Raw genomic sequence first — 288358 nt, 5'->3', positions numbered from 1 at the left:
AACCCGTGCTCCATGTTGCTGGATAAGATTCCTGCCAATGAGACCTACTGTGAAATCATGACCCAGATCCCCAAATCACTGTCCAGTGGTTCTAACTATTCCCTCTTAACTTGCTTTCTTGCTATTAGTCTAACCCAATTATTTAATCTACTGATGAAGACACTGAGGCTCAGAACGATTAAGGGACGTCTCTGAGTTCATAGACTACTTTAGGACAGAGCTGAGTTCAGAATCCAGTCTCGGGACTCTTGGTCCATTCCTCCTCCTTTGGTCCTGTGATGACACTGGTTTCAAGCTAAGATTCTTCAGTTGTAAGCTAAGGAAACTGACTCTGTTTAATTTAAGGAATGAAGGAATTATTCCTGGAATAAGGGGACATCCACTCTCCCAGGCTTTAGGAAGGACAGGCATTAGAGTGGTTAGTACTTAGGTAACAGGCATTAATACACCATCTGTCAGGACATCAAAGTTGGGATGAATGAACTCTGACCCTTCCCCTTCATTGTGTCAATCCACTTGATGGTCACATTCCAAAGATGAAAACCAGGAGAGTCCCAGTTTGGGTCTTGTTTCCACTCTAGCTCATCAAGGATGGGTCCCACCCAGTCCTGCATGTGATGATGGCCAGGTGATTACCCGAATGGAAATGGAGGTGCTTTTAGCAGAAGAAGGCAAGCTGGATTCTGGGCAGACAAAAACACCAGATGTCCTCGGTACATCATCACGCACAGCTGGGAGGAGCTGTGCTTGACGCCAAAACATTGGCTTCATGACAAGCCTAGTCCCCAGGTTAGGATTCTGTGTTTCTTGAAATTATTTGGTGATAGCTCTCTTTCTGGTAGGTTATGCAAATATTCCCGTGTGAGAATTCTCTCACAAAGGCCCCGGAGCCAGACAGTAGGGCCTTCTGTGGTGTGAACACTGCCAGCCGGCTCTGTTACTGCATATTTTGTTATGTTTGTTCCTGTTTGCCCAGGGGTCAGGTTGCTATGAGTGTGGAATTTTGCTCCCACTCTTTCTCTCTTCAAATGAAGTAGGCCTGAGAACTATATTGTCAGTTGTTGAGAAGAAGGTATGTATATTATCCACATTTTCCGCTTGTTAATGATGCTCCACAGCTCCGTTAAAGAGACTGTAAAAAGTATAAACATCAACTCACCAGATCCATATTAATCCCTAGCCAGGGATTAAGATTACAGTGAAGAAAGACAGGAGCGGGACCATTGCCCCCATTATATCATCCTTCCTCCTGACACCACCATTCTTCCCTTTCGGCCCCCTCCTACTCCCAACATGGCTGACAGCCACCAACACAATACCCGGGTCTCCCCCTATCTGAGTCTTTAGGATTTTTTTATGGAGGACAGAGAAAGAGAGGAAGACAGAAATGCCACGGAGGGCTTTATAAAGTCAGAATAAAAAGTTCAAAAACCCCAAGTGTCTTCTTCCTTCACTGAACAAATCACTAGCCACAGTAAGATCTGAAATAGAATCTCAATCTAACCTCCCCCATTATGAATGGAAGACACCAACCATCTTTCTACTTGTCTCTTGAGTTTTATTTACTCTAGGCTATAAGGTGAGGTTAAGACAGAGGCTGTGGCAAACCCCAGCGCTTCTGGGATCAGTAATGGAATCCTGTAGAAAGACTAACTGAAAATCAAGATTGATGCAACTACACACAGAGACCAAAAAGAAACAAGAACATGTATAACTGGACAGCATTCTGAGATGCATTCTGGAAACTCAGCGTTGAAGCTGTTTAATTTGAAATGATATAACATAGAATATAATCTCATTTATCTAAAGTAGCTGACACTTGACAAAAATATACAATATACAAGAAATCTAACTAATATATAAATATGTCTCCATTCTGCTCCTTAAATAGGAGAAAATCACATGGGAGAAAGACATATGCTGTGTGAATGTAAACTGCCCTTCCTCCCCCTAATGTCACCATGCTAACATGGTGACATCCTCAGTAAGGGGCTAGAATGGTCACATAGGGATCCTTAGGATTAACCTGAAGATAGTCTTTTCCTCTATCACCAAAAAAGAATAAAAGGTAAGGCTTCAACAAACAGAGTGCTCCTCTACACTGGGTAGCTTGAAGCCTGTAGTCTATAAGATAGGAGTCTTAGAAAAGTTGCTTTTATTCCCATTAAGACAACACATGTAGAATGTCAGGCATGGAACCATAGGATCAAGGGCTCTAAGAGAAACTTCCTGGTTTGAGACCAAACATGATCTCAGTAGCAGAGCCAACTCTATTGTCCTGGCTATTACGTGACTACTAAGAAAAGTTAACATTTACTGCATGCTCGTGCTAGGAACTGTATAGATGCTTTTACATGGGTCATCTCATTTCTATTTTATGTTGTTAGTACAACAACACTATGAGTCTCTATTATCAATGTCCCAGGGCTTGAGGAATCTAAAACTTAGGAAGACTAAGAAATCAGACCAAGGTCACACAGCTAGTAGGTGGTAAAGCCACAGGTCAAACCCGGAGCCTGAAGTGTTGACCATTCCATGATAGTGTCACCCCGACAGAGTTCCAGGGCTTTGAAGTCCAAACAGGTCCTTCGTAGGCTTTTTAAAAAAAACTCAGATGATGTGGTAGTACTCATAGTTTGTTAAGTTTGAAAACGATTCTCCTGTCCTTCGTATTTTCCTGAAGTCATAAAGGTAGTGAGTGGTCTATTGGAAGCTGTACATGAATCTGTTTGAATAACCTTCTGTTTGCCTCATTCGTTAAGGGAGAGATTCCCTGCCCTAGGGTTCTGGGCAGATGGACATCCAATACTGGCCAGATGAAATCAAAGGCACTTTTGTTAGTCATGTATACTCACTGTGTGCCATTCAGAGACACACAGAGCTTGCATTTGGGAACAGAGTAAACAAGAAGGGGCTGTAAGAGTCAGGCTTTGTCATATCAAAAGGGAAGGGTGCCTGCAGGAGGATATGATTGGCTTGTTTGACTAATCTGCAGGCTGACACCTGCTACCCAGGGGTGAGCAGGAAGTACAGTGACTTTCCTGATAAGGAGCCATGTTGAGCTAAGGGACCTTATCCATGGGATCAGAGAAGGAAGACCCTTCTAATCTCACCCAATGTCAAGATAACACATCATATTAGACCTTAGTTTTAAGGCTTATGCCATAAACTCTCCAGAAAACACAAAGACATGAACCATATAGGTAAAGGGCATGAACAATGATGCCTGGCTGGGGGAGATAAGTGTGCATTTGGGAGACTAAGACGATGTGCAGAGGAAAAGTGTTAGATGAGCCTGGAAAGCTGGCAGCCAGACTTCCAAGGGCCCTGCGGACCCATCAGAGTTTTAAACAATGAAAGAACAGGACCCAACACATGTTTCGGAAAAACCCAACAGCGATGAGGATGGATTGGAAGGGAGGAGAGAGTAGAAACAAAGCAGATTACTATTTGTCATAATCATGATGGTGAGACTCATGAGCATTTGAACCAGAGAAGTGGGCCCACTGGAAAGAAAAGCAAAACAGAGAGTCAAAAGAAATGATGGTAACCCAGACTCTGGGAACAATCAAATAATTGGCTGTGGGGGCTAAGGGAACAGAAAAAGTTAAGTACTCAGAGATAGCCCGTCTTTATTTAAGGTTTTGATATTTTATCACAGGTTTTTTTGTTGTATTAATTTTGATTTTTCAAAGTAAACCTTACACTTACACATTTACCTTGATTACCGCGTGGATTTTTGTCCTGCTGATACTGTCACCCAGGACTCCACACCTAGCTGCTGAAGACAATGGAGATTTAGTCTTCCGTAGTTCTGGGGGACAAAGGTCTGAAGTGGAGGTGTCCAGAAGGACACACTCCCTCCCGAGGCTCAAGGGGAGAATCCCTTCCTTGCTTCTGTGGGTGCTGGTGGCTGCCAGCAGCCTTTGCTGTGTGACTGCCTCACTTCTACCTCTGGTCACATTACCTTCCTTTCTTCTGCCTGCGTGAAATCCCCCTCTGCCTCTCTCTTTTTCTTGTGAGGGCATTTGTGATTGCCCTGAGGACCCTCTGATCATCCTAGATGACATTTGCCTCTTCTGATCTCGAATTTACACCTATCTAGGAAGTCTTTGTCATACAAGGTAACATGTGCGGGTTCCAGGGATGGGAATGAGGGTGGGGGAGAGGGGTTCTGTTTCAGCCTGCCACACTGCGGTGGGGTTTTTTGTTGGTTTGTTTGTTTTACATCTATTTAGGTTTTGCATTTTAGACAAGTGATTCCCCCTGATTATCCTCACCTTGGTCCTGGCCCTGAATCATTTGGGCCTAGAGCATTGAGAATATGCTGATTCTACTTGCAGAAATGCAAGAGAAGGAACTGATAAGGAACACAAATATTGCTTAACTATTTAAAACACACCTACCATTGTATTAAACGTTATTGTGTGCAGTTGGGTATAAGATCTGATTTGTATATTCCTTGAACAAAGTCCTCATTTTTCTGGAGCCAAGTGAAAGTTCACTTTGCTGACAGGATGGGATAATTTGTATCTTCACCTAGAGTTGGGAAGATAATATTGCCCAGCATTCATCTCCCCTTCTTGGAAACAGCACCAGAACTTGCTTTGGGGATCCTACTTCCAACTACTCTCAGACTACGTGATGAGATGGTCTCCATTCTCTTCTCCATGATTGGCACCTATGATCCAGGCCGGGTCTGTCAATGGAGCTGCTTCTCCCTAGTGACAGCTCACAAACGTGCACTTGCCCCACACTGATATAATAAAAACGAATTCTGGAATTTTGGTGGTAAAACAATCAGTTTTCCTCTAAACTTGTTATCAGTGAATACGTGTACCTAGAGCCTGAAGCTAACAGAGGGAAGGCAAAACTAAGACTCAAAGATCCCAAAGACATCATTTAAGTCCCTAAATCAAGTCACACTTGAAGCCAGACCTACTCCTACTGCTAGGCTTTTCAATTACCTGAGTCAATAAATTTCTCTTATTGCTTAAGCAAGATTGAATTAATTTTTTTTCTGTTATGTAAAACCATAACCGATAGGTTTTTTTTATATATAATATATATGTATATATGTATATATACACGTATATATAACAAAATTATATATGTTATGTATATAAATTATGTGTATGTATACATATGTATATACATATATAAATTATTTATATGTATATAAATTATGTGTGTATATATATTCACATAATTTTAAATATTTGGCTGCTCGGTGGAAATGGTGTGATGCATGGTGCAGGAAAACATTTTGAACTGAGTTTGTATTCAAGGGCCATTCATGGTTTATTTGGTAAGAGTGTAAATTATTTCATCTTTTGACCAGGAATGTCACCATGGGCATGGAATTGGTTCAGTGCCACAAAGGCCCACAACGGGAACCCAGTGTTTCCTCTTGAGGATAGAGGAAGATCTGATGGATCCACAAGAAATGCATTGGTTGAGGGACAACAGGAAATTAGAAGAAGACTGGAAAAGTCACAAACTGATCTTGGGCAAAGCCACTGGAGGTAGCTAACTCAAGTAAGCAAAAGGGAAGGAACACCGGGGCATTCAGGACAAAGACTAGGGCAAGAGAAAGCTGATCAGCAATGTAGGGAAGTAATTAGGAAAAAGCTCCTTACCAGATTACATTCCCTGGAAGCATACCATCCTTGAGTCATAATGGACTTGCTTTACAAAAATAGCAATGGCTAGCACGGTGCTCACCATTTACTCTTGGCTACATTTTATGGTACATATGTTTTGTTGGAATAAAGGAAATTAATACTACAGAAGTCAAAAAAGCAAATGTAATTGAGGTAGTAAACAACTCTCTTTCTTTTTTTTTTTAATTATTTATTTATTTGACAGAGAGATAGAGAGAGAAAGAGAGATCACAAGTAGGCAGAGAGGCAGCAGAGAGATAGGGGGAAGCAGGCTCCCTGCTGAGCAGAAAGCCTGATGCAGGGCTCAGTCCCAGGACCCTGGGATCATGACCTGAGCTGAAGGCAGACACTTAACTACTGAGCCACCCAGGTGTGCCAACAACTCACTTTCTTTTCATCATTCCCATAAATGCCCTTAGTATCTACTAGAAATGATTGTATCAACGTAAGGCTGCGTTATGCTAAAACGCAGAAGAGGGAAGTTTTCATAGTAGCCCCGTGTTAATCAGCTTCTCACAACTTTACATTTTGACATCTGACCTCAAGAGAGCCCTTCCCAGTATCACATTAAAAATGTTTTTTAAAGAAACGGGAAAAATCCACCAGCAAGATAGCTTCTCTACTAGAAAAGGGAGACTATACCTTTTCAGCAGCAACCCAACATTTTGCCTACAGGTTTCAAACATCTCACTAGTTCTTTCTTAACTAGTAAAGAAATGGTTTATATGCTAGGTGGGGTTTTTTTGGTATTATGTTTATAAGATAATATTTATACTAATTATATCAATGGGCTGAGAGAGTAGGTGAAATGAAACCCAGCAGAACTGGTTTTTAAAAATATAAATAAGTAAATGAAGAGCCTTTTTTTTAAAAGATTTTATTTATTTATTTGACAGAGAGAGAGACAGTGAGAGAGGGAACACAGGCAGGAAGAGTGGGAGAGGGAAAAAGCAGGCTCCCCACCTAGCAGGGAGCCTGATGCGGGGCTCGATCCCAGGACCCTTGGGATTATGACCTGGGCTGAAGGCAGACACTTAACGACAGAGGCACCCAGTCACCCCAAATGAAGAGCTTTTTGAAGATATCAACAGTCTTCCTTGACCTTAAATTTTCAAGTATCATTCAGAGCTCTTTGAGGACTATAATCACAGGATTCTAGGGAATCACTGTTACTTCTATTTGGCAAGATTCTCCATGTCACTGTACAGTGTGTGAGGGTGGACAAGAAAGTGAAGTAAAGGGAGAAAAAAATTGGCAGCGTCAGAAGCAAATCATCTTGGTCTTCACCTTCACTTACATGACGTAGGGAGGTATGAGGGATAGCCAAACGAGTGAATGAAAACAAGAGGTGACTTTTTGGAAGAAATCCAGATTTTCTTTCATTTGAGGCAGTCCATTTCATTTACCTCGAAACAAGATTTATGTACATTAGAAGTAAAAACATTAAAGGATCAGGTATGCGATCAAGTTTTAGGAGACAATTTAAGATTCCCAACATGACATTACTTATAAATACATAATATGTGCATTCAAACAGGCAAACATATTGAGCACATTCTGAGGAAGCAAAAATGTTTATACTTTTTAGACCAGTTCCAAAATTCGCTTAGGAAAAGTCTTAGAAGATCGTAGAGATGAAAACTCTAACAAATAAAATCTAATTTTCATGAATACCTTTACTCAAGGGCTATTTGACCTGAATTACACAACACGTTTTAAGCTTCGAAACTCTTAGAGTGCGTATAATTTTTAATTGACTTTTCTTTGGCAATATCAGTATGTTTGTATTATATTCAAGGGACTCCCTCTGCTGTATAACTTAACACATCAAAATTCTTGTTTTACTCCTTTACCAAAGTTTCCTTGCAGCTTGATGGATAAGGTGTCTAATTATGGAATACTGCAGAAGGCTTTGGATCAAATCATATGTTTTTATTGAAAATGAGGTCATGTTGGGTTGCGTGATATAGCTAAATAATCAGTTAACTATTTTTCCAAGCCAAACACAGAGTAATTAGGTTTAGTAATACGGCTTCCTCCCTAAGATCCATAACTCAGACATGGTGGTTTGGGAACAATATGGGTAGAAATTGTGTATGTTTTTCTTGGACATTAAAATGAATGGCATTTTCTAACAAGACTTTATTATAGGTAGAATTTAATTTTATTTTTGCTTTTACCTTACGTGACATTGCCTGGGAGAACATTTTCCAACGAAACACATAAAATTATGTGGTCTCAAAACTTATCACTCAACTAATAGAAGTCATGTCATTATGGATAAACAGTGAATTGGGGAGTTCTGGATAATAGTTTAAATACCGATGTCCTTAAACATCTACTAGAATATTTTGATAGTAGATTTCCAGATATTCCATGGAAGTATTGATTGCAAGTGTATAGTCATATTATCCCCCCAAAGTCACTGAAATACTGTCTGTATTGACTGACAGGTCCAATACTGTCTCAATTCCAAATGCTTGTGTTTCTTGTGTACCTGGAAAACCTAGGTCGGTGTTCAGGAAATAGGATACTCATGCTGTATCTAGGTCCATTTGTTTAAATTTTGCTAAAACAATAAACTTAGATCAGTCAACAGCTTTATGTTCAAACCATGCCTAGGTTTTTCACTTTTTAAAATGTAGTAATAGGTGTAAGTTCTTAAATATAGGTATAAGATGATTCCACTGAAGATTTAGGACTCTGTTGTTTCTCTTTCTGAGGTTATGACCACAGCTTCTTTCAAGATACTAAAATTTGCTGTCTATTTCATGGTGCTGGGTTGGACACATGAAATCTTTTCACGTGTTAGCTCTGGCCGGCTGGATAGTCTTTCCATTTCACATTTACGCCCCTGTAGAGTTTTGCACAGTGTACCATGATAGACTTTCCACATTCCTCTTAGGTTTATTGCAGATATGGCTTCAAAAATATGATATTGTCAAAATTGTGCTGACTGTGAACTCACAATGCCTTTTAGGGCATCCACGAACAGCTGGCTTGAATAGCCAGACATCTGTGAAATCAAGAGTGTATTTCGAATTTAACTTTCAAACCACAGAATTCAAGTAAGCAAAAACTGACCATGTGTTAAAAACACTTGAAACTCTTCCTCTTGTAACTGTTTATCTACATTTTTTAAACTCTGTTTACATTGTAGTAACAGCTGTGTTTAAAAGGGACATGACAGAGCAGACTAATTTATAATGCAAAACTCTATGTGAAAAAAAAAACTTATGTTTGAAAAAACACTTCAAAAGAGGGCAAAAATGATTAAAATAGACACAACCATTTGTTTAAACTATGACTTTCTCAAGAAAAAACAGCCTAATGTAAACTGGCTTATGCATGTTCTAAGCAGCTGTTCTGTACAACGCCTCTACAAACCTTTTTCTCAGGGGGGGCCGGGGGGCGGAGCAGAAAGAAAATGAGCAACTGACCATCACAGAAGGTCACTGCCATTTTAAAAACAACACAAGTCTAAGGATGAAATATTAAATTTTTTGAAGGGTGCCAAGTTGGTTAAATTAGGGACCAAGGAGACAAAGCCAGTGACCGTGGCCATAGTAAGCAATCTTGCAAGTGAAAAGTGAAAAAATCACATTTGACCGCATTCCTTCATTGGGTTTCTAAGGAAAAATTACAAGACTTTTCAGTAAGAAAAAAAGTCCAAATAAATTGTTTCGTCTGTGTTTCACTGTGTATTAGCTAACCTTTTTTTTTTCCCCGAATCGTTGTTTGGGGCATCCCACGGGCATGATCCTCAGACCTCCCTGTGATGGCTTTTTGTCATCTTGCTTCACTTCCACATTCTATTCTACCCTTTAGGAAAAAACACCTTTTCCTCTGCTTGTTTACTAAATTGTTCCATAAGTGCCCTCTGCAGCTCCCTTCTCTTCCCAGATGCAGCAAAATGGTCTCGTGCATCTGAAGAAGACAGGGGAGCCATTTCCCATGTCTCCACCCGGCCATGTGTGGTTGTCAGGAATTAGTGGAGGGAACCACACATGAAGGGACCTGTGCTGACCAGTGACTATGGTCAGATAGGAACAAGAATGTTTCATCAGAGGCCACCATGGAGAGCTGACAACACAGAACCTTGCCTCCCAACTGAGAGGTCAATGCTGGAAATGAGACACAACCCCCAAGAACAGGACATGGAACCCCTAATAGATAAAGATGAAGTTTCCACAGCCCAGTAGAACAAGGGCTCCAAAAAGTAATTAAATTCAATTAAAGAAACATGACAACAGTTCTATTTCATATATGTAACTCTGTTGAATGATTCCAGGGGGCCTGGAATATAAGTTGGAGTTCAAAAAGCGTGGTTTCCTAATTGCTCTCAGGAATAATAATAATATGCAAATAATTTGCATATATTTGCATTATATTTATATTGTGTCTATGTCTATATTTGCATATATCCAGACTCTCATGTAGCTTTATCTGATGAGTTAAACTAGATGAATGTTAATGTATTCACTCATTCACTCATGTAACAAAGATTTTTGGAACAATTTCTGTGCCGGGCCATTTTCTGGGCCCTGAAAATACAGTAACAAGTAACTAGAGTTTCAGCCTTTTAGAGAGAGAGAGATAGCTGAAAAAGAAAGAGAAGGGTGGGGAGGAAGGAAGGAAAGGAGGGAAGGAGAAAGAGAAGAGAAGAGAGGAGAAGGGAGGGGAGGGTAGAGGGAGGGAAGGGAAAGGGAAAGAAGGGAAGTAGAAAGGAAGGAATTAGGAATGACAAATGTAAGGGAACAAAACAAAACAATATGAGTGAGAGCTGTGCTCTTGCCTGGAGCCTTTAGGAAGGCCTCTCTGAATAGGTGAAATTAACACAGAGATCTGCATGACCTTAGGGACTGTGCTTGCAGATCTGGGAACAGAACACACCAGGCTAGAGAGCCAGCAGGAATCAAGCCCTTGAGTAGTCTTCCAAATCAGTTTTTCTCTAAACCCATAATGCAAACTAACACGGGAGGGAAGAAGTCTATAATCTTAATGCAAATCCTAACCACCCCCTGCGTTTCATTTATAGAATAGCCAAAATATATTTTGGAAAAGTAAACCAAGATGAAAGCAGTAAGTTGCTGTTATTAAGATGTCCTAAATACATTCATTAAAACAGTGAAGAACCAGCTGTAGAATTTATATTTGTGTCTACGTCTATATTTGCATATATTTATATTTACATTATCTATATCTTTATTTACATCTGGATATGCTATAAAGTGGGTATTTCCATATCTACGTCAATCTGTCCATCTACCTGCCTATCAACACAAAGCTGCATATATGACATACTGTTTTGCTTACCAAGAGCCTAGCCCTGATTAACTTATTTCTGAAAGAGGCAAACTGTCCTCCTAGGAAACTCCTCGAAAGTAGAATAGCTCCCTCTGTATATATAACATGTGTATCTATATCTGTGTCTGGCTATACTTATAACTGTATTATGTCTACCTAGATTATAGTATAAGCCCTCCCAGGTTACACCTTCGCAAACCAACTGGATCAAACATCTTCAGCAAGAAGATAATTCTACTCATAAAACACAAGTGGGGGATTATTTTTGGTACTATCTTATAAAGAAATGTCAAGAAAACAGCTTCCCAAAAGATAAATTATTAATTCCAAATAGCATACAACATCTTACTCTATTATTTGGAAAAATGTTACCCCTGTTTTATCATTGAGGTTTCCTCTTGGAAAGCACCCTTTCTCCCTCCCCAAGCGGAAATTGAAGATGGGTTCTGATGTCGTGCAGCCACCTCCAGGATAGCTGACATATCCACAGCCTGTGATACATAAACTCTATTGAAAAGAGCCGCAAACAAAAAGAAATGCACTTGGCTTTGTCTATATTTGGGGTTCCAGCATTTTTTTAAAGTAGAGTTAGGAGGCTTTGTAAAAAAAGAGAGACCACGTTCTCTGATGCCTGGTAATACTGATATTTATCACTTAACTCCCTCATATTCTTGATTTTATATTTGAATCACAAAATGATGGATAATTTTTAAAGCAATTGCATCAATTGTAATCAAGTACATGCATTAAGGCCTTCCAAAGCAAGATAGTTCCAATCCATCATCCTACCTGAAAGGAACCATTTGAACGAATCTTATATAATTAGGATACCTTTATGCCTGATTTGCCTGGGATATTTCTGGTTTATGTCTATTGTCTCGGTTATAATAGCAGTGCCCACATGGGCTCTCAAGAAAGTCTTGGTAAACTATGGTGATTCTATGTAAAATCAACTGCAGAATGCTTATAGTGGAGAAATTTTTATAAATTTCGTGTTCGGTCTGGAACAGGAAATACCACCTGTCCCTGACATCTGGAAAATATGGTTGTCACAGTATATAATATTCAATTATTTAAATAATGTTCTTCCTTTGGGAACCAAAGAATCAGAGTAAGAAAAAAAGAGCTGGAGCATGGAGCTAGCTCAAATGCCATTTCTGCACAAATATAATAGCATAGGCACACGAATACAAGAGAGTTTTTACAAGTTTACTCTCTTTTAGGAATAAAGCAAATGATACTGATATTTGTAAATGTATTTCTCTTTCTGAAGTTTATTTTTGTGCACTAGCAGAAATTTGGAAATTTGCAGCAACTAATTATTTTTACCATATTTATTACTAGCAGGAAAAGAAGTTATGAAAGATGAACTTCTCAAGGGATGTGTCAGTCCCATGAATTAATCTTTCTCTGCGGCATGGAGCATTGCCCCAGAACATGTTCAACAGCATGGGAGAAGAGAGTTGAACAATTTCACATTCCTAACATTTTCCAGTTCTATACTTCCCCAGAAATAGAATTGTTCTTTAGATCAGCCTTTGTGTTTGGTATAAAAAAGGAGGGTGGTATTTTTTTTAAAAAGTCAGAGGGCCACAAAAGTTTTGGAGAAAATCAAACTAGTTTCCTTACAGCAGAACGTCTCAGAACATTTACTGTGCTAATACACACAGAGGCTCTAAGGGACAAAGATGCGTGAGGCATTTTTCAAATATGTTTGCCCAGCGAGCTCTCCTTCCAAACAGCATCCTGCTGGTCTAATGTCTGTTTAACACACTGTAAGAAATGTCTCCTCAAATAGTGTCTTATTCTTCACAAACCAGCATGGAAAAAAAATAACTAGCCCCTCTGTTAATGGTTTTAAAACTATTTTAAAGTATAAAAGATTATAAGAAAATGCACTTACATGGATTTGTTTGTTTATTCTACAATTATCAATTGAGTATCTGTTATGTGCTAGGCACTTTTCTCCGTATTAGCATTATAGCAGAGAACAAAACATGCAAAGTCCCTATTCTCAGGGAGGTTACTTCCTAGTGGGGAAAAAAACGCTAAGCACACACATGCACAGCTCCTGGGGAGCACAGCAGATGTAATCCGAAACTAGCCCTCATACAGAGGGCACAGACAGACAGAAGAAAGAGACAAGCCACTCCCGACTGGTCCTTGGCAGGTTTAAGAAGTAGAGAACTTATATACCAGAATTGTCTTGGGGGACTGAAAGACAAGTAGATCTCCACTCCTGCCCACCAAATCTTAAAAGTTTATAGAGAGGCCTTAACTGGGTTGAGTCACATATGGTCTCAGCGCTGTATCACTATCTCATGGCTGTGTCCTTGGGACAGACTCTGGCAGTGGGGAAGGCAAGTCGAACCCACATTCCAAGGATGGGGTGGAAATGAGGAGCTTCCCATTGTTGGGGTCAAGCTCACAGGTCTAAAAGCAGTTGTATCCTCTCACTGATCTCCCTGGCATGCGCAGATATGTATCTAGGAGTGATTGTGTTAGGGTGTTAATATTGTGAGAATTTTCTTCTTCCTGTTTTTGAATTTCTTTAATATGGTGATAGTGCATTTATGGATGTAATATGATTATAATCAACATCCAAAAGGATTTTTGTGTGTGTGTGAAACTGATCAAACTGAACCCAGATTTTACTTAGAAGGAACAAAGAGGCAAGGAGAGTCACAGTCATTTTGAAGAGTAAGGAACTTTCTCTAAAGTATTAAGGCTACCTGGTTTTTAGCAGAGGGATGGACAGATAAACTAATGGAACACAAAAAGGAGTCTAGAAACAAAACTAGGCCTACATGGAAACTTGATGAGTAGAGAAATGGCACTAAAGATCAATGGAAAGTGATGGGTTATTCAGTAAGTGCTGGGACAACTGGTTTTCCAAATGGAAAAATGAATTGAATCTCTGCCTCACATCATACCTAAAAAAGAAATCTGAGGTGGAATAAGAACAAAACAAAACAAAACAAAACAAAAAATACAATAAGCCTTAAGGGAAAACAAATAAACTATCCTTATGACCTAACTTTGGAAGAATATCTTAAGATATAAACTCAAATCCTAAAAAATAAAGATTAATAAGAACAACTGTGTCAAAATTTAATACTTATGGGATCAAATCTATAATTGAAATAAAAGGGTAATACAGACTGAGAGAAGATATTGGCAATGCATAATATCACCAGCAAAGAACTAATATACAGAATACATGGTCAATACCCCAAACTGATACAAAAACTCAAAAAAACTAACAAAAAAATGAACAAAAAATTTAAGCAGATTATTCAGAGAAGATAAAATCAGAACAAGTGACAAACATCTAAAAAGATGCTTAACTGTATTAGTAATTAGAAAATTATAAATTTAAACCACATGAAAATACCATTTCATGTTTACCATTTTGGAAAAAAATTAAAGTTTGACAATACCAAGTGTTAGCAACGATGTCTGCCTTCGGCTCAGGTCCTAGAATCGAGCCCCGAGTCAGGCTCCCTGCTTCTTCCTCTCCTCCCCGCTCATGCTCTCTCTTGCTATCTCTGTCTCTATCAAATAAATAAATAAAATCTTAAAAAAAAAAATCTGGGGGGGCGCCTGGGTGGCTCAGTGGGTTAAGCCTCTGCCTTCGGCTCAGGTCATGATCTCGGGGTCCTGGGATCAAGCCCCGCATCGGGCTCTCGGCTCAGCTGGGAGCCTGCTTCCCTCTTCTCCTCCGCCTGCCTCTCTGCCTACTTGTGAGCTCTGTCTGTCAAATAAATAAATAAAATTAAAAAAAAAAAAAAGAATTCGACATGTACACAGGGATCTTCACCTCTATTAATAATGTTTCTTTTTTGGTAAATTGGTTGATGAGTTCATGGGTGTGGTTCTATTATTTTTATTGAAATAATATTATTTTACTAAAGTATTTCACCAGATAATGCTGTTAGGGAAGAGAGTGAATGAATGACTTTGGCATCCCTCAAAAGAGTATTGGCTGACACTATATTCCTCTTTGGTGATGAAGGTGTTCAAGGTTTCTCAGAGTACTAACATTTCCTTTTGGGTTCATCTAATTGACAAAGTAACAAACATTGAGAAACGCACTGCAATATCTAAAAAAAAGAGAAAGAGAAATTGTATTCAATAGTTCTGTCTCCTAAAGGTGAGCAAGTCAAAATAGTTTGTAATTTTATTTCATTTTTTCATAATTTCATTCATATTTCATTTCATTCAGCATTTTGCATTTGTAAATGATTATATACATATATGTGATTATATGAATGTGTATGTGTATATATGTAATCACATCACTCTTCCCACAATATCCTTGCACTTAAAGTTCTTGCAAACATAAACTTTACAATTTGAATTTTCACAAACCACGTTTCGTCCTATAAACCACAACAATCGTAAACATGCCCTTCCACTCTTATATAACATAAAATAATTCTAAGTCCATCAGACAATCTATTAGGAAGAGGCCCAACACAAAGTGGAAATTGCTAAAGATTTGGAATCAGGAGCCTGGTGCTCAGGGCCACCCCCACCGCCGTTCTCTAAGGGTGGAATTTCAGGCAAATGATTTAATCTCTCTAAGATATTTCCTGGTCTATACAATGAGGAAAATGATAGTATCACCCTCCCTGGATTATCATGAGGGTTAAAGGAGAACATAGGAACCTGTGCTTTGTAAGTCATTTCTGTACCACTGGAAGGCAAAATATCCTAACCACAGGAAACTTGCCTTAAGGGAGTATTTGTTTTGGCAGCCAAAGGCAAGATTAACACTGGAAACAATAGCAAGCAATTTAAAAAAAAAAAAAAAAACCCACCAAACAAACAAAACAAAAACCAAACCTCAAAGAAATGCAAGTTGAATTATGCATTGAGACTCTCAGGATTGTAAGGGGCTTTAAGGAGGGCCTGGGTCTAGGATGATACTTCTGCTGGGCCTGGGGGCCTGGTGTTTAGATCTGGGGTGGGTGGGGAGAGGGTGCTCAGGTAAGGGGAAGAGAATGCATTCTATTCGCAAAGCAGCAATGACAGCATAATTTATCCAACCTGGTTAGGATCTTTTTACCATCTTTCTAATCATGATTCTTATGACGTGTGGAAGGTTTTCTTGCTCCAGTAGGTTAACTCGACTTTACGCACATGGAAGAAAGGTCTCGTGATACTGTTGGAACCGGTACTTTCCGTGTGGCAACAGGATTTGACTAGTTAGAACCAGGCGACTTCAGCAACTACTGTATTAGTTTCAGAGCAACGTGTCCAAGACCGTCGTCTCCAGCTTTTTGATCACCATGAAATAGGAATATAAACGATCTCATCTTTGCTTTGGAAACACGCCAGCATTTAAATTTCCCTCTTCTGTCTAGTCCACAAATGGACGGACAAAGGTGTTAAGGTATTGTTCTTGAACCGGCATGGCTTGCTAGCCCTTGGGCCAGGTGTTTCGGCATCAATGTCATCTACTTTATTTGCTCTCTATTTTTTAAACGGCTCTTTAATTCTTTTGCTTTGGTCTACACAAGAAGTTAGGTTGTTATAATTCCATCTGCATGATCGTTTTTTAAGATCTTATTTATTTATTACACAGAGAGAGAGAAAGCACTGAGCTGGGAAGAAAGGGAAAAGGCTCCCAGCTGAGTAAGGAGCCAGACTCAGGGCTCGATCCCATGACCCCAGGAGCATGACCTGAGCCTAAGGCAGACACTTAACTGGTTGAGCCACCCAGGCACCCCTACCATCTGCCTGATTTTATACACAATGTGTATCCTCATTCTGCTCGGGAGTGATGTGGGCCAAGAATCCCGAATACAAGGCCACGTGGCTAAAAAACTGGGAGGCTTCAACATTAAAAATGTTATGCTGAGATTTTTGTTTATAGCAAAATGTCCTGTCTTCATACCCTTTTCGTTAAGCCGGTGACGTGGTATTTGTTTCTACACAGGCTGTCATTACTCTGTTGAGGATAAGACAATACTGAAATTTAAGGTAATGAATGCTCAAATAGAATCAATCCTATTGATAGGTTGAGAAACAAAAGAGCCTTACATTGACTGCCTTCTTTTTTTGTTATGGGAGAGAAGGCGGGAGGAGCTAAGTGTATGAAGAAGGGATTGTTTTTTGTGGAGAGAAGCCTAGTATTTCAGGGAAATAAGAAAGTAATAACAGATGTAAAGTCAAGGTGAGAAATGGCGCACACTTCTCCCTTCTTCCTGCTTCCCACTTCAAGTTACATTCCATCTGGAATACTTTAGACCGTTCCCTAACATTTTCATTACTGAAAATAAACCTGGAAATTTTGGTCTGCTTGCCCTCTGGTTGGGGCACTAAGAATTAGGCCTTTCTTAGTATGTTCCTGTGATTTACTTTTATAGCAAAAGCTAACCATAATTCAAGCACCTCAGAGTACATTATAGGTCAAAATGTATCACCCGCTTCAACTTTCTACTTAAAAATGATGCTGCCAGGCCTACCTCACTTCTACCACCTACCTGGCTAACTTCCCTTCCTTCTGCTTTACTCAGGCTTTCAAAGCTGAGGCCAGCCTGACCCTATATTCCAGATGACCCAAGAGTTACTGTCACAGCTACATCTTTTTTTTTTTTTAAGATTTTATTTATTTATTTGACAGACAGAGAGACAGAGATTGCAATTAGGCAGAGAGGCAGGCAGAGAGAGAGGAGGAAGCAGGCTCCCTGCAGAGCAGAGAGCCCAATGCGGGGCTTGATCCCAGGACCCTGGGATCATGACCCGAGCCGAAGGCAGAGGCTTTAACCCACTGAGCCACCCAGGCGCCCCTCACAGCTACATCTTAAACAGGTTCTCCTTCATTGGAACCCAACTGGTCCTCCTCACACCGAAGGGGCTCGGTGGTAGACTCTGTCCCACTACATTACTCCTACACTTTGCTGTCAGGTGTATCTGAGACCTAGGACCATGGTGCTGGTTGTCTGTATTGCTTTCCAGCACAACTTGTTCTCTCCCTAGCCCTCACTCAGGCCATTGCACTGGGACGTTCCTTTAACCCTGCTCCAAAATTTCCAGCCTAATGCTCTGCTTACTTCCTCAGATCTCCTTGACACCTGGGGCACGATTCTACATCGACCTGGTATCAGAGCTACTGCCTCTATGGTTCAAGGTCATCTCAGGAGGACCAGTAGTTTTGCCCATGTCTCACCTGGCTATGGAGTATGTGTTTTCCTGATTGCCTATTTATTTCCCCAAGACCCTTGGTTAATTCACTACCCCATCTTTACAACCTCATCTTCAACTGTGTTACCTCATTCTTTTCTCTTCCTACCCACCTCACATACCCTTTGAGCTAACAGCTTCCAGAATTATGACTGAGTCTTATGTACCCCTCGGACACCAATGTCCACAAGCAGCCATCCTTCCCAGTGGGTGAGTGCGGTGCCAATATCTCACTATCTCCTCCTTTCCCTTACACTGCTCTGCCACATGGGTGCCAGTATACCTCATCCAATATTTATCCAACAGAAATGAACTGCGACAACAGTTATGTGCCGGGCATTGTCCTAGTTGAGCAAGTGGCAAAGAAAGGTAAGTCTCAGACCTCAAGAGGTCTACAGCCTTCATTCCTCTCTAGGAATGCCAGCATTTCCAAGATACAGCTTGTGAAACCTCTCTTTCACTAGATCAGGCAACCTATGTGTTATGCAGCTAGAATAATGGCACAGTCTTCTTGGATTGGAATTCTATCAGAGTGTTACCTCAAGAAATATTTTCATTACTGTATACTACTTTTGTCATTAAAAGTGGAAGTACCACATACGATTGCCTGTGTTATGCAACACAGAAGCAGAGAAGAAAGTCTGTGTTCAGATGCTAGATGATAATAGCCATCCTAAAACTTCCACATCCACAAATCCGGGTCATTAACTCTCAGCAGAGGTGGGACCTCCCCTTCAAGGGCATTTTGGAAATTTGTGGGGGGTATTTTTTGTTTTCACAAACATGCTAGATGGCCTACAGCATGGGGGATTGTCTGCCCAAGGAAGAAGCTAAGTCTCGTATAGCTTTTACAGATCCCACCAAATGGCCACATAAGAAAGAAATTTGTTCATAATGATTTGAGCCTGAAATAGAATACTGCCTTATATTTATAAATAGACACAAAGTATTTTTGTACAATTTTAATATACACTAAATTTCCAGGAAAGCAAATGACCTCATAAATAAAAAAAAGAATGTACTTTGGTTTACCAATAGTAGCAAGAGTAATTTGCCATTTTGAGAAATCTGTGATCTTCATGATTTTAGCAATCCATGTGACAAACCCATTTCAGTCTACATGTCTACTTCTCACCAAAAATTGTAACAAAAAAGGTCTGAGATGCCTGTCAATGAATTTAACATCAAGTCCTTTATTAGCAGAGTCACATAAAACAGAGATCAGACTGAGTTTCATTTAAAAAAGGCTAGCTTATAAGATTTCATATTCAAAACTTTGAGGCAGACTACTAAGAAATTTATGTTGTAAATATTATGTTTGAAAGCAGTTGCTGATTTGGGGTTGTTAGCTGTTTTTCAGTCTTACTCTGACACTGACCCCTGAGATGTCCCACACCAGGTCTCTACAACCTCTTTGAACTATAGTTCTTTTTGTTAACCTACATTCTAGTCTTCATTGCCTATTAAAAAATACATGCTTCAAGGACTTTTAAAGTATTAGAGACTGAATACATGTCTTTCAAGATAGAAGATAAAATTTTCTTTGATATTTTGGGGCACCAGGGTAGCTCAGTCAGTTGAGCATCTGCCTTTGGCTCAGATCAAGATCCTGGGGTCCTGGAATGGACCACATCGGGCTCATTGCTTAGTAGTGAGACTGCTTCTCCCTCTCCCTCTGCAGCTCCCCCTGCTTGGGCTCACTCTCTCTTTCTCTCAAATAAATAAATAAAAAATAATCTTTAAAAAATGTTTTTTCTTTGATATTTTGTCATTATCCTAACCCATGTCATCATACTGGGAATTATTTGGACTTTCCACTTATAAACAGAGCCCAGCTCATTTCTAAGAACACTGGACTTTATTTTCTACACTTCGACTCTGTATTTCTTCTTTCTTCTGTATTTAAGTTAGGATTTGTTTTCCCTTTTTATTATGATATACAAATGTAGAGAGTCTATTATTACTTATCTTAACTCTAGTGTTTATTCTTGTATCTATTTGTACTTTTCCTCCTTAATTTTTCCAGGCTTCTCATACAGCATGGCTTCTGGTCTTCTTAATACTAATCTTACTTATTATAAACAAGTGCAAACATATAACCACTTTATTATGTTTTTCAGTGTATTGATGCCCAAGCATTTATATACTGAGACAGATGTGATTTTTAATCACAAATTACTTTCCTTTAGTTCTCCTTTATCTAACGGTTTGATGTTGTATTGTAGGTCGGTAGGTTACATTATTTATGAATTTTAGTTTAGAATACATAAAGGGATTATTACAAAAAGGGGACATCGGATTTGATAGCGTTGTTCCAACTGCTCTCAAGCCAGCACACAAAAAGCAATTTTATTCTGAGAATTAGCATCCATCAAGTCAAGAGTAAATTCGGAATAGTTTACAACCAATCTAGTGCAAGCACCAACAAATCAAAATAGACCTAGTCATAAACAGCAAGATAGCAAAACCAGTCGCCACCAGCTACACATCAGCTCTCTGTAAAGAATCCTAGTTCATTGTTGTGACCCAATTCCAACATGGCACTACTACGTTCTCTCTTTCTGTGTAGAGCAGTGGTGCCCAGGTTTTGTTTGAAACATTCCTTATGTGTTATCTCATTTGATTCTTTTTAAACTACCTCTATAAATGTATATTATTCCCAGTTTTATAGATGAGCATAGTGATAAATTAAGAAATGTGTATAAAGTCACACAGTTAGCTAGTCGCAGAGCTGGGATTGTAACATAGATACTCTGATTTCTAACATCCATACTTTTCTCCCAGTCCAATTCATACACACCACTCCAAGTTCTTTTACACAATTACTACACAATGAACAGAGAGTGCTTGATTCTGAGCAGCCCTTTTCACCAAGAAACAACAAATGGTATAACAATTGGATTAATAACTGTCTAAAAAAAATCTGATAACATTAAGACCTTGCCAGTGTGGACCTTATGCATAAAAGGATAGTTGCTTACAAATTCACACATTCATGTAGTGTTCTAGTTTATCACCCACTCTGGTTATGGTAATTAAGAGGAAATGATACTATCCTGCAAGTACTGAATAAATTTATGGTCTGTGAGCTTCTTGAAGACAGCAAATCTTTGTCTTTTTGACCCCAGTCCTAAGCATAGTACCTACTACAAAGTAGGCATTCAATAAAAGTCTGTTGTTATCATGAACTGATGAAAAAGCAATTTGCAACCAACCATCTGAGAAAGGGTATACATTTCTCTCATTCCCTGTAAATCATTGCCTTCATATTGCCTAGACTTGTCTTCCATAAACTCCTGACCAAGTTGGAAGGAGCAGGAAGGAGAGTACCCATGCACTCACTCACACTCTCAAGAATTGACTGCCTGGGCATCGAAGGGCACTCAGTTGAAGGATTATTTGGGAAGTAACTGTAAGGATGAATTACTAGCAAGGCAGTTGTGGGGTAGAGAGGCTAAGAGAATAATTGCAAGTCCAGTAAGGAAGGAAAAAATATAGTACTCTCTATATGAGATTCTAAGCTGTACAAATTCTGCAACTCTTTATATGTAAAGAACATTATTTCTTTTACCAGAAATAATGGTTTAGAAGTTGGTATGTCCTTATATAGGAAGAAAAAAATAAGTTCATAACATTGGAGATTTGCTAAAGATGGAAAATGAGGAATTTGAATTCGATTCAAGATAATAAGGTAAGAATATAAGCTCCTTGAGGGCAGGAACCGTATCTACTTCATTTAAAACTATCTCCCTGTGATCTAGCACATTGTCTGGCACTAATTTTTGTTGGATGAATTAATGAGGTCATACAAGATGAAAGTCTAACAGGTAGTGATGGAATACTTGAGGACCTTTAATGGTATTCAGTCTTGAAGAGTGGACTCCACAAAGAAATCTTGAACAACATGGACAATAGGGGTGCCAATCCCCCACACAGTTGAATTTCTGCATATAGCTTTTGACTCCCCCAAAACTTAACTACTAATAGCTTCCTGTTGACTGAAGCCTTACCAACAACATAGACAGTGGATTAACACACATCTTGTATGTGGTATGTATTATATGTTGTATTTTTATGATAAAGTAAGCCAGAGGAAAGAAAATGTTATTATTAAGAAAATCATAAGAAAGAGAAAATATATTTATAATACTTAACATATTTATTTTTTAAAAATCTGTGTAGAAGTGGACCTGTGAGGTTCAAACCCACGTTGTCTAAGGCTCAACCGTAGCTAAGAGGAAGTAGTCATGAGAGAATGAGGTTACTGTGATGATCTTTTCAAGAGGGCCCACAGACAGTTGGAGGGCTCCTGGAACTTGATTTTAAGAGCTCCAAATAACTCTTTCAGGTAACAGTTCTCATGAATGGTGGGAAGACTTTATCTCCACCCCTGAAACCCTCGTAGAGAAAATTCCAATGTAGTCAAGATATTATTTATACTCAGAGAGAAGATACTTCTAGAATAATGTGCTGTCTACTCCACTGACTTCTCTGGACAGGGTGCAGTTCAGGAGAGTCAGGATCTCCTGCCAGGAGGCAGGCAAAGCCACGAAGAAGACTGTTCCATGAGAAGCTCCATTGTAAGCATTGAAGGCTGCCTCATATGGCAGGAAGGAAGTGCAGTGAGTAAAAGAAAGGAAACTGAGGAGTGCCTGGTTAACTCAGTAGCACATACAACTCTTGATCTCAGGGTTGTGAGCTTGAGCTCCACATTGGGTGTGGATATTACTTAAGAATAAAATCTATTTTAAAAATTTAAAAGAAAAAAAAGGAAAGGAATCTGAGGAGAGGTCGTCATCACATGGAGGAAAATGGAAGACATGTGATCCATGCTTACTCTACCATTGATTACCCATGTGAAGTTGAGTAATTCCCTGTTCCTATCTGGAAACTGGGAGACTTCAGTAGATTATCTCTACGTTTCTTTCTTTAAAGACCATGCTTCTAAAAGTTTCTTGCAACCTGAGTACCTCTCTGAAGGTAACTAAGTTCTGCCAAATGTTAGGAAGGGGAAGTATCCGTTAGCAGGTGGGAAAGGAACTCGAGTCAGAAGGCATAGGTTTGAGTCTCTCTTCTGCTACTAAGTTCAGACAACCAGCGTATTGCCCATTTGGAAAATTAGATTCCTTTTTCCTAAAGTCAGTGAGTGGATGGGATGTGCCCTTCTGCCTCTGGCATCTGTGTTTCACAATGTGGCAGGTGAGTAGGGGTGGGAAAGGGAGGAAGTATTTTCATAAAGGTCTCATAGCGAAATATTAGTGTGCCAGAAGAAAGCAGGTCCATGCCCCACAATGGACTTTCTCATGAAGTGTACGGATCAGTGGTATTATCTTTCTACAGTTCTCTCCAGAATCACTTCTTCTAATTGTCCTATGTGATTTCAGATGCTTAGAAGGCAACCATCCTGGAAATTTTCAAAAATAGATTCCAGGACCAACATTTCAGCACTGACTACTACCATTGTTTTATTTAATTTCTTAGAAGAGAAGACAAGCCTATTTTGGAGAGAAAACTCTGTTTTAAAAAGAACAATGAGTTTCTTTTTATTTATTTATTTGACAGATAGAGATCACAGGTAGGCAGAGAGGCAGGCAGAGAGAGAGGAAGGGAAGCAGGCTCCTGCTGAGCAGAGAGCCCAATGTGGGGCTCGATCCCAGGACCCTGGGATCATGACCTGAGCTGAAGGCAGAGGCTTTAACCCACTGAGCCACCCAGGCGCCCCGAGCAATGAGTTTCAATTGGAAAATTTTCAATATCGGGTAATCAAAATGAAGGGTCAAATGAAAGTCATGTCAAAAATATACTAATTTTAGGGGTGTCTGGGTGGCTCAGTGGGTTAAAGCCTCTGCCTTTGGCTCAGGTCATGATCCCAGCGTCCTGGGATGGAGCCCCGCATCGGGCTCTCTGCTAAACCGGGAGCCTGCTTCCCTCTCTCTGTCTGCCTCTCTGCCTACTTGTGATCTCTGTCAAATAAAATAAATAAAATCTTTAAAAAATATATTTATACTAATTTTAGAAATACATACTATTTAATTTGTGTTATATAGGCTACAAATTGCAAGCCAAAGAAAGGGTTGAGCAAAAGTGTCCTTCCAAACATGACTGATTTAAAGGGATGGAAGGTCTCAATTTAATGTGCTGTTTTATGACACAACCTTTTAGGCAGCCCAGGTTTTCCACATATATCAGCTATATGTCTAAGAAAAAAAAGTCAATTCTACAAGTGATTTACAAAGCCAGTTAAAGGAAAGGTGATTGTATTATAGTTTCCTGTGACTGCGGTTAACCAAAAACTTGGTGACTTAAAAAAAAAAAACAAACAAAAAACAGAAATTAATTCTCTTATAGTTCTAGAGGCCAGAAGTCCAAAATGGTTTTACTGGGTAGAAACCAAGGTGTCAGCAAGGCTACATTCCCTCTGGAGGCTCTCACGAAGAATCTGTTTCCTTGCTTTTTTCAGCTTCTAGAATTACACTCATTGTTTCCTTGGCTCCTGACCCCTTCCCCCATCTTCATAACCAACAGCGTGGCCTCTTGTTTCAATGGTCACATTACCTTCTTCTTCTGTCTCTGCAGTCAGTTCTCTCTTTTTTAGGTATACTTACGATTGCATTTTGAGCCCACCAGGATAATCTAAGGTTACCTGTCCATCTCAGGAACCTTAACTCAGTCAGATATGCAAAGCTCCTTTTTCACACAAGGTAACTTCCACAGTTTCTAAGAATCAAGACCTCAGTATTTTGGGGATTCACTATTCAGCTTAATACAGAGATAAACATGGGTGCCTGAGTGGCTCAGTGGGTTAAGCCTCTGCCCTCGGTTCAGGTCATGACCTCAGGGTCCTGGGACAGGCTTTCTGCTCAGTGGGGAGCCTGCTTCCCTCTCTCTCTCTGCCTGCCTCTCTGCCTTTTGTGATTACTGTCTGTCAAATAAATAAACTCTTAAAAAAAAAGATTTAAAAAAAGTACAGAGATAAACATGTGACTTGAATAGGAGGAGGCTGGTGATTTAAAGTTCCCCTTCCAAACTGGCATAAAATAGATGGGATTATTTAGTAATGGAGACCACCAACTTTCTAAAATATGCATGCATTAAAAACAACAACAACAACAACAGGTAATTGAAGCAAAAGGCAGCTGTTATCACTTGCTGTGATAACCTGAGGTCACCATCAACATAATTATTTTCTCCTGAGGTCGCCATCAACATATTTATTTTCTCATCTTGAAAACATGAAAGTAGGCGTCAGGTATCTCTCCCATCCTTCTTAATGTAGAAATAGAAATATTTGTGATGGGCTTGCATTCATTGGTTGTACTCATGAATGTATTTGAGGATGCAACCATTTATTTCTTCCTCTTTCTGTTCTCCAAGGTCAGGAATGGCGGTAAAAGTACCCTTGGAGTGGCCTTTCATAATGCAGGTTTGTATTTTCCTGAGTGGTGGAGAGAAAGGATGGAAAGACAGGTAGCTCTGACTTCTCCTTCCCTCCAACTCGAATATCATATGACGGTTTTGTTTTATTTCTCACTCACTCCTATTTTAAAACATTTTTTTTAAGATTTTATTTATTTATTTGACAGGCAGAGATCACAAGCAGGCAGAGAGGCAGGCAGAGAGAGAGAGGAGGAAGCAGGCTCCCTCCTGCACAGAGAGCCTGATGTGGGGCTCGATCCCAGGACCCTGGGATCATAACCTGAGCTGAAGGCAGAGGCTTTAACCCACTGAGCCACCCAGGTGCCCCTAAAACATTTTTATTAAATGTGGGTAATAGTCCCTATTATTTAAAATATGAAATAATATTATATTTCAATATCATTTAAATTTAAAATTCTTTGCTTTTCATTTCAGCCCCTGTTATGTAAATCAAATTGATGATGGGTTCAGTTAACCGAATGTTTGGAAAAAAACAGATTTGGTGGAAAAGTCAGTAATTTCTTGCTATTCGCAAACCTTGCCTAAGAATGATTAAAAATAAACACTGATGCATACTCTGTACACTTAGTATAAATGTCATAGATCTTACCAACCATTCTTGATTCATACTCAAGGCTGCCCAGAGAGTCCACTTTTGTCATTCCATTTTAATAAATCTCCAATGGAAAAAAATTAAATGATTATTACCATGTGATGAGAAGCATGATGGGAGCTCTCCTTATCTGAACTTTCTGGGTCAGTAATAGGCAAAAGAGACTGATATTACAGCAGAAGATCTCTAAGTTCCCTTCCAACTCTAAATTTTATGATTCTCTGCTTTTATGTTTGTTGACCGAAGAACAAGAAGGAAAAAAAAAAAAAAAAAGCAAAGATAAGCACACATTTCTCCTTTGCCTTGCCTGTGAACTTCTTGCCTTTATCTTGGCTTGGAATGCCCACTCTTGGAGACAGATACAGCCTCCTGAGTCTCCTGCTTGCCACCATCTCTATGCTTGTAGTTGAGATTGTCATTGATGCGGTGACACACCTGGGAACCACAGCAGTTCCCAGAACTGTAATTCCAAAAAGCATCCTAGCACTCTCCAAATTTCAAGGGTTCTCTTGTAAGGTGAGAAACCCTCTCTCCCCAGGAGGTTTGTTTATTTTGCAGTTAGCAAAGGTAAGGGACTCCTTTGTGAACCATTTGCTTGGAATTTAAACCTTTAGGATTGCTGACAGAGTGCTGAAAATGCATCCCATGGTGTATTTAGCATTTTCTTTCTCTGAGGGTGGGGTCCCCTCCCGTCTGCTCCCGCCCTGGTTAGTCCGACTGTGAGTTGAGTATCCTTGTGACCGCTCAGTCGGTCCCCTGCTGACCGTTGTTGCCATCCAGCCAGCTCACAAGGGTTCCCTCGCCACGAGTTTGTTTGGAGGGCTCACTTCCAAAACAAAGATTAAAATGCCTTTTCTCTTTAATAGTCTCACTGAACACTGTTGCTTGTTAATGTTCAGACACTAATAGCACTGGAAAGAGTCGTTGCTTGTGTCAACTCATCAAGTAGTCTAAACAAGCCTGTTGGAGACTGGCCAGTTCTGGCCAGTCATTGACCACAGACACGATCTGGAAGGCTATTACAACTTGTGCAAGTGAGAGGTAGCTCTGCTTCCTGTCTAGCCCACTTCCCAGGGATTGTCCCCAGAAGGCTCAACTGGGGCAGGGAGGGGGAGGGGGATGGGGGGGGTGCAACTATAGACTTAAGATGTGCCTTACTTTTTTTAACCCCCAAACTGAGATGTGTGTAAAAGCCTCAGAAAAGCCAGAAATAAGAGCATTATCTTAAGTGATGCCTGGCAGCTGGAAGTTTATGATTTAGTTTTGTGGTTAGAAGGTGCTGATCGTTTTTTTTGTTTGTTTGTTTTTCATTTCTTTCTTTTTTTTTTCTTTTTGTCCTGCTTGTGTTTTTGATGAGTGAGTGGGTGGATCTGTCGAGCTCCCTTCTCTGGATGACTGTGGTGCCTTTTCAAGGATATCTCTTGTCTTCTTTGGATTCACCACATTGATCCTAGCCACGTGTTTCCTTTCCACAAAAACGAGCTTTATGATCATTGTACATCCTTCAATAAGATGTATGTAGAAAAATCTTTAAGTGTGCCCTTCAGACAACAGCGAAGGACAAACTAATAAACTCAAAGGATGATACTGAAAAGTTTTTTGCAGAGTTGTGCTTGCTTTCTAACTCGGGAACATTCCTCAGGAGGGAAAAAAGTGTGTGTTTCTGCTACATTGCATACAAGATCCAATTCTTGTCTCATTATTTATTTAGGAACATTTTATTAATCACTCATTCTACGCCAGGAACCATGCTAGACATCAGGGATTCAAAGATGAAACAACATGGTTCTCGCCCCCAAGGAGCACATGCACTTGAAATAAAGTAATTGCTCTGATGGAAGGAGGAAGAAAACACTCGGGAGAGGACGTGGGAGAAGCTGGGGAGGCTTGATTAAAGAGATTGTGTTTGAATTGAAACTGAAAGGGCTATGAAGATTTGTCAGATGAAAAAAATCAGGAGATTGGAGGGAGGGGGACTCAGCTGCAGCCAGGTCTTCAGAGACAATGAGCAGGAGCAGGTATGGTTACCTGGGGAAATCCAGATCCTCTCCTGCCATCACAGAGAAGAGGAAGGCTTAAAGGGAGATAGGGCTGGATAGAACAGCAGGGACCAGGTCATTCAGTGCCTTGCAAGCAGAGTGTAGATTTCACATAATGGTAAGTGAATGAAAAGTTCCAAACAACAACAACAAAAAACCCCGATGTGGTCAGATTTGCAGGTGAATAAAAAAATCTCTTTGGAAAACCTAACAACGGTTATTTATCACTGGCATCTGGTCACTGAGGCTGATCAGGGCATAGAGAAAAAAAGCTATCTATCTCCCTGTCTGTCTGTCCAGATCACGATCCACAATGGATTTAAGGAGCTTTCCAAATCCTATTTCCAGGCTTGTGGAGACCATTGGGAAATGTGTCGAAGTGTCCCAGAGTTCTGTTTCTGTCTAGTCTCTGTCTTACTAGCTCTTCTTTCTCTTGTTGTTTATCCCCAGCATCCCATGATGCCTTGCTATTTGAGCTCAGTGGGTTTTCAAACATATTAAGGTTTTCAAACTTAAGGGTTTTCAAAACATATTCAAACCCAGAGGAAAGCCATGATAATTAAAACCGATGATATTGGTATAAGATTGGAAAGATATATCAATAGCAGACCTAGTTAATTCAGAGTCAGACTCCAGTATGTGTAAAATCTTGTTATATGAGAAATGAATCATCATACATCTTTCTTTTTTTTTAAACTTTTGTTTTAATATTTTATTTATTTATTTGACAGAGAGAGATCACAAGTAGATAGAGAGGCAGGCAGAGAGAGAGAGAGGGAAGCAGGCTCCCTACCGAGCAGAGAGCCCGATGCGGGACTCGATCCCAGGACCCTGAGATCATGACCTGAGCCAAAGGCAGCGGCTTAACCCACTGAGCCACCCAGGCGCCCCTCATCATACATCTTTCAAGGAAGAGTGTGATTAATACAAATGAGTAATAAATAACAGAGAAAGTTCAATTTCATAAGTAATCAAAAAGGCTAATTAAAACAAAAATAAGATAAAATACACTGTTAGATAGGAAAATTCAATGTAATGCCCAGGAGGTATAGGTGAAAAAGGCAGTCTATTACTCAGTGAAAGATAGAACTTCTCTGAAAAGGCTTTTATCGGTTTAACACCTGTATTAAAAATACCGGTACCCTTGAGGCACCTGGGTGGCTCAGTGTGTTAAGTCTCTGCCTTTGGCTCAGGTCATGATCTCAGGGCTCTGCTTCAGGCTCTCTGCTCAGCAGGGAGTCTGCTTCCTCCTCTCTCTCTCTGCCTGCCTCTCTGCTTACTTGTGATCTCTGTCAAATAAATAAATAAAATCTTTAAAAAATAAAAAAATAAAAATACCTGTACCCTTGATCTTGTGTTTTCACTGACAGGAACACATTTTAAGTAAAAAAACTGAAGAATTAGACAAAGATTTATATACAAAAGTATTCATTGCAGCATTATTTATAATACTACACATTCTAAGGAGAGGTGATTTATAAAATCAATGATAACAATAGTCACTCTCTTCCTCAGAAGTAACTATTTACTGAGCTTCTGCTACAACCCGGTAATCAATTTATCTCTTGTTACCTTCCCATGCTACAGATGAAGAAACCAGGGCTCAGAGTGGTTTGATAACTTGACCAAGACCACATAATTTTGGCGCTTGCCCACATCTGACGTCAAAGTCATGTTCTTTCCATTCTATCTCTCTACTCTTACTTATAAATATGTATCAATTGTTTGCTTAAAAAACATCTACAAGTGCTCCATATCTCTTCTGGTTTTTCTGTACATCCAGAAAACGGGAGAGTTCTGCCTCTGGATTCCTGGGTCGGTGGGGAGAGCAGGGCTGTTGCCTACAGACTGAAGAGTCAATGAATTCAGCTGCCAGTTAGATCATTTATTTCCCAAGAAAAAAGACTGAGCCATAAGAATGCAATGTTCCTCTGGAGAATCTTCAGTCTCTTCCTCTTGGAGCCTATCCAGGAGAGATGAGCACTAAAGACACCAAGGACCTCCCAGATCGGATCCGTAGTAAATATTGACTGGTCCCTGGACGTTTGGTATTTATGGTTATTGATAGGGCTACCTCGCTCATGGAGAGCCAGTGTCTCAGAGCTGAGGAGCTAAAGGACTGTCAGTGCATTGAACATAGAGAGACTACACTGTCTAGTGGCAGAAGTAGAGGACTACAGTTAGTTCTCAATGGGCAGTGAGTGGCCTGACTCAGTCCTAAAAAGAGGCACTGGTTGGCTTCAGTTTTTGTCAAAATGAAAAGTGGAAGTAAAAATAAACCACCAGCCTCATGGGATCAAAGGTCCATTCACCCATTGTTGCAAATTGCCAAGAAACACATTTCAGGAACACCAAGTGTTGACGGTCAACAGAGGGGTCATAAAATAAATAGCACGATTTGCCTCCTCCTTATATTTTCTTACTTTGAAGGTGTTTGGCACACTTGTTTTCATTGTTATTACAGAGGAGTCTGCTGTTCTGCTATCTTTAGATATAACCATTGGCTAGTTTCAGCTTTGGACTTCTAAATGGCAGGAAGCAATAGAAAAGACCCCATAAGAAAGTCACAGAGAAATCTCTCTTTCCCCTCCTTCTTTCTTTTTATCCACTCCTCTCTTTTCCTTTCTTTCCACCAGGAACGGAACTGCGTTGTGTTTCATTAAATCCAAGTTAACACTGTTTATAAGATGAATCAACATTTCAGGTATAATTAAGAAAAAAAAAGTACTGTCAATTAAATGACACAAAACTTTTTAAAAACAGAATTTCCATTTTGTTCTTATTGCAAGAGTTCATTTACGCTTATTGAGACCTAGATTTTCCTTTATTATGTATTGCTGTCTTACAGTCATAAAAAGGAAAATACACACAAAATAAGTAGTTTAAGGTAATCCTGAAACAGTTTCATTTGGTGTTAATTCTCCTTACTAATTTTTCAATTCAGCATTTTTCTCCACACACAATATTGTTCTCTGTGCTATCAAAAATGTTGTTTTTGGAGCATGAGAGTTCTCCGCTATTATCTCTGGATTTTCTTTCAAGTCACAGACACCCATTTCTGCAAATACTGGTAATTGCTTGATCTCGCAAGATCAAAGGAAGGTTTTTCAGACAACAGCCAGAATTCATATTTCTTCCTCAGATTATCTTTTAACAGTCTGTTGACTAAAATTGAAAAGTTGCAATTATCCAGTCATGCTTCCAGAATGTCAACCAAGTTCAAGGTTATGGGAGCAAAAGCAAAAACAATTATGTTAGGACTTCCATCAGGCCAACAACGGTTATACGATGCCATTATTGTACAATCTCAAAAACGTTAAAATGTAAGTACATAAAGCGGGATGGGAAGGAGTGTATCCTAGAATTGATGATATAAAGTTTATTTGCAATTTCCACTGCATTCAGAGCACAAGGTATAGGTGAGTGGTTAGGCTTGGGGAGTCGTCTTCTGACCATTATTTACCCCAGGTCTGAGTTTTGGTGTCCTCTCATCATATGTTCTCACGGTATCCAGCAAAGGACTTGGAAAGTATTTGCAGGCTGACCCCAATGTCTTGAAGGGAACTGCTAGACCATCAATGTCTCCAGGAGCTGCTTCAGGTAACAAGAGCCTAACTTTACATCAGCAGACAGTTTTCATTTTATTTCTAACATTTCCAATTTATGGTGATGAAGTTTTAAAGAAATAGATCCACCTTCGGAAGAATCAAGTTTTGGGGCGCTTAGGTGGCTTAGTCAGTAAGGTGTCTGCCTTCAGCTTAGGTCATGATCCCAAGTTCCTGAGATCAAGTCCCGGGTCAAGCTCCCCGCTCAGTGGGGAGTCTGTTTCTCCCTCTCCCTCTGCCACCCCTGCTGCTTGTGATCTCTCTCTCTCTCTCTCTCTCTCTGTTTGTGTCAAATAAATAAATAAAATCTATTAAGAAAAAAAAAAGGAATCAAGTTCCTTTGTTCTTATTTCCACTCTAAAGTTTGAACACATCAGACTGTATCAGTCTTCTGTGAACCCTAGCAGGGAATTTGAACCAGTTACCTGAAAACAGATAGGTGGGAACCTGCTTCTACCTTAAACTGAAGTGAGACCAATTTTTTTTTAAGATTATTTATTTATTTATTTATTTGACAGAGATCACAAGTAGGCAGAGAGGCAGGCAAAGAGAGAGGAGGAAGCAGGCTCCCCATGGAGCAGAGAGCCCGATGTGGGGCTCAATGCGGGCTTAATCCCAGGACCCTGGGATCATGACCTGAGCCAAAGGCAGGGGCTTTAACCCACTGAGCCACCCAGGTGCCCCGTGAGACCAATTCTTCTGTTGACTTTACTGAGGTTATGTTAGAGGCGTTGTTTAGTTGGTTGTTCATATGGGAGCGTGAAATGAAACCCAAAAGTCAGTAAGTAGCACTATGGTAAAGTGTTTTATAGTTTAAAGGAAGAACAGTCCCCAAATTGGGTAGATTTGTGTAGGATGGATAGAGGTAAGGGAAAGCTATGAGAAGTGGAAGGAGGACAAGGAGACCAGAAAGTGAAAAGTATCTCCAAAGAGATAAAATATTTGAACAATATTTCAAATACAAACAATTTCAAGCACACATTATATTTGGAATTGGTGTAAGGCAGTTTTATTTTTAAAAGTCCCTAAATTTTTAGCGCTACACTACTACACTGTGTTAAAACGATATCACTCAAGTCTGCTCCATCAATCAGCATGAATTTTGGTCCAGAAGTCGATGACATCTTTTTGTGGTCAACTGTTGTTTAATTGTATTATGTAAGACTTCCAACTTCAAGACTGAGAATCTGAGCAAAGCCAAACAACAGAAAATGTCAGAACTCCTTATAGACAGGATATATCTTTAAATAATCTATAAATAGTTTTGCAAAACCATTAAGTTTTCAGCTAAAAAATATGGAAATGCATCATCATAGTCCAAACATGTCAAAAGGGGATGTTAACTGTAGCCACTTTAACTTCCCCTTCACTTCATATTGACTTCATGTATGTCTCATTCATTAGAACTGAACACTTTTAAATGCAGCCAAATTTTTTTCTGTTTTGTGTCTAACAAAATTTCAAATCTAAAACCTATGGGGTTGTTTCTTATTTTTTTTTCATCTAGGAAAACAAGTAGGAAACAAGATCTCTCTTCATCCTGTCCTTTCATTCTAAGAACCTATCCACATGACACACCGAATGATTGTTTGATATTTCATATTATCTCTTTATAAGACAATATGAACCATTTCATACTATCTCGTTGTTGGTATGAGTTTCCAGTCTAGCTGTCATTTTTCTGGTGAACCGTTTTTTCCCAAAGAGACCCTTCGGACAATGACACATAGAAAAGAAAATAACGAAATTAAGAGCTGTTTTTCTATTTCTGGAATAATTTAAAGACCCTCATGTTTCGACATTTTCTCTACAGTGGTTTTATACAAGAATTCTTAAATGATACAAGAGAATTCTTAGCTCTGTTCAAGTTCTAGCTAATTCTAATTCTTATCCTTAGCCTTGTTCAAATTCTCACAAACCCTATCTTAATGAAGAGCCCACTGATGGGATGGGTAAGGGAGAGGGGTGTGTATTGTACCTGAGCTCCTGGAGTTGGCCAGGCCACCTAGGCCAAGGTGGAAAGAAACAAAAGATAGAGGAGTCATAATGGCAACAAAGTAAAGGTCTCTGGTTAATTGGAAGGACCCACCCTTGTATCTATTGGGCTCCCAACTTCCCCACCAACCTGCGCTCCAGCCATAACAAGATCTCAGGTGATTCCTGAATTGTCCTAGGGAAATTATTTGCAGCTGCTAGAGTTTATTCTCTCCCTATGACTGTCACAGCAGTGTGATTGCTTTCCTTTCTTCAACTTTCCTGCACACATGTACATGCATACATGTACGTAAGCACACACGTGCGCAAGTGTGCACACACAGAGGCACGTACACACTCGGGGCGGATGGCCAATGAACTGTACTGAAGTCAGATTTAGGGTGCCTGAGTTCTGCACCAGGATACACACTCCTCTTGCCTCCCCCGGAGCAGTTCTGGTTTCAACAGCCAGTTCCCCAATTTTCTCCCCACAATTCTGTCCCTCCTTCTCTGGGGGACTCACAACAGTGAGAGAAGTTATAAAATCTTATTATCTTCATCTTTTCAAGAGACAGCCCCGACAGGACAAGTATGAAAAGGGCCAAGGAATGCCTCAGTTTCTATGTTCACATGACCCAAGTGGGCATAGAATTCTGGGCCTGAGAATCCGTAACGCAGAACATTGGCCTTTCTGATCTCTCTGTTCATGAGACGGAAGACTGTGTATCCCGCTAGCTAGAGGATTATGACAATGTCTAATGTCCACCCAGCACACCGAGTTTCTCTCCAAAGCTACCAGCACTGTCTTATGTGGGGATAGGATGAGGCATTTGGCCAGTACGTATGAAACATGTTCAGAACATTAACTCCTTCATCCATTGTTTCAGAAATCCTGAAGCCCTCTTGCCACTGAATAACATGGCTGCGAGTATACACTTTGGTCTGAGGCAAAAGCATGCCTGTTACAAAAACGTCATGAACTTCACTGGCTGGAGGTTTTGTGTTCTCTGTTGGCATGAGGTTCAGGAGAAGCTGGGAGGGGACACACAACACTGCTTCACGCTGAGTCTCACCCTTATTTTCCCCGAAACACAGCTGAAACTGAGTTTTGCTCGATTTCCATCTGAAACCATAATTCACCTCAAATTCACTTGAAATGGCCCCCTACCTAGTTTAGTTGAGGCAGGTTCACTTCGAGTTTTGTGATTTCCAGCAAACCTCTCAGTGAACTTGGCCTGAATTTGAGGTTTTGATGCAAAGTTTGGAGTTTTCCTTCAGGAGCTTCACAAGATCCTTGGCTATCTCCGGCCGCGATCTGAAATCCCATCAGACTCACTTCAGACCATATGGAGAAAAGACAGAGACCTCCAGGGCTCTCATTCACTCGCCACGCATTCATGCCAATGTTCCTATATCCTCAGCAGACCTCCCTAGATTGCTACAGGGAACGCTTTTTTCTTTTTCTTAAAGAGAAAAAAAAAATAAAAGGAAAAGGAAAAGAAGACATTAGATAATAGTCTTAGTGGCTGCTTGAAATGAACTGGTCAAAAAGACTATCAATTCCTTGACACTCCGTTACATATGTGGAAGGATTGTTTCCAAACTATTTGCTTTTACTACCCTCAACAGACATGTTTGCGGCTCTTGAGTCCAATAACCGCCCCCAAGGGTATACTATATTAAGATCTTAAACAATTATTCCAATTATATTGGTAACTTTGCAAGAAGGTTCATTATGTAATATCAATTAGAAAAGTCACAAAAATTCTAGCAGGTCCTTGAAAATAATTTTCTTGAACGGTATACGTATTTGTAACAAGTGAGACCACATAAAGTTGTATATTTTAAAGTCTGGGACTTAGACTGTTGATTTTCCCTGGGCTAGTTATTGTCCCAAGGTGAGAATCCATTTCCGTTACCAGTTCTCATTTATGCTGAAATGACTCCCATTTTTATGATGAACTATATTTTGTTGCTGCTTTCAGTATAGGTAATAGCAGATCATAAGATGAAATGGAGCAAACTCACATAAAATAGAGAAACTTCTATTTGTTTTGACAATGGGGAGGCTTTTTCTCAGTTGATAGTACTCTGGGAGGCATCTGGTCACAAAGTATTGGGTTTTTCCAGAGACCAGTGCTTTACGATTGATTTCCAAGTCATTTCTCAAATCCTCAGGAAACAGATTAGCTTTGCAGCATCGCTTTATTTATTCAAACATATCAGAAATCAAAGTGAGTTTGAACTGGGAAAATGTCTGAATTGAAGATTATTTGTAAAGAAATGCATCTGGATTCCTTTTAAGGCTATATGGTCATTGAAACATAGCTAATAAAATTTCTAAGCCAAATCCTTTGAAGGAAAGTCTTTCATGAATAGATGAGACAGCTGAGAATAAATTATAATCAGCAAGTCAATTGTTTCTAATAAGTGGGCTCTGAAAAATGTTTGTTCCTTTAAGATTTGAGATTCTCCTTGAGTCCACTTTTCACTATTAATTTTCTGGGTACACTTTGTGCTCACAGAAAGCGGCAGACGTATGCTCCAATCCAACTTCTGAACCAGTGAGGCTTGTGGGAAACTGCAGACACTACCCAACCCGAAGGCCTCTGCCTCACTGGCCAGTTCAACTCTCACGGCTCACCACATTGTGTTCTCTTCTGCTGCCCTCACATCCCAGACTAGTGATTGTACTTTCCTTCGACTGCATGTTCTCTGGACCTCAGTGGGCTTGTTCTCCCAACCCCAGATCCCCATCCAGCTTAAAACCTTCTCATCCAACTCTCTTTCCTCTTCCCGAGAGTTCAGTGACCAAGAAGAATCCAGCCAATGATCTCCCAAGCATGTCACCAACTTACCCCCATCCCTCTCTGTTTCCTCTGGCAGAATGCTGGCTGAGGAACTCAGCCTTTGACCCCTGACCCAGCCCTGGTCTCTCAGGGAGTCTCTTCACCTTAACCACCCTCCTCTGTCAATCAGTCCCTCAGAGCACTGGGGATTTAGCTATCTCTGATCCCACCAGCCCTCTGCTCCGCCCAGGGCCCCTAACACACAGCTCCTGTCCCCACCCTTCACCATGTGGGTTCCTGCTTCCTCTTGGTGAGCCTCACACTTCAACCCATCAGATGGTTTGCTGTTTTAACACACTGTCGGTGCCCCAGGCCCTTTACATATTCTCATGCCATTCCCCCATTTTCTTCTCAAAATCCCAACAAATATTGAACTTTCCTTGCAGGCCTGTCACAAAGGGAAGCACGAGCCATATTGAGAAGGACAGGATCGTCCAGTGTCTTTCGACATGTGGGTGCCACATACATATACACATCTTGTACTCCCCAAGCACTCGCCAGTTAACAAAGAACGTTCTCTCATTCCAGCTGCACCCAGAACTCATGAGAGGCGCAGTATCGACGGGGGACCGATGAAGACGCTAGATCTGGGGACCCTGTGTGGGTTACCTAGCGTCCTCCAGCTGGCAGGCGACAGAAGCAAGTTTCACACTCAGACCTTGTGGCAACAAGTCCCGGGTCTCCCCCAGTGACCTCCATGCTCATGGGACGGCAACGTGGATGAAGTGATGGCTGTACCAGATGGGAAAAGAGGCAAGGCCACGAGGGTCATGGGAGGCTTCTGAGAAGGGCAGTGGTGTGATCAAAGCCCCGCTGCAGGAAGATTGATCTGGTGGTGCTGCACAGAAGGGATGGGAGCCCAGCAAGGCCCGTCTGGAAACCAGCACAGTTTTGGACCTCCTGTGGCTCTTTGTTGATACTGCCATAGCCCGGGCTGCAAGCCCGTTATTTATTTGTTTATTTATTCCCTTCCTATGAATACTCTGCTTCCCAGCACAACGGATTCAAGGTGGCTTTAACCTGCTTTATATTCCACAACGAGAGGAGTGCAACAGCTAGGGCTTAGCTCCTCTGCACAAGGTCGAACCTTGAGCATCAAAAGGCTGTATCTTGCACCTTCAGACTACCCGTGTGCTTGACACGGGGCCATACTGACTGCAGACGCTTGGAACCCAGAGAATAAATACAAGTGAATGAAAGGACATGGGAGGGATTGCTGCTGAAGATGGGGTGGGGCAGTTCACAGCATTTGATGTTTCAAAATAATCTGTAACCATGAGCAGGGTGAGGCTGAGCTGTATGATTTGATATGGTGAGAGGACTGTAATACTCTGTTTAGCAAATTGCAGAACATACACGTGTGTATATGAAAAAAAACAGTGTGTGTGCATGTGTGTGTGTGTGTGTGTGTGTTTGTGTGTGTTGCTCACTAGAACTATGAACTACTAATTGCCTCTGGGAGAAGTAATGGGATTGGGAAAGAGTCAGTTAGACTTTCATATTCCAGTTTGTATCCGGAGTTTATGTAATCCTGGGCCATTTTGTGCGTATTGTAAGACATCCTTTACAATGAGTTTGCATGACTTTTGTGTGTCCAGAGAATTTGGTAATGCAAACCATGTCTAACTGAAGGCTAATACTGCAGTTTCATGTCGTCTAGCTGCCTTAGCCAGGGTTTCAAAGAACCGTTTCGTCTCTCCCACATGCTGAATGTCTTCATTTAACTTAATCCTGGAGATTATTTTCAGTTTGTGATCAAACCCACCTCTGAGTCTGACTTCCTTCCCTGTGTTGCCTACCACCCCACCAGGGGCCACAAAAGATGCCCCACACATGGTCTCCTGGTTTTCTTTTGTTGTCTTGCCTTTTCTAGGACTTTGAACGGCCTGCTCTGGTCCTTCCTGGTTTGACTCTCCTCCTGCTTGGGACCATCTACTTGCATCCTGCCCAGCTGCTTCCCCCAACCTCACCAAGGGAGCACCGCAATATTGTAAACACAGTTGAGAGTGCAGAGGCATTAATAACAAAGCAGGACAAATGTCAAGCCTATCTGAGAGGTGGCCAGAGTCCTGAGGTCTTTGGGTACTGGTGGTAACCATGCTTTATGATTCAGCTGTGTAATGCATCGTCCTGACCAACTGCTTTTGACAGAGTTTCATTATTGTGATAAATAGCGTGGTTAAAAGAGCCAAGCGCGGTTCCCGCTCAGGTTGCTCTGTCTTTATTATACCCGGACGCCCGCGGTTCCTAGAGGGGCTTACCGTCTGCTGTACTGACTCTCCAAGGAAAGCGTGTAGAGCCCTTAAAATGATGACATAGTGTGATTCGAGAAGATTTAAGCTCTTATTTATCAATTTCTATACAAGTAATCCCAACCGCTTGAAATGTATAAAGATTTTATTTCATGTTCTATTAAAATAGATCTGTAGCACTTCCTCTAATTTAATGATTCAGGTGCATACAATATTAAAACATTGGAAGTCAGACATCTGTGTATGAGCTTATTGTTACTGTATATATATGTTACAAACATATCAAGTTGTTTGATGAAAACTTACGTCTCTGGATTTCATTTTACTTCGAGGAATGAAATTTGAAACAACTCTGAGATTATTTAAGTAGATTATTTAAAGCATAACATTGATTGTGCAACTTGTTTTGTTTTTTTAAAATATTTAAAGGCCCATGAGTTGTTTGACCCTACAACCAGAGACTTTTGGTTTCTAACTTGGTCTGATACTCATTAACAGCTGTTCCTTCCTTATAAACAGAAGAAACAGATAGGGATGCCGAGCAGAGAGGTCTAACTCCTTCCAAATCTGAGGTTTCTCTTCCCCTCCCCATCCCCTCTCTTTCTCATATGGTGACCAGTTAACCTTTTTATGGGATTCCTTAACTGTCAGTTAAGAGGGAAATTAAATTTGGAAATCTTCCCTTTTTTGACAATCTCAAGGGTTTGTAGAACTGTATGTGATGAGAGACCTTGTTTATACTTCGGGAATAACCTTAAGTCTTTGGAGCTTATTTCACATTTTGTTTTGTTTCCTTGATTAGTTGAAAACTTTCACAGGTCAAGCAGGCTGTTTAAAGAATGAAAGATCTAATTCCAGGGCAAAGCCCACTGTATTTATGAATGAATGGAAAGTTGATTGAGGAAAAGGGCAGGGTGTGTTTTTTTTCATTGTTAACTTAAGTGGAGCTGATAAGCAAAGAAGTAAAAAAATTATTGAATTCCCATGTATAGATGCAGTGAACAGCATAGTTAATAATACAGTAACAGCTTTGCATGGTAACAGATAATAGCTAGATGTATTGTGGTGATTGCTTGGTAATGTATATAAATCTCAAATCACTATGTTGTTCACTGAAACTAATATAATATTGTATGTCAACTATAATTTAAAAATTTTTTTTCGGGTATGTTTCTCACCTTATATCAATATCGAGATTTCTTTCCCAAGATCAGATTTGTGTTTTGTTTGTTTTTTAAAATATATTTTAGTATACGAATTTCTTCCCTAGAAAAGCTTTCATAGATAATGAATATAGTAACAGATCTGATCAAATGTTGAACATTCACACTTAAGCTTAGTAAGATAGTCATCTGTCCTGTTACACATTCCTTAATGTTACACAATTCGTTCTCAGATAAATGATTTCTCTTTTACTAGATGTGTCATTATGTAAAATCTGAAGGTTCTAAGGGAGGGTAAGTTGCAAAACTGGAGAACTGACTTGCTATAATGTTTGATGAACCTCTGCTTTGTTTCCATTTTTAGTTTGATTTTGGTTTTCTAAGAATTTGCACCTTTGTTTTTAGAAATTATTTCAAACTCCAATTAATTCTAAAAATGAAAGCTTAAACTATAGAATTGTTTTATAGTTTTAACTTGATTGTTCCTTCTCACCTAGAAAAGGGCAAGAATTTGCCCCCAACTAAGCCAAATTTATGGAAAAGCTTGAAAAAAAATGGTGAATGCTTTGTGTATGCAGTGATGTCCAGAGCGTATGACCTTTCCTGCCTTCACATTCTATGATATGAAATGTTCATGCCATTGTTCTAGAAATGCCAATCTTATTTTTCTCAGGCTCTTTTCATTCTTTTTTTTTTTTTTTAGGTAAGACGTGAGAAGTAATTTGCAAGGAAGTTGATATTGTGATAATATACAGGGGTTCATGCTTTAGTGAGAGTTCAGAAATGGATTACAAATAAAAGCAGTTCATTGTTCTCATCTGTAGAAATAGACAGGAAGTTCATGGTTTATGAAGGAAAGAAGCAACAACGTGCTTACCTTATAAGACAGTGAAGAACAGCAGGGGATTGAAAATATACACACATGAAAATGTTAAGACAGTTGTAAGAAGACAGCTTCAACAACAAATTTCATAAGGATTAAATGTGAGAGCCCATTGAACATTCTCCCTTTTGTTACCTGGTCCTTAAATTACAGAGCACCGTTCTCATAGACTTTGTATTTTAAGCTCATCTCTGCGGCTGACATGGAGTGATCCAAAATTAGCTCTTAGATTCATGTTGCTTAGTCATAATCTCTTGGCTGCTTTCAGAATTTAGGAAAGATAAAGTTTGCGGTCACACACACACACACACACACCTCTAACACTTATATTTTCCAAAGTAACACTGAGATTCAAATGGTTTTTTTGTTTGTTTGTTTTTTGTTTTATCTGGAACTGCGGATTACACCTATTCCCAAAAGATCTGTTAAACCCTATAAAGTTTTCCAACCATCTCCATCTTGTCTCTTAGCCTTTCAATCTGGTCCTCATATGTTAATTTTGGCCTTCCTCTAGCCAGGCTTCCTGTCATGGCATCCAGATAGAAAGAATAATATGGAAAAGTGGAAAGTTAAGAGATGAAAATGTCAACAGATAGGAAGGAATGGAAACGAAAGATTAAGGCAATTCCGTACTACAAAGGCAGAGAAAAAGAGGGAGAATCTGGGAAGGTTAATTATATTGGGCCTGTAAAACATTTGAGCTTTTCAGAGAAAGCTGGGAAATGAGGAACTGGTCCGCAAATGGAGAGAGAATTTACAGTTCACCCTCAGAGACCGAGAAGCTCTACTGTGACTTGGAAATTCTGCCTAAGGACCAGCTGTGGATTTCATCTGCTCAGGAGCCCCAGGACACACTTCACATCAGGACATTTCTTGGTTGTCTAAAAGCTTAGAGCTGGGGTACCTGGGTGGTTCAATGGGTTAAGCATCTGACTCCTGATTTTGGCTCAGTTGTGATCTCATGGTCCTGGGATCAAGCTCCGCTCAGGCTGGGCACTAGGTGGAGAGTCGGCTTGCGATTCTCTCTCCCTGTCCCTCTACCCCTCCCTCTGCTCAGCAAACCCCCCAAAATAAATAAACAAACCTTTAAAAAAAATTAAAACTTGAAACTTAACAGAATGGTGACATGGGAATCCTCAAGGAAGATATTCCTCTTCTTCCTAGGACTAGCCATCTGCATTGTAGGACCACACTGCATTCCCCCAAAGCATCCTAGGGTCTCTTTTTTCAGCTATGAGTCAGGATCTGAGGATCCCAAGGAGAATGAGTGGCTCTTGGTTATGGAGTTTCTTCTGAGATCTTTCTGATGCTCCCCAGGTGATTCCAGATAGCCTGGTCTCAGTTTAGTAGGCTGATCGTATATTGTTTGCTCACGGCAGACACAATTTCCACCTGTTATCCCAGCTTCATTAGTAAGAGCACATCTATCAGTCTCAAAAGACATGGATGAAAAATTCCAGTCATCTTAAAGTTTAGGCTCTGGGATCTCTAGGAGACCAAATTATCTATCACCCTTTGTGAGTTTGAAGGAGTACAAGCCAGAATAGTTCACAAGTAACAGAGGACATCAGCTGTCTGAAATTTCCCTGAAGGCGGGGAAGTGAAGATGCTGTTCATAAGCTAGCTTAATTCCGTGGTCTCAACATACAAACACAACTAGCATATCTGGCTATAGAAGGAAGGTAATACATTTAACTCTAGAGGCAATTTTCTCAGATTTGGGAGATATGAATCTTATTTTGTGGAACTTTTCCAAAAACGAGGATCTCTGAAACCCACCCTTGGAGTTCTTACTCATTGGATCAGTGTTGAATCACTGGGACCCACCACAGGAAATTCTGATGTTTACCTTTAAAAGTGAATTTGTTCCTTAAGGCTCTAGCCATAGGGGTAGGTCTAGTATATTCACTTAGTTTCTCAAAAGAAAAAAATTAATAAAAATTTAAAAGTCTAGCAAGAAAAAGCAAGCATGAGCTTGATCCTTTGAAAAAGGCAATCAAATATAGCAATAAAAAATGCAGAAAGTCATCATCCATAATATAAATTTGTAGGGAGTTTCTCTTAATGATGACCTTTTTAAAACATGATGAAAGTACATCATGGTATCAGTTGGTCATGACAACTTGTGAGATAGGAACTATTATAACAGTTGAAGAAAATGAGGTTCAGAAAGTTTATCTAGTCAGGCCAAACCAGTAGGTGACTAGTCTTATGAAAATGCAAATAAATTATAGGAATATAGGAAAAAATGACAAAGGAAAAATCCATTATTGAAATAATATCTTAATGAAATACACCTGGACATGTTTTATTTCTATGTAGGTCTTCATAAGGAACAACCAGAAGGACCCTCGAGTCCTGCTTTCTTCCTCAGCTAGTCAAGAAATTTCTAAACATTGAGTAGGTATTTGAAATATAGTCTTGAAGGAATAATGCATTGCTTAGTGGCTTGTTACTATTCAATAACATCATGTTCAAGAAAGTTTTCAGGGGGCACCTGGGTGGCTCAGTGGTTTAAGCCTCTGCCTTAGGCTCAGGTCATGATCTCAGGGCACTGGGATCTCTGCTCAGCAAGGAGCCTGCTTCCCCCTCCTCTCTGCCTGCCTCTCTGCCTACTTGTGATCTCTGTCTGTCAAATAAATAAATAAAATCTTAAAAAAAAAGAAAGTTTTCAGGTACTAATGTCCATCCCTCCCAGTGCCCCTGAAGTCTCATTCCTTTCTCTTGAATCTTTCAGTATCTCCCAACTCCAGGATTCTAAAGGTATCACTTAGATCACTGAACATTAGCAATCCTGAACTTTGCTTACCAGGATTATAAAGTCAATTTCTTTAATATTTTTGATTAATGTAATTCAAATTTTTATTTCTGGTAGCTCTCTCTTCTGAAATACTTCAAATTCTCATATTGTTCTTTAAAACATGGGGGCAAATTTTACTTTTGGTCTAATGGTAACAACCTCATGCCACAGTTTCTCCAAGGCTATTAATAACTACAGGTGCTAAGCTGTCCTCTCCAAAACAACACTGTTTCAGTGATGTCTCTGAATTTTCTTACTTTTCTTACTAGGAAACATATTTTTAGTTAAATTAGTGCCCAGAAAAAGAATGCCCAGACAGCGTACGTGGTGTTGCTTGCACATCTCCTCTGGTTGCAGGAAATTTTAACAAGTTTTACTATTGTACTTTATTCGTTATAAGAAAGATAGGTCTACACTTTATTATCATATTTATATTGTTCTTCGAGAACCAAAATTTCTTCAGTTTGTTCCTTCCTCTTTTCCAATTCTTCACCCCTACCCCAAGTCCAGCTCACCATATAGGTAAGATTCCAGTTCCTGAGAGAACGTGAAATGCCAGCTAAATTTAAAATTTGTCTTTTCACCTACTTCTTACTTAAGTTATTAAGACTTACATTTTTAAACAGTTTCCTTGTCGATGAGGTTTTACTTGAAATGTAAAGGATTGAGTTGCTGTGTTTCTTTTTTTATCAGCAAAATGCTTATTAATCATTTTGATCTCAGATATACATGGCTCTATTAAAACTCGAAATCATTACATAGAGCATTGAATAAACTACACAGAGCATTTTTTGATAAAATGAAAAATAAATTACAATTTATTTTTCTTTGTTAGGTGAGACATATTTTTCTAAGTTTTGACTTATAAGATTATATCCCTCGTTTTGTTTTGGTTTGGTTTGGTTTTTTGCTCACATCCATAATAATAAATAAAAGCGAAATTGCTTTTAATAGATGGGACACATGCAGTTTAAATTCTCTCATGGTCCAAGGATCCAACAACACTTAAGACATCTTTAAAAATCAAAAAGTATGATTCAAGTCTACTTTGAGTTAGCATATTTTTCTCTGTGGGTAACATTTGCTACTGAAAAAATCTTGACCGTGTATAAACCCAGTAGAATGATCAATAATCGTGTTCATAATGTTAATGCAACTGTACAGTTAAATGACGGAGACAATTAGTTCACACCATTTTGGTTTATTTATTTAGCAGTGAGCATTGTTTAACACGTCAGTCCCGAGAAACAAAAACAGCCATGAAGAGGCTTAACATTACTAATAAAACAATCGGTATCAAAATATTTTATGGAACAATTTGTCCGTGTTCATATACTAATCTGTCAAGTCTATGATTTGCTTATTATGTGAATTAACTCCGTAATCGCTCCGAGATTGGATTCAGTGACACCGTTTAACTGCTCCGGAGTCGGGGGCTTTTACTGGGCATTTTAAGGAAAGGAGCTGTCAGGCTAATCTGAGGACATTTGAGGAAAGCCAATAAACTGTCACAACTTCGCAACGAGTTAGGTTGCTCGTGGTTTGGGAGAGATTTTAACACACTTCTGTCCTCTCCACTTCCACTCCAGCCCCGCCCTCTTCAAAGCTGCTTTTTTTTTTTTTTTAAACAATATTAATTTTAAATGTTAATGTCAGCTCCAGACTCGCCTGTAATTGGTGAAAGTCGAATCGCCCGGCGAGAGCTGTGGCTGAGCCGCACACTTGCCCGGCAGGGAGAGGGGACGTCCGCCCGGAGGGAGAAATTTAAAAACCCTTCGCTCCGCCCCAGGAGTGAGCCCTAGCGCGCCGCAGACGCCGGAGCCCACGCCATCTGGGGGACACCCATGGTGGGCTCCCGGGAGGCGACTTCGGGATGCAGCCACCTCTGTCTTGGGCATCGAGGACGCGTCCGCACGCTCCCAGCGCTGCCCTCGGGATGCAGACGTTTGCCCCCCCGGGGGGCAGTTTTCGCGCCCCAGCCGGCGGGGGTCCCGGGCAGTGGGCCGGCCACTGGCTGCAGGAGGCCTGCAGTGGCCGAGCCCAGGGCGCGGGGAGGGGGGATGTGGGGTGTAGGGGGTGGGGCAAGGCCGTTGCGGCGGCGAGTCCCGATTCCCGGCGGCGGCGAGGACGCGGGGACCCGGACGCGCAGCGGAGCCAGTCCCGGGGACAGTGTGCGGGGTCTCCCCGAGACTCAGCTCGGTCTGGGGCTGGGTGGGATGGGGAGGGGGCCGCGGCAGGCTGCTAACTGCGACTCCGCAGGAGGGGGAGAAAGAAACACAAAAGCCTTAATTTAAAAGCGCAAGAGCGGAGCAGTGGGTCATTCAGGGACACCTAAGGAATATTAATGAACTGCAGCTTCCACCCACCCACAAACATAACATTATGTATACCTGCGTGCAGGTTAGCTTGTCAGACTTTCCTTTATAAATTCTGTCTCCCTCACTTCAACCGCTCCTCCTTCCCTCCTACCCCCATCCCCAGTGGCAAGGATTCAGCCAGTAGATTTAAAACAAAGAAACAAAACCAAAAAAAAAAAAAAAAAAAAATTATAGCAGATTTCTATTTAGTGTTTCTTTTTAATTATCCCTGGCAGGAAAATCACAAATGGCACACTCATACAAATTGGTGTTTAAACCGAATCATCTAGGAATGTGTTCCAAACTCTGTCAATTCCATCATTCCAGACAAATAAGCCTAGAAATTTTGGAAAGTGAATTTAAGGATGGAGATAATTTTGGAAAGGAACAGAAAGGACCTCCTGGGACACATCCATTTACTTATCAGAAACTTTATGGCTGATCATAATTGGAGAACAAAGCAATGCAAAGAATGTCACATGCTCCTTAGATCTTGGTATCCTGTCTGGGCAAATATCCAGAGTTTGACACTGCAGAGAAAGGGACAGCAGATTCCCAAGAGTAAATAACACATGCAAAGGAACCTTTGAAAGAACATCATTCAGTTAGTGAGGGTAAGTGAATGAGTTATTTTTCATTCAATGAATATTTGAACAAACTTCTGGAAGGAAGGGCAGGAAAGAATTCGAAAAGGAGTAGACTATGAATAAATTTAGGGCTCCCACCCTCACAGATCAGCCAGTCTGGTGAGAGGAGACAGGAAGAAAGTTGAAACAATGCAAGAGGTAGAAAGTGTAAATGCCTCAAGATAGGAGCTAAATAAAGTCCTGGGAATTCTTTGGAGGTGGGATGGCTCCCAGCTGAAGGATTGCCTGTTATTAAGCTGACTCCAGAAGAACTTCAGCTCTGTCATGGGATTCATGTGAAGGGAAGGAATTCTCTAGAAGTCATTTGCCCATAAGAGGTTGCTTGATATGAATTTAGTATACCGCCTCTTCTAGAACCTTCAGTATGTTTCCTTCCATGAGCTTTAAACCATTACTCTCTTCCTTTTTAAGTTTCTTAAGCACTCATTTTTGGGGTCAATTCCTCTAAATTGAGGCTGAGCTGAGGTGACACAATCAAAGGGAGTTAAAAGTTATGAGCTAAGTATGTTGTACTTATTACTTCTTTCTAAAAAGGATGTGGGTGGTCTATGACTAAAAACATCCCATTTCGAATAAATGGGTAAAATCAAAATAGGAAACCAAAAAAGAAAAAAGTGGGAACTTGAAATAAGGCAACCCTAAGAGTTAACATGATTGGTGAGATCAAGCTTCAGATTTGGCTCTGAGCTTCTTCTTTTTTTTTTTTTTTAAGATTTTATTTATTTATTTGACAGACAGAGATCACAAGTAGGCAGAGAGGCAGGCAGAGAGAGAGGAGGAAGCAGGCTCCCTGCTGAGCAGAGAGCCCGATGCGGGGGACCTGAGCCGAAGGCAGAGGCTTTAACCACTGAGCCACCCAGGCACCCCTTGGCTCTGAGCTTCTTAGCACTCAAGGTAAAGACAGAAAAACCCTGACATCAATCTTGCTGTTGAGAAGTGCAAAGAATGTCTATTTCCCCCTTTTTTTTTTAATTTTTAAAAAGATCTTATTTATTTATTCAAGAGAGACAGAGGCAGAGGGAGAAACAGGTTCCTCATGGAGCAGGGAACCTGATGCAGGACTCGATCCGAGGACCCTGGGATCAGGACCAGAGTGATGGCAGACACCGATCCCAATGAACCACCCAGGAGTCCTGAGAATGCCCTTTTTCAAATGAAACTAAATTATAAAAGAAATATACCATGCAGACTATCCTAAAGGGCAGAGAGGGATGTAACAGATATGAGAACTTTCACAGAAGAAAAGGGGGATATCACAGCCCTGTTTTCTGTAATAACCTCCATAAAAATAAAGACTGGGTAAAGCTGGGTCTTTGCAGACTAAACTAATATACTTCAGTGTTTGGGGGCTCACCTTGAACACTAAGTAATATATCCACTAGGAAGTCTTCTCTACATAGCACTCCTCTCAGTTGGAGCCAAATAATTTAAAATTAAGATTATTCTCCTTGGCAGGAGCCCAGAGTGTTGGTATTACTTTGGACCATACAGTACAGATTTATGGGGTTTGGATAACAACTGCGCAAATGCTAAGTTTGTCATCCTTCTACTAAATGGGCAGAAGCAAATCCGTGTATTCACACCAGTGAAGACCACCCGAGTTTTCCTCATAGTAGGCTGTGGGGCATCTCCAGGGTGAGCCAAAATTTTCCTTAGGAAGTTGCTTTGAATGTGCTCCAACACTTGAACAAATGTTTAATTGAGTCCCTAGAGCTCCACACTGCTTTGGCATGGAAAATATTTCAAAGCTGGTGTTTCCTAATCACCCACAGTGGCTGGAAGAAAACATCAGTGGGACTGCCCTACCGCTCTGACCAAGGGACGAAGCTTTCTGATAGAACTCCAGGATGAGTTCCTTGCAAAATGAAACTTAATGAATTAGAATAGCTCCCGAATACAACGGCTTTAATTTCATCAAAGCAAAGCCATTGTTTTGGACAACTGTTAGATACAGTAACTAGTTTTTTTGGTTTTGTTTTGGTTTTTGGTTTTTGTTTTGTTTTGTTTTTGAGGCCACTTTTGGTTCACGATAATAAAACAATGTCATCAGACCAGAAGAGGATATTTATCTTTCTGTTTACTATGGCAGGGGGGCTTTTAAACAAGAAGGGAGCTCATCCTGTTTTATGTCCCTCAAACAATTGTTATCTGATCCATTAGGAGACTGTTTCTGCTTGTCTTGATCCTTATAGGAGCTGTTGGAATGGATAATTTTTTTTATTGAGGTAAAATATACTGAACGTAAAATTTACCATTTAACCATGTTTAAGTGCATAGCTCAGTGGTATTAAGTACATTCATGTTGTCATACAGTATCTCCATCCATCTCCAGAATTTTTTCATCTTCTTCAACTGAAATTCTGGTTTATTCTTTAACCCCCAGCCTCTGGCAACCACCATTCTACTTTATGAATCTGACTATTTTACGTAGCTCATAGAAGTGGAAACATACAGTATTGTCCTGTCATGACTGACTTTTTTCACTTAGCATAATGTCTTCAAGGAGAATTTTTCTTAAGAGAATATTATTAACCAAGAATCTATGTTGAAATCATGCATGGTGCTGCATAACCAGTTCCTATCCACATAATGAAGAGTTGGTGAAACTTGCAAGCTGTCTTAATTGTTCTAGGCAGGTTTCTCTCCAAAGCAATAGACAACGTGTCATTGAACTTTAAGAGAGAGTAGCTATGTCTGTAACCTACTGACTCCTTAGGTAAAACATCAGGCTGAAAGCCTCAGAGATTTTAAAAAAAAAAATAGAAAAACTTTTAGGGAAATGATGCAAAAATATTGTTGGGTTTACAATTTGTGAGATTCAGAGATTTACTGATAGATCGATATGAACGTAAACAGACAGGATCCTGCCAGACGGGTTGTTTGAAAGAAATGATTTGGTAAGATGGCGCCCATCGATTGAGTCCTGGTTAGGACAGATCAGAAGTCACTTCCGATAGTGTTTCAGTAATAGTGCTTCAATGATCTATTGTTGTGAACAAATATATCTCCCAAGCCCAACAGCTTAAAACATCCATTTTACTGGACTTTAGGGACAGGTCAGCCGGGCAGTTCTCTCATAGGGCTTCTGATGTGGTTGTCCTGAGATGTCGGGTGGGACATCCAACACAAACGGGTAGTTGATACTGGCTTTTGGTTAGGAGCTCAGCCAGGGCTGTCAACAGAGTGACTACACGTGGCCTCTTCCGCATCTCAAGGTACTCAGACTTCTTGCACAGCAACTGGCTTAACCTAGAGCACACATTCTAGGAGGGTCAGGGAGAAGCTTCATGATTTTTTTATGATTTAGCTTTGGAAGTTTTAGAGCATCACTTCTGCCATACTCTATTGGTCAAAATAAAGTTGTCCAGATTTGCATGGAGCAAATACACACTCCACCTCTCAGTGGGAAGAGTAGCAGAGGATTTGTGGCAATTTTTAAAATAACTGCTACCTGTGACAAAATATGTCAACACAGTTATAATCAGAGTTAATCTGTCTTGCTGTGGCAGGAGGATCTTCTAGGACCAAACCCAAGAGGCATCAAGAATCTACAAAATTTTATATAGCTGTTCTATGACTTTAATGACCCTTTCTCCTTCTTCCTGTCTTAAAAAAAAAAAAATGTGATGGCTGCAGCTTCAGCATCCATCATGGATCATGAGGCAGTTGTGGGAATGGAAGCTACTTAATATGAATGTTGGAACAGAAAGGTAAAATAAGTCATTGATGGTTATGGAGCCCTATCCCTGACCTGGACTGCCTTTCCAAGAGGGAAAAAAAAAAAAAAGAGTTCTGTCTTGTGTTAACAAGTTATTCCTTGTCTCTGGGAGCTGAAAGCAATTCCTAAATGCTACACCTTCCAAATACTCTAAGTAACCAATTAAATTAGGAGTCTAGAGAGACTTGGGAAAAGCTAAGCTGAAGATTAGGATGGTAAAGAAATAGTCATTTGCAATGAAAATTTATCCGTTTCAACAGCAAAATGGACTCTTAAGTATCTAAACTATCATCTAATAGTTACTCACTGAGTACTCACTGTGTGGATAAAAGACAGGTAAATGAATAATTACAATAATGCAAAAATAGAAATACGTGTAATTTACTGTGGTTGGACAGCTAATGAAGCAATTCATTAAGGCCGACGGAAGAGTGAAGTTTCAAGACGGAGTGACATTTGGGTTGGGTCTTGAAAGATGAGTAGGAGTTTACAAGGTGAGTAAGAAAGAAGTGGAAGAACATTCCTGGCAGATGAAATAGCATATGCCAAAGCATGGAGGTGTGAAATAGGCCAGTGTGTTGTAAACCTGAATAGTCTGGTATTTCTGGAAAATACAGTATTGAAGAGCTCGGATCCTTGAAGTCAGTCCAAGCCAGATTTGAATCCCAGTTCTGCTGCTTGGTAGCTGGGTGGCCTTGGGCAATGGCTATTCGATATGAGATTGGCCCTCATGATGGAGATTGAGGGTACCCCTGAAAGGAGAAAAGCACATGTGGGTTTTTGATGGCAGCTCAGAGGATGGATGAAAGAGGGTGCCAGTGAGGTCAGAGAGAAAAGTTAGGACACAAGAAACATTTACTGAGTGCCTATTATGTCCACACACTGAGACACTGAGGATTCAGCAATGAACAAGAGCAAAATTTCTGTCTTTGTGTTTATTTCACTAGGAAAACAGATAATAAGCAATAAAGCACATACATCTATAATGTAAGTGGTGAAAAAATGGAGTAGAAAGTGAAGGGGTTGACTGTGATTTTGTGTAGGCTGATTAAAACGGGCATCTCAGGGGCACCTGGGTGGCTCAGTTGTTAGGCATCTGCCTTCAGCTGGTTTGGAGCCACTACGGGCTCCCTGCTTGGCGGGAAGCCAGCTTCTCCCTCTCCCACTTCCCCTGTTTATGTTCCCCCACACACTCTCTCTATCTCTGTCAAATAAATAAAATCTTTAAAAAAAGGAAAAAAAGAGGGTATGTCAGAAAGGGGTCATTGTGTGGAGAACTGAATGTGTAAGGATAAATACATCATCCTAAGGGAAGGGTGTACTTTGCATGTTTGAGGAGCAGCAAGATCAATTTGCCCAGAACAGAGCTGTAGGGGACCCAGTGTGGTAAAGCTGATGGGAAACCAGGAGGTCCTGACTAACTGGAGGGGAAGTGCGAAGGAGAGGAAATGATGGAGTTTACCACTTTGATGGGGCTTTATGATCCATTGGATACGGGCCTTGAGGAGAGGGAAGGAATCTCCTGTGATTGCCAAATTTCTGGATTGGGCAAATGTGTCACAGTGTCAGTGATGGAAAGAGGGAATACAGGAAGGACACCACACAATGAAGTGGGTTTGAGACCTTTTGAGTTTGTGTGCTGATGGAAATCCCAGTAGAGATGCCTTCTAGACCTGTGTGTGTCTGTATGTGTGATACCACACACACGCACATAATATGTATACACACACATACTACATATATATTACAGGAGGAAGATGTGGCCCTGAGACAAAGGACATTAACATTTTACCGAGGTATTCATCTTCAGAGTTTAGACATTCCCTCATTAATTCACTCAACAAATATTTTTTGAGAGCCAAATCCTAGGTTAGATCTTGGGCATATAAAACAGACATAAGCCCTCCCCACCTGAAGCCTACAGGTGGGCAGACAAAAAGCACATAAACAACAAAATAACATATAATTACAACTTGCAACATGATACAAAGGAAACAAACAGCATGTGAAGAGAGTGTAGAATGTCTCAGGAGAAGGGCTCCCTAAGGTGACAGTCAAGCGGACACCTAAAGGCTAACCCCTGCAGAGTGTGAGGAAGAGCCTGTGGGAAGACTTGACAGGGAAGCCACGGAGGGTAAAGGGGAAGAAGGCACCCACAATGAATTTGGAAAAGTAAGCAGAGGCTAGGTCATACAGGTCTGGTAGGTCATTAACAAGACCTCCCCCTCTGCCTGCCTCTCTGCCTATTTGTGATCTCTGTCAAATAAATAAATAAAATCTTTTTAAAAAATATAAACAAACAAAAACAAAACAAACCATCTTGTGTATTTCCAGGCATGGGAGAGAGACTGGGGGGAGGCAGGGAAGGAGAGATGACAAAGAGGTAAGGGCAAGGAGAAGCCACAGTACCCACAAGGCTATTGCCGCAATCCTGGGGAAAGACACAGCTTGACTTAGGGTAGGACACAAAAGATAAAATTGGGATTTTTAAGATATATTTTTGGAAGTAGAATGATTAGGATTTGGTGATGGATTAGGTATGGGGAGTAAAGAGGACAGAATTTTTAAAATGACTGATAGGTTTCTGCCTTATTAGTTAGGTGCTAATGGAATTAATTATGTTGATGAGAACACTGGTTGTATTTAACCAATCTTAGTTGTATTTAACTAACAATATGAAATTGATACAGCTGGTTAGGGTAAAGAATACAGGTAAAGCTTTTATTTCAAGTCACATGCCCCATACAAGGTATAGGGTTATTTGTTATTAATCCAACTGTCCATTGAATAAAGGAAAGTAACAGCTCTCCCCTCCCCAGAGTGATCTGTCCCTAAATTTGTCAAATGATAAAAGAGAATTTAATTTAAAAAAAGTTGAAGGCACCTGACCAATTAAAGAAATGATTATGCAGTCTAATTTCAGATATTCAAGAATTATCATTTCATGAACACTGTTAACACATTTCCTTTTTAATTTTAATGCCCATTTGCTATAGTACAACGAATTTGACAACTTTGTTAAGGTATGCTTACTGCTGCAAATCAAGCATATTTCATTAAACAAAGACATTGTGAAATAAACACCAAAAGGATCGACTGTCTTCAGGAGCAGAGAAAGGAAATCAGCTTTAAGTTCCCTGTAAAATAAAAGAGTGACAAGGACATACTGCTCTCAACCAAAGGAACAAAGCAATATTGTTGTGTAGTTAGTATTCTCATCTTCCAGAACTTAGAGGTAGATGGATGAGAGGAAAAAGGGAATTTAGTTCAGATTTGGAAGTTGAACCATCTTTAGTTCAAATTTGAAATTTTAAAAAAGACTTAAAAGGAGGCGCTTCTCCACTACAAGCCTTGTAGCCAATAGCACCTATTGGGCTGCAATACACTGTAATAAAACAAACAAACAAGCAAAACAAAAAACAAAACCAAAAAAAAAAACACCTTTACATGCCGCACTAAGGACACAGATTTGAGCTCTGACTCTGGAACAGAGACCAGAGGTCTCTAGAAATGCCTATTTTTTAAAAAGAGATTTTATTCATTTACTTGAGACAAAGAGTATAAGGGGGCAGAGGCAGAGAAAGAGGGAGAAGCAGATTCCCACTGAGCAGGGAACCCCATACTGCCACCAGGACCCTGAGACCACGATTTGAGCAGAAGGCAGATGCTTAACTGATAGAGCCACTCAGGCACCCTAGGAATGCCTGTGGAGTTTGAAGAAAACTGAAGATAATTTCTAAGTGTCTTCTACTCTCTATTTTGTTATCTTTCCTCCTTTCAATGTGTCCATCTTTTAGTTTCTTCTTAAAAATTTTTCTGTGCAGTTTTCCCTTTATTTCAAAAGTGTTCTTAGCCACTAAATCTTAGGAATGCCAAACTACCTTGCAGCCCAAGGTTCTACCTTGAACAAAGAGAACTTTCAAACGTAGCATCGAACCGGCTGTGGGTGAAGACCCTTACATCTCCTCTCATGGTGTGTACTTTGCTGGGTGGGGTGAGTGCCCTATCCAATATCACGAACACAGACACACACACCCTCTCAGATGTAACTCCCACTCCTAGGTCAACAAATGTTTTAATAAGCCCCTTTGAACAGACGCGACGTGTAGATTTATGTGATCACTCTATCAGAAATAATTTGGGGTTGGGCAAGAAGACCGTCTTCCTTTCCAGGAGAGCCTTTATTGTGTACACTCTAGTTAATGAGCCTCTCTCTGAGCCTCAAACCGAGCGCGCTCTTATCCGTGTCTGCACGGCAGGAGCAAGAGAGATGAGAAGCAAACCTCCTGGGCCCCTGGAGCCATCAGGACTGAACTTCTCCTGGCCGAAGACCCCGGCCGGGTTTCTCTCTGGCCCCCGGCTGAGCTACGGCGGGAGAAAGGTAATCGATTCTGCCTGGAGTGGCGGCGAGCCTAACGCTTCCTGCGGTGATTTGCGATCCCGGCCGGAGGTTGCGAGCTTCCCATTGGCTCGCGGGCCGACGCCGCACAGTCTGGAGGGGCGGGGTCGGGCGCAGGGGCGGGGCGGGGTGGGACGGGGCGGGGCGGGGGCGGGGAGGGGCCGGGCGGGGGCCGGGCGGGGGCCGGGCGGGGCCGGGCGGGGGCCGGGCGGGGGCCGGGCGGGGCCGGGCGGGGGCCGGGTTCGAAAACTGGAAGTCGCAGAGCTGAGCGGCCACGGCTGCCTTACTCGCTCTCCCTTCTTGCGGGTCCCTGGTCTCGCGGAGTTTTTTTGTTTTTGTTTTTGTTTTTTTTTTTAAGAAAAAGCGGATGCCAGTGACAATTTAATAGCCCTCGCTGCTCTCCTAGGTTAAACTGAGTCTCCTTCCTAAGCCGAGTCACTTTCCAGAGTAGAGACGGCGCCGGCCACGGTACCCAGAGTCACAGTGCTCGCGGCTCCCTGAGCCCCCTCGTCGGCGCCCGCTCACACTCGTGGTTACAGACCCCCGCACCCCAAGCTGGTGTCCACAGTCCCCGACCCCTCCACACCCGGGACGCGGGGTCTTGAGCGCCTCTCCCCCGGCCGGCAGACACTGCAGCTTCTCCAGCCCATCCACAGCCAGCGACCACTTATCCACGCACCTAGCTGGAGCCCTGCCACACTCCAGCCTCCTCCCGCCAATTCACGCCTGCCTCCTACTTAACACACTCACCAGGACCCTTCCTTACACGCTCACCGCTCCCTCTTAGACTCACCCCGAACCTCCCTGGCACGTTCACCCTGCCCTCTCGCTCGCACACTCATCCCCGCCCCCCCCCGCACCCTCACCCCTGCCCCCTCCTTCGCACATTAATTCCTGCCCCCCCTCTCTCGCAACCTCACCCCTGCCCCTTCCTTCGCACACTCATCCGCGCCCGCTCCCGCACGCACTCATTCCTAACCCCCTCCCTCACACACTCATTCCGGCCCCCTCCCTCGCACCCTCACCCCTGCCGCCTCCTTCGCACACTCATCCCTGCCCGCTGCCGCACACACTCATTCCTGCCTCCTCCCTCGCACCCTCCTCCCTGCCCCCTTCCTCGCACACTCCTCCCTGACTGCTCCCGCACGCACTCATCCCCTCGCATGCTCCCTCGCACCCTCACCCCTGCCAACTCCCTCGCACACTTTACCCAGCCTCCTCCCTCACACACTCTATCCAGCCTCGCACACACACCCCGCGTCGCACTACCTGCTCTGTCCCACGTGCACTCCAGTTCCTCCTCGCCCCCTCCCGCCCGCTCCTCTCCCTCGCACCGCATCTCTCCCCGACACACGTGCACACTCATTCCGCATTCAGCACTAGGCACCAGCCCGCGCCAGGCGCTGGACCCTCGCGCCGGCGATCGTGGGAACCGGGCGGGGCCCCTCGGTCCCTGTCCCCCACGGTCATCCATCTCCCTCCCGGGCGGCCCGCCGAGACTTCAAAGGCGGCCCGGCGGCTGGAGGTCCGCCTCAGGCTCCGCCCGGCCGCGGCGCAGGCTCGGAGGCCCGGGCGGCCGGCGGGCTCGGGGCCCCGGGCGAGGCTGTAGGCTGCGGGGCGGCCCGCGGGACCAGCCAGGCCGGAGCCTCAGGCGCCCGGGCCCCGGCAGCGCAGCGAGCGCAGCACCGCGGAGGTGCCTTGCTTCAGCCCCGCCTGTGAAACCTTTCCGATGAACGCGTGTTCCGGGTGCCTGACCCTCTCTGCTAAAGCAAATGAGTCTCCCCTGGAGCTTAAGCCATATTTCCTTCCTTCTTTCCTTCCTCCAGGTCGGACACCCCTCATTGACAGGCTCTAATCCTCGGATCGGAACTACTTCTGCGTGGAAGATTTGGCCGGCTTTTCCTTTTCTCTCAGCGTTCCTGAAAAGCCAATTCGTTCTGAGCTGCATTGATGGTGGGGTCTGGGGGAGGAGGGCTACTTCCAACCTCTGGCACCACCTGGGTGGTCGCCTACCGTGATTCCTTTACGGCTCTTATTCTCCCCAACTTTATAAAGGCCATTTTGCATAGAATAGTTAAGGAAGCTTAAGTCGTTTATTTTGGCATTGATCTTGCCGGGATATAATGACCAGTTTATATTTAGTTATGAGATTTTTGAGAGCAGGGCCTCTAGATCCTAGCACAGGGCCTGGTGAATAAACAGCTGTGCCTTCACTTCTGCTGAATTCAACTGAACCAGCTTTTTGCATAGAGCTTTCCAGACACTCTCAGATACACTTAAAATGTTATAGAAAGCTTTCCAGGAAGAACAGAAAAAAGAAGCGTAAGAAGAAAAGACGGATGAGGGCAGGGACTCCCAGAATAATTACAGATCCTTTGAAAGAAACAAGTTAGATTTAGATGTTCAAAGCTTAACCGGACAGACCCTGCACCTCTAAGTGTGAACACAGAAGCTCTAAAACTTCATTATGTATCTCAAGTGCATTTTGTTTTCCAAAATAACGGTGCCAACCTTCCTTAATAGGTAACATTCTCTGACTTTGCATTGTCTTTATTACCTTTCTGACCCACCTTCAGACTCTACGTGTAAGTGCTTAGCTGTGAACACAAGTCTAAACTAGACACAGATTGTTCAAATCTAGAAAATGGAAACTTCTTTTTTTTTTCAGTTACAGAACTTTTAACCTGCTTAAAGGAAGGGCAAGGGGTAACTTAACCCGATTAGTTTTTTACAAAAATTGGTGGCAGTGTGGAGACCGTTGGCACAGAAGCACAGAGGAACCCTCTGCCAGGGCTTTAATGAACATAATATACTCTACTTCTTTTGTTCACAAGGTAGATAAAATTTTTCATTCAACAATAATTTTTTGAGATCTAGTCATTCTGAGATATATCAATCTTTGTGTTAATTGCTGTATCGCATTCCACTAAATGGATAGTTCAGAACTGATTCATCTTCCCAAATGGACATTTAGAGGACCTTTTTTTCTATTAGAAAAGAATGCTGTAGAGATGTCCCTTGTACTCGTGGCCTCCTTGTTTGCTCAAGAGTGTTTCTCTTACTTTTGTCCCTAGAAACTAAATTGCTGGGTTGTAGGGTTACATAGCTTCATCTTGGCTAGATATTGCCAAATTGTTTTTCAAAGTGGTTAGAATGGTCTGCTCTCTTATTAGTATATCAGACACCTACTTTTTGTACACTTTCAACAAGACTTGGTATTATCAGACTTTTCCAGCCCCTGCCTAATCTCATGGGTATGAAATGGAATGTCTTTTAGTTTACATTTCCTTTAGTACTCATTCAAGTCTTTCAAAATGATCTAAAACAGCATTGTCCACATTATCCAATAGAACTTTCTGTAGTGGTGGAAATCTCCCTTTCATAGGTTTCTCTCTATCTTACTTAGTCCTCTAAATTACATCAGTTTGCCTACAAAGGAAATATGGTCACATTAACCAACAACTTTAAAATAAGACAAAAGTTTAAATTACTTAAACAACTCATTACCTATAGACCACACCAGATTATAAAACTTGCCAATCAAGGGTGTTACACATAGCCCTGCTCTGGATTTCAACTGTATTTCCAGCCCATCAGTCCTAGTAGGTCTACGCTAAACATTTCACTCATCTCTAAACACACCATATGGGGGCGCCTGGGTGGCTCAGTGGGTTAAAGCCTCTGCCTTTCACTCAGGTCATGATCCCAGGGTCCTGGGATCGAGCCCCGCATTGGGCTCTCTGCCTGGCAGGGAGCCTGCTTCCTCCTCTCTCTCTCTCTCTGCCTGCCTCTCTCCCTACTTGTGATCTCTATCTGTCAAATAAATAAATAAAATCTAAAAAAAAAAAAAAAACCTTGTTAAACACACCATATGCCAGCTCATCTCTGAGCCTTTGTACATGTAGCTCTCTGGGATTGTTACGCCTTTTCTTCCCTCCCCACCAGCCATGCCTCTTTACTTGTGTATCCCTAGGGAGCAAGAGAGCTGTCTAGGGCCTTTTTTATAAGTTCCCTAATCTAATTCATGAGGGATCCACCTTCGTCAACTAATCACTCCCCAAAGGTCCACCTTCTAATGCCCTCATGCCGAGCATAGGTCTCAACATACGAATTTTAGGAGAGCACAGACTGTAGCCCCCTTCTCTCAACCAAAGCCTATACATATTTTGAAATAAGCACTTTTTTTTTCCTTTTTTTTTCCATTTTATTTATTTTTTCAGCGTAACAGTATTCATTCTTTTTGCACAACACCCAGTGCTCCATGCAAAACGTGCCCTCCCCATTACCCACCACCTGTTCCCCCAACCTCCCACCCTTGACCCTTCAAAACCCTCAGGTTGCCCCAACCTCCCACCCCTGACCCTTCAAAACCCTCAGGTTGTTTTTCAGAGTCCATAGTCTCTTATGGTTCGCCTTGAAATAAGCACCTTTTACATTGATTTATATTCTCTTCCACTGATCTTTTCATTTCTGTTGTAGATTAGTTTTGTTCCTATCATAACAAAGAAAAAAATCCCCCAAACCTATCAGTTAGGAATCATTCAATCTGCTAGAAACAAAGAAACAAAAATAAAGCAAATAGAACCTAATGACCAGTAGCTCAAACAAATATCTTTTTCCAAATTATCAGAAGCATAAGGGAGATGGGTACTGGCACAGATTTTATGGCCTTTCTGCTAATTTCTGACTTTTCCTCAGTGTCACAAAATAGCGGCAGGGCTTCTGGTACACTCACATCCAATGCAGGAAAGAAGAAGGAAGGGACAAGGCCATCATGCAAAGTAATTATAAGAAGTGCAAAACTCGTCCCATAATACCTCACCACAGCAGACCTCCCATATTCTCCTCGGCCAGATCGGGTAAAGGATCATTCTTACCTACAAAGGAGGTGAGGATCACCTTCACAATAATGAGCCAAAGCCAGAGACTGGACACATTGCCAACACCTGACAAGTAACATTCCGTTAACAAGGAAGAAAAGGAGGTACTGGATACCTAACTAGGCAACTTCCATAAAACATGATCTCCACATTTTTTTAAAAAGATTTTATTTATTTGCCAGAGAGAGAGAGAGAGAGAGAGAGTACACACAAGCAGTTAGAGAGGCAGGCAGAGGCAGTGAGAGAAGCAGGCTCCCTGCCAAGCAAGGACCCCGATGCAGGACTCGATCCCAGAACCCTGGGATCATGGCCTGAGCCAAAGGCAGCGGCTTAACCAACTGAGCCACCCAGGAGTCCCTGATCTCCACATTTAAACAGAAAACCAACTGTCTGGTCTAACCTCATGTTCTAGACACTCCTATCCCACCTCCCAGAAGGCATCAAAGCTTGAAGGCTTAAAGGTTCAAAGTTGTATAGGACTTAATGGATTTTGACCAGGGGCTCTGTTTGCTCTTAAAAGAAAGGAAAAATGGGAGCAGGGCAGGAGAGGGGTGTCTGAAAATGGGGATAGTGGAAAAGAGAATTATAACATTGGACTCCATTAGGAAGCTGCCCGTAAACTAGGGTTGTCGTTTCAGCTTCCTATTCTGACCCACTGCTCACAGAATTGGAAATTCAGCATTTACTCTTGCAAGATATCAGATGGTCCACCCAAGCCAAGGAGGAGAAACAGAGGAATTATGTTGTAGGAATTAACTTCAGGGTTAACCACCTATCCATCTTTATTTTAAGTGCTGTGCCCAGATCTTGAAAACAAAAGATTTGGGTTGGATCCTAGAATAAAGCAATAATTGATGTCGGTTTAGGGCATTAAATAAAGTGTCAAGAAACCCATGAGAGGGAATCTATGGACATAATAGACTACACTACACTATATTATATCTTTTCTGTAGATTGCCAACAGGATAATGGAGAGAGATGAAATAAAAGCATTATTTCTTGATAGTCTCAACAAGATATGAAACCCTTATTGTTGTATATAGGACCAATATATCTAGAATGAAATTCCCACCTTTCTGACCATCTAAATTCTAACCTTTCTTTAAGTCTCTCTTTCTCTCCCTCTCTCTGGAATTTACTACACAACTCGTTTGTTCATTCATCTTTTTAACAAGTAACTTGGAGGAAGTTCCATTTTTGGTAAGTTTCCAGCACAGTAAGGAAACCAGCTCTTGAGAGTGAATTTGGAAGATGATAGAAGACATGGTGCTACATGAGTAATGATTTTGAAAATGGCTACATTTGCCTCATGTGAACATATTGATAACCTCTTTTTCCCCTTTACTTTCCTTTTCCTTTTTTAACGTTCTTTTATTTATTTTAGAGAGAGAGGAGAGAGCAAGAGTGCAAGTGGGGGAGGGGCCGAGGGGAGAAGGAGAGGCAGAGAATCTCCAGTAGTCTCCCTGCTGAGCCCAACATGGGGCTCGATCCCATGACCCTGAGATCATGACCGAAGACAAAATCAAGAGTCAGATGCTTAATCCACTGAGCCACCCAGGCACCCCTCCCTTTACTTTCAAATGTACTTTAAGTATATAGACACATTTTAAAGTAACACAACCTATTCTAGTTTCCCTACAACTGATCATTAGGGTTGTCCAGCTTGTAATTAAAAATTACTAAGCACTCAAAGTATGCAAAGAAATAGGAAAATGTGGGGTGCCTGGGTGGCTCAGTGGGTTAAAGCCTCTGCCTTCAGTGCAGATCGTGATCCTGGGGTCCTGGGATCGAGCCCCACGTTGGGCTGTCTGCTCAGTGGGGAGCCTGCTTCTACCTCTCTCTCTCTGTCTGCCTCTCTGCCTACTTGTGATCTCTGCCTGTCAAATAAATAAATAAAATCTTTAAAAAAAAATAGGAAATGTGACTCATAGTCAAAGATAAAAGCATCAGTAGAAATAGCGAGATTACTCAGATGATGGAATTAGGTGGCAAGGACTTTAAAGCACCATTGAAAATGTGTTCAAGGACTTAAGAAATGACAAGCATGAGTGAATTGGTGGGAATTATCAGCAAAGAACTAGAAAAAAATGGAAATTCTAGAACTGAAAACTATAATATCTGTAATGAAAAAGTCATTAAATGGGCTTAATAGCACACTGACATCTGGAGAACAAAGGACCAGTGAATCTGAATACCGACCTGTGGAAATTATTTAAATCCAAAGAACAAAAAGAAAGAACAAATTTGAAAAAAATCTAAACATTTATTAATTTTTATTTTAAATTGAATTATAGTTGACAAATAAGAGAAAAAAATTTTTTAAAAATGAAGAGAGCTTCAGTGCATGTAACAAAATATCAAACAACCTATATGTTAGAGTTTCAGAAAGAAAGGAGAGAAAGAATGGGGCAGAGAAAGTACTTGAAGACATAATGGTCCCAAATTTTCCAAATTTGGCTTTAAAAAGCCATCAAAACAAGCAAAAAATTGACCTACAAATCCAGGAAGCTCTGTAAACACTAAATAAGATAAATACAAAGAAAACCACATTTTAGCGCATCATTGTCCAACTGCTGAAAGCAAAATCTTAAAAACAGCCAGAGGAAGAAAAGAAATAAAATCATGATATAAGGATTGATTATACAAATGAAGGCTTATTTTTCATCAGAAACAAGGGAGACATAAATGAGTATATCTAACTTTTGTAATATTGAGGGGGGAGGAAATGAATGGGGAAGAAGGAGAAAAGAGAAATGGTGTGTTAACCAAACAGAAAGCAAATTTCTGGACATACTTAGTGGGTTTGAGAGGACCCTGTAGAAGCTGCTTGATTGCTCTACCTTATCTAGAGAATATAAAGGAGGTAATACAATAATACAGCTAAATGTGATTGTATTAGCTGTAAAAAAAAAATCTAAGAAAGAAGAGATGGAGGGAGGCGAGCTAGAGTGGTTAAGGAAGGCTAGGAGGAGCAGGTTGGGGAGAGCGTAAATGATGCTTGGAGAATACAGTCCAATGGGGATAGAAAGGCACGCAGCACAGGGAAGAGTCCCAACAAAGATGGAGGAGTGAGCATGGTATCCTCAGGAATCAGACATGGATGGAAGTGGGTAGGGAGAAGGAGTTCAGAGCCCAGAGATCATCAAGCCTTATTTTCCTCCTTAACTGATGACCTGTATAGTGCTACAGGTAGTATAGGCTAGGGATTACATGTTGAGGCTCTGAAGTCAGACTACCTGGATTCAAATCCTTTCTTCAACACTTATTAACCATTTGCCTAGACAAGTTATTTCACCTTCAGGGGTTTTCTCTTTCTTCACTTGTTAGCAGATAGTAAACCTGTATCTAGGCAAAAATATGTGTGGACTCTTAGAACAGTGCCTGGAATACTGTAAATGGTCAGTCATGTTTGCTATTATTCTTAAATCAAGTTCTCGATAAATATTTGTTGACTGACTATTAAAGGGATTGGTGGTATTTGCTGAAGCAAAGTGGTTGTCCCAAACAAGGGCTAAAATACATTTCAAGCAGCTGAGATATAAGCATGATAAATAATCAACCCACAAAAACAGAAGCCACATATGAAGTAATCTTGTCACCTGGAAGTTACCAGTCACATTCAGATGGTGTGAATAGGACGTGCCAAGCAACCGCATCTCATTGGAAGAGAGGTTGAAGCCATTGATCTCAAGAGAGAAAAATCTCTAAATATGAGAGACCTTAAATTGGACTCAAGTCATGTAATTTTTAAACATCACTTGAAAAACAACTATATAAACCTAGATTTATTGCTTACAGAGTCACCTCTGAGCAAGGAAATAAACTTTTTCCTTTGCAAATGAAGACTTTAAAATGAAAATTGGCCAATTACTATAATTGGATCCACCAATTACTATGAAAAGTTCCTTTATTTCCTAAAGCCATGACCAATACAGACAGAGAAAATTGGCCATTTGTTACTTCATACCCTTTTGTGGGAGACAAGTATCCCCCTTGAAAGCATACTTTCTAAGCTGAGGCTGCATGAGAGAATTCAAAGGACTTTTTTTTTTTTACCCCCCACAGCAACAGCATCTACTCACATTCAAGTTCTATGTTGTTGATAGTTGTTGACAGTACTGTCTCCAAAGCAAGTATCCTTAAGGTTATTAGTGGGTGTTTTTAACCAAAAGCTCTAGCTCATGACATCTACCATCCAAATGAGAATTAAAACTAGGTAGAGGACTTACTTCTTAGGTCACCATCGTATTATGAAGGATTAGCTTGTACTTTTGAGCTCTCATACGTCCAGCCAACTGATATCCATCTAGCTATGAGATTTTAACTATTTTTCAAATATAGATCATTCTACATAGGAAATTCCAGTTGGGAGATACCAGAATTTGTGATACTTTCTTGAAATACCACAAGTGACTTAAGATGGAAAAGTAAATTAAAAAGTGAGGTTCTGGGACTTCGTAGAGTCTAGAGTGACTATAAACTTCGAGACTTCTGGGGTCTCAAAGTTTAACTTACTTTCATCTCATCTTTTGAATGGGCATTTAAGTCATTCCAAGGGTTTGAGAACTGATCCTATTTCTAAACCCTAGGTATGTGAGTGATAAGTTTTACATTGAATCATAATTTCAACTTATCTGTGGAAATGTTTTGAGATAAAAAGAACAAATGATCGAAACAGAAATCAAATCACCAACTCCCACAAGACTTTGAAGATAGACAAGGTGTATTGTACCAATATCTATACCTTACTCCTTGTAGTCCAGTCTAGGGACCATCTTTTAGCAATGTGTCTCAAGCTTCTTCCACCAGAAGTATGTGAGCTATGTGAAATTTTTGTCAGGTACGGAAGAAAGAAAATGACTGACAAGATAGGCACAATGACCTTGGTAGGGGCTACTTCTTTATTAGCCCTCAAGCTACATAGTTTAAACAATTTTGACCCAAAAGCATCCACATGAGCCAGAAAAATTTTGTAAAAATATTCCAACAAGATTCTGGTGAAACACACTAGCAGAAAAATATCCAAATTATCCAGAGTGGAACATACTTTCCTCTTGGATTGTATTCCTCTTGGACTGAGATTTTTCTCAAGTGTGGTCAACAGAGCTTAGGTCTATTGATGCCTTGGCAAACATGAGTTCTCCTCTAGTATCTCTGGGAATGCTGGCACCAAAAGCTTCAGTGATGTCACTGAGACTGCATCCTATGGAGAACACCCCTGAGATGAGCCAGGCTGGTCTTGGCGCCATACCTGTTTCCCACTTCCTTTCTTTCATCTTCTTTCTCCAACCACTTAGGACACCTGGCCATCGGACACTTACTGTAGAGTCCCACAGGAGCCTTTCTCAGCAGTGTTGTCCCAGAAATTCTGTCCCCACTCTTCCAGGAATCAGGGCAGTAGAACCCAACATGAGTGAGAGGGACATAGAGTGGTGTTGTCAGTCACAACAGCCTTTCACAATCAACCCAACATCAATGGCAGGCTCACCTGTGAAAGCTGGGAGGCATGGAACTTTTATCTTTTATCTTGCCACAGAACTTGAGGCCGTCTTGATAGCTCCGCTATCTTTGGGAGAAGAGTCAAAGCTCTGCGAGTTACAAAAGGAAAGTCTCATTTATTCCTAAACTCTTCGTGCTTTTTCATAATTGCTGGAATCTGCTTCACAGCCAGATTCCCAGAGACAAGCTATAGCAAGGTCCCCTCTTCTTCTCTAATGCACATGCAGTCCTTTCTTTATTAAAGAGCCCAATCTCTCCCTTCTTACACAAGCCAGCTTCTCACTTTCAGGGCTTGTGGAAAACACAGGGTATTTGTCTTTATGTAAAATGATGTCAGGCATCTGAGCCTTTAATGGATGTTGAGACTCCACAATCCTTGGGCAGTGCGGGGAGGGGGAGAGTGGGACTGGGAGGAGGGTATGTGTGCTGTGAAATCATGTTTTGAATCCTTAAGGTAAGAATTTTAATGAGAAACAACTGTCAAAGAAGCTTATTTTCTGAACTGGCACCACAATTTTATTTTGAAAAATGAGTTTTTGCGAAAACCGGCCAGTGTTGAACAGCGTAGGGGAAAGAGGGGCTGTTTTGAGTATCTGACCAGAACTGAAAAATAAGGGAACACACTTAAAGAGAAAGGACATGCTCTCTCCCATGAAGAAACAGGAGAACTTTCCGCCATCACGTTAGGCCAGTGTTTTCCCGGCTCTGCAGTGCTCTTGTAAATTTGTAAATTTGCCACAGCTCACTTGTAAATTTGCCAGGGTGGCAGGGACACATGATTCTTGCTGGGAGGCCTGCCAGCTATCAGAAGCCCCCAACTCTCAGGAGGGAGAAGGGGGCGGGTGCCCAGAGACCACCCCGGGTTGTATTTATTTGGGGGATATTTGCTGGTACTGATAGCAAGTCCCGTTAGACAGATACAGCCCACGTCGGAATGTCTTGTTGAGAATTCCATCAGCTTCCCGGTATCAGACCTAGCACCTTATAAAACAAATCCTTACATTATAACAAAGGTAAGTGCAGCCTTCCCTATCTGGCCCTACATGTCACCTGATCTTTTGGGTTCTTCCCTGCCTGAATCCCTCTCGCCAGAAACCCCTTGTTTATTCTCAGTAGGCAGAAACCCATAATTCTTACTCATTTTATCGATTTTCCCTCTGTTCACAAATCCCCCTTCATTCCTCCTCATTCTTGGTTACCTCATTGTCCCTTGGTCTCCAAAGAATCATCTCACACCCACAAGCCAGACAGATTAATGTCCCTAGTTCCCAAGATGTGTGTTTGGGCTGACTCCAGCTGACCACTGGGATTTTGAGCCATGACCCTATCCTGAGGGAAACTCCCTCTCTTTTTATCCTAAATTTATGCATATTCCTGATCCTCCATCTGAGCCTAAAAAAAAAGCCTATCTAGCTTCCCAAACCTTTCTAAGCGGAAACTTAACACTCTCTTATCATCTGCAAACACCCCTTGAACCTTTGAACCCTGAAAGGGAGTACAGGCCCTCTTAGAAATTTAGAATGATTTACATTGCATTATTTGGGAATTTTAAGTCAGTATTTCTTGACCTGTGTGATTCATGCTGTAGGTTAACTGAACTCCGGTATGGACGGGATGAACTGACCGCCTCTACCTCCTTGTCACACCCGCTGAACCCGCCATGGAGAATCTACCATGACAGACAGCAATGTGGCTGAAAGATGGCCTTCGGGGTACAGAAGCATCAGCAAGTATTTTATCTTCTTCTTTTTTAAAGATTGTATTTATTTACTTGACAGACAGAGATCACAAGTAGGTAGAGAGGCAGGCAGAGAGAGAGGGGGAAGCAGACTCCCTGCCTAGCAGAAAGCCCGATGCGGGGCTCGATCCCAGGACCCTGAGATCATGACCTGAGCCAGCCGAAGGCAGAGGCTTTAACCCACTGAGCCACCCAGGTGCCCCAAGTATTTTATCTTCTTGAGGAAAGAAGAGGAGAAAGAGAAACAGTTCTAGAATAGCCTACCCGCCTAACTTCAGTTTTAGAGACGCTATTCTAGCTCTCATAGTTTTACTGGGCTTATTTTTCTAGTTTTCTTTTTGTTTGCTTTTGCTTTGTTTTGTTTTTATTTCTTTAGTTTTTGAAGAAGCTTCTTGCTTATATTTAAAAAAAAAGAGTTACCTTAGACTACCGTACTTTTAAAGAATTGAGGATGGTTTTCAGAGGAAAAAGTTATATGAATATATTATGTGTTTATTTTATCGACATTTATGATGCTGCAGAACCATATTCATGTCATGACGTTCACCACACTCGTGACTTTTACTTAAAGAAACACTGAAATTGAACAGGTGCAATAGGTCCACATAAGGAAAATTCTATGTCAGAATACTTAGGGCACCCTCGCATTTCCCCTTGTTCTCTCCTCTCCTCCTGTTCTCCTTCCTTACAGTCACTGCAACCATCTCAGTCATTGTTCAAAACTATTATAGGATTTAACACAATGTTCAGATGTGGTAAACTGATGGTAAGTTCTTGATTTGGTTGAGTTCTCTCAATCTGTTAGGATACAGCCATGAACACAATGCAGTGACTAGAAATGCTGGTCCCAGTGGCAGAAGTCTAAGAAAGTGGGCTTTAGGGGATAAAAAGAGATGGAAATAAACTAGTCAGAATCTTCCTTTCTGGATCCCCTGTGCTGGTCGCCATGAGAGATTGTGGCACGTCTCTTCTACTGAGGACAAGCATAAACCACCAGCATATACCCAACTATCTCCACACACGGGAGAGAAGAGGTATTTTACAAGACTAGTGTTGACAGCGATGTCACCATTTAATTTAGTCACAGCGACCTGTCCATCAAATTTATGTCTGCACATACCTTTGCCTTAAATTCAGATACCTATTTTGCCTTCCTTGCATCTACTTAACAAAGTAGCCTTGTCATCTGAAAACAAACAAACAAACACCAAAAAACCAAACCATGGATTTTTGAAACCATACATTCAAGGGTAATGTCAGAGGGAAGAAATGAAGCATATGAAATTATTTCAAATACACTAGACGATGGGGAAAATCAAACTGAGCAGGCATTGAGTCTTCTTGTTTTTAAATGGATCATGCACTTCGTGGCAGACTGTACTTTCCAAGATGGCTGCAGTGAGACCATCCATCACACGTTCCCTCCTTTGACCTGGGGGTGACACTCCTTCGACAGAGAGATACAGTTTGTGTCCACTTCTCTCAAATATGAGGGGGGCCTGTGACGATGGTAGAAGTGGCACTATGTGACTTCAAAGACTAGGCCATAAAAGGGGATCCCGTTTCTCCCTCGTTCTCTTGAGACACTGCTCTTGGAACCTGCCGCTGTGCTTTGAAGAAACCAAGCAGCCACAGAGAGCCCCAGGGAGATGTTGTTGCTGACAACCCAGTTGCGGTCCCCCCTGTCAGACAATACCATTCACCAGTCATGTACATAAGTGAGCCTTCAGATGATTCCAGTTCACGGGAGTTGTCCCCAGCATTGGAGCTATCACAGCTTATGCTCTGTGTAGTGGTCGGTCCTTGCTGAATCCCACCCAAATTGCAGGTTTGTGAGCAAATAAAAAAGATGATTGTTGTTCTAAGCCACCAAGTTTGGGGTGTTTTCTTATATACCAATAGATAACTCCAACCTTGAACTTCCCCCTCCTACTGGGAGTTTGCTGTTGGTCCTATAAATATTATGTTACAGCCACATACAATGAAACCACCTAAGCCAAGATCTTCAGTCCCTAAGATTTAGCCTTAGGAAAAAGTGGAAGTCCCACATAAAAGAAGTACTGTGGTCTAAGAAGTGTAAAAACAAGTGCAGCTAAAGTCAATAATACAGGAATGGTTGCCATTCCTGAGTCACCATCTGCTGTCCCAGAGCAGAAATGAATTGGGAAAAGTTTCTTGACCGAGACTGTCAGTTTAAAAAAATAAAATTAAAAAGGAATTTCAAGAAAGAAGGATGGACAGGCTAGTAGAAGGTGACAAGCATTAAATCATGGACTTGGAATGAATCTGGTCTTTGTATCACAGAATTCCAGAATCTCGAGATTATATGAGGCCAATTAGATTTGGTCTAAACCACTGCTCTCGTTGAATCCCTGAGCTCCATGTGCAAGGTACTTGAACATTTATTGTCTAGTTTCTGTTTAAACATCTTTGATGCCAAGGGAAGCCCCCTTAAAAAAAAGGTGGCTATGAAAGTCTTCTTCCTTAGCTTAGACAAAAAGCACCTCCCTACAACTTTTATTTTTTGGTTTTACTGTAAAGTTGCATCTTTTTCAGGAGGTTTGGTTCTAAAGTCAACATGAGACGACAACTGCATATGGGTCAAACTCAGTCTTGCAAATTCCTCTGAAAAACACCCCCAAAATCATTAGCCTATGACCTCCCAGTCAGTATTCCCTCCAGTGTCAGAATTGATACGTGCATTTAAAACATCCATGTATTTTTCAAGGCTGGGGTCACAGTCAGATTGGGGAGATGTTTATGTTCTGAGTGGCAAAGTGGTACTGAGATGGGAGATTCACACTCTCTGTCTCCTGTTTGTTGGGGCCACACATATGCCCATGGAGCGGAAAAGCTGCAGGAGCCAGCACACCATATAGATTGTATTATTTCCTTTTAAAATGTGATTATTTTAACAGAGCTCATGTCATTGAACTTGTGTCCATTAAACCCATATATGGCATGATATCACTGTTGAATGATAGCTACCAGTATCTTAAGTCTCTTTTATTATTATGAAATGGTTAAACATGTAGAAAATAAAAAGCAGATACCCACTAACTCATGATCACCATCAATAAATGTTAGCTTGCCTTCTTTACCTCTTCTTTATATATGCTTTTACTTGTCCGGGTCTCCCATGTGTAGTATTTGCGCACCCATATAACCACACTGGCAAAGTACTGATTCAACAGTGATTTATTGAATCCCTGCTCTGTCCTCTTTGGGGGTCTTAGTGCTGCTACTCAGACGTGTTATGTATCAGCTCAGCCTCACGTTATTCACAAATGTACCTAGAGAGCCTTCATACACAACATTTAGCACAACAATGAATGGAATAGTGTTGATGACCAAGCCCATGACCTACCGCTAATGACAATTAACCCTTTGAGTCCCAGGGTCACCTTACTCCAGGAAAACCTCCCTCATCATTACTTGCAAGGATAGCTGCCCCCACCTTTGTACATTTCTCTGTTGTAACATTTGTACTCTTGTAATCATTGACTACTTGTCTGTCTTCCCGTCTTTAAGTCCTTTAATGGCAAAACGTCCTCATGTTTATCTTTATGTCCTTAACCTTTATCAGAGTTCCAGAACTTTAAAAAGTGCCTGTTCATATTAGGTGCTCTAAAATGCTTGTTAAGGAAACAGGTTAAGATTAAAATAATTGAGTCAAATCTTTCTTCCTTTCCTTGGAGGAATGCTGCCCACAGTATCACTAATGGATCATCACTTCTAACCATGGAGATTGGCTATCCTTCAGGACAGCCCATTCCTTGTTTGAATGGTTCTAGATTTTGAAATTCTTTTGTCATATTAAGCCCCAAGGCAGTTTCCTGAACCAACACTATAAGTTCTTGTTATAAATAAATTCTTTTTTTTTTTTTCTGAATGTCAAGGAGTCTTTTATGGTACTCACTTGGGTAACGAAACAGTTGTTAATGAATATGTCTTACATACAGTAAGCCAGCAGAACTGAAGAAATAAATTCAGTGCTCAGAACTGACGCACTTTCTGAGGCATCCCATTAAGGATTTCTACCCCAAATTCTTTCCAGAAGCTAATTGGGGCTGTGAAGACCACAGAGCACAGGTGTTCCATGTTCCATACAGCTCACATTCCTATATAAACATGCCGCTGCTTTCTTGAGCATCTCAGGCTCTTGGGTGGTCTTAGGGCTGTGTTAAAAGGGAAACAAGTTGGACTTTTCTCTCCTTGCTAATCATTCAAGGACCTGGTTAGCATACAACTACACTGTATTTTGGAATCTCCATTTCTTGAGTCCCTGAGTTCACACTTGAGAAACCTAAGAGACTAAACTTGGCCCCAGACTTGATTGAATAACCAAAAGCCTGTTGGGAAAATAAAACTGGTAACTTCCCTGCCAGGTTCGATGCTTTTCTATAAATTCTTGATTGTACTGTTATTTAGTAAGTTGCAAGCCATTGACACTTTCCCCTGGAAATACGGAAGCAAAACGCTTTCTGAAAGTTTAGGCTTTTGTCCCAGAGGTTGCAGATTTTTCTAAATGGTGGTCAGTTGATAAAATTTTATAAGAGAGCATTCATTATTCCCTTGGTATCGAATGTTAGTGCTTCTTGTGTGCCAGATACTGTGCTAGAAGCTTCACAGAACAGGACACCTGAATGGTTCAGGTTATGATCCCAGCGTCCTGGGATCCGGTCCAGCATTGGGCTCCTCGCTCAGCAGGGAGCCGGTTTCTCCCTCTGCCTACTGCTCCCTCTGTTTGTATGACCGCTCTGTCAGTCGGTCAAGTAAATAAAATCTTAAAAAACAAACAAAACTTCACAGATCTTATTAATGTAAACCTTATAACTATCCTGAAAATATTAGTATTATATTTCCCATTTTATAGATGAAGCAATGGAGGCTCAAAAAAAAAAAAGTTTCAAAATCACTGAACTGCAGAAACCATTCAAATCTGTATGGTTCTGAGTCCAAAGCCGATGTGAGTTACACAAGGCCATGCCTCCCCTCCTTTGCAGAATCAGCTTCACTCCATGATCTTCTATTTGGAGTTGAGCTCTGTCTTTACTTCTTCATCCTACGTTCCTGTATCACCCCTTTTATCTGCCTGTGGTTGGTAACATCCTCTTAAGACAAGATTATAACATCCTTGCTCTATCAATCTTGCCTCATTTCATTTAAAAATAATGTCAACCTTAAGAACAACTGGGATATAGTAAGGTAATTGCAATGAATGTCTGCTAGCTTCTCTTTTTTTACCTCCATTTTGGGTTGACAAGAAGGGAGGGATGGGAAGAGGTGATTTTTACTTAATAGTGCCCAGCAGACATGTTTAGTAAGAAGATGAATTTATTTTCTAAATTTTGGATCATCCGGACTGAAAAATCAGGGATAGTTTTATTACTATTATGAATATTTTATTCATATTATTTTGGCTTTTTTTTTTCATTCATCTCATACCCCATAGCAAATTATTTAGTCCAGGGCTCGACCAAATCTGACCCACTGCCTATTTTTATAAATAGAGTTTTAATGGCACACAACCACACTTGCTCCTTTATATATCATCTGTGGCTGTTTTTGCACTATAAAAGTGAGTGAAATAATTGCAACAGAGCCTGTATGGCCCACAGAACCTAAAAATGTTTACTTTCTGACCCTTTACAGAAACAGTTTGCTGACCCCTGCTTTAGGCAGAACAAAACAAAACGTATGGGTGTTTCAGTCCAGCAATGAATCTCTGTGTCTAGACTAGAATGTGGAGGAATTTGGACTTGGATGTCTGGACTAGAATGTCTTTAAAGACATTTGCAACCCTGCACTTCAAGGATTTAAAAATTCAGCTTTAGAAAGAGAGATAGAGAGAGAGATAGGACCAAGAAAGCAGATGTGGACTTGGAATACAATGGGTATGTTAAAAACAGTCATTTCTGTTTTGTTGATTCTTACTATGCTGATGCTCAGATATAGCAAACTGCGCATCCAGCATGTTAGTTAAATCTTGAAGAGTCTCTAAAGACGGTTAAGGCTGAATACATGGAAGTGAGCCATATGCGATTATATTGACATCAACAAGCATGTGAGAGAAATCTATCTACATAATTGTACCGTTTTGCTTGTCGGGGTTTATAAAATATTATTCACATCTTCAATGAAAACTCCCTCCAGTCATGGAAGCTTGTAATTATGTGAACGTTTTATTAATGTATTTATTGACCGCCAATCTTACTCACCCCTCTGCATGAAACAATAGAAGAAACGTGGTCTCTTTCTTGGAAGATGGCGCCCATTGGTTCTTGGACATTCTTCCTGTGCCTTGGGAACTCTTATGATGTTTGGGTTATTTTTTAAGCTATTTCCAAGTAATTAAGGTGCATGTCTTAAAAATTATGTATGTCAGAGTCCCAAATCCTTGGGATCTAACGCCAGCTAGATTCCTTTTCACATCTGTGGGAACTTTGGTTGCATTTTAATTAGAAAACTCATCCTTTGAAATTAGAGTATTTTAAAAAAAGTTTTTATGTTAATTCCAGTTAGTTAACTGAAATTACAGTATTTTTCAAGCCTTCTATAGTCTCTGTAGATCCTCATTTGGCTCACTGGTTAGTCATCTAGTCTTTTAACTTGGGCCAAACTTTCTCTGAATACAAGAAGGACGTCAAAAGTGGATGTTTACAAGCATCTAATCCTTGTATTCCTTAAAGTCATCATGCACAAATATTTAAAAAATATTATCTTGGTTTATTTTCAAGCATCCATGCTAGGAAATACAAAGACTGAATTCAATTTAATATCAAAATATACTTGTGTGAGTAAAACAATAGAATGTGTAAGAACTCCTGTAGGGTTGAGAGTGGTTTGCATGGGGAGATAAACATCTTATGATTTGAAAATTGGAAAGAGGTCTTACCTTGGAAGGAGAAAAGATGTGCTGCCAGAGGAGAAAAGATTTGTTTTCATGTGTGGACCTTGGGGATGGATTGTGGGCACCACCCACCAGGAGGTCAGAGCTATTTGCACATTACAGTCACACAGCACCGTTGTGAACATACTGACGGGATGTTTTGTAATTGTTCTCTAGTCAGCCAATATATAAATATTTTATCTTCTGACTCAATAAAGAGAAGAATTTTTGTCACCTATTTCTTTAGTATTTCCTCTCTTTTCTTCACCCATCAGTGCCTAATGAAATATTTTTTGGTAGGTACTTAAAAAGTATTTATTGATGAATGACTTTACTGTTTTAATTAGCTCATTGCTATATCTACTGAGAATAAAAAATAATTACTTGAACTTAGACTTGTAGACAAGAAAATTCTGAGGAGAAAATTTACAAGTTCTAGAATTGTTTTAAAAGAGTACTTCTATAATTGTTCTTGATGAATCCATTAACTTTTCTTTCACATAACAATTTGTCAATAAATCAATTGGACCAATGACCACTTTGCTCACATAATGATTCATAATTTTTTTTGACCAGTAATAAAGGGGGACTTTGTGTTTCAGTCAGTCTGCTCAGTATAGCTTACTTTGGGGAGAGATCATTTCTTGGACTTTTAAACATGCTGGAATGAGGCATGTCACCAGTCTCCATGATTTTTTAAAGTGGTATGGTTTTTATCTTCCAGTATATTTTCCACCCAGCCTACTGCTTTTCCTACTTCTCATAATTTACAAATTTTCTTTCTTGATGGGGAGAGGAAGGAGTTGGATTATAGGCAATTCACAGGACTGTTTTTTTTCTACACAGATGGTGGGAAGACTCTGTGTGCATGTGATATAATGAGACTATGAAGATGCAGGTGTGATGATGTCCAATAGTATCAAGCTTGGAATTTTTTCAGGTAATTGTGTTAACAACCACAAAGCAACAAGTGTTTTTTTGTTTTGTTTTGTTTTGTTTTGTTTTGTTTTAAATATTTTATTTATTTATTTGACAGAGAGAGAGGTCACAAGTAGGCAGAGAGGCAAGCAGAGAGAGAGGGAGAAACAGGCTCCCCACTGAGCAGAGAGCCTGATGCGGGGCTCGATCCCAGGACCCTGAGATCATGACCTGAGCCGAAGGCAGAGGCTTAAACCACTGAGCCACCCAGGCGCCCCAACAAGTGTTTGGTGAAACAATAATACTGAAAACTTGGTCTTTCAGCAGACTGACTCTTTAATGAACTGGCAGTCAATGATTTACTATTTGGCTGATTTTCCACACTGGTCTACTTCTTGTAAAATCATCTTCTTTCTCCCAAGAAAGACCCACTTGCCTGCACTGCCAAAAACAATCTCATCTAGAAGCAGGTGGATGAAGCTTCTGCCATCCAGTCCAACCCTATAGTTTTAGAATAATAAATTGGTGCACCCTGTATATAAAGGGGAGAATCTCTTAAGGTGTCTTTTTAGAGAATGTGAAGGATCTTTTTAGTTATTGAACATTTCAATGTGATATAATTAAAAATAAGCCTTCATTTTATTTATTTATTTTATTTTTTAAAGACGATTTGAAAGAAAGAGAAAAAGAGGGCATGAGTAGAGGGAGTAGCAGAAGGAGAGGGAGAAGCAGACTCCCCGCTGAGTGCAGAGCCTGACGTGGGGTTCCATCCCAGGATCTGGAGATCATTCATGGGATTCGATCCCAGGACCCTGAGATCATGACCTGGGCCAATATTAAATGTCAGCCGCTTATCTGACTGAGCCACCCAAGCTCCCCAAAGCTTCATTTGAATCACTAAAATGGCTCATAAATCCTAGTAGGAGATAAAAATATAGAACTAGTCTGTGTATGGCAAGAAGGGAGAGAGAAGAAGTGTATATGTAAGGAAACGTGTAAAAATGCTTAAGGCCACAAGGAAAGAGGAAATATGCCTGAGGTTGGAACATGGTACATAGCTGTTAGAGTCTGATGGTGCTACTGTACCTGGGTTGTATCCTGGTATGAGACAAAAAAGATTATGTGTGTTAAATATAAAAGGTCCACCCTCCCCAAACATTCAACCATCATAAAATATTCAGCAGCAAAGAGCTGGTAATAGATATAAGCAATTTCCAGGCTTGATTCATTGCCCTCACCCTGCCCATATACCTTAGCCATTGGAATGGAGCTCCAAAGACTGTAAATCAGAATGTAGGCTCTGATGTTCCAATGACTGGGCCAACCCTACTTCACCAGCGTTTTCAGTGATGACAGCCAGAGGTTGATGGCAACAGGCCACTAGAATTGACTATCTGGATAATGAAAGCAACTAGATGTCGCTCCCAAAATATTGATCTATGTTCTTTTCTGTTAATGGGACACTGGCATCCAGGATGAAAAGTCTGTAGAAAAAGTTCAAATATCACTCTACCAAGTTTCCCTGTGCGTCTTGTACAACGTGTCCAGGGTTTTAAATAGAGGTTTCCATTCTTCAAATGTTGAAGTGTTAGTTTTCTCATTTCAGTTATCAGAGCAGGGCCTTGAATCCTCAACAATCTGCCTTCCTAATAAAAAAGCAACCAACTTGAAATTCCCTGGAAATTCTTCTTTGTATGAGTCTTTTTCTTTCCATTTATTTCTTCTCTCACCTCCTCTTTTTTCACTGGATTGAATTCACTCCTTTTTTTTTTTTTTTTTTTTTTTTTAATGAAAAAGGAGCTACATCAGGCATAGAGGATCAGGAAAGGGTTTTTTCACCTGCACAACTTAGGTAGCAATGCGGACATCTGGCAGCAAGGAGTTATAGAAAAAGTCTCCTTTCGTTTCTTCCCCCATCTTACTCCAGGTAGAGGATATCAGCCAGCATATTTCTGCAGGCACTGGGATCTTTCAAGAACTGCATTGGTGATCAAACCAAATATTTAAAAGGACATTCCCATAAACAAAAGCAGGGTCTGCATTCACAAACCATTTTCAGTAAGATCTCTTTCTAGTCAAGATTCTGGCCATCTGCTTGCCATCTTATATTTTTTAATATTATTCTGTCAAATATATGCTCTGTCAATGCAGGTAAAGGAATACTTGAAAAATCTGAACATACACAAATCAGTGGAACCAGACGACCTAAATCTTGGAATCTGGAGGGAATTAGCTAATGCAGCTTTGGAATAAGTACCCCCCAACAGAACGGCTTCACAATAATAGTTTATCAAACCACCCTTCTTTTAGGAAGTGCACAGGTAGTGAAATATATACAATCAACATTCCCTTCGACTCTCCTGGCATAAATTGTTACCTTGGAGAAGTTATACTTATGAGGCCATACATATGAGCTTACTCTATGATACATACACAGACACACAAAAAAACCCTCAGCCTATCAACAAGAAAGAGCAAAACACAAACAAGTTTTGCAGGATGGTGTTTTTCTAAAGACTACAGAGGAAATCTGTAATTTATTATTTACTAAAGGCAGTTTTTCAAGATCTAGGGAAGGAAAAACCATCTATGATACGTAGCTGAGGAGTTCAAAGAGACATCTCAGGAGTACGGCCATGATGACCCCAAGTTTGGCCTAATTTGTCATGTGGCTATGAGGCCTATTTCCCTTCCAGTTGGTTCGGGGCTGGCCTCTAACTGAGCTGCCCACAGCATGGGGTAGAAGTAATGCTTTCTAAGTTCCAGGCCTAGCCTGTAAAAGGACCCCCACCCTGGCCTCTCAAAAGGGAGCCACCATGCAACAGCTACGCCAAGAGTGCCATGTTGTGGGGAAGCCCAAGCTCCTCACCCACAGACTCATGAGTTGAATAAAATGGTAGTTGTTCCACATTGCCAATTTAAGGCAATTTGTCATGCAAAGACAGAGAACTGGCAGCTCCCCTTCTACTTCTGGAGACTTCACTCTTTCCCCCCTATGTTTCTCTACTTCCTTCTTCCTATTTCCCCTTTACTTCCTCTATCCCTTGCTATTCTCCCATATTCACCTCAGCAAGATAGGAAGCACATTTTTATGTTTGTTTTTTTCATAAACGAAGTGATGTTTTAGCATTATTTTCCACCCTTGTTCATTATTTTAGAAAAGGTGAGCTGTGCTTAAGAATTTGTCTCGAAAAACAAAACTGGTCAATTATTATTTTAATGTAGGTATCATTGAATTTTGGTCAGTGGCCCAGGACCTGTAAAAACAGTCAGTTATAAATATGAAAAATTAGAAGCAACTTACTTGAGTGTCTAACAAATTGATTTAATACTGTGTGACTAATGAAAATATGCTCTTCTGACTATATCAGAACTTCCAGTATTGTCTCTGAATATGTTCACCTGGCTCAGTTACAAAGGTCCTGGTGTGTTCCTCAAATATGCCACACATCTCCCACGTCAGGGCCTTTGCATGTGCTGTGCTCACTGTCTGAAAAATTTCCAAAAATGCACATGATTGGCTGGCTCTCTTTCTTATTTCAGGTCTCTGCTTTTCGGTGTAACCTTCCCTGACAGTTGCATGTATAACAAAGGACCCCTCTCCTTCCTGACACTTCCTAACTCATTCACCCTGCTTTATTTTTCTCCTGCATGCTCATCATCATCTGATACAATGTGTAGCATTTGTTCACTGTGAGTTTTGTTCACTGTCTATCCCCAGCATCTTCAATACTGCTTGGCATATATTTATAGAACGAATCAAGGAAGCAGGCTGTGCAGCTGAGATGCAATTAACTGCATCTGCTGCCAAGCTCCTGTTGATAAGTACATCATTAAGAGAAAAGAACAGGTTATGAAATGGTAGGGAACATTTACATACATGCTTGCAGAAGGTGTAATGGTCTCAGCTGGATCCGTAACTAGAAAAGATGGAAATTCTCATTTTGTCAGCCAGATGTAAAATTAGAGAAAGCCTTGGTGCGCCAGCCTGGGGGGCAGAACAGCACAGGGGTTACTAAGAGGATGGCCTGGGCTACAGATGCTACCAGACGTAGGAAAGGAAATAGAGGCAGGAGGTGGGCTGAGCCAAGACTGGAAGAAAAACCAACTTTCCTACTTAGTAACTATTTCTTCTTCTGCCTTACCAACCAAACCTCCATGATTTCACTGGGGGAGTCATGGGCCCAGCCAAAAATACCCCCTTTCTTGTATTTCCTTGCCGTTAAGAGTCCATGTGAAAAGTGCTGGCCAGTGAAATCTAAAGTGAGTGTTTCTTTAAAAAACAAAACAAAACAAAACAAAAAAACAAACCTTTTATTTTCCTGATATAGGGTTACTGCCCTGCCTTAGAAGGATATGAGGCCTAGAGCTACAGCAACCATCTTGCAGCTGTGAGGCCCCAGTTATGAGGCAAAGGCTTTCACGGTAAGTATGGTGAGAGGGAAAGATAGAAAAGAGTCTGATTCCCTGAAGGTTTATAGCTGCTATACTACCCTCATCCTGCTTCGTCTGGATTTCTCATTATTGCAGCCAATACTTTGGGAATTTAAAAAATGTTTACTTTTTCTTCATTCAACTAACCATTTTTCTATAATGAGTGTATGCAATTCATGGAATTTGAAAAAGTAATATGTGTATGTATGTGTATATATATCTACTTGAACGTGGTTGTGAGAAAAACATTTATTCTAAACCCGAGAAAGGAAATCCTTTTTCTTCCCTGGTCCACGGACCCAAAGAAGAGGGAACAGGCTCCCGAATTCCTGGGCCAGCCACACTCCTTTATGTCACCTCATTTTATACATAGGGACAGTGCCAAATATTCGGTCAGTAGCTAGCGCTGTGATTTCAAATCCCCTTGTAATGGGGATGCTTCGGAGAACCGGCCTCTGTGTGATCCAGATAGATTCTGCATTCTCTGGCTAAAAACCTAGGATAGAAACAAACAGTATTTTCTTCTGCTTGGTCTTCTGGGAGTAGAATAAAATGAATTTAAAAAGAAAAGAATGTGTCTCCTTAAGCTTGGAGCAAAACCTGGCAAATCCAAAACCTTCCTGCTTCCTTTTTGCATAGGCTGAGCCTGATTGCTACTTGGCTGAAGTTGGGGTGGCCCTTCGTGCAGAACCAGTCTCTCCAAAAAAGAAGTTTCAGCTGATACAGACTGCATACTTTCCTGGTCCTCCAACTGAAATGTCTCTTGCCAGCACCACAGCTCAGTTGTGTGGGTCCAAATTCTTCTTGTCTGTGATACCTATTATATCCCCTGGGCCCTTCCTTCTCCTTCTGTTTACCTGGTTGAAATTTGAGGGGGTCCCAGTCAATACTATACTTGCTTTCTCTCACATAATTCTGGACAAAAGCGTAAGGCAGATAAGAATACAAAATATATTCTTGTGGATGAAGCAGATAATGGTGAATGTTTTCTCTAGCAGCAAGTTGGCTTCCAGAATGAGACAGATTTACCAACCCAGTCACAGTGGACATTTGGCATCCGTAGCTCCTCCCCCAAGAGGGGACCTGCTCCTATGAACCTTGTAACGTGAAGAAAAAATATGCTGTCTTCTCACAGATCAGTAGAACCTAAAAATGAAAGGAAGAGGAAGGTCTGGTCAAGGCATGCCCAGCTTCTCCTTCCAAACTCATCAGTCAGACCGAGGTACTCTACTTCCTATCCACACTCCACTAGGACAAGGTCGGTCTCCCCGGCTTACCGGGCCACATTGCCTCACATCTCCCACATGCTGACCGCCTGTTCTCCGTAGGAAGCTCACTCCGGAGTGGTGTTCTCTTAGGGTGGCAGATGCTCCATCTCTCTTTCCCACTCTTCCCTGAACAAAACTTTAATATCTTCCAGCTGTACCCGTTCCTCTATATATCCTATTCATCAGTTGGGTCTCAGTCTGAAGATCTTACTCTAGAGAAATTCTCCTTGGATTAGGAACACATGAAAAGACATACAGTGTCCCTCCAGGCAGCTACAACTTCCAGAATTATGGAGGAGAAAGCAGTCTTTTTCTACAGTTTTGGAAACAGAAAGTTTATGTTCAATTTCAGGGAAATACAGAGTTCCTAATCTGGTTCTGCCATTTTCTTACTCTGAGACTTTGACACGTGGTTTAATCTACAATTTATTTTATCGATAAGAATGTGGTGTTATTCACGTCATGGACACCTTGTAGAACGTTTTTTGTAAGTTTTCCCAGTACAATGCCCAACACATAGGAGGTAATCAGGGAATATTGGTTTCCAGTTGCTATCTCTAATCTAGTATAAGGAAAGTAAGGAAAGTTTCTCTCGGACAAACCATTCAATGGTAGCCATTTTTGGTCTTCAGGTCCTTCCAACTTTTGGATAAGATCCTCCTCTTCTCTCTGTGGAAATCATACATCCGAAGTAAAAAAACAAAACAAAACAAAACAAACAACCAAAAAACGAAAAAAAAGCAAGCTGCTCTTTCTTATTCCTTTCCAGATCCTCTACTGAAGCCAAGCATAACCCAGAGGGAAAAGCTCTCCCAAAGTCAACAGTCAACATGGCTGCTGTAGAATACAGTGAAAACCCAGAGGGACTGTGATTGTTCTTCGAGCCCCACCTGCCCACCCTGATGTAACCGGCAGGAAGTAATACAGAGGACCATGAATCAATTCCCTCTATTCTCAAGGAACAGGAGGGGGCCTAAAGCCACAGCTCCTCTCTGGAAAGCTTATTTTCCGGTTGGCAATAGTTTTTTACACTCACTATAATCTATTATGATCCCTTGCCTATGAATGAACAATATAGGTACCTCCATGACTTATTCTTCGGATGCTCAGCAATTATCCTGGGGGGCGGGTGAGCAGAGGGCTTTAAGTCATGCTTACTAAGTGAGTGAAGGAATGAGTGATCTAGTACCAAATATCTGTTTCAAAGGGATCTTTTATAAAAAGCATCACGGAAAATACTGTGTTGTTACAGTGATTATTTTCTATACATACATTTTATTTAAAAATCATAATTTCCCTACAATATAATGTAGGGTGAGGTTTCTTTGTACAATAGTTCTATCTACGGATGCCTGGTGGCTCAGTCGGTAAAGCACCTGCCTGCAGCTCAGGTCATGATCCTGGGGTCCTGGGATCGAGTTCGATAGTGGGCTTCCTGCTCAACAGGGAGCCTGCTTCTCCCTCTGTTACTCCCCCACTTGTGCTCTCTCACTCTCTCTCTGTTAAATAAACAAATAAAATCTTAAAACACACACACACAGTAGTTCTGTCATCGATTTTTGTTGTCAGACTCTAGAGATATCTAATCACTTCTATTTGCAATGAACGTCCTAATCACAAGGATGTCTCAAGTGATTTGTGTCCTTAAAATAGTTTTTTCTTCTTGGTTTGCCTGTAATTTCAGAGATACTTTGATTTTATTCTAATGATGTGGCTTTAGTTTCAATGTTTGTTTTTCTCCCAAGAAGGTACACTTAAGATCTCCTTGGAATGCAAATTCTCATCCTCTAATTTATATGTTGCAAGTTCAGGTTCTAGTATACTATATTTGACTTTTTAAAGCAGGGCACACCTGAATTAGTTTTGGGGATAAAAGGAATACAAAGAAAATTTGAGCAAAACATCTGATATAGTTTTACTTGCAAAGTTCAAATTTTCTGAATGGGATCAAGATGGCATGGCTTGAAATGTGGCTGAAGGAAAATAAGAGAAATATGGTAAATGTCTACATTTCTGAAAGCAGTAGTGAGGAAGGTCCAATACCATATTTCCTGGTATATTCCTCCTTAAATATTTCTACATATGTACACACACATTGGAGAAAGCCAATGGAGAATTTCCCTGTCTCTTCCCTAGAATCATTACTGTCCCATACATTCTTCTGCTATGTGATAATGGTCACTTTTGCCAGCATTCACTGCTGAAAGCTAGAAAAGGACTGAATTTAAAAAGCAATGAAATTCTGCTTGCTACTAGGGGCAGGACTGTCCACAAAGCTCATTCTTCTGACCCTGCAAGGACTGCTCACACCTCATTCTAACTCTGCTTTGTCCTTTTACCCACAAACCAAACTTGTATCCAGTACCTGCTAGAGGCCAGCATTGTGGTAAGTCTGTGTCTATGGTGGGGTGGGGGAAGGGGGGTGTCCCCGCCCTCACTGAGCTTCTAGTCCAAGGAATGGTTTGATTAAAGTAATGAGTCACATCAGATCACAGAGCCAATGACAGTATCCAGGTCAGACCCTAACTTCAATTCGAAGTGAGTGCAGTTTGTCCTATGTTTTATCCATATTTGTCTTTCTAGAATTTCTTCCTTAGAGCCACATGGAATAAAGGCTTCTCTCTCTTCTGCACTAAATTTCAGCTTTTTAAAAGTTCCTTTGAGGGACATCTCCATCAGGCTCAGTAGACTCAGCACCTCAAACACTCTGACACGATTGGGAGTCCCCAAGCCTCTGTGACAGTTAGGTTTTGTTACAAAGTAACTGAAAACCTAACCTGTGATGGTTTAAACAAGGCGTGAGTATATTTCTCTGTCTAAAACTTCCAGTGAGTGATCTAGGATGGCCTTCCAGAATACCACAGAGCCAGGCTCCGTCTAGCTTGCTGTTCTTCTATACACAGCTTCCATTTCAAATCTGAGCAGCAGCAGCGAGTGCAAAGCCGCAGGCTAGAGTGGGGGGTGGGGGGACGGGCGGACGAGGGGGGGGAACCTGTGCGTTCACGCGCACTATCCCTTAGAAGGGTGCCCAGAAACTGCCACTTCCACTTCTATCTCATCGACTCAAACCTAGTTACATGCTTGCACTTGTAAGGAAGAGAGACTGGGAAATGCGATGATTCTGGGGAGCCATGTGCCCCGTTAAAACTTGGAAGTACAGTTGCTTTAGAAGAAAGACTGAAGAATACTGGGGACAGCCAGCTGTATTTAGTACATCATCCCATCGCTCTCTTGGTCACTCATCAAATGCTGTGGCCAAAGCTGAACAGAACTCTCACTGCCCCCCCTTCTTTTAATAACACACTGTAAAAATATGGATTTTATTTCATCACACGCAGATGCAAGAACATACTTTTGCTGTACTAAATCAAATTTGAGCCTTCCTGCACCATACCGATGAAAACGTCCTTACTCGCTATCACTCTTTCTTTGTTATTGTCTCTGTAGGGTCACAGAAGAGTAAGGTTGGGGTGGCGGAGGTATTTTGTGGGTCCTGGAGATTGAGGAATCTGTCTTTTTTCTTCAGGACATCACAGGTCCCCAGGAGAATTTCATGATCCAAGTCTACTGTGGTCCTTGTAAAGATGGGAGACTCTCTCTTCCTTTCATTAGAGACTTGCCAAGACTAGAATGAAAGTTTTGCTCCTGGGGTTCCTGCGTTCCTCGGAGCACTGTGCAGACATTTGCTTCTAGGACTGCTAACTCCCCAAGGCGCTGCAAGTTCCTCTTCACTCTCTTCCTGGCTTGCAAGACCTACCGGCCCCGGGACCAGCCCTTTCTGCCTTTACCCTTCAAGCATATGTTTTTCTTTCCTGAACTCTGCATCAGTCCAGCATCATACCCCTACAGGGCCCTTGAAGAAATTAACTTTTGCCTCTCTTTTGGAGCTTGTGGTAGAAGGAAATTTTGGCATCAGTTTTCATTGCTGTTGTTTTGTTTGTGTTATTTTGTGTACTCTTATTCAGGTACAAAATATTTATGAATGCTGTCTCAGATCATTTGGACTGTTTTCATAATCACATGGTATTGCTGACCAGTATCAGAAAGTTCTCTGCTTTAACAGGTACCAGACTAGAGGGACAGCTAATTAAGAGTTTATTCTCTTGCCTAGAGTAAGTCCTGAAGTAGTGCAGTTCAGGGATGGTATAGAGGCTCTGTGATGTCATCTGGGATGTAGTGTTTCCTTAATTCTCTTCTCTGCTACCCTTACTCATGTCCATCATCATTGACACAATGTGGTGGCTAGAGCTCCAGCCATTACATCTATGTTCCAGAGGAGAACAGGAAGGGTGAGATGCAGAAGAGATATCCCTCCTACATGAATCAATACCCTTTAAAGAGATATCATAAAACTATTTGCAAAGGATTCCATTTATATCTCAGTGGCCAAACTTTTCTTTACAGGAGGGTAAGAAATATAGTCTTAGTTAAGCACATTGTAATTCCAAATAAAATCCAGATTTTATTATTAAGGAAGAAGGGAAGTGAAACTAATATAATATTGTGTGTCCACTATACCTCAATAAATTTTTTTTAATTAAACAAAGTAAGAAGGGAAAATGGAAATGGGTAGACAACACAATCTGCCTACAGCATATTATTGCTAACTCAAGTGTTTGATCTCTACCTACCTACAGAGTTAGATATTTGTCTCCAAGCAAAGGACTATAACCTTTATCTTATTAGAAAATGCTTGGGGTGCCTGGGTGGCTCAGTGGGTTAAAGCCTCTGCCTTGGGCTCAGGTCATGATCCCAGGGTCCTGGAATTGAGCCCCACAAGGGCTCTCTGCTCAGCAGGGAAACTGCCCCCCCCCCCCCGCCTCTCTGCCTACTTGTGATCTCTCTCACTGTCAAATAAATAAATAAAATCTTAAAAAAAAGAAAGAAAGAAAATGCTTATTTCAGCCTATGGAAATCTTTTTATTTTTTTGAAAAAAAATTTTTAGATTCAACATATTCCTTATTCTTCAGAGCTAAATCCTCTATAAATAAAATTTAAGTGAGCCAGCTGCTGAAAAGCTCTTTCTGACTTTCTACCAGTTGGTGAAATGATGAAGAAATGGTAATAATCTATCTCCAAATAGTTTTCTCTGAAGCCTTCAGCTTCAAAGATTTCCATCTCTTATTCTATACTTTGAACACTTCACTTTTTCTTTTTACAGAGACTGTGCTCCTAGAAAGATGTAGCTTTTATTTCAAAGAAAACATTTCTAGTTCATGTTCCCCTTCTTTCATTCTCTAAGTATAGATGGCCATGTCATCAGAATGTTACCTGCATCCATTTTAAGACTGCTATGTTCATATTCCCCTTTTTCAGACAATCTTTAAACTAAAGTAAGAATTATTTTTGCAGCATAAATTCTGTCTTGTCAGTTATTAAGTCTCCTCTTCTTTTTGAGATCTTTGGAGTAATATTTCTAAATGAGTGTATCTTCTTTTTGATTAGAAATAATCATCCTCTGGATAGGAACGTGGGTTCAGCGAGGTTTTGTTTTGTTTTCATTTTCTTGTTTTTCTTTAGCTGAGAGTTCAGTAATAGTGTCACTGATCTTGTTTCATATTTAAAGGTTTTAAAAGATACGGAAATAATGACATTCCATCAATGACACCAAAAGCATCATTTTGAACCTTAAAAATAGCACTAAACAGTGGCAGAAACAGATCACGTTCAATAATTCCAGTCCCTCTCTCTTGAGTCCTTATTCACAAAATATTCTTTCAGTTCCTCTCCTCTCACAATAGTAATTGATGGCCCTTTGCAACATTTTAAAATCTGTGCACTCTCTGTTGAGGGTAAAGGGGCCCAGCCTTCTCCCTGAGGGGAGGGGAAATTCTTTGCATTCTTTCCTGATGATTCAGACACACACACACACACACACACACACACACACACACACACTCATGTCTTGGTTTCTTAGTGGCTCTTTCGTTGGATACCCTGTTACAGGCTGAGATCCACAGTCATGAATTCTGCCTCTTACTCACTGTGTGCATTGGGCCTCAGTTTCCTAGCCTGTTAAATGGGAATAGTGATACCTACTGCACAGTGTTTTTAGGGTTAATGAGATAACACGAGGAGCATCTAATGGAGGAGATCCTCATTAGGGTGGGATAAGGAAGAAGAGCTCGTCATCTTTTTCGACTTTCTGTGTTCCATTGTCCATGCACAAAGCCAAATGTCATAGTTTGCAACATGCTGCTTTGTAACTATTATAACGGAAGAAATACTGAGTTAACTTGGCGGACCTGCGTCCAACAGTATATGCATAGGCACGCAGTGGCAAGAGCAGAAGAAAGTATTCAGTGAATGAGTTTTGTATGTTAAATACTGTCCAGATGGAAGCGCTTCTTTTTCTCACCATTAATTCTCTGAGCAGGATTGCCCTAATTTTGAGGAACACAAGGCTCAAAGCAGATAAACCACAAAGCCAGCAAGTGCAGAGTTAAAAGTTGATGTTCTCTTGGTGCACAGAGATTCATGCCTGGTGATAGGCAGAATTCCAAGATGGCCCCCAAGAGTCTCCGTCCTCTGAAGTTCCACATTCTGTATAAACCCATCCTCAGGTGGGGATGGAACATGAGACTTTAGGATGGGGTAGTCATTCTGATGATCACATTCTGGGGTTGGAGACTCTTGACAGAAGTCAGGAAAATTTACCTGCGGACTCTGAGGAAGCAAACTACCGTTGTTGGGAGTGGACCACCCCGTGAAGCAGTGAGGCCAGTCTCCAGCTGCTCAAGAGTGAGCTGCACACAACGTCTGTGAAGAAACAGAGACCTCAGTCCTAAAACCTCAAGTGACTGAATTCTGCCAATAATCTGAATGAGCTTGGAAGAGAATCTTGAGCTCTAGGTAAGAACCACAGCATGCCCCATATCTTGACCTCAGTCTTATGACAGGAAACAGAGAATCCAGATTTGTCACGTCAGGACTTCTGACCTACAGAAACTGTGAGACCACAAATGCATGTTGGGTTAAGCTGACGTTTGTGGGGATTTGTTACACAGCATAGAAAACTAATGCATACTCTTTCTACTAGACTTTGCTGCGCCCAGAATCAGGAGATAAGAGCATCAGATTCTCTGTGCTGTTCTATCAGCTATTAGCCCAGAGAGCTGGGTCAATTCATTTTTTAAAGAGGAGCCAATAAAACACAATTCAAAGAGATACATCTACCCTTATGTTTATTAAAACATTATTTACAATAGCCAAACTATGGAGGCAACCCAAGTGTCCATCTATAGATGAATGGATATAAAAGATGTGTGTATATATATGTGTGTCTGTATACACATATATATGCCACATATATATATGAAATATATATATATGAAATATTATCCCACCATAAAAAAAGAATGAAATCTTGCCGTTCACAACAACACAGATGGAACTAGGGACTACAATGTTAAGCGAAATAAGTCAGTCAGAGAAAGACAAATACCTTATGATCTCACTCATATGTTGAATTCAAGAAACAAAACAAACCAGTAAAACAAAAAGAGAGAGAGAGAGAGAGAGAAAGAAACCAAACAAAAAACAGATTCTTAACTATAGAGAATAAACTGATGGTTACTAGAGGGGAGGTGGGTAAGGAGATGGGAGAAATAGGGGATGGAGATCATCATGATGAAAAAAGTAAAAATAAAATAAAGAAGAGCCAATGGTACCTGTTTTTTCTCTCTGACAGAGTGGCTGTGAGGCTTATCTGAAATGGTGTACATGAATGTCCTTTGTTGGATATAAAGTGCTATCGAAAGTAATTTTTGAAAGGTGGTGTTCAAAGGTGATATGTAACCCCCAGTCTAGTGGAGGGGGGACACCCAATCTGAAGGGTGGGTGGCCATAATTGATATGGTCATAAGCATATATGTTGGGAAATCTTCCTCATGGGGTAGATAGAAAAGTTAGGGGAGCTCAGAACCGTGTCAGGCAGGAAGAGGTCAGGTTCATAAAGAAGGTGCTTCCATTCAACAACAATCCTGTTCTTTAGGTCTCATAATTTTGCTTTCTTATGATTTTCTTTAAAGTCAACAACTCTCATGTCAACAAGTTCCTTCTAAGATTTATGAAAAAGATTCCACTTTTAGAGAAGGAGCATTCCCTACCCTCTCCTGCCTTCTGAGAAACAATGGTGCCATTAGCTCTTCCTCGAAGTCTGCTGGAGCAAAACAAAATGAAAAGATTATTTAATGCTCAGATATATGCTATTGGATGAGAAAGGCGAGGCTGTTTCTCTTACAGTGTCATTCATGTTTATTCAATTTGACTATGTAGATGCAAATTTTGACCTCCAAGTTCTATCTTTTTCCTGTAGACATTTTGCTTTTTTCCCTCTTTGTTCTCCTGCGGGTATTTTTGTCTTATTTCCTAGGCTCAAGGTTCTCAAAGTGTCTCAGTTGCTTTAGTGGCCTAATTGTGCAGTGGCATATTTAAAAGTCATTATTTTCATCATCTATTAAATGCAGCCCAGAACAGTTTAAAAAGTTGGGTGAGGCATTTTTGCAAAAAGCATTTATGGTGTGGGCTGCCAAGGAATGTGCAGCTGCAGGGGCTTCTTTGTCTAATCTCAGACTTTTACTTGAAAACGTATTAAGGGTGGATACCTGTGAAGAGGAACCAATTTGATCTCCCAAGAACTGCAAGCATTGGAGAGAGAGACACAGGCTTTGTTTGAACATGCTGAATCTATTGATCCTGGGGAAATGTTAGCACTTACAAAGTAGCCCTTTTATATTGAAATGAGCTGCCTTAGTTTGGATTGCACCTGCTATCTTGCTAGTTTTTAACCTCTTTGAAGAGTGTATCCTCAACAGTGGTGTATTGTAAATGTTTAAGGAACCCATGGAGGAAGGGGAAGGCACCTGATTTTGTTACCTTTGCCAATTTCCTTGGTGTAAATACTCCCACCATAGCTAATTTCTGGCTACGTAGTGACATCCCCAAATGTGCAGTGTCACACCCTGCCCCGTGTTATTTTTACCATATTTACAATAAGCAAATAATCTCAAATGCAGAGATAACAAGATGGTAGGAAATAATTAGAAAATGGCAGCTATTGAGTCTTTGTTACCTTTTAAAAATGTCGAATTTATTTAATTGTTGGTTTATAGCATTTGAATTTTAATCATGGCCATGGTTCACAAGCAGCTCTAACACATCACAGAGACTAAGTCAAGAGGATTGACTATATAACTAAATGATAACACTGGGGTCATTCTGCTTCAGTTTTGATGGAAGTACCAAAGTCCAAGAATAAGCTGATCAGTTCCAAGTACGTTATATTAAAATATAAGTTACTAGGCCACCCATGTGGGACTTGCCAAGGGTCGGGGGATGAACCCAAGTGAGCCAGCATGACCTCCTTCTAGTTGGGCTGGAAAAGATGGGGAGAGAATTTCTTTGAAAAAAGATTGTTGGATTGTACTTCAGCACACACAACAAAAAGGCTTCAAGGGGATGTCTCAGGGGACTCACAGGCACAACCTTCCCCTCCCCCCCCACCCCCTACCCTCCGGCCAGAGTTTGGAAACATAAGGACTGGGATTTGACCCCCACAAAGAAGGAAGTATGAAGGCTGCAGCTGTGGCCACAACACTGTGTCTCATCACAGAGTAAGGAGGACTGGGATAGGACAAACTTCACTTTCAGTGTGTGGTAGGGAAAGGTTGTGTTTTTGGAGCTCAGATGTGGACCATGGTGGTAGCAGTCAGAGGTCCCTGGTGAAGGATAACTGAGGAGCCAGCAACAGCCTTGACTGAGAAAAAGAATCTGCTTGTAGCCTCTGCCTTCCTAGGCCATCAATGTTTGGTCAAAGCTCTTCCTGTCATCTTCTCTATCCCTTGATCCAACTTACAGGGGTCAGAACCAGCAGCTAGAGGGAAGAAGGCAAGTAAGGAAAAGGGGGTAAAAACAGCAGTGCCCATGCTCAACTAAAGTCTACACGGAAAGCCTTAAATTGGATTAAAATGATTTTTATAGTGCCATGGGCTAATAGTCATAGGATTAGTGACTGGGTCATTTTAAATGCCAAAATATAGGACTATTCACTTATTATCCAAGACCAGTGGAAAAGCTAGACAGTATTTCTTCTTGGGAAGGGATGAAGAGGGAAGGGTTCCAGAAATCAAATCTGAAGAGCAGTGGAAAACAAAGCTAGAAGTTCAGTTTCTCCTGATAACCCATTGATGTGTCATCAGTCAGTCCACTAATTACGAAGGTATTTTTGGAAGATTTTCTGAATACATACACATCTCCGGTGTTTGAACCAGTTGCTAGTTAGAAGAATGAAGTCACATTTGTTGGCATGGGGACTTTCTGAGGACAAACAATAATAAAAAAATCTTAGGGTAACTTTGGGAATTAAATATTAATGTACTCCACAAAGAGTTGAGGGCTAAACTTATCATTCTCACTAATTGGTAAATCTTACTCCCAAAAAGAGGAAAAAGCAAACTGATTTATAAAAGTTACAGTGGATATGATTTTTACCATAGTCTCTCTAAACGCTAACACAGTAAGGAGTTAAAAAGAGAACATTAAAATACCTAATTATTTTCAGTTACAGAACACTAGACAACCGATTCCTGCTGGATTGCCTAGTCATTTTTTTTGTTCCAAACTGTACAGAATACACAGCCATAGAATTCTTGATAAAAGGAATTTCAACTTTTACTTACTCAATTTCATGAATGTAAATGTAATTATAGTGTGGAGGGGTTATTTTGGGGGATGGGTTGAGAACAAGTGTAAAAGCTCCCAGGTTCTGTGAAACAGCCTCGTGTCTGTTCCACTCACTAGCAGAAATTATATTTGCAAGAATGACTAAGCCCAGGAAATTCTGTCAGGTTACTGGACACAGAGGCCACGCACTCTCTTCCCAGGAGAGTTGTGTTGCCAAGGTAAAGCCCTCACTCAGACCATGTTGTCTAAAGAAGGACACGGGTTGGTAGTAACAATCGTCCAGTAACAGAAACAAGAAGGGGAAGGTGAAAAAGTGATATAACAACACTGTGATGTCCCTTTCAATTTGCAAATATTGCCCTCTTTGATAGATATTCAAACTGAAATGCCCACAGGGACTAGAAACATCGAGAAAGAAAAAGAAGAAAAAGAAAATCAGGCAGTTGCAAAAATAGACTATAGCACAAACGCTGCTGTAAATAGCTACTAATGGCCTGCTTCAGTGGGGGGGGGGGGCAAATAAAGGATAGAGAGGAGTGTGGTAAATGGGAGAGTAGCCCAAGTTGGTGCTGATGACCGTGTCACATGAGAAAGTGGATTCAGCAGCCAAACATCCAACCTTTGTAATGTTCTGATATTTTAAATGCTACCAATTAATTTTTATTATTATTATTATTTTTTTGAAAGAGGGAAAACGGGGAGAGAGGGAGAGGGAGAGAATGTTAAGCAGACTCCATGCCCAGTGCAAAGCCCCATACAAAGCCCGATCTCAATCTCACAACCCTGAGATCATGACCTGGGTGGAAATCAAGAGTCAGACACTTAACCGACTGATCCACCTGGTACCCCATTACCACCTAATTCTAAAAATGGCAAACATTGAAAAAAAAAAGTTGAAAACACTGTGTTGACCACACAAAACGTGGGTGCTTTATGATCTGTAGTATGTGATCAAAATATCTTTTAGATGATAGTAATGATGATAGTAATAATTCAGTCTTGTTCAGATTCTTTTAGAGGTCTTTACTAGTGCTGAGAACTAAGTGATTCACATGCATTAACCGTTTTCATTCAAACATATATAACACCACATCAACAACAAAAAGGGTCAATTTCATGGCATTCTGTTTTCGTGTTTTAAGAGCAAGAATAGTTGATATGTAAATAATCCTAAATAACTGTTCTCTGTTCCTATTACATCTTTAACCATTTGGGAAGGCACCCAGAATGGAGACTAGGTCACATGGGGCAGGACCTTGTCTACCCTGATCAGGTGAATATGGAGAACTCATGAACATTTGTGGGAATACATGGGAGATCAGAACTATTTACCAACTGCCAGACCCCTGTGTTTTTCATCACCTACTGCCAAACAATGCATTAGTTGTGGGAAGTATGCAGGGATATGAAAAAGATACAATTTGTAATTCCTGGGAATCTTTCAATGCTCTATTGCCATCTTGTCTGAAGCAAAACTCCAAGGAACGAAGGTCCCCCTTTTAGAAAAGACCCATGAAGCTTGCTCCACTGAAATGTCAAAAAATCTTCCCATAAAAAAAAAAAAAAAAAAAAAAAAAAAAAAAATCTTCCCATTAGCTCATGCTCTCCCTAAATTTTACCCATTTAAAACTCTCTTTCTAAACAACAACAAAAAGTAAAGTCTCTCTGAAAAGGATAACATAGCAATTGCTGAACACTATAATCTGGTCTCGTTTTTCTGGATTCTCTGCCATAGTCCTTAAAACATCACACAAAGTTACTGGAGGCAAGTTCGGTTGAGAAAACAAAAGGTTGATGAGATAAGAAAGAGAAAGGGAAGGACAGAAGGCTAATGCATGCATTTTATTATTTTCTGGAAAGTCAGTCTTAGATTTCCTATTTTAGGAACTGAAGTCATTAAGGGCCAAGAAATTAATAGAGCTACTATACCATCTCTACACACATACACATACACACGCTTCACGAAGATTGTGTTTCATTTGTGGACAGGTTTACTATGGGAGTGGCATTCCTTTTCCAGCCATACCAGCAACGGGGAAACACTGGAGCCTCTGGAATGCATGATGCTGGAAAAATCAGTCCTGAGAGTGTGAGGACAAATCATTCCTCTTTGCCATCCTCAGCCGTGCCCAAAGACTATGTGCCTGGGGCTCAGGCAGGGTTACCCGTTGGATAGAGACAACACGACTGAGCAAGGCTGGCCCATGGCTACCCCAAGGCTAGCATGGCTGTCAGTCCCACCAGCACGGATAGGATCTGGTTCCCATGCCTGTGTGGTTGCTCCTCAGTGTATCGGCCCACTGAGGGCTGGCCTGGAAGTGGCACTTCAGCTCCATCTCGGGGGAAGTGGAGGCAGAGGATGTGTGTGCAGTAAGCCCAGAGGTTGTGCAACCCTCGAAGGTGGGCCTGCAGCTTCCCACGGGGCAGCTTTGCCTGGAGCAGCAGAGCCAAAGACAAAGGTGTCCTGGAGAGTTGGGACAGCTCCAAAAAATAATTTCTGAGAGCCTAGGTGCCGAGACAGCGGGGTCTGGCATTCCCGAGCCTCTAGGTACAGCTGCTTCTCCAGTCCGTCCTTGTTCTCAAGCCAATGCTCCCAAAATAGCAGCTCCTCAGCGAACTGGCACTGCTGGCGCCAGGAAAGAAGAAGTTGAGTGGAGACGGTGGAGCTTCAGCATACCACTTCCGGGTCACATCCTCCTGGTTCTTGGTGTCTATGCGAGAAGTATGTAGCAGCCCCACGAGCGGCTTCTCCCCTAGCAGAGACGTGAAGGCCAGGTTGTCTGCCCCATGTCGGGCTGACAGATCATCAGCAGCATTGTACTTCTCTTTTCGAAGGTGGGTGATGATCTTGTGTGGTACCGAATGATCTCTTCATGGTTGGTCCCAAGGACAGGCAGAGTTCCTGAAGGGCTCCATCAGGGGTCGGGGATCTTGTGCACCTTGAGTGGGCCACCAGTAAACCTGGCATGGGTCAGGATGGCTAGGCTGTCCAGGTCCAGTGACGATAGCTCCCCACCACCTAGACCAGCAGCACAGTCCCATGGGCGCCGCCATCTTGCCCGCCATTCCTCCCAGACAAAACCAGTTTTTTAAAAAAGGGTTTTGTTTTTTTTTTTTTCCCATTAGCAAACAGTATAAGCACTCTTTAGTTGAATGTGTTTTTAAGAGTACCTGAGATAGCATAGAGGCAAAACCCCTTTTTAAGAGGTTTTGTGGATTTTTCAAATAGTTTCATCGTAATAGAATTGGATTATAATGGCTATAATGAAATCATCATTAGAAATTATTTTTTCAGTTTGGAGGCCTTCATGATGACATAAACTTGATGTTCCGTTCCAAAAGTGACCTAGCTAGGAAGCATATTGATCTCAATAGGAAATGTACAGACAGCCCAAACATTCTTTCCCTCCCTGTCATTTCTCTGGGATGCAATATTGTTTTTGACTTACTATTTTGGCTGAGGGGAAGGGACAATTTCAGAGATTTCTACTTGGCTATTCCTGGCCTCTTGGATAACTCTGACCTCCTCAGGCTCAGGACCAATGGAGGGGTCAATCAGCTACAAAGTATATCTATTTCAGTCACACATTTGGGAGCCAGGGAAATGACCACCGGGTTTGTCCACAATCCCAGTGGACTCACTGGGAGCCAGACCCAGGCCGGAATTCCGTTTATTATTTAGCTCCCATGTGATCCCATGAGTTTAGGGAGCCAAGGAAATGCTTTGAGTGTCTGGGTGGCATTGTCCCTTTCCCCTAATAAATGGCCGTAAGTTTCTTTAGGGAAGGACGGTGGAATCATTACTATGTTCACTTGCTGTGGTATTTCAGGGTCCTTCTTCCTGGGAACCTAGCCTCTTCTTAGGTTACAGGTCCAAAATTGGCTCAGGTTCAGAAATATTGGGATGAGTGACGTCAGCCTCCTGGTTATCCATCCTTAATCTCTTTTGGTTTAATGGATTAAGTAATACCCTCCTTCAGTGCCCATCTATTTTGCCCTTAGGGACGCTGTTCTATTAACAATGTCCATATTACTCTGAGCATAGACCCCCTCTGTCTGCCTTTATGACTTTGCCTCTCTTTACCATAATTATGTCTCTCTTGGGCAGGGGATCTTACCACTCCCATTGTTACTGGGGATGACCTCTCCTACCACCAGCCATGGCTTACAGAGGACAGTTACTACTGACCTTAAAGATACTGGTGCCGGGGCGCCTGGGTGGCTCAGTGGGTTAAGCCGCTGCCTTCGGCTCAGGTCATGATCTCAGGGTCCTGGGATCGAGTCCCGCATCGGGCTCTCTGCTCAGCAGGGGGCCTGCTTCCCTCTGTCTCTCTGCCTGCCTCTCTGCCTACTTGTGATCTCTTTCTGTCAAGTAAATAAATAAAATCTTTAAAAAAAAAAAAAAGATACTGGTGCCCCCCCTTACCACCATATCCTTGTTGCCTGGCAAATGGTGCTCCTCCCATGTTTCAGCAGAAGGACCTCTGGTGGCTTTCTGGCCCTATGTAGGTTATCCGCTGCTGTGTGCCCATTTCTCTCAGCTTTTCAAACCTCTCACTGTCTACCATGGCAACTCTGGCACGATTACCTCACTGAGTGTGCTCAATTCTTAAGAGGCATCTCAGTCGCGTGTTTGTGCTATCTGCCAGGGTTCTTGCCTGGGTCGTTAAATCCTATTTCTGGGTAGAGTAACTGTTATACCGCCTTGCATTCCACTAGCCTTCGTCAAGCATTCACCTAATCCAGACCAGTGCATCTTCATAAGCTCCTGCCTATTCAACAGCTCTTTGAGGGTGCAGACCCCTTCTCCCCTTATCAGGCCCAGTATGTCTTTGGCTGGGTTATACTGTGACTGAATCTAAGCTATTGACGTCATAGCAAGCAAGGGAAAATGCTAGCCCTTAATAGGAGGAGAGGGCCCCAGGTGCAGGCTCAATGGGTTCAGGGGAATCTGGGAATTCATGTTCTCCTGTACATCAATCCAGATGTCCTGTCCATGTGCCAGGGTCAGTCTCCCCCTGCCACCCCAAACCTCTCCTTCCAGAGCCCTGAAATTGGCATAACAGATCTGTCTTGTTTGGGAGCTTAACCTTTTGAGCTCTGCTACTGTTATGATTAACTCCTGGTTTGTCCTTCAGCTTTCTCTGCCTTCCCTCTGGGAGACGAAAGGCTCTTTATGCTACCAAGGAGCCTGTCTCTGGCTTTCACTCTTAGGTTTTAAATGTCAGTCACTCTTAGTTCTTTGTCATAATTGTTTTTTCCAGAGTGTCAGTTGAGCGTGGGTATAGCCAACCGATCCCATCATCCTCATCGTTACTCTTTCCCATTTCTTAAAGTCCTATTACACCACACCCATCGGTGATTTCCATTCCACTGGACACTGTTTTACCATCCCAGTTCACCACTGGCAAAGGTGGTGAACACAATTGCACTATGCCCTTGTACCAGAGGTTACCAGGTACTATCTGGTACTATGTTCTTGTACCAGAGGGCACTGTCTACTGCAGCGAAAGAATTCAGATGGTCAGCCAAGAACTGCCCAACTCCATTGCAGCATCTACTTTCTCAACCATTCCTGGTACTGACTGGCCCTGGTTGGGTTCTCCAGGAGGCAGACCCTGAGATGGAGTTGAAGTTCAAGAGTTTAATTATGGAGTCTCTTGGGATCACTTCCTGCAGAAGAGGAGAGATGATGGCAGGATTGGGCCGAGGGAGAAGTCAACCTGGGATGCAGCCTCCACGGGGCCTGCAACAGATGGTGTGGGGACCTCAAAAGCCGGGGTGGCCCTTCGTGCTCTCCAGAATTGGGCTTTATATCCCAACACTGACCAGTCACTGGACGCCGGCATTCCAGGAAAGGGTCATGGCCCTCGGTGAGGCAGCTCTCTTCAGCGGATGCAATCCCCAGAGAGGGGCTGACCGCTCAGGGCTCTCTGCTGGCAACACTCCCGGCAGCTGGAGAGGAAGTCTTTCATCCCTGGAAGGGGTTCTGGGTGGCGCATTGCAGTGTCTACCACACCCCATATTCCAGGCTATGTGAAGCAGATATTCTTCGCTCTGAGAATCTCTCTTTGCAAAGGTGAATGTTAATATTAAACATTTTCACATGTGAGCTAGATAACACTCTAGTTCTGAATTTTACTTCCCAGGTAATTGCCATTAGCTTTTCAGCTTCGTCCCCCAGAACCCTGTATCACGCGTGGTGTTGTCGACTCACAATAGCGTTCTCTAAACCCACAATTCAGGAATAGGACAGTGTCTTGGGGGACACTGGGTCCTGAGGCCCTGTATTGCCTTTCTCCCTTTTCCATCTGGCTGACCCTTTGAGGCCTGACTGTGATGTCACCACTGCTGTGACATTTTCCTCTAGTTCTCTGGGTCAGGACTGTCTGCAATCTTCTTTCCTGTAAGTATCTGGTAGCATAATACTTACGGCGCTGTATTCATAATGCTAAGAGCTAATCTTGGGAGACAGACTGCCCTCAATGTAAATCTCCACTCTCGCGTTTTGTAGCTATATAACCTTGAGTATGTGATGCAGCCTGTCCCCGTCTCAGTTTCCTCATCTGTAAAAGAGGGATCCACCTCACAGGGTTATTGTATTGTGGAGATGAAATGAATTAATGTGTACCAAGCACTTAGAAGTGTGCAAGCACAGTTTATGCTCTATGTCTTGGCTATTATTTCACTGTATTCTATATTGTATCTCATTTATTGGTTCATAAGGGACAAGGACCATTAAATAGCCAAGTGTTCGTTAGCACAGTGCCTGGCACAGAAGACAGAAATAAGTACTCATTGACTAAAGTTGTCTATCTAAGGCCTAGAAATCTGTTACCTAACACAAGGATAATAATGAATTGCCTGCACTAAAAGCTGACAACTATATATTTCTTATAGAAGTATTTGTGTGTGTGTGATGGCAGTGTTAAGCCTCCAGTGTTTTCTAAAGTGTCTCTGTGGAACACCAGTTCTGCAAAATAATCCACAAAAATGGGTTTAGTGGTCAACTAAGCTGGAGAAACAGTACAGACACTATTGGATTCACTTTAGAGTACTTAAGGCTCTGAGAAGTTCTACAGTGATATGGCTATATGTTTTAATGGAGTCACAAATCCTTTGATAGTTCTCCCTTCAAGTATCAGAGTTTACCCTCCTCCAGTTGCATACAGGCCAAACTTAGTGGCTGATTCTAATGACTAGATGATGGCAGGTGTACCAGTGTGTGCTTTCCTAGTCTGAAGACTCGATCATAAAAGGAAATGCAGACTCCACCCATAACTAGTTGCCATGTGTCAAAGAAGGCCAAGTGGCAAAGAACTAAGGCCTCCCTCCAACAGCCTTCGTGGGAGTGGATCCTCCAGCCCCGGTCTGGCTTTCAGATGTTTGTAGTCCTACATGGCACCTTGACTGCAGCCTATGAGAGACTTTGAACCAGAACCACCCAGCAAGGCTGCTGAATTTTGGAAAAATGTATTATATAGCAACAGGTAACTAATGCAGAATGAAACATGTTTAACTTTATATAATCCAATGTCTGACCCAGGACAGTCATCCACATAATACTCATCTAATGTGGCAACCCAAACTCTTGCTAGAATGTTAAGAAAAAAAAAAAAACAAAACAAACAAACAACCAAAAAAAACATTATCAAGTTTCTCTAAAACTCTCTTTTAAATATTTTAGAAACATTTTTTCCTTTTAAATCGTTCTATAATTGATCCCTTTTTTGTTGTTGTTGTTTTTCATTTTAGTTCCAGTATAGTTAACGTACAGTTTTACGTTAGCCTTAGGTGTACAAGACAGTGATTTAACACTTGCATACATTATTCAGAGTTCATCCCCCATCCACCCTCCCCCCTGGCATCCATCAGTTTATTCTCTGTAGTTAGTTAAGAGTCTGTTTCTTTGTTTGCCTCTCACTCTTTTTTTCCCCTTTGCTCATTTGTTTTTCCTTTAATTACACATATGATCTGCAATTAATTCTTAGAAACAAACCAAACCATCCCACAATCATATTATCATCTCTGGATTTTCTGAAGACTAGATTTAACATCCTTGCTTTGCTAAATGCCATTGTTAAGAAGAGCTTACTTCACTTTCACTAGCCATAGATTCATGTGTGGCTTTAAAAATACTTCACAGTTTCATCATTGAAGGACACTTTAATGGGCCTTATTTACCTAGATTCAAATCATGTATCAAATATTGCATCCAAAATCAAATAATTCAAGAAATTCTTAGAAGTGATTTTTTTCTCAAAAAATTTCCAGTTTAATATTATTACTATATCAGTTTTTAGATGCCCACTTAATAAATTAATACCTCTAAGTAAATGATAAAATCATTGATGCAGGCTTTGTTTTAAAGGCATATTCAGATCTATGCCTCATAGTATTCAAAGCACACTGAGGTTGATTAGTATTGTCCTTGGGTGGTTTATCAGAGGTTTAGGTTATCCATAATAAACTTGCTTTCAAGTTCAATGCAGTTAGTATGGAATCTGCTTAATTATAGCTTTTTAGACATTTCAATTTCCTCTACTTAGTTCGCATGAAGACAAGCCCTTTGAAGATCAAATATTTAGCCACCTCCCTACTTTAAGGATGTTTTGAGAGAGCAAAGATTTTTTTGTCAGTTAAGAGAAAGCAGACATTTTCTAGCATTGTGTTAAGAGAAGAGCTGGATGGAAAAACTGGATGGAGGGGGCAGGAGGGGGGTTAGGCATCTTTCTCTCTGCCCAAACCTCATCTCCTCAGGATGTCTTCATCATTTTCTCTGAAGTGAATATCTAGACCACTAGACACACCAATTTTCAAATGTAAGAAACAAACACATTCCAAAGCCAACTGTGAAGAATTTTTTGTTTCATGGCTGTTTTACATTAACCTAATCTCTCATCTTCCCAAATACTTTGAATAAGTGAAAAGATCTGACAGTCAAAGAGTACAATTTCTTCATAGTCGGTTAACTTTCTTGAGTTACTTTTCCTCAGTTTCACAATGAAAAATCAATGCCAAACAAATCCGTATTTCTATCATTCATGGCTTTGGACTTTAGAATTACAGATTCTAAGATAACTGTAATAATAGATAGCAATGAGTCCGTGTTCAACCCTTTCCACATGTCATCTGTCTTTATCCCCAAAACAGTCCTTTGAAACGAGTGGTATTTCAGCTCTGCTGCCAAGAAAGGAGACTGAGTCCCAGAGAATTCACTTATATTGGAGCTTATAGTTGAAAATAGATTTGTCTTGGCATCAAAATTGCAAATAACTATAGGAACCACTGTACCCTTGCTATTATCATTTTTGGCCCTTTAAATTAAAATAATCTGTTTATAGGATGTCCTTTAATTGACAAAATTGTTATATATAACACTAGTATGAAGACAGAAAGTACAGTTTGCATAAAAGATTATATCTACTTTCCCATTATACCTTTACACACATCAGGGATATCAGTTCCACAATCAACTATGATAATTAGAGAAACAACAAATGCCCCAGAGGGAGCATTTTCTAGTGATTATATCATAGATACATAATAATATCTTTATAAGCTAAGCAGGAAAACATTCTCAGAAGCATATTGTTCAGGTCAGTGATTTTACAAGAATTCCATAGGATGAATAGCCCCTCTGTCAGAATAAAAGTTGTGGAGCAAATTCCATTATAATTCTCTTTTCTCAGTCACTTGGAACTTTCTCAAAAAGTCTCTTTCCAAGTGAAACTGTCCCTGGTGGCTGCCTCCCAAATGTGATTTTTTTTTTTTAAGTTAAAGGAAAATTTGTTTCTCCATCCAAGAAGGAAATAGTTATTCAACCACTTTTTTCAAAGGCTTTTAAGTATAAATACCTCAAAACTCAAACTTTTAAGTACTTAAAATTCTATATAAAATTAGGTAGCACTCAATTACTCTTTTTTGCTATATCATATGAGAAATTAGATACAAAATTCATCTGGAATTTTACAAAGTTCAATAAATTGTTTACTGTAGTCTGATCTGGACTAAAAACAGGACTGGCTTTCTAGAGATACAGTTGGATGGAATTTGACTAAACATTTGAGTAGAGTCTGACTCGCAGCGGTTTATCTAGATAACCAGTCATGGCTTCAAGATAAAGCATCACAGGCTCCCCTATTCAAATTCCATTCAAGGCTGTAGCAAAGCTGGCTAAACTGTCCCTTTAGTATTTGTCTCTGTGCCGTTAGTGACTTGCCTCTACTGAGAGAGGTCTTCCTTGAGGTAAGCTCAGCAACTGCTTAGAACCTCAAGACGCCAAGATCTCCTGGCAGCTTTAAGATTGACCAAGTAAACATCTCTACCCCACCTCCCTCACCTGAGAATACAGAACAGTAGACTTGTATGCAAATTAATTTCCAGTGGTTGACATAAGTGCCATTTCAGACAACTTTGTAGGGTAAGGAGACACAGGTACTTAACTATTTCAAAGAGCCTTTCACCCACAAAATCTGTTGAACTGGACCTTGTCAGATATTAAACAGAACAAAGAAAAATCACTTTGTACCATGTACATAAGAAAGTTAAGCCAGACAGCAAATTCATAGGCAATTGAAACGTAGCAGTGTTCTGATCACCCAACCTGTTTGTTTACACCTGCTACCAGAACTCGAACACTAACCTGTGCTACTCTTTGTTGTGGTATTTTAGAAGCAACAAAGATTAAAGGTGATAGTAAATTATATGCTGTTTTAGATAAATTGGTTGGCTGCAAATTATTTTTAAAAACATAAATTAGCACACTAGAAATATTTCTCTTATGTTCCGAAGTCTGAAGGCAATTTATTTTGGTTGGAATAGTCCCCAGTGGCAGGGACCACCTCTTTTTAGGTGATTGTCTTGTTGGGAAGCCTTTTTCCAAGATCATTTCATGTTCAGAGATGGCTGTCCCCCAGCTTCAGACACTATGAGAAAACACAAAGAAGGTATCATGGACTCCTTACTTCAATTTGCATTCCATTGTCTAGAACTCACCAACTCTTACCTGGCTGCAAGGGAAGCTGAGAAATGTAAGAAATTCCTTTATTCTGGAAAGTCATGCATCCAGCTACGACTCAGGATTTCTCTTTCTGACTGAGGGGAAAGTAGATATTTTAGGTAAAGCTAAACTTTTAAAGCCATATGTGTGATTGATGAATAAAATAAAATAGTAGAGTTATAGCAATTGCAAAAAAATAAAAGAAAATGAGTAGGAGAGACTTGGCAAAGACTGAGCTATTTGAACTAGATGAAGGAAGAACATAAAAATTGATGATTGTGGACTACTTCCTTTTATGCATTACTTTCACAGGGTCTTCTCAGGGGCTTGGAGGTTAAATATCTTGAAAGTTAAGATCTAGCTTAAAGATCTACTCATTCCAAAGCAAAGTGGATATTTAGCAACTAATGAGTAAATTCAGATTGTGCAGAGAACGTTCCACATTGAATCAAGAATTGTCCTGGTTGCCACTCTATGGTATTTTTATGCTTAAATATCTATGATCTTCCAGAAAGATCTTATTCCTCTGAAAATATGTATAATGTCATCCTTGCAATTTAGTACTTGGTGTTCGTGTACATTGCTCAAATATTTCAATAACTTAAAATTCCCATTTTTCACTACATTTTTCTATTTAAACAAGAGAAAATTATTTTTGCTTAATTTAATATAGAAAATAGAGTATATAATATGCAAGTGATTCTTTTAGGAAATACACGAGTAATTTGAATCATCTTTAGGAGGCTGTGGTTAAGAGTGCAGATTCTACTAATTACTCAAAATGTGACATTGGGAAATCCAATTTCTCTTGAGTTTCAGGTTGCTTGTTTAAAATCAGCAAGATACCTACTTCTAAGGATTTTTATGATGATTCATAAGCTTATATGTGTATACTTGGCATACACCAAGAAATCAGTGGAATTTAAGGACATAGTATAGAGTCCAGTTCACTGTTCAGTCCATAGTTCAGTTCAGTAACTCATAATTTCATGCTTATGCTCAGCTTTTTCTACCAAGAGTTTCAAAGAAGTTGACCGACTTAGAGTTTTCAAACTGAGCTTACCTTCTTAAAAATTTCTAATATTTTTGAGACATTATATGGATAATTACATATAAAAACATGTATTAATATGCTTTAGTGACAAAGTAAACAGGTGGAGGTTAGAGATACATGATTTTGCTGAGTGAGGTCTATCATTCACTGAACCACTAAATTCTAAAGAGTCAGCTTTTCTTTTTCTTGTACACTTTGTCTCTCTCTCTCTCTCTCTTTTTTTTAGTTAGAATTGCATGTTTGTAATTTTCTCTTGGCTGCCGAGGATATTCCCTTCAAAACATTACAAGTTAGTGCATTGAAATAGATCTGTGTCTGTATCTTTATCTGCATCTGTGTGTTTGAAAAGTTTTGCCACTCGCACGGAAATTGTGTCTTTTAATAACTTATCAGTGGTCTGAGACCTACGAAAAGAGCCTTGTTCAAGATCTAATGAGCTCGTGTACAAAGACTGCTTTAGCTTCCAGTTCTGAAGCCCAAGTTGCATTGCATTTGCTCTTATGGAGCAATATATTATCTTGAAATGAACTGTGGAAGCACTTTGTTTTTAGTTGTGCTAACATGAAATTTTAGAGGATGAATATATCACAGTGAAAAACTAGAAAATGTAAAAGATTGTGTCATTTGTTTGCCTTTCATATAAACATCAATATTGCTATTTCCAAAGAAAATAGGGAAGAATATTAATTCTGATAAAAAAATAAGTATTGTTAATGAGCCAGGCACATGAGATATTTGGCTTACAGTTTCATTAAATAAAAAATTCCACCAATAGAAGAATATCGTGTTACCTTCGGGGTCTATTCTGCCATTTTTTACATAGGCGAAACCTCCTCTGCTTTCCTGGGAGCATGTTTCAATTAAGCATGATGAACATATTTCAATTAAGGTTTATATTTCCTATGTATTTTTACAGGTGTTAGTGGCTAGATCCACAAATATATTCAAGAGTTGCATGGGTGTGTAGAGGGTCCCATTCTGTGTTTCCGAGAGTGCAGATATATGAAACTCCAAATATCTACAGAGCCAGGAGTTAGAGTTGACAAGTTTTTCTTATCGAAGTCATGTCAACATAGTGCCAAACTACTACATGTTCTTGTCAAATTGCTGCCAGTTTTTCGAGTCCAAAAATTTGAGCACTGCTCCATCTCAAAAGCCACCTTTTCGTAGGAGTTAACATTATAGCATAAGTTTCAACCATTTTCTGGCTGACAGTTGCAGGTGGAGTTATTTCTGGAGATAAGTGAAAAGGTGAAGTCAGCTCCTGTTAACCCACACTGTTGAATGGACTCAGAGACTTGGGTCATCCCAAATGGCAAATGGTGTGAAAACCACTATAGTTGCCTGCATTATTGTAGTCCCATTTGAATACGTATGCTAAGAATTCAATTTCAAGGTGAGGTCCTATGTTGCTATTTGCCGTAGGGTCTTGAGATGTTTACCCACTGTCTCCACTCCTTCAGACTGAGGACAAGATGTGCTCACAGAGCCATCTTCCTGGCATATTTGCTTTTCAAAGGACTTCTCTACATACAGAGTCAATATCTGAGATAACAAAAAATGTATCGGGAAGTAGATGTGGGTTTTCCCTTGATCGAATGTGCAGAAGTGTTAACAAAACAGAGGTGTCCCTAAAGACAGAGTTGTCAGCAATTATAAAAGTGTGCCGGCCAGTCTGCTTACAGAAAAAGGCTAATCTATTAGAGCCACTGGCTTATACTTTTTCCCACTCTGAGGCAGGGGTAAAACATGATCTTAATATTAGAAGCAAGAGAAATTTATGGCCTATCAAAGGCTTTCTGATGATTAAATGAAAGCTATCATTTGATTTTCGTTGTAGATCAAAAGAGTGAAGCTGACAACTTTCTTTTTTTTTTTTCAAACTGACCACTGGACTTTTATGTATTAAGAGCACTAAATTGATTTAATCAGTACTACTTTTGCCTTTTCTCTGAATTGTGTCTCCTGAGAAAGCAAGCCTGAGCTAATAGAGCATGGTACTTAACCCCAAGGTAATCTTTAGTGAAGCCATCCACATGGTTTTTCTCCTTGCAGTCATTTTTAATTTTTTAAGTAAAACATTGGAAGAAACTCAGCAGCAGTGTTTTCCTCTGTTGGCTTTCTGAATGATTATAAACAAGACCTCAGTGTTTAAGGAGAGCACCCTTTACAAAACTCAACAGAAACCATTCTAGACAAAAAGTCTGTGGATAAAAGGAGTGTGTTTTTCCTGTGGTTTAATGACAAGTCTCAGATCAATCCTGGAGCTCAAAGTTCCATTCCCACTGGCTTAATGTTGATTTGGTTTTGTAGTGGCTTTACAGATTTTAACCTTTGATATTTTTTGTTGTTGTTGTTTCACTGGGTTGAACTCTATCTTCTAAGAAGATATATCCAAGTCTTAACTGCTGATACCTATAAATCTGACTTTGGAGTCACTGGAAATATAAGTTAACTTAATTTGCCCCCCTCTCCCCATGAATCCAGGATGATCTTATTTTTTGATCTTATTTTGAGATCTCCTGAATCTCAAATGGTGGGGGGCTAAATACAATTATTGTTGTCTTTATAGAGAAAGGAGAGGAGATTTGAGACAGAGAGACATGGAAGGGAAAGCCACGTGAAGATGGTGGCAAAGCATGGAGTGATGAGTCTACGAGCCAAGGATGGCCAAGGCTTGCAGCAGTCACCAGAAGCTAGGAGACAGAGACCAGCTTTTCTTTCAGAGCCTCTGGAAGAAGCCAACTCTGCCGACATCTTGATTTCAGCCTCCTGGCCTCCAGAAATGTGAGGTAACACATTTTTGTTGTGTTAAGCCCCTGAGTTTATGGTAATTTGTTATAGCAGCCCTAAGAAACTAATACACAGGTGAGTTTCCTCTATGGCTCTTGGTAGAGTTCTTTGGTCCTAAAAGCCGTGAGAATATGTTACAATCACAGCACAGAAGGCAAAATAGCTGATGCTTCAGCACCAGCTGCTTTAGTCACAGAAATGGGTACCCACAAAACCACTTATTGGCATCAATGGTGGGAACACCATGTCAGGACAAAAGCCTAGGGTTCGTTTACAGTTCTTAGTGTGATGGAAAAACACCATGATTTCTCCTATGCCTTCAAAGTACAGATTTCCTTGATCAGGAATGCCAACACCAACTACCTACAGTTACACACCGGGCCTTAAGGGGAACCCACGTGTCCTGCGACATTGTAAGTCCGATGACAACATGTACTATTAACTTAGGGCAGTGCGTTTTTTCCTGATCATAATACGATTTCTCTTTTAATTTCTCTTAATATGCATAATATGAAGTGACTTGCTGCCCCTTGAAAAGAAGAATGAAGAGGGAAAGGAAGGAAGGGAGGGAAGGGAAAAGAATGAAAGGAGTAAAGAGAGGGAGGGAAAGAGGGAAGGAAGCATGAAGTGAGAGAGGAAAGAGAAGGAAAACAGTGAAAGGGAAGAAAGGAGGAAGGAAGAGCTCTCTTGATAGGCAGAACGTGAAATACAGCACATTAATATTAAGATCAGATTGCTCTGAATCTATAGTTAAATCAAACCTTGTCTACTTTCTTAGTTGACTACGGGATGAACGGGCATAGTTGCCAAACGCAAGACGGAGGAGTCCCAGGGATAATAAGCACCGGTGAAGGAGGCCAGCCGCAAGTCGTCACACGCTTTAACTCAGACCCAGCCCTGGGTGACAGGGCAGGTGGGCCCCTTCCATCAGCACATTAGGCTGAGATTTAGTGCCATTACCAAGCGCTTCAATGTGCTATTGAAATCCATGCAGTCTATATTTCTCCTTGGGTAAGAGTAAGTGATTCAGCGCCCCTTACAACACTGCAAGCTTCTGGCTAATCAGAAATTTTCTTTGTAGTGGTATTTACACTAACATTTTCCTTTATTTTTGGATGAGGTCTTTAGTAAAACAGAAGAACTTCCTCTGCCTCTTTCGTCTTCTCCGTCCACCCCTGTTAATTTCGAAAGTAGGTTAGGGGAGCACCGGGACAGGATATCTGGCTTGATGCCCTGCATCCTGCAACTGAACAGTCAGCAGATGAGTAGAATGATGGTATTTAAGAACAAACAAAAGGAAAACATAAATCCTTTAGGCAGCAGATATGTGTAATTTACTCTAGTTTTCTGTTTCAACTTTTCAGAGAATGCAAGATCTTAGACAATAGTGAGTCAGAAATAGGCCGGGGACAGTGCTAAATCTCCCTCAATTAGGCTCACAACAAAAACACTATTTACAAACATATGGTGCGGCGTGATGGGATTAAAAGAATGGTGGGTCTAATTTGCCCTCTCCATCCACAGTGAACATCCCAAACGTGGGGGAAACCCTGCTCCTCACAGAGCCATCTGAAGCATTCTCAGCAAATGTTTCAGTATCCTTGGTTTTGACACAACCACTAGATTTTCAACAGTTGACTTGGGCTTCAGGCTTCATCTCTTCATTCTCTGTCAACCCCAATATTTATGTCGGTAACAATGTCATTTCGTGGCACAAATGTTGGTGAAACAATACATACCTAAGGAAAATTAAGTATTGAGCACAAAAATCCTCAGTTCCAGTGTCTCCAGTCTGTAACCATTTGCATTCTGTATAATTCTGACAGATTAAAATCCCTAAAACCCAGATTTGAGCTTTCAAGTCCCTACAAATAACCTTCAGCTTTTGTCAGCCCTGAAGTGTTGAGACGGGCCTTCAGGACCCTCCGTGGTCCAGCCCAGCCTCCCTCTCTGCCCCTTTTTCTTACACTCCCTTCCATCCATCCTTCTAAATGGGATAATTTAAGGCACACGTATGTCCCATGCTTTCCACTTCTCTCTTGGATTAACCATTTCTTGTTTGACCTGTACTCCTGTAGAGCTCCCAGCTCCATATTTATTTTTTAGAGTTATTTGTGTGTTGGGTCTCGCTCCTAATCGACTGGAGGCTCCTTAGGCAAAGGGACTTAATTCATTTTTCTTTCCTTCTCTTCCTTTTACCCATACTTAGAACAGGGCTTTGCACATGGTAGGAACTCTATAGTTCTTTGTTGATTGCATATATGAGCAAATAAATAATAAGTAGATTAAAAGCCAGAAGATCAACATTAAATAATTTAAGTCATGATTTGGGGAGACATAAATGGGCAAAATAAATTTGAATCACGTGTAAGTTAGTGCTTCATGAGAAAAATACCGTCTTCTGAATCATTCTCTTTTTCTTTACTCTGCATTGAAATTTAAACTAGAATGTTCCCACAGTAAATGTCTATGTATTTTATGGGTTCCAAGGGAAGTCAGATTAGTAATCAGGACTATATTGTATTCATAAAATATTTTATCATATCAACATTAATGTAATTTTTCTGCTGTCTCCTCATAATGACAGTTTAGAGAAGTGTCCATTTTAAAGCTAGGACTGCACCCTGAAAGAAATTCTGTCCTGAAGTGATGCCGCCAAGCCACTGAAAATTCAGTTGTCCATACTGTGAAGCATCCAAACACCTCAGTGGAATTTCTTCCTTGTGCTACACGATTGCTCATCTGAACATAAGAGATACTTACACATAAATATTTGATGGAAAGATTTCACTGGAAAGGAAAATACTGAACAAAGTGTAAAATAGTATAGAACACTTGGCAAAGGATGGAATCAAAAGGAAGAGCAAGTTGCCTTTCTACTGGGTGTATATTCAGGGGGTATGTGCTCGACTGTATGTTTTCACAAATAGTGTGGTGAGACGTGATTTTAACTTTCGATTCTCATTTGTTTATTAACAACAGAGGCTTTGGAGCATTATGACTGTAAGTAGCCAGAAGGAAGAGAGATACAGTAGTACAAGATGGAGACCTCGCTTTAACAGGCCTGTAAGCATTATCTTCATCACCTTCCAGGGTTTCCCTCCCTGATTCTAAACTCTGCACCCACATGCCACGTCAAGCTTTGGGAAAGGAGTGAAGGTGGGAAAGATGAAAGGAACAGAGAAAGGACAGAAAAATGGGAATAAAGTGGGGTGACACAGTAGCGGAGGGTACTCGGGGGTGGTTAGAATATCCCAAAGGAATGGGGAAGGGGATAAGCTGCTTGAACACAAATGGAAGATTTTTGCATCGTGTATGTTGTATTATGCCTGTTATTTCTGCTGCCATAATCTAGTAAGCGCCACGTGTAAGTGCGATTCTAAACATTTTACATTTATTAAATCAATCATTTAACCTCATGACAAATCTATAGGATGAAGGTCACAGAAAGTCCCTGACCTAAATTGTTTCAAACAAAACAAATTATGTCCAGTCATGTTAATAAACAGTTCTTCAGGCAAGGCTTTACCTAGGGCTCCAAAACATGTGGTTTTCTCTCCATTTCTTTTCTCTATTGTCACTATATTGACCCTGGGCCCTAGCAGTCTGCCCCCTCCTAGTCTCAAAATGACTACCTCCAACTTAGAGCTAAGTACATTTCCTGTTCAATTGGGGATTGGGGATCCTGCTCAATTGAGAAGGTGGGGTGGGGGGAATGCAGTGTAGACAAAAGTCCCAGAATTTGGGGCACCTGTGTGGCTTAGTCAGTTAAGCATCTGCCTTTAGCTCAAGTCAGGATCCCGGAGTTCTGGGATCAAGCCCCACATGGGACTCCCTGCTCAGCTGGGAGTCTGCTTCTCCCTCTACCTCTGCCCCTCCTCCCTGCTCTCTGTCTCTCAAAATAAATAAATAAAATTAATTAATTAATTAAAATTTTTTTTTAAAGTCCCAGAATTTGTTGGCCTGATTTGTAAGATTTGATCTTGTGATCAGCCTATGAATCAATCCCAGTTCTGAGAAATGTGGATTTGCTGATGTTTTAAGGTCAATTATAGATTACCCCTAGAGTGATGAGAAATTGAACCAACCATTAGAAAAGGGGCATGAAGGAAATCTTTATAATAGTAGACCTTAATGATGATAAAAATGGACATAAAAATAAGTAAGTGGCTATAAAAAAAGCAAAGATTCAGAATCTAAAAAATTTTTATGATTCAACTTTGGTTAAAAGTTTACCTTTTCATATATACGTGCAGATGTGTATGTATGTGTATACACAGGCATGTATCTATACTGAGTTGCAAGCAGGAGAAACCATCCTAGGCTAATTTTGTCAGAAAGGGGGATTTTTTTTTTAAAGGGTTTTGACTGGTTCAGAATATCTGGCATTTTAGCTTTTATATTGAAAACCAAGATGTGCCCTATTAAATATTAAATGGGAGTTCCCAAACATATGTAGAGGATGCTGATCTTGAGTGGCCAAAAAAAGAAAAAATAAACATAAGTGACTTCACATTTAAGGTGTGCATTCTATTCGACTCAGAAATGTAACTTTTAGAAACTGTCCTGCAGATATACTTACACACATGCTTAAAGATGTGTATGTCAAGAATTCCTTTATCATTGTTTTGTACTAGTGGTAAATGGAGGACAATTTAATATTCTTCAGTAAAGGAATAAAAAATCAAGCTGTGATATAACCATACTATAAAAATACCATGCAGTTGATAAAATGCATGGAAAGACCTTCAGGACATGTTAAGTTTTTTAAAGATTTTAATTTTTTATTTATTTGAGAGAGAGAGAAAGAGAGAGCACAAGAAGGGGGTGTGGCAAAGGGAGAAGGAAAAGCAGGCTTCCCGCTAAGCAGGAAGCCCAAAGCAGGACTCCATTCCAGGAGTCTGGGATCATGACCTGAGTTGAAAGCAGATCCATTGAGCCACCCAGGTGCCCCCATGTTAAGTTTTTTAAAAGCAAGTTTCAGTACTTGGTCTAATTTCTGCAAAACAAAGCTGTATGTATGTATGCCTATGTATGTATGTAAATGATTAGAGTAAAGGACTAAAAGGCTATGCATCAGCTGTTTTCAGTGGTTACCTCTGGGAGAATATGTGGAGTTGGTAGTCTGGTAAAGAAGGACTTCCATACGTTCATGATTTACTCCAAATATTTCTGAATTCTTTGAATATTCTATAACCAGATTTTTTTTCAAGTATAGCTTGTGTACATTATTAAAGGACAGATTTTTTTTTTAAAGATTTTATTTATTTCACAGAGAGAGATTTTATTTATTTCACAGAGAGAGACACAGCCAGAGAGGGAATACAGGCAGGAGGAGTAGGAGAAGGAGAAGCAGGCTTCCCGCTGAGCAGGGAGAGGACGTGGAGCTGGATCCCAAAACCCCAGGATCACCACCCGAGCTGAAGGCAGATGCCCAATGACAGAGTCCTCAGGCACCCTTAAAGGAAAAATTTTTTACAGAGTTTGAAAACCACTGCGTTTAGTTCATGGCATTAATGAAGCCATGCATATCTGTCTTTCCTCCATAGGCAAGTTAATGCCACATACAGAAAATCTCTGTGTGTCTGAGAAAGACTGCACCCACTGACACCAGCCAGCTTGCACAACCACATATGCCATTTGTCACAGATCAGGTGAGAGAGGGGACAGCTTTTATTGCACCCAGCTTACAGCATATGTCTTATGTGAAGGTCTGTGGCTTTGTCCTTTGTTCACTGTTTGAAACCATGCCATACAACTCATTCATTTACGGTCACACAATTCACTAATTTTTAGTACATTCACAAAATTGTGAAACCACCACCATAATCAAGTTTTAGAAAGTTTTTGTCTCCTCCAAAAGGAATCTCTTATGAATTAGTGGCCATTCATCTCTCCCCCCATCTTCCACAAACCACAAATTTATTTTCTGTTTGCATAGATTTACCTATTCCGGACATCTCATTTAAACGGAATCATAAAATATGTGATCTTTGGTCTGGCTTCTCTGTTACCGTGATGTTCTCGAGGGTCATCTACTTTGTAGCATGTGTCAGTACCTCATTTCTTTTTATTGCTGTGTAATAGTCCACATTTTGTTTATCCGCTGATCGGTTGCTGGGCACTTATGCCGCTTTCATGTTCTGGCGATTTGAATAATGCTGCTATCCGCGTTCACGCCTAAGCTTTACTGTGGACTCCATTTTCATTTTGGTAAAACATCTAGGAGTAGAATTGCTGGGTCATATGATAATTCTCACTTTAATATTTCGAGGAACTTCCCATTTTCCAAGGAGGCTGTTCCATGTCACATGCCTACCAGCCATATATATGTCCTGATTTCTCCATATCCTTGCTCAAACTGTTTTTTTTCTGTCTTTCTGATCACAGTCATCCTAATGGGGGTGAAGTCTTTTCCATCTGTTCTTGTGTCTTTGAGAATGACCTCTTGTGTTAGTCTTCCACTACAATAGCTCTGCGTAATAAAAACAATCTCACATTTCCGTGATGAGTTCAACCACAAGCATCTATTTCTCCCTCATAGGTTTAGGTTTGCATGCTGACTGTGGCTCTGCTGGGCTTGGCTGGGCATTCATTCTGATATACTTCATGAGTACTTACCCTATGACCAGGGAGTGCTCTTCTCATACAACAGCTCAGAATCTCAAGCAGTGAACAGAAATATTCCGTGACCCAAAAATGATGCTTCACTTCTGCTCTCAAGCCATTGTTCAAAACATTCATGTTGCCAAACCCAACCTCAGTGGAGCTGGCAAGCACACCTGGCTTGCAGTGGCAAAGGGCATGAGTGTATAATTTTATTAAGTATGGAAGTAGAGAGTTGGGAACAATAATCCATTCAATTCCCTGTCTCCAGTTCTACCCTCTTTCCTAACTTCTGACATGGCTTACCCATTATGGGTTACATGTTGCTGTTACTCAACAGTCAGTACGTCTCAAATCTCAGACAGCCTTTGTATTTCCCAAACAACTCCCAACTTCTCCATCTGGGCAACAACACCCAAATTTGGTATTACTAGATGATCAAATAATCAAGAATTAGAGAGCCCTTCTCCCATCAAGCTTTCTTTTCTTTTACATAAAATGCTTCTAACCTCTATCCAGTATTTTTTTCCTTTTCTTTCTTAAAAAATAAAACCAAAAAACAACCCCTATATTCAGAGTAGCAATATGCCTTTTCCCAGCTTCCCTCTTTTGCAGCCAAGTTTAACCTCATGATGAAAATCTGTTTCTGGATAAGTTCGGTTTATTTGTCATTTTCTTCTTCTCTTTGTTGTGTAGGATATGGCTGTGAAACTGGAGGTGGAGGTGACTAGATGTAGAGGTAGAGGCGAAAGCCATGTGCTAAGAATTGTGGTGCAGAATGGAAGAAGGAACATGGGACACAGATAATCATGGAGTTCTGCCTACCTGACCGGCCCAGTTTGGGGATTTTGTTATATTACTCTCTTGCTGATAAGGTATCAGTGTCTCTACATCAACTACCAAATGATTTAGAAACTTTTTAAAATGATAATTAAGATGTTCCAGAATCTTCTCTAAAGTTTCTAATCTTCCATCTCATGATATTCTTTGTTCCCTCAACCAACTGCCCACCCTAGATCTAGTCTTTGTCTCTCTCTACCTTGTTCTGCGCCCCAGCTGGAGGCGGTACTGATGGCCTAAGTCACGCAGGATATCTTGCTTGATGGCTTCTGGTTGAGTTTGGCATAAGGAAGCAGAGCAGGAGGAGAAGGAGGTGAGGGCATTTCTTCCAACCCACTCATGCTCTCCTTTGGCAGTAGTAACATGCCTTCTTGACCTCAGCTCCGAGCAGATAGCCCTCCCTTTAGGGCTCCAACTTTCCCTAGGATCCTTAATACTACTTCCTTTACTTACCTCTTTATCCCTAGGGTGGTAAAGTTCCCCAGTATTGCTAGTGTCTGGGTACCTCAACATTCCTTGTTTGTACTTACAACTCTGTCTAATCTCTCTACGTGGTCTTACGGTTAAGTGTCTTCATAAAACCATCTGCAGTGAATTGTTTCCAGCTGGCATTTAACTAATGCAGTAAAACCTCTCTTAGTATATGCATTTCAGGTTTGCATTTCAGCAACTTTTCTCATAATCCTCCCTTTGCTTGAAATTTTGTTCCTCTCATCTCTGGGTCTAGCTGTCCTTCAAGGCCCTCTCAAACACCAGTGTTCCCAAGTAGCCCCCCTAATCCCCACACCGTGGAAATTTCTTCTTTCCTTGAACTCACTCAGCACACACTTGAGAGTGATTATCTTTTTCTGCTTTAAATTATGGTAACTTATGTACGTTTAACTCTGGGCATTTTTTAGATTCTTTGAAGTCTGAACCCACACCTAGGTCTGATTGGTTTTGTTTTACTCTTTTTTCTCTCTTTCCTTTATGTTTCTCCCTGAACTTTGCCTCCTTCCTCAAAAGTACCCAGAACAAGACTTAGTACCAAATGGATATTTTATCATTCGTTCTTTTTTTTTTTTTTAAGATTTTATTTATTTATTTGACAGAGAGAGAGATCACAAGTGGGCAGAGAGGAAGGCAGAGAGAAAGGAGAAAGCACACTCCCTGATGAGCAGAGAGCCCGATGCAGGGCTCGATCCCAGGACCCTGGGATCATGACCTGAGCCAAAGGCAGAGGCTTAACCCACTGAGCCACCCAGGCGCCCCTTATCATTTATTCTTAATATGATTTGTTACTGCTTCTTGTTACTATTACAATAGGTACTAGTTACTAATTTATGATAATGTATACTTTACAAAAATTAAGAAAATGAAGGCACAGACTAAAATTTCTCTTTGGTGATAAATGTAGTTGTTACAATTAAAATAAGCAATAATCATGTACCTATGATACATTTATGATAGGGTACTTTATTTTTATTTAGAAGTTTTCAGGTGACAAAGTGAATCTTTTCCCAATACTTTTCTTGGGTAGCAAAGAAAAAAAATTATGTATGGGCAAATATCGATCTGTAACCGAGGCTACCTAGCATAATGAGTTGGAGTCAGAATTCTCAACCAACTTTGTAATCTAGTCTTTTAAAGCTCTATTCTGGGAAGTTCTAGAGATTACTTCTGGGAGTGAGAATAGATTGAGACATCTTCAATATGGCTTTCACTTGAAGAAAGGATTCTAACCTAATCTGCCCTCCTGCTACATACTTTAACCATAGTGTCTTTCATTTTAGTCACTAAGTCTCTACCTAAACATCTCTACCAACTGGGAATTCACTTACTATGCAATTAAACAGTCTGTTTTCAAATGACCCTAAGTCTATAACGTTTTATCTCATATCTGACTGAAATAATGACTACCCATCATTTTTCTCCTTGAAACAATAAAGAATATGTCTAAATTTACTTCATCAGAATGGCAGTCCTTTAGGAAGATCATACTTCCACAAGTCTCTTTTTGGGCTAAAAACCATTTCCTTCAAATTATCTACATATGACATATCTAGAAAACCCACTGGGATCACATTTTTTTTTTCTCAAAATCCCTCTTAAAACATGATGCCTAGAACTGAGAATAATTTTCCTGGTGTACACTGACAAGGACAAAGTATAGTGATATTATTACCTTCTGTTCTCTGGGTGTTTAAGAACCAGTTGTGAGGGCTTTTAAGTTCCAATCTTGGTTGTAAGAAGCTTAGAAATTACTACTCTGTCCTACCAAGAAAAGTGTTGAATAAACTGAGAAAACAATTCTTAGATGCATAAGAGAAATGGGATTATAGGGTAAATCACTGCCTCAAAATTGAAGAGACAGATGAGTACAAAGAATCACAACTTGCCAGGGCAGAAACCACTGCAAAACCAGTACTGGGGTAGGGAAACCTGAAATGTAATTGATGAATTGCTAATGCAATAAGATAAGAAAAGGAATAAAAAGTATAGAGGTTGGGAAGGAAATAATAAAACTATTTTTGTTCACAAAGCAATTTGCAAACCTTTGGACCACCCCCCCAAAATCCTATAAATAATAAGTGATTATAACAAGGTTGTAGACAGAAAGTTAACTGTTATGTGTTGTTGAGATCTTTTTGAATCTTAATTTGGACATCAATAGTTAGCTCTCTTTTCTATCTTCAGGATATATGGACATTTGAAAATTATGCCAGGCTGCTGATAAAGAGACTGTCTTTGAAGTTGACATCAGCACAAAAGAATGCACAACATTCAACCCATATTTCTTCATTTTTTCACAAGGATGTTAAAAATTTTTATCAAATGCTTACTTTATTCCAGGTGCTCATCTTACTCATATACATATATATACACAGATATATATGTGTGTGTATATATATATGTATGTGTGTATGTGTGTGTGTGTATATATATATATTTTTTACTATAGGACAACAGAAAGCCATTAGAACTGGTGCTGTAAGAAGAACGTGCATCGATATAAAATATTCATGATATATTATTTGCATAAAAATAAGCCATGGAACAGAATGTATAGCATGAACCTATATTAGTACATTTAAAGTCTAGAAGGGGGTGTCTGAGTGGCTCAGTTGGTTATGCATCTATCTGACTCTTGTTTTTGGCTCAGGTCATGATCTCAGGGGTCCTTGGATTCTAGCCACATGTTGGTTCCGTGCTCAGTGGGGAATCTGCTTGAAGAGTCTCTCCATCCCCCACAAAATAAATAAATAAATAAATAAATAAATAAATAAATAAATCTATCTTTAAAAATATAAAGTCTAGAAGGACAAATTACATTTGTGATAAAAAAGGGATAATGATAAAAAAGAAATAGATTCTTCTAGAAGCATTGTAGAGAATGTTTTCGTTTTTGTTTTTGTTTTTTTAAATATAAGACTGAAGACTAAGAGACCAGAGAGAAAGACAGAGGAGTTAACCAGATCAGAACTGGGGAGAGCTCAGACTAAGGTAATGACACTGGAGATTGAGATTCAGTCTCAATCTCAGTCTCAGTCTCAATCTCAATCTCAATCTTGACAGATTCAAGAAATCTTTAGAAGGCAGAACTGAAGGGACTTGGTGATCACTTGAAGTGGAAAGAGAAAGGATTTAGAGTGATTCCTGGGTAGGACTGATTTCCAGCTAAGCAAATCACTTCTTTAAGATTATTCATCGGGATGAGGTAAATAAAAAGAGACTAGTTTTAGGGAAAACAGGATGGGCCAGTTTCTATTGTTACATAACAAACCACCCCCAAATTATGGCTTAGGAACAAAAACAATATTTGTTTGTCATAAATCTGCAACTGGGGCAAGGCTCAGCAGGGATCTCTCTTCTCTGATCTATTTTACCTCAGTTTGGGGTGATTTTGAGGCAGGGGTTGGGGGGGAGACCCGGAATTATCTAAATATGTAACCTTTCCCCATGTCTCTACAGTATGATGGGATTAGGAATTCTACGGTACTGAGATAGAGAAAGAAGAGAATAAAAAAGAGGACGGGAGGAAGGCAGAGAAGGAGGGGGGGAGAGAGAGAGAGAAGAGAGAAGGATGGAAAACAATGCAAGATGATGTGTTTCCCTGCTGGTGATTGCTTCACTATAAGCCCAAAGAGACTCAGCAGGTGGCTTGGTAGGTGCGGTAGGACCACTTGGGACATCTCCAGGCAAACTATCTGAGTAATTGTGTTTTGGAAATAGTCCATGGGATAGAAAAACAAGGGGAAGTTTATCTGACCAGATCCTCCTTTTATCAGTTCTCTATTGTTGCACAGACTTAATGACTTTAAACGCCATTAAAATACCCATTTATTAGGTTACAGTTTTGTAGGTCAGAAGTCAGACATAACATGATTGGGTTCTCTGCTGAGGATATCACCAGGCTGAAATCAAGGTGCTGGCCTAGCTGAGTTCTCATCAGGAGGCTCTGGGGAAGATCCTACTTCCAAGCTCGTTCTCTTTGGCGCAATTCAATTCCTTGTGGTTCTGCTAGAGAGGTCCCTGTTTCCTTGCTGGCTGGTAGCCTGGGGGCTGCCCTCAGCTCCTGGAAGCTACATTCCTTGCCATGTGTTGTCTCCGTGTTCAAACCAGCAATGACGAGTCAAATCCTTCTCGAGCCCCAAATCTCTAACAACTTCTCTTAAAATCAGTTAGGGATAAGGCTCTGCTTTAAGAGCATGCATATGATTAAGTCAGGCTCACATGGATAATTTCTTTATCTTAGGGTGAACTGTACCACAGAACATTACCTTATCATAGGAGTAAAATCCGTCATAGATTATGACAGTGTATACACCGGGGGTCATTTTTAACATTCTGCAGTCCACTCCTATTCCTTAATCCATATTCCTTCTGCTGTCCAAAGTTCCTTGATAGTATATCTAGACCAAGATTGTTTGGAGATGACAGTATAATGTCAATAGATGAAAGATGGAAATAAAACTATTCCACTTCTGCTTCCATGACTTTTGTCAAAAACAGTGTTCTGTGAATCCTAGCACATACCAGGTACTTAATATTTGTTGCATGAATGATGGATTGGATAAAGGAGAATAAATATATATAAGGGTAAGTGAAAAGCTTAACATAATAGGTAAATAGACTTTAAATGAGCACCTAGCTGTTTCAAAAGAGATTTTCTCCAGTTCCACATGAATGACCTTCCTGAGAGAACAATGGGTGAGATTAGTGCAAAACCAACTTAATATATGTTTGTTGAGTGACTGAATGAATGTGTAGACAAATTCATTTTGTTTGGTGATCCTCGGTCTATATGAGACTAGAGAGCTGTCCACCTCCCCACCCCTCACCCCACCAACAAAATGTTAACTATGCAGCTATATTCTTTTTTGGTGATACTGTAGGGAAAGTTAGAGGTTCTTTTTGCTACATTTCATTAAACACTAAGCTTATTTTAAAAAACACAATCTTGGGTGCCTGGGTGGCTTAGTTGGTTAAGCAACAGCCTTCTGCTCAGGTCATGATCCTGGAGTCCCAGGATTGAATCCGTCATCAGGTCCCTGCTGGGCAGAGAGTCTGCTTGTCCCTTTAACCCTGCCCCTTCTCATGCTCTTTCTCTGGTTCTCTCGCTCTCAAATAAATAAAAGACACAATCTCTAAAATTGTGAGTTTAAGCAGTGCAAATGAGTCTATATCAAAACACTGGAAATATTTTTCAGAAATATATGTTTACCTTGCATTATAGACCGAGCTTCCATATACTATACATACATATGTACATGTGTGTATACTATGCATTCTGTTCACTAAATATTATAATTTTTAATTTTTTCTGTGACCCCCCCCAATAGATTGACTTTCAAAATATCTGGTTATAATAAATCTGTTTAATTACATATGGAATACATCCATGATTAAGTCAATCTGTTATAATCTGAGAAAATCTTTAATTTATTCCTTAATTTATGGCTGTATTAAAGTATCAATATAATGTTATAAAGTGCCATGTGCGAACTTCAAACTTTTCATCACAGATGCATCTTTCTTTCGTCAAAAGAATCATTAAGATATTTTAATTCATATAATTCTTGTCTCATCCTGGGATACACTGATAAAATAGTAGCTTATTCAGAGTAACTTTGTCATAGCAATAAATTAGTAAATACCAAAAGTCTTTTATGAACTGAACACTATCTACACATAACTGGTGCTAAAAAGAGGTGTTAGAAATACTACCCGGCTCCATAGAATCTCCATATCATTTACATATAAACAAAATCCAGTTAGAGAACAAGGTATCACACGTTTTGACGGCTGTTAAAACCAGAAGAACCGTCAGAGATTATATTGACTTTTCATTTTAGCAGTGAGGACACTGAGCTACAAGAGAGGGGAAATGATTTACCAAAGATGGCAGAGCTGGCTTAGTGGAGTTGTAAAAGAATCCAGCTCTCATAACTGCTGAAGTTTGTGGCATTTAAACAGGTAACACTGCAACCCACGTTAATAAAAATACATTATATGTTTATTAAAAAAAAAAAATTTGGAAGGGGGAGGCGAACCATAAGAGACTATGGACTCTGAAAAACAACCTGAGGGTTTTGAAGGGTCAGGGGTGGGAGGTTGGGGGAACAGGTGGTGGGTATGGGGAGGGCACGTTTTGCATGGAGCACTGGGTGTTGTGCAAAAAGAATGAATACTGTTACGCTGAAAAAATAAATAAAATGGGGAAAAAAAAAGAAAGAGACTTTACTACATATCTTTATTGATCTGTGGTGCCATCCATATTACATATATCACAAAAATAGGAAACATACTGGCTAAGATGGGATAAGACAGTGCCAAGAGACCCTGAACTTTAAAATAAATATCAATTACCAAAATACTAAAGCGGTGGGAAAAAAGCATCTGAATACAACTTTTACATGTATGCACTATGTAACTAAAGCAGAACTTTTACCCAGATATTATCTATTGTTCTCTTTTTTTTTAAAGTATCTTAGTGGGTCCACTGAATTGATTTTACTACTGACTAATGAGCTGACCTGATCCAAACACTAAATCAGGGATCACAGATAATTAGAAACCTTGTTAACATATGCAACCAAAGTGTTAATTTTACAGTTTGATAGTAGTTGCAGAAGAAAAGAAATAGTTTCATGGGGACAGAAACCACCTTGGGAAGGTTTCAAATTAGAAATAAGAGTTTAGGGGCACCTGGGTGGCTCAGTGGATTAAGCCGCTGCCTTCGGCTCGGGTCATGATCTCAGGGTCCTGGGATCGAGCCCCGCATCGGGCTCTCTGCTCCGTAGGGAGCCTGCTTCCTCCTCTCTCTCTGCCTGCCTCTCTGCCTACTTGTGATCTCTCTCTCTATCAAGTAAATAAATAAAATCTTAAAAAAAAAAAAAAAAGAAATAAGAGTTTAACCTTGAATGGATGGGTAAAATACGGTGAGATAAAGAAGTAAACAACTGAGCAACTTAAACTGGGGGGGGGACCCCACAAATGTGGATGTGGAAAAAAAATCCATTCTTTAAAATATAACCATTTAACTTAATAAAAAGAATATGACACCACTTTTTAAAGTCTCCAGTAACTTCAGGGATGAAAACAAATTTTAATGTCTCTCCAAACAGAAAATAAACAAAAACCTGAAAAAACTAAATATGGTCTGGGAACTAAAATGTATAAAACTGGTTTAAGTAAAATTTGATGCAATATTTGTTTTATATCCTTGCTATAAATTCCAAAGGAGTCAAATAATCTGATAGCAAAGTGACGGTGGTTTGAAAACGAGTGGCCAGACCTTCTCCTACCCCCAATTTTTTGGTGCTTTTCTTAGAGTCAAGGATTAATGCAAAAATCAAATTTTGGAGTCCCTTTCTTGCCAGCCTCTGTGCACATGAAAGAAATATCGGAGGATACAATGTACCCGGGATAAAATTGGCTGGCTGAAATCCTCGGTGATTTCTCCTACATTCATCCTCAGAATTTTATCTCTAGTCCTTGCAAAAGCAAGCAAACAAAAACAAACCTAGAAGCCCTTTTTGTATGTGTAAGTCAAATGTGCACACCACAGTGTGAATGTGATCACATTAAAAATGTGCAAACTTGGCAGTTAGGAAATGTCACTGCAATCCTTAGTATGTGAAATTTCAATCCCTTTGATGAAGATAGCATCTTTCAGCCAAGCCCAGGCAGAAAACCTTTGGTTCCTGTTAGACCCCTCCCTCCGCAGGCAACCGCTGGGCTCCATCCGGAGGGAAGGAGGCTCTCCCTCCGCATCACAGCTAAGCGTTCCCAGACCCAGGAGAAACCCCGGGTTTCTGCAGGGCACTCAACGTGCAGCTAAGTGTCCCAGCTCTGCAAAGGGCGGCTGAAAATGGATTTAAAATGGCAACGCGGACCAATCAGCGCCGCCGCGCAGCAGCAGACATTAACACGCGCCTCCTCCACAGGCACAGCGGAACCTGGCTGTGTCTAACTCCCTCCTTAGGACTGTAAAGTAGGCATTTTTATTCCACGGTGGTCTGTATTTGGGGGAAGAAAAAAACTTTTTTATTTAAGTTTTATTTAAGTTTTTATTTTGGAATTGGTCCAAAATAATTTGGGGCGTGATGTGTGAAAATCTGAACCTAATTTTTTCGGAGTTTTTTGTTATTCAAGGATGAAAAGAGGTACATTTTTCAATGTACTCCACCTTTTAAAAACGGACTGTGGTCATTACAGTGTTCACATAACTCAGAAACAGCCCAGGCAATAAAATTAGGACTTGGCAGAAAGGGAGTTCCTAGGGAAAAGGTTAAATTAGGGTAAATTGCAGGGAAAGTTGGACAGTTGGCACAATTTTAGTGTTAAGGAAGCTACGGGGTTCCCGCGTGGGGCAACCCTTCTGCTCTGCATAGGAAGACTGGCAAGTCGCGCCAGCCCCGAGGTGGGGGAGATTTTGCTTCGCCTCTAGTCTTTCCCGGAGGGAAAAAAAACAAAAAACAAAAAACAACTCAATGATGAGGACGGCGCGCTCCGTGTGCACGTGTGCATGTGTCCGCGAATGTGCGTGCATGTGTGTGCCTGTACGAGTGTGCATATGTGGAGCTGAGCGCCTGCGTGTCTGTGTGGGCGCGCGCTTTGGGGTCGTGCAGTCTGTGATGAGGGTATTCCCAGGCAAAGGAAGGCTGCTGGGGGCCGGTTCCTGCTCCTCCTCGGTGCCTTCCCACTCACAGGGAACCAGAACTCTGCCGCGCGTGCAGCTAGACGCTTCCTGCTGAGTGTTGGCTCCGCGTCGTGGAGGTGCAGGTAAAGGCCATGCCCCTAAACGCGGCTTTGGGGCGGTCGCATTCCCGCGCCTTACTAGGACAACCGCCCAGGGGCGACCTCGGGCGGCAGGCGGGGCGAGGCCGGCGGCAAGCCGTCCCGGGATCCCCGGCCTGTCCCTTTAACCCCGCCGCCGGGCGGGAGCACGTGAGCGGGGCTTCGGGTGGCACCCGGGCGCCGCCGCCGCCGAGGCAGTTGTATTTCGAACGCTGCCTCTGGCCCGCGGCCAGGCGCCTTGGCTCGGCGGTCCGCCTGGCCTCCCTCCTCCTCATACTTTTCCTCCTGCGCAGCCCCCTCCCCTTTATCCGCCCACGATTAGAGGTGGGCACTCCCCCCCCCAACCCAGCCGCCCCCTCCCCAAGCACACACACACACACTCTTCCCACTTGAATCCTGGGGCAGGAACTCAGAAAACTTCCAGCCCGGGAAGAGCGCGCTTGGTGCAGGACGCAGGAGCGAGCGGCCCGTCCCCCTCCGACTCTCCCGTGCCGCTGCCGCCTGCTCCCGCCACCCGAGGAGGCGCGGTGCCACCCACTGCTCCGTCCTTTTGCCTGCGCCCTGTGCCCGACCCGAACCCGGCAGAATCTCCCCATCCTCCTCCTGCTTTCTGACTGCCCAAGGCGCGATTGGTTTTCTCTCTCTCTTTCTCTTTCTTGCTCTGGGAGCGCGGAGCGGGGGGGAAGAGGAGGAGGAATTCTTTCCCCGCCTAACATTTCAAGGGACACAATCCACTCCAAGTCTCTTCCATTTCCAAGCCGCTTCCGAAGTGCTACCGGTGACCGCAACTCCTGATCCCAAACCGAGAGGGGAGCCTCCCAGCTTCAAACCCTCTTTTCCCTTTCCTTCGCTCTCCTCCTCCTCCTCTCGCTACCTCCACCTCCACCTCCACCTCCGGCACCCACCCACCGCGGCCGCCGCCACCAGCAGCGCCTCCTTCTCCTCCTCCTCCTCCCCTCTTCTCTCTTTTTGGCAGCCGCTGGACGTCCGGTGTTGATGGTGGCAGCGGCGGCAGCCTGAGCAGCAGCAGCCCTCGCAGCACGCCAGCTCCTCGCCCACCCTGTCTCATCCTCCAGCCCTACCGCCCGATCTCCCGAAAGGTGCCCGGCACATTCGGGGCGGCGGCGGCGAAGCGGCGGCGGCGGCAGCGGTAGCGGCGGCGGGAGGCAGGATGAGCGCACGCGGTGAAGGCGCCGGGCAGCCGTCCACTTCAGCCCAGGGACAACCTGCCGCCCCGGCGCCTCAGAAGAGAGGACGCGGCCGACCCAGGAAGCAGCAGCAAGTCAGTACGCGGGCAGGGTTGGGGGCAGCAGCCCACCTCCGCTCCCTGGGCCAGGGCCCCGCGACGCGCGGCGACCGGAGCGCGGGAGTCCGGTGGCGGCGGCGGCGGTGGCGGTCGCGGCGCGCTGCCGGCCGGCGGTGGGGGCGGGCTGCGGAGTCCTCCGCGCTAGTGCGCGGCTGAGCCCCCGGGCGCCCGCGCTCCTCGGGGCGGGGAGGTGGGGAACAGCGGTAGGCGGCGGGAGGTGGGGTCGGGCGCAGCGCGTCCTCGGAGTTTCGCTATTGTGCATGGCCCCGAGTGGCGCGATGTCTCCGCGTGACGAAGCGGCCGGGCTCCGGCAACTCAGGGCTCGCTGGGCACTTTCCGAGCCGCTTTATACAACTGCCCGGCGGGAAGGAGGTGCGGGGGGGTGGTGGTGCGGGGGCGCAGGGGTGCTCCGGCGGGTCGGGGTTGGAGGGGCTGAAGTCCTGGGGGCCGGAGGCTGTGTCTCCCGCCAACCGGGGCTGCTCGCGGGCCGGGGACTGGCGCGCCGCCGCCGCCCCCTTGGCGCCCTCCCCACGTTCTCGGTGGCCCGAGACTCCCTCCCTCCCGACAAAGAACTCGTGGGCCCGCCCGGTCCCTTTAGGGTTCTTTAAATGCGGCGCGGCGGCCGCTCGGCTGTCTGCCGCCTCGGAGGTGTCCCAGAAAAGGGGGTTCGGGGGAGCCTGGGTCCTCACGGGACGGAATTCACCCGTTTGGCCGAGGGCGCGGTGGAAAGTAGTGTCCAAGAGTGTGCATGGTAGCTGGTCACTTTCTCGCCTGGCCCCCGGTCTCCCCCTTTGCCCCTGGATCCCGCGCTCCGAGCTGTAGACTTTAAAAGTACTTCTGGGCGAGCGGCTGGGGGTTGGGAGGGGACGATCGAGGGGCGCCCGGGACCCCGCGGAGTGGAGGGTTTTGTCTGCGGATGCAACCAATTAAGCGTGCAGCAGGCGCTTGCAGAGCTGCGCGCAGCGCCCAGAGCGGGGGGTTTTGTTCGCTGCAATTTCCAAGCCTCGGCAGCCAGGGCTGGAGCGGGACATGTCTATTGAGAACATTTAAACTCCGCTTCCGCGGGCTTTAAAACTTCTCCTGCGTTCCTTAGCCTTAAAGCGCTGCCTTCACCGCAAATAGGCCGATTAGAAAATAATCCCGGAGTCCCAAAAGCTGCCCGAGAGCAAGGTGGGGGGAAATCGAACAATGTTTGCTTGCCAGAGCGTTTTAGAAAAACTGAAAGGGTTGTACCTTTTTTGAAATCATCAAAGGAAACAAGCCAATCTAGAGGGCCCTGAGTTTTCCCGCTCTGCCCAGGCGACACTTTAAACCGCGTTTGGATCCTGTTTTACACCTCCCAGGAAGTCTCTGCCCTTCCCCCCGCCCCCGCTCTTGTTTCCCACCCGCCACCCAGCTCTCTCTAGCTCGATTTGTCCCCCACCTCCAAAAAAGTATGCCAAAGAAATTGCGGTGGGATCTGAAGGTGATTGGAGGTTTTACCTTGGCGTTAAGGCAGAGTTCACAAAGAAAGACAAATGCGTCTCTGGTGTGTTTGCTCCGGATGTGCCCACTGGCTCTAGTGGTCCCACAGAAGCTTGCAGGGAACCTTCCCCAGATTCTCCAAATAGGATGCGGATTTTCATTGAAGACTCATGCGTTTTAAGTTAATTGGTCTTATTTAATCACCGAATCTGAATGAACTGTAAATTTATGATTCACTGCATAAATATTTAGGATCTGAAATATTAATCATCGCATTCTCTTAACCACTTGAGCATTTACTACTTGGCATAGGAACCCTTTAAAGTTTTGTTAAACCTATTGATAGTTTCAATTTCTCCTTCCCAGACACTTCCATTCTCCCTCATTTTTCCCCTCTTCTAGTTCTCTCCGGTCTCCTCCCTCCCTAAGAGTTTTCTCAAAAGCAAGTTTTGGAGGAAAATGTTTATTTTTATCAAAAGACATTTAAATTTAGGCTAAAGAGCATGCCTCCAACTCCAAAAGGAAGTGGAGAACTGAAGCAATTATCTAGATAATTCAAGCAAAACCTCCCACAACAGATTTACCATAATTATTTGGAAATTTTAGGGGGAACGGAGTTATTTTGAGTTGAAGATCTTGGGTAATTGCTCCAGTACTTCTCTCAATGTGTTGAGTCATAACTGACCTACAACGCGGATTACAGAGATGACTAAAAACCATCCTTTCTATAGGGAAGGTTGTTGAAACATTTATGATGTTAGCTTCATCTTTCTGTTGTTGGAAATGCTGGTACAATGGGTTGTAGCATTCCTGTAAAGTATTTATAAGTTGCCAAATACATAACCATTCAAATTTTATTAAACTTGTGTGACTTTCTTTCTAGAACATGCAACCTTGTCAGCCTTTGTTACCTTTTTAGTGATGAAACAGAACACAAGTTTGATATGCAAAATAGAATTTTCTTTTTGAATCCTTGGATTGAAAGTAAACTCAATACCATCATCATTCCATTTATGTTCCTACTGAATGTGTTGCAACAGTCTTTTTGAGCAGCACATGCAGAAACTAACTATAGAGTCAGGGTCAATTTCTTTCAGACATTCTTCCACAACAGCATTTTTTCCCCCCTATACTTAGGAGCCAACCGGTGAGCCCTCTCCTAAGAGACCCAGGGGAAGACCCAAAGGCAGCAAAAACAAGAGTCCCTCCAAAGCAGCTCAAAAGGTGAGATTTCTCAAGTTAAGTCCCCCCCAACTTTCTCCAAGACCACAGGAACTTCCCTGTAATTTCCCCATTCTAGATCCAAACTTAAGGATTTGTCCCAACTGGGTAACCCAAGACTCATTTCCTACCCTTACTATTTCTAAGCAAAATCAGATTTCGAAGCATAACTGCTTAACCTAAAAAGTTTATGAAGATGTTTCCAGTGTTGTTCTTAAATAAACAATCACCAAATAATTTGAAACTCAAAACCGAGGCCGGAGGGTGGGGAGGGGGAGTGGAGAAAGACACAAGATCTGCACCCGTTGTGAAAGAGTTAAAAATAAGTCAGAACTGTAGGATTTGCTTGATGGTGGTGTTTGCAATTTCCTTCAAAACTAATAAAGATTGATTTACTTCCTGCTTATTTACATGATTACTGCAAAACCAAATCCTTCTATAAGGTTAAGTATTTTGCCAAATGATAATTAGAAGTAAATCCAATTATGGGATACTGGAAAAAAAATTTTCATGAATTTTACAGATTTAAATGTGGTGATAAAGTATGCTGTTTGTTTACAGTAAACTCGCAATGTAATATATCATAATCTCTCAAAATGCCTTTCCATCAGGTGATACAGCAGTGCTCTAAATGGAACAATGAGAAGTTTTTTTAAACAAGTATTTGATTCATTTATTGTGTATTTTGGGGCAGGCTAGAACTCAGTCAAGTGTAAGTTCCAGTGTTTTTATTTATAAATTGTAAATTGCAGTTTCACGTAACTTCATGTTGATTGTATTTGAGCTAGCAAAGAGGAAATGTCTCAGGATCAATGCATGTACAAAGAAGCGAAGGTGAATATAAAACTTACTTTTTTTTTTTTAGCTTTATAAAGGAATCAGAAAAAGTGTATTTTATTTGTAGGGTTGTATATTAGTTGAAAACAAAGGCTCAAAATTCAGAAGTACATTTTCCTATACCCTTTTTTTTAGTGGATTTGAGTACATCATGTACAGTATTTGTTAAAAGGGGCCATAAGATCATCTTTGGGGACTAATGTTTGGTGTGGTTTTCTCTGTGACTGTGCACTAACCATGTTAGATGTGATAGTTTTCAGTGTTGTAAACTGCTATAGCAACCAGTGATACATATAAAGTTGTTTAGGGAGTAACTATGAATTCTTGTCTGTTTTATTTTAATAATCTTGAACAGAGCTGAAGGGAAGGAGCAGATTCCTACTGTATTTAATTATAACTGCTTCACAGAGTGAAGATTTAATTGTGACCACATTTAATCCATAAACTTTGAAGTAGCTCTAATTTACCTTGTCGTTTAGAACTGAGAGTATATAATCTGATATTTCTAATATGAGTATTTTCTATTTGTTACATTTTTACCTGGTTTATGAGATTAACCGAAAGGGGCTAATTTAACAAAGGAGTTTTTAAATGTTGTGTAAGTATGGGATTTGCCTAACTTAATTTTACTCTAATGAAATGGCAAAAGAATATCTTAGTAGGTAGCTAACAAACATTGAAACTCTGATGTAATTGCTATGAAAAATGCATCATTACAGCATCTCCCAGGAAGAAATCTGCATATCCTGTCATAAAAAAACTGATTTAAAATTTTAGGCAAAAAAAAGGAAAATGGATCTCATCTTTCACATTTCAGTGTATTACAGTTTTTTTTGAATGATTAAAGAGATGCTTCCATTATCTTCTCTTCATTTTGAAAAGTTTACCACTGACTAACAAAATCTTTATTGACACAAGGGAAGCTGAGACTTGTGTCTAATTTACTACCTAAAGCAAAATAACAAAAAAGTTGGTCTCCTCCCAAGTAAATTTGATTTATTTTTAGTTGTTTTAGTAATAGGCCTTTACAGAGGATTCTACTAGGCTGCTCATCTTTCTGGTAATTCTTCATGTGTATGTATACATTATTACAACTTCCAAAACAGAAATAGATTTTCTATTTCTATATCTTCCATTCATCCAGACAAAATTATTTCACACACTTCTGTTCTAAAAGTCCCTTCTAATAAAAATGAACAAATATATTTGCCCATAACACTGTTCTATTTCTTCAGTTTTATAAATTACGCTTCATTTGGAGAAGATAATACTTTGCAAAAGAATGAATGACATTGATGAATTGTTCATGGCGTGTGTAAACTTAAGGTATTTTCACTTTCCAATTGGTGTTTATTGAGTTTGCTTCTACCCTATGTAAACATGATTATCAAACAAATTTGTTTATCAAACACATATTGTACTCTGACAAAACGTGTTTGTTAGGATTTTGAGATGCAGTCTTTTTCAGAAAAAGTTCTATTGTTCATAACATGTAAGATAATCATACCCTGCTAGAGTGACCAGAGTAGATATGAGAAGTCTCCTATGATTAATAAATTGGGTATTCTTGTTCAAACTGAGATTCATCAAAATGAAAAACTACAAAACAAAACTGGTAAGTATATAGGAGAACAGAACTCGAAAATTAGAAGAGATGCAACATATACTGAAATCCTGATGATATTGTGTGTTTAAAATTTCTTGCTGCTGGGGTTTCTTTACTTACAAAGTTTGTGTTTGGACTCAGTCACTGGCCTTGGGGCATTTGAAAACAAAACTGCTTTTTGGAAAGTTAGCAATGTGAAACTTGACAGTACACACTGAGTGTTGCAAGACCAAGTGGACAACTACTCAATTAGTAAGCACTTGAATTTCAGGCACTATTCACTATGAAATTGATTTGGGTGATATATAAAACATTTATAAAAGCACAATTTGTTCTGCTTGGAACTTTTGGAAGACAAGGTAATGATTCTTTAATCTACTTAACGCTCCATCAGGACAGATTCCCATGGATGGGTAGCAATTTTAGCCATTCCTGAGAAGTCCTATCTGAGGGCTCAAAATTTGTCCCAGAACCAGCTTCATATTGGTATCTTAATAAAAGAAATTAGAAGTTAATGTTTTCCTGAATAAATAATTTATTGGGGTGTGTGTGTGTGTGTGTGTGTGTGTGTGTGTGCGCATGTGCGTCTTGTCCTTGTAGTTTGTGTTTTAGTTTAGAGATATACCTGTGACCAGTTGTCTCTCAATTTCTTGTTTTGTTTTGTTTCCCTCTCATGTTTGTGCTGGATGGAAATCCTTTATATTTTTGCATTTTGCCTGTTTAGAGGAGAGAAAGATATAATCTCTTTTGTGTTTAGGGTTTTTGCTGTGGCTTTGTAATCATGAGAGAATACTGGAGGGGCTCTCACTCATTCTCCAGTTTTTAAGGTCAAAGTCAAGTTCATCTGTAAGCCTCAAGGCAGTTCTCATTTAGGTACTTTGAGGACAAAAAATGTTTTTTTCTGAGACTGAATTACATTTTAATAGAAGGAAATGGCATATAAAAAGATCTCAGGTGTGAGACAGCCCTACTTCATAGTGTCATAGGTTTGTTTGAGCTTCCTTTTTTTTTAAAGATTATTTATTTATTTATTTGACAGGCAGAGATCACAAGTAGGCAGAGAGGCAGGCAGAGAGGGGGAGGGGGAAGCAGACTCCCCGCTGAGCAGAGAGCTGGATGCAGGGCTCCATTCCAGGACCCTGAGATCTTGACCTGAGCCCAAGGCAGAGGCTTAACCTACTGAGCCACCCAGGCACCCCTGAACTTCCTTTTGACTCGAGGTTGAATAACCAGAGCTAGAGAGCAAGGTGCAGAATGAAAATATCTAGGTAATGTATGTAGACTTCAAGTAATGTGCTCGAGTAAACATTCTATCTCTATCTTCCATTTGCTTGTACAAAAAAGGTCTGGTGTTGATTAGACCCTATAACGGCAGATTTGTGCTTTTTTCTAACTGCATTCTTAGAAATGTGGTTGATTTTTCATAAATAATTACTAACACCAAGCACAGGTATTTTATGATGAGAGAATGTAGGCTTTATTCATCATTTCAGAGAAATGTTAGAGCATGGATGTTGAGTGAGGACAAGACTTTTTAAGAATTTAATAGGCCCAACTGAAGAGAGTAACCGAAGGCATCATTGTTAGGTAAGTCACGGAAGGATGGGTGTTGGAAATTGTCATACAATTCCAGCCTATGGTTTCTGTGTGAGTAGTAGGATTTTGTTTGATTCCTGTGTGTTTGAATGTTAATTTCCACTGGCATTCAGGGCCCTTTCTGAGTTAGACACATGTATCCAGATGGGTGGAATTAAATAAAACCCAAGTGTTGTCTCCATTATCTTGATATTTTATGCAGATTTACCTAAGCAATTGACTCTTTTTCTTTTATTTCCACTTCACTTGCCAGGGAGGACCAAACCTTAATGCATCAGTTAATTCTACCTGGCAAAGCCTTTGACCCATCACAGATTATGATCCAAATATGGGCAATTCAAAAACATTTGGATTCTTTCACGAAGTAACTTTACTTCAAGGCACCCATAGTTCTAATTTTCTGGAAGCTCTAATTTTCTGGAACCGAACTCACCATCCAGAGCTCCTGGTTGCTTTGACTGACCCACAACCCTGGCCTATTTTTATCTCAAAGTCGCGACTAACAACTCTGCTATGGAGGTAGAACATACCAGGCTGGCATTCAATCGTGTTTTAGTTCTTTCTTGAGAGTATCAATTAGATGGAGGCTGAAGAGCTTTTTATGTATGTTAAGCCATTCCAGCCTATCCTGTCAGCTCACCCTCTGTGGTTTTCAGAGCTCACCTTGGAACCACTTAGCTTGGCACAAGGGTACAAGAATGAATTTCAGTATCCTAGATCCTAAAACTTCCAGTTATGAATTTTTGTTCTACTCAGGAAAAACAGGTTGAAAAGTGATTCTAGTTTAGGCTAGGGCTTTGTTCTCTGTTGTTTTAAGACACTGAGCAGTTTTGAATGGCATCTTCTGATTGATTTCTAGAGGAATAGTACAGTCAGAGTCTTTTCTTCAGGGTGATATAGGGGGCACTTTGCTCAGAAGGTAACCCCTGTGAACTCCTGTATCATAGCTATTGATTGTTCTGATCACAAAAAAGGTAGCGTGATGGTTGATAGGAGGAAAGTCTTAAACTTTGAAAATAGCTCTTCCTGTCATTTTGGCCTTGGCTTTAAGTTAATGTTTGCATAGGTGAAGACAGGCATGTGTAAATAATGACATGAGAGTTGACAATAAGAGCTTCCTTGGGTTAAACTAGCATGAACTACAATGGACGATAGAATTCAGTTATATGGAGTGACTTGCAACTTCTCTTGAAGAGGGAAAATGGTTGCACTTAACATTGAGAACCCCACAGAGCTGGATTATCAATCAAGTAAAATGAGAAATACCCAGTGCTTAGCCTGATCGATGATTCCAGTTGGTTTTGATGCTAGTGCACATTGATTTGCTCTGTTTATCTGTTTAAAAGGACAGCTGAAAGAAATAAAATGTGACTTTCTAGACATTGAATAGTTCGCTCCATATGCTCTTGTCTACAGGTCTTAATCTTAAAAACATATCTGTAAAGATACCTGAAAACAAAACAAGGTACTCTGCCCAGATATTTTCTAGCTTTCCCACCCCGCTACCCCCCATCTGTGTGCTGAGGCACTGATTGATTTAGGGTGAGGGAGTTAAGGTTTTCATGCATTATCACAGTACATATAAAATGTGATGAGAGCATTAAAGTAACAAAAATTAATAGCTATCTAAATCTGACCAAGAAGTCAGAATTGGATAATTTTTTTTGGTTTCCAATCTCAGCAATTCTCCATGTCTTTATAGGAAACTTGGAAATGTTTTACTTTTAACGACTCATTTGATTTTCATCCTAGAAGTTTTTCTTGTCTCTCTCTTTTTTTTTGAATCTGCCCTTGGCTCTTTTACTTTCTATGAAATATCTCCCAGAAGAACAGACCCTTTATTGCCTTGAAATCACACTGGGTCTCAGCTTCACTACTTATGAACGTGGGCAGTTGGCTTGATCTCACATTTTGTGACACTGAGCATGTAATTGCTGTCCTATTTAAGTAAGAGAATGCTCAGAAAAATCGCTCAAAAATTGGGAGGTATTCTTTTTTTTTTAATTTATTTATTTGAAGGAGGTATTCTTTTTATGGGTAACATTTTAAAATATGGAGGGAGAGAAGAAATTACACTTGAGTACCCACCATGCCCTGGGAACTTTTCTCAGTCACTTTATGCAAGTATTAACTCCTCAGTCCTCTGACGTAGGTATTATGGTCTTCATTTCACAGATGAGAAAACTGATTTCAAGATGTAAACTGTGACTCATGTCTCATGTTCAGCGCTAGAAAATGGTGGCCCATAGCCTTGAATTCAAATCTCACTCTAAATCTTAGGACCTTCCCACTACTATATGCTGTCTGATGTTTTGTAAAATATTTGCTACAATGTAGGTTATATTCTCTCCAGTAACCTGAGAGGTATGTTAGAAGTTAGGTTTCAAGAAACCCTTTGGAGAGAAGTTCTCTATAGGCTCTTAAAGGGACTCGAAATGGGTGCCTCTTGCAGCTGATACCCCCAGACTTCTGGGCCCCAGAACCCACAGGGCTATGTCTTCGGAGATCAGAACCCATCCAGTTTTTTTATTTGTTCAGTGAGGGGTCTAGACAAAATGCTTGCTAAAGCTCCTGCCAAGCTGTAGAATTCTGATGGCAAGAAGGAAATAAGACACATGCGATATAAACACCAGTGTTTCTCTTTCCTTCCTTCTTCATTCAATAAGAGTGTGAGCACATCTTATGTACCACGTGCTAATGTAGACATTGTTTCCAACCTTAAGAGTTACATTTGTTAAATGCATTTCCTTTTTCAATCAATTGTGTGTATGTGTGTCTCTCTGTGTGTGTGTATGTGGAGTACACGTAAGAGCCTGAAGTACCAGACTTCTTAGAAAGAGGAAAAATTACATTTCCCACTTAACATTCTTCCCAACCCTCATGAACTTGCTTCTAACCATATTATACAATTAAACATAACAGTTCTGAATCTAAAACTTTTTTAAAGGCAAAACGTGAATATAAGCAAAGAATAAGTAACACTTTTAACAAGATACGATGTGATAAATCGTAAAACCGTGTGGCCATAGTCTGAAATTTCAGTTTTTACAAATGCAGGATTCCCAGCCTCTTTTCCCTCCCCCCACCCCTCCACCCCCAGAAACTGTAAATACTGAGAACAAGTTACTGTCTCAATTATACATGGGTTCGTCGTATAGAACCAAATTCCACTCTGGAGAAGGGAAACCAAATATATACTCCCACAGCATTGTATATGTTGATGTATTAGAAGCAAAACGAGCCCCTGAAATGTTTTGTTTTTCTCCTATTGAAAAGTAATATCCTGAAGAGCATTAAACACAGGGGAAAAAAAAAAAAGTTAAAGCCAGTGCTTTCCTCCATATAAAAACCCTGGATCTCTGCTGGTTTACAAACTAAAATCCTAACTTGTTTTGCAGCCTTTGTGAAGTTTGATCAGAATGATTAAATAATGTGGGTTTAAAGAACAATGAAAACCTCCCAGAGCGACACCACACAGCACAGCTAATGTGTTTCTCCTGGATGCAGACTCCGAACAGGGTTTCAGTTTACATGTAACACTGGCCTGGAGACCAAGGAGCGAGTTTGCTTTTAACAAGTCCAAGTGATAATTGTGATATTTTGCCCTTTAGCTAATGGTGCGAATTTTATTTTTGAATGGGCTTTTTGTCAATGAGATGCTCATTTTAAACTCCTCTTATTTGCAGGGCTTTCTCTTGGAGAGATTTGCTTTCTCTGACTTTCAAATGCAGCGAAACCCTTTTAGAAAACAACCTTCTCTGTAGCAGATTTTAGATATGCCCGGATCCCTTAGTGGCCCCTGAAACATAACAACTGGACCGAGGAAGCTGGTGTGGCCCCCTTAGCCTTGGAGGTCAATAGCTGCCTCCTCTTAACCACCCCCTCCCCACCATCCCTGTGCCCATTCAAAAGGATTTCTATCTTCCATGTTTGTGTAATTTACTACTGGATAAACTGCAATCTCACAGTTGATCCCAAGGATTAAATCAGACACTGCTTCTGTATTAGGGAATTTGGTACTCCTAGAACTCACTATGTACTAGCCCAAGGGTTTCTTAAAAGCTTCGTTCGAAAGGTGACAGATGGGTGTAAAGGAATATTAGCATTGACTGAATTCTTGGAGATCGGACTAACTAGAAGGAAAAGTTTCCCTTGAAATGTTCCATCTTGTTGGGGGTAAGGGAGCACTTATTAAGCACCTCATTTATGGTGGGTGCTCATTTATGCCTCCTCCCAGGAGGCATTATCTCCATTTCATACATGAAACCGAATTAAGATTCTCAGGGACCTGCCCAAAGTCATAAAGCTAAAATGACAGAGCCGGGATTTGAGTCCAAGCTTTCCAAAGTAGAGTCTGTGTTTCTCTTTAGACAACTCCCTCTCCCTAAGACAGCATTCAGAAAGACGGTGTGATTCACTGGGCACTCCTGGCTTTCATTTAATTTAATTCATGCCATTACGACTAAAGGTAAGACGAGTGCCACTGACCCCGACAATAAACGATTCTTCTGTGTAGTCCGTTCACAAGTCACAAATGATCCACAATGCCCAAACCTGACCGTTAGGGTGAGCTTCTAAAGGCCACCAGGTTTCCTTCTGTTCAGGGAAATTAGCTGAGTCAGCCCCAACTTTAGTTGACTGAAATATCTCCCGTATGGTAGTGAACGCCATCTGCTAAGGGGAGGTAGTACTATTAGGAGGGGAGGAAGCCAGTCTCTACAGGCCAACAGAACTGGGCTCAAATCCCAGGCTCCCCAGCATGTCTTGTACCGCCTTTGTGTGTGATCTTCCTCAGCTCTCTAAAACTTAGTTGCTCACCTGCAAAATTAGAGAAATTATAATACCTACTGTACAAGGCTGTTGTCAAGATTGAGGATGAAAATAACACATGTGCTCAATAGATGTGAACTAACGGTATTATAATCATACAGAATTTGGGTTAATTCCTACGGCCTGTTGCATAGTAATGCCAGGTCAGGGAGATGCTATTTGTGAGGAATATTGTGGCTTATCTTGTGTCTGTCTGTCTATCTATCTATTATCTATCTCCATCTCTCTTTTTTTTTTAAAAGATTTTATTTATTTATTTGACATAGAGAGATCACAAGTAGATAGAGAGGCAGGCAGAGAGAGAGGGAAGCAGGCTCTGCTCAGCAGAGAGCCTGATGCGGGACTCGATCCCAGGACCCCGAGATCATGACCTGAGCCGAAGGCAGCAGCCTAACCCACTGAGCCACCCCGGCGCCCTATCTCCATCTCTTTTTATAAGGCAGATTGAAAAGAGAAAGAGGAGAATCTCACTTGGCAGTGTAGACAGTTTTAACAGGTAATTTTAGTATCACCGTACCAAAGACCTACCGGCTGCTAACTTAGGTAACAAAAGCACGATGCCAAACAAGTTATGCTGGCCCAGGTTACCTGTATTATTGTGTTTATATAGCCTTGGGGTAATTCTTCTATAGAAGAGTGTGTACTAACTTCTCTTTTTCCTGAAAAGTATAATCATGCGTTTTTATAGGAGACGTATGTTGTGTGTATGTATGTGTGTTTCGGTGTATTTAAGGATTGCAGTAGGGGTCGTAAACATAAGGAAATTACTTTATAGATGATGTTAAAATTTGATTCAAAAGGCAAAAACAACTGGAATACCAGATAAAATCTCTGAAGCAATAAAACAAACTGTGAAGGTAGTTAGAAATACACTCATGTCAGGTCTGTGTTGAGTAGGGACTTAATGGTCATAATACTGCATTTTTATTAATTGCTGTTTTTTGGCACCCCTAGTTTCCATCACAGGGACAAACATGGATGATTTTGCCAACTTTCTCTCTCTCTCACTCTGCTTCAATGAATTGATTGACACGTGACTTTTTGGCAAGGAGCTGCCCCCAAAAAAGTTAACTTTGTAGAAAAATGCAAATGTTTCATTTTATTTGACTCAGAAGCCTATGTATTCTTCCTTACTTTGGAACTACTTTGATTAGCAGTGTAGGTGGAAGTGCTTTGTAAAGCAACAAATCAGTTTTAATTTTTGTAACTTTAGCTGTGATATGGAAAGAAAATCAGTTAAGAGCCATTACTTTTCTAAAATAGTCCTTTATACAATTATGGATATGTGGGAGTATTTTTTTTTTTTTTTTTTTTTTTTTTTTTTACTGTGGATAGAAATAAAAGCGAAATGGCTTATTTAAAGCGTTTTCATGCATTTCAGAGGAGATCATTCCAGGAGAGTGTTTGAGGGTGAGAGATGAGTAGATGTCTGTGCATCATACCATGAAACACTGGGGAAGGAGGAGCTACTCCGACGAGAAGTTGAGCCTTCAAGGAGAACGGGATTGTTAAAGCAATCTCCATACCTCATCGCAAACCAGAACAGTCTTACTTGGAATGTGTCCCTTGGTGCAGCGCTTATAAATAATGTCAGGTAGGAAACAATATGACTTCCTTTTTCATTTTGCAGAAAGCAGAAGCCACTGGAGAAAAACGGCCAAGAGGCAGACCTAGGAAATGGGTGAGTAATCAGATATATTTTCTGGGCTTTTTTTTTTTTTTAAGGTAATGAAAATTTTCTGTTTTTCCATTTTTTAAATGAAGATTACTTTTATTTTCTATCAGTTACATGTATTTCTAACTTCTGATTTCATGGTCTTCGAAAGGGTTAAGGCAAGCACCGAATTATCCTGCCCTTTACCATTAGGCTCCAGGAGTTTACTCACAATGCTGTTCTTTCCTGGGAGTGACTCCTCTTTCTATCTCTTATCAACATGAAAAGAGTCTCCACTCTTCCTTCAAACCCGGGTAACAATGAGATGACTTGTTCCGTGGGTTGAGTAACTAAGGTTAAAGGCTATTATGAAACCTTGGAAGTTGATTAGAAATGGTGATAAAATTCAGATGAAATGTGTATGAGATAACTTTGTAACGTTTTCTTTCTTTCCTTCCTTCCTTTCTTTCTTTCTCTCTCTTTCTTTTTCTTTCTTTGTTGTTTCCTTCATGGCTTTGCTTTGGACACATCTCATTTTCCAGGTGGCTTGTGTTTTTCCTTCTTACAGCAGCTTTTTAGGAAACCAGGTTTTCAGTTTCAGATGTTTGCTTCCCTTAGTGGTCATTCCTGCAGACTGACGTTAATGACTATGGCTTCTAGGCAGGTGCTCTTGATTGACAGGCACACTGATGCTGTGGCTCCTTGAGGCCAGAAATCCAGAGCTCACCAAGGAGCTTCACTCATTTTACCACCTTGTTCCCTTTGTGGCTCTACCACCTACGTTCTTCTGGTCTGTCTGCCCCACTGACAGAGGAGAAAGGCCTTAAAAATGAATAAAGCCATTTCTCAAGAAAGATGAAGACATCCTCTATAGGACATATCCTCTGCCAATGGGACCTTTGGCTTTCCTTTTCTCTCTTACCTGATTTATCCTGCAGGCATCACCTTTTTTTTTTTTTTTTTAAGATTTATTTATTTATTTGACAGAGAGAGAGATATCACAAGTAGGCAGAGAGGCAGGAAGAGAAAGAGGGGGAAGCAGGCTTCCTGCTGAGCAGAGTCTGATGCTGGGCTCGATCCCAGGACACTGGGATCATGACCAGAGTGGAAGGCAGAGGCTTAACCCACTGAACCACCCAGGCGCCCCAGGCTTCATCTTTTTAAAGTGTCTTTGCTGCTCTGCTGTATTATATTTTCCTGTTGGTATGCCATTCCTTTCTCCTCTAGAGTTCTACATCACTTTCTATTTATACTGTGGTATTGCCTTTCATTTAATTTATTCATCTTGTATTTTTTTTTCCTCTGCTCAACATGTGTTGGGATTAGATTTCTTAGCACAAGGAAATGGGGATGATCTTTAGATTAAAAACATCTCAGCGTTGCAATGTAACCTTAAAGTAAGAGCATTTCATTCAACCTTCTGTTCAATAAGTGAATTCTCTCCAGACCTACTCACCAGGCAGTAATCATCTGGACTGCTTGAGATCCTTAGTGTTAGGGAACTCACTACCTCTTAAGGCTGCCTCTTCCTTCTTGGAAAGCTCAGAACTTTAGAAAATTCTTTGTCTGCCTCCCTGCAGCCTCTGTTCACTGTCCCTAATGCCTCCTTCCTGGGAAGATTCAGAGTAATTATTTTCACTTTTACTCATGAGAGTATATTTTCTATAGAAAATGGTTAAGTTCTTGGAAGTCACGAGATTAATGTTGCTAAAATGAAATAAATTGTAAGCAAAGACAATGAAAGTTAGGGGGCGCGGAAGTGTGGCCTCTCTTGTATCCCCCAGCTTCACGGAGAGATTATTGACATATAATGTTGTGTAGACTGAAGGAATACAAAATATTGATTTGATACTTACGTACTGCAAAATGATTACTGCCATAACATTTGTTAAGGTCATCTCACATAGTTACCATTTCCTTTTTTTGGTGGTGAGGCCTTTTCAGATCTACTCTCTTAACAACTTCCAAGCATGTTAACACACTGTTGTTAACTATAATCAGCATGCTAGATCCCCAGACTTGATAACGGAAAATTTGTATCCTTTGACCAACACTTCCTCACTTCCCCACACTCCACTCTTGGCAACCACCATTCTACTCTGTTTCTATAAGTTTAGGTTTTTCACACCCACCTATCTTTATGGCTTTTCTTCCCACCACTCATCTTTACACAGCCAGTGTTTCAGCCAAGGACCTATGTGCTTTTTTTTTTTCCTTAATGGATTTTTTTTTTTTTAAAGATTTTATTTATTTGACAGACAGAGATCACAAGTAGGCAGAGAGGCAGGCAGAGAGAGAGGAGGAAGCGTGCTCCCCGCTGAGCTGAGAGCCTGATGTGGGGTTCGATCCCAGGACCCTGAGATCATGACCTGAGACGAAGGCAGAGGATTTAACCCACGGAGCCACCCAGGTGCCCCTCCTTAATGGATTCTTACTCATTGGCTGGAGATATGGATTCCAGGTATCTGATCTTCATGCTGGATAAGAAGCCCATGAGAGGCATCCACCTGGGAGGCCCTTGCTTTCTCGGAATAACTGGGTCATCCCCATTGATGGTGGTGATTTCTAAATTTTACAGGCTGTGAGAATGGAAAATACTGTATAGTGAGTGAACTGTCACAGCTCCCTGACTCGGTCCCCAAAGAAGAGCTGTTCTACTTAGAAGAGGAAGTAAAAGGAAATTGTGTATTTTTTCTAGACGGTGTGTTTCCTCTTCGCTTGTGTATATTCTGTTGGGTAGAGTCTGCAGCCACTCATGGCCAGACATTCAGTTCAGTGGCATTCTTTGCTGGAAGGCTGGTGCTAAAGAAATAAATTATTGCATTTTCCATAGGAAATGGGCTTGTACTTCATAGTGAGTTCAATTCTTTCCAACAGTGTCATTCACCGATTTCCTTGTATTAGAGATATATTTTTCAACTGACTAGATTTGTTAAGTACATGGCCTCAAAGTCAAATTCCTACCCCTTTATTCTTCTGAGCTGTTTTGTTTTAAAGTTCTTTCACTTTTAAAAAGATGTCCTATAACTCTTACAGTGTCATGTAATAGGCCTGGAAAAAAAAAAGTCTGTCATGGAACCCTCTCATCTGTTGTGACTGGAATTGGTACGTGGTAGGCTACTCAGGAGTTGACTAACTGAAAGTACACATGTAGATGTAGGGCGGAAACTTGCATCAGTCTTGCTTCGTCAAGGGGATGGACCATTGGTCAATCCAGTGAGTATATTAACTGGATTTTGGTTAGGAGTACTTTTGTTCTTTCCTTTATTCTCTTTTGTGTCCTCCCCAGCCTCCTGAGTTTGAGAGTTTTGGGGTCTATTCTTTCAGTGAACTAATCTGGACTTCTGCTTTTTATTTTATTATTATTTTTTTGAAGATTTTTATTTTATTTATTTGACAGAGAGAGATTACAAGTAGGCAGAGAGGCAGGCAGAGAGAGGGGGGAAGCAGGCTCCCCGCTGAGCAGAGAGCCCGATGCGGGGCTCGATCCCAGGACCCCGAGATCATGACCTGAGCTGAAGGCAGAGGCTCCACCCACTGAGCCACCCAGGCTCCCCGACTTATGCTTTTTAAAAATTTTTGGTGTGAAGGAGGCAAGATGTAAAGGCAGGAGAGAGAAGTGGGACCTCCATTTCCTCCTGGTCTCATAGCTGGGAGCTCAGGGTCTGGATCCAGATGGCTTGGGTGCAGATTGTGCCCCATCACTTGACTAACCGTGGAGTCTTGAGCCAATTATGTGACCTTTAAAAGATTCAGTTTCCTTCTCTCTAAAAAGGTGGCAAGAGCAGTACATTTTTCATAGTTGTTAAATAGATACATTTCTCATACATAGAGTTGTTGTGGGGATTAAATAAGATCACGTATGCAAAGGGCTTAATAAAAGGCTTAGCACACACGAATGCCCAAATAATGTTAGACATGACGATTCATTCCTCTCTACATTTTCATGTAGTTACCACCGACAGCCTACACCCTACTTACTTACAGCTATCCGTAGCCACACACAAGGGGCAAGGTGACAGTCAGGCATGAACTAACCAAACACCCTTGGTGGTACCATTATGTCTTTAATGGATCTCAGTTGAGTATCATCAAGCTTAAGAACTGCTTATAAAGGGGCGCCTGGGTGGCTCAGTGGGTTAAAGCCTCTGCCTTCGGCTCAGCTCATGATCCCAGAGTCCTGGGATCGAGCCCCGCATCGGGCTCTCTGCTCTGCAGGGAGCCTGCTTCCTCCTCTCTCTCTGCCTGCCTCTCTGCCTAGTTGTGATTTCTCTCTGTCAAATAAATAAAAAATATTAAAAAAAAAAACCTGCTTATAAATAATCCTGAAGTTAATTTTAAGTCTATTTTCTATTCAGGGGAGAATTGTACGTAGCAGCTTATAAACCTCTCTTCTCACAGTTGAGGTTTGGCGTTATGTGTAGGTCATCAGTTTGAAAAGTATGATTCCTCCTGTGGGTCAGAACATGCACGTCCAGAGATGTGCTGGTTTCTTGGACACTCCGTAGAATTCCATTACTCAGTCCTTCTGCCAGTTGAGAAGAGGCATTTAATATTTGCCTTCCTTAGTTTTAGCTTAGGAAGGGAGCTCATCCCAGAACAGAGTTAGTGATGGAAAATATTTGGAAAAAGTTTTAGGGAATGGAGTGAAGGCTCAAGAAGATGGGAACTTGGAGGGTGGGAGGCTTCATCCAGATGTTGCTGAGGGAAGCAACTAGTGCTTCTGGAAAAGAGGCAAGGACAGAGTAATAAAGAGTAAAGCAGTGGGAACAAAGATGTTTGTAGGTGTTTTGTTTTCAGAATATCTTTATGAGAAAGGAAACAGGACAGAAGGGGAGTATACCCCCAATAGGAACTGATGGTTTGTAAAGAGTAAAAACCAGCCAATCCTCCAGCCCTCTGGAGATACTGAGATTGACCTTGAAATTGAACCAAGGACTAGCTGCCTTTGCTGGACCACGATTGGTCACTAACAAAGCCCAGCTGTTTTTTTTTGGGGGGGGGGGGGGTGTTGCTCATTCTCTTTATTTGGTAACGGGCTGTGTGCAGCGCACTGATTTAAAAATATGCGTTTCCATTCCATCTCTTTTGAGGAAGCAGTTGTCTTTTCAGAGCTTGTGATGCACAGGAAAGTGATGTAATTTCAGCTGTTGGTGAGACATGTAAGGATTCTAGATAGGCAACAAAGGCTTTTTGTTTTTTCAAGTCTGAAGACATCTAGAAACTTAAGTGATGATGTGAAGATCAAGTACAGGAAATTAAATCAGCATAAAACCTATTACAAACTAGACTGATTGAAACTCTGGATTTCTGCTAAAGCTCCCAAGCATTAGTGCATTGAGGAACCTGGGAATCTGATGTTGAGGTTCAAACATTAGGTTTTCATTTCCATGACTTTTCCCCTCCAGATGTTTGTCCCCCCCACTTTTCTTGTTTAACTTTTAGCCATTTGTAATTTAACACTTGCTTTGTTTAAACTGAAGTATAACTTTGAAGTTTAGAAAGAAATAGCTAATAATGCATATTGCAGATAATTGTAACTTTTTATGGGAGTTGGAGGGGAAGAAATGACTTTGATATGACATCAAGAACTGCTAATGGAGTGTGGGGAGGTGAAACCATTTTCCCCGGGGCAACTTTAGTAATAACATGCATTTAAAAGTGAAGATGTTCCCCTGAAAACACGAGGTTCTTTGCTCTATGCTCAGTAACTCAAACATGAGTCTTCTGATGCATATAACGTGTTTAAATTGGGTAAACCGTGTTTTTTTTTTTTTTTTAAAGATTTTATTTATTTATTTGACACAGAGAGAGATCACAAGTGGACAGAGAGGCAGGCAGAGAGAGAGAGAGGGAAGCAGGCTCGCTGCTGAGCAGAGAGCTCACTGCGGGACTCGATCCCAGGACCCTGAGATCATGACCTGAGCCGAAGGCAGCGCCTTAACCCACTGAGCCACCCAGGCGCCCTAAGCCGTGTTTTCTGAAGCCATCCACTTTGCCATATTTTCTGATGAACATGGAGTACTTTGCAAACCCTAACAGAACTCTGTGGGAGAAAAATGATTAAACTTTCTCTTTTAATAGTTTACTGCAAAATTTACTAAAAATCACACTTCAAAAATGCAAGATTAAATATAAAAATACTAAGAAACAAATCAAGAATTGGATTTGATCATTCATATTTTGATTTAAGATTCATATCTTTTTTTATCTGATTGAATATTGGAATGCTATCCTTAATTATCCTGTTAAAGGAAGTCTTTAAGGAAGAGGTCGATAACCTGCCCTGTTTTGTCATTCTGCTCAGTCTGGCCTGGCCAACTTCTACCAGATCCTGACTATTCAGGACTGTACAGCATGGACCTCAGGGTCTGCCACTGAGGGAATACTGCCACAGTTCCACAAAAACCGTGTGGTCTTATCAGACTATAATAGAGTACTTGATGGAGTGCAAATTATAGACAGGAATTAGTTCCGATAAATGTCCTATCTTGCTATGCAAAATAATCAGCTCAGCCAAATCCTAAGACCATTATTTCAACTCCACTCTAATAAAATGTCAGTTGTTACGGAATTCAAAGAATATGGAATTATATGACAGAGGTGCTTAAGACTTTATCCATATCACCATGTGCATATTTACCCATGTGTACCCCAAATTGAGTACTTATGGATGGCATATTAGAAATTCTCATGATGTATATAAGTACAGTTAATATGCTCTGTGTGTGTGTGTGTGTGTGTGTGTATTTTTTTACTAGGCAACATAGGCGAAACACCACCACACTTCAAGAAAACATTTTTGTTCTGTTTTTAAGGGTGGTATGTGGATTTATTTCATATTGGTTTTTTTCTTTTTAATCCAGGAATTCCTTATTCTGAACCCTTCAATATTAGACACAAATATTTCACCATTTTTGGCAAAATTTCCATCTGAGGGGATTGAATCGAGCCTCCTGTGCCTACTTCGGACTGAAATCAGGACTTCTGTGTTCTGATGAGCTGGACACTTTCAGACAGGTTGCTCAGTTTACCCCTGCTTTTTCTCCTGGCTCAGTACCGAACAGGGATATTCTCTCTGTGGCCAATGGCTCTTAAGCATGGAGGGCTATTAAACACAAGAACCTTTATTGCCATACCCAGCTCTGTTACCCAGGGAGACTGTAGATGATCCAGCCTCCTGTCTCCTTCTTCGCTTTGTTTCCCCAGCCTGCCCCCCACCCCCACCTCCCCACACCCCCGCCCCCCACCCCTGCCTGCCCTTTGGCCATTTCACTACTCATTAGCACCTCCACCAGATGGGGGGCAGGGCCAGAAACGGGGAGGGGAGGTCATCTCTGGTAAAAGATTTGGCGGGGAAAGAGGCAGGGAGTAATGGCAGACATAAGGTTTTCAGATTATCTGTCGATTGCGAGACGCAGGTTACCCAGACTTCATCCTCAGGAGTAATTCACTGTAGCTACGACCCTGAAATTTGTTTTTCACTCATGCTTTATTTATTCTTCTACTAAATGGAATTTCAGAAGTATGCTGCCCTTTTTTAGGATGCTATGGGAAGCAAAGGTCTCTTTTTAAAAATTACGTTTTGTCCGTATTGATGAGTGGCTGCAAATCAGGCTTGGGTTTACAGGCTTTTGCCCCCTGTTCAGATTCAGAAGTCTTACATTAGACTTACTCTTACATTACATTGTGGAATGATAGTTCTTGGAATTCAGGAAGAAGGAGATTGCCTCATCAGAGAGTCCTGTTTGGGTGTGCAATGATCATATAGCTAATCTTCGCTGTAGGACCAAGGGAAGGGAAGCCTTGTTATTATTTTGTGCTGGGGTTTCAATCCATTCACCCAGAGAATGCACTTTGAGTGTCCCTTCAAACAGAGGATCCTGCAGAAGCCTAAGTATGTAAGATGGACAACACAGACTCTCAAGAAGTTGCTTAGACACTGTGTTTTGTTTTTTTTTGTTTTGTTTTTTGTTTTGTTTGTTTTTTTGTTTTTTGGAAAAACTTTTAGGGAATGGAGTGAAGGCTCAAGACGATGGGACCCCGGAGGGTGGGAGGCTTCATCCAGATGTTGCTGAGGGAAGCAACTAGTGCTTAGTTGTGTGGGGCGGGGGGCGGGGGGCGGCGAAGAGAGAGGGAGAGAGAGAATCTTAAGTAGGCTCCGTACTCAGCACAGAACCCAGTGCAGGGCTCAATCTCATGACTCTGAACCCAAATCAAGAGTCGGATGCTTAACCGGACCGTTTTGGACACTGTTTTCGTTCATTTGCTTGTTGGTTTACTTCTCTCTTGCTTGGCTAGACCACGTAAACCCTAAGGCTGCAATGGCAAGACCCTCTGATTTTGCAATTTTCCATTTATCTGAACATTTTACTCAAGTCTCTGACAGTGCTATGGATCAAGCCCTTGTGTTGGGTTCTGGGGTTACCGAGCCCAAGAGTATAGAGAGGGGCTGCCTTTGGGGCACTTACCATCTGGAGAACCAAAAAGGAGAACCTGGTGTCAGCCCCTTAGATAACTCCTCTGTGTTGCAGATGCTGAGAAGCTAAATTACATTCCAGTTTTCAAGTATTTTGAACTCTTCAGAATTTAACAGTCCTTCCGTAGACATGATTGTGCTGTTTTCCAAATCCTAATGACACTCTATGTCATTATTTGAATATAGCTATATATATTATCTATGAATTAGTTGTATAAGTGGGCCTGAAGTTACATTCTCTCCTTATCACCACAGCCAGAATCCAGGTTAATATCAAATGTACACATATTTGATCTATCAAAATAATGAGTCAAATTTCATCTGGTTAGTATAGTTTTAAAAAGATAGGTATTAAATTGCCAGATACCAGGGTTCCTGGGTGGCTCATTCGTTAAACATCTACCTTCAGCTCAGGTCATGGTCCCAGGGTCCTGGGATCGAGCCCCGCATTGGGCTCTCTGCTCAGCAGGAAGCCTGCTTCTCCCTCTCCCATTGTCCCTGTTTGTGTTTCCTTTCTCTGTCAAACAAATAAATAAATCTTTAAAAAAGAAATAAATCTTTTTTAAAAAGTTGCCAGATACTGGCACCAAGAAGGAAGGGACAGGGAATTAGAAAGATCAGGATAATTCTTTTGGGCCACGGCCTCAACATACATTGCTCTATTTTTTTTTTCCTCTTTGTTCATGCTGATAATTTGTTTATCAGATAACTTTAAAATCACCCCATGTCAAAACGATGAATTGCACACCTTAATATTTCTGGATACTGCTACCCTTTGTATTTAAAAAATGACTCTTGAAAGTGGAAAGCATATCACATTTATCCGTTTACCCTTAGCACCTAAGACCTAGGAGGAAATTCAGCAAACCATTAAGAGCTCAGACCGCCTGCAGTCAGTTAGCCGCTTAGCAAGGCAAGCTGCTCATGGTCACCAGCTCTGGTCTTTTTGTGTCTCTAGAGCAAAGGGTCGTAATAGTTTTCATTGCATAGGAGTTGTAAAAATTCAATGAGAAGCCACCCAAAAACTTTTTTCACCGTGGGGCAGGCAGTCTGTAGATCATCACTGTTGATTATTAGTATAATTTCAGGCCTGAAGCAGGACTTAATAAATGTTGGCTGAATAGAATGACAGCATTTCTTTACTGTGTATAAAGTGTGGGCTTTGAATGTTTGTTTTCCGGTACGAATGTGGATTTGAATCGCATGCTTTGTCTTTTTTTTTTTTTTTTTTTTTTTGGAATCTGATGATCTGTATTTTCAAAGAGGCCACAAAGGGGTTAAAAGCCCAAACCATAGGCATCAAGGCAGTGTTTGTAATAATTTCAAATTCCAGCTTATGCCTTTCCACTGAAGAAGTAAGCTGTGAGCCACTATCACCCAGGCCCGATACAGACTTTGAATGCCTTGCCCTGTATTAATCTTTCCATTTCCTCGCTCCTGGAAATAGCATTCTGCTTTCCAAAATAGACACTCCAGCGCTACACCTTCAGAGAATTTTTGTCACAGCTTTGGACCATCAGAAAAACAGAAGAAAGCTTTGTTGACAGAACCTCACAGAATAGTCTTAGGTAGTCTCTAAGGTTTTTTTCCACAAAAACTTACTTTAATTGCATTTCCCCTATCCTTCACTCCTAATTTTTAGTGTTCACATGGAAATAAACAAGAGAGGAACATCGGGTAATAATTTTTTGTGTCTTTGACTCCATTCAGGGACATTTTGAAGTACCCCATGTAAAGCAGGATTCATTGGTGGGGGAGGGATCTAATACACTAGGTTTTATACCACCAAAGGGGTAAGGACTCAACAGTTGGGATAACAAAGGTAGCAATGTGGCATGACTTGGAAGTTTAAACATTAACATTACCAATAAAGGAAGTGCAGGCCCGACGAGTTTCCAGACGATCCAAATATTTTCAGTCTTGAGGGAGCACCCTATTATGGGAACCACCAAAGCCCAGGGAGGTGAGGAATTACCCTGTTTAGGAATAGGGAATCATAAGATAATAGCTGATAATGTTCTCTAAAGGAGTATTTGTTTTGCCGTCTATTATCATTCACTGTTCCAAAGGATTCTGAGGTCAGGGAAGACGGATACCAGTGCCTGTCAGGGGCTGATCCTAGAGTATCATTTCCTTAATCTAGGATCTCTGTCCCTACGTTTTCTTTATTGTCACTGTTCCCTTAGAGGACCCAACTTGAACGTTCTCTAAACTCCCTAATGGAAATGGCTGAAGCATCTCTCATTTGATGGAGTTGGACAGTATGCACATGACTGTCTCCATGCCCCCCTGCGTCACCCCTGACGCTGGGTGCACACCTTATGGGTTTATCAGAAAGAATGGAAAGCCGATGTGTGATAATACTGTCCATCCTATAGCATTTTCATTCTCCTGTGTTCTCAGTAAATTTTAAACTTTTTTTTTTTTTTAAGATTTTGTTTACTTATTTGACAGTGAGAGAGGGAACACAAGTAGGGGGACTAGGAGAGGGAAAGCAGGCTTCCCGCTGAGCCGGAAACCCCCTAGGGGGCTTGATCCTAGGACACTGGGATCACGACCTGAGCCTAAGGCAGACGCTTACCGACTGAGCCACCCAGGCACCCCAAATTTTAAATGTCTTGTTTAAGTGTAAGTGAAGTTTGATTTTACATTCTTTATTCCCCTTTCTTGTCTTTGGACCATATTAATTCCTATATGTGGTGGGAGAAAGCGAACTCATTCCCAACTCTAATTCATCCCCTTTGCATTCCTTGCATTGCAGTGGGATAGAGTTTAATGATGTTCTGTTTGGAATTGCTGTGTATAGCGTGCTCATTTCCAGGCTATCAAACCATGGCACTGGTAGATCTTGTGTGTGTGTTTTTTTTTTAATCAGTAGGCTCTTCTTCGTGGGGTAGCTTACGACATGTGAGTTTATCCATGAATCAGCAAGGCTTAGGACTTTGTGTGTTGCTTCATACATCCTGTCAGACAATAAATGAGCTACACAAAAACCATTTAAAATCTGTTTTAAATTTAGGTTGAATATAAGACAAAAATCTGTAAATTTTAAATTACAGATTTAAAATCTGTAATTTTCTAAACAATAAAACGGTGACTTAGTCTAACACATTGTCTTAATCTGCTTTGCCATTAAATCACTAATCTCAGTGGATATCAACTGGGACTCTTTTTAGTCATTAACATCTGTGGGAACACTGCTCTATTATCTACCTCTTAAGCGTTCTTGAGTATTCACAGAGAGTTAATTCCGGCCATATAGTAAGTACCACATTGTTTCCTGCTATGATGGAGTGAGTGAGGTTTTATATTCATTATGTATATTATGGGATTAGTAGGATGTTCAACTGTATTGTATAGTTGGAGAGGGTTTGGCCATACATGGTCACAGTATGAAGAATTCCCTTGTGACTGAATTTTTTTTTTTTTTTTTTTTGGAAAAAGGAGTTTTCTGCCCAGGATTCTTTGAATGTGGTATGTGTTCATCATTGTTACTTGCTATTCTTTTAAGTAATTATGTTCCCATAAAAATTTAGTGTCCCCCATTTGAGAAGCTGACATTTTCTGTCCGTAAGGTAAGCTCAACTTTTAAAATCAGAGTGAAAATTTAGGTGTCTTATTTTGAGGTTTTATCTTTCTATAAAATTTTTGAGCCTGAAAAAATATTTCTATTGATCTACTTATGATCTCAAAACTATCTTTGGTAGAAAAGCTCTTTGTATGTGAGAAAAACCTGTCTAGAAAGATGTCGTGAGTACCCTTGGTCATGGTGTGCAAATATAAACACCCGCCTGTCATGGGAGGGTCTTATATTCAACCTAAATTTCTCCTTGCATGGTTTTCAGTCCATTTCTTTTTGTGTTGTTCTTCTTGGTGATAGAGAACAGCTGGTATGTCTCTCTTCAAAATAATTCTTCTTCCTTAGGGCAGTATAAAGTGGACACACTTCGGATCTGGGTTTGAGTCTGGGCCTTAGCCCTTACCAGCCTGAAGTCATTGTACCTCTCTAAGCCTCAGTGTCTTCTTTTGTAAAACACGGCTCATACTCCCTCCTTTGCAGTTTTAGCCAAAGTGTCCAGCTCCTAGTAAATGCACGAAATATAGTACCTTGTATCATTAGTGTTAAAACCTGTGAGAATTTATGAAGTCAGCTTTTTCTTTCCCATGGTAACATTCCCAGATTTTTCTGACTTTGTCTTGTGTTTCTAAACTACGAATCTTGCCTCTAAATGAGACTTCAATTGGTATAGTAGATGGAATGCTAGGTTTGCAATGGAAGGTCTATTTGACTTGCTTCCTGAGTTAATGAATTTGTAACTCTATGTCCTTGGATAAGTCACTTAACACCCTGGAGCCTGTTTCCTCAGATGCAAGATGGGCATGACAAGTACCCTATCTCCTGAGGCTTCCTCTCTGGGTTGTAGTTAGAATAATGTAAAGAAGTAATGTAAGGGTCACAAAGCACCATACATAATCATAATATAATCATAAGGTGATTGCAGTAAAGATAATTGGCAATTAAAATTAATGCTTTGAATAGGGGGAATGAAATTACTTGTTGTTTATATAACTTATTTATTTATTTTTAAAGATTTTATTTATTTATTTGACAGAGAGAGATATCACAAGTAGGCAGAGAGATTGTTGGGGGAAGGCAGGTTCCCCGCTGAACAGAGCCTGATGAGGGGCTCGATCCCAGGACCCTGAAAGCATGACTTGACCCGAAGGCAGGGGCTTAACCCACTGAGCCACCCAGGGACCCCTCTGGCAGAGAGAAAAATTAGACTCCCTTACTTTCTCCCTTTCTTCTCTACTCCAAACTTTTAAAACTCAGGTCACCATCTTCAGCCTCACCGTTGTTCTACGTAACAATAAGGAGGTATTTGTTCTTTTCTGTTTCCATTTTCATCTGCTCTTTCGGTTGGCAGGCTAACATGGACAACGTTCAGAGGTATAATGACATATATAACATATAACATATGACATATAAAACAGTTCCAACAGGATACGATTCCACTTGTGTGCAGAGAGAGTGAGTCAACAAGCAGTGTTGGGTGAGGTTCAAAGGGGGGGCCAGCCAGGGGATCAAAGTGTGTGACTAAAGGGGTAAAGCGACCCAGGAGAAGTGGATGAGCCCGGAAGGTGTCTCAAGTGATGGACATTAAAGGAGAGGTTTATAGATCCGTGTCTCCTCAGGTAGTCACTGCGGAGTTCCAAACAGAAGAATGGCATGCTCAAAACACACCTGAATGAGAAGGGAAATTTTGGGACACGGAGCACCGCTTACAGTGGAAGTGACCTTGGAGGCTGCAGTGATCCCAGGCAGTAGATGACAACCCATTTCTGTAGAGACGCAGTCTAAGCGGGGAGGTCGGTCTGTGGGGAGCTGAGGATGTGGTGTTGGAGGAAACCAGTAGGAATGCCAAGTGCCTCCGCTCTGAGGGTCGTCCAAGAGAGTTAAAATTGGAGGAAAAGAAATTAGAGTGGACACAGTGATATTCAAATGAATATTTCCATTGTTATCTTCTTTTAAAAAATCTATTGAATATACAGTTAACATTTCTAGAAGCAGCTTTTCCCCTTATTTGTATCATACTCATTTTTTGTTTTGTTGCCTCAATTTAGCTTGGCTTTATGTTTAATTACAGGGCTGAAAGAACTCAAGTTTGGGTAGCAGAGAGTGGATTTTGGTGAAACATCCCTGTTGATTATGTTACATATTTCTGTATTCTAGTCAAACTAGCCACAACGATCCAGCTGTCCATTTGGGATTTGTAGATGCTGCTTTCCTGGGGCCCTTTCCTCCATGGCTGTCTGTGACCTTAGCCACTGAATCATGTAATCGTTTTTGGCCTCCTAAGCCAGTGATTCTGAGTGGGCAGAGCGGTAGTGTGATGTCATGTCTGGGGCACGAGCCTGTACCCTCACCACACACGGGTCCCACCCTTCCTGGTCTAGGCAGCTCAATACACAGTGCTTGGCACATAGTGAGTGCTCAATAAATTTAGTTGCTTTTCCTGTCTCTCTCTGGACCTCAAGTAGGAAGATCCAAATTGGAGAACACCAGTATAGCATTAGTTCCCCAATTAAAATCCATAGGGAAAGCTGAGGCAGATGTGAGGGAATGCAGTTCCAGACTCGAGTTAATCTACAGAAGATGATCACCCTGGTCTACAGCGCACAGCTTCCCATGCTCGTGAATCATAATAAAATCTCTTAGGGGATGAATGACTTTTAGCTTAATGCAAAATTGGTAAACTGTGTGGAATATTGTGACACTTGAAAGTATTCAGTATGAAAAATAGCTGATGGAGTACCTATGTAGAGATATGTTGTGTTCTCCCAACATGGTTTGGATTTTAGTGACCCTCTTCTTCTCCCCTAAAGAAAGATCAAAAAGAAGGCCCTCCACATTGTTTCCAAATTCCTAGATAGGAAAAACATCAAACTAGAAAGGCCCCTTTTGATAACCTCACGCATTCATATTTTTTTAAATATAAAAGTTTCTTGCCCTTTTTCTGGTAGAGAGAAAAATTAGACTCCCTTACTTTCTTCCTTTCTCCTCTACTCCAAATTCCAGCAAATGTAACCTTATCATTCTTGTTAACATCTATCACTGTAAATTCCTTTGCAGTAGTAAGAAATTATGCAGAACAGTCCCTCGTACACTTTGCCTAGTTGCCCCTCCGTGGTGGTATTTTGTAAAGCTATAGCACAGAATAGTGCTAGGATATTGCATGAACACAATCGACCCATCATATTCCCATATTCTTATGCTTATTGTACTCACATGCGTGTGTATCAGTGGGTATTAAGTTCTCTACAGTTTTACCACCTGTGTAATTCATGTATGACCTCCAGAAGTATTCTATTCTAAGACTGTAGGTTGCTTGAGAGTTTTCGACATCTCCTATGATGACAGACTTCTCATCTTCTCATCTAAGCGTCTTCTCATCTAAGCATGCAAAAGCCTTTTGTGGCTGTAGGAAGGCAGAGAGTGGAAATCTGGTCCCTGGTTCCTGTCTGTGGCTGTGTAGTTCCTCTTTCACATTCCGTCATTAGAAAGGGCTGGTTGGCCCAGCCAGAATCATAGGTGGGCTTGGCACAGAGCTAACTATTTGCCTGGAGTAACTTAAGCTTTTGTACAATGTTAAGAGTTCTGCCAATTTCAGAGGCCAGAAAGCAAAGAGTTGGCCTCATAGGGTAACACACCTGCTTTTCCTGAGGCCACATACAACAACAGGCTGATTTGAGTACCTGTTTGCCCTCTTGGGATATACTGAAACATGTGTCCAGAGTCCTGAAGTTGTGGAGAAATACTTTTCTCCCTCTAGAAATCCATTTCACACAGATTTTGAATGTCCACGAGAACAGATATTCCTTGGGGAAATGTCCTGTTAATTGTACTTTGGCTATCTGGCCCGGTCTCTAGGACAAACTGGGATAGACTCTTATTAGCTTGAGACCTGTAGGACTATCCCCGTTTGAGAATGCCGCAACAACATTAGGTTTCCCGATTAAAAAAAAAAAAAAAATCGCAACTCTCTGTCATACACACACAATCTCTCTCCCTCCCTCCCTCTCTCTCTCTCTCTCTCGATCTCTTCTCTCTCTCTCTCACACACACACAGCAAAGTTGTGCCGAGGTACACACATTGGCAGATGGCCAAGCTCCCTCACCAGCTAAATATATCAGTCTTGTACTCCTGTCTGAGAAACACTGGATTTACAAGTAGTTCAAATGCTGAGTATTAACATTGGGTGACAACAAAGGTCTGTCGCATTCTACTAGTCCCTCCTGGAATCTGAGTGTTTGATTCGGTGACCACATTTATGGTGATGATGGTGATGTTTGGACATAACCAGTGAGCATCAGGTTGTGAATCTGATCACCATGGGTCCTTGGTGAATAAGGTTAACATATTTGATACCACTGTTCTATCAAAGCCCAAGTCCCAACTATGCTATGGCATATAAAGCGCTTTTTTTCCTCTTTGGACTAATCCTTCTCCTACTGCCACTTTAAAACCTCATGATTTACGAGTAACACTCTTTATTTTTGGTGATAACAATTATTTAAACCAAAGCTTACTTTTATTTTTTTTTTTTTTTTTTTTTTTTTTTTTTTTACAGAAACACAAATAACTAATGATTTATAGTCAAGAAAAGGGAAGCTTGAATCTGTGATTGAAAAATGAAAAGTTACAAGCATATCTACACAGAAATTACAAAGCTTACTTTTAAATCAGTTGGAGACATTTTGAGAATCTCGGAAGTTCAGAAAAAACTATATATTAAAGAAAAATATTAAAAAGAATGTCAGAACAGGCTGCTACGACTTCCATAGCAAACACTCTTGGGCCTTACTTGATCCAAATAAATCAGTGGTCACACTGCTGTTGTGGCCATGGACGAGGTAAAGGGAAGCTTATATTTCTGTATCCTGTTGTCTGTCACTGAAGTCTCATCCAAGTTTAGCCAAAATAGTGATTTGGGGGGAGGGGAGTAGATATGGAATTGTTGGTCTGTTTGGTGCTTAATGTACCCTACAGTAACCCTAGACTTAGTGGAGAGATTCTGTAGTTGAATTCTCTCATATTCTGCAGGTGACAAAATGTAAGTTGAGAACAATGCAGTGTCCAGTTCAAGGTCATTCAACCTCGTCAGCCAGGACAAGAACTAGGTTTCCTGACTTCTAGTTCCACTGCTTTTCCACTATGGGGAGCAGTTTCCTGTCACCCTACCTGTCTTTCTTGGCTTTCCATTTGTAATGTTGACGTTTCTTCTGATGAACCTCTTCCTTCAGATCCTGTCATGGTTGCCGGGGGCTGCTGTCACAAGGCACCGTGGACTTGGGTGCCTTAGTGTGACAGTAATTTATTCTCTAACAGTCCTGGAAACCAAAAGTCTGAAATCAAGGTCTTGGCAGGGATATGCTCTCTCTGAAGGTGCGAGGAGAATCTGTTCCATTGCCTTTTCCTTGGCTTCTGGGTAGCTGGTAGTTCTGGATGTTCCTTGGCCTGCATCACTCCAGTCTCTCCCTCTGTCATCTCATGATATTCTTCCCATGATGTGTCTATACGTCTCCTCTTCTCTAGAAAGGACTCCAGTCATATTGGATTAGGGCCTGCCCAAAAGACCTCATCTTCACTCAGTTACATCTGTTAAGACTCTATTTCCAAATAAGGCCGCATTCATAGATACACAGGGGTTAGGACTTCAACTTTTTTTGGGGGGTGGGGCACAATTTACCTACCCGCATAGCAGGTCTCTTTAGCTCCAAAACCATTTTTAGAACCGGGTAGGTATTTGTAATACACAGTGAGAATCTGCAGTGAATTTCATTACATGTAAAGCATCATATCCAACATTTGTAGTTTGTTACAATAACACATTGAAAAGATTTATAGACTGTTTTGGGTGTGATTTTTGGATTAATTCCCTACTTTGAAGCCATTTGTTGGGCCCTGTTTATTTAAAGGAGGGAATGAATAGACCTGAAAACACCTAATTTTCATCTCAGCCTAGAAACCAGTAAATCTGTGGGTTTCTGTGGGGTTTTCTGTTGTTGGTTTTTTTTTCTTTTTTTTTTTTTTTGAGAATTTAAAACTATATCTCAGAACACCAACACTGTATTTATCATTTTGATCTTCAGTTATTAGATGCTTGTTTGCATGTGCTAAGCCTCTAGCCAAGGTAAGAAAAAAAAGCCCTGTTGGGGTAATAAAGTCTAGAACAAATGTTTGCTGTTAATATTTAATGGTATGTGTACAATTTTTAAGTAAGACTTAAAAAGAAAGAAATCTTGTTCTCAACTGTATGCATTTCCCTAAACTTCACTAGTTGAATATAATAATTTGTGTTCATAAATAGGCTTTCTGACCTCATTCTCTTTGATCAGCTTGAGAGAAAATAAAGATCCATATAACCTTAATTTGTACCTGTTCTTAAAAATATTTTTTAACCAAGTAACGGGAATGAATGCTGTGTCTTTTATTAACTCTAAAAGAAGGATTCCAAATATCCCTTTAAATTAATGTCTCCTAGCATCAAATATACTTCTTCCCATAAGGCTAGTCCCAATTTCCTATAATCTTGCAGACCTAGGAGAACAGTATTTTTCCTTCTGTCGTTTTGATAATTACGTCCTCTGTGCTCAGTGGTGGCCTATTAACTAACATGAATACTGTGGGCTTGCAAAATAGCCTCAAATTTCCATATATTGGAACTGTGAGAATTTTCTGTAATGGTGCTTTAGCAATAATGATGGAGGTGCAGGCATTTCCTGAGGATTAATGACCAGCTGGGAGGAACCAGTGGCCCTTGGCTCTGCCTCCCAGCCAGCCATTAATTCCAAGGAAATGTCTTTTGCTAAGGTCGTTATTGCTATTACAAGCTTAAAATGGAAAAACATAATGGGCGTATGAGTTATTTTTATGGGTTGATGCAGTTTCCAATGGTATGTACTAATTCGAAAAAATGAATGTGTATACGTAACAATAGTAAGTCAGATTGTTTGAATCATCCCTCAGTATTCCATATGCTTTATGACTGATTTTACAGTTCTCAACCTTTACTACTTAAAAAAAAAATCTGATTCAGTCATTCCTATGTGGGCTCGAAGCTTAAAAGTTTTGTATTCAGTGACTTATTCAGAAACACCAGTTTCTGTTATCAACTTCAAATAATATTCAGGTTTTATGTGTGTTCTGTAGTGAAAAAAGAGTTTATTTTCCAGTTCGTGTTAGAATAAAATGCTGCAAGAATATTTTTTTTAACCCTGGAATAATTTTGCTGCCCCTCTTTGATTTCTCTCTATCACTTACATAACAGACAGCCTTACATTTACACCTTTACACACTGAATCCATAAAAAAGCAGCACACAACTTTGTTACTCAACATTTCACGGGGTTTATGTATATAAAATACTCCAATATTTTGACACAAAACACAAATGCCCATAAACTCCCAGACTTGAAGCCGAAGTGTCAAAATGTTGCCCCTCTTGCTCCTTTCTGGTGCTTTTGAAAAGATAGCCCTTTTGCATTTCTGCTTCTGATCTTAATCAACTGGCCCATTCCAATGCTTTTATCTAAACTATTAACAAAACTAATCTAGAAACAGTCTTGAAAGTCACAAGGAGAAATCTTGAAAACCCTACAGTATTGCCATCCTTGACCTTGTGGGAAAACGTGGACTGTATCACCCAAGCATAATGCCTGTGGACCCTTTTTATCTCTAATACCAGCTAGTGACGCCATGTTTATCAAGGTTCAGATACAGGCCGTGGTTGGTGGAGGATTTGAAAAATCAGATCTGTACTTAAAGAAATAGGAATCAAACTAAGAAGTCTTATCCTTTTGGCCCCCAATTTCTTGTCCCATTTTTCTCCTTCATCAAGTTCACTTAACAGCCTCAAGTAGGTGTTCACCTTGATGAACTCATGGGCAGTCAAACTTTCTTAAGCCTGCTTTAAGGTCTTCAAGTGTTCCAGCCTACTTCTGTTTTTCTTCTCCTTCGCTTTTGACATCCATGAAAAGCTTAGATGTTGCTTTGCCTCTTAAACCTACCCCTCTGCTTTCTGTCCCTGTCGTTGAAGGTGCTAGGATTCTCCCAGTTCTAGAGCAACTGTCCCAACAGAGCTTTTTGCGATGAAGTCGGTGTTCTGTATTTGTGCCATGCAGTATGGTAAAGCCACTAGTCACATGTAGTGACTTGAATACTTGAAGTATAGCCAGTGTGTTCGAGGAACTGAATATTTGGCTTTATTTACCTTAATGAATTTGAGTTTAAATGGCTAAATGTGGCTAAAGGCTACTGTGTTGGATCGTACAGTTAACCTTTGGATCCTTCATGTCTCTGCTTTTCCTCCATATCTGTCCTTTTTACCTTTATATAATACCTTGTACCGATTCCAATTCTAATTGCCACTGGCCCCTAGAGGAGACCTTAATGCCCTTCAGCTAAAATTTCGCCATATTCTGCCTTTGATGTCTTACCTAATACAATACGACAAAAATCAAATAATTTTTATAAGCCACTGTGCTCGGACCTGGAGAAAGTTCAGTGACAAAGAAAACATACTCCGTGTCCTCAAAGAGCCTACAGAATAGAAAGAACCCGGGTTTTCTGTGCGACAGTGAGCAGACAGTTCATGGTTCGGCAATAGCCCAGCGTAAGTCATAGGTAGGTTTTCCTGAGTTTATGGCTTTTGGATGGGAGACATCACAAAAAAAAAAAAAAAAAAATCTGATTTTATTTCTAAGGGGTTTGTTTTTGCTTTCAAACCACTTTTAAATAAGGTGCTTTATAGAGTATAAAGCTATCATCTCTTAAAATGCCGTACTAGTGCCCCATAATTAAGATGACCATATGGCATGTTTTTTTCACAACAGCCCCAGTTTGTGCTTGGGTTCCAGAATAGTTACCAATAGCATCCTCTTTCAGTCCCCAGGATGCCCTATTTGGGGTGGGCAAATCCTTATGACTACCCTAACTACATTCGTCTTTATGTGCTCACATACACACCTTGTACTTCCCCTAATCGCATTACATTTGTGTTCCTTGGCTGCTTCCAGATTATTCTTTCAGGTCATTTCTCTATCCGGTCATTCCTCTGTTGATAAACTGCCTCATTCATGACTGAATAAATTATAAATTTTCCAGGTCACATAGATAGGACCAGTTAGCTCTCTGGTTACCGTTTCCTCATAGACGTGTAGCCAGACAAGTAACCGTCCTGTTCTATCCACAGAACATTTTCTCACCTTCGAGTTCCCTAGAATTTCTTTCTCCCATTCAACTGCACAAAATCTTCCTTAACCTTCAAAGTCTGGTTTTGGCACCAGCTCTCTTCAGGAGGTGTATCTCCTGCCGCCCTTAGTCAGATGCAGCCTGACTCGTCCCTGGAACATGAACACATCATTATGAATGCCTTGCTTACAGTATTATCCATTTTCTCTTGTCCTGGTAACTTTTGAATCTGTTTTATCTTTGTTTACCAGTTTTGTAAGCTCCCCGAGATGAGATAGCCACATGCTTTGCATTTTCTTCAAAACTGAGGACAGTGGTATACAGTAGTTGCTTAATACACATTTGTCAGATGAAGAAACAAAGTATATGGTTAGGGTTCTTAGGTCATTCCCACAAGATGATTGCTTAAAACTGTGTGATTGCAAGATTTAAAAAAAAAAAAAAAGGCATTTTCACAGTATTATGTCATTAATTATTGTACCCTGAAGAGTAACTATGACTGCTAATCTCTTGGATCCAATACTGAGAGACATAAATATAAGTGACATTCACGCTGCTACCGCGTTCAGTGAGATTTCAAAATAGAAAGTACACTTAGAAGTAAATGTTGGAAAAATACCTCCGGGGCGCCTGGGTGGTTCAGTGGGTTAAAGCCTCTGCCTTCGGCTTAGGTCATTATCTCGGTGTCCTGGGATCGAGCCCCACATCGGGCTCTCTGCTCAGCCGGGAGCCTGCTTCCTCCTCTCTCTCTCTCTCTCTCTGCCTTCCTCTCTGCCTATTTGTGATCTCTGTCTGTCGAATAAATAAATAAAATCTTAAAAAGAAAAAACCTCCAAAGATTTTAAGTGTGGAAAGTCTTGTTAGGATTACTTCAGGACAGGGGCCTCGGGCTCCTGGCTCGCTCAGTCAGTGTCGCATGCAGTTCTTAGTCTTGGGGTTGTAAGTTCGAGCTCCACGTTGGGTGTACAGATGACTCAAAAATAGAAATGTTAAAAATTAAAAAAAAAAAAAAGGATTACTTTAGGGACATAGTCTAAGATGAAGCTGCCAAGCTGGTATTGACAACATGGTGGCGTGTTCTTTCCACAATTGGAAAGAGTTGTGTCTCTTTGGGGGAATTTTCCTCTAAATAAAAAAAACCAAAAACAGTGTCTCTGTGATTGATTGTTTTTTTAAAAAAAGATCATTTAGAGAAGCAACACTTGCTGATTGGAATGGACAAAACAGAGTTCCTTGTTGGCAAAGCTTGTATGTGAATGTATTTTTTATTTTTTAATCATTTTTATTTTATTTTATTTATTTATTTATTTTTAAAGATTTATTTATTTGACAGATAGAGATTACAAATAGGCAAGTAGGCAGAGAGGCAGGCAGAGAGAGAGAGAGGAGGAAGCAGGCTCCCAGCCAAGCAGAGAGCCCGATGCGGGGCTCGATCCCAGGACCCTGGGATCATGACCTGAGCCAAAGGCAGAGGCTTTAACCCACTGAGCCACCCCGGCGCCCCTTTTTAATCATTTTTAAAATGCATGTGGGTCACTATGGAAGACTGAGTTCAGAAAATAAATTAGTTTTCTTTTTCTAAATATTGCCACAGTAGTTTCATATCTTTTCAGGTCATGTCAAGTTTTCTTCAATTGGTAAAAACCTACATTATATGTTTAATTTATATACCGTGTATGTCTGTGGTAAACACAACGATAAACTCTTAACAGAAATTCAGTAAAGGAATATTGCAACTATTTTCTGAATAGATAAAACTTTAAAATTTAATATAGCAACACGCATTTTTGCAAAAATCGATTAATGTATGAATATTGTGGCTAACTCCACGGTGTGATTTTAACATTTAAAGGCTGAAAACAAAAGAATAAGCATTGGATATGCTTATTTTTTCTCAGAATCTTGCAACAAACTTAACCAAAACCCACCCACCAACACACACACACACACACACACACACACACACACACACACCACACTACCTCAAAGAGCCGAAAATGGCTTTCTCTCCCTCCTTCACTCCCTGCGCCCCACTGTGACTACCAAGAGGCTTAAATATTTTAAGTACTTTTACATTTTTATATGACCCAGGAATTGAGGAAAACTCAATATCTCCGAAAGTATATTTAAAAGACTGTTTTAGAACAATTAATCCGCTTGTACCAAATAGAAGCCGGGTGTTAGAAGTCTGTTGTACTCCAGGCATTGAAACAGTGGGAAGTGTCAAGGATTACAAGCCTTCCCCCACCTAAGAGAAAAACCCATGAAGGAGAACAATGGGTTTAGAGTTCCAGTGCAGAGGAAGCCCTTGAATTCTCCTTTGTGGACATGGGAAGCTTGGGTGAGGGGATTGAGCTGCAGATACAGCTACGCAGCCACTGGCAGCAGTAATTGAAGCCGTGGCTGTGGATAATGATCTCGAGAGAACGTGGAAAAAGAAAAGCGATGCAGAAAGTGGAGAAGGAGGGGAGTCTGGGGGCCGTGGCAGGCAAAGGAGATAAAAGAGGTTGTCCGCTAACAGTGTGGCATGTGGACTCATGGCATGCTTCTCTGTGTGTCCCACTAGACACAGCACCTGTGTGGGGTTCCCTGGCCCCTTTTCACCCATGCTCCCCTCGTGATCATTGGCCTGCTTGTTGCTCCCATGAGCTCACTGGGCTAAGGTCACCGTGAAGGCACACGGTGAACAGCAGTGAACCCTAAATCCTGGCGATGTTTTCTGCAACTCAGAGAAAGCAAAGGAGTGAAACCAAGGAGAATCTTTTGGGGGTCAGATCACGAATTCATGTCTACAACATCTTATCGATCTGGAACGTTAAGGTTTTGTTGCACTGTCAGCTTTACAGAGTGGAGCATTTCTGGGGGTTTCCCGAAACTGTTTAGCCAAATCGGGCACAAGTATAAGTCCTGATTCCAGCCATTGTCTTCACCTTCCTTTCTGACGTGTGATGTGTGCATCTGTAAGCAAGAGTGAAATGACCCCGCAGGGTTTTAACAGACAGCCTTGCCTCCAAGGATTATTAGATTTCAAAGCCAAAAAAAGAAAAAAAAAAAAAAGCAAGAGGATATCCTTTGAATGGATCAGATGGATCAGACAAGGAGAAATCAAGTTGTAATTTGGGATTCATTCACAAGAAAAGGTCTGGGAGGTTTTTCACATGAATAGGACTGTTAAGAGTCAGGAACAGCCAGGCTCTGCACCCAGCTCGTCTCTCTGACCTATAAGGGGACTCTGTTTTTAGGACATGGTAGTTGCAACCTTCATAGCAAGCAGCGCGAGGTTTTCAAAACCTTTTATGGGTGCGGGACTTTTGGGTAAGCCAGTGACTCCGCACAGGCTTTGTGCTTCCACCCGCTTTTGGCCAAGCAGTGTTAGTAATCCAACGACAAAATATATATTCTGTAAAGCTAATTGCAAAGCAAAACTTTAACTTCTCCAGATGGAGGATGGGGTACGCAAATACACTGAAGGAAAGAAACATATTGTTTCCTGTGTTGTGGTTCTGCTGCCTTAGCACAGTTGTATGAATATTATGGGTGTGCAGTAAACATTTATGACCATATTTAGGTCCAAGCGGCATGTGGGATTTTGTGTTAGTAGTTGCTGATGAGTACCACAACTAGGAATCCTTTATATCTGCGGTATCCATAGTAACTAAGTAGGGCCCATTTCCATTGTGCTTATTAGCTTCCAACCTGCTGGCCATGCTTAGACTCTGTGGGCTCCAGGAATCCTAATTCATATAACACCCCGGAGAGGTGGGTAAGTGCTTTTCAGAAAAGCAAACTCAAGCAAGGGATTTTAAGAGATTTGAAGAATGCCACATAGCAGCCAAGATGATAATTTTTGACTTACCTGTTAATTTCATTGAGTAGTGTTGTAAAGCCAAAATTACATATTCTGAAACACAGTTATGATTATTAGGCAAATAATAGCATTTTCTGGCACCTCTTTGAAATCTGTTATGTTGCTGGCTGCATTGTTGGCTGTTTTATAGGTAGCACAGATTTACCTTGCCTTTGGCAGAGACTGCTAGATTTGCCCTTACTGGTCATGCTATTTTTAAATACAGGGAAACAGCATACTAGCAAAGCATTCTAAATTAATGACAGTAACATTAATACTGTAATATTAATATAGTCTCTTTCTTCCTAGGACACACTACAAATGATTCTATAGGGTTTATATTAAACAAACATAGCACATTTTCCTGTAGTTTGTGGGTGCAATGGTCACTTGAACAGGAGCATAAAACTTGTCAGTGGCCTATATGCCATGGTTTATTTAATTGTAACTAGAAATATTATGACCCATTTTTATTCACATCCGCTCTTTTGTACATTAGTGTAATTTTGTTTGATTTCACAAGGGCGAACTTTCTATTTACAGACAGATTCGAGACCATTCTATAATACTTAAATCCTTACAGGTAGGTTCGAGAGCATTCTATAATATTTAAATTTATATGCCCTAAAAATATTACAGCTGTTGTTTTAAAAAATTATTATATTAAATTTAAACCCAAGTTCATCTTCAGACTCTCTAGAGTTTTCAGATTTGAATGGAATCGAATGTGGCATGCACCAGAGGGGCATTTTTTTATTTCTCTTTTGCCTAGATGGGAAGACATTCTTTCTAAACCTCTGTGCGTCCTCATCTGTTTGTCACTGATATTGAAGCTTTAGTTGCTGGCTGAAATGATGGAGAATCGAAGCTTGTGAACTCTAGGGATCCCACCAAATGATAATTCCTCTGTGTCCATGGAGGATAGACCTCTTTATTGGAGAGCAAAACAGTTGACAAATGTAGGAGAAAGAGTGGAAACTTAGTCTTGCCCGTAAGGAGACCTGTATCTTCACTCACTCGCTGATGTTTCTTGTGTCTACACTAGTGCTGGGTAGACCCCACACTAGTTCCTGAGCTACACTGGTGAGCAGTTCAAAGCCTCCGTTCTCCCGGATCTTACATTCTAGAGAGAGATTATGAACAGTCATCTAGCTCCCCGAAAATAAAGATGGTAATTTCCAACAGTGATAAGAGTTAGGAAGAAAAGTGAACCAAGTTGACATAGTGGAGAATAGTGGAACAGGGGAGGCTGCGTTAGATTGGACTGTCTGTGTAGGTATATACTGGAGGAGTGGCTGTATGGATTTCAAGTCTGGAAGAACAAGATGGAGCCAGCCTTGCAGCTGGTAGATCTGTCGGCCCTTGTTAACAGCAGACGGGAGGAGGGAGTTTGGAGAGGTTAATGGAGCATTCGACTTTATTTTTATCCCCTGGGTTATGAAAAACCCGACAAGGCAGAACACCCAAGGATGTGTTGCAAGTATCAGAAGAGGGAACTAAAAAAAGTGAGAAGATTCATTCTATTTGATACCTGTGTCGCTATGTGTAAGCTTCAAGGTGAAAGGAGTAATTACCTACCTTTTATTCTTTAGCACAGACTTAAAGAAAGTAATCAAAGTGGTCATTAATGAAGGTAGTTGTTCTTCTTTTTAGCAGTGCTAACTTAGGGAAAAAAAAATCACTCAGCTAAGTTGTAGCCAACGGGTATCAACACTGCTTGGCATTGTGCCCTCTTTACCCATCTGAGTCAAATTGTTCTTTCTGCCACTGCTTTCTCTGTAGAAATAGGGGGAGGGGAGGGATGGAGGAGGAGAAATCAGTTCTAGTTTCTGGTTTCTAAACACTGCAGAAGAACACGGTAGAGGAGAAAGCAGAGGGTTTCTAAAGAGGTAGAAGTAGGTACTTGACACTCCTTAATGGTGGATTAAATTACTGTCTCATGTAATAACTAAAAAAATTCACGCTATGAATTGAGGATAAGCCATTGTTAACTGGCACTTCTGAACGTGGTTAATGCCAGACTGTGTGAAGGCATCCAGTCATCCTGTCTAGCTAGTGTCTAGCTAGAAGTCGAGCCCACTGAGACACTGAATTCTTTTCTAACTTTTGCTCTGTTGAGAATATCTTTGCTTTGGGGCACAAAGGCAGCATGAAAATCTGGAGACCTTCTCTGGAGGGGGAACCTCCAGGAACTTGATCTGTCATGGAGAGAGCCAGGAACATACACTTGGAACGGCATCTGTCCGAATTGGCTGACCAGTCCTCCCTCAGTGAGTGTTGATTGTGTTTAAGCTACAGAACTAATTACTGTGAAAGGGCACAAGAGAAAGAGAAAACCAAAACCTTCTCCTCATGATCCTGACAAATCGGCTGGACTGAGCACACAGGAATCAACAAAAGAGTACTTCTGCCAAATCCCAGCTGTGTAAAAGGGGAGGATGGGAGGCCGGGGGGTGGGGGCACACAGACTTGAGGCAGGAGCTGTTAGTCGGTACTGTAAGGCTGCCTGTGGGAGAAGAGTTTTGGGTGGAATCTGGAAGGGAGTGAGGACAAGACTTAAAATACACATAAAGCTTCTCGCCTGGATAAGGCTGAAAGCAGCTGGAGGGCAAGGATGAAGCTTCTCTTTCTGACATATTCCCTGAAGCCCGTTACTCCACAGCAGTATTGACCATGAGTTTGAAAGATGGGCCTTGAGCGCCATGTTGTTAACCCTATGAAAAGCTGGCCTTCCACTCTGCCACCAGCCACAGCACAGAACGGTCACAGATGTCACAGGCACCTGTCGACCTGTCCCTTTGTCTTCTGATGTCCTCTCCCTTTGGAGCTCTTTCTAACATTTCTCACAAAACAGTCTCTGCGTCTGAGAAGGAACAAATGTGCAGTAAGCCCTGCAGCTGGTTTCAGTGAAAGGGGAGAGTCCGTTGAATGCCCCTGGAAATATAAGGATCTCTTGTGACAGTGAAGTCTCAGGAGAAAACCTGTAGTTAAATTGCTAAGTTCTTTGCATCTGAAGCTTTTTTCACTTACAGTGCAGATAAGTGCCTGTTCTAGTAGTATCGTGTTTCTGACATCTTTGTTCTGGTTTCATTTTTTTTCCCCCGCAAAATGTCGTTTTCATTTGTTCTTCGAGTTCAGAACCTGTCAAATAGCTTCTCTGAGCCATAGGTGGTTTTACAGAGCTCATGGAGAATGAAAAGTAAATGTCATCCTGGAAGCAGTCCACTACGATCAGGGAGGAGTCAGATTACTTTCCAGTCTTGGCTGCATTTGAACATGAAACAGGAAAGAAAGAACTGAGGCAATGAGTCACCTCATTTGGGCCCAAGGCACCATTTACCTTGAACATGGAGAAAAATTGAAGCAAGGGTTTCTTTGTTATGTTCTCTTTTGGTTCTCTTCTCATTCAGTACATCTTAAATGATGGTTTGTGGAAGGGTGATATGACTGAAAAACCCAGCTAGTCTCAGTCTTGCTTATTCTCCCCTAAGTCTTTTATCTCAATCCTCATTAGAACCTGTGGAGACGATAACACCAGTTTTAACAAGTTATCAACTAGGTGATTAGTGGTTTTTATTGGTTAGTCTTTTTAAAAAATATTTATTTATTTGATACAGAGAGAGAGAGAGAGTATAAGCAGGGAGAACAGCAGAGGCAGAGGGAAAAGCAGACTCCCTGCTGAGCAGGAAGCCCACCGCGGGACTCGATCCCAGGACCTTGAGATCATGACCTGAGCTGAAGGCGGACGCTTAACCGAATGAGCCACCCAGGCACCCTATTGGTTACTCTTGATAGAATAATGGGATCCTTGCATTTTGGAATTGAAAAGTAAATTAAGAGTTTGCACCAAAAGCCCGATTATAGACATTGTCATACTGAAAATAATAATGCTTCCCCACACCATCAACACATCATATACAACTGAGTCTAATAAATTATCCCTGATTTCCTGTATCATCTATTTTCAGAGATTGGCATCACTAAGTTGCTCCACTTCTTGGTCAAAGATGCATAAACCTTTGCAAAATATTCAGTCGGGGGGCGCCTGGGATCGAGCCCCGCATCGGGCTCTCTGCTCCGCGGGGAGCCTGCTTCCTCCTCTCTCTCTGCCTGCCTCTCTACCTACTTGTGATCTCTCTCTCCGTCAAATAAATAAATAAAATTAAAAAAAAAATATTCAGTCGGTGGAATGGTCAGCTAGTGAGTCTAGGAACTGTTTTCTAAGGATCCTGCCCACTCAATTCAATACCAGATAAACTTTGATTCATTCTTTTTCAAGGTTCCTTATGCCAATTTAGTTTGGATATACATCATTGGAAATAGGCTTCCAGCACTGCCATGATCATTTACATAAAAAAAAGCAATGTCTCAGAAGGGATATATATATATATATATATATATATATATATATATATATACTGGACCAAGAGCAACTCAGAAAGATGGCAGCAATGACTAGGAAATGAAACACAGTGGTTGTACCTCAGGGATCCTCCCCAGCAAATGGTAAAATGATTATGGCTCCTAAAGTTCCACCAAACAGGTTGATTGATCCTCATATCTGGTCTGACATCATGGTCCACACTGCCCTCTTGTTATCTGCCAAGGTGATCGGGGAGAAGTCAAAGAGGGTGCTCTCAAGAGGGTAACTTGTCGGGGATCATAGCAAACTGCTAGTCAACTACCTTCCACTGCACCAGCTCTTCCACACAAAAAGGGCTAGAGACTGCTGCCCTGTTTACGTATTTGAGAAAGAATGGTCAAGGAGCACCTGGGTGGCTCAATGGGTTAAGCCTTTGCCTTCAGCTCAGGTCATGATCTCAGGGTCCTGAGATCGAGCCCCACTTCGGGCTCTCTGCTCGGTGGGGAGCCTGCTTCTCCCTCTCTTCCTGCCTCCTCGCTTACTTGTGATCTCTCTCTCAAATAAATAAATAAATAAAATCTTTAAATTAAAAAAAAAAAAAGAAAGAATGGTCAAGAAATACAATTCACATTTCATTCTGGTATATGCTAATTTTGAGCATTTTTCCACAATGTAGGTAATATAAATGAGGCATCTAAACACAGTTGTGCTTAATATTCATAATCAATACTTACTAAACACCTATCAAATATGAAGCATTGTTCTAGAGACCTCAAACCTTCAAAGCACATTTGATTGATGTAATTTTATAGGTGAAGAAACCAAGTGTAAGAAAATTTTAGTAACTTGCACAGATACATAGTAATAAAACCAAGTCTGGAAGCTACTCCAAAAACCATGGTTTTTCTGCACCACATTCCAAAAACCATACAGTTTTTCAGTCCTTCTCACACTTAACTTTAGGATTAAAAACACTGGTTATGCTCTGTAAAAGTGTAGTGTTCCATATTCCAATTATATTTTAAAATATTGAGCACTTAGCATAAAAGGTTTGTGTGTAAGTCAATAAAATATGGTTCTTAGCTTTAAGAACTTACAGTCGAAGGGTAGATATGTAGACATGTGAAATTTCTATTTATTTTGAACTCCCAATTATGTGTCAGGAGTTATGGTAGGTGCATTATAAACTTTGTCTTGCTTTATCATTTAATCCTAAAAGAGCCTCATAAGGTAGGTGTTTTATAAATATTTTTGCCAAAATGAAAATCATAAAGACAGACCTAGGAGGCCTTTGTTCCAATGAGGTAAAGGAGGGAAGACTTTATGAAAAAGGTGAATGGCATTTCAGAGCCCTAGAGAATGAATAGGATTTTAATAGAACAGCTGGAAGAAAAGTTCCCAGAGAAACCCTTTGAGCCGTATGAAAAGTAGGAACACATTAATGGAGGCAGGAAGGTAGAGGGTGCATTCAAGTGAGAGTAGCTAGGGTGGGTTTGATAGTGCAAATTAGGGCCATAGTGTAGGTCAGGGGTAGCTGTAGACAGTCTGAGTCTAAATAGTGATGACAGGTCACGCCAGCCGTGTCTGGCATGCCTGAGGAGATTGGGCATCCTAGGTAATGAGAAGCTACTCAAAATTTCTGAGAAAGAGGATGACTGATCAGATATGATCTGATTTAGAAAAAAATGTAGGCTTAGTGAGAAGCTATCTGTCTATCATGATCAGTGAATTAGAATCATTTGTTACAACCATCTAATAAAATATCGGTTTTAAAGTAGGTATTTATAATAGAGGAGATCAGCATTTTATGAGATGACTTTTATACTTTCCTAATGCTAGGAGCTGGTAATCAACACATGCTTTGATTAACTTGAAAGTGAAAAGATTCACCTCCTTCTAGTAAATTTCTAGAAGATAGGGACCCCATTTTTGCTTTCTTTGATATCTCCCATAGCACTGGAGAAGCCATTGTCACTCAGTGGATGCTTATTGAATGAGTGAAGAATTGGATGGATAGCCCCTAGGTGCACTGTAATCCTCTCTCAGCATCAGGTTGAGTGACTAGCTCAGGGTCACAGAAGGGCTGTGACAGTTCCAAAGAACCAGTTCTCTCTCTCTCTTTAAAGATTTTATTTATTTATTTATTTATTTGTCAGAAAGAGAGAGAACAAGCAGAGAGAGTGGCAGGCAGAGGGTGAAGCAGATTCCCCACTGAGCAAGGAGCCCAATGTGGGACTCCATCCCAGAACCCTGGGACCATGACCTGAGCTGGAGGCAATGCTTAACCAACTGTGCCACCCAGGCATCCTGAAGCAGTTCTCTCTAAATTGCCAAATATGTCAATTCCATGGTCTCTCCGGTTCAGTGCATTCCATGCCCAGAAATTTTAGTACACTGAATCTGCGCTCATGGACGAGGTTCTTCTGGTATAGGAGTCAGCCACCTGGACCACAGGCCAGTCCAGCCCACTGCCTGCTTTTGTATGACCCTCCAATCTAAGAACGGTTTACACATTTGTAAATGGTTGGAAAAAAAAATGAAAAAGGGTAGTAATATTTTGTGATGTGTGAAAATTATGTGAGATGAAGATTTCAGCATCCAGAAATAAAATTTTTCTGGGACACAACCACGCTTATTGGTTCACGTATTGCCTTTGGCTGCAGTGGCCGAGATGAGCTGTTTCAACAGAGACCACCTGGGCCGCAAAGCCTAAAATATTTACTACCTGGCTTTTTACACAAAACGTTTGCTGACCACTGCTTGAGTGTGTCTTTCTGGCCCTCAATCCATTTATATGAGTTTCTTCCTTCAGTGTGCAAATGGAAAATGAATTTAAGTTCTAGAAAGCAAGAAGTCTTTAGCTTTGCCTCCAGATGTTATTTTTTTTCTTCTCTCGAGATTCTTGAATGTTCTGTATCTAGATTCTGGAAGCTAAAGAATAGTGAGGTAGAATCTGTTTTCTGCATGAACATAAATCCCTTTCATATAGGAATCCCAAAAGTATGGTTTTTCCTTTAGGTTACAGAGCTACATTCCTTTTCTGGGCACACTCCCTTTTTTAAAAGTTCACACGCAGGCTGTCTGCTCTATGGAATGATGCCAAATGAGTGTCTTAGATCTCTTAAAATTCTCTTCCAGTTCGCTTTCTGCCCATGTCCCATCCAGGTAGTTTCCCCCAGAAAGGCTCAGGGAGAGCGGAAAAACCTTGACCGTGAACAGTGTATTTAGCTTCCCTGTTTGATGTGTTAACATCACCCTCACCTACAATCTCCTTTTGTGCCTGCAGTTTTTTTTGTGCTTCGCAGCATTATGTAGCTTTCTTGGGTTTAAAGGTCTTTGGTCCTAGCAAGAGGACCTGTTCTTTGTAGGCTGAAGCCAATCCAAAATGGCGGGAGGCAACAGGATGCCAAGGAGAAAGGGCTCTCACCTCACCACATCTCATTCCTAGCTGGGGGCAGTGTGATCTGGCTTCTGCCCCCTTCAACCCATGGACCATATTCTCAGTAAGGTCACGGATAACTTCCTAACTGCTAAATCCGAGGGACCCTTCTCAGTCTTCATCCCTATGGCCGTTCTGAACCCTTGGACGCATTGGCCATGCCTCTCTATTTCAAACTCTCCTCCTTAGATCCCAAAAGGAAGCTCTGTCCTGCTGTTGCCTCTGAAAGCTCCTTGTATCTGGTAGGTTCTTCTCTTTCCCACCTGCCCCTCACGTGGCGCTCGTCTCTGGGGGTAGAACTGAGGCCGCGCGTGCATTCCGAGCATGCTCGGTGACATCTGTGTTGCAGTGGTGACCTGCCTTTCACCGACTGTGCTCTCAGCTTGCCTGAGAGTGTTCTCGTTCACCCGGTCGTCCTGAACTCCCTTCTTTCAACACTCACCAAGTCCTGTCATTTATTGCTCCATGTGTTTTGAGTTTTCTTTTCCTCCATTCCCGCTGCTGTGTTCTCTGAACCGAACCTCATCATCCCTCATTTGAACTCTGGCACCAGTCTCCTGCTAGTTTCCCTGCTGTGTCTCGTCTCCTCCATCTCCTGCCCCCTCCCCTCCATATTACTGCGAGTGCTATCTTCAAGACAGAGAGCTCATCACTCTCCTGCCAGAAGTCCTCAGTGGCTAACAGTCGCTCAAGGGACAAAGTCCACTTTTCTTCCCGTGATTATAGCGGTGAGCTCCGGTTTCTCATTTTGCCTCCTACCGTCTGCTGGTTGCGGTTTGCACTTCCTTAGTACAGAAAGCCCTTTTTTTCCTGTAACCTGCACAAGTTATTTCCCACCTCTGCTCTGATTGTCCTTTTTTTTTTTTTTTAAGATGTTATTTATTTGTTGAGCATAAGCAGGGGGAGGGGCAGAGGGAGAGCGAGAGCGAGACTTTAAAGCAGACTCTATGCCTAGCAGAGACCCCAGTGTGGGGCTCAATCTCATGACCCTGAGATCCTGACCTGAACAAAAATCAAGAGTTGGTTGCTTAACTGACCAAGCCACCTAGGCACACCTCTGATTGTCTGATTGTCCTAGTCTTTTTTTTTTTTTCTTTAAAATTTTATTTATTCACTTGAAAGAGAGAGCACAAGCAGGAGGAGGGGCAGGCAGAGGGAGAAGCAGGCTCCCCACTGAGCTGGCAGCCTGACACAGGGCTCCATCCCAGGACCCTGGGATCATGACTTAAGCAGAAGGCAGAAGCTTAACTGACTGAGCCCCCAGGTGCCTGATTGTCCTGTTCTTTACCTTTATCTCCATCTGGACGAATCTCAACACATCTGCCAAGTCCCAGTTCAAATATAGTATTTCCCTCCCGAAATTAATTACCCTCTCTCTTTGCCATCGTGGGCGTTTGAAAGCGCTTTGCAGAGAACACATTCACAGTGTACTGTGCTGGTTTGCTCGTGTGTCTTACGCACAGCAGACTACATCTCCTTCCTTTTTGTATTTTCAGTGCATAGCACAGTTTCTATCTTATAAAACATAGCCAAGGAATGAACGCGTCCAAGCTATGCATCTACCTACACTGCAATCCCTCTAGATTCTGTTACCAGACATGTTAGAAATGAGTGGTGCTGTGGTGCTGTGGTACCCTGCCCAATAGGGCAACCATCGGTAGAAGAGGTTTATTTCCTTCTCTTGCTATTTTATTTATATTGAATCAAGGCTAAGTATATGTAGCTATATATAGTCGGTCACAAAGTGAGGAATCATATTTATTTTAACAGAACAGAATGGAAGAGAAGAGACCTCCAATGTCACTATTAGTGAGTCACGTTTATTAGGGGTAAAGTTTAATTTCCCATAATACTAAGACACCTTGGTAGAAAATTAGTGTCTTATTAGTCATATAAAGAATGTATATACATGTAATATGAAGCATATACATATATACACATACATATGTAATATATATAACCATTATCACATTAGTCTGAGTTATATTTTATTATATTTACCCTCAGAAAATTGTTATAAGTCCAATAAAAAAGACACAGAGGACTGAAGAGTACACCCATGGGGTTTAACATATATGTCCTGCCTTCTGGAACTCAAAATCTCACACATATAAAGAAGGCCACGTATGTAACAAGATAGGGCGATTTGAGATGGGTCAGTTAATGGGAAATGGCAAGCAAGATTCCATTTTGTATCTCTCTATATCCTACCATAGCTCTCTGCACATACATAAGTATTTGCTTTATGAATGAAGGACATTGGGACAGAGCCCAATTTGCAGGATTTTTAAATTGTTCTTCTTTTCCTTATATCCATTAAATTGGCATTGGGTCTTGGTCTGTGTTTATTGACATGAACTAATTAATGAATAAAAGTACCAATTTATCCTTGATACTTTATAGATCTCATATATTACCTATGAAGATAAAGCTTACTTCTATTTTGCAAACTTAAAATCAAAATTAACAAATAGGTAATTTAAATAATAAACACATGTAAAATATATGAGAAATATGTGCAAATGAACACAATTTAAAGCTCTGTAAAATCTGCTACTTCGTTGAAAGCTCTGTCAGTTTTGCTGAGATACATTGGGTAAAAATGTAGATAAAAGTCTTAAATGACATGGGCAAATACTTGGGGCATTTTTTTTAAGGATTTTATTTATTTCTTTGAGAGAGGGAGTGAGCAAGAGAGTGAGCACAAGCAGGAGAAGGAGAAGGAGCAAAGGCAGGGCAGAGGGAGAGGGATGAATGGGCAGAGGGAGAAGCAGACGCCCCATTGAGCAGGGAGCCACAGGGATGCTGGACTCAATCCCAGGACACTGAGATCATGACCTGAGCCAAAGGCAGATGCTTAACCTACTTAGGGAACTTTAAACATTGTCTTTTCAATGGGGACAGATTGCTCTCATATAACAAAGCCTATGTTTCCACTAGAAAGGAAACCATCTGAAGATACGTTTTCCTCTAACTGTTGTTTTAGAATTTTTTCCAGAAGGAGACATTGGGGGATTCCAGGTTCCCTGCAGGCTGTGTTGGAGTGGAGTACAGGTGACCTGTGTACACTTGTTCTTTGGGCCAGTTCGTAACTTGCCAAAGGCTGCCCAGGTTTACCCATGGAAATTCCTAAAGGTTTAGCAAGCTCTTTTTCTTTTTAACAAAAGAATAGATGTTCATGGTTCTAATTCATCGGATTCTCTCTCGTAGATGAAGTTTAATATTTTCACAAGAATTCTTTGAAATATTTTAAGATTTTAAGTGGTCATCCCCAATGTCATCTTCTTTGCCTTTTCCAATTTGGAGTTCCAGCTCAGGAAAATCACATTTTGAAGCAAGTATAGCACTTTCTACAGGCCATTCCAGTGCCAGAAAATCGGGATCACAAATATCTGCATGTGCTTATTCTATCTTGTCTTCTTTTTTTATTCAACCAGAAAGTCTGTCTTCCCCTAGGAACACTATATAGAATTACTATATAGGTTGATAGTATGGCTGTAGTGAGTTTTATTTTGTTTTTCAAAATCACACATGTGTAAAAATAAAAGGAAATGTTTCTGTTCAGAGAGAATTAATGGAACAGGTAATTCTTCCAAAGTAGTCCCAAATTGAACTTCCGTGTGCCCATTCTTGTCTTAGGAGCTACACTGATGTTGTACATACTTTCCTTGGTTGTCTAACTGGTAGTAATTCTAGATGCACTTCATTTAATTGAATAGCTGAGCTCTTGAATGAGTAAATGATATTATTCTAAGTTGACCTCTTTACATGCCCTAGAAGAACTTACAGTTTATAGAGACCTTAGTATATTATTTCGAAGATCACACTGTGCTGCAAAGAATGCCTTATTCAGATTTTCATATATTTAGTTGTCCTATTTAGGACCAAGGCTTATTAACTGTAAGTCAACTTTCAAGCTTGAACTACCAGTTTCGTGGGTAGTACTTTCTTTTTAATCATTTGCTCTTTCTTTGAATTAATATTTCTGTCATTAGAGAGCAAGGTTAGTCAGTAGAGAGAACGTTCGTCTCTGCTGCTCTGCTATTTTTAGAATCTTTGATTTAAAAAAAAAAGTGGTTGAAGGGAAGAAATGCTGACCCCAGTCTCCATTAGCACGGGCACTGGTAAGGTTATTCCCGTTTGTTGTTGCCTCTAGCTTTCAACAAAACCAATTCTTTGCAAGCTCTTTTTCTCTTAAACTTGGCATACAAGACTAAATTGGCTGTGGGTCTGTCTGTCATATGAATACCTATTTACAAACGATTCACTTAGCTGTTGCGGTCTGTTAGTTAAATATGCATTTAAGACCCTTTTTCAAACAACATACTTCTGCATTATGTTTGTCACAGAGTAGATTTTAAGTTTCTGCAAAATTAGTCAATCATCTGTATTTAAATGTTTTCAGGAGATTTTTGCATTAGCAGCTTACACTGAACGCTCACTCCCAAATCGTGGTATAAAGTATACATGAGAGACATTAAAACAGTGACAGAGAATATCTTATTTGGTAATCCTGTGCTTGTCTATTAATTACTTTGCCTAAGGCAATGTTGAATACCCCAAGTCCCCTCCTAATTTTCACACATACCTCGACTACACATCCAACGTTTCTTTGAAGAAAGCCACATTCTAGGAACGCAGAAAGGAATTCTAGATTGGTTGTTCTGTTTCTCTTGGTATCATGTATGAAGCAGGCAAAGCAATTTCTGGCATCTGATTTCTGAAAACCAGAACATCATTTTGCCACTGAGACTTATCTTCTAGATCAAATTTTGATCAAAGAATACATACTTTGGCCGTTTATAAACCTTTGAAGTTAGGGCTTTAGGTAGATGTTTCCAGACAGCCTTGGACAAAGCCAGGTCAGCACCATTCCCTAAAGGGCATTAAATTATCTAGTTCTCCCCCACGCGTAAGCAGTATTTGCCACAGAAAGAAAAGAACTTAACCTGTGAGCAGGTGGGCTTGGGCAAGGATGCCAGAGGAGGGTGACTCTGTATGTGTGTGTGTGTGTGTGTGTGTGTGTGTGTGTGTGGTGGGGGGGGAGGGCTGGTGGGGTACACACTTGAGGGTGCAAGGAGCTGGCATTCTGGGCTCCAGGTTGCAGGGCTCATTCTTTGCATCTCTGGTTTGTGAAGTGATTTATGGGAGCTGCAGCCTCTGGGCCATACATCACCTTCCTAGTTGGCTTTGTTGACACCTTGTCACATTCTTGTGGGCTTGAGGAATTCATTGTTCTTGTTTGAACTGATAAGAACAAAAAAAAAAAAAAAAAAGAAAGAAAGAAAGAAAGGGGGAAAAATGGTTTTCTCACTGAGATCTTGGGAAAGGCCGAGGGGGTGGAATGTTGACGTGGACCAGCCGGGCTGCGCTTTCCCAAGCAAGGCAGCCTCTGTGTCGGGCGCATTCTTCTGGAGCCAGGAAGCCTGGCCGTGAGGTGGGCACACTGGGCAACTTTGTTTGCCCCTTGGAAGAAGTTTTCTGGCGGCGAGGTGTGTTCCTTATTGCTAGATGGTATTCGGGAGAGGGGCTTTGAGAGGAGCAAGAAAGGGGGTAGTTTTCCTTCGAGAAGCAGCTGCAGGGAGGTTCCCGTGGAAGGTAAAACGAGCCTGGTCACGGGGGAGTGTAAAGCATGCGGTGGCTTTTGATGTGAGCTGATCTCTTCCAAGTTCGTCCTTCGTACAGCATGCTTTTCGGGCATGGTGCCATGCTGTCCCGTCCCCTTTGATGTGTAGTGTCCCCTGCCTTGCTTAGCATTTGGGTAGACAGCACGGAGAACCTGGCATCTGAACCCCACACTTGAAGACGATAAAAAATGTTTCCGGATGGGAGCCCATGAAGGCACTAGTAAAAAGTCTGTGTGGGGGATACAGACCTTGTTACTTCCTACTTCAACAAGGCAAATGAACACTCAGCTTGTTTTTGTTGGGTTCGGTTTAGATGTCTTCAGAAAAAATCTCTCTGATAGCTTGGCTTGAAAAAAAAATGGATAAAACTCTCTTCTGGTGCAAGAAAAGTAACAGATCAGATCATACACATCACGTCATGGTATTGTAAATGTGAAAATATTTGTTCTCTTTGAGAGCAGCTTAGTGCAAACCTGTTCCCTTCCTTAGTATTCTCTGTCATCAGCTTTTGTTGACTGGAGGAGAAGGACCCATTCACAACCCAGCCAAGGGCTGGTCTTCCGGGGAGTTTTTGCATTTTTGAGTAGTATTGTTAACAAGCTCGTGTGTAATGTCGTAAATCACTTTGTAAATCACTTTACCTGGAAACCATTCACACGTCCCCACTGTGAACCTCCTCTTGCCCTGGAGCTCTAGAAAGCTGTTTGCAAGTTGCTCAAAATGGCTCTCGGGAACCACGCCTCCTATAGAATGCATATGCATCCAGTGCTTCTTGCACTTGATCTACCAAGCGGGTCCTCTCCGCTGCCAGCAAGGGATGCTTGCAGAACTGCCAAGGTAGGTGGCCTGAGATAGGGATTCCCGAGCTGAAGCTGTGATAATGTTGAATACAAGCGAAGGTGGCCTCGTCCATTCATTAGAATACAATAATAGTGTGGTCAAAATGAGAAACTCGTGTTGGAAAGCGTACGCTTTTTCTTGGGGGTCGTCCATCTTGCTCCACAGTGCTACTGTGACTAACATTTAAACGTCTGAATAAACGCAGTACCATCAGTCTCGACCCCAAGCTTGCAGCACATAGCCAGCTTTTCAAATCTCCAAGCCCAGTTTCCCCAGTTCGCTTGCAACTCTGATGAGTCTGCCAGGTCTGCCTTGGCCATTTTCTTAGCTTGGAAGCTACTCTGGTTTCCAGAATTAAGTTTATTGACAGTGTTTCACTGCTCTCTGCTGGAGAAGCCCAAAGCTAAGCCTGCTCTCTGGGCTCCAACCGTTTGCAAGGAATACAGGTGAGGTGGCTCAGCGGACTGACCCCCGGCCTCGGAACTTAAACTCTGTGCTGACAGGACGCATTCGTGCTTGCCGTAGACCGCAGGGGAAGAGTCATGCTGTGCACAGTAGAGACGGGTTCTCAGAGAGGAGACTGGCTGAGATGAGAGTGAAGCACAGTCCAAACTCCAGTGCTGTCTTCTAGAAAGCTACCCTGGCTGTGGGGCACACAGTCCGTCCTGTTCCCCAAGTCAACGTCTGTCCTCAGACATAGAGACTTCTGTTATATGAATCTGAGACAAGAATCCCCACTCCCCCCACCCCGCAAGAGGAAAGAAAATAAAGCTCTTTCGACCAACTTTTATATATTTTTTCTAAACTTCTTCTGTAGTAAGTGCGTGAGTGGAGAAAAGGGATCAAGAAAGAGTATTTTAACTTAGCAGAGAGTGTATTAGGACCTGGTTTCTAAAACTTTTTAGGCAGGAATAAATATGAATTTATACCATCTTTTGCTGACACTAAACTGTACCTTAATTTAGATGCTTTACTTCTCAAGTACAAGACAAATGTACGGGCACAAAAACAGCAAACACTTTAGGTGAGGATTGTTTTTAATATACACATAGAGTATGCGTATACACATCTGTTGATGGACATTCACGAGTGTGGTGATATGCGTATGTGTATCTATTTGGAAGGGATAGAGAAAGAAGATCTAACCACAACGCATCTTCCCAAGGGTTCTATGTTCTTTTCAGTCTGGTGCCTTCTACCTTAAAAACAGCTCGACGAATACAAGTGATAGAAAGCTAGTCTTACAACAGCATTAAAGTGCTATTCTAGTCTACAGCGTTCCAAGTGAATTATTGCTATGCTGTCAAAGAAAACAAAAACATTTGGGAAGGGCTGTTTATTTTACAGCGGTTGACCAAAAGTATGCAAGTGGTTAGAAAAAAATGTAGACAGCTAAGGACAGGAGGTACCACTTACACATTCTGAAATCCATTCACAAACCTTTGACACTGACTGTTGATCACTGGAGATAAAGTGAGAGGCAAAAAGCATTTTCCATGAGGAGCAGCCTAACACTTTCAAAACATTTCAGTTCAAAGCGAGTAAATAAAGCCCCATCCCCTGTCCTGTATCACTGGTAAGCCTCACTCAAAGGGCCTGATGGCGTAGTGTTTTCTTCCAAGAAGAGCAAGAAAAACTTCCTAAAAATATTTCTCTCCGAGGTCGCGGCAATGAGATATTTTTGTGCTGCATGGCAAGCATTATTGCCCTTTGTGTTTAAGGATTGAACTAAAAAGCCGCCATTAACCATGTTAATAGATACTTGCGTTAAACAAATATTTCATTTTACAGCTAGATGGAAAATTGGAAATCCTTAACAGAATCTTTTTATATTAAGATAACAAAATACAGGGGCACCTGGGTGGCTCAGTTGGTTAAAAGTCCAACTCTTGATTTTAGCTCAGGTCGTGATTTTAGGGTCCTGAGATTAAGCCCCAGATTGGGCTCCTCGCTCATGCAGAGTCTGCTTGTCTCCCTCCCCCAACCTTGTGCTTTTTTTTCCCCTCTCTCTCTCAAATACATAAGTAAAGAAATAAAATCTTTAAAAAAAAGGATAATAAAATACATACTCAGATAAATGACTTGCTTAAACTTGCACAGCTAGGTGGAGAGCTAGTGGGGAGGTACGACTTACAGATAGGTCAACTGTGCTGCAGTATGTTTTGCCTGAGAATCAGACTCTATATGGGCAGAACCTCACTGATATCTCCTGGCAAGTGTTTATTTTAATGTTTAAGGCTTTCTCATTAGGGAAGAGATCCTTATTCCAGGAATCTAAGCCTCCAGGTGTAGGTTTCTTTTACTTTAAAAAAAAAATTCTCTGATAATTCAGGATCCATTTAACCTTCTGGTAGATCTTCAGATATATTTTTAAGAAAGGAGAATAATCGTAACAGGCTCTCCTTTTCCTTGTCACAAGGTGAAAGACAGGAAGAGCTCCTGGATAGGTCTAACGGTATTCTAGCCCATGAAACCACCCAGTCACTATCCGTGGAAAGAGTGCCGTTAGGGGCGTGCTTCCGACTTCCCGCCTGTGGATGCCAGGGCAGTGTGCTTTCTGGACGGTGTCTAAGTTGCTGGCAGACAGCACATTTTAAGTGGATGGTCGTGGTACAGAGAATGGACAGACGTCTGCCACCATTCACACGTAGAGATGCCGGGGGCATCTGGCTCTGCCAACCTTTGTCCCCGGAGCACATAGAGCAAAAGAGAGAGAAGCAAAACTCCCTGCATCGGTGTCCCTACCTCAGCCGCTCCTTCTTCTTGTCTGTGAGGGTGTCCAGACGCTGAGAGTTTGGTGTAGTGTTGGCCCGAGAGATAGTTGTCCTTGTGACAGCTCAGCTGTTCGTGTGTCCTCAGTGAAACAGCATCAGATTCCACCCCCGCATCTGCCTTCCCTCCGTGACATCCTTGGGCGAATCACATGCTTGCTGGCCCAGATATGTAAATAAAAGTTGGCTAAAAAACACTTAAAGGATTATGAAGCAATCCAGCTTAATAGTAGCAAAACAAAACAAAACAGAAAACCACTCCCACGAATCCTCCTGTGTGTGCTACTCAGTAGTGGAAAGATCTAGTTAAGACTGGAACTGGCCTGGCCTGAGGATTGTCCTAGACCCGGGGTGGAGGGGGGCATAGGCAGAAGAGGAGGACTGGGCTGAAGGGTAGATCTCACTGGCTCGCTGGGGCCCAAACAGCACTGCACACATTCCCTCCCTCCCCTCCCACGGCCTCCCCCCACCCCCAACAACCCCACCCCCACCCCCACGGCTAATGAGAGCAGCATGCTGGGGAAGGAAGCCTGCCTGCTTGCGGTGGTGGTGGGAGGGGGGTGCCTTCCACGCCTGTGTCAGGACGGCTGGCCCAGGGCTGCCTACACATCCTTGACCCACACACCTTGTCCCTGTGCTCCGAGGTGGCCGGAGCCTCAGTAGGTCCCCGGGGAGGTTGCGCGCCGCCGAATGAGGCGAGAGAATCCGAGTGTGGGTTCCCCTGTGGCTTTTGCAGTTGAATGTCTCCATCTCCTGTCCCTGGACGGTCAGTTGCTGGCATGGGGCTGTGGAGCATTACCTCCAAAGTCTTCGGCTCCGACTGGAGGGAAATGAGCACGGAAACCCCTGGTGCCTGTGCGTGCCAAAAGCAACCTTAGTCAATGAAAGAGCTCGGCAGACGGCGGGGTCCTGCGTGCCGACCTTTCTGCTGCTCGTATGAGAATCATGCGCTGCTATTTCTGTGACTTCTGCCAGTTGGCCCCTGCCCACCTTTTCTGTTCATACTGAACCGGCCAGGAACTGAGCGAAAGAGGAAGCTTCCACTGTGCTCTGGGGCTGCGCTGCCAGGAGCCCGTCTGTAGTAGGTCCAGCAGCAAAAACAAAACAGGGCAGAGCCCAGGGAAGCCCCGCCAGAGCAGCTGAGCCTGGAAATAAAGAAGCCAGCCCCGCAGCAGCAGCAGCAGCAGCAGGCCAGGGAATGTCAGGCAGGAAGGGAACTTGAAGAGTGGCTGCGTCCCCACAAAGAGGGGAAACTGAGGCCTGAAGAGGATGGGACCTATCTGGGCAGCGGCCAAGCCAGGTCTCCCTAGGGCCCGTCCACAGGGCTGTTTGATTTTTAGCAGCTCTGATGCTAAAGATGAGACCTTGGCCAAGGTGCTTACTCTCCTTAGCCTCAGCCAGCTCATCTGTGAAATGGGGATGAGGAGAATACCGGTCTCCCTCTCAAGGTGGTTGGGAGAATTCAGTGAGAACGTAGACAGAGTTCTTGGCACAATGCCGGCTGCTTACGAAGCCTGGGTCCCTGCTGGCTCCGCTTCTTTGAAGGAGGACTGGAGATGCAAGGGGAGCAGGAGAGATTGGGAGTTCTTCGTAAACACCTGATCTGCTGTCCAAGTGGTTTTGAAAACAGGGCTGCTTGCCCCAAGAAGGGATGAGCGCACTTGAGTTCAAATCAGGTTGGTTATGTGGTTTTGTCCAGTGCTGATGTTACTGCAATGTTTAATCAGCGGCAGACTCTCCTCCCCCTGCCAGGAAGAACGGCACTTGAATAACGAGGAAGCGGGTAATGTGAGCCGTGGAATCTCTGCCGTTCAGACTTCCTGAATCTATGTTTATCCCCTTTGTGAAAGCGCGCGCTGAGCCTTCCTGACCGAGCGTTTAAAATGGTCAACCTCAAAGTTCTGTCCTGATGGAAAACACCTGAGAAAAGGCTGAAGGATTATTCTAGGGTAAAAGAGGAGGTGGTAGGGGGTGGATACTACTATGTTTGGGGAAAACAACCAATGAGATGGGATCTTCCCTGGGTAGACCCAGGTTTGATGCAAGGAATAAGGAAGCAGCCAGTAAAAACGCTGGTTTCAAAGGTGCTTGACATCCAGTTGGGACACTACCCACTCACGAGTCACCGAGTCAAGGGAATGATACAGGAGCAATGACCACTGATGGAGCCCTTCCTGGGGCTCAGGGAATGTGCCACGTGCTTCCTATTTGTTACTTTATTTGTTATCCGCACCAACCTGGCATTTCCCTCCTTTGTGATAAGAACACTGAGGCTTAAAAAGGTAAAACACCTCGCCAGGCCCCTCAGCACAGAAGCGCTCCCACGCTCTTGTTCCCTGGGCTCTGTCCAGCTTCACTCTTAAGGCCAATACTGACCTGTGCCTTTCATCTCCTTGGCTTGGAGCTTTCTCCCCTGGACATGAAAGGCTGGACCGCATGATTGCTGAGACAATTCTAAACGTTTCCAGAAAGAGGCACGGTTTATGATAGGCAGTCTTGCTTTCCAACTGTGCAAATCAAGGCACCAGTGGTTTTTCTCATAGGCACATATCCTTTAAACGGGACAATTCAAGGAGGGGGTTAAAAACTGGGAAAAATAATTTCGTGTGATGCTTTCCCATGAATGCAGGCCCAGTGGCCCTTGGGAAAAATGAACATGTTTACCAAACTGTGGCCGCTCAGCTGATAGTGACTGATCAATATCAGCGCACCTGTGTATCTTCCTTTGCTGTCAAGGGCAAAATTTACACTTTATTTGTTGGCCTTTATTTCTAAGGAAGGTTGTGCATTTGTGCAAGTAATTTGCAGCCTCCAAGTAAGCGGTCCCAATAAGTGTGGCATTATGACTTTACTAATTGAAACTTCGCTTTCACAGTTTTTCGTGTTCTCGTGGAGTTATGCTTTCAGATTCCCCGTATTTATTAGTATCTTTAAATTTTGTTAGTTAGGCTTCTCTAAATTAATAGGTGCGAATACTCAGTACCTGCGCGATTTTGGACAAGCTCTTAATCTCTCTGGGCCTGAGCTGCCTCAGCTCCAGAATGAGACCAGTCAGGGCATCACTGTGTTAATGTCCTGGGCTGTTGAGAGCATTAAATGAGTTAATGATATACAAGGCTGTGCCTGGCACATAGTAAGTGCTTTGTAAGTGTTAACTCATGTTGTTAATCACTGATGATTTCCAAACTGGAATTGTTTTACGATAGTGTCCAACAAATTTTAAATCATAATAAACCTTCCAAATGATTCTACTTTTAACTGATGATCAGCAATTGGCAGATTGCTTTTTTCCATTTCTCTCTGGTGTCTATAAATTACATTTGCATAGGAAGTCTTCCCTTTTTTTTAAAGAAATTTTTATATTCTCTTACTTCATCCTGTCTTCTTGGCACTATAATCAGCGATGACTTGCTGTTTATTTCTTCTTTAGAATTTTATCTAGAGAAGCTTTTGATTTTAAGCTGTGACATATAATGGGTCAAATTACCCTCACTGGATTGATTTACTCTGAACTACAGATTATTTTAGGTAGAATTTGTCCTCGACTTTATTCTTTGTGTCCAAATTTCAGAGAAACATGTTTCCAGCCCTAGTTGTGATAAATAGTGGGTTTTTAAATGACATCACGAGATACATATTTCTAGATACAAAAGTTTGTTGTTATGTTCTTTTGGCCAGAAGAGACTCTTCTTCCTGGGAAATGTAGCCACAGAATGCTGGGTTTGAGCTTTATTAATATCCTTGTAGATTGAAAACAAAATGTTTTCCCTCCCCGTTTTTGTTCTTTTCCATTTGGCAAACCCAGTGATTTGCCACATGAGCCAATGTGTGTCTCATTTGCTTATTTTCTTGTGCACTAGCAGCCCCGGTGATGTCATCTGGAATGTTTGCAATCCCTGGGAATAAATAACAGGCTGGAAAATTGTTTGCTTAGAGGCAGCGGGATCATTCATGCACCTTACAGCACGCTCTAGGTATCTCAAACCCAATTTCCTTTTTAAAAATAATCTCAAGGCAGGACACCTCGCCCGCATTTCTTGGGTCAAATGACAATAATCGCAACAATGATATGAGAACTTTTTTATAGCTATAATTTGAGAAGCACCGTTTCAAAATTATTTTAAAATTCGATTTGAGCGGCGCCTGGGTGGCTCAGTCGGCTGAGCCTCTGACTCCTGGTGTCGGGTCAGGTCATGATCTCAGCGTCAGGAGATGGAGGCCCCTGTGGGGTTCCATGCTCAGCGCCGAATCCGCTTGTCCCTCGCAGTCCCCCTCGGGTCCTCCCCTGCAGGCGCACGTTCTCGCTCTCTCTCAAGTAAGCAAATAAATAAATAAAATATTTCGGAAATAAAAATAAAATTCGATTTGATGATACCAAACACCTATGCCATAGAAATGTCCCTTTAAAAAAAAAAAAGGTAAATTACTACGTAAAAAGGTCGGTCTTCTGAAATTTGGCTTACGTATCTTAGCTTTCTTCCTCTACTGTCACCATTCTTTAAAAACGTTCATGGACTCAATCAAGGGTGCACAGCGTTCGGAGGTTAGGCTGCCGAGTGGAATGTAAACCGGACCGTCCTCAGGCTCTCAAGCTGAGGGTTCACTGAGGTTGAAGATTCTCTAGCGCCCACAATCTTACTTCCCCCTCCTGGTGAGAAGCCTCCTTTGATCCATCATTCTTGCGGTGGATTCCTGAGAGGGACCTTGAGGAAAAGACAACACAGTGGTGTTTGGGGAGGGAGGCAAAAATCCACCCCGGGTGTACCGTTGAAATCAAGAGTAACTTCTAGACAGAGCTTGTCAGTTTCCCAGCCAAGAGCTCCCTGGCAGTGGTCACTTTCGCTCTCTGCCTTATCTTGAACACGCTCTGGCTGTTTGAAGGCACAGTCTATTGAACGTCTCATTTCCTGCTTTATCCTTTACCTTCCTCCAGCACCCCTAAGTAAGTAAGCAAGACTCTCTCGAACTATAGGTTGGATTATAAAATTCTTGGGATTTTTAGTGACCTTGACCTCATTTAGAAAGTAATGTGTGTTCTTTGTGGCCCAGAATTGTAGAAGGCCAATTACCTCACTCTGTTTATTTGGCAATTTAAGTGATGCCTTTTCTATAACGAGCTCATTACACAACGGGCCCCGTACAGTCAATGTTATTTCAGTGGGGAATTTCAAAGACGGAAGTTGCGTGACTTGCTCTGAGGCCCATTCTATGAAAGCAACAAAAATCTTATCTTGACTATTCTTTTTCAAGTTGACATTCCAGTGAATCATCGTATGGAGGAATATTACAAAAAATATTTTATGCTTGGAATCTGTGAAATTATAAAAATCTTAGGGAACCATAGTCAGATCATACCTTTTACAGTTAAACTAAATAAACAGTAAAGATTCTTTGGATTCTGATCAGTAGGTCCTTGGTAGTAAGATCTATAGTCAACATAGCCTATTATAGGTAAGCTTTAAAAAAAATAACAAAACAACTTTTGGGTTTCTTATTCTAATCATGCCTTCCTTGCCTTTGATCCCAGAGCATTCTGTGTCTCCTAGATCACCCATTAGGTTTTAGGGTTTCCTCTTGATCTGTCTCACATACAAAGGCGCACACACACACCTTCACAGAGACTACAAGTAATAGCAGTTTATTTCTAGGAGGTTATTAATGCCCTTTTCCTTCGTGGAGTAGGGGCATAGGATATAGTTTGCCAGTTAGGGAGGCGCAGATATTTTCTTAAAAAGAAAGCTTTTAGTAAAACTTGGCTTACACCTTTGACTCACTGATTCATTCACCAATACACAGAGTGTGCCTCCGGTGCTCTAGGCATTTTGATCAGATTATCTCATGTAACTTACAACACAGATGGCTCAGGAGCTTTTTAGAGATGCGCTCTTACTCAGGTCCTTTGGCTTCCGACCCTGTGCTCTTTCTACCAGCAGTGAACTGCCTTCCATGTGTGCACTAGTGAGAAGGACGACAAGCTTGATCGCCTGTCTTATTATACTTTTGATTTTAACTTCACCGTCCTCTGGTCTATTCCAAAATATCCAAAATAGGAAGCATCTTTTTTTTTTTTTTCACCTTAACTATTTTTAGTATTTAAATTTATTTATTTTTTCAGCGTAACAGTATTCATTGTTTTTTGCACAACACCCAGTGCTCCATGCAATACGTGCCCTCCCTATTACCCACCACCTGGTTCCCCCAACCTCCCACCCCCGCCCCTTCAAAATCCTCTGGTTGTTTTTCAGAGTCCATAGTCTCTTATGGTTCACCTCCCCTTCCAATTTTTTTTTTTTTAATAAACAAGACAGCCAGATGGCCAACAGACACATGAAAAAGTGCTCCACGTCACTCAGCATCAGGGAAATACAAATCAAAACCACAATGAGATATCACCTCACACCAGTCAGAATGGAAGCATCTTTTTAAAAGAAGTATAATTGTGCCCATTTTAATCTCCTAGACGTTTTCTTTACTACTTTGTCGCATAAACTCTAGTATCCAACTACATATTTAAGACTTCTTTCATTTGGATTTGGTAAGACTGATGTAAGTCACACAGGAACACCATCAGGTTTTTTCCCCTCCTGTTCCAGAAAAGAAAAAGCCTTTTCTCTCTAATTCCCACAATATCCTCAGTGCACTGTGAGTTACCAGTGTTACCTGCATTTGTTCCTTCCCTTCCCAACAGAGTGATCTTAACACTGGATCTAGGGTGCTCGGAGACACACTGAGGATATCCAGGTGGCCTGTTATTGTAAACACGTAATAAATACATATCTAATTAGTAACTATACAGACACACAGATAAAATCAGGTGAATACGTAGAGAGTTTCCACTCCAGGAAAGCTAACTGAAAACCCGGTACGCGAGGCCAGCAAGGTATGGGACAGAGTATTCTGGTTTTATAGAACGGTGAACGAATCCGGGTATGACTTCAAAGAGGTAGGTGGCTTGTTGTGGGCGAATCTCAGTTTTGAAGTGGTTTAGGTCTTGGAAAGTACACATACCGGGTATGTTGTAAGGATGATCTCATTTCTTTCTCATAATACTCAGTGCAGTAATACAAGTGTCACCCCTGTTTGACTGGTGAAGAAACCAAGGCACAGATGGGTGAAGGGATTTGCTGGAGAATTCAGCAGCTGAGGAGTAAATGATAGAGCCAGGCAGGGCAGGTTGGCTTCAGAGCTGTCATATTTGACTCCCTATTTCTTTCTACACCCTAACCCCACGTGTATGGTGGATCGCTCTGTAAGATTCTTCCGCCTTCTGCATGGAAGACTATCCAGACTGTCTTCCCATTAATTCTTACCCACTTTACTTTTTCCGTCACTGCCACAAATGTGGATGTATACAACAGCATCACCAACTCACAGAGTTCCTCACTGGCAAAGAATCTGATAAATTCCTCTGGGCTAACTTTATCAGCTAAAACACTAAGCAAGGTGAGAGTTGCCCAACTCTCAAAAATTATTACACCACCAAATGGTTACTACGTCCAGGCCATTTTTAAAGTATAACACTTAAAACATTGTGTTATCTCACCGTATTCAACTCCGGTAGGACAGAGACCATGTTTTATGCATCTTTGTATGCCTACCCGTTAGCACAGTGTCTGAGACGTAATAGCTGCACAATGTATGATTGTTAAATGAATGATGGACTGAATATATAATAGATTTTTGTTTTGAGCCCTTTCAAAATCCTACTTAATCTTTAATTAATAGATTCGTGGGATTTGATGAATACAAAGAAAAGTGAGATCAGCACCTCGTATTATTCTAGATAATGTTTCTAGAATATTGCCTAAGATGTAAATCAACCTCTCTTTTCTTTCTTTCTCGCTCTCTCTTTCTCCCTTCCTTCCTTTCTTTTATGTTCCATTTATTTATTTAGCAGCCATCTTATACTACTGACTCAGCCAGCTACATGTGCCATGAAAACCAACAACCCCCACCCCCATCTCCACGCTGCCTTACGGGTAGACCAGAACTCCATGAAGGGCTAACTCCTTCCTGCATTAGGCTGAGATTAAGAGGACCCTTTATTGCTTTTTCTGTGCACTCTTGCATGTGACCTGATCCTTCCACTCCTTTCCGACCTCCCCTTTCCATAGCTTGCCAGCCTTTGGGACAAGCTGTCTTTTCAGTGTGGAACGTGGAAATTTAGCCCCTCCAACGCTACTTTTGATTCTAAACCCTTATACCTAACAGGCCACTTAGAAGACTGGGATAAACAAGCATTGTAACTCCAGGGAGCTTCCTGGTTTCATGATCCATTTCTGCCTCGTGGGGGCCAGACAGTGCTAGGCTTGCTTACAGGAGACTCAGCCAGAAAACTGGCCAAGTCGATTAATCTGTAGTTAACCACAGCAATAAATGAACACAAAGGAAATGCAGATGTAAGTAGGGGATAAACTTTTGAGTGGTTCCATCAGTAGTGATTCATGACTTTGAACTACAATAATATTTCCCTCCCTGCACTCTCCCAGCTCCCTTTATGACCATGGAGCAGCATTCGGGGATCTCCATCAGGTCTGGGGTGGGTTCTGTGGTAATGGCTATGGAAGCTGGGTCTGTGGATGTTAGTCTGGCTGACAAATATGTTAATAAACAGGTACTGCTGCCAGTGGCATTGTGTGCACTTAGGGGACAGTGGTAGTTAAGAGAGTGGCTTGACTATTAAAAAGATCAAGGCAGTAGAAGAGCAACAGATTGTGGCTTTTCTGAGCTTGAGCTTCAGAATCAGAGGAGGCAGGATAGAGAGAAGAAAGCAACAGGGACAAGAGCTCGAGTTCCTGCCCAAGCTCAGCTGCCCTTTGCTGTGTAACACAGCAAGTCACTTCTCCAGTACCTGTGGCTCTCCGTTCCTTCCCCCCCAATACCGGCGATCATTTCTCAGAAGTATTACGTGAGAGCATGAAGTTACAGAAGCTACTCCTGTGCCAGACACAGAGATGACACTCTGGACGGTGTCAGTCTCTCTTCTCTGCATCCCGTCCTTTCTTTCCAGCTTCTTGGCTTCGTCTCTCAGCTGACTTCTGCCCCTCCTGCCCGCTCAGTCAGTTCAGCGATGATGGGTTTTTAGGATACTGTGCGTCCTCGTCTCCTCCTCGTCGGTGAATGTGGGCAGAGTGCTTGCCTCTCCGCCGATGCTCGCGCTGATGGTCTTGGCCGGGGGACAGAGGCTGCTGGCAGAAGCCTACGAGGGAATGCACCGTGGTAGCAGTGGGAAAGAATTTGGCAAGGAGGGGCTCGCCACATGATTGTGATTCATACTGTACTCTCGAAATGTGGCAGGAGGGCTAGGGAAGGCTTTTAATGCCAGCACACAGAGAGCAGAGACACTCATTTTCAAACATCACATTCTTTTTATAGTACAGGCATGCCTCATAGGGAAAATATTGAACTTGGCCTGCCGGCCCCACGAGAGTCGTCCCAACTGTGATTTTATTGCTTGAGTCACTCCCTGAATCAGATACTGGCTGCACGGAGGAAGTCTTCTATTAAGGATGCTTTGAAATTGTGTTTTTAATTAATTAACACCAACTCTGGGCTGGTGTTTCATTTACTCCTAGTTGACTCCTTTTTCTCTTCTCTTGTCTGAAACTTTTTTTAGACATGTCCTCAAGGTCTCAGTTGGATCATTTTTAAGGATCTTGGTGAAAGAGTCATCTGTGTTGGGTGAGCAGTGCAAGGGGACTCTTCAAAGCAGAGTTGATTATCCCTGAATGAATCTGATACATGCAAACCATGTAGCCAGGGAAAGTGTCTCTCCAAAAGCCTGGCATAATGCTTTTTGATCCCTTCAGCAGTCCTCAATCCATTCATCCTGTTGTTAAAACTTAAACTGGAGCTGGCCAGCTGTTGGGAAAAGTCCTCCGTTTTATTTCAACCAAATGGTGCTGCCTCCTGGGGCTGGAAAGGGGCTGACTTCAAGCACAATTATAAATGTGTAGCTCTTTCGAGCGGCAGAAACTTACAAAATGGTCTTGATTCACAGGGCCCCTTTGGCTCAAAGGCGCTCTGCTTCCCGTGTGCCATAAATCTGTGTCCGCATCAAAAAGTGTAAAGGCTGCAGTGTATGGAAGTCCCTCTTCCTCTCTGAGTGTGTCTATGACAGATTTATACTGATGGCTACCCTGCGCCACAGTCACGAATTCCTATTATAGTCATGCCCCACTAACTCAGCCCCCATTTCCTGTAGAAGGGGAGACAGGGTCCTGCGTGAGGGGGTGGAATTACAGCTTGGCTCTCTAATTGCCGTTAGGACAGGAGGACCTTCAGGGGCCGCAGCGAGAATCGACTTTGTTCATATTAACATCTCCTGGCTCTTCACAGTCAGTGGGGTTACGCCGAGCTGCAAGGCGCTTGGCCTCCCAATGACATGGGCCGTTACAGGGCACTCCAGAACCCAGCCTTGTATGCCTACAGACCAAACAGATACATTTGAAAAGAACCAAAGAGCAAATAGCCTCTTTTGTTATGTTTTTATATCTTCAACAGGGAAGCCTTTTTCTTCCAGAGAGCTCGAGTTTAAAATGTTAAAAGGTTGAGAGGGGAGAGGGGGTACTACCCCCCTCTAGTCCACCTAGAGGTTTCTGTTGGTGTTTGTAAATGGAGACAGAACAGAACGTGTTCTGGAAACCACCTCCTTGTACACGAGGTTCCTCTGTAGCGAACATTGTAAGGTTCCAGAGCGATGGCTGGTCAGAACGTTCTTTGATTTGACCTTCACCTTCATGGTTTCTACCTGGCCTTGAAATCCCTGGTGACAAAGAGCTAAATCAGAGCTGTGGTTTCAAGCGTTCAACAACTAACTGGCAAAAAGTTTAATTGCTCTGGTTTTGGAGGATGGGAATTAAAAGGGGAAGATATAGAATGGCTTGAGTCTCTTAAGAGGGAGAGAAAAAAACAAGACTTAGGTTTGACTCTCAGGCTTCTTGGGGGTCCAGGATGGCTGATGCTTACCATTGTTTGTTTTTGCTCTGAGTACCCCAAAATGTCCCTCGCTGAATTAGAACCTAGATTGCATGGTGTTTTTTAATCCATGCTCTTTTTAAGATGACGGTACTATAAAGAAGGATACAGAGGAGTAAAAATTTATACTCCTAACAATTAATGTTATGTTTTTGAATTCACAATTCTTACTAATTTTTCTTCTCTTCCACGGCCAACTTAACATGAGCACGGTTATGTGACCCTGGTGATTATATTATATGCCCTGTATATATTTCTTACCACGCTGAGGATTCTGCTTTAAATAGAAAATCAGATTGCAGTTTAAAAAACTTAGTTTTAAAACTTCTGCCATCTGCTAGATTAGTGAAAGAGGATCTGGTACATGAAAATTGTGTGTGTGGTGTGTGTGGTTTATTTTATAGGCTCTGCATATTTCTTTGATGATCTATTTTCCAAGCTCATTCTTATCTTTTAGGAGATATTTCCAGGATTGATGCATTTGGCTAGATTTCAGAGAACTCTAGAGTGGTAGAGAGGTACACTCCATTTATGGGGAATCCTACATCAGGGTCATTGAGAGCATTTATTTTGTTCTGTGCTTAAATTTATTTCTGCTCTGGACTTTTCTCTCAAATGGATCTTTTTTTACTTTGTCAGAACTAAGCACTTTATTCATAAGAACTCTAATAATAAAGCCTTTTTTTCAGTCCAGACACGGGAGGAAATTTGCAAAATGCATCAGGAAAGTATGCCAATTGTTTTTTAAGCCATCGGGTATGTTGAGAAAGTATTGTATTCATTAGTGCTTGCAAAACTGTATATTTAATGATGCAAAAGTAAAATTGACCTCTCCTTTTGGTGCACAGATGTATAAACTTTATGGGCGTACACCCCAAGGTAGAGACTTATTGGAGTAACTCTTAGAAAGGGCAAGGTTGGTCATAAACAGTGATGCAGTAACCCCACAATTATGTATGCTCAATTATTTGGAAGGGAAGTCTGGGAGACTTACATGGTTTTATATGGTTACATGGGCAAACAGAAGTACGGAGAAGCACAAAGCAAAGGCTTGCGTTTGTTGTGTGTACCCCAAATAGCATCCTACTACAGCTTTATAATGTAAATCCACTGGTAGCAGTAAAATGGCATTTAAAACATATGATAAAACAAACAGCATTTGCAAAGCAATAAAGACACCACCTTTGCAACCACTTTACTGCACTTTTGAAAATGTTAGTGAATAGCTGTCCAAAGATGCAAATAAATAATATTTTATTAGATTTCAGCCCACGAGAAAGGGGAGGAAAACCTTCAAGTAGAATTACATGATTATTACTTTGCTCCTCCCTCAACTCAGCAAACATTAAAATGGAACATAAAATAAGTCTATAACAAGATTTATGAGGAAAGGTATTACACTTAGGGGCACATTGTGCAGAAAAGTCATTAAAATTGTTTGGCCCTTAGGAAGGAGGGGGGGGGTTACCTTTTTAGAAAAATGAGAAATTCAGATGTCCCAAATGCGTTCCTGACGACTACCTGAGGTTTAAGTTTTAAAACACCAGTGCACCTCCAAGTTCTGATTCATTTTTCGTGCGTGTCGGCTGCCTTTCAACCAACACAACTGGAAGATTCTGTTTTCCCCAGGAAAACTGCACTAGGAGAAGTTTCGTGAGCCTAACATTCCTTTGGCATGTTCTGGTAGACAAGGCTGCCGAGTGGCTAAAAATGGCATCAGGCATGTCCTTCTTACCGTACTTCACTTAGGGGCTTTTAGTAAATAAATACCAATACTACGCTCGTGTATGTAACACAGGAGAGCAAGACTTATGGGTGTCTAGGAGCCTTACACCTTTACTTCCCTTCTTCCTCCTATGGAGTCGGCCTGGCAGATTTTCTTTCCGGTGGGTTGTCTGCGTGTTTTGATAACGGTGACAGCTCAGCATGTTCTTTATGCTTTGTTCTGGCCTGAGTTTTGTTAATCCCCTCATTTCAGTACTAGATGCTATCCCCTCTCCTTGCCCGATGCCTTTGTGGGTTGCTAAGACTCAGTTTATCCCGTCAGTAAGTTTGAGGGGAGTGAGCGAAGGTGCGTGTGTGTATGTGTGTATTTTCTTATCTGCAAAGTTTGAACTGTGGCTTACTGTTTAACCAGGAAACTCAGCAGGACAAAGGAGAGCTAACTGAAACTCTATTCCTTTGGAGAGTCTCCAGGTTGGTGCAGGATACCATAAAATGGTGGTTTGGGTCCAAATTCTGTAGCTCATCTTTATCAAGTAATTTTTTTGTTGTTGTTTTTTTTCAAAAGAAATGTTTCAAGGAAGTCTTTGAAAAACATTTTCTTCAAATGTTCATTGCATCTAAGATCCCATTTTTGTCCCTTTATTTGCTCCAAAATCCCGCCAGACTGCCAACAAAGGAGGGCCTGTGCTCCCAGGAATTTTCTGCATTCCTCACTGGAGTAGGCATTTTTCTCAGCTACAAAGGCCCTTTGGCGAATTCCCTCTAATCATTGGATTTACCCTGGGCTCTGATAGGTGCCATTCATGGACTTGGTCTGCTGTTTGATGGGGCTGAGGCATTAATGGGATCTTTTCATGATAAACAAAACTGGGTAACATTACCAGAGGGGTCACAAAGCTGCTGTTGTCAGAGGTGTCGTGCTTTCTTTCTTTCTCTCTCCTCTTCTGTTTTTTTTTTTTTTTTTTCCTTTTTCCTCTCGGTCTTTTCCTTCCTTTTCTTTTTGTGAATGTACATTTCTCTGTGTGTGCACAGCGTGGCCGTCTCTCGGAGTAGATCTCCTGACCTTTGCTGCTGCTTGTAAGTCAGTGGCCAATTGCAGGCTTTTGTCGGACCTACAAAGATCCTATAAGCGGATCTACAGTAGCTCCGCAGCCTGCGGGGAGGTCTGTGTTTTTCTAATTGATTAAACACTGGAGGAACCCTGCATGAAGAATCTGATTTAGAGAGATCTTTCTGACACGCTGGCATTTAATACTGAAAATATCTGGTGGTTGTGGTGAATGAGTGTGTGGGAACAAACACGGAACGTTAAGAGTCGGACTTGGGGGCACGGCCCTGCCCGGAACGTCTCAAGGGGTCTTGTCAGTGTCAGACTTCACGGGGCGCCTTCGGTCCTCGCGGGGATCGTCTCCATAGATTGATGAGCCAAAGCCTGATCTCGGCAAGAGCAAAGAAGTAAAAAAATCAGGCTCTCAGAGTTCTCTTCGGTGACAGAGCATGAGTGTTTGAGGAAGAGAAACGGACGTGGCAAACTAGAAAACATGCCAGTTGCGTTATCTACCTCATTTTAGGGGTCCCAGAAGATTCAGGAAAACATTCTTATCTTAAATGGAAATCTTCCATGGGAACAAGTAGGCTTTTAGGCATGCTAATAGAGATATGTTACTTATTTTCAATGCATCTTCTTATGGTCCATTTTCGGAAGGTGGGGGGCAGGGAAAAGGACAAAAGGGGATTGGTTTTTGAGGAAAAATGCAGATCAGTGTTTTTAAATTCAAAAGGGATGTTAGGGGAGAGCAATGGGGAGGGTGAGGAAGGATGTTATCCATTTCTCTTACAGACATAAGAAAGATAAATGATTGGTCCATAGGAAAGGATAACACAATGGTTTGTTTCCACAAGCCACCGATGCCAATTCTTCATTGTAATTCTGGTGTGACGTGGTTCCGTGGAGACACTTCAGTGTGAGCTTCGGGCCCTGTGGGTAACACGTGATACCACGCTCTTTTCCAGCTAAGATGTGCATAATAGCCTCCAAAGATCCCCACATCAGTACGTTTTTAAATACACACGCCCTGGAGGTCAGGCAGGGAGAAAGTTGGATGGCCAGCACAACTAGGGTAGAAGATCTTCTCTTCAGTCCAACAGTGTTTTATTAATTTTCTTTCAGGTTTCAGGTGTTTGTTTTGTCTTGTTTTTGTTTTGGGGGTGTTTTGGGGTTTTTTTGTTGTTGTTTATGGGGTTTTTTTGATTAACGCTATTTGTTATAACCCGGTCAGTACACTCCATTGTAAATCATGAACCAGTGCTCAGATCTTTTCAATGACTTTTGCACCTCTTGCAAAGTGAAACTTCCCGGTCCCAGCGGAAACCTGCAGCGGCTGGTGTTTCCTGCAGAGCCTTGTTCCATCAGCCCCCAAAACCTGCTAACTAGGCGTCATTTTTTTTTTCCACTAAGAAAGATTCATGAGTTTTTAAACATCTATGTTGCTTAATATTCTGATGTTTCACACATAGTTACTGAATATATTCGACATCCTTTAAGGGCTTCAATTTCATTTTTATCTCCAATGATCCCAGTGATGGCCATGTAGGTTGAACACCAGCTACATCGAGGACTTGATTCCCATTTTCTTTAGTCCTCCTGGCAACCCTCAGAGGGTCACGCTACAATTATTCCCATCTTACAGGCTAGGAAGCTGGGACTGGGGGAGGTTATGGTATTAGAGGGTAATGGAGCTGGATTCCAACCACATCCTGCAAACTGCAATGGCTGTGTTCTTCCTGTTGTACCCCTTGTCCAGCTGTAACCAATGCTTCCAAACAGATGAAAATGTAAAGGTTTAGTCAAATATTCAAATGTTTCCAAATATCCTTATATTTCGTAGCTTGTAGTTTATGACATGTTTGGGAGCATGTCCTTTCCAGTGTTGATTTATTCTCTCTAGTACCCATATTTAACTTCCCCCCATCCCAAGAGTGGCTTCAGATCCTACGTTCTCCTGCTTCAGAACTCACTCCACTACTTCACTGGCTTTCTTCCTCATCATCACAGGACACAGGCACTTTCAAATCTGCCTTGGATAACTGCAAGATATTTTCTGAATTGCAGAAAGTTTGAGTAGAGGAAGATGGGGGTGGGTGTTGAGTCAAGTTTATCTTTGGATGAGAAAAATTCTTTCCTAGGGAATTTAATGGAAACGTGCTGGCCAGGTTTCCAAAAGCTTATTAAAGAAAAGCCTACTGCTCTAGAATATTCTCTACATTCTAGATATTTGACCATGGTCTGTACCCTTTCATTTTTACATGCTAAGGAAGAAAATGATTATTTTCCAGATTGAATTATTTTTATGCTGAGATTTGGAGACCTTTGATCTTTGGATAGTTTTCCTTTTAATTTACGAATATCGGACTCCATTTTAGGAATATGGGTATTTCTAGTTCTGTCATCGACGGCACTATCACACTTTCCCTGTCAACACTTTTGCCACCTATGTGACTAGTTTCTTGAAACTAGGGTTTTTCTACTTCCCATGAAGTCAGACACTGAGGCAGCTGTGCGGGGAATTTAATAAAATAATAAAGAAATAATAAAACCCAACAAAGGGAAAAACCTTTTGCCTCAGCCATCTGAATATTTTGTCTTCCAAAACCCTGATTTATAGGATAATTACTTCATTATTTTAGACTATTTGGTATGTGCCGTTTAGGTTATTTTGCTAATGACTAGTAGCAAATAAGGTCATGTGTACTGTGTTGACCATGCAAACAATTTGTCTGAATTGCAGTCCCTCCCCTTGGAGCATTTCAGTCATTCTTTCTCTCAGAGGGAAAGGACAGTAATGATCAGTTTCTACATCCTCTAGTACAGGCTCACTGCACTCTAAATTTGTGTATGATGAGCCTTTGTTACAAAAGTACTAGATCTTATGTTATTAAATAGCTTAACATTTCCCACACTACTGTTCCGAGAACTCCTTTTGTTCTCACTCCCCCGGGTATGGTCAGGCTCTTCTCCCCAGGATTCCTTTCCAGGGTGTTATCAAGCTATGTAGAATCTGTTGCTAGTTCAGAGCACAGCTGAGTGCCAGAGATCAGAGCATATCAGTCTGAAATCTTGTGCACGATTCGGGTAGGAATCAGACAAATGGCATTAACTTTTCCTCTTAGTACCCACAGCAGCCTCGCATTAGCCGCTGGTCAAGGACCAACTGTGTCAAAGGAAACTGACCAATTCACTGAACTGTAATAAATGCCCAGAGCGGGGTACTCAGACACCACAGTAACAATTTTATAGCTTCCTGTTCTCGAAAAGGCAACTGAATAAAATTAGCCCAATTTGTGCAACAGAAGCTCTAGTTGTTTCTAAAGACTCACTAAATTCACCTGTTTACAGATAAAGCTAGATAGACCCAAGGATTATTAAGGGGGATTTTGGGGTGTATAGGAGCCAACTTGGAGCAGATTATTAAATTTTCAGAAATTTCAGAAAGTTTTGTTAAATGGAGCAATTATTAAAAATCGAAGTATATAAACTTAAATTATGTAAAATAAAAGGTAACACACAAAACTCATAATTTCCAAATCATTTTACTACTGTTGATGCCTTTGAGGTTATATGTGCTTCCTGGATCTGTATGGAGAAAATAGTACATGATGTGTGCCACTGTGCGTCTCTTTCCAACTCTGTTTTCAATGATGACACATGGGTAGCCTGAGATCGACCATGGTTGGGAGCATTTATGTCACAGAACTTGGCAAATGCTGCTAATAAAGCTTGACATATTGTTTTGGTGGTTTTTCAGACTTAAAAAGTCATCAAGAACATTTTAATAATGCCGCTAAACTTAAGAGAGTTGTGTCCATAGCCTTCACATTGTGAATAAAACACAAAAAAATTTGAGCAAATATTCCTTGATTATTCAAAAACTTTTATCCAATTCGGCAAAGAAGTCACTCCCATTATTGATGAATGAGTGAAGCTCCGACTTGTTTCACTTTAGTTTTACTTATTAATGTAAACAAAAATATCAACCCATGTTTATGTTGGCATTGTACTGATTTGTTAATTACATGGAAATTTCTTTGCTGAATGGAAAAGGAATCAAACATGCATTTATAGTCTGATTTTATGACACTATATTTGATGATAAAATTATAAAAACTGATAATGAATTTTGCAAGAAACAGCATTTCAAACTGAAGTCATAGGTGTTTGGAATGCACAAATAGAGTAGTGTACATTTTATTATTATTTGAGATTGTTCAATATACATTCTTTATGTCACAAAACTTACAATAAACTTGTGAAAGTCTATACAGGCACACTTTTTTTCCCCCTCCTGGAGAGCCAGGTGTTAATCATTTACCAGATAACAGAGACAATGGAAGCTTTATGACCGAATTCACAAATTCTCCACCAATTCCTGTTGAGTCCTATTTTTAGGTCCTTGTTATTCCAAGGACACCAGCAGAACTTTTCAAACAGAGTGAAGAGTCTCTCTCTCTCTCTCTCTCTCTCTCTCTCTCACACACACACACACACACACACAGGCACACACACAAACATACACATGCCTAAGAAAGAAAAGCCACCACTACTAACCTACTTTGTCTTTGAAAATCTAATCAAAGTACTTTGATTACTGAAATACACAAAAGTAGATCAGAAAACAGCCTTTTATGTTAGGCACACAGAATTGTGCTTCAAGTATAATAAAAATTGGTGGCATTGATTTATTTTTCGAGAACCAGCCGTGTGCCAGTCTTTGTATGTGGCTCTACACAGAGATAAGACTGGGTTCCTATTTTTCAAGTCAAGTTCAAATGTTTGTTCACAATACGGATCATCCCATGATGTTTTTGCATTTCAAATAAATTGTAAAAATAAAGGGTCAATCTCAGTTTCTTAAGGAAAATTGTTAATGAATTAGCTAAGGCCGATGGTAGTCTGTTTACCATGGAATGGAAACCAACAATATCGATCATCTGTTACGTGCTACATTCCGTACCAGGCACATTCCTCAAAATTGATCTCTTGAAGAAGCTCGAGCTAGGTTCTAATATCTCCATTTTATACAAAAATGAGACATTTCACTTAACATTAAAGGTGATACTGTTAATAAATGATGAAGATAAGATTTGAGTTCAGCTCCTTCTGATTCAAAAATTCTGTCTTTCCTAAAAAGATTTTTCACACCAAGAGAGCCTAAAAAAAATCCCCCACATTTATATTCTTTTGTATATCATGGCTGATCACACATGTAGCCTGGGGAAATGCTTTTCCGCAAGTGCAAGAACAAAATTCAATGACTTCTGGATGCCCAGATCTGTTTTCAGTAGTAGGTAGCATGGTTTGAGAAGATAGCCTCACAAATGAGGGAACAAGACGGAGCACTGGGTGTTCTGGTATGTTTTACATTCAAAGGAAAGTTAGAGAACCGTATTCTGGTCTCATTGGTCATCTCGGGTACAACCAAGATTTTGACCTGCTCAAGCCACAGAATTTAATTATTAAACTCACAGTGTGGCCTAATGGAATTCTGACTTCCTCACTGCTGTCCCACTGAAAATGGCAATGTGCTACTTACCAGTATTAACCCCAAATTTTATATTTCAATCGTGTAGACTGAGATGGTCATATTAGTATATGATTAGTATATGATTAGTATATCATATACTAATATGATAGTATAGTATAGATAGTATAGTATAGTATGATAGTAACAGATAGTATATGATTAGAGAGAAAAGAAAGCAAGCCAAAGTGTGATATACCAGAAGGAAGAGAGAATACATTGTTCATAAATATAAATATTAGCCCAAGGATATATGTGTATTTAAAAGGGAAAACAGGGGCCCCTGGGTGGCTCAGATGGTTAAGCATCTGCCTTCAACTCAGGTCATGATCTCAGGGTCCTGAGATCGAGCCACGCATCAGGCTCTCTGCTCAGTGGGAAGCCTGCTTCTCCATCTCCCACTCCCTCTGCTTGGGTTCCCTCTCTTGCTGTGTGTCTCTCCGTCAAATAAATAAAAATAAAATCTTAAAAAAAAATTAAAGGGGGGAAAAAAAGTGCCAAAACCTGAAGTATCACGGGAAATAACACCTCTGTTTAGTCGCTCTATTTGTTTTTGTATATTGATTTGAGACTTACTTATTTATATGTTTTCTGTAAAACACACAATTTAGAACTCATGGCTTTGCTGGTGAAAAAGCCTGAAACTTGGGACTCTTCGCTGAAGTAGTGCCCCCCAAAACCTGTGAAGTTTAATATGTACAGGGTCAATTCACACTGGGAATGAAGAGAAGGGTGGGTTTTTCTTTTTCTTCTTTCTTTTTTTATTAATTGCTTTATTTTAAGTCAACAGTTTGAAGCAATAGAAATTGCTATTTATTGAGGAAATTTTGGAGAAATGCCGAAGCACACAGTAAAATGATCTGAGGAGAGAAAAATACCTTCTGGGGAAATACCTTCTGGAGAAAGCTGGCAAGACTGCGGTCCCAGGAGCAGGCCAAGCAGGCTGAGACATTGTCTGGGGGAGGCAGAACAATGGTCCCTGACTAGAGGAGCCACTGTAAAAGGGATCGAATGTAGAAGGTTCGAGGTGTCACAGCGAGTATTTATTTAGGTCAAATGTTAGCAAAATGTTTCTGACAGCCCTGTCAAACACTGCATCACTGGGCCTGGAGAGGCTGTTTGCCTTCCAAGGGCAGTGTTCCTTCATCTTGAAAATGAATATGGATTAGATCACAGGCATATCTGCCCCCTTCGCTAGGTGGTGTCGTCTGGCTTCGTGGTAGGTGAGATACGGGGCTTCTGTGGATAATTAGCAGATAACAGATAACGTTCATTTTTGTTGCTGGAATGGAACAAAACTCCACACTGACCCATTTACCTCTGGGGTAGCTGCCTAGAGCCGCTTGATTTCCTGGTGGAAACGGAACGGAAACGTTTCATTTGGGGGAGGCAGGCGTTATAGTTGCCGGTAATAGTAAATAACCAGGCCAAACGTATCACAAAGCGACTATCATGAATGGTAATTATAATTCATTTAATTTGTGGAGTAATTGGCAAAGCACCACTTCACGTGACAGATGAATCATGAGCTTTTGTCTTCCAGAGGACCCCACGCTAGGGAGATTTGGGAGATTTTTTCCAAGGTCATAGAACTCATGGGTTGAGAGGCTGGGCCTGGAGTCCGGATTTACGGCTTCCGCCCAATGCTGCCTTTTGGCTCAAGCAGTCGGCTGAATGATCAAAGCCTTGCCGTCACTGCATCTGCTTCTAGATTATAAACTCCTGTAACAATTGCAAGTTGCACAGCAGTTCATTTGAAATTACTTCTGATATCAGGCATTGTACAATGATCAGTTAATCTCTTTCAACATATGATTGTGGCATATCCTGTTTTTCTTACAGTGGAAAGCATCCAGAATCAAGATAACAGCACTAGGCACCCCTGTCCCCCAATCCCCTAGCAACTGTTCTTGAACCAATTTTTTAGTGCCGATTTTAACAGGTAAAATATTGCGGTTTTACAGATAAAGAAAGCAAGGTGCACCCAGAATGGTTCTGATCCGCCCAGTCGTTGGTCTGATGAGTCTGAATGATGCCATTAATAGATTCAAACAATCATTTTGATATTTGGATTAAATCGCCTGCTAATTTGAAGCTATCTTTTAAGCATCCGTGTATATACAACGCTATAGCCAGATTAGCTTTCGTTTAGGTGGCTTGTGGAGTGAAACAGCATTCTAAAAAAATAACTTGCAGATGCATAAAAATCATTTATATCTGACTCTGAAATGAATGTCTTAATGTCTTTCTCTTATAGGTTGGGCTTTTTTTTTTTTTTTTTTAAAGATTTTATTTATTTATTTTGACAGAGAGAGATCACAAGTAGACAGAGAGGCAGGCAGAGAGAGTGAGAGGGTAGCAGGCTCCCCGCGGAGCAGAGAGCCCGATGCGGGGCTCGATCCCAGGACCCTGAGACCATGACCTGAGCCGAAGGCAGCGGCTTAAACCACTGAGCCACCCAGGCGCCCCAAGGTTGGGCTTTCTGATTTTAGGGAATGTAGGTCATAGTAAATTGACTTTATACTCAAATACATACAGACGTATAAGAAAAGGTAATGAGAAATACGAAAATGGATATTTATTGTATATAGTAAGTGATATTGATATATTCCATTAAACCAAATGAAATTACTCTCTTTGTAAGACAAATACGAATGAGTATTGTTTGTTTCAGAGGCTTCAACCTACCTGATTTTGTTTAGATCTTTATCAAACTTTCTTAGTGACATTCCACTATATTTTAAAACTGGTTGATCTTCCAGGAAAAAAACGAGAGAAAAATCTTTCCACTATTCTGTTCCTTTGTTCATTATTACAGCTTTCCAGGTTGAGGAATAGAAAGAAGAATAAACAAAAAGTTAAATAAGATACTTCATGTCAAAACCTGTCCCATGCGTGGACATTTGCCCGTATCACACAGGCAAATAAGCACTTGACCACACTTATTCTGAAACTAGCACACAAGAGTAAATTCTTGTCTCTGTTTTGCATACTATTTGTTGCAATACCTTTCTTCTTACATAAGGCATATTTTCCTTTAAAAATCCATTTTCTTTAATAACATATATTTTTTTCAGATTATTAAAGTAATATGCTCTTCTTTAAAAATTTTGAATAATTCATAAAAGTACAAGAAATAAAAACAAAACTGTTCCCTTAGTCCTACTATCCAGAGGAAGTCTGCATTAGTATTTTGGTATAATTCTTATATAAAGTGAAGAATTTTTTTTTTAACTAAGTATAATATAGGGCCTATCTTATTTAGAAAATCTGGATTATACTTTACATATAATTTGTATTTGGCTTTTTACACTTTACAATATACTGTGAGCATTTCCCACATCATTAAGTATTCTTCTAAGTAACCAGAATACATCAGCAATAGTTCACTTAAAACAGTGAACGAGCTGCATTAAAAGCCAGCCAGAGCCTTACCAAAGAGCTGATGCTATGAATACCAATCATAGCTTAGTTGCTGTTCCATATGTTAATTTAATTTGACAGAGTAAGAGTCTTTGAAGTCCTAATTCTCTTTTGCATCCAATAAACCAGTTTTTATAGTGCCTGAACTTTTAGACATCAGCCTGCAGCTAAACTCATGTCGGGAAGTTGCCATGAGGTCGCATGTAACAATGGCCAGAGGGGAGTTCCTCTGGAAGTCTTGTCAGAGAGGGGAGGGGGACTGCGAGGGGTCACTGGGGGCGGGGAAGGGGGTTGAGGAGGGGCTGGTCAGTGTCTCTGGTGATGGCGTCTTACAGGCCTGTGGATTTGTTGCCATTTCACAGGAGCCCTGGAAGGGTGATTCCTACAGAGTCAGTTTGCAGTAGCCCGGCAAGATTTGTTAATAAGCATTTGCATACATTTTTGTGTTTATTAGCAGGCTCTGTGGCTTTGGAAGGGAAAAGCTAAGCAGAACTCTCAGTGGCTTGTGGTTTTTTGCACCCAGACTCGAACAGGAATGCGACTCTATCGTCTTGCCCACCACCAACACTTAGAATTTGGACCGTCTGTTCAGCTCACAGAACGCTGTTCAGGAACATCGTTAGGGGTGGTGGGGGAAGAAAAGGACATCGGAGATCAAGACAGAAGAGGTTAAAAATAACACATCGTGATGAATGTGAAGTTGTATCGGTGCAAAAGTTTAGAGTCTTCTTTCTTATTCTTTGATTGTAAGTTCTTTGAGGGTAGAAAACCATGCTTGTAAGGTATCACTAGTTTAGATACTGACTGTTGGGGTCTTAATAATCATTCCATCGGCTCCGCATCAAAGGGAGTGTCATAATTGCTACAAACGCTAGGAATCAGTACCTTGTTAGACTGGGTTTCATTTACAATTACTGACATTTCTGTGTGCCAGGACCAAAGTAAGGTTAGCATCTGGTTCCAAGGCGAATGCGGCAGACCCTGTAGCAGAAGATGAGTGGAAACCAAACACGTGAATGGTTAGCTTCAATAAAAAGGGACAAGGACTTTGGTGGAGTCCCATGCCGGGAGTCCTAGGCCTCACGGCATTTGTCTGAAGTTAGGAGACATAATTCACGACTAAATGAGCGTGAGGGGGGAAATGAGGGAGAAATTTCAAAAGGAGTCCATGCCCCACATTGGAAGCATCTAGAAGGTCTGTTCCTTGGGGAAGCGCTTTGTAAATGACAGTAATTCAGGGCTAGGGAGCAGGAAGATGGAGTGGCCACTTAGGAGGCACACAAGCCAACATTTAGGGAAATTGGTCATTAACGGGAAATTATTGGACCAGTGCTTAATTTTTCCAGTAAGGATGTTTCTAGGTAACAATCCTGTTGTGACTGAGTGGTTCTGGGATGTGGTAGACATGGGATTAAGCAGCTGCACTGGATAGTAATGATGTAATTGGGTTTCCAGCATAATTTCCAGTCCTTCTACCGCTCCTGGGTGGTATCAGCTACTCCTGTGACCTAAGTTCCATGTTAGCAGCCCATGTTAGCTTCGGCTGCCGCTTTCTGGTCTGTACAAATGAAACTTGACTGTCTCTTTCCACTAAATTACTCAGTTTTTACTCCTTTAAATAACACTAATACCAGGGCACCTGGGTGGCTCAGTGGGTTAAGCCTCTGCCTTTGTCTCAGGTCATGGTCTCAGGGTCCTGGGATCGAGCCCTGCATGTCTCTGCTCAGCGGGGAGCCTGCTTCCCCTCCTCTCTCTGCCTGCCTCTCTGCCTACTTGTGATCTCTGCCTGTCAAATGAGTAAATAAAATATTTTTTAAAAGTAAAAAAAAAAACTAATACCATATCTGCCTTTATCACTTTGTGCTGGTATAAAACAGTACTATAGACCGGGAAGCTTCTAAATAACAGAAAGTTGTTTCTCACAGTTTTAGAGGCCAGGTGGTCCAAGATCAGGGAGCTGGCATAGTCTTGTGAGGTCCCTCTTCTGGGTTACAGACATCTTGTCTGCAAGGGAAAGCAAGCTCCCAGGAGTCACTTTTAGAAAGGCTCCGATCCCATTCATGACCCGATCAACCCCAGAGGTCCTGTCTCCTCATACCATCACTCTGGGGACTGAGATTACACCTGTGACTTTGGGGGAGACACATTCAAACCAAAACGGTACCTACAGAGTAGGAATAAGCATTAGAAGAAATGAAATTCCCTCCTTGTGGAGGAAAAAAAAGCCAAATGAGACAATCAAGTGCACCAAGAATTTGCCGAGACTTGGGATTACCCATGTCTGACTGAAACATCTGTTCCGTGGGCTTCCTCTTTACCCTCAGGGAGCTACTGGCACAAGCCATGAGCTCTTCCCCTCAAATCGGGGTATCTCACAGGCACATTGCGGTTCTTCCCTTCAGCTGGTCTCCTACTCTGTGCAATTCCCTACTCACCCATTCTAACATCTTCTCTGTACTCTGCCCCGTCTCAGTAACATCTCGTCCACTCATCTCTGTAGTTTCCCCTCTCCACATCATTTCTTTTCTTTCCTTCATCTTTCTCTGTATTCTTTACACTCTCCATAGTTCTACGTTCTCTCCGCTCAAGCCCAGCCTCTGTCTTCTAACCCAAAGGCACTTGGAATTATGTGACATGTGTTTGTCCCTGCCTTGAAGGGGTCTTTATCTTCAATGGCTTACCCGGCATCTAACGGGTATTTAATAAACGCTCCTGTTTCTAACCATCATAATTCCAATAAGAAAGTTCATTCTGCTTTCCAAACAGTCAACTTACAAACAGACTTTTGGAACTCAACTCCAGGGTTGGTTGAGGACTTTCCGAAACGTGGTAAAAAAAACAGCAAAAGGCTTTTTGTTGCAGAACTGTAATCTTGATGTACTTTGGCCCCACCTGAATTCCACTGTAATTGCTTTTACAATATATATCCTGCCATCAACTTTAAAAGGTTTCATTCTGAACGCATCTGCTGGTGGAGGATGGCTTTGCTTTCTTTTCTAGGAAACTGTAGCTTAGCAAACGATTAGACTGTCAGACTTTAATTTTTCTGACTTTCACACTGTTGATTAATTTTTTTTAAAAGCCGAAGAAACAGATTAGCTTTGTTTGTGCATTTTATTCAATGATTATAGGTTAGCAATTTAATAATTTTAATAGCAGATAGCACATCTAAATCTCTTCTACCATTTGTCTGCATGTCACCCCCATACCTGGGAGCCACAATGCTTTCAAAAGAGCACATCAAAGTAATTGTTTTGCCTGGCGCCAGTACAAATTTCTGCTGGGACCTGTCCCATTTAATATAAATTATATTACCTGTGGAATTTAAGAGGATGTAAGGTGTAGCGTGCCCTGCAGGCAGGAAATTTAAACTATGGATTGCCTTTTTTTTTTTTTTTTCTTTTAACTCTGGTTTGTTCCTGTAATATGGGATATTTAGCATCCCTAACTTCCGTTTAGTCTTTTTGCAGGCGTATTTTGAATTTTGCATTCTTATGGAAGACAAATTCGAAAGTCCTCTTATTCTCTGAGGCTCGCTTGACAATGAAAAATCTCTAAAGCTAGGGGTATTAAAGCAGCACCTAACTATGGGAAGGGGGGAAGAGATGCTATTTGAATACGTCTACTTAGAAACAGACCAAAAAACAGATAAACAGAATGATGAACATAGAGGCCTTTAACCTAATTTAACCAAGTCATTATGCTTCAATCCTGATGTCATGCCTCTGTTTTGCCTACATAGACACGAATGCGGAAGTCAGGTATCCACAGGCAGGGCCTTGGCGACATAAACTGCGTAGTCAGAAATCCACAGAACACAATTTTATATTCTGCTTAATGGAGGAAGATAGTAGACTTTCAACAGGAAGGAGAAACCCATGTCCACCCAGCTATTTAAATGAAGAGGTCCTCCCTCCCCATACAGGCATACCTTCAGTGACTTGGGTCACCAATGCGCTAATGCCCTGTGGACACCCCCAGGGGCCCAGGTGGTGCTCAGACATGAGATGGCAGCATACGCCTCATCTCGGGTGTCAGATGTCACTAGGAACCCCCCCCCCCACACTGAAGAAAAAGGTAGACAACAGTTAATAGTACAAAGGAAGAAATATTGAAAAGAGCCAGAGAGGAAGGAAGGAGAGAGACAGAGACAAACAGAGGGAGGAAAAGAGGGAAGGGGACTAAAGAGCTAAGACCAAAGCAATCTAAGTCTGCTTCTCTCCAGCTCCCTTCTTTGTGCTCCGGATCATTCTTACATCCAGTCCTCCCCAGGCCACAGCCTGGCCTTGAACACTTACCCCGTGGGACACCACAGCTGACAGAAGGCTCCTTTCCTGTTGCCAGCTGGAAAAAGGGGCCTCCGCTCGATCTCTTAACTGAGTCATTGTCTTACCATTCTCATAACACAGGTCCTCATCACCAGGAATGAATGCTTTCTCCAAGTCTTTTTATTCTTTTGTCCAATAATCCAAACAGTGTCTGGAAGACAGATACTACAACCATGAACAGTAGTGACCGCTTGCTGAAACACTGTCTTAAATCTTTGATCTCTTGCCTAAAAGCCTTGACATCTTACTCAGTCCTCACTTCTGTAAAAGTGGTATTATCGTTTCAATTTCAGAAATCATTGAGCAAGATGTCCTGTAGCTTTAGCCATGAGTATAGACACATGGCGTTGGAAATGCTCCGTATGACCTTGCTGTTTTCTCTTTGCTCCTGTGTGTGTTTCTGTCTGCCCCCCACCCCCACCCCACTCCCCTCACCGTGGTCTCTGATTTATCGTGGATATCTTCAGATGGGAACTTTGGATACAGGATCCTGGCCACCTTCCCTAGTTTTCTCCTTGTTTCCCCCCCTTTTTAAAATAGCTCCTTATTCGTTCTCAGAGCACTGTCCAACTTAAACTGAAATGCACACCTTCATGGTTTTCCTTTGGTTTCTTCTGTGCTTCCTTTTTCGTACAAAAAGCTAATTAAGTACCTTTTGCTTGAGGGTGAACTGAATTCAAACCCCCAAATTCAACTCTGAAGTTTTTGACGATATAGACTAAGTCATAGCAGTTAGAAGTCACCAAATGTCAGGAAAGAGACCTGGTTTTTAACCTTCCCCAGATCTCCCCCCTCCCTGCCCCCACCGCCGAAGCTTGTTCCTTTCAGCGTAGAGACCCCACAGACCCTGCGACAATGATCAAGATCCTTGTGAATAACAGCATGAAGCGATGAGGCTTGAGAAGAAGGATGGACATTTTCTAGTACTAAAAGTTAATGTGGATCTAGTAGAAACTCAACTCGTTATTTCAAAACAAGACTTAGTATATATAATCATTTGGAATACTGTGATAACTTCTACTAGCAAGCTTAAGACACAAGCAAGTTTAGAAGATTCCACTGGGCTCAAGTGTTGGGTCTGCAAAAGAAGTTGTTTTTTTTTTTTAGAAAAACGAATATTCTAAGGTTGGCATAGCAGACACTCTATCTCTATTTAAAGTTAGTTTTAGGGCACCTGGGTAGCCCAGTCTGTTCTGCATCCAACTCTTGATTTAGGCTTAGGTAGTGATCTCAGGGTTGTGAGATCGAGCCCCAAGTTGGGCTCCATGTGGACGTGGAGCCAGCTTAAGATTCTCTCTCTCCCTCTCCCTCTGTGCTCTGCACCCCCACTCTCTCTCCCTCTCTAAAATCATCATCATAATAATAGTTATAGATAAAAGAATAGCTTAATAATGAAGCTGAGCTGATTATTGGGAAGATGAGCCTTCTGAAAACCTTAACATGTTTTCAGCCTTCGCTGGAAGCAGGTGACAAGATAGGGTCCACCTCCTCTGCCCAAGACAGCAGGCTCCCTGCTGGCACATTGCTAGGCAGAGCTCCAGGGAAAGTTGTGTGGTGACAGAGAGATTAGGAGGTGGGTAGCAGGGCTGGATCATGTACTCTAAGTTGTCTATTTCTCCTATGGCCTTAGCATGGTCGATTCCACTAATAGAGCTCATCCCTAAAGCCAAGACTCCTAATGAGCACTTGGACATTTAAATTTCCGTCGTATCAAACAATTTCAGTTCCATTTCTTTATTCCATGGGTTTCCTCACCCTGTAGCCCTCCCCCATCCCTTAGAGTTTAGGGCATCTGTGTGGACAGAATACTATACCACAGCGAAGGTTCGGTATTGATCAATATCGAGATTTGGGATTCAGCACATTCAGTTATACATTTATCAACGGTTTCGTGTTTGAAATTGTTTTACAAGTACGGCCGGCCAGGAAGGAGACTATTGTGATGGCATTTTCTATACTAAATTCTGCACTCTGTGGATCTGGCCATATCTCTATGTATAGATAACATATTACATGGAACACTCTCGAGTTAGACACTGTAGATTCCTTAATATTTATTATCTGTAACTATACTTTCTTCCTGTGAGTTTTTCTCTTTACGTTCTCCATCCAAGCCCCAAACACTCAATAGTTGCGATCCTTACCACATTTCCCAAAATGATTCTTAAGGTAAACGAGAAGTGTTTTTAAAATTTCTTTAAATTCCTGTATATTATTTTAGGAAGCAAAGCAATTAAAACCTTTTAAAACATTAAAGTGAGTTTGATATGTGTTTTATATCTTATTTCTCCATAGGATACAGTACTTTAAAATTTTCAGTACTGTAATAATAATAGATGAAAACTTGTGACCTTACCTGTTTCAAATTTGAAAAAAAAAATAGAAAGAATAAACAAATGAAAGAAAGCATGTTTTCTGGGCACAGTCTTCATAGTGGGCTTCGGCAACATAAAGAGCAAAAGCTTTTAGACATCGCTTCCCACATCTAGAGCCGTTGTGAAACTAATCTTGTAACAGGTCTGTAGAGGGCCATGGGTGTCTGCGTAAGTCCTTTTCATTGTTCTATTACTCTCAATATCACTTTTCCTTTGCAGTTCTTCTTCTGCCCTTTTAAACAGTCTCTAGAGTTTACAAATGAAGTGAAGGGAACCACGCGGAGTGGTATAGTTGACAGTCAACCCTCTGTATGTGTTTGGAAATGCAGGCTAAGTTTCTGGAAAGAATCCTGGACTTGGGATCCATTCAAGGACTTAATGTCAAGGCTTAGCTCTGTCAGTTACTAACTAGGGAAGTCCTTTAGGCTCTCTGGGCCACAGTTCTATGTAACTCTGAAATGCAAATTGTCATGGGATAATTATGCCTAATGTATAGGGGAAGGTGAGAATGAAGCGGAGCAGGATATCTTTAAAACTGAGATCACTATAAAATCTATAGAGATAGAAAGTTAGAGAATAAGCTGCTTTGAGGATTGCAAAATCCCCGGAAGTGGTCATTTAGTACTTACATATTCCTGCTCCGGGGCAGGCCAACACTTAAATTCTTCCTTTCAGATTAAAACCTACATTGCTTGAAAAATAGCCTCAGAGAAAGAACTGTTGTAGGTCTTTGCTTCACAAAGAGAGTCGCATGAGATGTGACGGAAAACAAAAATGTCTGCATTATTTATAACCCTGATTCTCTTGTTTTTTATTTATTTCCCCATCCGACACTTCTTCGTTTTTCCATTGCTTCTGCCATTTTGCGCTGTTTTGTCCCCTGCCATTCTGGGGCAGTTTTCCTTCTCTTCTTTCTCTCTAGTGAACTCCTTCAGTGATTTCCTCCATTTGAAACAAATTCCACGTTTCATGTCCTCCTCAGGGTTAGTTGTCTTGACTTCTGCACAGGAAGACGATTCCACAGTGGTGCTTAGCCTCTACTCCCCTCCACACAACCCTTCTGGTAAGGAAGCTTTCCTTCATGTTGCACTTGAAGTCCATTTCCTATTCTTAGGTCTTCAGAACAAGTTTGAAAACAGCTGGTTACCATCCTTTAGCCCTGTCCTTTCTAGACGTTACTTCAAAAACGTTGTATCACTTTTCAGTCTTTTTTGTCAAGCATGAGTTATAGAACTTCCTTTAACTTTTACTCCTCAGGCATACTGTTCAGCCTTTTAATAAGCTGCATGGTATAATTGAAAGAATATGGGCTTTGTAGTCAGACCTAGGTTGACATCTGGGCCAGTGTGACTCACTAGCTGTTTGACCCCAGCCACAGCACCTGACTTCTGTGAACTACAGTTTCCTCATCTGTCAGGTGGGGTTAATGGGACCCATCTCACAGGCTCCTTGCCAGAATTGATGACGCTTGTAATGTTCTTGGTATATAACCAGTGCTCTGATGAATGTTAGCTCCCTCCCCCTCTCCCTCTCTTGGTGCTTCTCTCCTACATCAGGTCATTTCCTTCTAGTCCTGGAGCATATGAGTGAGCACAGTGTTAAGAATTTGAAATAACTCTGCTTACCCTTTCCTCAAGAGCACGCTCTCCTCCTCCCCCCATCATGCTGTTCCATCACTAGATCCCTCTGAGGCCTTCATGCCATTGCCATGTGCTACCTCCAAGAACCAGCTCTAAGAAGAAAACATCACGGGGAAACAATCTCAAAAGGAATCACTTACTTGACATTGGAGGAGTCCAGGATAGCTCTTGACCTCATTTTCACCCTGAAGAATTTCTCCGGTTACTTCTGCGCGGCTCACCCATGGCTCTCTCCAGCGGGAGGACATGTCAGATGTCCTTCCGATCACTTTAACACACCGAGTTACTCATTCGTAGGTTCTAGGTGGACCCCCAGGATGCAATTTTACCGCAGCTCCATGAAGCACCTTGTGGAAATGAGAGAATGTCACCTGCTCTCAGCTGGCACAGTGCCATGCCCGGCAGGACAGCTGGGGGAGAAGGGGGTGCGCTGGATGGACTTCAGGCACCCTTGCACGGATTAACCTTTTTGTAGAAACCCTGATGTTGGCTCTGGCGTCGTTTAATTTCACAAAACAGATGTTCATAAAGTACTTCACCTCCGTTGTCTCTTTGGTATCATCCAGTAGGACCTGTCCCTTAGTCCACTGGCTTTTTCCTTTAGCTACATCTGTTAGCCCTCTACAGTCTGTAAATGACATGTTGTTCCCTGCTTCACATTTATTCTCATTATTTCTATTGGTTCTCGCAGTTTTCCTTACATGCACTTTGGAATATCTGCCTTGACTTCCATTTTTTGGTTGGTGGGGGGAAGGTACTGTCTATGTTTAAACTGTGCAGTTTGGGATTAAGCCCAGCTGAGTTTCCTGAAAACTCCAACATTCTATTAATAGATTCCTAATAGAAGCAAATTGGCAAAATCCACATCGATGATTTATTTCAGTGTTGCTTTCCCTCTTCCCTCCGGAGACGACTTTAGGGATGACTTTACTAAGCACCTAAATGGCCTACACTGAGGTAATGAGGGAGAAGGGGAGAGGGGTTGCTGAGAGGCTTAGATAAGCCACCCACTGAGGACTTTCCCGAGAAGTGAGAGTCCCACGGTTCTAGGAGGAGTATGATGCTTTCTTCCTTAACAGGAAAGAAGAGCCTTTTATCCTACGCTCACAACCGTGGACAAGTCCCACACAGAAAAATCAGGGAGTGCAGTGAACAATGAAGTTTTCCAAAGCTCAGCCAAGTGAATGCTGGAGACAGGGGAAGTGACAAGTTTCAGTCAGCTTGTTCTCCTATCCCGTTAACTGATAGTTATACTTAAATTCATCTCAAGGGGGTAGAAGAATAATGCAAAAAAAAATTTTTTTTAAATGTGAAAAGGGATACAAATGAAGAAATGAGAAACTTGAAGATAAACGAGAGGCAGAGTTTCCTGACAGCATGATGTACTGACATCGGTGACGTCTTCTGATGTAGACGCATGGAATGCCATTATTAAATCTGCCAGGTCTCCATTTTGTTCCATCCATTTCTAATGTGCCTGTTAGGCTATTGCCTCCCTGGGAGCATAACAATTAAACAACTATTGAGTTAAGTAAATAGAAAAACCTAATAAATATTCATATAACTCCAGCTTGAAGCATTTCTTTTATGCTCTATAAATCACTAGAAAACATGTGACAGGAACCGTTCCTGATCTCTTTGAGCGTGTGCAGGATGCCCCGAGAAAGCTTTCCTGTTTATCACTTCTCTGAGTGTATTAATATGGATGTATATTTTTACTTGGAGACAGCTAATATCTGGAATAGTTCTTGGGTTGGGGCAGTGGGGTGAGAGGTTGGGTCTGAGGAAATCGCACAGCAAAAGCATGAGTAGGGCTTACGGAAGACTGGACGGGAGGGTGCAGGGTCAAGGGAGCCGTGGGTGGGAAGAGGAGGTTGGTGGAAGATGGACCTGGGAATTGGGGACACCCGCGTTTCTGCTGCTCATGGAGAGAGAGCCAACATAGGCAGCTTTGGGAAGAGAGATAATAAAATCTGGTTTTGATATGTTTGTTTTAGATGGCAGTGGAATATCCACTTGACGTATTTTGTAGACATTGAGAAACACGGGGCTGAAGAGAGGGTATAAAGTTCTGGCTGGAGATGAGTTTCTGGGGCACACGTGAATGTAGATGCTAATTGAATCCAAGTGGGTGCACCAAGCGAGTGAGTAGAGAAAGAAGAGGAAAGCAAGGGACCCCAAGCTGAGACCAGGGGACACACTAAGTGATAACAAACCAAGGGAAGAGAGAGAAGGCAAAGAAAAAGCAGGCAGAGATATTTGAGAAGCCCTATCGCCTAAGTCGCATGCCCCTGACGCCATGATGTTGGGGATCCCATCACAGTGTGAACGGCGGCCAGATCCCTGGAATGGGGAGCTGCTGAGAAGTTCAGCTTTTGCCCAGTATTCAATGGCTCTCGGAGAAGTGACAAACACAAACCTGGGCCAACTCTGTCTAGCTCCACATTGTCCAACACAGAGCTTCGTAAGATAACATTCGTTTAATGAATGAATGTGTACATGAATGAGTGAATGGATCCATCAAATGAGCAGTTCTGGGTAATCAGGGTTTTTTCCGCGTGAGCGAGAGAATGACAGCATCATAACTAGTAAGTGTAACTTAGTAATAGTACTGAGCAGGGTCTGTAAGTGTCACTTCACGGCTAACACATAAAACGGGCAGAAGGGAGGAAGGGAGTGAAGGAAAGAAATCACAGATGGGATGGGTGGGAGAAATAGGAGTAGTGAGTGAAGAAGGCCAGGGGTCTCCTGGAATGTGAAGTCAGAGATGTAAATAACCTAAATGTATGGGTTTGGGCTTTAATTTGTGTGTATCTCTAGCTGTTTTTCAAATGTTTATCTCGTCTCTCTGATAGAGACCTTAAGCTTCTTGGCAAAGACAAGAACCACTTTGGTGTGTCTCTTTAGTACCTAATACAAGTGTTTACTCTACACTTACTGACAGATTGAAGGAAGGAAAGGCGAGTTTTCAGTACTTTCTAAAAATACATAATTATCTGGAAATTTAGTCACAGAAAACATCCAGTTCTGATAAGTCAAAGTAAAATAACCCCTTTTCCACTCAGAGGAGGCTTTTTAAACTTTGGTTTTCTAAATCATTTACCCAAAGCCCTCCCCATAAAAGAGTGTCTAGATACATTGTAAAATGTCCTTCAGAGGCAGCAATACAAACATCCTTCCTAATTTAAGCAACGTGAAGAAATGTGCCTAGAAGATTTGAAATATGCTGCTTTCGCTTCCCTGACTCCATTTTTGTAAGAATACCTGAAAGTATTTGCAGATGAATTAAAGGCAGTGCCCATCTGGAGGGAAATCAGACATCCATTTAGGTTTGTGATAGAAGGGCTTATAAAGAAAGGTCAAACTTGTGTAGTAATGTGGAATGTACACGTGGGAAAGCTAAGCAGGGCTGGTGAGAAAACGGGGTAGAGCAGTTAATTAACTTTGAACCTGGGAAATGCTTCAACACGCAGTCTGTGAGATCTCCCTCAAAGAATGCAGGACACCTGGAAAATGTCAAATGTTTTATTTTCAACCGATTTGTATGCAGTAATGATTTGAATAAGAAAAATGACTTTGAAAGCATCACAAGTGTAATTTTCACCTTCTTCTAATTTAAAAACATGTGAGCACATTTTTCCCGGGCTTTTAAGAAAAGAAATAAAATTCACCTTTGGGGGAAAGGGAAGATCAAGATGGCCGCCTTGACAAGTATCAGGAGGCTAGAGACTGAAAATAGTCCATGTCAAGTGTATATAACTTTATAATGTTCTACCACAAATGTTCCAAGAAGGGCAAGGAAGAGACTGTTGAAGAGGCAACAGTGTTATCCATTTTTATTAAATATATAAGAGTTGTCGCATCCATTTCCCAGCAGCAATCCCTATTTTTAGGAGTGATGTCAGTGACACTGTGAAGCAAGAGATACTGGTGGGTTGACCATGACTTTCAAAGCACTTCTAGAGGTGAAAACGTGTTTCTGCAGTAGGGAAGGGGTACCATTCTGATAAAGCAGCGAGAAGAAAAAGGGAATAGGGGGTCTAGACAGTCTTGTTTCATCCTATAGAACTTTCCCACAGAAAATGGAACAATATCAGATAAGAACATTTATCAGACTCCCAGAAGTCATGGGCACTTCTCCTTGGGAACATTATGCAGCATAGCCTTGCTAAATCCCATATATTTAAGAGAGAAATATATAGACTGGCACCTTGGGAGGGATGATAACAAGTCTGCATTATTCACACTGATGTATACATTAGGCATTTGGGGGTGCTTGTTAAATGATACATAAGACAGTCTCACTGAAGAAAACACAGCAGTTGCCCATGAGTTCCCGGGTCAAAAGAAAGCTAAAGTGAATTAGGCAGGATATCTCCTAAAGTGATGAAGGTGGTAGTAAATAAATAAATAAATAAATAAATAAATAAATAATGTGTACTTTTCTTCTTCCACTTTTGTCTGACTTTCCTAAGAGCAGGTGACAGTGAAGGAGCCTTACGCATGATTGCAGAAGGCAGGTATCTATCCTCTGTTAATTCCAGGCGCGAGAAGCAAGAGTAAGTTTGCCACCTAGGTGAAGTTGTTATTAGTTAGCAAGAGCAGGTGTTTCCAGCTCAGATCCTTGCAGGTGAAATAGAATCTAAGAAACAGAAACTAAGCATTGTTTCAAAGTCAAGTGCAACTATTCTGAAAGATTTATGTAAATCTTCTATTTTCCCATTTCGGGAACTGTAGAGCACAACGTGGAGAAGTGTAACATGTTTATTACTTGCCATGAGATTGATGAGAATGAAAATGTCAGAGAGCCCATCAGCATCACTCAAAGACACGTCATGGAATCCAACAGGTGGTTAAATATGTATGTAAGTGACAAAATAGAACAAAAAAATTTCACCAGGTAGTGTTCACACCTGTTCTCTGTTTGTGTCTTTATTGAATATTATCCTACTTTACCTCAATGCATAGAGGATTCGAGGCTGCTTAAAAAAAACACAATGGACATCAGGCAATGTGAGTTTTTAGTGACCAAAGATGGACTCTGGGGTCCGTGACATTGAGAGGTTTGCCACTTTTTTCAGGCACGAGGATGAATTCTTGCTCCTAGAAGATGAAGGTTGGGAAAAAATCGTTCACTTTGAGGATGAAGTGAGCCAACACATCACCGGTAGTCACATCCTGATGAGACCTGGTTTTTTCCTAATTTGAGTTGACATGGCAACTTCCTCAAAGACACCATTTTGGGTTTGGGGGGGTTTTTTGTGTGAAAACAGTCAAGTGAGAAATGAATCCTTCGTAAAAGTTGGAGAGGGAGCTAACCTTTGGTATGAGGATATGCACAGGAAACTCTTGCCTCTAGATAGCAATACAGTTTCAAGAGACATCTCCAAACCTGAGCAAAATATTTCCTGGATTTCCAATTTAGAGACTGTGAGTTTGGGGGATTTGCCAATTCCTGAAAAACAACAAGAGCCTACTAAAATATAATAGGAAATTACAGGGAGAGGGAAAGGGGTAAGGAAAATGTGGAAGATTTGTTGAAAATATGTATTTTAGATCCAGTTCTCCTACCACTAACCACTTGGCCTTGGGAAAGATGTGACTCTTTGGTGTCACAAAATTGGAAACCAGGTGCAACTGCCTTTCCCCACTAATTGATGTGCCCCAAGGAAGGGTGACTTTTTCCTCTGTCTGATTTAATTGGTGAATAAGGTAAATCAGCCAAGTAAAAGAGAAGCGAAAATATCCCTATGGCTGTACTTATAAGAAGGTTCCTGAAGGACTAAGAGCTCTTTTCCCACTTCCAAAGCAGAGCAGCTCTGTTTTTATCATTTATGTAAGTTGATGTTCTGAAGATTATGATGTTCTGAAGATTATGGGCGAGCAAGGGTTGCGGGGGGGGGAAAGGAAAGCAGGAGGATTCTTTGATGAAGGAACACTCTTACCTATATTACGCACAATATCACTGTCAGTTCTCAGGCTTTTAAGGATTAAGCGGGTTCAGTAGTGGGCTTCGCTTGCCAGATTTGGCACTGGACCAAATAGAATGTGTTAGAGATGCTGAGGATCAAACTACTCCTAGAGGTTCCAGTATCCAACGAGAACCCAGGACAGTACATTCAATGAAGCCATTTTAGGCTTCAAATGGGAGCCCTAGAGTTTGTGTGATGAGAGATGCCAAACTTTTACACTCCCAAGAAAGCTTTCCCCAACTCCTACCCCGGCCTGTCTTGAGAAGAATACTACTTAACGCTAACTTAAATACCTTTTGCTGTAATGGAGGTCTGTTTTGTCTTGGTTGACTCTGGGCAGTGGAAGCTTTCCCTACTTCCTATGCTCCTTCATGTCGTGAAACTTCTTTTTTTTTTTTTTTTAATTTTTTTTAATTTATTTATTTTTAATATTTTGTTTATTTGACAGAGAGAAATCACAACTAGGCAGAGAGGCAGGCAGAGAGAGAGGAGGAAGCAGGCTCCCTGCGAAGCAGAGAGCCCGATGCGGGGCTCGATCCCAGGACCCCAGGATCATGACCCGAGCTGAAGGCAGAGGCTTTAACCCACTGAGCCACTCAGGCGCCCCGTGAAACTTCTTTTTAAATGAACCCACTTCAAATTAAAGTATAAAATGATTTTGAATATATCTTCATCTGACTTGCATCTAATCTCATTCTTCTTTTTGCCGTGTCTGAAGATAGTCTCCAGCTTCTACAATATTGTTACTTTCTGGACTACGAATTGGATACGGGATAGGCACTCAAATTTTGTAAGTGCCTTGGGGTTACAAGTCCCACTTGCCCTCTCTCCTGCCTCAGCTTCCCCACCCCAGCCCCAATACACACACGTTGGAAGTCCTTCTGGATAGCAGGAACTGTGCTATTGGACTAGATAGGGTGTTGGGTAGCTCAGAAATTCTTCCTACCTTTGCATCTTCTCAAGATAGTGGTCTCACACATATTTTCATACAAATATCCATTTGACTTGCCCTTTCCTTCACTCTCCCAATTCTTTCCAGCTCTTCAGAACATGTCTTCTCATTTCCTCCCATGCCTCTTCCACCATTTTGTCGTATTGCTAGAGTGGCCCTGGCAATACATGTATCAAAGAGAGAAACCATATGTTTTGAGGTAAAATTTAATAGAATAAAGAAAGAATGCCATTAATCTCCAGCCCTTGAAAATGCCCAGAAGCTCCCATTCAGACCCTTCTTAAGAATTTCCATTCACTGTCTTTTATTAAACCCTGGTATTCCTCAAACATCAAATTCCAAGATGAATTTTAAAGATATTACTTACAAACTTTTGTGTAACTCTTTCAATTATAAATAGCTCAAAAGTATTTTTTCCCTAAAATTTCTATTATGAACGTTCTACATTTTAGGTAGGCTTTTGTCCCCCGTGCCTGAGACCCTAACCAGCATTTTTTAACCTTTTATCACTCAAGGGGAAACATTTACCAAACTTGGGGGGAAAAAAAAGACATCCAACTCAACTTTCGGACTGTTTCTATTTGAATAAGGATTTGGTTGGCCTCAAGCGGGAGGAAACGTTCTAGCTTATGAAAGATAGCTAAGGAAAACACCGTAGGTAGAGCAAGGAAGTCTCATTCCTGAGGGCTTGGGAAGGAGTCTGACTTGCTGTTGAGGTGTGTGCTTAGGATCGATGCTAATCAGCCATCTGGAGGCTGGAATTCTGATCCTGCTCAGGAGGGCACCTCTACCTCTAACACGGTGTTCTGCTCGCTGCTTCTTGATTCTTGTGAACACTTCTCCTGTTTGTCTCTGTGTCTGATACAGGCTTCAGCGTGGGGTGCTTAGTAATTGCTCCCTGAACCAAGTTTAACCCAAGGCTAATTAACTAATGGTTCTTCCCCATCAGATCTGGAATGAAAAGGACCTCAAATGAGAAGCATTATAAAGTTCTCAGGTTAAACGGCGTCAAGTAATGACCGGAGTTTCAGTGAGGAGTAAGGCTGCCGATCTCGGGGGCATTCTCAGTTGTGTGCGCTGAGATGTGAATGTGTGAATGCGTGTGTGTGTCCACACACACGTTCTTCCCCAGGAGAAGGAAGGAAGTGGAAAGGGGAGAAAATAGAGCTATTGACTACAGAGCCAGAAAGCTGTTTCCAGAATGACTGCTTCTGTTGTATGGGGGCATACTTCCTTTGAGAAGGGGTATATTAGGCATCTTCTTTCCATTAAGTCTATTTTGGGAAGAAATTACAGAGGATAGATAATGTGCTTGTTACCAAGTCCTAGGGACCTCTTATCGGCACAGCCGCTGTTCTCAACACCCACCTGCTTAGAGCAAAAGAAATCAAACCTGTCTTCTCAGGGACACCAACCCCAGATGATCAAAACCTCTACTAAATCATCGTGTTTACTAGGGAGGCCGCTGATTTTTGTAAAGTGTTAACTTTGTCCTTAAAAGCCGTGAGTGTCGGCAGAGCCCAGTTGGGCCCCTGGCCTGTGCATTCAATCCGCTTCAACAGGGGCAAAACCTAGGAATTGTTTTCAAAACAGTGTGGGGCTTCCTACTCCGGCTGAAGATTTATCTGCTTTTGACAACTACCCGGGTTACTGTGGAACAAGGAGTTGACTTCTCAATAGTTTTACAAATTATGTGTTTAACTTTGTCTCTATAGAATTAATTCCTGGGAGGCGAGAGGAGGGGTGGACCCCAGGCCTTCAAGGCTAGTTGACAAATTTGAGTTTTTAAAGTCATCGCAGCAATTTCCCCCACTCCCCCCTCCAAGCGCCACAGTGTGGTGAGGCTCTGTTTCCACCCGAAGGCAGTTTGCATCCTGCCTATGCACTGATTTACGCATTAAAATAAAACAACTTCAGTGTTTAGCCATAAAAAAAAAAAGTTGTTTAATCATTAAACAACCACCGTTTTTTTCTTTTGCCCTTTAAACCCGCATTCAATCAGTTTGGACGCTGCTTTACAGTCTTGTTAACTGCTAAAATCACAAAGGAGGGGTTAGCAGGATCACCACCAGCAGCAGGAAGCCCTGAAACACCCCCATTGTCCCAAGAAACTTTGGGCAAGAAGCTCCTTCAGCTGTCTTGCAACACACACTGGGCTCTGAGGGAGGTGTGAGGGGGAATAAATGCAACTTTTAATTCCAGAAGCAGCCCTGTGTTCATTCAAGGAAAGGGGTGAGGGGGGTGAAGGGGAGTTTTCTTGCATTTACTCTTCTGTGTGGCCATCGTCGTGGTGACATGTGGCATGAGCAGGGGTCCTCCTGCTGTTCAAGCGTCCCATCCCTGGAGTGGTATGTTCTAGCAGATTCCTAGGGAAAAAAGGCCTGGATTGTCCTGTTTTTTGTAAAGGGCGGAGGAGTGGCAGTGTTTTATGGCCTTCTTTCAGCGATGGTTTTCACAAAATGTCCCCTTTCTCCCTCAGAGCAGGAGAGCCACAGGTGCCTACTAATGGCTCCACTTGTGGGAACTGAATTTCTTCCCTTCGTCGTAGGGAAACCAAGAGCGTTTTCTGAAATTTAATTCTGTGATCTACGATCTGTTCTAGGAAAGGATCGCAACTTTCTGGAGAGGAATCTCTACTTTCCCGCAGACTGTTTGCCTTTTGATTTCTTATTTTACCTCTGTTGGGTGTCATTTGTGCTGCCAGATGTTTAAACCACATTGGAAAAGACAACCCTTCCCTTTTAAGTGGCCGGTTTCCAGACAAAATTGGTAATTGTTTCAGTTTTGAAGAAGGCAAGGACACAAGCATTTCTTTATGTGTCCTGGAATTGCAAACTCTGTCAGTGACACACCCCCACCCCCACCCCCACCCCCGCTTTGAGATGGAGATATGGAAACCTAGAGAGTTTGGGAGACTTGCCCGGGATCTCATAGCTCCTTTAGTTCATTGTGGTTTCCGCCACGGACACCCCTTCCACTCCTTCCACGGACACCCTGAGTTAGTACGAATGCTTCCTAGAGTGCCCTCACAGAAGATAAAGTCTTGTTATGTGTCTCTGTTTTATATATTTATCCTCAAGACAGCTCTGAAGTCATGACATCCTTGCCTTCTTCAAACCAAACAATCCAATTCCTTTTCATTTACTTTGAGATTTCTGTTTTTTAATTTTCCCACCATTTTGACGTGGTCTGTGTGCAGTAGGCTTTTAGAATCTGAACCAAATTATTCGGGGAAATTGGCCCCACATTTTTGTACAAGTATTTGGATACTGTGAAGACGAGTCCTATATTTCTCTGCTCTCACAACCACTGCCCAGAGAAAGACCGGGTGTTCTTTGGCCGGTTTGTTGAACCATTTCCCTCAAGAGCAAAACTCCCTCATGTTTTCCATTCTTGTATTTCAGGGTCATATCTTGAATATATTCCTTCCTTCCTTCCTTCTTTTCTTTCTTTCTTTCTTTCTTTTCTTTCTTTCTTTTAAAAAGCAGTGTTTTGTTTTGCTAACTATTGTTCATCCTGACCACAAAATAAAATAATTTTCATCTCCGAAGATCTGTTTTAACTCACCCTTGTTTTTAAATTTAAAAAAACAAAACAAAAAACTTATCAACTGGCTCTTTCCTGAAGACAGGCATATTTAAGCAGCCAGTTTACACTGTAGATAACAGAATAAGTGTTATGTCTGTTCTTCAGGTACCTTATGTTAAGTTCCTCAATGAATAGCCATTTCCACTGCATTTTAAACAAAATCCAACGGAAAAATAACTGTAATTTAAACAGGATAGTCGGTCAGCTCACTAGGCAAAAACAGTTGATTAAATGAGTTGTTTGCCCTTCTCCAGATAAAATCGCTGATTGATTACTGAACAAATTTTTCTAATGTGCCAAGATATAGGTTGCTCTAATGATCAGACAATCCAAGTATAGTGTATGGCCGGGAAGAGAGGCTGTTCTTATATGATGATAAGAACTGTGGAGAGAGGGAAATCATGAATGTTGGAAATGGATGAGAGGAAAAAAGGAGATGACACACTTGAGAAAAGCTGAGTTAACAGGCACTATTTTCAGAGCAAAATCTATTATAAACCCTGACATAGTTGAATGTTTGTAAGAGATGGTTTCAGCAACCCCTCTGTTTCCTGATGTGTATACTGTACCTGAACGAAAGGCTTCTTTCCTGTGATCCAGACAGTAGGAAGTAATCTATCTTCAACCTTGTTTGGTTTGTAAATAACACTGTAGAAAAGGGCTTTGAGCTTTGGAAAGCTAGTCTCCATGTGTTCTCTCTCACTCTTGGAGGCGGGTTAAAGGGCATGGCCATGACCACCGCCTTATTCCTTAAGCGGTTGTTTACAAAAGGTTGAAAAATGTGCCCAGGGCCCATGCCTGCCCCTCCATGGCCCCCCGTGGAACTAGCCCCACTCAGGCAGGCTGGCAGGCCAAGCCTAGCTTTAATGGAAATGGAAGGGAGAGTTTGGGGGAGCTTGGCATGTTGCAACATGTACTTTTTGCATGCGCCTACTGAATTTTTTAATTTCCATGAAATGTCAGTGGGCAAGTGGACACTGGCCTTCTTTCTTTTTGTCTGCTGCTTTGCAGCTATTGGGATACTGGGCTTTGGATAATGAAGTAGGTTGTCATTTCCTCCCCCAAATAATACATTACAAAGTGGAAAGGCAAATTTCCTGTGGAAGCTCTAAGTAGCAGGTGGTGTTTCCTTAATATATTGTTTTTAACCTTCAGGAAAATTGGTATTATGAGCCGATAATTTGGAAAATTAAAGTAACATCAACGTCTTACATTTTCAATAAGACAATCAAAATCTTAGTTAATTTGAAAAAAATCAAACTGGAGTACTGTACCAGGAAAAGACATAGCATATTTTGTTCTTAACGTGTTATTATTAAAGTTTGTTTTAAAGTTATTTTAAAGTTTAAATTCATGGAGGACAAAAAAAGGGATATGACGCAGCTGAATTTCCCAATTCATTAAGAGATTTCTTTTTTTTAAGGAAGGAAAAATAGGTATTTTTAAGTTTCACTCTAAACCTTTGCTGCTAACTAATGCGTGGAAACATTTAGTCAGTCATACAAAGAGTTAAGCGTGGGACTGTTCACATGGCAAATCTGAGTTGAGCTGGAGGTAAAAACATCTGTATTTTTCATTCATTTGCTCAGCAGCACTAAATTTCAAGCTTGTTTTTTGTTCAGCATCAAAGAAAAAATTGTTTTATGGTTATTGGATTTTTTTAAACTCACATATTTCATGAAAGGGACTCAAGTCACTGGATCTTTATATTCTTTTTAGTTACTTTGCTGCCCAACAGCCCTTCTGCGTGCCATCTTGTTGAATAAGGAAAACATAATTTTATTCTTTTTCTCTTCCTTTGAAGAAAAAATTTAAGAGGTTTAAATACCATTCACATTTTGGAATTTCCTTCTTTCCTCCTCCCAAAACCATCATCTCACAACCACGTAAAGCAATCCAATGTTGAAAGACTTAGACATTCTCACAACTATAAATATCCTTTATATGACTATAACTCCTCTGTATATCGACGGCAATAAGAATGGAGCCCAGGAGCTAACAAAGTTTGTGGCGACATGTGTGTGTGTGTGTGTGTGTGTGTGCTTATGTGCTTACATGTTGAAAATCTTATGTGTCCAAATTTACATGGTATTTTTAGCATATGAATTGCTGATGAGGCTTCTATTCTTTTTTCTCTAAAAATTCTGAGTGCGTGGACCTATTAGTTGCCAGGGACCAAATTACCACAACCAATGCCAGACGAAAATATTTACCAAATCCAAGAAACTATTCACGTTTAAACTATTAAATGTGGCTAATGTAAATAGTCGTCTTCATTCTCTAATTGTTGTGTGGCACAATTTGGCTTTGAGATCCAGATTTTCAAGTGTAAGAAATCTACATTTTCATCCTGAGAAGTATAAAGCGAGATACTCAACATTCATTGCCATTGCCCCTTCCATCCCAAAAGGAAGGGGAAATTAAGAGCTGGGGTGGGGGGTGGGGGGTCAAACCTAGGTACTGTAAAATTTCAGCTACTCTTGAACTTTCTGAAGATATCAATTTTCCAGATAGTTGAATGTTAACGTCTTTAATTTTTAACTTTAAATTTCAATAGTGTTCTTATATATGAAAATCTGGGTAATGTACATAGTACATGTGTCCCTGACTACATTTATCAATGCGCTGAATATAATTTTATGTGTTCCTCGATGGTGTTTGGTCATTAGCCCAAGCATCACTAGACTTGTCAACTGGCAAAGATCGTATTTTTTCCACCCTTTGTCCTTTCTCATTTCTTGAATGCTCACCATATGAGAGGGACTGTGATGTCCCCACCCCATCCTTGGTGCGTAGAAAGCACTCAATGAGTGTGTGTTGAAGAAATGAAGAAATGAGGGAATCAGTCAGTTCAATGGGTAGTTATGAGGGTGATTGAGTTCAACGATTCAGTTGTTTTGGGTGTAGGACCAGGCTCAGTGGTAACCGAGACTATAGACAGAGCAATAGGGTCACAAGTTATGTGGACTACAGGAACGAATATGTTCATCCCCAGGCCAGTAGTTCCCTGTCCCTCCTTGAAAAGTACTTGGAACATGAGAGCACCTTTTTTATCATTGACCACTGTCTCATGAAATTGGAAGAAACCTACGCAGCTGCAGCACTCCCTGAGCATTGTGACAAGCCTACCGTCTGCCAAATGAGTGTTCAAGTCAAAAACTAGAGCAGCCACCTCTGCAAAGGGTTTCCTCACTCCTTAAGAAACAAGTATCCTAAGGGAGTGCCATTGGTTAAGCGTCCAACTCTTGGTTTCAGCTCAGGTTGTGATCCCAGGGTCCTGAGATTTGGCCCCACATGGAGCTCCATTCTCAGCATGGAGTCGGCTTGGGACTCTCTCTCACTCCCTCTGTCTCTCAAATAAATTAATAAATCTTAAAAAAAAAAATGCAAGTATCCCAACATTATCAGTCAATGGTCTTTTCCTTGCTGCTGCCATCTTGTTATTCTTGGCACATATCACAGACATCAGCTTGACAGTTTTGTGCAGCGTGGCTCCATTCCATGTTCCAAGTTTGTTCTTGGGCTGCCTCAGAACAGCATTGCTCCCCACTTTGAGAATTAGTGCTAGGATACTTTGGGGGATGGATTGCATTCATACCAATACTCGATCATCATGATACACCTATTCAGCGTAATGTGGAGGGAAATTGTGGCCTTTGGAGACAGACAAATGTAGGTTCAAACGTCTGCATCATCCATCGTGAGCTGCTTATCAGCTGCCTGGGTGGTCTTGGGGAGCTTCAGTCCACTCCTCTGTCTTCGTAAACGTGGAGATATATAGAAAAGACCTTGGCAAGGCCTCCGTAAAAGCTGGTTACTTGTATTACTGCTACCTTTATCAGAAGATTGCTTCCACCTGATCAGATGTCATACCAAGTTCGAAATGTTTTTTCAACTTTCCTTAATTTGTGTCCTCTGTGCATAAGCTGCACTGCAAGTTACCCTTTCACTTATCCCATCTAAACAATCTCTATAGAGTCTGGAAAATAGATTGAATTTCTCATGAAAGCCAGTTTGTATTAACATGTCATATAGGGGCATCTGGGTGGCTCAATCTCTAAGCGTCTGCATTTGGCTCAGGTCATGACCCCAGGGTCCTGGGATCGAGCCCCAATTCGGGCTCCTTGCTCAGCAGGGAACCTCCTTCTCCTTCACCCTCTGCTTTTCTCCTGCTTGTGTTCCCTCTTTCACTGTCTTTCTCTGTCAAATAGATAAAATCTTAAAAAAAAAAAATTTCACATACTGAATAATCTGTACAGTGAATCAAAGGTAATTAATGCTAAGGGATACAAAGATCACCAAAAATAGTCACAAAATGATACCCTGTTTCCTCAAGTGGCCTTCTGTAGGTAAGTCTATTGTTCTGAAATGGTTCTTTACTGAAAGAATAAATATAAAACATAGTGGGAACTATCTACCAAACATATCTTTATCTTTTTTATTTAAGATTTTATTTATTTATTTCAGAGAGGGAGCACAAGCAGGCAGAGTAGCAGTCAGGGGATAGGGAGAAACAGGCTCCCTGCTGATCAGGGAACCCGATGAGGGGCTCAATCCCTAGACTCCAGAATCATGACCTGAGCTGAAGGCAGATGCTTAACTGACTGAGCCACCCAGGCACTCCCCCATCTTTATCTTTTTTAATATTAGCTTGCTCTCTGTAAGCAATAAACAGAAGTGAAGATACTTTCTAATCACTAAATTTTTCTCACCATGTCTAAGGAGAATCAGCCTGTCTTTAATTTGCTTAAAACCATGGAGACACGAATCACTAACATCAGCACAGAGTGCGGAAGGCAGCGCCAGCCAGACCCACTTTATCAGTAGCATGAAACTGTTCTGGGACTAAAGCCTGTGCAGAAAGGAGCTCTCAGAAGCAGCCACAGAAATCTTGTAAACACCTGTATCAACCATACCTTATCTCCGTTTTGCCTCACTTTGCCATAGCATTGTCTCTCTTTTGGAAGATATTAAGTCTCTGTCAGCTGGCTGAATTCCCGAGAAAATGTTTACATGTGTTTGTGTGGTCACATGACAGTAGCCCTCGCAGATAAGAGAATTCTTCCATCTGGTTAAAAAAAAAAAGCCACTTAGGGACGCCTGAGTAGCTCAGTCAGTTGATTGTCCTCCTCTTGGTTTTGGTGTGGGTCATGATCTCAGGGTCCTGGGAACAATCCCTGAAACTAGCTCTGTGCTCAGTGGGGACTCTGCTTGAAGATTCTCTTTCCCTCTCCTGCTGCCCCTCCCCCTGCCTGTGCCTGTGCATGCATTCTTTCTCTCTCTCTCTCAAATAAGCAAATAAAAATCTTTAGGGGCACCTGGGTGGCTCAGTCAGTTAAGCATCTGCCTTCAGGTCGAATCATGATCCCAGGGTCCTGGGATCGAGCCTCACATCGGGTTCCTTGCTCAGTAGGGAGCCTGCTTCTCCCTTAGCCTGCCACTCCCCCTGCTTAGGCTTTCTTTCTCTGTGTAATTTAAAAGAAAAAAAAAAAAAGAGCCACCTAAAGAAAATATGGTGTCAAGGCTCTAAGTCCAATTTAAAGGACATACTGTGTGATATTATTCAACACAGTCTGAGTAATCGACAATTTATACAGATTTTCAACAGTGGTACTTTGTGACATTGGTAAAATGTAAGTAGACAAATCAATATTGTCTCGATCCAGTGGTACTTTTTCCAGTTGTAAGCAGTGGTCATGTTCTTGACTAGTATTAGCATCTTTTTATGCTTCAGTCTCTTTGCTTTTTATGAAAAGAATACTGGGATTCATGATGTGGAATGGTTCCTTGTAAACCCGAGGCCCCTTGTCCATCTACACACCTGTGGTTTTACTAGCTAATGTGTTGAGGCTGTTCTTAAGATACAGAATTTGCCTTCATGGGAAACTCAGCCTCCATGCCAAATTGGGTTCATCGTGCCTCCATTTTCTCTATAAGAACCCCTAATTTTTGGAGCTCCCACACAGGCCATCCCTAGTGATGAGCAGAACTGAGGAACTTTTGTTTGGATACTTACCTTTGTTTATACGAATGAAAGCTCACAAGTTGATCGTGGTCTACAAGTAGGCTGAGGAACTGGGAAGGTAAGCACTCAACTCAGAGGCCCCCATTCTTCAAATTGTTCTCCCTCAGTCTCCTCGTCTTCTCCCTGAAGACCCTGAGTGAGTGGTAGCATCTGCAAGGACATTAGGAGACTCTGACTTAGCTACTTTTTTGGCAGCCAGCCTGTGTTATCCTGCAGAACCTGGAGGGATCTTGAGGGCGAGAGAACAAAGGTGTAGGTTTTTAATGCAGGTGGTCAAAGCAGAGAAAGCAGAAGAGTCAGTTACAGGTTCCAGCAGTGACAGAAAGATGGCTTCCGAACAGAGTGGTCACCAAACCCTCTCTTCTTTCCCTGGTTCTTCTACCCCTGTCGCCACAGCCAGAAGTACTGGCTTAAATGCTTCCCAGTAGAAGGAAACATACAGAATGTGCGTGGCTGGGCATCCTGACGATACTGTATGTGCTGAGTCTCTGGGGGTAAACATCAGGAAAATTAGATTGTTGGAACAGCCAAGCTCTTTCACATTAGCTCTGCATTCTATTGGCTATCAAACGATAGGTTGGAAATTTAGCTTAATTTTAAGGTTATGTTTATACAGGGAGCACTATCAATTATCAGAAACATTAGAAGTGTTGCTAAGTAAGTAAACTCAGAGTGAAATGTCATCTCTTAGAGGCTGCTTAACAGTTGTCAGAGAATAGTCTGTTAGTCATTGTAGCACAAAGTAGCTGCCCGAAAATTTGTTGAATACATGAAATGTTTTTGACAGAAATATCTGCATAATTGCTGTGTGTTATACATGCTCGTTATAGCCTAAAGGCATCTGTTTGAATTAGGGCTTTTTTCCCCTGTCTGTGTAACATACTTGCAGACACGATGTGAGTATTTGCTGCTGTTATCCTTTTAAAAAGCATATCTCTTGACTCTCGACAGCCAAAGCATTCTAGAGCTAGTTTGCAAGCAACACATAACCTGGAAGAAGGAGAAGTAAGTTTGTGTTCACTGAAGCTCTAGTTTTTGTAACTTGCTGAAAGTTCGCTTTGGAGAGAGGTCATTTTTGAAGAGAATAAAGAATTTCATTTTTGTGTTTTTTTAAATCTTGCAATCTAACTGGTAATCATTAACTATATTTAATAAAGTACAGCCTCCTTTCAAAAGAAATCCCTGACAATAGTACATTTTAAAACCAGGCTCTCTTTCCCAGCAGCCCAGGGTGTTTTGAAGATAGGAGAACAAGGGAAGCACTTTCAGCTGTAAAGTCTTGCAGGGCTGCATTTAAGTGTTTTGGGCGCTGTATTCTTGATGCAGCATCATATTACAGGAATATTATGAAAAAAAGCTACAGGGAATTCTCAAACATGCCTAACACATACAGAGCTTTAATGTTCACATGGCTGGATCCATTCAACAAATGGGATCTGTGGGTCAGATGCGGCTTGCAAGCCACTATTATTAAGTCGTTTTACTTTTACCATTAAGTAATGGTTCCTTGTTAATATTATGAATGCGTGTGTTCTTTGCCCTCTCTGTAAATCTTTTGTTCCGTTCTTTTTTTTTTTTTCCTCTTTGGCCTTACAAGAATGTGGGGGGAGGACATCCCTATCCACAAATCCAGGGCTTTAAATAGCCAGGCCAGAGTCGAATGAAGGAAATCAGGCTAGATAACATCTTTGTCAAATGTCTGCCTATGAACTCTGCATCACACAATTCAAAGGAAATTGCCATTGTCCTGCGCAAGTTAGGTGAACAAAGCACGTAAAAAGTCCTGTTCTGGATGCCATGCGCATTCCTGTGCGACCGGAACCAGAATCTCGAAGGCCACAGACATGGCACGGCTTACGGGACATGCGAGCAAATGAGAGTGTGGGTTTGAAATGTGTGATGCAGACCGTCCGGTCATCATTCACCAAAAGGACGCCTAGTTCTTCGATATAGAACAATGGAAATCTGAAACAATGAGGAACGCTGCTGCCGTTGCTGTTACGACTGCTAGGATTACTATGGCTCCGACGATCACTACTGTCACTACTCCACCAGCACCGCCACGTTCCCTAGTGCGATTCTGCAGTGTTCATTAAGTTCTTACAGCCGGCAGCTGTGCCGTGTAGTTAGGAGACATTAATCGTTTTTTGTGGGTTTTTTTTAAATTAAAGACTTTTTTTAAAAAAGATTTTATTTATTTATTTATTTGCCAGAGAGAGAGAGCACAAACAGAGGAAATGACAGGCAGAGGGAGAGAAAGAAGCAGGCTCCCGTTGAGCAGAGAGCCCGAGGTAGGACTCGATTCAGGACCCTGAGACCGTGACCTGAGCTGAAGGCAGAGGTTTAACCCTCTGAGCCACCCAGGCACCCTGACATTAATCGTTTTTAATTAGCCCAACACACCAGTGAGGTACCCACACTATACAAATTAGTCAGTTGAGGTTTACGTGGCTACCAAGTCACATAGCCTGTGCCTAGTTGATCCCAGACCTGAATTCAGTGGCCTTTCTGGCTCCCGAGCCGCGTTCTTTAGCACCATCTTAAACTTCCTTTCCCTGTTTGTGAAGGGAATGGATCTCTGCAGGTACAAAGATGTCACCTCCAAACCCTTACAAATGAAACTGAGTTGCTTGGGGGAGAATTTCCCCAAGGCCAAAAGCTGCTTCTGTGGTATACTCCAAAGCAGCTTCTGTATCCTGGAAACAGCGACTACAATCAAAGATAGCACCCTATAGACATCCCTCTTAGAAACAAAGAAAGAAAGAGGGAGAGAAGGAAGGAAGGCAGGAGGAAGAGAGAGAGAGAGAAGGAGGAAGGAAGGAAGGAAAAAAGGGAGGGGAAAGGAAAGGAATGGAAAGAAAAGAAAAGGAAAAGAAAAAGACTTCCACCACCAACAGTTCCTCCTAAGAGCAGAGATACCTACCCTTATCTGGCAGTAAGCCCAGACATACCAAAACATGTATCATCTAGAGCTAGGACTTGAAGCCCACGGCATCTACAGAGAGACAAACACTTCTTTTCAATAGACAACTCATTCACAGAGTCAGGACACTCCCCAGGAAGTGACAGGGAGTCGGAAGAGCAGCGTCAGACAAAGAGGGTAGTTATTACCAGCCAGCCAACGGCCCCCCGCACACCCGCAGGTTCTGCCCTTCTTCAGTGTAACCAAGCAGAACTCCACTCGACTCCCATTAAAAGTCAGTAGACATTTAGTCGACATCCAGAAAGTGGGCAGGAGCTCGTGTTAGTTATTTACTACCCATCTCTGGCATTCCTTTTGGACATGACCAATGAGTTACAGCTGGTTTTTAGGCAGCGTGGCACACTCATTAACTAGCTGTCAGGAACAGCTACACCCTTCGGTCCACAACGAAATGAATGCAAATCTGGATTTACCAGAGGAAAATTCCAAACAGACCGGGAAAGCAAAAATCATAGACACCCTCTCCATAATAACTGGAAAACTGAAATGTGTGCATTCTACAAGGAAACGCTTGACAAAGACCAAAGTTTCATGCCCTAACACAGGACGAACAAGGCAAAGGAAACCTGTGCAGCCAATTTCAGAGTCAAGAGCGCACTTCTTACCACAGCCCTCAAAGACAGGGATTAGTAAAATGCGCAAAGTCAAGTCAGTCACTATGCTGTAGCCATTACCTGGCTTCCTTTGTTCACAGGAAGTGACCCTGTCTCTAGCCCAGGTAAGTCTGGTTGGTCAGAGCCAATCATGTGGCCCCATTCCCTTTGCAGGGCAGTTGGCTTGGGACCATAGAAAGAAACCACCTCTCCCACTGGATGTGGACGTTTCTGGAACCACCACCAGGAATAGCCGAGCCCATTTGGGGACTCTGAGGGAGACAGGCTGAGAATAAATCAAAAGATAGTGGAGGAGAAGGATAGAAAGAATCTGAAGCCTCAGAGATTTTAATCAACTGAATTTAAGCTGCTGAATTAACCAATTCTGGAGGTGCATTTTTGTCCAGGCTTTGCATCACGTTAGATTAAATAATGTCTTTATCATGTCCATCTGCATTTGGGTTCCCTTTTGTACCCAAAAGCGTACAAGAGGAAATTTCTTTGGTGGAAAACTTGAGAGATTCATCAGAATTTATTATCTACAGCTTTATAAATTAGTTTACTTTCCATTAATCTTCCCCGCATACATTGATCTATAAGAAATATAGGGAGATAAAGTCATATTTAATATGTCTTCTCATGTTTTAAAAATATACCCGTTTTCCTGTCTCACTTTTGGATATGCGTAAAGGTAGCTCTTTTGTGTCAGAGATGGCCTTTCTGGGAGGAAGAATTGTCACTCCCATGATGGTGATTCTCGGAGCAGAGGTACCCAAGTTCCTCCTGAATCCAGGAGTGTAGTCAGGAATCACCATTTCTAACCAGCACCTTTTATGAGATCGATGAAAGGTATCACTACGACTCCAGGAAGAGGACTTCTTCCAGGAAATTTAGGGTTTAGAACTCAGTTAAAAACCTTTTTAGAATATTTACTTCATGTAGAAGACAGGAAGTATGTTAGCAGCTGAGCCAGGTGGGTGGGCGATTTCCCTGTTTGTGAAGACTCTCTGGGAATTTTCCATTGTTGGTGTGGTCTGCACAGCTTCTCTGAGGTTGGAGCATGGAGTGGGCAGCGTCCATAGCTCGAACTAGTAATTGTGCCTTAATGTAAATATATATAAATATTATACACATATACGCTGGCTTTAAATGGAGTGTTTTAAATGACTCCCTCTGTATGGCAATGTGTATTTATATATATCATGGGTAAAAAATAAGTGTCATGGGTGGTCACATTCCAAAGAAATGAACATATGCACAAAAGCACCAGCCAGTGAATGGAGAGACCGTACAGAACAAGGAATTAAAGGCAGGAGACATACAGATTTCTTGAGGAGAAAGCCACAGGGAAAGAAGGGGGGAAATGTCTTGTGATGTCTATGAGGGACCTATGTGGGAAAGACCTATATGGCATCTGTGTGGGAAGCTGGCATCTTTGTTATTCCTCACATGTTGGTCACAGACAATAATCTGTAGTACATAAGATTATAAACACCATAGATACAGGAAATGTGACCATGTATAGCCTGTGTCGTAGGCACCATGGCATTTATAGCTAATATTTTAAACATGATCACATATTAGAACAGGTGATAAACAAGAGGGAAGGAAACCAACCAAAAAGTTCATTAGCAGTTATCTCAGAAAATTTAGCCTTTGCCGACTTGACTGAATTTTTTTTCCCCCACAGACTTTTTGAAGGGAATAGAAGAAAAGGGCGAAGGAAAGTATACATATAAAGATAAGAATAGCAGGATGGGATTCCTACTTTTATAGAAGTCTAGTGACAAACAAGATGCTATTTATATTTCTGAGACATCTTGAACTTTTTGATGAGAAAACTCTTCGGAGCAAAACTGTTATGAGGAAAATAGTCTTCTTATACTGATGTGTCCTTTAAATATATTAGAAACATTCTTCTGAGCTAAGATCTTTAAAATTATTTCATCAACATGCAGTGGTTGGTTTTTGTTTTTTTTTCCTTAGTGAAATCATCGTCCAAGAAAGCTAGATTTTTTTTTCTTACTTTTAAAAAAGTGCTATTTTTGTGGATGAGAGAAGATGGTTGCTTATAGCATGGAATTTTCATAAGAAAGCAAACACAGAATAAGCTAATTGGCAGAGCAGTGTGGAAGAGTGGGGAGAACAAAAGATGTGGAGCTATACAACGTGGGTTGACGTGGTCGCTTCATTATATACTGGCCTTGTCATCTCTTCCAAGTCATTCGCTGCTTTAGGGTCCCCCTTCTTCCATGTAAATCTGAACAGCGTTACTTGCTTCAGATGGCTGTTGTGAAGTCAACTAGACTGTACCCACTAAATCACTTTGTAAAGTATATATCTCTGTATTATCATCTGACTGATATAAAATGAAGTCTATGATCTAATCCTGAATTATACTTTAAAAATGTTTGGGGACAAATGTTTGGGGACATCTGGGTGACTCCATCGGTTGAGAGTCCAACTCTTAATTTCAACTCAGGTTCATGAGATCGAGCCCCACGTCAGCTCCGCACTCAGAAGAGTCTGCTTGTCCCTCTCCCTCTGCCCCTTCTGCACTCTCACTCTCTCAAGCAAATTAATAAAATCTTTAAAAATTTTAAAATATTTAATTCAGTGAATGTGATCAAGAAGTGCAGTTCGGAGAGACATTTCTGGAATAGTATAAACAAAGATACATGGCTTTTAAACTGGTGGTATATCAATCAAAGAATTATCCATTTTAGAACAGTTGACCTGAGTTAGGTAGTTCGGGGCTTGTCTGAAGCTAGCTCCACTTGAGTTTGAAATAAAGATTTTGAAGACAAGCTGAATGAAACATTTGGGTTTCGGAAGAAGGAATGAGACATTTTAATTTATGGATTCTGAAGAAAAGGACATTAATCCAGAGAAAACCTTGAGGGTGGGTCCAGAAAGAAGGTATTTTCTGGAAGGACCAGGGAGCTGCATGCGCTCTGGAAGTGTGAGAGTGTGGAAGAAAGAGAACTGCCTTCTACAACTGTTTAAAAAATTAAAGGGTATAAGCTAATGTTCGGGAATAGTTAACATTTCTCGGATTGAATATTAAACTTCCTCCAAGGAAAACAACTCAACTGCTAAAGTCAGCCCTTCACTGGTGCCAAGAAAATACTGCTAAATTAGGGTTCTAGGAGAGATATGACTCAGTTAAGTATCATAGAGCTCACAACCTATAAACTATCCCTTTGTAGTCCTTGAGAACCTAAGAGATTAGAAATAAATTTACTGACTCTTTCCTTCAGGAAAGGAAATGCCTAAAATCATGATTCAGCTTTTTAAATTCAATTTCCATGTGTAACTATTATAGCTGTTGGGAAATACTCAATACTCAAATCATTTTGTAAAACTATTTTAAAATGTTTTAGTCTAAGAACCAAATGTTCTTAGAATCAAAGAAATTTTTTTTTCAAATTGAATAAATTTGACATGTAACATTGTGTAAGTTTAAGGTATATGGTTGTTACTTTGATACATTTATATATTGTAAGATGATTGTTGCTATAGCAACATTTATTTCATTATATACTTATTGCAGAAGTGTCGTACAGGATTAGTATCTCTATTCATTATACTGTATGATCTCAGTGGTTTTATTTACTACTCATTACAAGTTTATACCCTTAAACACAATCTCTCTTATCCTTCTACCACCCCATCTCCTGGTAGCCACTATTTTACTGTTGTTGTTTTTTTAAGGTTTCACTTTTTTAGAGTGATATATAAGTGACATGATACAGTATTTATTTTTCTCTGACATATCTCACTTGGCATAATGTGCTCAAAGTCCATCCACATTGTCATGAATGAAAAGAAGTTTTCTTTCTAATGGCTGAATAATACTCCACTGTGTATATGTACCCCTTTTTTTATCCATTCATTTGTTGATGGGCATTTGGATTATTTCCATATTTTGACTATTGTGAATAACACTGTTGTAAACACAGAAGTGCATATATCTTATCAAAATCCTGTTTCCATTTCCTTTGGGCGTATACCCAGAAGGGATTTGTTGGATCATCTGGTAGATCTCTTTTTAATTTTTTGAGAAACCTTAGTATTGTCTTCCATAGTGATTGGAGCAATTTACATTCCCACCAACAGTGTAAAGGGTTGCCTTTCACCACATCCTTGCCAGCACCTCTTCTCTTGTCTGCCTGATGACAGCCTCTAACAGGTGTGAGGTGATATCTTAACTGTGGTTTTAATTTGCATTTCCTTGATGGTTAGTGATGTTGAGCATCTTTTCATGTCTCTGTTGGCCATGTTGATGTCCTTTTTGGAGAAATGTCTATTTAGCTCTTCTGCCCCCCCCTTTTTAAAAAAGATTTTATTTATTTATTTATTTATTTATTTATTTATTTATTTATTTGACAGACAGAGATCGCAAGCAGGCAGAGAGGCAGGCAGAGAGAAGAAGGGAAGCAGGCTCCCCACTGAGCAGAAAGCCCAATGCGGGGCTTGATCCCAGGACCCTGGGATCATGACCTGAGCCGAAGATAGAGGCTTTAACCCACTGAGCCACCCAGGCACCCCCTTCTGCCCATTTTTAAATCAGATTGTTTGTTGTTAATGTTGAGTTGACTAGTTCCTTATAATATTTTAGATATTAACCCCTTCCTAATATATGGTTTGCAAAAAAAATCTCTCCCAGTCTGTAGGTTGTCTTTTCACTTTGTTAATTGTTTCTTCTGCTGTGAAGAAGCTTTTGGGTCTGATTAGTCTCACTTATTGATTTGTTTCTTTTATTATTTTTTGCTTTGGCATCATTCCCCAAAAATCATTGCCAAGGCCAATATCGATGAGCATCTTCCCTATATTTTCTTCCAGTTTCATGGCATCATGTCTTATGTTTAAGTCTATGATCTATTTGAGTTCATTTTTGTGAGTGGTGTGAGATAGGGATCCGATTTCATTGTTCTCCCTGTTTCTCCTGTTTTCCAAGCACCACTTGTTGAAGAGACTATCTTTTCCTCATTGGATATTTTTGAATATTAATTGACTCTGTATACTGGGATTTAATTATGGACTCTGTTCCATTTCATTGGTTGATATGTCTGTTTTTTTGTGCCAGTACCATAGTATATTTATTGCTATGGCTTTGTAGAGTAGTTCAAAATTCAGAAGCATGATACCTCCAGCTTTGTTCTTTATTCTCAGGATTACCCTGGCTGCTGGGATTCTTGTGTAGTTCCACACAAATTTTACAATTGTTTCTTCTATTTTTATGAAGAATGTCTTCAGTGTTTTGACGGGGATTGCATTGAACCTACAGTGTGGCCATTTTAATGATATTAATTCTTCTGATCCAGGAACATGGGAGGAGTTTCATTTTGTTCATCTTTTTCAATTTCTTTGAGCAAAGTCTTGTAGTTTACATTTTACAGATCTTTCATTTCCTTGGTTAAATTTATTCCTAAGTATTCCGTTGTTTTTTTTTTATTCTGTTGTGAATTAGATGGTTTTTTAAAATTTTCTTTATTTCTTTTTCAGATGCTTCATCATTAATGTAAAGTAATACAACTAATTTCTCTATGTTGATTTTCTGTCCTGCTACTTCACTGAGATTGTTGACTAATTCGAATAGGTTTTTGACTGATTCTTTGAGATCTCCTATATGTAGGATCCTATTATCAGCAAATAACAAGTTTTACTTCTTCCTTTCAAGAAATGTATCCATTTCTTCTAAGTTATGTAATTTGTTGGCACATAATTGTTCATAGTAGTCTCATGTACATCTATAGTATATCAGTTGTAATGTCTCCTATTTCATTTCTAATTTTATTTATTTATGTTTTCTCTCTTTTGCTCTTAGTCTAGCTAAAGGTCCCTACAATTATCGTAGTGAATTGTCTATTTCTCCCTTAAAATCTATTACTAACTGCTTAATATGTTTCAGTGCTCATGTGTTGGGAGCATATATATACTTATATTACCATATCTTCTTGACATTGACCTCTTTATCATTATATATTGACCTTCTTTGTCTCTTGTTACCCATCTTGACTTAAAGTCTATTTTGCCAGATATAACTGTGGCTGTGCTCACCTTCTTTTTCCATTTGCTTCGAATATCATCCTCCATTCTTTCATTTTTGAGCCTGTGTTCTTTTTTAGAGTTAAAATGAGTTTCCTATAAGCGACAGAGAGTTGGGTCTTGTTTTTTTTTTACCCATTCAGCCACTCTGTACCCTTTGATTGGTGAGTTTAATCCACTTACAGTTAGGGTGATTATTGATATGTAAGTATTTACTACTGCCATTTTATCTTTTGCCTTCTGGTTCTTTTTTTTTTTTTTTTTTTTTAAGATTTTGTTTATTAATTTGACAGACAGAGATCACAAGTAGGCAGAGAGAAAGGGGGAAGCAGGCTTCTCACTGAGCAGAGAGCCTGACTCTGCTCTGGGATCCTGACCTGAGCCGAAGGCAGAAGCTTTAACCCACTGAGCCACCCAGGCACCCCTCTCCATTGTTTCTTTTTCTTCTATTTCTGTCTACCTCTGTAAGTTTGTGGCTTTCCATGTTGATTTTCTCAGTGCCCCCATTTTTTGTTTCATGTCGCTACTCCAGATTTTTGTTTTGTGATTACCTTGTTTTATAAAAAATAGTCCATTTTCTGCTAATAGCAGTTTATCTTCTTTTGCTTATAAAGTCTCCATCCTTTTACTCTTCCCTTTTTCTTTTTTTCATGTTACAAATTATCTCTTTTGACATTGTGATTTTGTTACCAAATTGTAGTAGTCATAGTTATTTTTAATCATCTTTTCCTTTAACCTTTATATTATAGTTGAGTTTAACATACCATTCTAAAAAAGTTACAGTTCTAATTCTGATTATTGATCACCTTATCAGTGTATTGTATACCTTTGCCTTTTCAGCTTGAACAGCTCCTTCCAACATTTCTTAGAAGGCAAATCTAATAATGATGAATTCCTTCAGCTTTTGTCTGTCTGGGAAAGCCTTTGTTTCTCCTTCATATCTAGAGGATAACTTTACCAGATAGAGTATTCTTGGCTAGAAGTTTTATCTTTTAATATTTTGACTAGGTCATTCCACGCTCTTCTAGCCCAAAACGTTTCTGCTGAGAAATCTGCAGTAGCCTAAAGGGAGTACCTTTGTAAGTTACTATCTTTTTTCTCCCAGCTGCCTTTAGAACTATTTCTTTATTGTTGACTTTTGACACTTTTAATATAATGTGTGTTGGAGATGGATTTTTGTTTTGTTTTGTTTTGCACTGAGATGGCAAGGCATTTTATTAGCTTCACGGACTTGTACATCCAGTTCTTTCCCCAGGTGTGGGAACTTCTCAGCTATTATTTCTTTAAACATGCTCTCTGTTTCCTTCCTCTTTCCTCCTTCTGGGGTACCCATTATTCTTATCTTATTTCTTCCAGTGGAGTCAGTTCTCATAGAGTTTCTTTACTTTTTAAAATCTAATTCTCTCTCCTCTTCCACTTGAATAATTTCTTTATATCTATCCTCAAGCTCGCTAATTCTCTCTTTCATATGATCTGCTTTATAGCCAATGCATTCTAATGCATTCTTTGTCTCATTTATTGAGGTTTTCAAGTCTCTAGAATTTATTTTAGGTACTCTTTTAGGATCTGAATCTTTTTAGTAAAGTACTCCTTCTCTTTATTCCAGAGATCATTGTGTTAACTTTCTGAATTTTCTTGTAGTTTGTTAAATTTCTTTATAACAGCTCTTGTAAATTCTTTATCAGTTCGGCTGCCATATTCCATATCATTGGGCTGGGTTGCTAGAAAATTGTCACTTTATGTGATACTGTATTACCATGGTTTTCCATGGTGTTTGGTGAGAATTGCCTCTGCCTCTGTATATGAAGTAGGGAACACCTGTCTTATTTAGGCAGAGTTTCTGTTTACTTTGATTCTTAACAGTTCAAAAGGCTGGTATTTTAGAGGCTTCCTTTTGTTTTCCAGAAGGTGGCATTATAGCACTTGTTTTTGGTTTCTCTACCCAGCCAGAGCTGACTCCCCACTAAGGTTGACAGCAAACACATAAAAGGAAAACAAAACAGAACAAAACAAACAAACCAAAGCAACAACAACAACAAAGTGTGGCAACAGAGGAAGAGAGATGTGTACTTAGCACTTGGGCTTTGGGTGTGCCTACTGCCTGGTAGGGGTATTCTTAAGTGGGAAGGGTCGCAGTGGCCAATGAGCTGTCCTCTTGACTCCTGAGGCAGATGGCAGGAAAGCTTTCCTTCAGTTCTCTTTGCCTACTTCCCTTCCCCTTCTTTTCCCCCACACAGCCCCAGTCACTGCCATCTCTTCTCAGAGAGAGCAAGGGTTTCTCCAGCTGCAGGGCATGACCAGGCAGACCCTCATTCACTGCCTTCACCTACCACCTCCTTTGACAAAAAGGTTGTGCTGGCTCATTGCTGGCCAGCTGCCACCCTGTCTCTGTTACCTGTGGGCTCCGCTGCCATTTCCCTGACTCTGACACCTCCTCTGTGGTCCAGTGGATCTCTCAGTGTCCTGATGTGCTATGTGGGGGCACCTTTTTTTCTTTTTCTTTTTCTTTTTCTTCCTTTCTTTTCTTTTCTTTTCTTTTCTTTTTTTTTCCTATTATGGAGTAGTTGTAAATCAGAGAGGAGAAAATAAGAATAAAGAATAAAACTCAACCCACTATGATGTTGATGTCCCAAAGAAATTTTCTAAGTACTAATTCTAAATCTCTTTCATCAAAATGAAAATAATTAGAACGACTTTAAAAATCACATTATTTCTGGGGTGCCTGGGTGGTTCAGTCAGTTAAGCATCAGCCTTCAGCTCAGGTCATGATACCAGGGTCCTGGGATCTAGCCCCACATTGGGGAGGAGTCTCTGCTCAGCAGGGAGCCTGCTTCTCCCTCTTCTTTGCCCCTACCCCTGCTTGTGCTCTCTCACTCTCTCTCTCAAATAAATAAATAAATAAATGCTTTTTTTAAAAATCACATTATTTCTATCATGAGCAATTGGCCGACCACACAAGAAAAAATATAAATGTTATGTGAAAAATTGGTTATAAGTGGTTCAAGTTCAAATACAATTTCATATAACAACTACCTAAAGAATCATTCAAATGTTAAGAAGACATTATATCTTAAATGGACTTTCAGGTATGTAACCAACAAACTTGGAGTATTAATCATCGCTCATCTTTAATAATACATAATTTAATTTCCATTATCACATAGATGTCTTAATTAATGTATTGTGTATATGTGTATGTGTACACTGTGGTCCAGTGGATCTCTCAGTGTCCTGATGTGCTATGTGGGGGCACCTTTTTTTCTTTTTCTTTTTCTTTTTCTTCCTTTCTTTTCTTTTCTTTTCTTTTTTTTTTTTTTCCTATCATGGAGTAGTTGTAAATCAGAGAGGAGAAAATAAGAATAAAGAATAAAAGAATAAAAGAATAAAATAAAATAAAAGAATAAAAGAATAAAGAATAAAACTCAACCCACTATGATGTTGATACAATAATGTATTAATGTATTGAACATTAATTAGTCTTTCTATCTGGCTAAAGCTGACATTAGCTGAAGAATGAGCTTAGCCCACAGCATCCATGCATAAGTGATTTGCTGAAACCCAGCAGCATGGTATTGCACACATCTATTCATTTCACTTTGGTGCCGTTAACTGTTTGTATATGCAGAGTGAACTAGCTACATGAATGGTTATGTGGAGAGAAAAAGAAATATGTAAAGAGAATAGATAAATAATGAACCTTAGAAAAATACATAGTGTTTCTGTTTAAAAACTTATAGAATAAAGAAATCATACTGAGACAGATTAATTCTTTTTCTATGAAGTAACACTAATTTCACCATTTTCAGTCAGGTGAAATGTTGGCCTACAGGTGAATTTTGCGCCTAAATCTTGGAGAATCGTAAAAACTGAGGTGAAAAGTCAGTTCATGAGACCTTGTCTTCCTTTACCCCACCTGTGTGTGACTGTTCACTTCAGAATGCCTCATATCCCCAAACCCTGTCATCTTCTATGAAATAAAAATGCCTCTTAAATTCTGTAACTCAAGAGCACACCAAAATATCATTTTAAAACTAACCAGTTTTAACATTACCTCCATACTGCATCTTTTTTTGTTTTGTTTTGTTTTTTAAGCTTAATTATAATCTTTAAGTGAAAACAGAGAAATATTTCTTATCTGTATTTTTTGTGCGTGTGATAGGAAAGAAGTGATACTTTTCTTCTACAACAAGTCTTCAAATTTCTTTACATCTCTTTTTCTTCTATCTCTACTTTGTCATTTTCCCGATTAGAGGGGGAAAAATCATGTTATCTTTATTAAAGGGAAACTGTTCATGGCCGTGTCTCTCTACACTTAAAATTACATTGAACATAAGAGATTACATTGCACATAGAAAAAAATAATCTAAAATTGCACATTGTATTTAATATCTATTTTCTTGTACATCCCCCCCCCCATCAGACTCTAGGCTTCCTGAGGCCAGGAGACATTTCTTATTTATTTTGTACACCCAGTCCCCCTCTGATTTATAGTTTATCAAATATAAATTAGAATCTGATGAGCCAATGAGTAACTTCATCAGAGTATAGAAGTTTGGCTTTCGAAACTAATCAGGACACTGAAAGTTTTAACCCTTGTTGATCTTTGCCCTCGATTCTGAAAGGTGTCTGGAAGGCTCCAGAGGGAAGGACTCCAAAGTACTGGCTCCCAAATCGGTTTTCATGAGAAGTGCTGTGGCATGTTAAGGTACACACCCAGGCTGACACTGATAAACACTAACTAGACCAGGTTGTGACTATCCTCATCCTTGAACAGATGAAATGAGCCCAGCAGTAGTGAGGACACTTTGCTACAATAATCCTACAAATACTTTTAAAATGATGGTTACTTTTTTCTTTTCCATGGAAGTCTAAGAGTAAAGCCAAGTAGAGTAAAAAAAAAAAAAAAAGAACACCTTCCCTTCCCCCCAATACCAAGCAGAAATTCCAGACATTTTGCCAAAACTCCCTATAGATTTATCACTTCTTAGGAGACTTTGTACAAAATCTCCTTTGCACTATAAGAGCCAGATGTTACTGTCAAATTGTAACCATCCGGGCTACATGTGTACGCACATTGCACAGTCATCTCTAACTGCACACAGGAGGCACAAGAAATAGAAGTTACGACCTAACTCAAGCTTTTTCTAAGCTGGAGGAAGATTGCCACCAGCCAGTTATGGTAGATGGTTTCTCTTTACCAAGGCCTCCCACCACTAGGGGGCAGGATCATTCTCAAGTGAGGAAACCATGAAAACAAGACTGCCAGCCCAAGAAAAGTGTTGTATGCAACAGAGATGGGATTTGTATAGCTATAGCCAAGTCTTCTCCTCACACTATTGCAGCATTTGATCTGAAACAAATTCTTCAAACTTTAGACACACCATGTTCCTATCTAATTACAAAAAAAAAAAAAAATCGTAAGTAAATAAAATAATTTTGGACCACTTGGTGTTAGAGAGTACCCTGAACTTCACTCCCCTATGCTGGTGTCAGTAACTGAGAGCTGACCATTTTAAATTAAATTAGAAGTTCCATTTTTCCTTTTAGAGCTTTCCTGGGTAGCCACCAAGAATTGTTATATACAAATTATTCCAGCCATTCCATTTCAGTGAAGACGTAAAGTGCAGAAGTTCCTGTCTGTGTATGAGAAGCGGTCAGGTAGATGATCACAAAGCCAGCCATGGTGTACTGGAAGAAAAGCTGCAGAATAAACAAGAAAACTGGAACATCACACCTGGTATAATCAAATCCCTTCTTTCCCTACAGAATCGGGAGTACTTTGGCAAAATAAGTGTCAGGGTGGGGTGGCATGGGAAATTGAGTGCAAGATCTAGGTGCACAGACAGTATAAAAATCTGTAGGGCATATAGGCTATCAAAGCCTAATGACGACTTGCAGAAATTATAAGGAGAATGGTCCCCTTACCCTGATTCCATCAGGCTAACCTATGTTAGCAACCTATTGTTGCTGTCTTCTGGGCTTGGCCAACACATGTGCAAGTTCATAAGGTTCAATCAACAGTGTAAGTCCTGCTGAGGGAAGGAGGATGCTTTGCCTCCACCCATCCTGGCGATACAGGTCTGATGCAGGATTTGCACTTAAAGATCAGAGACCTTTACGTGACCTTCCCTGGAGCTCAAGTGTTCCATTGAAGGACCCAGGGGCATCCTTATAGGGCAGGGAATGGGTTGCAGTGGAAGTCAGATGAATGAGGCACTGACATTCCTGTCAGAAGTAACGTTTGTCTGCTTTCTGTTGGGGGATTCCACTGAAGATCTGATTTGTAAAAGGGGAAAGTTTCTTACCCTTTTTAAAAACTTGTTCAAAACCTGTAGAATGTGCTCATTTTGTTAAAGGAACCCCCATATAAATCTCGACTTCTGGAATATTGAAGCTTTAAAACTGTAAACCAGAGGGTCATGAACAAGTGTGTTGATTACCTCATTTCATGAAAGGCAAGGAAGAATTTTCATTCTTGATGATGGTAATCTCCCTCCAGTTCAGTTCATGTCATATTCAAAGAAAATACATTCAAAATAGAACTGTGAAATTTTAAAGGGTGAAAGGCATATTTTCTCAGTACATGAATGAAAATAAATCTTGACGAATGGTTATATACAGAAAGAGAGCTCTTTTTTTTTTTTTTTCCTTTAAAGTATTTTGGACAAAGGGTGAAAAGGGGTATTGTTCAAAACAGAAGTCAAAAAAACCTCCCATAAGTCTATACACCAGATGACGTGAACGGGCCTTCATGGTTCATGACCAGGTTTGAAGTGTTGATGTAGAAACTGGACAATTACTTGTGTAGAATCTGGGCTGTGTCTACTTATTGAACTTGGTTGATGTTTTTTACTACAAATAACCAATTAATTTAGTCCAGAAAGCAGTTGAGGTAATTGAGCAATCGGTCAATTTATTTAATGACATTTTCTCCAAATGGTAGGGATACATTCTTCAGTCCATTCAGGCAAAATACGAAGGTGATTGACCTCATGTGGTTAAAATTGCAATCATAAGACCCACTTTTTCAACGAGCTGACTTAGGCATAAAGGACTCTCTGGAAGTCTAAAAACAACATGTTTGGCAAATGTTTTTAATATGATCCCATATTTAGTTTAAAATTTGAAATAGCTGGGCTTATCTGTGAGATGTTATTTGGGGAGACGTTAAAATCCCCTTCAGTGTAACTCTCCCTTTAAGAGAGTCCCCTTCAGTGTGAGACACGAAAGTCCCCTTCAGTGTAACTCTCCCTTTAAGAGAGTTACACTGAAGGGGACTTTCGTGTCTCACAGAAGAGACGAGGGTTTTAAAATCCTTTTTTTAGTAAATAACTAGGGGATCTGTCTTACTCTGTACTACTGTGAGAATGAAAAACAATCTACATGAAGAAAAGATTGTGCTAAGGAACAGAAGTACCTCTTGATTGAACAACGGTCTTAGGATTTCAAAGCAAAGTGGACAAAACCACCTCCCAGTGGCTGGCAAAACAAAAGATATAATTAGATTAAAAATCTGCTGCTTACGTGAAACCAAAAGACCCATCTGTACAGAGATCCGAATGAAGGGCTATTTTCTTTCAGAGGTCAACTTAAGAGTCTTTACATAATGATCTTCCTTATTTTACAGCACATTGTACTTCATTTTTTTCAAAATGAAGTTGGTAAACCCAATTCCAGCCTCATTTCATTTACTGTTTAGATTAGTACTAAAAATGAGCTACTAATGTCTAGGCCCTTTGTTATGGAGGATTTTCTTTCAATGCCTATCAGAAGGGTGGCTTAGCTGTCTAAGTATCAGCTTTAAATACCTAGACTCCGTGGAACCATAGGTTGGATTCTCAGGAGGCCTGGGGAACCCCTTAAGTATTCTGAAATAGATGGTGTAGCAGGCCATTTCCTACACAAGTGCCCTTCTACAAAATCTTCAAAACCAAAATACTCTGTGGACATTAAAAATTCAATCACTATTTTCCTTTTGTTTGGAGAAATACTGGTTCACTGTAGGATCTCAGAACTCAAAAAGTATATGCTTTGCTTTTTTGTGTCCCTTGCACCTTCTTAGCCTGCTATACCCTACACTCTGTACAAACTTTAACAATATTTATTAGCAGAAAGATTGTACTTTGAATTTGGCTGACTTGTCCAGTGTAAGGATGAATATGCAGAGAACCACACTTTGAAGTCCGTGTGGTTAGAAAGGGCTTTCCTGAATCTTTCCGTGATACGTTCTACTGATGGGTTCTTTTTAGTTCTCACGCTCTTATTTTAACATTTTATTAACCCAAATCACTTGAACTTCAGAGTCCTTTGATGTGGATGGTGATGTTATTTCATTCTGGCTGGAATGCCCTCTTTTACCTAGTATGTCTGAGATGTTGAAATCCAACAACTGAGTGAGAGATTTGCATGACAAGCTTTTTGAAAATTTTAACTCTGTCTTAACATAAGGAACTCAAAATTTCAGTGAGCTAAGAGTTTGCATGCCAAGTCGACAAGGTGCCTAAAGTGTATGAACTTACCATGTGCACAGACTTAGTAGAAACAGAGTCATCAGAATCCTCTAAGTAAGCAAGTTAGAGGATTTGGCGACTTGCTCAATAACACAGTCATCATGAAATCCACACCTTTAAGGTGGACTTCTTCAGAGCCTCCACAGCTGGTAACGAAGGAAGAATCTCCCAGAGGGAGAGAGGAGATCAGCTGGACCTGTGGGACCTAACTTGTGTCCTCTGGCATTCATCTGTCACCAGCAGCCTCGTAAACCAGAACTGGTCCCTGTTCAGGAAGCCAAGGGCTTCCTCTGGCCGTAGTGACAACGGGGAATCCTGAGATCCCAGAGAAGAAGGTGAAACTGGAGTGGAAATCAAAGCCACGGTCCTCCTGAATCGGATCTGGATTTGAATTGACTTGGGGCAGTGGGGTTAGGTAAAGGAAGAAAATGGGTTTCCTTGGAGCATTATACAGGCAATTAAAAGTAGTAGAAGACTCGAGTTGTTTGAGTTTTAGAAAATGATCTTAGGGGAGGTGATTTCAATTCCCTATGCCTTGGTTTCCCTGTTTAAAAAAAAAAAAAAGGAAATAATAAGGCATTGGCCATCCTGGTCACAAAGGGACGGGAGCTGCTAAAAGAACAAGGATTTTAGCTTTTATATAGTAAACGCTCGTATAAAATATGACTCATGTATTAAGATGCAGGGAAACGGACTGCCAACCACGCTAACGATTCATAGGCAGAGTTGCTACCTTTCAGTTCTTCTTCTAGAGGTGAAGTGGCCAACCATGTTCTTGACGACAAGAATCCTAAGAGGCAACTGGTTTCTAGGTGTTAACACTTAGTCCTAAGCTAGGAGATGCCCCGAGGAAGATAAGAAACTCATGACCGCAAGTTTGGTGTCCCAGAAGATTTCCAGACTAGAGTTTGTTTCCTTTCCCTTTTTATGAATGGCTGTAGTATTACGCTTCCGTCGGCATTTTCTCCCAAAGCCATTCATAAAAATAAAAACAAAACAAAATAACAACAACAAAAAACTTGCTCGGCACCGTCTGGAGCCACCGGGTACCAGAGGCTGGGAAAACATCCTGGCAGCCTTCTTCCCAACCAGCCCTGAGAGCATTCAAGGGTCTGTTTGTTTGGTGGTCTGAGAAGTATGAAGTGCTGTGTGGAAGGCAGCTGGTAGGAGTTCTGTGACACGGACTAGGCCGGGAGCCAGGGCTGGCTGAGGTTCAGACATTGTCTTTCCCCTCATTGAAGTGTCAGGACCTAATTCATGGAAAATCGGGTGAGCTGGCAGCCCTTTCAGAGGATTTCATTGAGCCCCGCAGTGTGCAGGAGTCCCATGAACGCGGGATCCTCAGCCAAAAGAGGAGGGGAACTTCTGGGCAGTAGAAACCAGTCAGCCTGCAAGAATGTGTGGGGATTTGAAACGGTTTGGGAGTAAACATGTGTACAGGTGTCATCGGCAGGAAGAAAGAGAAGGAAGAAAATGGTCTGTCCTTACAAATGACTCTTTTGAAATGAATACTCTCTCAAGCACACACTTTTGAATCCTAAGAGGCAAGAAGTCCTCATCATCCTTGGTTCAGGACCACCTGGAGAAAATATCATCTCGCAATCTGGGCTTTTATGATGTCATCTCCCCTGTGATTTAAAGTCAAAGGGAAGAGCTTTTTTTCAGTGAACAAAAGCATTTTGTCGTTTTAAAAAGTTTTTATCTTGTTCATCTAAAAAAAAAAAAAGCTCTGATGACTTTTATCTAACATTTTTTTTTTTTAAGATAGATTTATTTCAGAGAGAGTGAGCATGAGCAGGGGGAGTGGGAGAAAGAGAAGCAGACTCCCCGCTGAGCAGGGAGCCCGATCCAGGTCCAATCTCCCGACCCTGGAATCATGACCTGAACCAAAGGCAGATGCTTAATTGACTGAGTGACCCAGGTCCCCCAGCATGTTTAATACGTCAGCAATAGGACCATCATACCATCATAGAAATTCTGAAAGGAAGGAAAATGAATAGGAACTCTACGCCCCGTGATATGGTGAATTTGCCCCAACTTCTTTCGGAGAACTGTAGTGATTTTATTTTTTTCACTTGTGCCTCAAAGCTGTGTCACAATCCACCTCACAGTGGCACGGTAGTGTTTGCAAGTCCTAGTGATGTGTAGATGGAAGAAGTAAGGCTCCTGTTTAGACTTGAGAGTGAGTACTGGAAGCAATCCATCAGAAGGCTCGGGCCTCAGCTCCTACTCTTATATTAAGCAAGAGTAACTTAAATATCTTTCGAATATTATCATTGTAGGAAAATTAAATTAGGCTAGGGGCGTCTGGGTGGTTCAGAGGGTTAAGCCTCTGCCTTCAGCTCAGGTCATGGTCTCACGGTCCTGGGATCGAGGCCAGTGTTGGGCTCTGCTCCGCAGGGAGCCTGCTTCCCCCCCTCTCTCTGCCGGCCTCTGTCCCTACTTGTGATCATCTCTCTCTGTGTCAAATAAATAAATAAAATCTTTTAAAAATTAATTTAGACTAGGTAGAAAAGCTTTCCCTCAGATAAGAAAATTATGTGCTACATACATAATTTAGGAGCTATGAATGTAGGTATAACAAAATAGTCTGCAAATGAAACTATCAAGAAAGTGAATAGACCCACAGAATGGAAGAAGACATTTGAAAATCACATTCTAATGACACTCACATCCAGAGCATAGCAAGAACTCATACAACTTAATAATGAAAACACAAACTTTAATATGGGCAAACATTTCTGTAAAGATTTACAAATTGCAAATAAACACATGAAAAGATGTTCAACATCATTTCTCATTAGGGAACATCAACTCAAAACCACAGTGACGTTGAACTTCACACCCAGTAGATGTTCATAATTAAAAAGGCAGGCAGTAACAAGTGTTAACAAGTATATGGAGAAATTGAGACCCTCATACATTGCAGGTGGAAATGTAAAATGGTGCAGCTGCTTAGAAGACCTGGCAACTCCTTAAAAAGCTTAACATAGAGTTACCTGTATGACCCAGAAATTCACTCCAAGCTATCTATACCCAAGCAAAATGAAAACATGTCTCTACTAAAACATATATAAATATTCATGGGGTTATTCATGATAGCAAATGGTGGGGGAAAAAAAAACCCAAATGTCCATCGCCTGGCAGGTGGATAAACAAAATGTATATCCATAAATGGAATGTTATTCAGTCGTAAAGAGAAATGAAGTGGGGATGGGAGCTACGACCAGGATGAAAATGTGGTGCCAAATAAGAGAAGCCAGACACGAAAGACAACGTATTATAGGATTCCATTTACCTGAAATGTCCAGAACAGACAAATTGATATAGACGGAAAGCTGAGTGGTTGGTTAGGATTGGAGGGTAACCAGGAAGGTAGGAGGGAGTGGGGAGCTGCTGATAATGGGTATGGGGCTTTTTTGAGAGGAGGTGAAAGTGTTCTAAAACTAGATCGTGATGGTGACTTTAGAACTCTCTGAATATACTAAAACTTTGAATTAGGGGTGCTTGGGTGGCTCTGTAATTAACCATCTGCCTTGGGCTCAGGTCATGATCCCAGGGTCCTGGGATTGAGCCCTGTATCAGGTTCACTGCTCAGTGGAGAACCTTCTTCTCCCTCTCCCTCTGCTGCCCTCCCTCACTTGTGCATGCTCTCTCTCTCTACTGTCTTCTTTCTGGCAAATAAATAAATAAATAAATAAAATCTTTTTTAAAACTTTGGATTATATACCTTATCAGTGAATTTTATAATATGTAAATTGTACCTCAAGAAAGGTGAGTGTTTTTGAACAAAATAGCTCCTTTCACTTCTCCAGTGAATCCAATTTTTTTTTTTAAAGATAGATTTATTTATTTATTTATTTATTTGACAGACAGAGATCACAAGTAGGCAGACAGGCAGGCAGAGAGGGAGGAGGAAGCAGGCTCCCTGCTGAGCAGAGAGCCCGATGCCAGGCTCAATCCCAGGACCCTGAGACCATGACCTGAGCCGAAGGCAGAGGCTTAACCCACTGAGCCACCCAGGCGCCCCGTGAATCCAATTTTAGAACCAATATTTTGTCTCTAGTTTGCAGCAAGTGTCTATATTTAAAACATGTATACTTGATTATTTTCATTATGTATGTGTTCTTTTAAAATATAACAGTTCTTTTTGTTTGTTTCTTCCTTAGCCACAACAAGTCGTTCAGAAGAAGCCTGCTCAGGTAAGAGATGGTCATTATGATTTTTCCTTCCATGAAAAAGATATGACCGCAAATTAAATCTCGAATTAGAATTTTTCTAGTTTTGATTATGTAGGCATTACAGTATTCTTGCAAATTTGTTGTGTCCTTCAGACAAAGCCAGGAATACATAGTCTGAGATTGTGTCATTAAAAACTGCCTGGCTAGCTCGGTTCCTAGTGCATGGGACTCTTGATCTCCAGGTTTTAAATTCAAGCCTCATGACGTTGGATGTGGAGATTACTTAAAAATAAAATCTTAAAAAAAAAAGCCTAGACAATCAAGTCCTGAAGTATACAAAGTAAATAGAAATAGTTTTAAAAGTAAAATTTTAATTTCTGTTCCTCATATAAAACAAATATTTAATAATCTTATCATGTGTTTCACCAACTCTAAACATCAAATTTTGTCCTTTCTTTCTATCTATCCATATTCCCCATTGACTTGATACAGAACTTATTAGCTGAAAAATTTATTGTGATTTATGACAGGAACACGATCTGTTTATTGCATTATTCTATAACCTTTGATAATCCCAAAACACCCCCAAAGAAGGCTGGGAACTGGGAAATTAAGGGGTCCCAATTTTGCAGATTGATGAGCCCTCATGTTCTGCCTCATTGGCTGAATCACATTTTCTGAAGTTTTGGTGACATCAAAATTAAGAACCAATTTTACTTCTTTTATTCTTTATGCCTAGTGTTCCTTGTCCTAAATATAATCCATACATAGAAACTTAAGAATCATATTTATTGAGGAAGTTTATCTTGAAGGGAAAAAACTCTGAAGAATGAACTAACCATGATTGCCAAGTATTTGATTTCTTATTAAAATTTCAGAGTATCCCCACTGTTCTCCACTTCTGGGTTTAAAGAGATATCCAGGAGGGGTGCACCTTGGTGGCACAGTCAGTTGAGCCTCTGACTCTTGGTTTCCACTTGGGTCATGATCTCAGGGTCATGGTCTGAGGGTGGTCTGAGGGTCATGGAATCGAGCCCCGGGCCCGTGTTGGGCTCCACACTCAGCTCAGAGTCTGCTTGAGAGTCTCTGTCCCTCTGCCCCTCCCCTGCTAAAATAAATAAATAAATCTTTTTTAAAAAGATACCCCGGAGGGGCGCCTGGGTGGCTCAGTGGGTTAAGCCGCTGCCTTCAGCTCAGGTCATGATCTCGGGGTCCTGGAATCGAGTCCCGCATCGGGCTCTCTGCTCAGCGGAGAGCCTGCTTCCCTTCCTCTCTCTCTGCCTGCCTCTCTTGTGATTTCTCTCTGTCAAATAAATAAATAAAATCTAAAAAAAAAAAAAAAAAGATACCCCGGAAATCTGAATGTATCATACAGAACCTGCTGAAGTAAGTTGTTACCCAGTACCATGGGTTACCAAGTTCTGTTCTTTGTAGAGCTCCTTCATATATTTTTAAATATCCATGGGATCTTTTCCTTGGAGGTCTCTTAAAATGTACTTTGCACCCTGTCCTCTTGGGACAATGGTGCCTTGCCTGGGAAAGACCATCTAAGCAGTTTTAATGTGTCTAGTATTCTTTACAAATGCTGCTTGAAAGAAAATTGAATCTTCTAAACACATGTAAGCATATAGGAAAAATGTGTCAAAAATTACATGTGTGTTTTAAGTAGAGTAAAAGCAGAGTTAACATGAAAAAAGAATTCTCACGGCTGTCCCCATAAAAGCCAAGAGTGGTAGGAAGTACTAAAAATAAATACCAGTGTCTGAGTGCTTGTAAACAATATTTAACAGAAAAAAATATAAATAAAAACATTTTAAGTAGCCGATTCCAAATATATTTAGCCTCTCATCCTTCATCAGTAAGAACTTCAAGAGGAAGTAAATTTAAAAGTCAGTCCATTTGGGCAAAAGGATACTACAGCGTTCAGTGTTGCATCACTGGCTACGAACAATAGATTAATAACCTGTGATCTGTTAATGACATTGATTCTCTCTCTGTTCTTGGTGTTGTAGGGAAGGTAAAGGAAACAAAAACAGCTATTGCATCTGAGAAATGTGTAATCTAGCTAAGAGGTTCTTAATGTTGGCTGCATATTGGAATAACCTAGAGATTGTATATATATTGTATATTTAATATGTCCATTTACATAAATATATAAAATTATATATATATTTGTGGCTATTATATATATTTCAATATGAGGTGTGTGTGTATGTGTGTGTGTGTGTAGTTAGCCCATGTGAGCCAGTTGTAAGCATCTCTTTCAGATTGTATGTTTGGTGAAGTCAGGGACGTAGCTTAAAATCTACTATGGTGTGAGTATTTACCCCATGGAAACTGACAACTACTACGAATCAGGACCTTTTTTTTCCTGGCGAGCAAGTTTACCTACACACCACTGACCCCACCCTTCAGTGATTCTGATTGTTTGATCTAAAGACCCAAGCATCATTATTTTTTATGAGCTCCCCAAGTGATTCTAATGCGTAGCCAGCAGGGGTGAAGAAGATACTCAGTGAACACACATGAGAAGACGTTTAAACATTTGTTGAACAAATGACCACAGAATGCCAATGTATATGAGGCACAGAGGGAATACAGATGGATGAGTGGAATGCCATGTGTTACTTAAGGGGATAATTCCTGAAAGACTTTTTTTTTTTTTTTTTGAAGATTTACTTACTTATTTGAGGGAGAAAGAGAGTGTGTGTGCATGTGAGCAGGGGGAGGGGCAAAGGGAGAGATAATTCCAAGCAGACTCCCCGCTGAGCAGGGACCCCCCCCCCCCACAATGTGGGGCTCCATCCTGGGATCCTGAGACCATGACCTGAGCTGAAGGCAAGAGTGGGCCACTCAACAGATGAGCCCCCCAGCCACTTATCCATGAAATGAGGGGCCGATTCAAAAGCAGAGAGGCAGATACAAATAAATCATAGGTGGAGATTATCAATGTGGGCAAAACTGATGGCAATTTGGTCATTAATAGACCAAGAAATCCTAAATTCTTTCCCAAGAAAATCAGGACTCTCAAAGAAGGCACAGATGAATTGGGTTGGTCTTCACTGATCCGTCGGGCTGTCTTACAAACTCTGCTCCAGATAGGCCCTCCAGGGGAAGAGTTCAGAGGGGGGTTTTTTTGTGAGTTTTTTTTCTTTTCCTTTTTTTTTTTTTTTTTTAAAGAATGTGAGCTCACTGGGGTCCTAATCTATATTGTCTAAGGATACAGTGATGAATTATATAAACATGGGGGCTACGTGGAAGTTCACGGAGGATAATGTAAATTTAACACTACATTCAAAAGGATCTCTTCCTTTTCCATCTGTTTATTTCAAAATACCCTCCCAGATGGCTTTTCCATGTGGCAGTCTGGATTAACTCAGGCTCATATCCTCTCTTCACCAACAGTACTTTGAGGGGCTCCGTGCAGACCCTGTTTTGAGGCGGTAAAAATTTTAATACAATTAAATATTTTACCTCTAAAGAAAAGGGCTCAGCACTGTGTAAAGAGACCTAGGTTTTGCTTTTTGGCCCCATCACTGAGTGAATTAATCTCTCTGATCCCTATTTACCCATCTGTGTACTGGGATAGTAACACACCCCCTTGCTCCAAAAGAAAACTTGGAAAGATTCAAAATAATATAAATTCCAGAGCATATTGCTGTATCCCGACTTATTTTTGGAGGCTGGGTTTTTCATTCCCAGAAATGAATACCCTCAAAAATCCTAGAACTCGCTTTAGTTCAAAACTACTATCTTTTTGACCCTTTGGTGTTTTCATTGCACTTTTTAAAAGTGAGGATTGTTTTAACTAAGGGGGAAATGTTACAGTAATTGCTACATCCTCTCATTAGGACTAAAGCAGTCAGAATCACTTTTCTTGTATGTATGTCACATTTATATGGAATTACAAAGGCTCCATTGTAAAATATCCTAAAGCCATCAAATTCTGAAAGCTCCCCAGAGCTTGAAGAATGCCATTTCTTGAAACTGGAACACAAAGCAGCAAAATTCATTCTGAGGAGACAAGTCCAGAATTTTAAGTTTCAAAATCTTGATATCTGTTTATGTATGTAAATACACGTGTCCAGAAAAGAATAAAAGTTTAAGGGAAGTCTTACTGCAGGGGTCGGTATTTATAAAGCCCTCCGGGTGCCAACAGGGAGAGACCTCAAGTGTGTCCCACATCCTCACAGGAAAGTTAATGGTCTCTTAAGAATCTAAAGAGAAAAATCTGCAGTAGTCACAGTGATTTTTTAAATTACAAAAGCAGTGGAAACACAGTTTACGGGGGAACTCTGCTCTGTTTTTATTTAAAATGACAAATTAAGCAATAATTAGAAATTAGCTAATATGTCCGTTTTTTAGCAATTTGAAGCAGTTGACTTCTCAACCACGTGGATCATGTCCTTAACTTTAGTAGGAAATGGTGGTAGAATTTATTGTCATTGTTGTTTTTATAAGATAACACCGTAAGGGTATCCAGTTCTTGTTATTATTGATAGACCATTGTTCTTCAAGTTTTTATTTTTATTTTTTTAATATATATTTTTAAGATTTTTATTTATTTATTTGACAGAGATCACAAGTAGACAGAGAGACAGGGGGAGAGAGGGGGGAAGCAGGCTCCCCGCCAAGCAGAGTCTGATGCGGGGCTCGAACCCAGGATCCTGAGATCATGACCTGAGCCCAAGGCAGAGGCTCAACCCACAGAGCCACCCAGGCGCCCCTTCAAGTTTTTATTTTGATAAGAGTAAATCTCATGCCATCGCAGACTTCTAAAAAGGTTTTGCTCGTTGGTTGGATTATCTGTTTCTTGATTTCCTTCTTTTAAGGCTTTTAGCGGAGATCACAAGTGACTCCTGCTCTTTAATTCAGGTATTTTTTTCCTCACCTGAGTCCCATCCAAAGGGAAAACTGGCTTTAAAAATCCTAACGGTTCTCCTTAACTTTCAAACCAGTTTCCTCATGGTTGTTGCCCTGACAAGCTCCACCTCCAGCAATCCAGACAGGTAGAAACCTGCTCCTTTTCAGTTTCCCAGTGAGAAGCTTGGAAAGTTCTCTGTTCCTGAAAGAGTAGAAACAAAGCTTTCTGTTTCCAAGCAGAGTTTTTACCTGCAAGGAACGTCTTTCGTGGGTGGTGTACCTGGGCAAAGAAATCTCGGGAAGCCTGGTTATCATGGGATTCCCACCGCACCCACCCCCAACCCCGCGCCTTATTTAAAAAAAAAAAAAAAAAAAAAACTTGAATGTTTTTACAGGGACTTCAAGGGCCATTTTAAGGTTGTTTATATTTCAGACAACCTAAACATTGTTTGGAGCAAAATGAGAGATTTCATTTTGGGACAAGCAAGTTGATGAATTGCAGTGAGCATCTTGTTCTTAAAGGAGGCATTTTTACTGGGAGCTCTTGGTCTAGACACGCAAAGAAAAGAGGAGGAGGGAGACAGAGGGGAGAGTATTCTCAGTCTAACACTCGTCTTTTAAATGATACTTTGGCCAATGCAGTAAATAGTTCCCAATAAATCAGACTTGCAAATAGTCACTCTTCTACTCACTCAGGGAACGCAGTGATTTATGCTGCCGAAGTCGTAAAAGAGTACTGATTTATTTATTTTCCTACTTATGCTCTTTCAAGCTGGTAAAACATTTTGTGGGCCCGTAAATGTTCAGTACCAACTGGCAAAACATGAAGAATTCTATCAAAGCCCGGCCTGAGTGGCACTGTTTTGTTGTATAGGAAATACTTTTTGATTTAACCTCTGACCTCTGGCATTGCAGAGATCAAGGGAAAAGGAGAGCCTAGCACAGTAGGAACCAAAGTTTAACCCTTAGAGTAAAGTCGCACAGGGATATAATAGCACAGAGGTAGGTCAAGGAAGCATATCAAAATGGTTATTAGCCATAACTGTACAAAGTACTTAGTTTGGCTAACCTTCGTAATAAAGGAATATGGGCAAGGTGAGCCCCTGTCAGGGACTGTCTCAGAGAGATGACATAAACTTCTACAGAAGTAAAAGAACATGACTTAATTTGGAGATAAACCTCCACAGGGCAAAATTTAGTGTTTCTGGGCCTGCCAGATTTCCTGTAGGAAGTTTTTGTGTGTGTCGTTCTTGTTTAAATATGATCGTTTTTAACCATGTGGTGAAGTCCATAGATCAGGCTAAAAAGGAAAATGGCAATGTCTGCCTGAGTTTCCTCTTCACTTTGAGGTGAGCTGATTAAAAATCAATTGTTGATTCAATATGCAAACTTTCTTCTCATTATCCAAACACGCTGACCCAAATTAATACGAATAAATAGTAACTGGTTTTATAAACCTGGTCTTTCTAAAAATATATGTATATCCTTAATGTTTGAATAGCAACATGTTGTTTTGTCCAAGACACTTCCTTTACATTCAGAAAGTGTTTGCTGTACACTCGAATGTATACTGAGAAATTGTTTGTTGAGTCACTACAATTAGTGATATTTTCCTAATTTTATTCAGAAGTCCTAATTCAGGACAATGAAAAATGTTCGGTGAAAAACATTTCATTAAAATCCAGAAATGTTCTCTTCCCTGGCAACAAACACAACAGGTATGCAAAAATTTACACACATAGAAAAGCAAGAGAAATTTTCTGTTTGTCTCTGCCACCAATAAACACATCTGGAGTATAACTACTAAACACCCTCTGACATAATCATTTTTAAAAACTTTGCCGGGGCGCCTGGGTGGCACAGTCGGGTAAGCAACAAACTTCTGGCTTTGGATCAAGTCATGATCTCAGGGTCATGAGATCAAGCCCTCGTTAGGCTCCGTGCTGAGCATGGACCCTGCTCATGGGTGGCTCAGTGGGTTAAGCCTCTGCCTTCAGCTCGGTTCATGATCTCAGGGTCCTGGGATTGAGTCCCACATTGGGCTTTCTGCTCAGCAGGGAGCCTGCTTCCTCCTCTCTCTCTCTCTCTCTGCCTGCCTGTCTGCCTCCTTGTGATCTCTGTCTGTCAAATAAATAAATAAAATATTAAAAAAAAAAAGATTCTCTTTCTCCCCCCTCACTCAATAATAATAGCAATAATAAAAATTAAAACTATATAAAAACAAGAATATTCCTCAACAGTTTTGGAGATCTGAAATAAATTTCCTTCTTCTAAATGCTTCCTTCATGCAAAAATCCTTTTGCTACATCTTTAGCTGTTTTTCAAACATGAGGCTCCTTCAGTAAGCATTAGAACTGGCATGGAAAATCGATAGAGCTCATGGCCCTCAGAAATGGTGACTTACAGGATCCTGAAACTTGCAATTAGTTTATATATGAAATGATTTCCCTATTTGTGAAGTGTGACTTTCTTCTCAAGATATTGGTAAATATCCCTTCACCCCAGGAAAGGAATCCATAGCATCCTGGGGTTGAATGTTACCTCAGTATACGATACTTTCAGTGACAGGACCCTGATCAAGGGTGAAGATGAGAAAAACAAGAATGCATTTTAGAAACCAAAGACATCTTGTTTGTTTTCTTTTGGAGATGTTATTTAAGATTTTCCTTCTCAGCCGTCTCTCGTTGAATCACAGTTTAAATAAATAAAGATAGAATGACTAACTATAATTAACAATAATTATTCCACACTATATCTTACAAGATCTTAAACTGTTTTGGGGCTGGTTTTTTTTTTTTCTTCAAAATTTTCCCATTTGATGGTCACCTTTTTTCCTCATACCCTGCTGGACAGTTAGGTGGGTTTTGTCATTACTGTCCTGATGCAATGAAAATATGGCATGAGTTACACAAGCCATTAATGTGAGGGTTGATGTCGGTGGTCAGCGACCTCCAGGATCAACAACCTTTCCTTAAATGCCCCTCAGTAAAGACCTCAACACTGGCTTTATTAAATTGATGGTAACACATGCAAGGTAGTCCCGACGCTTGTGTAATTCTAGACACATAAAGTTAAAATAAAGAAAGGACGGGGAACAAAATGCCTTCAATATCCCAACTTCTTAAGTCTCCTGTTAAAAAGTATATTTCCCTCCTAGCATTTCCACCAGAATACCTTCCATTTGCCAGAATATCTGGTTTTTATATGTTCCATTTACCATATTTTTAAAAAATCTGATGTAAAGTTTTCCTAGTTGGAGGAAATAATCACTTTCCATTAAGTTAAACAGCCTCAATCCATTTTAAATTAAAATCTCTGACAGAGAAATAGAAAAACACAGCTCTGTGGTCTTACGGGCCACTTAGCTGCAGATGGAACTTGAAAAATCCGTTTCTGGTCTTTTCTGCTGAGGCAGAGTCCATTATTTCTGTTCTGATGGGACTGGCTGGAGATATTCAGGAACGTGAAAAACTCTTACATGTGTCCTTCTGAGTCCTTAAGGAGTCGAATATTAGTAAGATGACAAAAAGAATCTGTCATGAGACTATAACGACTCTTTCTAGATGATCAGGTATTTCTAGGTTTATTAGCAAGATAGCTGAAATTACAAATGGATTTTTAGCCAGCATTTCGTAATAAAGGAGTTGCAGAATTCTTTGCCATCAAGGAGAAAAAAATAAGGATTTGTTAAAGCCAACGTAGACTTCTGTGATTTTGTACTCCTTACTACGCAGAAAGAGGGGGATCGTGGGGACCCGAGCCCTAAAATTTTCAAGGAGAATATTTCCGTTTCCCTGTTCCATTTAGAATTCTCTGGCCTCCCTTCCACTGCAAACCCGCTGTTTAGTCTGCATCTGAAAATTAAACCCAGAGCTTCGGCTCTCACGTTAAGTACTAAACTTTCCTCCAGCACACACCCGCACTTGTGTCTGTGTGCTAAGATCTATGATTAGACCCTTTAGACGTTTTAAAATTCCTTCAAGCATTAGAAGATAAGGCCGGATATTGGGCTGTCTTCTTCCTCCTTTTGAGTCCATGAGCGGAAGTACACCCAAAGGTAAACGCCATATGCAGGATGGAGATAAGTGCAAACTGTATTTCTGGGTTTCAGTGGCGCGTTCGTTCAAGCTTAACAAAAGCAATGAAAGAGTTACATTTATTAAATTCCTTTTTTTCATGAACGAAAAGAAAAACTAAGGCAAAATGAGGGCAATTTTCCAGGAGTCATAATAAAAATATAGCTCTCCAGCTCTGCCCACTTTCCTTTCCTTCTCATAAGTTTTCTGCCCAAAACACTCGCATGTTTTGCCCCGATGTGGTGCAGCCCCAGTTGTCTTTGTAAAGTAGCTGCGTGAATGGCTGGGAGCTGTTCAGTGTTCAGTTCTTGGTGGCTGGTGCCCATAAAAATGTCACTGTGCACTTGCACTTGGAAAAATCCTTTTATCCTGCATTCCTGAAGCCCCATTCCAACAGTTCACCTCCTTGACCAGACTGGGGCTGTTTGCCTTCCCACCTCGCAGACTAGCTTCTAATGAGATGTGTCTAACTCTTTGACTATCGAGTTTCCATGTCCTTATTGCCCAGAGCTGCTCTTGGGGGACTCCCCAAGCTCAAAGGTCCTTTGGCCACATGCTGCAAACATGAAGGAATTTAAATAACTACCTCAAGGTGGAAATCATCGTCTAGAATGAATCGCGGTGTCTTCACAGTCACTGAAGAGGATTGAATCTCAGGGGTCCCAACCAACTACTCTCCTATGGAAATAAAATTCCTTTGGGATGCCAGAGCCGGCTGCTTATTCCCTTACGTCACTGGTTTCCATCCACACTTTGCACCACAGAAGGGCCCCGTGTGAGGTCTGGTCAGCCATGACACTCAGGGCCTCTGAGGGTGGGTTTTCCAAGTTCATGTCTTTCCTGACAGGGAAGATTTTTTTCTCTTAATTATACCCACAGTTTTGTTACAGCAACCACATATGTAGCGAAAGTTAAGTCACTGAAAAGGTGAGAACAGAGGTTTGCAGAGGTGAGAAGTGCCCCACGCCCCACCGTCATCCGCTTGGCAGCCATGCTGTCCCCTGGAAGGTGGCCAGTCGGGGCCATGCCAAGATGAGGGAACACTCCAGTAACTAGACTTTTGAGAAAACCATCATTCAGAGCATTGTGAGAGCCACCTTACTTCCCAAAGTTAACAGACTGAGGCTCCCACCCTCTGACATCCCACATACCCGGTACTGAGGCTACTAGGAGAAGAATTTCAAGGTCAGCAGAAAGATACATTAGTCAAACAACTATCCGTGTTGTGTTAAGAGCTGTTAAGTAAAGGAAACAATATGAGGAACCATCGTTTTCAGCTGAGTTGTGTCTAAGGGATTTAAATAAACCACTTACATCTCGGGAGCTTCAAGAGCTCAAATCAAGCAAAGTTTCTGGGAATGTTTTGAAAAGCCGATCGCATTCCATCCACTGCAAGGTCTTTGTAAGTTCATGGCCTGAAAATTCTATTTCCTTCCGGATTTGGAAGTACTCTGGTTTCCAGATAGTATAGAGAAATTGGGCAGTTAGAAATTGGAATAATTACAGCGAAATCCAGAAGGTTTTCCAGCTTGAACCGAGCTCTGTTAATTTGTTAACCATAAGAAGAAGGAATACAATTTACGTGCCAGCCTTTATGCTGTGGTCTGTTTCAGAGCCGTACCCTGAGTTCACACCTTGGTTCATGTCATAATGAGAAGTGAGTCATGGGGGGGAGGGATGAAGAGTGGATCTGCCGAACAGCTTAGTGACTTTCTGGAATTTAAATATTAAGTGAAAAGACAAGGTCATAGGGCAGCTGAACCTTGGCATGTCTCTCGTCCGTCCCTCTGTGGCTTTGATCATGCTACATCCTCCTTTGGGGCCAGGACTCCGGAGAGAATCTCAGGGTCATGGCTTGTTGCCTATCAAGAGGTATAAACCTGCTGCTTAAATATGTGGAGCCCTCCGTGTGGGGGGTGGGAGCGGAGGGGAGGTAGCTTCCTACGTTCCACATTTCCCACATAACCCGAAGCAGACTAAACAAAACCGGTGTGAAATCTCATGATCTGATGCTGCCGTGATTCTATTTTTTAAGCTGTAATCCATTCATTTGTATGTGTGCTTATTCCCAGGATTTACAGCTTTTTTCTGTCTTTGGGGGAAGAGAATGTTTGAAACCTTTTGCAAGGGGTTTGCAGTAAGCAGGGGTCTGTCATTAAAGCCCAGGGTAGAGTGTGTGAGGGAGAGTGAGTGTGCGCGTATGTGTGTGTGTGTGTGTGTGTGTGTGTGCACGCGGCAGTGCAAGCCTGCATTCCTGTGAGTGTGTGAGTGCCCGTTTGTGTGGGTTTCTTCCCTCCTGTTTGCTGCTCTTACGCAAAAGCGTCACACATGGTAGCATTTAGGAGCTCTTCACAGCTGAAGGGTTTCAAACACTAATGAATGGAAGTTTGGTCATATAATGCAGACAAGCTTTAAGGCATGCTTTACTGAATGGTGTACTGTAGTGACCTGGGAAAGGAAGAGAGGTATAAATTGTGTCAGTTAGCCACCCAGACAAAATGAAGCCATGTGGAAAATCAAATCTATTAAAGTATGAAGACTGTTATAAGCTGTTTAAGCTGGCCGTTCTTAAAGGGGCTCCACTGGCTGCAGGAGTAAATGTTTACCTCTTCTCCCAGATCTTTTTCACATGCCGTCTTATGAGACAACATGCAGTGTTTGATAAAAATCATCCTCTCGCCAACGACACTTTTATCAGAAATGTTTATTGTCTCCGCTTTACCACCCATGTCCTGAAAGGTACTGCACATTTGTTAAATAAGCAAAGGGAAGGAGAACCGTGCGGCTCAAGCCAGCTTGCAGAAACTCCAACAAATTCCAGAGCCATAAGGAATCAGGAAAAAAAGAAAAAAAGTGAAGGAAGAATTAGATTTATACCAAGAGGAGGCCCTGCAAAAACATACATATTAGATTTTCTCTGCTTGGCCAGCGCACCATTAAATGTTTGGTGGATGGGGATTTAGTATTGACATCCAGCCGGCAGGCCAAACTTTGCTCATTGTCTTAAAATGTGCTTTAATAAATATGAGAACCAGGAACTTGGTTTGGAAAGGAAGTTAATAGTCAGCTCTCACCACCCTTTCAGGCAGCATCTGCTGCCCCTGCACCGAGGCGGTGGCCTTGTGGTCTCACAAGGGTTCTTGTGCCTGTCTGCCTCAGCCCGATTCCTGGCCCTATTCCCTCTGTAACTTGGGGTGCATTCCCTGCTGTGCCTTGACTTTCCTGTCTATCAAATGGGAACAGTAACCAACCATGCCTATAAGCATCTAGCAAACATCATGAGAGTATCCACTCTGACTAGTAGTATCTTCAGAACAGGTTTCTTTGTGTCTCAAGAAAGGATTTCCCTTTACTTTTTGCTTACTGGTGCCCTGGTTTTTTAAACTGATGGCCGGCATGCTGTCGGGAAAAATCTATCTATTTCTTTTTTACTCTAATTGGTGAGTAAGCTTCCGTCAGCCTGACATTCTCTGAACTGCAAAACAATTGAATTTGCTGACCAGCCGCCATGATGTCAAGCACTAAGTCAACAGCAGCTCATGGCTGCTCTGGGAAAAAACAACACCTTGATTCCTCAATTACGGTTTAAGAAGGCCTGGGAATGAGGGCTTGCCAGTCACCCACATCCTATTCTGAAACCAGCCATTATAGGGCTGTGGAAAGAGGTCACCTCTGAACCATTGGTAAGAATGGCTCACACGGTGTAACGGTTGTGCCCTCTGTGTGTTCCAGGAGGAGACTGAAGAGACATCCTCACAAGAGTCCGCGGAAGAGGATTAGGGGACGCCGACATTCTATTTCTACCTCAACAGCAGTTGGATCTTTTGAAGGGAGAAGACACTGCAGTGACCACTTACTCTCTATTGCCATGGTCTTTCCACTTTCATCTGGGGTGGGGAAGGGGGGGGCGGGGGGCGGGGCGGGGGTTGGGGGGGAGAAATCACATAACCTTAAAAAGGACTATATTAATCACCTTCTTTGTAATCCCTTCACAGTCCCAGGTTTAGTGAAAAACTGCTGTAAACACAGGGGACACAGTTTTAACAATGCAACTTTTAATTACTGTTTTCTTTTTTCTTAACCTACTAATAGTTTTTCGAACTGATAAGCAAGAGCGGGTGGGTGAGAAAAAACTCTGAATCGGGTTTAGTCCATCACTGCACTGCACACAGATGAGAAAGTGTCACGCTTGTGACGTCGGGCATTCCCGAAGGAAAGGCGCGGTGTTCAACACTGTGTACACCTCACCACCCAACCCGCTCGCCATAGTGAAACTTCTGTTTAGAACACCAAAGATAGGACTAGATACTACTTCTCTCTTTCTCGTATAATCTCGTAGACACTTACTTGATGATTTTTTTTTAACTTTCGTTTCTAAATAAGACGAAATGCTGATGTATCCTTTCACTCAGCTAACGAACCAGAAAAGGTTATGTACATTTTTCAAAAAGGGAAGTAAGCAAGCAAATATTGCCAACTCCTCTATTGATGGCTCTCACACATATCAGCAGGAGTACGAAATGTACTCATGGCACTCGTTTTCAGGAAAACACTCATCCGGGTAGAACCTACTTCCTACAGAGCCAAATGCCATTTAGCAAGGAATCACACTTGTTACCTTCAAAGCCTTTAAGGAACCTAGACAAGCAAAATTATCCTCTCCGTAATTTAACGAGAACGTACAGCAGAATAAAGCATGATGAACTCACCTGAATGATGAGGTGGGAGGAGCGAAATCTAAATTTCTTTGGCTATAGTTATACTGCAATTTAAAAAACAAAAAAAGCACTCTCTCTCTCTCTCTCTCTCTCTCTCCTCTCTTCATTATGTATCAGTTTCCGTGAAAGACCTAAATACCACTTACCTCAAATCAAGCGTATGTATTACTTCAAGTAATACGTTTTGACATAGGATGGCTGACTGAGGTCCTTGACTTTGGCTTCCGTTCACCGTCTCTTCATTCAAACTGCACTTTTAGCCAGAGATGCAATAATATATCCCCACTACTCAATACTACCTCTGAATGTTACAATTAATTTACAGTCTAGTACTTATTACATGCTGCTATACACAAGCAATGCAAGAAAAAAAAAACATAATGGGTATAGGTGATGTTAATCATCTGTGGTTCTTTTTGTACACTTCATTACAGTAAAAGAAGCAGTCTCCTTACTGTGTTTCAGCATGGCTATGTATTTTTCTATTTTTTTTTTAATTAAAATTTTACAAATACTTGTTTCAGCTTCTCTGCTAGATTTCTACATTAACTTGAATATTGTTTGTTGTTTCGTTTTGTTTTCTAAACCAAGTCGCTCCTAGGTTCTTAAGGATAATTTTCCTCAGTCACACCACACAGCACACAAAATTTGACTGTATTGTTTAAATCTTACTCTCCAAGTTTGTACCTCAAAATGAGTTGTTTAAGGAAATGGACTAATTGACTTGCAAAGACCTACCTCCAGACTTCAAAAGGAATGAACTCATGACTTGCAGCCTTCATTTTTGTCACTGTCTGAAATCGTTCAGACTGTCGCTAGCCCCAGTCTAGACTATTTTTGTAAGAGATGTTTGCTAGAAAGGAACGCATTCTCACACACTTCCTGCAAAGATCTAGATAAAATAAAAGTCAACCTTCAGAGAAACTTGAATCTTTCTAGGTGTGATGCAACCAGCTCAACTTTTTGCATGATGCAATCAAAAATATGTTTTTAAGATTCGTCGACTATTAGAATATGCTTGACAGATATTTTCATGTATTTTACGCAAATGTGATTTTTGTAATATGTCTCAACCAGATTTATTTTAAACGCTTCTTACGTAGAGTTGTTGTTTTTTTTAATTGCTTTCTTTCCTAGTGAGTGTGCTGACTTTTTAACATGGTATTATCAACTGGGCCAGGAGGTAGCTTCTCATGACGGCTTGGGTCGGTATGGCTTTCAGTACGGAAGCCAAATGAAACTCATAATCATCTCTCTTCCAGCTGCTTCAGGGAGGTCATTTCAGAGCCCATATACCTCTCTGAGACTGGCAGATGGCTCACTGTTGGGAATCACCAAAGGAGCTATGGAGAGAATTAAAACTCAACCTTACTGTTAACTGTGCATGAAATAAGTAAAGAAACAGTGGCTCGTAAAAATAAAAGTCCCATTCCATATCCTCGGTTGGGCCCCTTCGAGACCTCATTGGCCACCTCAGAAAACTGAAGCAAGTTGCTCATATTGGCCAAACTCGGAGCACCGAGCGATTTTCACCTCTGATGAAGTTACTCTTTTATTTTCTATACGTTGTACAATCAAAACACACTACTACCTCTTAAGCCCCAGTATACCTCATTTTTCATACTGAAAAAAAAAAAAAAAAAGCTTGTGGCCAATGGAACAGTAAGAACATCATAAAATTTTTATATATATAGTTTATTTTTGTGGGAGATAAATTTTATAGGACTGTTCTTTGCTGTTGTTGGTCTCAGCTAAGTAAGACTGGACATTTAACTTTTCTACCATTTCTGCAAGTTTAGGTATGTTTGCAGGAGAAAAGTATCAAGACGTTTAACTGCAGTTGACTTTCTCCCCATTCCTCTGAGTGTCTTCTAACTTTACTCTTTGTTCTTCATGTAGAGTTGCTGTCTATGATTGTACTTTGAATCGCTTGCTTGTTGAAAATATTTCTTTAGTGGATTATCACTGTCTGTTCTACACAATAAACATAACAGCCTCTGTGATCCCCATGTGTTTTGGTTCCTACTCTTTGTCATAACTCCATTAAATGCTTAATAAAGTTTGGTCAAAAACAGGTCACGGAGAGAGACATTCGCAAGTCATTTTGTCGCGCCCCTCCCCCCGCGTGTTGTGCCCCCACAGTTCTACATACATTGATGTCACTTTCTAAAGTATTGTACTTCTTAAATCAACTGCCCTGGTTTCACCTCTCACGGTCTGGCATTTAATCCTACAAACAACCTTAGAATAAAGGTAAAGGAAGAATGCACTGTGGTTCAAAACTAGAGAATTTCTACCGAAGGATGGCATCTACCATGTTGGTAAAAGTGGCTGAGGATATAAAAGTTACCTTTTGAGTAACATTTGCAGGAGAGCCAAAAGGTTGGCGAGGAGTATAAGAAATGAAAGGCACAGAGCTTCTCTAGATAGGAGTCTCTCTTTTTCTAAGAACCATACCCAGGGTCAGAATGATTCCATCAAGTTCCAGATCACCTTTACATCTCAACTGCTGATCGTCAATAAATCCAGGACTCTCGCAGGCAAAAATTTTCTGCTTTGGACTGCCACCCCCACTGTCACTATAGCTCTTCATTTAGCTTCTTCAGTAGGACTTCCCCGTATGAAAACATCTCCTGTTGGGGAATTCATTGTCAAATTCATTGACTCCTTCGGTCTTTTATTTTCACAGCTGATATTCTTGAGTGCCCCTTCAAAAGATCGTCTCCTTGGAGAAAATTACGCAGGTACAGAAATCCAAGCAGGATGGGCAAAGAACTAAATATATTGCTTAGGCAACAAATTACAAGAATTTGGGGGAGGGAAAGCCATTTCCTGCTGGAGTGGATCATTAGGTCAGTCTATTAATAGACCAAATGTAGTTAATATAACCCATATTTAGTTTCTTCATTTTTATTAACATAGAAAAGCACATAAGAAGAAATTACTTCTGGAAAATGAAAATACACCAACAGAGAATCTTTGACTTGAAAAAGGAAACAGTAAGAAAGGACAGACACATCACACCCAGACTAGAATAACTAGATGGAAGAGGCTAAAATTTTTACCGTAGTGTAGACTTGATACTCACTAAATGATCTCTGAATTGGGTTTTCTTTTTCATTTCAGAAAAATTAAACGGTTGCTTTCACACAATTAGTAGTTCACGGACGGAAGTTCTTATGTGAAGAAGCATTGTAAGTTCAAACCTAAGGTCAAGGAGGTTGTCCCAAAAAATCAGCCAATGCTTTCAAATTGCGTTGGAACCCCTAGTATGTGCCAGAGATTGTTTGGTATAATAAAAGTAAAGGAGATTTCATCCTTGTCCATCAAGAGCCAGAACTCCTCACCAGGGAGCTGGACCCAAGGGGGAGGGGAGCTGTTAAATAGAACCTTACTGAGTTACCCTGAAGGTGGTTGGAGGCATCCTGAACTCTTCACCGATACCAGAGATGAACTGCAGGTCCTCTCGCAAAAGAGATTTTGTGTTACCAACAGAGAGGGATCCTGGGTTAGGAGGACAGTAAGTCTCAGCCAGTGTAGCATTTTCATAGGTGGGAGGTGGGGAGGGGGGCTGGTTTTTCAACAGAGCTAGGAGTACGCAACTCTTCAGTGAATTCAGGAATGGGAAGTGGTTTAGAAGTATGGGCAGTAATAAAAACAACTCAAGAATGAATGGCATTGCCGCCAGCATGATGTGATGGGAGCTCAGACCAGAGATTAGTGAAGGAAACTTCAGAAAGGTGAAGTGATAAGAAGCTCAAGAGTGGGGAAGAGGACAGAATGGACATGCTTCTTATCAAGCACAATTGACCTAGGATGACTTTTGATTGAACAAGAAAATTCTCAGAACTAGGTAAGGTCAACCTTGAGCCATCACTCTTCAGGTCTAGGAAATCCGGCCTAAAGGGGGAAAAGAAGTTGAAAAGAATAAAAATTCCTTGTGAAATATGGAATGCAGACGGGCAACGTCCAGACAGTCAAAAGGCAACAACAGAGGTCTATACCCATAGTCTGAGTTTAACCATCTGTGAAACCGGGCTGGCCGTGCTCTGCCTGAAGTGTGGGAAATGGCTGTGGATAGGACGCTCCGCCTGGCTCCTCTCTCCCCATCCTCCTCATTCAGGGGTCAGCCAGCCACCCTCTGCCCTACTGTCATACCAAGGGCCAGGTGCAGGTCCATGACCCACTGTGTATCCAGTTTGCAAATTGACCTTCTGCCCCCAAGTCAGATTCACAACCTTGATAACTCACCACCACATCACTCACCCAGTGAGTGTTGATACATGTTGATGGAAGTATGGGGAAGGGATTAGGAAAGGCCAGACCCTTGCCTTCCTCCCACCAGCCTTCCCAGGGCCCTAATCCCTTCCCTGTACTTCTGTCAACACGGGGGCTGACTCCTTGTGACCTGCTCGTCCCACATCCTCCACTCCTCTCATCTGATCACCTATTTTCTCACTTTTGGATTTCACCTGTTTTGTGGCTACCCTAATCCTAATTGAAGCATATACTCTGGGAAATGGGGGATAACAGCATTTGAAAATGCTCCTTCACCAGGACCTAGATGGTGGGGTGCCTAGTTTGGAAGAAACTTGCTTGGGTGGGGTGGCGGGGGGGCAGAGGAGTGGTAGCCACAAATCCAGCACCGTCCTCTGATGCCCTAGAGAGATGGGAGGAAGGATGAGCCTTATAAAGCACGGCCACAAGTTTCCCCGTAATCCTTGAGGCCTCAGAACCCCCAGGGTCCTCTCAAACTATATTACTGATTGGTGTTCGCTTTTGCCGGGCACTTCTGCCAGGTCTCCGAGGAACCTCAAAAGTCATGTAAGCTACAGCACTCCAAGATGGGCAGTTAACTTCAGTTAATATTGAAATTCAGGTAATTCAATCACCTTTCAAAAAGCATGTGGTGACTGATGCCCACAAACACCATACAAGGCATCTCATGCCCTGGAGAGGCGAGAGGTGGGACTCTGGAACTAGACAGGTAGGTGCGAATCTTGGCTCTGCCGCTAACTAGCAAGGGACCTTGTGCAAACCACATAATGGTCCTGGGATCCGTCTGTTCATTTTTCAGTAGAAATAATAACCTCTGTCTAAGAAGGCTGTTAAGAGGATTAACTAAGTCAGTACATATGAAATAAGTAAAAGCACTTAGCATGTAGAAGATGCCCCATAGTGTTAGCTATTATTTCCTTTATCCTGCTTCTGGCCGCAGGGTGGGCTAAAAGCGAACATTTTTTCCCCCTGGTTTCCGTCATTATTTGATCTTTGGCACACAAGGGCTATCTAAACATCATGGGCAAAAAGTTGTCAGAGTTTTCAAACCCCATTTTGGTTGCACATTTCATGCATAGAAATCATTTATATACATACAGACTCCTTTCTCCCCACTGTGGCTTGCGCTACATTTGATCTCACTTGATTTGCTTACTAAGGAATCACCCCTAAAAAATCAGCCAAATACAAATTACCCCCATTACAGCGCTGCTCTCAGGGATCCCTGATGTCCCATGGCTTGCTTTGCTTAAGGGGAGGCTCACTTTCTGCCATTTCAGTCCAGTCGTCAGCCCTGGTCACTCCCAGCTCTTGTCTTTGGCCTCGGTTGAAAGTATCACAGTGTTGGGGGTACTGATCTTCTCGGTGGTCTCCCTCCTCCTGGTGCATAGCTCCCAGCTCCTGATGTAGCAAAGTCAGCTTTCCAGGGGATCACCGCAATGGCAGCATGCTCGCTTTCCGAGTCTTCACACCCATCCATACCAGAGTTCTTTCGTCCCACCACTGAATGTCTATCTCAACCCGACCACTTGTCCCATTTATCAATCCAAGAATATGCATCAGGAGAATGTGAGTCCAACAGATTTAAGGGATTATCTAAACTGCAGCAAGCAAGCTGGCTGTTGAACCCAGAACATTCTTCAGGGCCACCAGAGTTTAAAGTCCCATTCCTTGATCTTTAGTTTAGTCACCAAATCTGTAGGCTCAACCAAGTTCCCTGTGGTCTTGTACTCTTAAATCAGGCACACGGCAGGCTGATATATGGCCATTGTTTATTACAATGGGATACATTTAGCCATAAAACAATTATGTTCAGCCTAATCCCCAGCTGATTTAATACTGTCATGGAAAATAAAAGCCACAATTCGACCAGCTAATGAAAATGTGAAACTTTCACAAATCCACCGTTATTTTGCACTGCCTGACCAATGACTGCAGAAGTCATCTTTGCAAAACCAAGATTTCCAAATACCTCTCAAATGTGACTGTTCTCTCTTCATTTCCATTGTCACTACTGCAAGCCAAGCCACCACCAATCCTGGGCGCTCTGACTGTGTAGTCACGCCGCATTTCATTCTTTCTCTACCCACAGCAAGTGAAGGCTTTCTGAAACACAAATCTAAGGCTGTCAGTAAAATTCAAAATCTCTCCTACGACCCAAATTGTAGTCTAGTCTGGCTCCAGCTTCCTTCTCCAGCCTGAGCTCTTACCAGCCTCCCTCACTCTGTGCCCCACCGCTGGCCAACCTTCCTAGGAGAGCTCAGAATGCACCAGTCTCTTCTCTGTAACCTTGAGCACTTTCTCAGGGGCTCTGGATATCCTCTGCCTGGAGTGTTTTCCCTTGTCCTGGTCCCTTAGCAAACCTCCTCCTAGTCCTTCCAGTCTCACTTCAAATGTTTCTCCAGGCTATTTCTCCAGGCCTGCCTCACTGCCTGCTCTCTCAACTCCATGCAGCCAGCTCCTTTCAGTGTATATTCTCTTGGAACATTCTAGACTCCTCCCTTCTGGCAATCACTGCATTGATCTTTGTGTAATGCACTGCTGGTACAACGTGAGGATTGCCTTGCCACCTCTGTGTCCCTACCACCTGGCACAGTAGCTGGCCACAGTCGCCCCTCCGGAAAGTACTTGAATGAATGAACCATGCTCGGTCACCCCCGGGGCTAAGCAGATGGATTCTCCCTGCTGGCTCATCACATGGTCTTTTTCCAGATCTCTCCAGTCCTCTGGCACCTACTGACCTTCATTCAGGCCTCACTTTTCCCCCCTTAGGCAGGGCTCTGCACCCCAAGCCTCTCCCTGTTTCTTCCCCATCACCCCCTCAACACATCCAAAAAAATCTTTCCTCTGCTGCATTTCTGTTGGTCCAACCTTCTGCCCACATGCTCATTTTGAAGAATCAACTAATTTAAAAGAATGGAATAACAACAGATACTACACAGACACCCAGCACAAGTTCTCAGACATAGAAGGTAGATGAAGCAAATACTGGTTGCATTGAACTACTCAGCACCGATTTTATTTTCCTTTGCCAAGAGTGCACCTGCCCTTCCTTTTGGTTCAGGGACAGGTGCATTACCCATCGTAAACCCATGAGACTTAATATCAGCACTTTTTAGGGACCAACTAGGAAAGTGAGCCTTTCTCACTCTTGCAGAACTAAAGCTAGCAGGTTGCACGCTTCTAACTTCTAAAGGAAGGGTGGTAAGAGGGGAAGCACGTTGCCATCCATCCATGAAGCCAGCACAGACGAAAATGGTGACAAGATTGGGAGACAGACCATGCATTGAAGACATTGCTTGACCCACTGGATTCTATCGTGCTCAAAGGCTCGTAAAGTTTCTTCTTTTCTTGAAGTATGTCAGAGTTGGGTTTTTCTCACTTGCACCTAGAAGAATCCTGATTATGCTATGAGTTAGAGAATGAATGAATGCATGAACATAGTAAAATGCCCTTCAGAAGGCCTTCCTTCTAGTCTTGGTTCTACAGCTCTCAGACTGAGACCATGGACAAAGCTCTGAGTTTCTGTTTCCTTAACTATAGACTGAGGAGAGTGCTTCAATCCATCTTTAATATTCCTCCTAGGTTTAAAAGTCTAAGACTCTGTGATACTCAGATGTCCACAAAGCTTAACACAAAGGAATGAACTCGAAGGGGAGTGAATCCAGAAGAAGGGCCTCTACAGGAAGCTAGTGCTAGATGGGGAGAAGGCTTCCTGCCTGTCCCACATCTCACGTGTGCACAACTTCCTATTATAGTTTCAGGTTAGAGACACAAGCAACTTCCTGTACTCTAATAGAACCTACTAGAGTTTGAAGCCAACAAAGAGCAAAATAGTCACCTCAGAATCAATAGTAGTTTCATGAGAGAAACCGTGTACTTCACAGCTGCTGGAGATGGTGTATACCTGTATATAGATCACTTTACATTAACAATTCCGGGGGATTTCTTAATTTTAAAATAATATGAAAATACAACTAGTCATAATTAAGCAATAATAACCATTATTATAATAACAATTATAATTCAAGCCAGAGACTGGTATGTAAAGTAGAGTTAGTAAAGTAAATGAATGAGGGGCGCCTGGTGGATTTGGTTAGAAGAGCATATGACTCTTGATCTTGGGGTTGTGTGTTCAAGTCCCACATTGGGTGTAGAGATTACTAAATAAAAAATAAATAAACTTAAAAAAAGGTGAATGAAACATAACTTATTATCACCCTTGGATAAGTGAAAGATAGTGTGGCTGTTGTGGTCATAATGGATGGCATGATAAAGATTTGTGACCAGTGGGATACCTGGGTGGCTCCGTCAGTTAAGTGTCTGCCTTTGGCTCAGGTCATGATCCCAGGATCCTAGAGTCTAGCCCCACACTGGGTTCCTTGCTCAGCAGGGAACCTGCTTCTCCCTCTTCCTCCTGTTCCCCCTGATTGTTCTCTCTCTCTCTGACAAATAAATAAAAATCTTAAAAAACACACACAAAGATTTGTGACCAATTCTTTTTCAACTTTTAACTCTATGTATCTCTGGAACATCATTTGAGTCAAAGATACATTTTGTTTAAAAGAAATACTTTTCTGACAGAAGGAACAATTGCCATATAAAAATAGGTATTGAGGCAGAATCTAGTCTTCCCTATCAATGACAATTTTCCTATGATTATTGTCAATAGCATCCTGACTTATCTGTCTTTTAGAGTCACATAAACTGAAAATCCAGCATCGCATACAAGACACACAAACCATCACATAAGCCAAGTAGAGTAATTCTTTCTTCTTACTGCTCCTTTACAAGTCTAGAAGGCAGTTCCCCCCCCAAAAATGTTTTCCTTTGATTTGTCATTGCTTAGCTTGTCCCCTAACTTACACCAAAAATTAAAATCTTGCCCAACTACGCAGTGATCACAGAATGACCACACCCCCTGAAACAATCATCTTCCCCATAACCCTTGATTTGAATTTTAAAACCTTTATGTTCTCTTTCAACTTTTTCATATCATTTGTGAGGGTATTCAGCTCTGGCCCCATGAAGAGCTATAGAGAAGCAGGAAGTAAGCCTGATTCTTCCAGAGCATCTCATGGTCCCAGCGAGGGGGTGGGAGTAGGTGGGGGAGGGGCTGCACTGAAAACATTTCACTTCACATAACCCAGAACTCATGAGTGATGAGGTGAATTCAGTTTTCCACGTGGCCTTCGCTAACGATTTTTGAAAGACTCTGAAGAAGTAACTACTTTCCCTCACCTATTCGTCCAGCCGTAAAGAAGAGGCTAGGTGATAGCGTGAAGAGCAAACCATTTTGCAAATATTTTACTTTCTTCTTTGACTGGACTGTACAATTACGTGATGCATTCTCAATTGACTTAGGAAAGTGCTGGAGAAAAAGAGTGGAGAAATATTCATTTCCTATGAAGCACAAGAAAAATGCACAGCCTTCTATCTCGTTTTCCTTTAGCTTTGGGATTGAAGCCAATGTTTTTAACTCATTAACCTATGACTTAGCAACTTTCAGCTCAGCTGTGCAGTTGTATTGCTTGTGAGTTTTGACGCATGCTCAGTCCACGCAGACTACGGAGGACCTGTACACAGGGACAGATGCTTTCATTCATTCGTTCGTTCATTCATTCACTGGACCATTCATTCACCCCATGAATGCTTACTGAACTCCAACTTAGTACCAGGGCACTCTGCCACGTCCGGAGCGAGCAAGACACAATAGTCCAGCGTCTGCACGCAGGGAGCCACAGATCCAGCAGAGACCAAAAATAAATGACAGTGACAATGCAGTATATGACACGAAATGTCAGAGGGATGTTCCGGAAGCAAGGGGAGGTACGGGAGTCCCACTGAGGTTGTGTCATCGCCGAAAGAGCCTCCTGTGGGGGTAGGACACGACTAAGCTGAAGCCCGAGAGGTGGGAAGGAGTTGAGCCAAGCAAAAGGGAAAAGGGAAGGAGAGGGCGCTCCCAGCAGATCCATAGCACAGTCTAAACACCAGAAACATCTAAATAAAAGAATCGTGCTAAAAATGCTTTTGACAACTAGCAATGTTAAATTTCACCTCTGGAATGATTGAGGAATGATTTGCAGTGGTGAATGGCTCCACGTGTTCCTCAAGGACCAGTGCAGGACAGCGCGGCTGAAAACCCCGGGCCCAGCCCAGAGGAAGTGGATCAGCTGGGGCCCAGAGTCGACTTCGTCAGAAGTCATTTCATGTTGTGGAAATCTCATAAATTTCCTGCAACAAAGGTCACTTAGCCTCCAGATGACAGACTTCCAGAGAAATGTGGAGTGGAGACAAGAGTGGCAGGAAAGTAAGCAAATGACACCCACAGATGTTTCCAGAAGAGCTTCCACACAATTTTCCCTTTACTTTCTACAGTTCTGGTTGCAACAAATCCCGTGGGCAGGCATGTTTGCGGGTCTACAAGCATTTCCTAGGGAATAAAAGCTTGATTTAAAAAATATTTGTGGGATTTTTTTCTTGCATTTTAAGGATGTGAAGAGGCATATCAAATTTGTATCTTTGTTATGAGGATTGATAAGCAAAATTTATTCAGCTGAGTTTAAGTTACTAAATATTTATATTTTTGGTCTGAGGGTAGGTTTTTTTCCTATTTTTAGGTGAAATCCAGATGTTTTCAATCCATGCAAAATGACAACAGATATATAATACATTCTCCAATAATCCATCGTAAAGCCTAACACAATGCCTGGCATGTAATAAGTGCTCAATAAATTTTAGCTATTTTTATCATTGATATGACATATTTACATTAAATAAATTTTTAAAAATGCTTTCTAAGGCATACTCTTTTTTTTTTTTTTTTTAATAAAACAAACCATTTAGGCTCATGGTGAAAAAGCAAATGGTTCACAAAAAAACTTATGAACACTAACAGTGACTGCCTGCTCTCGTTCCTGCTCGCCCATCCCAGCCCTGAGGTGCGGTTCAGGGCCTTTAACTCCGTTAGCTGTGCCTGCAGGTTGTTGTCTCATATTTCTAAACTATGAGCTTTACATATTTTTATTGATGAACCAGTTTGAGGCATTATCCATTGACTTCTCTCCATGACAGAGGAGACTCTAGATCTCAGGCATCGTTGACTTACATATTCACTCAACAAATAATTTACAGAAGACCTACTGCGCCAAGCAGCAGTCAGGCACTGAGGATGCCACCGTGAATAAAGCTGACAGAGCTCCTTGCCTGGGGGTCTGATATTCCAGTGGGGAGAGAGAGTTTAGATGAACAAGTACAATATGTAGTAGGTCAGGTGGTTACAAGTTCAAGGGAGAAGAACTGAATAGGGAGGGAGAACACAGCACCGAGCAGAGGGGCTGCAGTTTAAAGAGGTTGACCAGGGAACGTCGCACTGAGAAGCTGATTATTTGAACAGACTCTAACCTTGGGAGATCTCCTTTTCTTTTCCTTTGATACTTTCTTCACCTTCATTTTCTCTCTCCTGTCTTTTCGGACACCCCGCCGGTCAGCTGTTGATCCTGCTGGTTTAATCCTTCACACTGCTAGGATTGTCTTTTATATAGTCTTCTGTCTTTATCATTTTGTCCTGTTTTCTGGGAGATTTTCTTGATTTTATCTTTTTAACTCTTCCTACACCAGGTATGTGGGGTTGTTATTTTTCTCCGAGATTCTTCGGATCTCCTGGGAAGTCACCTCTGACTTCTCGGCTCAGTACGGAAACAAGGTTATTGATATCTTATGTCCAAAGAAATGGATGGCAGTCAGCTGACTCATATTCTCTCCCTGTGTCAGCCCTATGCCTAAATATCAACCGCTACTCTGCCTGGCATTCTGAGCGCTTAGTCCTTCTAGGAGTCCTCTGGGAAAATCTGATTTCCTTTGTCCCTGTCTCCCTCTGCGTGGAGTCAAAAAGGCAGCCTCCCCTCCTTTGCTAAATTTGCTAAATCTGTATTCCAGGATTGTGTAGAAATCTTTTATCTGCCATTGGCCCTAATTCCATTCTTTTTATCCTCAGGGATACATACTTTTTTATGGCTTTACTAAGATCCTAATGGGGCCTAGAGATGAAAAAGAAGTTAATGTGTTGGTTAATCTACCATCTGTAATCACACAACTACATACAATTTTTTTTAAAGATTTTATTTATTTATTTGACAGAAAGAGACATCACAAGTAGGCAGAGAGGCAGGCAGAGAGAGAGAGGAGGAAGCAGACTCCTTGCTGAGCAGAGAGCCCGATGTGGGGCTCGATCCCAGGACCCTGAGATCATGACCTGAGCCGAAGGCAGAGACTTAACACACTGAGCCACCCAGGCGCCCCCATCTATGTATAATTTTTAAAAGCATCATTGATTGTTGTACTTCCCATCATATATATACACATTTATGTACTTTTTCCATATATTTATCTTATTTATTATACATACATACGTGTAAGTATGTAAATATGTGTGTATACAAATATGCATATATGTATATAGGTATTTACATACGTGTGTGTGTGTGTGTGTGTGTGTGTGTGTGTGTGTGTGTGAGCACATGAGTATAATCTTTTTTCCATCATTCCATTCTCTGGGAGTTAAGATATATAAACTCAAGAAATATCATCAGTCTCAAAGACATAAAGCTCTATACATTATGTTTCAAGGTGACAGGGCCTAGCCTCTTTTAAATCCTGCAAGAATGGCCAGACTGCAGATTCATTTTAGGAAGAGAGAAATGATCACAGAAGATGCTAGAGAGAAATTCCCCAAAAATGGGTTTAGATCCTGAAGGGTCATGTAAGCAAAGTTAGGAGGTTTGAAGTTTTTGAAGTTGTTCTAGGATCTATGATGAACTACTGAATGAGTTGAACAGGAGTGAGGTCATCAGACTTATATTTCAGGAAAATCACTGACTCCAGTGGAAAGAAGTTAGTAGGGGTTAAAACAGATAAGGGCCCATCCGCAGACGATTGCAGTGATGCAAGCAAGAGATAACAGTGGCCTGAACAGAGGCAGGGGCAGCGGGGACTGACAGAAGTGGACCAAGGTGAGAGAGAGTTGGGAAGTAGAGTTGATGACTCTTGATGTTTGTTAGAAATACGGGTGGACGTAGGACGGGGAGTCCAGGGTAATTCCCAGTTCTGATCAAGGCAGGTGCGTGCTGGTGCAAAGAAGGAACAGCAAGCAGGTGAAGGAGAAGCTGATGCAAGGAGGGAGAGGAAATGAGGACCCAGAAGCCAACAATACCCACCAAGGCAGGGCACAGCCAGCCACAGACCTTAGCGTGGAAGGAAGAACAATCTCATCTGAACACAGATTGAGGCATTGGTGGACCTCTTGTGCAGGACCCTGCCCAGAAATGGGGATTTGGGGCTCAAAGTGAGAACAGGACTATTATTTGGGAGTTCACCAAAAAGACATCACATTTTCCAGAACTTACATCCAGTGACAGAGAAGTTTATTCCTGCTGAGTAAATTTAAAATTGCATTTTTGTTGCAGGCCATGCATCATGGTTTCAGTATGCTAATACAGCTCTATGGAACTCTGTCCTCCCCAAACTGAAGATACACATCCTATTCAAGCACATATAAAACATTATTGCAACTGACAGACTAGGCTGCCAAGGATAGCTCGAAATTTTTCAAAAATTGGATGTCATAGAGATTACATTACTTTTTTTTTTTTTTTAAGATTTTATGTATTTATTTGACAGAGAGAGACAGCGAGAGAGAAAACACAGGCAGGGGGAGTGGGAGAGGAAGAGGCAGGCTTCTCGCCAAGCAGGGAGCCCGATTCAGGTATCGATCCCAGGATGCTGGGATCATGACCTGAGCTGAAGGCAGATGCTTAACATCTAAGCCACCTGGGTGACCTGAGATTACATTACTTTATACATATCATCACCAAATGAGGTATCACTGACAACACAGAAAGTACCACCTATCAGAATTATGGGGTAGAGTTAAAATGATTCTTAGATATAAATTTATGCCTCAAATATTTCTTTAAAAGAGTATTGAAATGAATAAGCATTTACTTCAAGAATATACATTAAGTCATTCAAAATAAGGTCTCATCTTTTTTTTTTTTTAACACGAGATGTCATCAGGTATATTTTACCCCAATAAAGAGAAATGGGATCATTAGGTAAATAAATAAACACCTATTTGCTCCAAGTAAAATTCTTATCCACCAAGTAATAAAAATGTTTATTTTATTCACTCTGCCCTGTTTTTCTTTTTTATGTTTGTATTGGTCTGAAACTTCAGCAAGTTCGTAGATATTTGGCTTTCTTTTATATATATATATATATATATATATATATATATACATATATATATACATAATATACATATATATGTGTGTGTGTATATATATATAATGTATAGACAATATCCACATGTATACACCATGTATATGATTCCCTGTGTGTATACATCATAGTCTAACTTGGACATTCTGCTGCTAAATAGAAAATAGCTCTGAGAAAAGCAAGATGAAGGGATGGAAAAGACCGCAGCCTGAGGCCAGTCTATTGTATTGTGTTATAGCAGACAAATGGGCCAACACAGAGACATTAGTTATGATAATAACTCAGGATCCATGTTCAGATAAACATCTCTTCTGGTTGACAAGGGAATAACTTTTGCTAGTGGCTTTTCTTCCTTGTCCAACTGGGTGTGAGTGCACAAACAGACACATAAGCAAGTTTCACTCTTTTTGTCAAGTGCCATCCTTTTGGGCCATCAGAGAGGACTTCTTTCTAGGACTTGAGGTGTGCTGTTCACTCTTTTACACTTTTCCAAAGGGGAATAAGCAAGGTTCAGTAGACGGAATAATGACCTCCCCTCTGAAAGACGTTCACATCCTAATCTGCTAAATTTGTGACTGTGTTCTATTCCACGGGCAGGGAGAATTAATGTTGCAGATGGAATTAAGGTTGCTACTCAGTAGCTCTGGAGATGGGAAGAGTGTTCTCAATTATACGGGTGGGCCCACTGTAATCACGCGGAGCCTTTAAAAAGAAAAGACGGAGAGAGGAGACTCAGTGTCAAAGTAACGCAGCATGAGAAAGACTTGACCTGTCATTTGCTGGCTTTGAAGATGGAAACAGAGCACAAGCCAAGGAATGTAGGCAGCATCTAGAAGCCAGAAAAGTGCAGGTTCTCCCCTAAGCTTTCAGGAGAAATGAAGAAATGAGGCCTTGTCAATGCCTTGATGTTAGCCCAGTAGGACCCATTTTGTTTTGGACTTCTGACCTCCAGAAACTGAAGAAAATAAGTTTGTGCTGTTTTAAGCCACTGAGTTTATGGCAATTTGTTATAGTGCCAATAAGAAAATGATACCTAAGTGTACCTTCCAAGAGGAAAGACTGCATGGCCATTGACTAGATTAATTTCTGAAAGTCTTTCTTTCCGTCAACCCACAACAGCCTCAATATTAAATGATTGTGACTCCTGCCTTTGCTATAGCTCCCTGGGATTTAGTCCTGGGACATGTCACCCCTTGCTCTTCCTTGCCCCTGTATTGTCAGCGACAATCATGGCTTTGGGTGCTATTTGTATACGTGGATGATTAACAGGTTTGTATCTCTCACTGACCCTCCCTCCAGAGATCTACTCCAAAATATTTCCATATGGATGTCACAAACTTAATGTGTCTGACACTGAACTCTTGATTTTCTACTCCCCACCCTCCATGCTCACATCACCAGCCCGCCTTTCCCTAGACTTCCCCAATTGCTCATGACAGAAACTAGCCAAAAAAAACATGACACCTTTCCTCAACCTCCAGTCACCAAGTCTCATCAAGTCTCTCACTCTCCACACTGCAGCCAGAGTGATCTTTCAAAACATGAACAAGACGGTATCACTCCTCTGCTTAAAACCCTTCAGTGACGTCCCCTTATTTGCACAAGAAAATAAAAATCCTTGAACATGGCTTAAAAAACCCTGCAAGGTCCTCCTCCATTCCTCTGAATCTACTCACACCAAATACTCCCTCACTGCTTCTGGAAAGCTGAGGCTACATCAACCTTCTGATAATTCCTTGACCATTCCAACCTCCTTCCACCTCGAGGTCCTCATAAGGACTGTTCCTTCTGCCTGGAACATGTTTCTCCTAACTTTTCACATGACTCTTCATCCTTCAGGTTCCACCTTATCAGAGACATCTCCCCCAACTTAAAGTGGTTCTCTTAATGTCCTGTTACTTTCTTCCATCGTTCTTACCCAAATCTCTAATTATACATGTACTTACTTGTTCATTTCTGTAACGTTGCTAGTCTGTAAGCTCCCTGTAAGCTTCTAATGTTCATCTGTATATCATTAGTCCCATGTGCAGTGCCTAACACATAGTAGGTATTCAGTAATGTTTGATGAAGGAATAAATTAATAAATTAATGATGAGTTTGAATAAAGTGAAGAGAATTTTAAAGATCTCTTATCCTACCCCTTCAGATTATCTTGACCTCCAACTCCTACCTTCTCTAGGCAGTTCCCTCTGTCCTGAAACTTCTCTGCAATCCAAAGAATGTCTCTCCTTCACATTCTCACAGGGATCCTGCCCTCTTCTGGCCACTGTGGGAACCAATTCTCTTCTAATGGATCCCTAAGAACTAATTTAATTTCCCCTCTCTGAATTTTTATCTTAATCAGCAAGTTCTGGACAAAGAGCTTGCCCCAAAACAAAGACTTCAAATCCATTTCTATTTGGTAATGCATATAAATCAAGTCAATTACCAAACTCTTGAGTGATGAACCCATAAATATAACCATGCCAGTCTTCATTTGTTAATTCAACACCTATTTATTGACTACTTTGGTTGATACCTAGGATTTTTCAAGGAGCTCCAGATCTGGTAGGGGAGAAAGATATGGTAGGTAAAAGAATGAAACTCTCAGCTCTGTAGACAACTTCCAATCTCAACTTCCCTCGTCCAAATCACTGAGAAGGAAGATGATCCCTAGGCTCTAAATTTAATCAGCAACTATATTATGGCATACCACTTAGATCCTATCATATTTAGTCATGCCTAAGTTAGGGGTAGGGTCAAAGAAAAGAACTAATGGCACTCAGTAAGACTTCAGGAGTATGTTTAGGAAACCGAGGCTTAGCCGACACTGTCTTTGAGGATCATTCGTGCTTAAATGTGTGTGATCCTAAAATTGATTGCTGGACAAAGGGAACCACTTGTTGGACAGAATGTCTGCAACTCCCCCTAGAAGGAAGACCTGAAAAAAACAGTCAGGATTTAGAATATGCATACTCACCTTGGGCTACGAGGCACTTGGTATGCCAGAGGCTACCTCAGATTGGCCTGCTGGGGCCACCATTCTTCCTTATGTCATCTTCACCCTTAGGATTTCCCAAAAGCTGGGTGGAGTTTCCCCCATGAGAGTTTAGGAAGAAGAGGCACGTTTTTTAGAGAGGCACTCATATGAGGACAGGAGTGTGGAATATCCATACGGGAACACCCTGTGAATTTTTCAACTTTTTGGATGAGCTTCTCTTAGACTACGGGAAATGTCAAAATATACCGTTGTAGATATTTATCCTTTTATTATACAATTATTTGTTATATTGTTAACATAATAATAAAACATTAATATATTGTGTCATGTTATTACTATAATCCCCCATTTGGTAATTCTCTTAAAAGGCACCAAACCTTCAGTAAAATCTCACTTGTCTGTACATCTATGTAGAATGTGGACAAATACAGAACTAATACAGTATAAAAATATTTATCAGAATCTTTTGGTTGCTGAAAATCGAATTGCCCTAAGTGAAAATAATGAATTCATGGGATCATTGAACTGAAAATCCGAGTGTTCTGTATTCAAGAATTCTGTAAATTCTGTACAAAATTCTGTATTCAAGAATCTCTCTTTTCTTTTTCCAGTGCTTTTTCCTCCATGTTGTCTTTCTTTTTTAAACGGTGTCTCCCATAGATTGGTGGAATGGCAACTCATGGCTCTACTTTAGCAACTCCAGCAGAGTCAGAACTTCTATTTGCAAAATGTTTCAGTAACGATACTAGGCAGATACTTAATCCCTTCATGGGTCTAACCCCAGAGCAATCACTGTGGCCAGGCATGTCCAAACCTGGGTAAAATGTCCATCTCCAGATCCAGGAGGGTAAGTCAATTCTTTGAAATACATAAGATGAAGTCTGACATGACAAATCTGGATGACAGACACAGAACATTAAAAAAATAGATATATAAAATTCTATCAAGGATTAATAAATCTTCTAAATAAAAGCATAGCTGAGTAAAGGAACAGAGGAGGACAAGGTTTGCTTTTTAGAAAAAGCCAGTAGGGAATGAGGTGTAGGAGAGTTCCGGATATGGGGAATGACAAAGGGAAGGCTCTGAAGGTGGCTGGTGCTGAAAGCATCTGACAGACAGTATAAGGCCCATGCTGGTGGAGTACAGAAAGCCAGGAGGAAATGGTAAGAGATGAAGAAAAAGAGGGAGACAGGATATAAATTAGGAACAGCCTTGTACACTGTGGAAACAGAGAGTTTATTCTAAACATGACAGGAGAGTATTGAAGTAATTTGAGCACAAGACTGACATGTTTCTTACATTCTAGAAGGATGACTACCTGCTGTTATGGACTTTAGGGGCCATCAGGGGAGGGCAAGAGAGGAAACAGAAGTTAGGAGGCCCAGGGCACCAAGAGGAGATGAAAGGTAACAGTGGCTTGGGCTGCAGCGGTGGTGGTGGAACCTGGATACATGGTCAGATTCAAGAATGAGCTTCGAAGTTGATGCCAACAGGATTAGGAGATTGATTTCATAGAGGATGTGAGAGAGAGAGAGAGAGAGGGAAAGAAAGAAAGAAAGAAAGAAAGAAAGAAAGAAAGAGAAAAGGGAGGGAAGGGAGAAAGGAAAGCAAGAAAGAGAGAAAGGAAGGAAAGAGGGAGGGAGGGAAGGAAGGAACAAACAAACAAAGGGAAGGAAGAAAGAAGGAGGTCCAGGGTGATTTCAAGGCTTCATGCTAGAGGAACTAAGGGTTCCATCTAAGTAACAATGTGTAAAAAAATAATGGCAGCTCCAGGTGCCTGGGTGGCTCTGTCCGTTGAGCATCTGACTGTTGGTTTCAGCTCAGGTGGTGATCTCAGGACTGTGAGATCAAGCCCCACACTGGATTCCGCACTCAGCGAGGAGTCTGCTTGAGATTCTCTCTCTCTCTCTCTCTCCCTTCCTCCGCCTCTTCCCCTGCTCAAGCACTCTCTCGCTCTCTCTCTCTCAAATAAATATATGTCTTTAAAAAAAATAATGGAGCATGTCACAACACACATTCACACATCCACACACTTTTTATTAAAGAGCTCATGGGCTCTGTGACTTAGGATCCGGCACTCAGTGCCTGCACGTGTCTGGTAATCCTAAACATCGCTCTCAAGACTAACATCCTTCAGGCCCCCAGGGAAGCACTTCTCTCCATTTCTTGCCCCATATCCTTGAGCTGTAAGCATATGAGTGTCCTGAAGGTATACAGATGTTGTCGTTCCCAAGACTGGAGAGGAACCCCTGCTTTCATCTGGGAGACACTGAGAAGAGGACCTGAGAAGTGCATGTGCTCAGGTACCAGAGAGAGACAAATGAAGTTGTCACATTGTCCCTGTTGAATGAAGAGTGTCATTTCCCAGCAGTCCTGAGGATCAGTTTTCCTGCTTCTCTTGATATTCTGATTTGTGGCCTGGGAGATATGCTTCCGTTGCTCATTTTTCAACACTGTCATACATGGCTTCTAAAGAAAACGATTTGCAACATTCTAAAAACTCAGATCACTCTTAAATGTATATCTAGATTTAATTAATGCATGAGATAGACTACTGGTTATTTATACAGGTAATTAGATGCCTACTGAGCACTAGATTTTTCAGTACTTTTACTTTTTTTTTTTTCCAAAGATTTTATTTATCTATTTGACAGAGAGAGAGAGAGAGGTCACAAGTAGGCAGAGAGATTGGGGGAAGCAGGCTCCCCACTGAGCAGAGATCCCGATGTGGGGCCAATCCCAGGACCCTGAGATCATGACCTGAGCTGAAGGCAGAGGCTTAACCCATTGAGCCACCCAGGTGCTTTTTATAAAAGTACTTTTACTTTTAGAAAAATATTTAGTAAGATTTAATTAACTTTTCAAAATAATAAATTTAAATATATGAAAGTTAGGAGAAGAAGGCAGAGACAAGCCTTGAACTTTACAGTCATCAGCTTCATTTCCTTATCCATAGTCAATGCATCATGGGTATCTCAGTACCAATACATTGGCATGAATATTTTCAGGAGATGGAATCATTTTATGTTAATAATTTTTATTTAAACTACTGATATGCATTAATTTTCATATGTATTTTACCTTCTAATTTTGTTATTAATTGGAAATATTTGGAAGAAATAACTCTCTTGAAAACAAAAATAATTTTAACTTTTAATGTAAAATGTAAAAATTTTAACTTTTAGTGTAAAATAGACAAGAGATATATTCAATTTTATATATATGTATATATATGTATAAATACATTCTATTGTTTAGTCTTTTAGATCATAACTGCCAAATGAAATGAATATCTTTATTATAATATAATAAGTGATTTTGCTGAAGTCAAGAAAAATCTATTTTGTAGAATAACTATATAAAATTATACAAAATATATATAATAATGGTGAATTCTGTATATCTTTCTTATAACTCATCCAAATAAATTAAACAATATTTATAAATTAAACCTATAAATTAAAGAATGTTTATAAATTAAAGAATGTTTAATAATGATTGATAAATTTAATTCAGTCATTTTCAATATTTTGCTAACTTCCAGTCTTTAAAAATTTTTTAAATTTTTTTTTAAATATTTTTAAAAACATTTTCTCATAGTTGTTATTCTGTTATTATGGTGATACATTTGACAAGGGAGGAAGAGAGAACATATTTTATTGATTAGCTTGATTTATAACTCTTAAACATTTGGTCATTTGGTACGCAGGCTTCCATTCATGCTCTTTCCTGGGTCCTATAAATGTCAGGGGCATTTGGTCATTTGGTACGCAGGCCTCCATTCATGCTCTTGCCTGGGTCCTATAAATGTCAGAAGCAGCCTTATTCAAAACACCAAGAGAACTCCAAGAAGAGTATGATTAACTCCCAGAGGTCAGAGAATGTTCCACTGGGGAGACATATACCAGGGATAGTTAGGAGATCATCAAGCAAAGTAAAAAGGACATCTAGAGAGTGGCAAGTGCACTTGCACATGCAAAGCCGAGTAATCATGTATTGTGAAATGCAGTTAGCTTGACATGGTTGGACATAGAGCTATGTGAGGGTAAGGGAATGGTTGGACATGAACTATAATAGAACTCAAGGGAAAACATCTAGAACTGATACACATATCTCTTGTTGGTGCTCATCATCTACTGCTTTTATATTTTGTTTTATTTTATTAGTTTTTATTTATTTATTTGAGAGAGAGAGAGAGCAAAAGCAGGGGTAGGAGCAGAGAGATAGGGAGAGGGAGAAGCAGGCTGCCAACTGAATAGGGAGCCCGATGCATGTTTTGATCCCAGGACCCCAAGATCATGACCTGAGCTGAAGGCAGATGTTTAATGGACTGAGGCACCCAGGCACCCCTCATCTATAGCTTTTATTCATTTAGAAATATCTTTCTGAGTACTCACTATGCATCAGGTGCCAGGCTAGATGCTGGAGGTACAACTACAAACCAGGCACCATTTCCACTCTCTGGGAGTCTAAGTACTGAAAGTCCAGTGGGGCAAGGTGTTCTGTAAGTCACTGTGCAGGTGGGAAGCTTTTGTATCTTAGGAAGTACCTTGAGTGAGGGATCCTGGTACACATATCTTTGCAAGCCTACCCAGCCCAGGATCTGAAACCAAATAAATACTCCATGAGTATTTGCTGAATTGAAGTGAAAAAAAAAATGCTGCCGGGATATTTGAATTTATTCTTAAGGATATATTACAGAAAACACATTTGTGAACTATTTCCCAAGGTTTCAAGTCTGAGGGGTGTTTGGAATGCATTGGCTAATGAGAAATGCTGTAACTGAGTCAAAGATTTAAAAACAATAAAATATTATAAACATTAAAATAATAAGTTATTATTACCAATAATAGCTGCCATCTACCAATCACTTAGTATATGCTGATCTCTGTACTAAGTGCTCTGCATGAATGATCTCTATGACTTCTTCATTCTTATGCCAACCCTATGACATAGATGGAGATACTGATGGGCAGCAAAATGAATTAACCTGCCTTGATACAACTAATTGGTAACAGACTAGAAGTTCGAACCCAGATCTGCCTGTATCCAGAGAGACTTGGAAGGTGTCCCTTAACACACACACACGCACACACACACGCATATACATGGAAGAGACAGTGCTTTTAAAATAGTCCAAAGAGCTGTGATCACCCTCAAAATGCACCGCCTTGTGGTTTTATTCTCTCTTGGTGATTTTATAAGATTTGGACAATGGCCACATCTATATGATAAACAGATGGAGTGTGGACCCTTTCCATCTGGCCCATCTCTAAAACAAGCTCAACGCAATGGATTGGTCCTGGGGTTTCTGTGGTGAGTGAAAGAATCCTCTAGCCAATATGGAAACAGAGTCACTCAATTGATAGAGCTAAGAGACAAGGTTTCATTTGTGGGGTTCCTACGTCCTGTTAATGAGAATCTATTGCCTTGTCAAGGAACCCATTGAGAGACACAGGTTTTTGGTTTTTTGTTTTTTAATTAGAAGCATTTGCTTCTATCAAAAATGTTTAGAAGAACGTAAAAACTAAGAGAGGGAAAAGAATTACTTCTCAGGTTACAAAAGCTTGATGAAGCTCTACAGATGAATGTTCGTTACTAAGAGCCAGAAGATGATTGGAGAGTTTACTGAAGAAAGATAAAGAGCTGGGCCACCATGTGCAGCTGTGCGAGTTGTTCACTGCATAAGGATTCCTGTTAGAGAGACTAAACTTTAGCAAGCACTCTGTTTGCCAAATCAAGCACACTGGTGCAGGCTGGTCTACCCAGGAGAAGAATTTCAAATCTGTGTAAATTTACCAAATGTACTGGTGGCAGCCCTGCCTTAGCTTCCTTCCATTTCAAGGGTGTTAGTGGTGACACCAGGTGTTCATCACCACTCTTCCAAATCCCTCCCACAATGTGAAGCATTTGAGAAACCATATGGTTTAGGAGACTCTAGCTCTGAGCTACTGACCCAATTCTGTAGGCTTTAGCCACATGAAGCTCTTGAGCATTTGGAATCTGGCTAATACAAACTAACATGTTCCAGGGGCACCTGGGTGGCTCAGTTAGTAAAGCATCTTCCTTTGGCTTGGGTCATGATCCCAGGGTTTGAGCCCTACATCGGGCTCCCTGCTCAGCGAGGCACCTGCCTCTCCATCTCCTTCCACCCCTCTGCCTGCTTGTACTCTCTCTCTCTCTGTGTCAAATAAACAGATAAAATCTTAAAAAAAAAAATTGACATGTTCTGTTAAGGTAAAATACACCTCATATTTTGAAAACTTAGTATGAAAAAGAGTGTAAAATATTCATTAATAATTTGTATACTGATTATGTGTTAAAAATCACAATAATTAACATATTGAGTTAGAAATAATATATTATTAAAATTAATTTCATTTGTTTCTTTTTACTTTCTTAATGTGGCTATAAGGAATTTTAAAATTACATATTTGGCGTTAGGTGGTGGTACCAGGTGGTGGTGTAGGACCTCACCTCCTCCTAGGGACACAAGCTTATAACTACCTATGGAATAATTCCCACTGAAAAAGAACAAAAAACTAGCTGAACAGTTGCCTCTGCAAGGGATAAAAGGGCCACACTGAGACGGAAAGGAGAGGCAAAGATGTGCTCCTACCAACCCCCCTTCCCCGCCCCAGTACAGCAATCCACAATAGGGAGGGATCTCACAACACAGAGCCTCTCCCTGAGAAGTTAAGGGTTTTTGCTCCACATCAGTCACCCCAACCCTTAGAAACTGTACTAGACAGACAAAGCCCCCAAAACACCTGTCTGTGGAAACCAACAGATCTTACATCCAGAGGATCCAGGAACTGGGGTGATTTGAAGCACTTCTGAGAGGCTTGCCTGTGGACTCCATCATCCTGGGAACCGGCACAAAGGCAGCAGATTGAGAGATAAGGGGATTCTATGTGAAGGTGATTCATTTGTTAGTCTTAAAGTACCTGGGGCAGAAATTAGTTGGGATTTTCCTCAGGAATAGAGGTGCTAGTGAGTGCCTTCCCTCCCAACTTTGCTAGCACAGGCAGGCGCATATGGACACAAACTCGCTAGAGCCAAACACATGCCCCACTCCCAATGCTCCAGAGAACTGTAACAATCAGAAAGACAGTTCTGGGAAGGATACCATATCCAGAGCACCACACAGATGGGATGCTAACATACAACTCCAGTCTTCAAGTGAAAAGGGCCCATTTAATTGTCCTGGAGCTTCAGCTTGAGGGATAAGCTTCAAGTTTGCCAAACATATAAAGGCTACATGGGGGCTCTCAGGGAACACAGGCAGGGAGATACCATCTAGTAGCTTGGTACAACTTCCCAGAGGAGCCCCAATTCTTGCAATGTTCACCCAAGAGATGCCTCCAGATCGCTTATTCTGAAGGTCAGCAGGGTCTACAATGGCAGCCCCATAGGACTATATATATTGGGATATTTTAGAAGTTTCTGCCTGAGGATCTGTCTGGCAGCCTGAACCCAGGTGCTGACTGAGATCTCTCCCTTTGCAACACTGACAGGTCCTGGCAGACCCGCCACCACTGGGACCTATCGAGAATAAATAAAGCTAAAAATATGGAGGCAGCACAAATGAATGGGTAAAGAAGTTGTGGTGTGTGTGTGTGTGTGTGTGTGTGTGTGTGTGTGTATTGCTTAGCCATAAAAAAGAATAAAATCTAAAATCTTGCCATCCGCAACAACGTGGTTGTTGGAAGTATAATATTAAAGCAAAATAAGTCAGTCAGAGAAAGAAATACCATAAGATTTCACTTGTATGTGGAATTTAAGAAACAAAACCAAAAAAAAGGAGAAAAAAGAGAGAGACAAACAAATAAAAAACCAAAACCAGAATCTTCATTATAGAGAA

The 288358-nt window shown here is 41.2% G+C and overlaps 1 protein-coding gene and 1 pseudogene across 1 annotated transcript; one reads left to right on the top strand and one right to left on the bottom strand.

The window, feature by feature from the left end:
• Positions 1 to 93397: 93397 nt before the first annotated feature.
• On the bottom strand, positions 93398 to 94246 carry LOC123946338 (annotated as a pseudogene).
• Positions 94247 to 122829: 28583 nt separating this feature from the next.
• HMGA2 (high mobility group AT-hook 2) lies at positions 122830 to 265017 on the top strand. The gene is made up of 5 exons (XM_046010787.1): positions 122830 to 124048; positions 126674 to 126760; positions 137257 to 137307; positions 249290 to 249322; positions 261973 to 265017. Exons 1-5 carry the CDS (start codon positions 123938 to 123940, stop codon positions 262018 to 262020), a joined length of 330 nt encoding a protein of 109 aa, XP_045866743.1. The 5' UTR covers positions 122830 to 123937; the 3' UTR covers positions 262021 to 265017.
• Positions 265018 to 288358: the final 23341 nt, after the last annotated feature.

This window comes from Meles meles, chromosome 7 (genome assembly GCF_922984935.1).
Source record: "Meles meles chromosome 7, mMelMel3.1 paternal haplotype, whole genome shotgun sequence".
Taxonomy (NCBI): Eukaryota; Metazoa; Chordata; class Mammalia; order Carnivora; family Mustelidae; genus Meles; species Meles meles.
The sequence above is the reverse complement of the archived record's forward strand: the minus strand, read 5'-3'. Positions and strand labels throughout refer to the sequence as shown.

What these genes read in the sequence shown, in the direction of transcription:
- HMGA2 (XM_046010787.1), top strand. Translation starts at nt 123,938, where the DNA reads ATGAGCGCACGCGGTGAAGGCGCCGGGCAGCCGTCCACTTCAGCCCAG. An exon ending in CCTCCAAAGCAGCTCAAAAG is followed by an intron (nt 126,761 to 137,256) that starts GTGAGATTTCTC and finishes TTCATTTTGCAG; the next exon opens with AAAGCAGAAGCCACTGGAGA. An exon ending in TTCAGAAGAAGCCTGCTCAG is followed by an intron (nt 249,323 to 261,972) that starts GTAAGAGATGGT and finishes TGTGTGTTCCAG; the next exon opens with GAGGAGACTGAAGAGACATC.